The sequence below is a fragment of the Opisthocomus hoazin genome, chromosome 2, assembly GCF_030867145.1.
Source record: "Opisthocomus hoazin isolate bOpiHoa1 chromosome 2, bOpiHoa1.hap1, whole genome shotgun sequence".
Classification (NCBI taxonomy): Eukaryota; Metazoa; Chordata; class Aves; order Opisthocomiformes; family Opisthocomidae; genus Opisthocomus; species Opisthocomus hoazin.
The window spans coordinates 44355843-44644200 of record NC_134415.1 but is presented as its reverse complement, the minus strand read 5'-3'; the positions used below and the strand labels follow the sequence as shown (position 1 = coordinate 44644200).

Genomic DNA, 288358 nt, shown 5'->3' with positions numbered 1-288358 from the left:
CCTGTAAAGCCTATCACTACACCAATCTGCTGTTTCAATTGGCGGCACAAGAAGTCATTGTGTGCTAATTTTTCCCAAGGGCACTTGATGCACTTTATTAAATAGGGTTTTTTTCCTTTCTTGTTAAGGTCTTTCAACAACAATAAAACTATATTTTGGATACCAAGGCCAGCAGGCATTGTGCTGTTTTGTATGAAAAAAAAAAAGATCCCAGCCATGCTATGCTTTTACCAAAGAAAAATATAGAGGCAAAGAAAGATTTAAAGAAGTTACAACCTTTTCTTTCAGGGCACCTGCAGGGAAAGCGTCTTGAAGACAACGCAACAAATGATGGGAAGAATTTGGCCAAACATCCCAGAAACAGACAAAGGATCAGATTTGTTCAGAGGCATCGAAATTTTGCTGCGTCATACACTTCTCACACACCTCAAATTGCTGTTGACTGCTGGAGTTTGGAGTGTGCAAGGGGGAACTAAAATGCCAAACTGGATCAGACCCATGGTTCATCTAGTCCAGTATCCTGTTTCTGGGAGTCACAGAGCAGATGTTTCCGAGGAAAGCATGAGAAACCCCACTGCGGAAGCACGAAGGTTCAGGCCTTCATAAAGATCTTATTCTATTATATCCAGTACTAGATTGTCCTGACCCTTAACAAGCCTAATTTCTGCTCCTCTTCTCCTCCTGTCCATTGTCAGAAAACCTGCTAAAATATTGCTTTCATTGTAAAAGCTGTTTCAAAACACCAATACAGGCATTGAGTATGGAGAAAAATGTGGGATTTTTTTGTAGTTTTAAACTATATTTGAAGAACAGAGGGTCAGAACAAGTGACTCACAAAAACCAGTATGAGATAAATGAGAAGTATATATAGGATAGTCTTTGTAAAACATTTCATATTACTTAATTTAAAAATCTTCACCTGTATTTAAAATACGCAGAATGTATCTTTTTACTTACTTCTCAGTGTTTAGACCTATAACCACGGTAAAACAGTTCACTAATAATGTGGGGGATTTTTGGCCATGTTAGTTTAAGCAGATTCCTAGAGTTTAAGGTCAGAAAGGACAATTGTGATCCTGGAGTTTGACCAGCTGCCTCACACAAAAGAACTGTTTATCATTTTTTCCCGAAAGCCATATTTATTTTCCTTAAATAATATTACCGACCCATACTACACACTCGCTATCGATGACTTTAACATACCTCTGCTCAAAAAGCTGTGCCAGAAGAGGAGGTTGACGCAGGTGTTCAAATACTAAGCACTAGTCCACTGCCCATAAATTTAATCTGACATGCTGATCGGCAAATGCTGGGCAAAACAATTGAACTAAGTCTGCACACTTTGAAGCTGCTGCTACAAAAATCACTGCTGAAAGGGGGGGGGAGGGAGGGAGGGAGGGAGCTTCTTAGGAACAAAAATGCGCCCGAGACTTGCAGCTGAAATGTGTGTCTCGCAGAACACCTCATGGATGCACAGGATGGATTCTGGTGGGAGGGAGGCTTAAAGCTTTGAATTTGTCATTTCTTTCTCAATTGGCTTTTAGTTCTGATCCTGAGTGAGAAGAAAGGGGTCCTTGTTTGATAAGAAGGGATGATAACCTGCACCCAAGCCAATAAAAGGGATTAACCCGAGACTGAAGGCTCAATACCGGGTTCTGGCCAATGCAAGGTTCAATTAGACTAAAAGCTGTCCTACAGCATTAAGGCAAGTTACCTTCATTTTCAGCTTCAGTGAAACAGACCCCAGATGACAGGATAGGCAAACAAGGACTTTTTCACTTTTCACAATTGCTTTCATCCTGCATTGCCAATATTATTAGACTTTAAAGAAACTGGAAAATCAGAGGAGTGTTCAAAGTAGGTGGTCTCTGTGTATTCATTACATCCGGGCACATAAGGCTGGACAACGTATTTTGTAAGCACAGCAATGTGTCTTGCAGTTGATTTCTTCAGTTCATTTTCATTTTCACCTAATAAAATCAATTTTCAACCCAAAGTGATGGCCTACAGATATTACTTTAGAAGTCCAAGGATGCAAACACTTCTGACAGTTATGCACCTCCAGCAACACCCAGCTCCCCAAAGAAGGGAGCCTGTTCCTCCAAGGCAGACTGCTTTTATCCCATGCACCTGCATAAATCATGAAGAGGAGTGTCTGGCTCTTTTCAGCAGCAGGAGTCAAAATAGTTTAAAAAAAAAAAAAGTCAGGATCACGACTAACTTTTCACACACATGGAAATGGAGGCACACATGGCTCAGCTGAGGTCATCCCTGGCTGGATGGCAGAGCTGGGAATAGCCAGGCACAGGTCCAATGCACCACTCTGTGCTCTCTCATCCTGCTACCCAGGTCTGAACACCACAAGTGAGACTAATCAGCTGATTTAGATCTTAGACTTTCATTTTTGTTTTAACCACAGTGTAAACAGAGTGAACAAACATCAGTCTGAAGCACTGGAAGCCTGTTTATGGGCAACACGAACAACTCTTTTGCTATTCCCATGGTAACCAAAGTTTGGAGACGATTACTGGAACTATAATCTCTCCATAGATGCTGCCAAAGAGTGTCTGTTGACATACCCCAAAACTCAAAAACAATTTTAATGTTTTCTCATGCATTTCCCACAGAAGCTAGTTACTAGGTTGGTTTTTTTAATCACTTCTTCCCTCTTCAGTCAATGGTCACATCCTATCTTCAACAGACAGAGGGTCACAGATGCAGGGAAGAAAACACTGTAGTATTCTCAATGACCATTCACAACCCTAGGGGTGTTATTCTTCAAGAACTTTGCTCCAGAATTCATAAATCCAGAATGGGTCAGCAAACCACTAGGCATTAACTGGATGGGCACATAGCAATACTGAGATGCTGGAGCAACTGCGTGAAAGAACTTATGAATCTCTGCTGAACAACAATGAGGATAATGAAAACTGGTGGTACCATTGTGGCATACAGCCTTGTCATTGCTATATAATTACACAGATAAAAGGTGGCAAGGATTAAAATCATTGTAAGCACTAAAAACAGTTCAGAAGGGGCAGTTGTTTGTAAAGGATTAGGTGAAGAAAGAGAAATTTCACTTGATAGGAGGCTACACTGATCATTCCTGGAAAAGCAGTAGTTGCAGAATTTAGAAAACAGAATGACCACAACTGGAGCTCTTTCCATTCACAGTTCTGTAAAAAGATTGCATGGCAAAGACCCAAACTTCTGATATGCAGGAAAAATGTGTTGGAAGCTTCAGCCATCCTGATAGCCCAGGGCAGCTTGTTTGCTTGAATTTTCCTGGTGCAAATGGAACCACCACACAATAGCTCAAGGACTGTCCAAGCAACACTGCCAAAAGAAATTTTTTTTGTTTTTACCCAAGTAATTCCAGAAATTCCTCTTCCTTGGCCTGCAAGTGAAACAAACATCACATTTGCTGGAGCATCCGTACCTCTACAGCCAGGGCTCGGGTCTTCCATATTAATCAACTGTCATCCCTCCCTGGGCAAAGGTTGCTGACTGCAATGTGTGGGAAACAGGAAAAGCAGCTTAAAATAAAGTTGTGTGACTGTTTTTTTCATTTACGCAGGCCTGTCTGTGAGAAAAAGAATTTATGAAATGTTGATTTTTTCCTAACTCTTAAAACAAATTGAAGTGTGAAAATTTGCCGGAGCAACATTGTTTTTATAGCCTATCATGTAAACACCCCTGAGATTGTATCAATACAGATGAACTTTAGGCTGGATAGTGGTCAGAGCAGAAAGGTCACCACCCCCAGAGCTGACCCTGCCCAGCACTCTGATTGAAAACTATTTTGGTAACTTTGACTTTCTCCTTCGAAAGCATTACAACAAACCACTGCTTAACCCCTCAAAGGTGGTTTGATTTCACATATCCATCACCGCCCGCAACAGGACTCATGCCAGAAATTGCTTACCAAGAGCAGCATTTTGACTACAAGAGCACAGTGACGCAGGACTAAGCGAGACCCTCCAATTTTCATCTCCATCCCACTGTGGCAGGCAGCTCTGCTCCTGGCTGCCAGCAGACCTGTTTCCTGGCAGTGCGCAAATTGCAAAGAGGCCCTGGACTGTCAGCTAAAGCTCATTAGGAGGGTGAGAGATGCATGCCTAGCAAGTGAGCTTGATCTAGAAAACATGACCATGCTCTGCCTGGAAAGTTGATCTGCAAAGCCATGAAGATCTGCTGCTGTTCAGCATTGGCAGCACCGTGCCCGACACCAGCAACAAAGCGCAACAGTAGCAGAATACAGAATGTAATTAAAAGACAGTCATTAGTCAGATTTCCAAGAAGCAGATCTTGATCACAGTCTACAAAGCTGCAATTCTATCTTTTTGAACACCACCTTTGAGTCCTGTTTAGAGATAACACAGCACTGTTAGCAGCTTGGGCAGCCCTCATAGTACTGCACCACCTACAACCACCTTTCTGTTACTTCATATATTTAGCAAAAAAAATAGTTCAAGCTGAAGGATCTCGTACTATGTAGCCTTTGATCATGAATTTGGGTCTCGAATCATTACTATTTTTAAAAATGATGTGCTGAATTATATTTTTCTAGCTAAACCTCATTATAACACTAACATTTGCATGGTGCCTGAGATACCACTCTAAACTGGGAATAAACTAACGCTTTTCACATGACATTCTGAAGGATTAATCTTTCGGAGAGGTAAAGTAGGTCGACGAGCCAGAGGAGAGTGCTACTATAACAAGGTACACTACCAAAATACTGCACAGTGCTTCAGAGCTACTTACTATACAGAAACACAGGTCTTCAACACAGATGAATCAACCTGATTGCTGCAACCACCAAATCAAACTGGGAACAAGAGAAGCTGCTATTTAAATAACCATCTAACAGCTACAAGCCCCGTGCAACTGGCAGCGAGCAGGACAAATCTAATCTTCCTTTTTATTTTGACAATGTAACCTGTGGCCACGGCAACGTGTTCCAACAGTATTTTAGTGGCAGGCATGCAAATAGTTGTATGACCTTCTTCACGTTCACAGCTTTCTGGCTGATCATACAACAAGAAACAAAGGTACAAAGAGGTTAAGTGCAACGATGCTACAAACATATGACCTTGCGTCTCAGTGGACACCCACAGAAATATTCCAGTCTTTTGCGCTCTCTCCCCTATGGATTTCTCCCCCTAGGAGTTTGGAGCTTCCCCAGCAGCTTTAAATTCCTGTCATCATCAAAAATGACAACTTTTTCTGCCAACAAGAAACTGCTGAATTAATCTGGGCTCAGATTAATTCAATTAATCAGAAAGTGTCCCCATTTCAAGAATCTGGGCTTGGGTCTTGTTATTACAAAGAGCCTGTTCAGTGCTAGATTTGTATTGCAGTTACATCTAAATAGGAATAAGTGTGCCTGATTTCAAGACTGCAACTCTGTTCTCTCATTTGGATTTTAAATCAACACTAGTTAGTGTTTTAGTATTGTTACTGTCTGGCCTTCTGTCACGCAGCTTAATTCTTCAATCTCCTAAAGGGCTGATGCATGAAATCACCCGTGTTACACTGTACTTAAGTGCAAACACTAGGGTGACCTTTAATACAAGAGTCAGAGCTGACCTCTACATTTCTTCACATTGTCAAACATTTAAAAGATACAAGACTAATAGGCACACTAATGCCCAAGGAATAAAGTGAGAACTTCAAACTCTTCTTAACGGAGTTAAAACACATTCTTTAAAAAAAAAATCTCTGAGAATGTGGCCTTTCACTAACATAAACAGTTTCAAAGAATGGTTGTGGCACAGAAGCAGTGACTGGAAAAATCGGAAAATATGTATAAGAACTGTTGTCATAGTGGATTTCCCATAGGGATTATTTTAATCTAGGGAAGCCATTAAAGACACTGGTTTGACTGAAGGATCTCAACTTTTTTTTTCTTCCCCCTCTCTAGACGCATACTTCAAACTCTGTTGGGCTGCCATGTTATCTCCAGTGCTCACTGAAAAATCTGTGGCAGTATTAAAAAGAAAACATTTGATGGTCTAGTGAACTGCTAAGAGTTATCAGTCTTAAGGCGTTAATAATGCCATAATCTGAGGCTGATAATTATTCCCCCTGTTGGTCATGCAATTTAGCTGCTTAAGCACATGACAGTTATGATGCGTACCAGATTCTCCACAAAGGTCTTGGAGGAAATTGTCCTAAGAAAAAAAAAGCCCTCCAAGATTTCAAAGCCAAAGCATGCATGTCATACAGGGTCCTAAAAATGCAAGGAAAGGAAGGTGTGCCATACTAAAATTTTAAAGGAAGAGATTTGCTGAGAGGGATGCAACATAGGCATTGGTAAAAAAAAAATCAGTCTGAATGTTCACTGTGTTTTGCATCTCTCAGTGGCTGACACTTGTACATTCTTTATTTATGAGCTTTTCTTTTTTTAATCACTTTACTTTTTATCGCAACAAAATTTCAGGTAAGACAGATTTTTCCTCATACCCTAACACAAGAAGTTACTCAATTAATGTGGGAGTCCCTTCCTAAAAACATCTTTCTGATCATTTTTCTAACTGCCCCTCAACTGATCCAAAGGAAGGGTTTGAACAAATCCTACCAAAGCTGGCAGGAAACGTTCTTTCATCCATTCAGCAGACATCAGAGCAATTTAAGAGAAATGCGCATGAACATTCATTTTGGAGTAGGGTAGTCAGAATCAATGAAGCCGACATGTTTAACTTCCTTCTAGCCAGTAAAATGAAGCTGACCCTCACCACCCAACAAATGACAGAGAAAACAAAAGAATCAAATACAGTCAAAGGCTCTCTCAGCTAGTTCAGTCGAGAGCAGCAGTTGCAGGGGGTTCAAGAGGAGAATTACTTCATGCTGGGCCAAGGGTGGGCACTCCAGCATGCATTCAAACCATTCAATTCTTCCGTATATGATAGAGATGAAAATGTAAAAGCTGTCACTAAATCCAGGTCAAAAAAAAAAAAAAAAAAAAAAAAGAAAAAAGGCCAGAATCAGAAAAAATTCCAAAAATTAACTTTCCAGCCACAGTATTAACTGAGCCACATTAGACATCCTGTATATTGTAAAGCATAGACTAAATAATAAACAGTAATACACTACATGTCACAAGGAAAACTGAACTGGAAAATGCCCTCTAGTCTCCCCCTGTGTATGTGCACCACGGCTGAGTTAGTGATACAAACCACATATTTCGGACTCTCCTTGCTCTGAAGTTTGGACTTTACATATTATTCTAGCACTGAATTTTTCAGTTATTTAAAGCATAGGGGGATTTCTTAGAACTGCAAAATCTCAATAACTTCTTTCATTCATTGTAAAGGTACAGTGTTTTAGGAACCAGCACCTAAAGCAGCTCTGATGGAGGCATGAGTAAATGAAACACTTTTAACTCTAGCAGCCTTCACCTGGGCACCATTAACAGACCAAGGCATCCTGCATTCGGTAGCCAAGTTCCTCAGTGGAAATTCAGCTTCTTTAGGAATGTTCACCACTACTGCAAAAGCACTTAGACAAAATGAGAACAGGATAGTGAAAGACAGTAGAAGTTGAAGGCAAGTAAAACTACTTAGTCACAAATTTGTTCCTATAACATGGAAAAGACTTCTCAGATCTTGACAACAGCCATGGCAAGTCCATAGGAGCCACTGAAGCAGCCCTTCTTGGGCTTCAGGTATTAGTGGTATCCAAGGGCTTTAACAGACAAGCTCAAGTAGAGCTCAGCTGAAGCCCTTTAAGATAATATTGAAATTAAAAACAAACTGTGTTTAATCATGTATATATAAAGTCAGATGTAGATTGTAACACTCTCCCACGTAAGGATTTGCTTTAAAGTATTTTTGGTTTACTTTTGGTTTACTTAACTCATCACACTCCACCATACTCTTCTATATGACTTAGCTGCATGGCACATAATGGGACCTCCGTAACTGTAGTGTATTAGTAGGTTCCTGATCCAACTTGGGGATCAAAATAACCCCACGCTTCATGAAATGAGAAACACTCCTTGCCCAACTCTATTAAAACAGCCTTTTACTTTCAAGAGCAGCAGGCATGCAGGTGCCTTGATCCTACAAGATTCTACAACATTTAATCTCCTAAATGTCAACCTTGCTTTTGAAATGGGCCTAAATCATTAGATACTTTTGAGAATGTCATCCTTCATCTTTAAGGTTGCTGTGACCACACACAGTCACCACTACTCTTGCAGTTCCGTGAACCAGGATGTTCTGCAGACACCAGTTACGCTGCTTTCTTTCCTTACTCAGGGCTACAAAACAAATCTGATGTCTCTAGCTTCAGAGACTTTTCAGAATGCAAAAGTTTCATTAAAGCATGAGGAGGAAAAATGTATTTTATTCATGGTCTCATAATTCAAAATCCTTTCTGACATTCTAAAAAATTCACCTTAGGGCTAACACAAAGCATGGAAAAATTCAGAGCAAAAAGAATTTGAGAAAGTTATTAGCAAAATGTTATTAGCCAAGAGTGGGGATTAGAACTCAGCCTTAACAACTGCATTTGCTATTGCAACTACTATAATAATTTTTACACAGGGGCTGCACAGCGAATTAATTTTCCTAAGGCATTACAGTCAAACTTAGCAACACTATGTTTGTGTGCACTGACTTACATATTCCCACCTCATCCCCATCTAACACAGCGCTGTTTTGGCACACGACACAAATAAATGACTCTTATATGGGCTGCTACGCATGGGGTTCAGCTCTTTGTTCTCCTTCCCAGACATCACAACAAAACTACACTGATGTATATCAATGACATGGTAAATTGTGTCAATGCTGCTTAAAATAATACCTTGGTTTAAAGAACACATCAACCACTATTACGTAAACTATGGACATCTCTGGAAAGGACCCCCATCAACTTCAGCTGCTTTGTGTAAGAACTTCAGCTTGCATCTAGGAGTAGCCTATGACCGCTGTTTCAAAGGAAGGTATGATGGGTGGTCCAGAGGTCTGGGTGCTACATGGGGGCTCAGAAAAGCTCTATTCAGTTCTCCAATTTATCACATTCCTATGTGACTTTGGACAAGTCACTGCTACCTGAAAGCTCTGAAGTATATGGGTACCCACAGACGTATGGGGATCTGTGTCTTAGCTCTCCACCTGTAAAGTTAAGAAATTATACTTGCCCTACATCTGAAAGATTTTTGGGAAACAACTATCTTGACAAACATGAGCTCCCATGAATCCTTACATGAATAAAACCCACCACTGTTGACTGTGGAATTACAGTTGCCTACACAGAAAACATTTGCCCAGTCCTCGTTACACAGGTACAGAGTGTGTGCCCTGAAGCATAAGGATTTCTGAATCTTTCAAAATTTCTGCAGGAATACATGAAGTTTGGGGTTAATATGGTCTCAGACCTCCTTAACCTGAACCTATGCAGTATAAAATTAAGGTAAAGGTTCTTAAGTCCCTGTGAACTCAGAGCACCTCATCTATAACATCAGCATCTTGAAAGTTACACCTTTGGCAAAAAAAACCATGTCCCTCTCTATTTGCATTACAGAATTGTAATGTCTAATCATTTTGTATTTGTCTGTTTTCCTGCACTGCTATAAAAGTGTAAATCCTACTCGAAAAATCTCTTTTTAAAAGTTAAAAATCTCCAAAGACTTATAAGCTGATGTGAAAGATTGACTTAATTGAGCAGTATATTTTTGATTTACTAAAGAAGTCTAAATCCTTTGATTAAAGTGATGTATAGATTTTAGAGAGATTAGCCAATCTAAAACGCATTAAATTCCGAGGCAATAAACCCATTCTGACTCTATTAACATACATAAATATAAAACTATGTGAAATGCAGCTAGTGTTGCCAGTTATGGTGAGCTCTGATTACCTTTGGGTTCTCAAATTAATGAGTTTCCATAAAACAGATACGGCATTTATTTTACAGTAGTTGTTATAATCATATGTTACTGTAAAAGTACTTATAGAAATGATCATAAACCTACTGACTTCAGTACCAGAAACCCATTGTGCTAGCCATTTACCAACACAAAAAGAGTTCCCTTTCCTGCAAAATTTCCATCAGAAGTTATAAGTGAGCCAGAGACAGAAGCAACTCATTAAACAAAAATCACAGGATACATTACCAGCACCAAGTTTTGTACGTGCCACACAGAATAGCAATTTTAATTAGAAGTTATGATGACAAGGGTATGGAAGTGGAAGAAAGGCCCATGAAAACTGGAGGGCTGCCAGCTTTCTGAAGGTCAAAAATGTCTCGGGAACCTGTGTTTTCGTTTACAGAGGTTTTCTCAAGACTTGATCTCAAACACAGCCAAGAGGACCAGCAACCCCTTTGAACAGCCCCAGGCTGTGCTGGCTGCCTCGCCAGAGGATGCTTCTGCTTGCTTGACCGCAAGCCAGAGTTGGGCTGTGGGCTCTCGCGCTCTGACAGATTTTGAGCAAACAGGGCAGCGGCTCACTCTGACTGACACCACCAGCAGCACTCTGCCTCCTCGCAGGAGTGCCCTCGGGATAAGCATACTGATGATTACAAGGTTGCTCAGACCCCACTGTAATGGAAGCCATGAAAATACCTCAGATAGATGCTGTCCAAGAGCCAGATAACATTTCCATCTACAATCCCTCCCCAAAACACCACGTAACCAACCCTGGGGTTATTTTTAAAAGATACGTTTTTGCATCTGGAGCTTTCTGCTGACTGATGTAGTTAGCATTCTCTGTTGTGACAATGGCTAGGAAGACAAGGTGACTCAGGATCAAAAACTTATTCCCCAGGGTTGCCAGCTCAATACCAGGTCACTAGCTGATGCAAATTAGTTACCTCATAGCAAGTATGTGATCTTCCCATTATCCCTAAGGTAAAATGCACCACCTCCAGTCACACCACAACAATTATATGTTAGCTTGCAGAGAAAAAAAAAAAATATTAAAACCACCCCACAGAGTCTTCTGTATTCTACTGAGACTTCAATTATCTTTCCCTCACCACAACAGCAAGGGGAGAAGCAAAGCAGCACTGCTTCTTTGGGTATAAACATGAGACATAAAATACAACAAACAGTAGATCCACCATGTTACCTTCGGCAAAAAAATAAACCAGTTCCAAAGAGGCTTTTCAGAAGAAAGCACTGGCAGGTAGAGTCACATTCCTGATGCTCGTGTGGCTGATGTTAGGACACCTCGTGTTGGAAAGCAGTGCTATTTGGAGGGTAAAGCATTGGCCCAACACTCCTACACCTTCTGCATGACCTTGGGACTTGCAAGTCTTCTTCTTCCTCTCCTGTCTCATGGTCACTTGGTTTCTACAAATTAGAAACAGTCTGTCACTACATAGATGTACAGGCTGTAGCACTATGAATTCCTAATAACCAGCGAGGGCCCCTCTATTCCAGTGGAATATAAATAAAACCCAGCACTTCTCCTGGACCTCTGCAAGTTAAATAAAGTAATCGCACAGCCCTACCACCAAAGCATGGGAAAATGCAGTAAGGGATTGATTCCGGTTTGTCTTTGAACTTCCTGTACACTCATCATAACCTTCCAATCCCTTATTTATTTATTTTTTTAATCTTTTCACCAAACCCCGTGTTGGAATACAGAGGAACCAGAAAAGGGGCACTAAAGAAAAGCAAATGAATAGACTAAAAATATTCTTCCTAAACATGCAGAAAAATAAATAGGTGGAAAATAAGCCCAGCTCTCTTGAGGCAAGAGCAAGGCAGCATATATTAACGGGTCATAGGGATAGCTGCAGTAATTACATTTTACATTGCTTTAGGTTTCATTTATGCTGTCAAAACTGTTTTGTCACACTGGATTTTTTTTTAATGCATTTCAGATTTTGCTAATCTCTAGAAAATCTATGTATCAGTCTAATCAGAGGATTGGGGGGCTCCTTGCTGTATCAAAAATATACTGCTCCATTAAGTCAATCTTTCATGCTAGCTAATAATTCTTTGGAGATTTCCAATTTGTCAGAGGAAGGGTTTATTTTTTTCCTGTTCATGTAGTTAAGTTTTTCTAATGATGAGTCTCAAAAATAAAAAAAAAAGGGGAAAAAAAAGGGTAGACTAAAAGTCATGGTCATTAAAAAAGCCTGCATTGACCAAAACTTAGCACAGGAGTGCCTGAAATCCCAAATATTTGCACCAAGAACAGAAAATAAAATGGAAACTGTCATCATGGACAAACTCTTGGTTCCTCCTCTTACACTTCTTCACACTATTTATCTTCATTTCCAGGTTGCTCTTGACCTATTCTGACCTGCATCACCATATATCACAGACTTACAGATGGGTTTCAACTCCCATTGGCCAGTGGGAACAGCCTCATCCCCACTTATGACTGCTCCAAATGACCACCTTCATGCTTTCCTGCAAAGTGCTTCTCAACATAGAAGGTATTCATTATAAAAAAGACAAATCTGTTCTACTCCCCGCTTTCAAATCCCTCCCTTTAAGCTCTCTTCTGCTCCAGTGACTACAGGAACACTTGACTTTGACCAGGTAGCTTATGGCTCCGGCAGAGAGGCAGGGCTCAGGAGTTGGGACAGGCTGTGAGCAGTGACTTCTACTGCAGCACAACTGAATAAAGAAGAGAGCATCTACTTGCAGCTATGGGCAGCCTGTAGGCCAAGCAATAAAGTACGGACTCAAAGAGAAATGAAGATTCAGAGTGAGTGTCACTGTTTAAGACAGCCTCCAGGGTAAGAGGAGGTACACCAGTGTTCAAACAGAGGAACTCCTACTGATTTTCTTGCCACATTTTGTGACTTGCTCTCTTCTGGGGAACAGCCAAAAACAGCTCAGGGTTTTCCTGCATTAGACATTATCGGAAAGAGCTAGCATCATTCCTCTTCTAGGGGAAGTTGCAAGGACTGGAGGGAAATAAGTAAAAGACTGCAGACTGGGAGAGGAGAAGGGAAAAGCGGTAAAGGAAGGATTTTCCACAACAGTTACATTAATATCTGAGACATACGAATGTTTATACCACAGAATTAAAAAAAAAAAAAATTCAAACTTTTCACTATCATTTGCTGTATTCATTTTTAAGCATAATCCTGCACAGCAACCTGAAACTTTACTTTACAGTCCCGTACATTAATATTAGCTCCTCTCTACTCCCAAAATAACATCTGTCATACGTACTTCTTGTTAACACAAATAGATTAGAATATCTTTGAACTCTCCTGGTATGTGCTTGTAAAGCACCAAGAAACAGGAAGCTTGGTATAGGATTTCCAATTGAATCTGAGCACAGAAAATAAAAGAATATTTTGTCATCACACTCCAGTGCAAACTGCCTGCTGGTCTGCCTTGAGTTTAGCTCTGATGCTTAACTTCCCAGAGAGTTAGTGATGTACAAGCGTAAATTCATTAGTGCCGTTCGTTATGTTCTCTGTCCCTGCAAGGTCAATACACCAGCACAGATACAGGATCCCAGCTATACTCTATGATAAATCCCAACTTTATGATTAGAAACATTAGCCCCAGACTTTTCCAAACAGGATTTCAACTACAAAGTGGTTCAGAAATCAGTGTTAGTCAAGAACGACTTAAAGTCCAGTGAAAATCAACAGAAAATTCCCCCAGCTTTGTTGTCAGTCAGCTCCAGTCCTCAAAGAACAAACAACAGAAAACCAAACCACATTGCATAGCTAAAAGGACAGTCAGCATCACTGAGCAGTAATGAAAAACTCACAGTCACAGTGAATGAAATTTTAGCCTCTCAGTCACTTCATGCTAACCAAAATCCATTGAAAGCAGAATGATTAAAGTCCACCTGGTGGATTTACAGGGCTTTGTGCTGATATGAGACTATTTAGTCATGAGAGGCAGCCTTTTGACATGATTCAGTTGACTGCCCATGGCATTTGACACACACCTAAGGAGTGTAAGTGGTTACTGCTATTAGTAAAGACTTGAAAAAAGACACTTGTCACATTAGGTCAGCTATCTCTTAACTTCATCCTGTGAAATGTCACCAGTAGCCCCAGGCTTCTCATTTCTTATCAGTCTTTCAGATAAACGTAGTTATTGTCTTAAAACAGTAAGAAACAAAGAAAGAAAAGTGTGAGTTGTTTATTGTCTCTTCCGTAAATGACACATGATTTCATGGACCTTTTAGAAAAGAACAGACCGTAGTGGATTTGTACACTATATTTTTATAGGGAACTTTGAACTGCAACAGTTTCTCTCCTGCAGCAAAGAGTATTTGCAAAGACTCCCTGCAGTCTCTTTGCAAACAGGCAGCTGAAGACTCCTGCTGCGGTGTGGCTGGCACCAAGACGAAGGCATCAAGGTCCACAGACCTAAACTGATGCCAATGTGCTTAAACAAGCATCATCACTGACATAATTTAGAACAGTCTTAAGGGTACTCTAGTGTAGAGCAACATCCAGACTACCCAACAGCACGTACAGGAACAGGGAGCACCTTTGCCATTCTTCCCGTTGGTGGCATAAGGGGCATTTGTCAGGTGCAAGGAGTGAGCCAGGCATGGTGATGTGCTTCACACCAATATAAACGAGTACACTGGGAAACAGCAACAGAGTTCTCGCCAGTTGTTCTGAGCAAATTCAATTTCTTTGAGCCTATGAAGAGTTTCCCTTCTCTACACAAGTTATACACATTGTATGCCTCATTCTACACAAGCATTAACCTGCTTTTCTAATTCAGACCCAGGCTGTCCAGGCCCTTGCAGAACGAAACTCTATCAGAGAATTACATCCCATATGCTGAACCCTCACCCATTACTGTTACTCACTAGAATAATAACTACATCAGGGAGTTATCCAGCAGTTCATTGTTAAGACATTGATCTCCTGCTCACAGACGTGGCTACACTCAGAGGACATTCTGGGAATCATGTATTATTTCACGTCTTTGCAGAATCTAGCTTTTCTGCCTCATTTAAAGCCTAGAAAATCTAAAGCCTTGAATTTGAATTCCTGCCTTGCCCCATGCTGAACCTCTATATTGCAACGGGAGAAGGATGGAAGCATGCGAAAAAGGAAAGAAATACAGAGAAGGGAGACATAGATGAAAATCTTTTATAATATCTTGGTTGGACAAGTTAGTGTTTGACAGCTTGAATTTATGTGAACATTAACAGAATTGATAAGTCAGGGTCTTGCTGACCTTGGTAATATTCCAGAAGTAATATTTTCACTAAGGTGAACTATTTCTGGACATTTCTCCAATGTACTGAACACAAATATTTTTTTTTTTCTGACATTGGAGTGAGCGCAGCTCCTTGTTTCTGTTCTCTATTGAATGGGAACACTATATTCTTATTGCAGCCAAGGTCATCTAAATTCTTGCCCTTTGGCAGAGATTCACATTTCTCCTGCTAAATGCTTTAATAAATAGATCTTGCTTCTCTCTCTTTAAACAGGTTGCCACAGACCTCAACTGGTGAAGCCAGGCTTCTCAAAGGTGTGGTCCTGCCATTAGGAGACTTGACTTTCCGATAAATCATCACTTTCTCTGTTTTACCTCATTGTATCCATATGTTGTTTTCCCCAACAGCACAGCTTTGCTGTGACTACTTATCAGCACTCCTGACCAACTAAGGCACTCCACATACAAACCATTTTTCTTGGGCTGTGAATGAGTTCCTCAAGCTGGGCAATAAGAGGGATGAAGATGAAACCAAGATTTCCTGAGACACAGACCACCTATTTTGCTTTTGAATGTTTTAATAAGGAAGTGAATATTATTCTTCATCAGCGTGACTGACACCCAGAAAGCACATAGTACTGAGACCCCAATGAAAATAAGTGCCTTTTCCTTTCCATTCTCAAGTGCTGAGGTGCAGAGTCTCTTGGCCTGACCAGAGTTCACTGACTGAGCATAAAAGATCACAACATCCAGAAAACTGCACTGAACGAAGCTTTCCCTGGTGGAAATCAGCACAGATCCCTGGCCTGGAGTGATACTGATTTATAGCAATTGAGAATGTGTGCAGCTAAAGTCATTTAATAAGCAACCACAAAAAACATTGTATGCAATCATCTCAAACAATCTATAACAACAAAACCTGTATGCTCAAGAAAATTGCTTGATGATACTGCAGATATGTACATTTATAGAAGCTAATTAAAAGAGAGCTACTGAAGCTGTAGAGAACATATCTTTAATTACTGGCAATACTCTGAATGGCCCATGGCCCATGGCCCACAAATGTATCTCTATCATAATCATACTCAACCCTTCTCCTCTTCAAAGTGTATCATAACTGTTTACTAATTAATCTTTAAGCTTTTGTACCACACAGCATGTATACAAAATTGACTACACAGTTCTGGAGCAGAAAAGAAGGATGCGATGGTATGTTAAAGAAATTACTACATTTGCTGAAAGACTCACTACTTAGCTTTTATTTTTATGAACATCTGTAGAGTTCTGACAGTCAACTGCTAAAAATTCTGATTTACAGTCAAGTTCTCAATAGTACTTAATATCTGAGGTTGCAGTCGTTACTTACCTTCCTGGATTGCACTCAGGCAAAACACCTCAGGCTCATGCATCACTGAATCCTGCCTCTACTCAAAATAACAACTACCGAAGTTTTTTCTTGAAAAGAGCCTTAAACTCTACTTTCTCTCATTACAAGCAGTAACTGCTGACATCAATAGGAAATGGCATAAGCCTTTAATTTTAAAGGTAATAGCAGGTAAAGGTACCTAGCCCATCCTTGTTTAGAATAGGATATGACTGAAACAGCTGCAACTGTTAAGGCTGATCATTTCAAAGTTTTATATTGATCTCAGGCTGAATATTTCGGAGAGATCATTAAGTCACTTCTGTAAATAAGGATAGAGAATGAAGGAATTTTGCTGCCAGGTCAAATAACTCTATCACAGTCTTGTTCAGAAATAACTTGAAATTGCGCAAAGGAAGTAATGTTCTTTCTGGGGAAAACTGAATATGGCTGAGTTACAAAACAAGACAATCATTAGTTTGAAACTACATTTTAGGGTTTCTGTGTCACCTCCAACATATACCCCATCTTAAGTCAACATTCAATATCAAATAATCAAAGTTAATGAATGCTGGAATTTCAGGTTGTTTGGGCAATTTCTGCTTAGTGGCATTGTCAGTTGTCACTAGGATGAATACACTGAGAAGACCACACACTGCCCACTCCCCTTCCCAATCCCCTACCCCCCCGCTGCTGCACCAGGTATAGGCAAACGGAAGTTTCATGTCTTTCTCCCTCATTCTGAGATCAGACACAAATAAATTCTTTCTTCTACATGAAACCCTAAATAAATGTTAGGAGAAAGAAGTCACAGACCTTGCTGTCCTTCTCTTCGGTGGAGACAGCAGCAAGGCAAAAGAACTGAAATCACATACAGCCTGAATGAGCTCTGTGCATTGCAGCAGTTACCCTACACAAATAAAGTCACACTATTTTGCAGTGACTAATGGAGTGGGGCTTTATGAGACAAAAAGCGACCAGTTCTGATGGGAGGGAGAATTTTACTTCTATGAATAGGACTTTTCAAGGGCATACAGCTGCTTAGGCAGGTGTGTGTCTTCACGCATACACATGTGCAAGAAAAGAGAAGAGAAAGATTTCACTAACCCAGCTTCAGCTTTGGAGTACATTGTGTTCACGTGTTGCTAAAGCTGATGATGTGCCAGTACGAACCAGCTCATCAGATGGGCACAAGCTCTCTCTGTTCTTTCCTATGAAGGTGGCAGATAAAAGACAAGGCGTTCAAGTAGCTGACAGGGTAACCTGTAAGTGCCTGTCCTGAGCAATCTACTTGTCAGCTTTCCTGGCTAAGAGAGGAGACGTGTGCCACAGCTGTCAGCTTTATGTCATCTTTCTTCTCTGCCTTTCATCATCTTTCATCCCATGAATGGAGGTTTTCTTTGACTTTCTTTTTTTGGCGCAGCTCACAGGAGGAGCTCCTTTGTCCCGCTGCCCTAATATATCTGGTGAGTGTGCAAATCTGGCCAGTTCCAGGAACAGCTAAATGAAAAACAGGACAGAAGACACAAGGAAGCCATCACCATTCAACAGGCATGCTGAGGCCTGGAGGTGTAAATTCATACGCTACTCCTTATGTGAGCTAACAGAGTCTGCTCTTTGGGGCACCACAATACACTGACCACCATACACGAAGCAGTATAAAAAAGAAAGGGCTCTCATTTTTTTCCTTCGGGTGATTCCAGCAAGCCTTCTTCATCACAGCAAGTATAAATGTCTGTGAAAACAGGGAATCTCAAAGCTGCTTTTAACAGTGTCATCAGTAACATCACAGATGAAACTAGCTTCCAAGTCTGACATGGAAAATCTCTGCACCTGGTCTGTTTTGATATCTCTATCTGGCAGAAGCCACCTAACCCAGGCACTCCCTGTTGGAGTTTTTTGTGGGTACAATGAGCACTTAAAGAGCCATCTTCTTGTGAACGAGAAAGGGCTAACTCCTCAACAAACTTTTCATCCACCACAATAATCTAACAGAAAATGTAGGAATGGCTTATGAAAGTCTCTAGCTCTCAGCAGAAAAGTCTATCTAAAAAAATAATCAGGCCTTTAGGGAGAGGGCAACTCCTTGATTCCCCAGAATTGCCAATACACATGCAGAAAGGAGACTGTGGAACTCCTGTGCAATTTTAGAAGATCCACAAAAGGTCAAAGTTTAAAGTAGCACTAGAGACTGGCAAGAGACTGGCAAGAGCACATACTTAATTTTAGAAAAATAGTATAGCTATGATTGTAATGCATGAGGAGAGGAATGTACATCAGAAGTATAACTCAGGAAGCATGACATACTGGGAAAAACAATGCATCAGCAGCTGGAACTACAACTCTGAGAAGAGGCCATGGTATCGCAAGCAGATGCATTTTATTGTCAAACAGATTCTAATGAAGTGTCTCAATTTAAGAATGTCAACAATATTCTACTTTGAGCAAGAATATTTCATCATTCCCAGATCAAAGTTTTTTTTCTGAACTTTCTATTCCCTTCCTTTTATAGACATAAAACATCAGATTTAAAGGTATATAAACTTTGACTCTTTACTCTGACTCAGAACAAAAAAGTTCTAACTGTGAAAGCGGCTCTCCTCTGAGCACAGGGATTGACCTGATGACATGCAGAGGCTGCTTCCAGCCTGCATTAGTCTTCAATTCTCTGAAGGTAATTGTCAAGGTAAATACTGAAATGTAGTCCTGAATGGAAATACCACTTTCTGCTCATCTCCTGCTGTTTTCTGAGAGGCAACAGATGAAAGTACATTAAGCTCTCCTCTCCTTGTCGTACGTCCACTAGCTAGCTGACATTTGCTTCAGTGTTTCAGTATTAAGTAAGGAAGTTAGAGCCTGTTCTGCTTTCAGGTGTGGACAAACTACAAGAACAGAAAAGGAGAATTGAATGAGAGAAAGCATTTACAACTGCCTTCGGAAAAGGCAAGTGTTCAGGTGGCAAACACCTCTCAGTTTTCAAGAGTCAGTTGTCAAAGATGTAAGTTCCTGCATGCTGGGCTCTGGGATTTTTGAAACTACCCATTTGAAAGATTAATTTTTAGATAACTAACATGATATTTGCTAGGTTCATAATGGTCATTCTGCTTGGGTGTTCCACCCCTTCTCTTACCCCACGTCGGCCCAGCTGCCTCTGCCTGTACGTGCTCCCATTTTCTCCAGGTAAGATCTGCCGGTGTTTTTCACAGTGACTTCTACAACAAAGCATCACTCTTGGTATCTTCTCAATACCGCTACAGCCATCGTTGCCATCACGAAGTTTGGAAACAACAAGAAAGTGAAGTAAAAAGCGCATTTTACATATTTCAGATATAATTATGATTCCCACCTGAAAAACTTACACTACCTGACCATCTCATATCCAGTCAAGGAAGTTAGGCATCAGATTCAAAAGATATTTATAGTCCCTCAAATGCCCTTTGAAACTGACTTTCACAGATTCATCTAGTATCCTAAAACAAGTCTATTATAGTGCGGGTAAGGAAGCTCCTCAGTATTGAGCTTCTAAACTTCCTAAATTTCTAGTGGAAAAATGTTTGTGGGGAAAATAAAATTCTAGTTTCGAAAAGAACTCTACAGCACTTCTGCAGCAAGGATCCTTTTGGCTCTTGCTGGAGAGAAAAATTTCTGAGCAAAAAGCATATCACAGTTGAGGGCTTTTTACATATAAAATACTGCTTTTATTTAGCAAAGTAAGATGATTCAAAATCAAGAGAAAGTGAAACTGAAATATTATAACTTAACTGATTTTCACAGATACCTGCTCACTGTTTTAAACTATAAAGGCCATAGTTGGACCATAGCTGATAAATGCAAAACATTCTCGAAACATAATATAATCCTACTTAATTTATCATTATTACTTGGCCAGAAAACAAACAAATGCAGTGGCTGTATCACAGCAATTGCATTTGATCAAGCGCACAATAATCTCATTCAAATTAACACCGTAATTAGAAAGTAATTGCTATATAACCAGACATCAAACAGACAAAATCACCCTGGGTGTTTCTAACAAAATCATTTGGTGTCAGTTTAATTCTACCCTCTTTGGAGGCTTTACTCAAAAGGTGACAGTACCGAGACTTCCTGAATCCCCTTCCTAATTCTTGCCTTACAGCAAGAAGGGAGATGCAGAAATCCAGTGCCAGGCAGCTTCTGACCCACAAACTGGCATCAGTGCGCAGCATGATGGACCACAGTGCATCGCCACTTTCTGCTGCAGTACCAGAAATGCACAGGTGCCCAGCACAGCACCGACCCCTATCTTCACATATTAATCTCAGATTTAGAGACTGGCAGAGTGCAGCACCGTACTGGCAAGCAGAAAAGCAGGGCTAATGCAGGAAAAGTATCTAAGCCTCTTCTCAACTGGATGAGGGATATTCCCCTGAGGACATGGTATGGGAGCTCAGGCTTCCTAGCATCTTATCTGACGCTGCATGCTCTCAGTGTAGGACCCAGCGTAAGAAAGCTTTTTTTGACACTTGGTATGCAAAAGCTTTACCAGCACTCCAACTGTTCCTTCCCTCTCTCTTTAAGCAAAGTGCTAGTAGGCAACAAAACGCTTGGGCAGAACTAGCTTTCATCCATGGTCTCTTAATCTTGAGATCAACACAATCTCAGCCTGGAAGCCCTTTCCTCAGTTTCTGTCAGGCTCATCAGAAGAGTGGAAATCACAGTAGGTGCCAATATGAACTCTAGTCAATTGTTACACACAAAAGGACAGTTCTATGTGAATATTCTTTTGTACTGTGCATCAAATGGCCTTGTAATACATGTATCTTTTTCTCTGAAGAGCCTCAAAGCAAACTATTTCAAAGGCAGGAAGAAGCAAATACCTGAAGCTCTCTAATTACAGAGTCTGAGATATGCACGGCAAAGTATTAAAATAAATTATATAGATGAATTATCAGAGAAGAGAGTGGGGTTGATAAACCATATTTAGTATACTAATCCTGAATGTTTGTTTTGCATTTTTTCAGCCTTTTAAGATGACAGGTTCTGACCAACTGCTTCCCTTAGAGGTTGGCAGCTTTCCTGCTCTAGCATTTAATTTCTGTTTGATGTTCTCAACTTTATGTCAATGTACAAACTACTGTTAAGATATATAGCAGCGATTAAAATAATTCATCCATCTGATTATAATTAAAGACCTAGCTAAACGTAATGACAACTTGATCTAGCAAAGCCAGCTCTCATCTTTTAAAAGGTCTGTGTACATTTAAAAAATAATGCTATAAATGGGTGACAGACTATTGCAACGTGGCCATTAAATTCAAGTGAATTAATTAAACTTGTTTCATAAAAAATCTTAATGACATTTACTGGCAAGACAAGTAAGGCAGAAATTGCAAGTATCTGTAATTGCTCCCGACAGTATCTCACTGCCTCCAGAAGGCCTCATCAGACCCCTCCAAGACCCTAGCAGATACCTGGATCAAGGCAAAAGGGTTTTATGAATTCGCTATCCCATAAGGGTGGTAAGTCCTTAAGTAACAACCAAACAGTATGCCCTGCAAGACAGGAGGATGGCTAAAGCTATATGCAAACCAGTCCTTACTCTGCTGACCTCAATGGCAAACTGCAAATTTAAGATGATACTGGCTGGTATCCACCTAAGGAACATAAACACAGGGAGAGCACAAATATATATACACACGGGACTACTCTGGGCATCACAGACACTGGTCTTCTTGAATGAGAAATATTTGCACATACCAGAAAACACATCAGAACCATGGACCTAGACACAGATTAATTAATCTCATGAAATAAAGCAAGGACATTCCCAACAAGCTGGAAGAGCTTGCATTCCACTTTATGGCTTTGCCTACTGGCAACAGGAAAGATGTCCCACTTCTGCAAAATATTGCCTGTTGTGGCAGAAAAAGCACAGAGGACTTCCATCATTCAGATAAAGGATTTCTGTTGTCTTGAATAAGAGCAGGGTCATATTCAGAAGTTAAACTACGTAAATAACCGATTTTGACTTTGCAGCAGCCTTCAAAAATTGGAGAACATTGTTTTGGATCTATCCAATCCAAATATCTTTCAAAACACATTATGCATTTATTTTAATTCTTTTTAGCTAGGGGACTGTGAACAACCTGTCCCACTTTTTCTTCCTTAATAGACTCTGAAGTTTTCTTACTTCCATCCATCTTTTCCAGTTGCATCTCCTAGTAAAGTGCCTAATATTAAGAGATAAAATTGGCAAAGTACAATATTTTTCTCACTCAGATTCACTCTGTAGATCATACACTACAATTACAGTGTTCTGCAGCACACATGCCTCTCTTTCTACGTCTGGTCTAGCTCCAGAAGTAGTGAAACAAAGGCAGCTGTTAACATTTCTAACTGACCAAGTGAAAACCCGAAGAATATGAAACCTCCTGAGAAGACCTAGAGTCATGAGATTTCCAGTTAGATAGCCAGACCAACTTTCAATGACCTTTCTGAGAGAACTGAAAACTTCTGGCCACTTGTCAAAACTGAACATCCAACCCTACTGCTGAAGGAAACCCGTAATAAGAGATAACCAAAGCAATATCAAAGGCACAAAATCCGTGAGATATGGGTAAGATAGTTGTTTTGGGAATAGCCTTTTCTGCACTGCACGCTCCATGCTGCTTCATAATTGTATGCAGACACACTAGTTCCTGTTCTGCCCTAATCATGATATCACAATACTTACTGCCTTGAACATACAACCTCAGCATTCCCATTCGGATGTCTCTTAATGGGCTAAAATTGATTCAAAATGTCAAAATATTACAAGAGAGACCAAAGGCAGAGTTGCCAACATTAAGACAGAGCAGTTCTTCCATCAATCCCACTCTTGCCTCGCTCTACATTATAGCCACAACCTCCACCCCTCAAAATTATTCCATACGATTGAACATGAGAGCAAGGATATCAAAAGCTAGCTCCTAACCCTTCCAGACCAGTGGTTCATAGTCTGTACTAAGTATAACCATTCCCAGAAGCATAAGCCCATTTTCTAAGCTGTCAGCAAACACATCCAGTTCCTGGCAATCACAGGGCATCTGGATTTGAGATGTAGAGTGAATCGATAGTATAGACAGCTCTGGAGAAACATCCAGAGATGGGAGAGAGCTAAGGGTAGCAGGGTCATTATAAGAGCAGCATGACAGCATGAGGGAAAAGCAGCAGGGTTTTTAGGCACACCAGTCTGAACTTCTATAGTTTTGTGACATGGTAGCATTGATGCTTTAAGTGCAGAGGCAAATTATCTGCTGTGGGAATTAGATTCAGGGCCCGCTACTGTCAGCTCTCCAAAAACAGACACCTTCATTACCTGTGTTGCTCTCGGAGTCCAGAGCAGCGACTGGGCTTCGATCTGGTAAATGTTACACTCTGCAAAGATCCAGGGCACCACTCTTCTCACCCAGGGTAAATCTCTCCCAAAAGACTGATGCTGACACGAATCAGGTATCATTAGAAAATGATGTCAGATGAATAGAGTTGCATTTAGTTCTGCAGGTTAGCGTACTTCAAAAGGTGAATTCATGTTTTGCCTGGAGTTTGTAGGAAACCACCTTTCCTGAAATGACACCATCTGACTCAAAACTCCCAGGGTAAGGTTCACATCTCCCTGTGTTGACATGACAGCCATGGTAGTCCAATCCAATCTGCTCTTTGATTCCTTGTGTTTCTTATTATTTATGACAAAGCAAGGAATAGAGACAAATGGACAGATAATCAGAGGTGAGTGATACAACTAAATGATAGCGATGTCTCAGCAGGGAACAGACAACTGCTACAAAACACCGGTTGTTGCTCCAAACACACTACCTTCTGCTATAAAACTGACCTGCATTCAGAGGACTCTCCAAAAACCTACTTTCAGCCATGAATACAAATGCTCTAGGAATCTGACTCGTTTCAGCCATTCCAGGACCAGCTGTTTTTAATTTCTCTCACTATTCAAAAATGAACCACTTGAATTTGTAATTGTTGGTCCAAACAAAAGGCTCTGTATTTTGGGGCTGGGGTGAAGGGAGGAGGGGAAATCCGGCTCACCCTCAGCTACCACAGAATTGACCAGCATAGAAGCCAGGGTTAACATGCAGCAGAAAACAGGGAACCTCAGCTGCAAAGCAAGGCCTGGGTCCCCTGTAGTAGCTGCTCTACACTCTCCTCCTTGGACAAGAAGGTCCACTACAGGCTTTCATTTCAAACCTTTCCTCACAGTTATTTCTCCCATCTCTCCGAGTCCAGCACTATTCTGCTTCAGATGAGGTGCCACCTAAATTATCTTATTTAGATTACTGCCTGGGACGTGAAGAATATTCCTTCTGCTAATTTTAATTACAGCAAATTATAACCAGTCATTAGGATTTGCCAAATCTAAAGGGAACTGACATTTTCTGGAAGCTTCTTTATTGGCAGTCTCAATGTAATTCAAAGCGAATTTTCCTCAGGAAGTAGGACATACAGTGTCAGAACCAGGAAATGTACACCATGCTCCTAGAAGTCTGCCGAAGGTGGGAGACAACATGACCCAACCATGCAGAAAGGCTGACTCTTCAGCACTCCCACACACAGCTCTCGCACCACTGAACTGCCCCAGGACCCACACATTGGCACCCTGGGGAGTCAGGGCTATAGCGTCCAGCAGATTCATCTGCCATCCCTCCTCAGTGTGACACCAGAGAACTGCCATCTGAAGTAATTCACCAACGCCTCCACCTAACCCTGTTGCTGAGGGAAATCCAGCTGGACTTCTACCCTAACACCCCTTCCTTTACACAATTCCTATCTCTTTCTTCACAGGACCTCCTCATCAAAATCTCCTTGGCACAACCCAAGCTGGTCTTCTGTCGCTGCAGGAAGAAAAAGTTCAGCATAGAGGCAATTTGTACTGCAGAGCATACATAATTTCTCTAGTCAACACATGCATCTGGCCAGGGTTTCTTGGACTGCTTTACAGAGCAGTGGATGCTGTCCAGAGCTCTCTGCTCAGTGTCCCCGACAAGATGGCCATCAAAGACCAGGTTAGGGGTCAGTAACCCAAAGCCATTAGCACTCCAAAGTGATTGATTATCAGCATGTGTGGTCTCAATCAAGAGCCGGTAATAAGCTGCATTCATTAATCCCATTTATATGTCTGCATAGTCCAGTCTTGAATTTCAGAGAATAAAATGGCTTCATACTGAGACTGCACATTGCACTACCCAGCAAGATTTAGGAAGTCCTACAATGGATCAAGGATTTGCATGTAATACTGTATTTTGAGAATTTCATCCCAGGTATTTCTAAATACTGAACTGACTGGCTCCACAGCATCATCTGCACACCTGCAAGCAGCACCAAGTTGCAAGCTGTCTTCCACAGCTCTGTACTGCAGTTTCATCTGCACTTGCTTATTTTTACATTTCCCTTGCACTTTTAAAATCACTTTTTATGAACAGAGCTATATCCAGTGTTACATCCACTCCAAGTTTCTGTTCCTTTTTAGATCGTTATGAGTTTTCTGTTTTGTGTTTGATGAGCGCTTATTTTCTTCCTGTAATCTACAACAGAAACCTTATGTTCTCAATATGCTGCCACCACCACTTCCTTGATTGTCCTGTCTTCCTTAAGCCATTTTCCTCTGCATGGAGACCCATCAGCAAGTAACCTGACTCCATGCCCTACCCTCAGACACCATTTTGAATGGGCCAGACTTCCATGATCTGCTGAGCCCTACACATGAATCCGGACTGCTTTTGCTACCATTAAAGTCAAACATTCCTGCCTCCCCTCCCCAAAGATCCCCTTAAGGAATTATAAAAATAAAGGGTGAAATTCTGGCTCTGTTGAAGTCAATGGGAACGTTGCCACTGACTTTAATAAGGCCAGGACTGACCTCAGCACTCGGAGCTCCAGCACAGACTCTGGGTTTCATACAGGAGGACCAGGGGGTTTTCAGCTTCACCACTTTTGAAAATAATCCACTGAATCTCAGAGAGGACACTTTCAACTTATTTTACTCTGTCAGAAGACATTCATATTGATAAACTCACTGACCAGAGTAGAATAAACATGCCAGATCTCAAATCCCTTGCAAAATACAATAAATTTGAACCAGTTAACTCTCAAGCAGAAACCACATTATCTGAGAAGATGACTATGTTGGAAACTTCACCCACCTTCGATAGCTCAAGGAATTAGCTAATTGCATGGCTGGCTGTCCAGAAGCTGTCACAAATTTTCCAAGAAAAAATTTAATACTTGATGTAAAAAATAAAGTCCTTTCAAGATGGACAGTTTGAGAAGTTAGGAGCTTTTTTTTTTTTAACAAGGTATTAGCTGGTTAAAAATAGATCTGAATAATAAATGCCTTTAAGTGTTCCCAGGCCTTCTTTTGTAGAAATGTTTTTAGCATTTCATGTGGGGAAAAAAAAATGCATGTCCTGGGTTTGGCCAGAACAGGGTTAATTTTCACCGGAATCCAGGAAGGGGCACAGCCGGGGGGTGGGGGCTGACCCCACCTGGCCAAACAGAGCCCGGTATTCCATACCATGTGATGTCACGCTGGGTTCCGGTGGGGGGGGAGCGGCGCGGCGGGAAGGCACACTCGCGGCTTGGGCGGGCGCAGCGCCGGTCCGGTTGCGGGAGAGCGGCTGTTGTACGGTTCGTGGTTGTGTTTTCTCCTTATTTGTATCGTTGTTGTTCCTGTTTTCCCTCTGTTTTGCTGTTCTGTTAAACTGCCCTTATCCCGACCTACCGGTTTCTGCCTCTTTCTTTTTCATTCTCCTCCGCACGCCGGCGGGGGGAGGGGCGGCCGCGTGGCGCTTTTGTTTGCCGGCGGCAGCCGAAACCGAAACAATGCACCAGTGAAAGGTAATGATATTTAGCCTCTCTACTGCAAAAGAACAGTAAGTATGTTAAAGGTGACCAGCAAACAATTATTCAAGCAATTAAAAAAAACTTTACCATTATGCACTGAAACCTAAAATAAGCAAGGTACAAGTGATATTGACTGCACAGTAAATTTAAACACACTTTTATTTTGCAAATCCCTTGAAGACCAATCTCATAGGCTCTCCTTCTATGTGATGCCACAACATGTGTTGCACTCATGCTCTACACCACAATGCTCTGCTGGAAGCAATCTCTTGGGGTAGGCAAATGCCACGCTCAACACTTAATATCTTTCTTTCACACCCACAACCCAGAACAAGGAATTCTTTATTTCTTCAAAGACCACCTCTGCTGAACACTCTTTGACTAACAGCAGAAAGTTAGGACATGCCTGGGTAATGCCCAATGGATGCCAGGATGAAAGAACACTCTCCAAACAAGGGCTCCACGAAGCGCTGTGAAGGAACCAAGCGAGAGGAACCAAGCTCCTGGTAATGCAACCTCTAATGATCTCTAGAAAGGCAGGATCAGGCAAAGGCATGACCCCCAGAGTTTCGCATAGGGTAGGAAAGGAATTGAAAAGATGCAGAGTTGTAGAAAAAAAATACTGATCAGAAAAAAAATGAGACAGAAGGGAAGAGTTTGTGATTGCTTCATAGAGAGACAATGACAAAGGAGACAGAACTGGTCTTCTGAGGAGTCTTCTTCCACTGCGATTCACTGATTCAGCAAGTCACCTGGTACAGGAGTTACAGACTGAGCTACCTGCTTCTTTGGACACTCAGGGATTATTGGTCATTCTTCAGAAAAAGCCAGGTGACTAGTTACTCATGCTGACAGCCAGCTGTTGCTTTCAAACCCATCTTCTCAATGAAAAGAGCTAAGAACTAAGAGCTGAACTTAGCTTTGGCATTCAAGAAAGGTCAAACAGGGTAGAGCAAACACAGCAGTTGCAGGTTTACACCAGGCCACAGCCTGGCTGTATGACTTCAGGCAAACTGTTCTGTCTTCCGTCTTGCTTCTCCTAGTTTAAACTCTTTAAACTAGCAGTAGGACTAACTTTCCTCTCTGACCACGGCCCTCTAAACTCAGTTTTAGAGGCACTTACAGGGATAGCAGTGTTGGGGCTATGTTGGTGTTGCTGAAAGAGGGTTTTGCTTGTGTTTTGTGCGACCATCTCAATTCCACAAATGAGTTTAATAGGTACATGTGAGTATACAAATAAACAAGTATTTCTAAACACACAACCTTATTTCATTAACTCAGAGAGACCCAAAGGAACTAAGGAACTGTAGCCTCCACCTCTACCTAAGCCCATATAGCAGTAGCTGATTAAAACATAAACATGTAGCAGATACCATGACTGAGAGCCATACACACTCATCTGGCTGGTCTGTCTACCAGTCATCTCCCACCACTTAGCAACTAAGTTGCAAGGACCCAGGTTACAGCTATCCCGTATCAGATTAGTAGAAAATTTACTCTGACATTTAACATTCAAGAGCTGTGATGAATTAGTCCTGTGTTTATTGGCAAGTGAACAAATAAGAAGATGGACAAAAATTCATACACAATCCTTCAAAAATAGGAAGAAGAGTACTATGAAAAACCATACAGACAAAAAGGTCTTAACTGCAACGTGATAGCAGTTTAATGAATGTATCCATGTAAGAATTCACCACTCAATGGCTCAAGTCTGGAAAAATATCTGTTACATTCCCCTAAGTACAATCCAGTTGACTCTTTAAAAAAAAAAATAAACAAACCCTCAAATGACGAGGCCATACTACAGTCATTTTGGAGAAGAGCACTTGTATTCACTCATGTCACTGAGCTGGGAGCTCATACAGCTGTTTTAACTTAAAGAATCACAAACGGCAGTTACAAAGCATGAGATTTTAATACTTGCACAAAGTTTATTGTGTTTCCCAAACTCAGGTCACAACACCCATGGGGAGACAGCTGCCTGCAGGCTTTACCTTCGGCAGTACCCAAACACCCTGGCATGTGCCACTAACAACACATTTACTCCCTATCGGCAGAAGAAAAACCTCATAAGGAGTGGACTCTAGCTACTGCATTCGTAAAGAACAGTTTTGCTGTTTCACAAACTTGTGAGGAACCAGAGAAGTCGCTCAGAATCACACCTGCACTTCAGTCAAAGACCTAAGATGAAAAATCAAAGGCCCAACAGCAATAGCAAACCTTGGCCATGCAGCAGCTCAGATACTACAGGTAGGTTTTAGCACAGGAATAAATTCAGCACAGGAAGGTTCAGATTTCACTTCTGGTTGTTTCCCATTTCTTTCACCTCTCTTTCTCAGCCCCCTGTAGCTTTCTCCCTCAGCAATCAGTCAACAGCTCTGACAGTGGAAAGACAGACCATCAGCTTCCAAATTCAAGAAACCTCAGCAGAGAATACCAGAGAAAAATCAATTCTCAACCTACATAGTTTCAATTTTACCCTAAAACCACCAGTCTGCAGTTGAAAGGAACCTAGTTAATTATAGAGATGACTGAAAAGAAGTTTCTTTGCCATTTCCAACTAATTTGAGTGTGTCTATGCTAACATTATAATGCTAATCAGCAGGTATCTTCCTGAAACAAATCTTTCAGTCTTCATTTGCTGTGCTTTGGTTCCTATCACAAAGCAGACTCAGGGCACAGAACTGAATTCTTTCTCATGAAACTAAACCAGAAGATGTGCTCCAAGTATTAAAGGACATTAAGTCTATGGGTCCATACCACATCCACAGTGAAACCCTCGAGCCACATACACTGTGGACAACTGTTCTTCAGCATCAGTTTGTCTGCAGACGCTCTCCTGCTCTGGTGCACCCCTTAGTGCAGGCATAGCTGTGAAGGCTAAGACAATATAATTTTTTTTTTATACATTTAAACACTAAATAATAAACAGGGCAAGACCCTCTTCCTGATGTAAATTTACATAGCAATTTTTATAAGCCAAAGTTCTGAGATTCTATTTAATTTGGGGTTTTCTTCTTTAAACAGCATTGTAACTGGTGTCCAACTAAGATAGTCTGCACAAACTTTAATTCCGTAAAGATGAAAAGACTGAAGTTTGTAAACATTATTTTTATATACATTATCTCATCTTCTAAAAAAAAAAAACACCTCAGGAACTTTCTGTTTCTCAAAGCTCAGGGATACACGAAAATAAAACACAGTACAGAAGTTGTGGAACTTAAAAAGTGGTTTATACAACTTATATCGTTGTTCCTCAGAGTTCAAAGAATTCCAGCAGGAGACACGGTGGAAATGAGTCTTGTTTGGTTCCAAGAGAACCTACAAAATCTATAATGTTGCAGTCGAAAATGGAAAAAATAAAATTTTAGTTTACAAATAAAAATACATAAAAGGTTAAGACGGTCTCCCTAGTGAAACGCTGATCTTTCCAGTCCTAATTAGAAGATGGCGGAAATCTACGGTATACAAAAATTGTAGATAAAGGCAGGGGATTTTGAAGCCATTTTAATTCTATAATGGAATTAATTCACATCTACAAGATTTAAAAAAAAATTTTTATAAAAAGCAAATGTTGATATAAAATGTTTTCAATTTTTAAAAATAATATTTTAAAAATATTTTTAAAAATAATTTTTTAAAAAAATATTTTTTAAAATGGGGAAGGCTATTTTATTGTTTCTAATCATGTCTAACATCACTGTTGCTGACTATACCTGTTCTATTTTTCTTTTTCAGCTTTTTCTTTTTTTTTTTTTTATGTTTTCTAGACTTTCTTTTTTCTTCTGAAACTTTTTAATTCCCTTGTTCAATTGCATCCAGTATCAACAAAGGAGAAAAAGAGGTAGAACTAAAATACCAAAATTCCAAAAGATTAACATTTCTATTTTTAATGAAAAAGCAGAAAGTGTTGTTTCTAATCTAGTAAGAAGACTGTCTTTCATCACAAATGTTTTGAACAGGAAATGTGAACAAGATACACTGACAACATTTAATTTTGTCTTATCTAGCTTTAGTTAACATAATGCTTTACATATTAGAAGAAACAATTGTTTGTACAAGAATTATTAGTGTCAGTGCAATTGAACTAGTGCTAGCTATTTCAGGAATTAAAAAAGCAAAACAAAACAAAACAAAAGATTCCTGTTTATATAAGGTGTTTCTATGGACTTATTTACTAGTTAAATATTTCACAGGCCTAAAAAGCATACTACTAAATTAAGCTCTTGCCACTCTTTGATAACACATATCATTGAAGAAACATCTCAACCAAACTACGAAGAATTTGAAGAAAGCTATAGCAGGGCATTGACCTCTTACGAAAACGCAGAAGTAAAACATAAGGATTATGTTTACTCTGTACGAGTTTCCTGTCGACACTGTTTACTATTGAGCAATAAACACACTTGGATTGTAGAGATATATCTTTAGAAGAGGTATTAAGAATCAAACAGTTTCTGTAAATCTTCTGAGTGGTATTAACATTCAGATTTAAACAAGGTTCCACACATAACACGCATTTGATCATTTAACAGGTCCATGTCCAAAATATTTCTGGCTGCAGATGTATAGTTAGTATCTAATTCTTCCACTTAGCTTAGCCAAAATGCTGAGATTTAGTCCTATTTTAACTAAACATATCCTAAGTTATTTTTATGCGTGTCTCTTGGGTCTCATTTTCACTGAAGCCAATTTCTGCTGTGGTGATGGGCTGTAAATGTTTCTTTCGTCCATTTCCCCTTATTTATCCAGCTTCTTGGCATTATCTGATAAAAGTGCTGTGGACACCCTCACTCCCTCATGCAAAATATAAACAAATGGGACATCAAGAAAATGCACCATCACATCACTGTCCCAGCACTTCCATTACAATGGGTTGGAGTCCTGAGGGCGATTTACAGTACTAAGCTGGTGACATTGAGATAGTTAGGACGAGGTAACATTGCTTCCTCTGCACAAAGTAAACCCCCTCCAAAACCTCATCCATTAGCATCAGCATATGCACATCATTTACCAGAGCCTGGCTCAGGGAATGATGTAGGGAATATTTCTCCAGATTACTAATTCTAATTGTTTAGGGTCACTCTAAAACGTCTCATTTCTCTTGTGAAAAGGTAAACTTGGGAGAAAATGCATTTCAGACTGAAAGAAATGTTTCTTTAGATTCACAACTGACAAGTGGCATTTTTTCAATTTGAGGGCACTTCCTTACTTTTAGAATTTTTTTTTTTTATTAAATATAATTGAATCTGATCTTGGAACCCCATTTTAAAACAAAGCCTAAGCATTTCATGTAAAAAATTCTGAAGTGACAGCTTTCACTTCACTCATTTTTTCCAGGGTGGGAAAGTTTGGTCAAAATTGTTTGCAAAGTTTGACAAGGTTGACTGAAATCAGTTCCAGTTGAACTGAGTCTGATTTTTCAGCAAATAAACCAGACAAGTGACTATTTGTTTTGCCTATCTGTAAAAATAATACTGGCAATTTCAGAATAAAATTTTTGTCAATAGCTGATAAAGTATAACATGTGGAGACAGGATGAACACTGCCTTGCTTTGACAAGGGCCTTGGCCATATGGGAGTGCATGTGGACTGGTGCTAACGAGAGGTTTAAATGCTTATTAATCCCTCCATGGTGTTGTACTTGTCCTTGTCCCCTACAGTGTGTGCCACAGCCCGGGGTGCCTGTCAGCCCACCTCTACCCAACTCTGCACTGATTTACATCAGTAGGGTAGGGACTCTGGCTCCAGGTCCTCACTATCTGTCACGACTATCGGTTACAGAGCCCAGATAACGCAGAAGTGGACTCTTCAAACCAGTTACATATGTAAGAATAGTATTTAGCAAGAGTGTGCATACAGCCAACCTTCTCCCGCTCCTCAGAAAGTCAATGTTCAGAGCAAACCCCTCCTCTGACTTGTCAACGCATGCTGCCTCACTGCTTACTCTTCTGAGATTCCAGGCCTGACGGAAGGTGATGGGAATTGAACTTCGGCTCTCAAGAGCACCTGGCTTTGTTATCTCTAAGGGCCCAGGAAGATTTCAGGCACTATCACTCCGTGCCATGTTCCGACACTTGACTCACAAAGTGGCATGGGTGTTGGCTTACCTCCAGGCTGTAGATAGCAACTGTCAGCAGCGAGGTGAAAATGAATGGGAGTAGAACAGAAGCAGAGACCCTACTGCTTCTTTTAGGAAAACACTGCAGCTGAGGCTGCTGAGGAGTCCCCTCTCTTCTGACTCTCTCTGAACATCAAGATCTTCGCTACAGAGAGTCCAGGAGGTTGTGTTCTCTCATGCTTTTTTAGTTCATTATCTCTACCTGTCTTGGTGGCCACACACAAACACAAAAAATATTGGTCAATACCAAATAAAAACTGATGGATTTCATAACAAGACGCCAGGTGGACCCCAGAAACACAGCACAGGTTGGAGCTATGATACATGTTCCAAGTATTGGTGAAAGGAAGGAAGTTCCCCATTTTCCCCATGCAATTTGTCTCTTCTTCCAGAAGACAGGTATACTTATTACGTACAGATATATTCTGTGTTTACTGTCCAGAATAAAGAGACTGAAAGTCCATAACCCTAGACAACGTAACAAATCACAACTGACAATTTGATTTGTTTTGCGTACGCTTGAGTCACAAGCTACAGCCTAATGATAACAGCATGACATCTCTCTGGAAACAGATACCAGACTACTAAACCGATCTTCTCCCCATTGTTGATACTTGCTTGTGTTACATGCATAAGACAGATGTAGGAATGCCCTAGGAGGGAGGGAGATACTGCTTTCAATGAGAAACTAGATAACAGTGAAGAAAGCAGCTGCTTTAGAGAAACCTCATTGCTTCTAAAGCATTCAGAACTGTAGAGGCATTTAGTGTTTGCTCTTTTATCAGTGCAGCTGCAAGTGATAATTCAACCTCCAAGTGGTCTTTGCTTTTGTTCCATTTGAATTGAAAAATGCCCTAACAAAAATCCTTGCTTTGTATTGGGATTATATGCTTGAAAAGAACTGAACAAATTGCATTTAAAATGATCAAAATGGATCATTTTCCCTACCGTGTTGCTAGAAGACAAAGGTTGCTATTTGAAAATCAAATTTTACTACTATCAATACTACTGCCTGATGCGACTGTAGTGATATAGCTTTATCTGTCAAATTCCAAGACAGATTTACCCAAAAGACAGTTATCTTTGTTACCCTCATCTCACAAACAGCAGTTGCCAGTCACACACTGACAACATTTCACTAGACATCCTAAGCATCTTTATCATCTCAATATCCCAAAATAGAATGCCTTCTCTATACTGATGTCTCCACAAGAAACTACTGCACCATGAACGTTACTTCTCTCATAGCCTCACTCCTTGTAATGTCCCAGTGCCCTACAGAGCAGCCAGTGAGGCAGTAATGAGCTCCATTTTGGAGACAGAGACTAAGGCCTGGTTTCTTGTACATGGAGGAATCTCATTCCCACTAAAAAAACAAAGCCTTTATCCTAGCTTGAATTCACCTTTTGTGAAAGTGGTACCACTGCATACATGGACAAGAGCTCTCCTGTTGAAGAAATCTACAGCACAACATGAGGTTGGTACTGTATCTTGTGATGTAGTGATCTGAACTCACTGCGCACCCCAACGAAACAGCACAGCTAGTGTTAGGGAGCTGTATTTAGACAGGCATTTGAGTCCATGGAGAAACTCAGCAGGCAAAATACACTGACAGACACGCCTACTGGATGCTCCCCATTTCCCAAACAACAATTTCCCCCAACAGAAATGCTGATTTAAACTGTTCATGCTAATGTGAGTGCAGGATAAGGTTATGTGATTCTTGGAGCCGCTACATCAGGTCATGAATGATGTAGTAATGAAGAGAAAATTCCTTGCTCATTGCACAGCAAATAAAGACAGGATTGTGAAACTGCTCGCTGCTGTGCTGAGCTCTGCCTCTGTGTATGCACAGTCAGATTTGCAGAAGAGCCCTGCACAGAGGATTAAGGAGACTTTTGAACATCATCTCACAGCCATTTCTCTAAAAACTACTGAGTGCTAAGCACTATGAAAATCTGATCATGAATGTAAGTTCTGATATTTATACCCCTGCTTCCAAACCCAGGCAGCTGACCTGTTCACAGAAACTGATGTCCCCTTAAATTCTGGTGTGCCATGCATCCGTGTCCAGGGTCAGAAACTACCAAACCCTCTCAGGAATTACCCTAGGGCATGATGAAATATCTTCCCCATAGGCTGGTAAATTTTAACTCTCATCTCTAAACAGAGATGAATCTAAAGAGGTTGCAAGATGACCTCACCATATCCTGAGGTTTTCCCTGCTGAGCTACTGTACTAAAGTCTCTCCTGCAGAAGAAACAGTGACCACAGTGGAACAAACAAGACTTTTTGAGCCCAGGTTTCAGGAGTACTGCATATCCACAGTTTCCACTGACTTTGCTTAGAACTAAAGGTGCTCAATGGCTCTAAAAATCATAATAAAGGATCACCTCCTATGTAGACTTAAGATTATTTAGATTCTGTAATTCCACATGTTACAATGTCAAGAGGGTTTTTTTCAGGACATCATTATCTCCAGTTTCCTAGCTTTCAATGCTTTTTCTGGAGATAATCCCCTTCAATGCAGGATTTTCTTGATACACATGCTGAACAAACTCTTGACTAGGTAGTTTTTATACATGGAATACAGATTGCTTTTTACATAAACTTTCAAGAAACTCCAAGTGTCTTTAGTTTCAGCTTGGTCTTTAGAGATGTGCAAAAGCTTTGGTGGAGGGAGCGTGTATTTTTGAAAGGGGAGTATTAAAAAGGATTGATTTTTTTTTTTTTTTTTTACTTAACTGACCCCAGACTGTAACCTCAGCCAAGCTGATAATTAAGAAAATAAACTAATTAGCACACATGTCCAGAGCCTGCCCTGCCACAACTTCACTGACCCAACGTTATCACACTGCACCTTCTTTTCCACACTTTCTCAAAATTCAGTTCAATGAATCAAAGATGCTCCCAGGCTGTATCATCTGCTGCCTTTAGGCATAGCAACCATCAGCCCAGTACATCTCCATGCAGCTGTTCTAGAGCATCTGTTGTCTTTGCTAAACAACCATTTTCATGACAAAAGTCAAGAAACAAATAACAATCTCAAGAAGTTCCTGAAACCTCTATTTAAAGTCCCTTAAGTTGTAAGTTCAAGGAAGGCAATGCCTTTGTGACAGCACAGCTGTAGATTAAAAAGATTCCCAGGGCTTCCTAGCTATTCTGACTCTTGGTCTTTTATATGAATATAGGCTTAAGACCACCCAAATTCTTTTTTTTTTCTTTTTGAGAGGGGGAGAGAAAGAGAGCATACACACAAGCACGTCAAAAAGAGAGAGACCATTACCCTCACGTTGGACAACTGTAGTTTTACAGTAACAAAGATCTGACAAGCAGTATTGACAGCAGCCGTATTTACATTCTAGCCTAAAAAGGAAAACACACTAGAGGGGATGGTATATACACTGCATGATACAGTGGCCTTTAGAGAGATACTTTAACGCACATCTGCAAAATCCAGTTGCAGGAATTTAAGTTCCCTTCCAAAGCACAGCCAGGGGTAACTGACTTGCTTAGTTCAGTATGTGGCTGATTTTGCACCTACATCTCAACTCTCTACCAGGAAGCATTCACACTGTAACAGGACACGTTCTGGAGAGCCAGCATTTGTCTGTGACCAGACAATCCTAGTTACCTCCTATTTTATTAGGATCATCTGCATGACTGATGTGCTGGAAGGAAACAGGACAACAGCACACAAGCTAAGCAGTCTCTAGTCTGCATCACAGGTTTAGAAAGCAGAAAAATAAAGAGTTTAAAGCCCCCAAACTATTCCAAAAAGCTAAACAAACTAGTCTCTTCTCTAGAGGAAGGAGGTAGAACTATTTCAAATACCACAGTTCAGCACCTATTGAAGCTAATCTCCCTAGGCTTCCTGGCCATTCACGGAGAAAGGACGGGAGGTTCTTCTGAAGATACCCAGATCTGGAGTCCCCAGCTCTGCACTGAGGATACAGTGGCATAGGGACCTGAGACAAGCACCTGAGAGGCAAGGGATGTGCCCCCTTTTAGATCCAGGCTGAAAGCAATCAATTTGTACTGGGTCTGTTCCAAACTGAAATTCATTATACAACATTTTGACAACATTTCTTTGTTTCCTAATTGATTTAGGCTTTCTTAGACTGATATCTCAATACAGAGTCTAAACAAAGAGAAGCTTGTGTTTTCAGCAGGAAAAGAAAAAAATCACGAACCTTACTCTGTCTCGCACTGTAGCTTTCCTGTGCTGCTCCCATCTTTATTTATTGTTCTTCCTTCACACCATGGGTTCTTGGATAGCAAAGAAAAACAGTCCCTCTCTTCAAGAACAAAGGTTGGCGGGGAAATCAAATTGAAAATGGCAATCACATTTGCAGCAGTGTAGTCAGCTAAAATAATCAACATTGTTATTTGTACTGTGGCTTCACTTCAGGTATCAAGTAGCTCAGAGCCCTGTTATGCCAGCACCCTGTGAACGGAAAGGAAACAGCTATCAAGCATATGAAAAGCATACCTGGCCAGTATCTTCAGGTGCTGAAGCTTTACATATATACACATTTCCCACTGACTCCTTCATTACCAGCTGCTTTAATCACCTGTCAAAGGCAGGTGCTTATATACTTCCCTGAAAAATGTATGTAATACATGTTTCATGGATCAGGGTGCCAGAGTCAAGATGTGACAGGCAGCTGGGACTGGTTGGTGAAGAAGGGAGAGAGGAAGAAAGGACAAAGTTCAAATTCATAGGAAGATGGTAGTATAAACCTGTCATGAGGGACACTCCAGCAGACAGTTCTCAGTAGCAGCAAATCCAGACCACAACATGTTTGGACCGAAGTTTTCAGAAAGGGAAGTATTCCAGTGTGCAGGACGTGAGCAAAGGCTTTGGTATAGCCAGAGAAGAATGTGCAGCAACTTCAGATCAAGTTTATTCTCTGCTACAGGCTTTCCTATCACTCGGGTCCAGCAACCTCTGCCTGCTTCAGCTCACACATGAGTGAGCTCAGGCTAACAACACTGACCTCTTGCTCACAGGCTTGCATCAGTAAAGGTAGCGTGGACAATCAGAACGTACTCAGGTCACCTGGCACTTGAGGTTGTATGGCTTCCTTGGATGTAACCGGCTACCCTTACAAGTCTCTAGGAAAGAGGGCAATTACTCCAAAACACCATTACAGCCTCTTCGTTGATTTTTGAGCATTTCATTTCTTCTAGCTGAGGCACATCAGGCCAGTCCCACAGTTTAAAGAATGATATCCTGCTTCTTCTCTTCCACGTCATTCACCTTGAAGAACCCATGGAAGTTTTTCCACTCATTCAACAACATACAGCTCCATTGCACTGGTCCTGGTTTAGGTACCGTACCTGTTGTATAACCAAATCTTGCGCTTCTAGTAAAATAAAATAGAAATGCAGGTTAAGAGGGCAGTAATGGCATGTGAGCTCAAGGGCCCAATTTTGGTTTCACATACAGTATTAGCAAAAGCCAGCGAGTCAGTAGATATTGATTCACAACAGTCATTCCTCCCATCTACGCTCCCTCATATACACGGGGCTGGCTGTGTAGAAGGGAGCAAGACAACTTCAGCTGACACAAGGACCCTCTGCACAACAAGAGCAGTCTTCCAGCAAGGCTCTACACATCCTCTTCACCTGGACAAACAGTGTCTGAGGTCCATAACCCCAGAACAGGCTTAGAGTGGCGAGCAGGGAAACTGCTGCAGCCTCAGTCACTGACGTAGGTAAACCCACCACCCCTGCTGCCAGAAAGAACCATTTCAGGGACTCCTTTCCATGATATTGGGAATTCCTGCAAAACTCCCATTTCTGACGTGCTGCTTTTATGTGAAATATCCACAGTGGTTGCAGAGAAGTGATTATGAATGACTAACCAGCCGTGTATATATTTAAAGAAAACTTGGAAACAACCTTGTTATTTTTGGAAACACATGCACTTGTTCAGGGCAAGCTGTCAAGGAAGAATTACTGTGGAAAGTGACCTAAAGAACAGAGCGTCTGTACTGCCACCTACTGCTTTGCTCCGGATTTTAACTTCTGAATTAAAAAAAAAGAAAAAAAACACGCAGAAAAGAAGTGCCACCCTGGAGTAGACCTAGTCTCAGACAGTCACCCAGACCTGACAACCACCCAGACCAGATTCCTCACCAGAAGGTGCAAGAATGCTGCCACAGAGGATGCAAGAGCTAGTCCGGCCTGTGAGCTTTTGGCCCAAAGCATGACAGCCCTTCAAAAAGCACTGCTCATTTTTGTTCTAATCATGCTGAGTATTCACAAATACTAAAGCTGATTTGGACTCATTTTAATACCTCCTCAACTTCACCACAGGTCAGCAGCAGTAAGTTCCAAAGATACTGCAAAAGATATTCCAAAGGTACATTGTATGAAAGTGTGGTTCATTTTTATTTAAATATTTGATTTTTTTATTTTTCATAATTTAACCTTTTAATGTAATTATAAGCCTTCCTGCTACACAAGACAGAGAAAAATTTCCTGGCCTCCAGTCTGCTGGTCAGTCATTACTGTATAAACTTTCACTAGGTTCACAGCTTCTCAGCCATTTGCACAGAATTGAAAAAAAAAAAAAAGAAATAAAATTAAGAAATCCAAAAGTAAAGCCTCTTTGTGTTTATTTTGAACTGCCGAGTCAAATATATGACCGTTCCTTGAATATATTTCAATTTTCCTAAGCACAAATTCACAAAACATAGCTGGGTCCACAAAGAAAACCGATACCCCTTTCAGATTATGAATTACAAACCAGAAAACAAAACATGCAAAAACACAAGGGGAAGGTTTCTTTCTCCCCCAGCTAACAGATTATCAAAGAACTGTAACTAGAATTTGCTACTCAGTACAACATATTATCAAAATCACTAGAGAGAACATATCCATTTATTCATAAATGTGGTCTGGATTATACAGACATTGTAGATGCTTGGTTGTATGTGTGTCTGGTCTGTTTTGTGTTTGGTTTGGAATCCATTCACTTAGTCTTTAATTTGCCATTAAGGAACTGATACAGCAAGTGTGCACACGAAACATTTAAATATGGGCGCCCAGAGGCATATACAGTTAAACAATTGCAAGTGGTTTAAACAAGTGATTTTCCTTCCTCTACAAAGATGAAGTTAAGGGTTGGACTAGACGACCTCCAGAGATCCCTTCCAACCTATATTGTTCTATGATTCAAGCACATGCAAGTGCAGAATAGAAAATTGACAAGTAGGTACAATGTGGAGTATAATGCTCTGGAACATCACTTCCCATTTATACTACAATTGGACAGAGTTCCTACTAAGACTGGTTCATACCTACAGATCTTCGGAGACTTCAGTCCACGTCTTTAAAAGTATTAAGGTGAGAAACTGCCACCGGCATCAGTAGGACTGGAGCAATCAGTACTGTACTGGAGTATCTGGGAGGAGGTAGGACCCAGGGTCTAGTACAAGCTCCCAGACTACAGACCTATTGACAAAGCTCAGAGACACCAGATTCACCACAGTCCCAGTGTCATGAATTTAAAGAGTTCTCGGTAATTTGGAGCATAGAACAACACAAACAAAATAGTCCTGACATGTCTGGAAAGCCTGCAATTGCCCCAATATACTATTGACTGAAAAAGAGTTAAAACCATTGGAAGGGATTTTAAAAGCTGGTTTACAGAAACTCACTAGTTATGTTTCCTTATGTTGTACCTGTACCCTGTAAAAACCAACCTGAATCACTCTTGTGACAATGCAAAAGTCTTTTTACACAGATTAAAGGGACTGGATTCCATGGCCAATAAGAAGTTTTCTCCATTTATCTCAGCTAAAAGAAATTCTACATGGATTTTAATATAAGTTGAATACTGTCACACTACTTAAAGCGACATTTTGGTGGAATACAGCAATAGGAAAATATGTCATATTTCATAGTCTGTCCTTCCAAAAACTCCTACAATTTGGCCTGTGTTTAAAAAAAAAAAAAAAAAAAAGTCTGCTTCAGCAATGCCAAGCTTTTAATGGCACCCCAAAGCAATACAGCTTAGAACAGAAAGTGGAGACTATTGGAGCTGTACAAGAGAAGACTTCAGACAAAAGACCTTAACTGTAATGGAAGGAAGACAGCATAAAAGAATAATCAAGAATATTTCCCCTCTACTCAGCACTGGTGAGGCCACACCTGGAGTATGTACCCAGTTCTTGGCTCCCCAGTACACTAAAAACATCGGTTTACTGCTGCAAGTCCAATGAAGTGCCACAAAGATGATTAAGGTACTGGAGCATCTTTCACATTAAGGGAGACAGAGAGAACTGGGACTGCTCAGCCTGGAAAAGAGAACGTTTAAGGAGATCTTCTCACCAGGTGTAAATACCTGACAGGAGGGAATGAAGATGAGGGAGCCTGATTCTTCTCACTGGTGCCCAGTGACAGGTCAAGAGGCAACAGGCACAAACTGAAACACAGGAAACTAGGAAACTACATCTGACCATAGGAGCACCCCCCCCCCCCTTTTTTTTTTTACTGTGAGAGTGGTCGGCCACTGGAATAGGTTGTCCACAGAGATTGTGGAATCTCCATTCTCAAAACCAGAATTCCCGAAACTCCTCAGTTTTCCTTGGTTCTTTTTAAAAGTACTGATAGAGATCAAATTCCACTCAATTAGGTCACATCAGAATCATTAAACTACAATAAAGATCAAGAAAAATGCAAAACTCCAGCCAGATGTAACACATGCTGAAGTACCATGACTGTCTACTTAAGAAGACTGTTCTCTACCTGATCCCTTAGTATATACAGAAGAAACTTTAAGATGAGGGGGATTCAGACTGAATAATCCACAACTAAAATGTTATTGCATAACCTGGACTTATTCACATACTTCAACGGCAGGTACACATACAAATGTTATCATGGACTAAAAAGAGTTGCTTTTACCTCTGTGTCTGAATCAGAAGGAATGAAACAACTGTTTCTTGGTTCCGAGTAGTACTGAATTTAAGTGTTCGATATGGGTCTGATTAAATACAGATTCAAAGAATCTGCAGTTAAAAGAAACATCAAATACTGACATGAACTCCTCAGTTTATTTCTTTGTATCATTCTTTTGTGCAAAATGCCTGAATTTAACAGCAAAGTTTCTAGAATAGAATATATAAGATACATAGAAGTGTCTTGCTCCTACACAGGAACTAGAACTGATCCTGCATCTTAATTTAAGAAATTGGCAGGATATATTAATTATGTCCCCAAGAACAAGGTTTGGCCAGCTATCTTAAGTGCCTCTGTATAACTTAGCTCTAAATAAGTCTGCAATATGTAGGCAACAGTGTGCAGAAGTCAGCAAGTGGCACTTAAAAAGCACAGCATCAATTCGCAGTACTTAGCAAACAGCCATGGTTTCCGTGGTGGTTATAAGGAATTTGCCTTTGAATCTGCATTAAGTAGCCAAATTTTCTACATCCTGTTTGATGCATTTAGAAAACATCTGTTTTGATTAACTTGAAATCAGTACAGAACGTTAACATCTCAGAGGAAATTAGGTTCGTTTAATATGGATTTGAAGGCTGTGTTCCCCTTGCTTTAGTGATATCATAAAGGGCTTTATATTTAGAAGTTGTGCTTCTGCAATGCCTAGTGATGGTGGAAACTGAGTACTCTGAGCATAGAGTAAGATATGCTGAGCCAGGATATGCCTTGATTTACTTGCCTGTTTGGCAGGTAATAATTCAAGGGAGAAATTGGCCAGATGAGAGTTAAATCCTGTGGGATCCAGATTCTAAATGGGATCTTAAGTGGCACAGTTTCCCCCTTCCTGGTTTCTCTTACAAAGACAGAAAACAGCAGGAACCTTCACAAGCTGATCTTCAGTTTCAGGCACTGAACGACAGCGGTGACACCAGACAATTCTGAGAAGAAAAGGAAACAAACTGAACCAAGCTGCCAACACTTTGTGGGTAAGAATCACTCCCAGAGTGAAATAGCTTTCCAGATCTACCTGTTGGGGTGCAGCAAGCTAATCACAGAATGTTTGGGGTTGGAAGGGACCTCTGTGGCTCATCTAGTCCAACCCCCCTGCCAAAGCAGGGTCACCTACAGCAGGCTGCACAGGACCTTGTCCAGGTGAGTTTTGAATATCTCCAGAGAAGGAGACTCCACAACCTCCCTGGGCAGCCTGTTCCAGTGCTCCGTCACCCTCAGAGGGAAGAAGTTCTTCCTCATGTTCAGACGGAACTTCCTGTGCCTCAGTTTGTGCCTGTTGCCACTTGTCCTGTTGCTGGGCACCACTGAAAAGAGTTTGGCCCCATCCTCCTGACACCCACCCTTAAGATATCTATAAGCATTTATTAGGTCCCCTCATAGCCTTCTCTTCTTCAGGCTAAAAAAGATAGGCTTTCTCCACAATAAAGGTAATTTCAGCAGCAAACCCTTTTGAAAAAGCCACTCCAATATTGCAGGTTTTATAACTCACTTGCCTCACATTCCAACACTCCTCTATAGGCAGCTATCTCTGATTTGATGATAGCTCTCAATATGTACCTCCTCCCAAGGACGAGCACAGCACAGGCATCTTGGGAATCTTCCAGTGTGTTCACTATGGGCATCTGGTCAGGCAAGTCTGCTCAATGGGACCACACGGGCACTGAAACAGGCTTTTAAGGTACTTAAGCAGGTTAGTAAAACCAAAATAATATAGAAGTACCCGTGTTAGCACCTATGGAAAACCTTCAGAAGGCCATGACTAAAATACAATTAACATACAACATTAAGAATACTGCAGGCACAGCTTGGAAGGTAGGGTCTAAAGCAAATGCCTGAGGATGTTCATTTGTACCTAAAGTACATTTTGATTGCTCATTTCCTCCGAACACTCACTCTCATTTTTATCTATTGGATGTTATCAGACCCCTGCAGCTAAGATTTTAAAATCAGCTTAAAATTCTGAATGAGTTTCAAAAAAGTTTGGGTAACAAAGCTCTCTCAAGCGGACCTGCAAATCTCTCCTGTGCCTGTTCAGCCTTCCGAGATAAAGACTCATGTAATGTGCATTTCTTCACATCAAGTCCAGCTCAGCAGAGAGGGCTTTGACTGGGAGGTTGTACCTGTTGCTGTAGTAATGATGGCTAGTCTGAGTTCTCTGATGAAACTTAGCAGTTGGTGAAGTTTCCAGCGTTTAAGCTTCTTAGTATGGCAATCACAGTAAGGCAAATGTGCAGACCTTAGTCTCCTATATCCCCTCTCATTTCAAAAAGCCATCTAGTTTTCAACATGGCTCTAATGATAACTTCACAAAACTCTGTGGTTTTGCTTTGCAGATCATTTAAGTATTTTGTCTCAAGTTGCTCCACAGATCTACCCTGTCAGCTTCAAATGAATTGAAGAAATCTCAGAGCAAAAGTTGTTTGAAATTGGTAATATTCTTCTGGATTCTCAGTGGAACCACCAGTTTTGCCTGATGAGGTTCACTCGAAAGACTTCACTGACTTAAGCAAATCTTTCAACATGCATGGCAGGAGTTTAAAGTTTCTAATGAACCATGAAACCAGGCAAGTTTCATAAGAGCTTTTTGAGAATGCTTTTCTTAATTCCAGCTCCACATCACCTAACAATTTTGCCACCAATCTCATGGTGCACAACACCCATGGGAGATTTGTAAAAGCTGTTGCGGAAAGCTATGACAGCCACATTAGAACATACAGCAGGCCAAGGGAAACCAGAAGTTATTCCCCATCTTGTAAGCCAGAGCTCCAAGGGCGAGTCAGAGAACAAGATAAGTACTGTTCAGAGCAACATTGATCTCCTGTTAACAAATAAGAACTAGATTTTTTTCCTTTTTAAATAGGGATTTGTTTTAAAATGTTGACTCATCATTACTAACAATCATAGAATCATTACAGTTGGACAACACTTCTAAGATCATCAAGTCCAACCATCAACCCAACACCACCATGCCTGCTAAACCATATCCCCAAGTGCCACATCTACACATTTTTTAAACACCTCCAGGGATGGTGACTCAACCACCTCCCTCGGCAGCCAGTTCCAATGTCTGACCACTCTTACAGTAATGAGATTTTTCCTAATATCCTATCCAAACCTCCCCTGATGCAACTTGAGGCCACTGCCTTTTGTCCTATCGCTGTTTACCTGGGAGAAGAGACCAGCACCTGCCTCACTACAACCTCCTTTCAGGTAGTTGTAGAGAGCAATAAGGTCCCCCATCAGCCTCCTCTTCTCCAGACTAAACAGCCCCAGTTCCCTCAGCCGCTCGTCGTAAGACTTTTTCTCTAGACCCCTCAACAGCCTCGTTGCCCTTCTCTGGACATGCTCCAGCACCTCAATGTCCTTGTTGTAGTGAGGGTCCCAAAACTGAACACAATACTCCAGGTGCGGCCTCACCAGTGCCGAGTACAGGGACACGATCGCTTCCCTGCTCCTGCTGGCCACACTGTTCAATCACAAGCCAGGAAGCTGTTGGCCTTCTTGGCCACCTGGGCACACTGCTGGCTCATGTTCAGCCAGCTGTCAACCAACACCCCAAGGTCCTTTTCCAATGAGCAGCTTTCCAGCCTCTCTTCCCCAAGCCTATGGCACTGCATGGGGTTGTTGTGACCCATATGCAGAACCTTGCACTTCGCCTTGTTGAACCTCATACAGTTGGCCTCAGCCCGTCGATCCACTCTGTCCAGATCCCTCTGCAGAGTCTTCTTACCCTCAAGCAGATCAACACTCCCACCCAACTTGGTGTCATCTGCAAACTTACTGAGGGAGCACTCACTCCCCTCATCCACATCATTGATTAAGATGTTAAACAAGACCGGACCCAAAATTAATCCCTGGGGGACACCACTCATGACCGGCCGCCAACTGAATTTAACTCCATTCACCACAACACTCTGGGCTCGGCCGTCCAGCCAGTTCTTTATCCAGCAAAGAGTACACCCATCCATATCATGGCCAGCTAGTTTCTCCAGGAGGATGGTGGGGAGAACAGTGTCAAAGGCCTTACTAAAGTCCGGGTAGATAGCATCCACAGACTTTCCCTCATCCACTAGGTGGATCATCTGGTCATAGAAGGAGATCAGGTTGGTTAAACAGAACCTGCCTTTCATGAACCCATGCTGGATGGGCCTGATCCCCTGGTTGTCCTGCACCTGCCTGGTGAGTGCACTCACAATGAATCACACCATACTCTTCCCCGGCACCGAGGTCAGGCTGACAGGCCTGTAGATCCCGGGATCCTCCTTCCGGCCCTTCTTGTAGAGGGGTGTTACACTGGAAATCCTCCAGTCATCTGGGACCTCCCCTGTTAGCCGGGACTGCTGACAGATGATGGAAAGTGGCTTGGCCAGCTCCTCCACCAGCTCCCTCAGCACTCTTGGGTGGATCCCATCCAGCCCCATAGACTTGTAAGTGTCCAGGTGGCATAGCAGGTCGTTAACTGCTTCCTCCTGGATTATGGGAGGTTTATTCTGCTCTCCATCCCTGTCTTCCAGCACTGGGGGCTGAATATCCTGGGAATAACCAGACTTACCACTAAAGATTGAGGCAAAGAAGGCATTAAGCTTCTCAGCCTTTTCCTCATTCTTTTTGGCAATATTCCCGCCCACATCCACTTTGGGATGGAGCTTCTCCTTGGCCCTCTTTTTGTTGTTGAGGTATTTGTAAAAACATTTTTTGTTGTCCCTTACAACAGTGGCCAGCCTGAGTTCTAGCTGGGCTTTTGCCTTCCTAATTTCCTCTGTGCACAACCTAACAAGAGCCCTGTACTCCTCCTGAATCGCCTGCCCTTTCTTCCATAATTGGTAAGGCCTCCTTTTTGTCCTGAGTCCCAGCAAAAGCTCCCTGTTCAGCCAGGCTGGTCATCTTCGCCGCCAATTCGTCTTACGGCACATGGGGACAGCCTGCTCCTGTGCCTTTAAGACCTCCTCCTTGAAGAATGTCTAGCCTTTCTGGACCCCTTTGCCCTTCAGGACCCTCTCCCAGTGGACTCTCCCAACCGGCATCCTGAACAGGCCAAAGTCTGCCCTCTAAAAGTTCATGGTGGTGGTTTTGCTGATCCTCCTCTTTACTTCGCCACTAACCGAGAACTCTATCATTTCATGGTAACTAAGCCCAAGATGACCTCCAACCACATCTCCCACCAGTCCTTCTCTATTAGTAAACAGCAGGTCAAGTGAGGCATGTCCCCGGGTAGGCTCACTTATCAGCTGCATCAGGAAGTTATCTTCCACACACTCCAGGATCCTCCTAGATTGTTTCCTCTCTGCTGTGTTGTATTTCCAGCAGATATCTGGCAAGTTGAAGTCCTCCATGAGAACAAGGGCTAGCAATTGTGAGACTTCTGCCAGCCGCTTGTAGAAAACTCCACCTAGCTCTTCATCCTGGTTGGGTGGTCTACAACACACTCCCAGCAGGACGTCTGCCTTGTTGGCTTTCCCCCTCATCTTTACCCATAAGTACTTAACCTTGTCATCACAATCATTGAGCTCTATACAGTCAAAACAGCCCCTAACATACAGAGCTACCCCACCGCCTCTCTTCCTTTGTCTATCCCTTCTGAAGAGCCTATAGCCATCCATTGCAGCACTCCAGTCATGAGAGTCATCCCACCATGTTTCTGTGATGGCAACCAAGTCATAGCTGTCCTGCTTAGATCTAGGGTACAATTTCTGTATGGAAAGATGGACTCCAAATTGCCATGTACTCTCAGGCTTGTTGCTGAAGTGGCTTTTAAGCTCACTTTTTTTAGAAATAATAAAAGCTGCAGAAAATAATTCAGCTGCTGAAATCCAGGATCAGTGTTTTCCTCTGCCACAGTGTTTCCACACAAGTTAATTTCTCTGTGCTCTGTGTCCTTATTTTCCAAGTAACTGAGACTCCCTACCTCATGGAAGTCATGTAAACACAGAAGCTTTAAAGGCTTTCCAGTGTTCAGCTGGTACAAGGACCAGGAACATGAATACTTCATATACCTTAGCAAGAATGTACAAAATTCACGAGTCTCACCAATGCCATCAAAAAATACTACTGGCCACTGGTCAATACAGGCATTTTGGATGAAGTTGGAGGCTTGAGCAAGTTGAAGCCAGGTTTTAGTTTATGCCTGTGCTCCATTCTAGAAGGATGCAAAGCATAAGCAGAGTGACAACAGTTTTATGTTCATTTTGAAATCCAGAATATGCATCAGCATATGGCAGTTATCTCCGAGCAATAAAACAACAATCATCTTTATTTCTAATTGAACTGAAGAATTCACATGCAGATTCTTCTCCAACAGAGCTTGGAGAGGTCCATTTAGCAGCAGACCTGCTAAAGATCTGCTACTCTGTCACAACTGCCCTGTGTGCAAATGCAAGGATAAACTGCATTTATCCTTTTGGTTACAGAGCAGCAGCTCCACCAAATACCAGTTCCTCTTCACTAGCAGCTCTGGACTGATCTTACACTCCCTCTTACTTCAGTTTAAACATTGTAATCTGTATTTTCTTTACTTGTTTCTCAAAATTCTTCTGTATCTCTATAAGAAAAGAAATGTGAAAGAGAGAAGCCTTATGTTCTTTCTAACACACTAACTTAAAGTACAAAGATTAGAAACCGCTTGGTGACACAGACTGGAGTCAATTAAGACAAAATATTCCACATGCATACCCTCCTCAAGGCAGTATCTGCAGCTAGTATGTAATGCAAACCATGTTAAGCAGCTACGTCTAGCCTGATTTCTGTCCAGCTATCAAGCATTCTGACTGAATTTCACCAGACAGAAACATGCAATTTTTTTGTCATTAGAGAGCACCCAGGGAAGCAGCACAACAAAATGCTTCCTGCTGCTGCTAAACACAGGAGGCTGTGATTTCAGCTCAGTCATCTGCTCTCACATTAAGTAATCCACAAATATTTGAGCTTTCTGGCAGCATAACTCCCCCCCACAGTAGCAGTCTTTTCCTCTAAATGGTCCGAGACATTTCCATGTTTGCCTTCCCAGGCTATTGATACTAAACTGCTTAACAGGAGAGGGCATCTGTGATGTTTTTCCTGATCATCGATAACATCTAGAAGGCTTAAACATGGCCTTTCCTGCTTCAGTTTTTAAAGAAGGTTAATTGAGATCAGATACTTAAAGCTGAACTTCATAGCAACAAAGTGCACAGTCCAGACTATCGAATAAAACCATGCTAAAAAACATTTGGAATAGTTAAATATATGCAGATCAGCTACATATGATAACTTCAGAGCACTCAGAAAGCTAAATGAAGGAGCCTGAGCCATTCCTGGTTATCTGTAGACTACTCATCAAAGATATGTATGGAGCTCCAGGAGACCAAAAAGCATAATTTTACTGATTTTTAAGAGATACAAGACAGTTTGGGAACATTTAGCCCAGTCTATATGAACAGATGACAATTTCTCTCTTTAAATGAGAACTGGCCTACAGTATGGAAAGAGATCATATCAAGGCAAGCAAAGCTTTGAGTATAGCCCTCAACACAGATCCTCTAAGAAAACAAGGAAAAACATGGTCTTTGTGAAATATAAAGTGGCAAAACAAGTGGTTGAACAGTCACATTCAGCGAGCCTTTGTTCAACATTCACTAGAAGAATACTAGAACTAGAATACTAGAGATAATGTATTCACTAGGGTCTCCATACTACACACATCTGTCATGATGCGATAGTATTCAGAAGTGTTTCAGTGCTTTGAGAGAGACTTTTTTAAAAACATGAATGATATCATGCCAGAAGAGAGTGCAAGTACTTTGGAGGACAGAATCAGCATTTAGTTACCTTGGCCAGCTGGAGAAGCCAGCAGAAAAAAATTCAGAGACCTGTTAGATACCTTTGGAAAACAGTAAATCAACAGGAGTAACAGCAAATTTTAGCAATTCAGAAGATTTAGAGAGTATGGAGAAGGAAAAGGAGGAGTGGGGGACATCTTATAGGACACCAAGTTTGGTGGGAGGCATCAGTTATTTGTTCTTTTCTTTCCCCATGGACAGGACAAGAGTGAAGGGCTAAATTTTAAAAACAAGAAATTCAGTTGAGATGTCAAAATGATTTTAAGAAGTAATAGTTACTTGGACAGATTGTGAAATCATCTGCCACTGATTTCTAGAACACATCAGGGTGGTTTAGGCTCATTATTTAGTTGATTACAGGCATACCTTCCAGCCCCCAGTACCCCCCTTCTGTCCCAGCACCTCCTCTTGCTCCTTGTCCCTGACATCCCATTTCATTTCTCCTTGCCTCACAATCTCTTCTTTGCACCACTTCTTCCCCTCTCCCCCCAGAGATGGGGAGGGTGAAATCAGACTTTAAAGAATTCTGCCTCAAAGGATTAATGAAGTAAATTAGAATTAGTATCACTAATGAGAACACGTTTCAGCATTTATTAGACCAGTGTCTACAGTGACCTAGAGTTATATAGTTGCCTCCATTCCAGCATCCCTATTTTCAAGAGTCACGAACAACTTAAAAAAGCACACATTTTGGCTGAAATTTGCTAGGCATGAGGTAAAATTCATAGGGATATCAATGGCTCCCGCATCGTGCAGCTTCCAAGCTTTTTCCAGTTTGGAAAAAATACTGCATCACTGGAGAAATAAACCTGTGATCCTATACTTTAAGTCTATATAACAATAATGTTTGTGCACAAGGCAGCAGAACTACAACTATATGCCTGACTGTGGCATTTCTTACCTCTGAGTGCTTAACTGTATAACTAATGTTGTATTGCCATCAGCTCTTTCTGTGGGATCTATTTTACAATGAACTTACAAATGGCATGTGTAACAAATGATATCTATTGCATTTTATTATTCATCTTTTTCCACGTATTGACATTTGAGATGTAACCAGGGACTTTGCACAGAATATGTCTGGCAGAAGTGGTGCGTACTGATTAATGTCCTTTCGGTGCTGATATGAAACACATGGGTTATATTAGCAAAGCAATGTATGAAATGATACATTGGAAATTACTTACCTATTCCATGAACATGACTTACCGAAGTCAGGAATGTTCTAGCAATTAACTCTTATGAATGTGTGTGAATTAAACTACTTCTTTCTGGGAAAAGGGCAGCACTATCAACTATCAATAGGCTGCAAAGGGTCAACCCCAAAATCTTCTGAAGTAAATGGCTTTGACAGTACAGTAGCAAAATTATGTATTCAGATGAGTAAATTAAAATAAAGGGCTATTATTATTCCCATTTCCTTTAACAATTTCAGAGGGATGTTGATTTTAATAGGAGTTAAGGATATGCCTTAGGATTTCTATAGGGATTCTCTTTTCGGTCATGGCCTAAACTTGAAGAAGAAATATCTTCAAATTGTCAAAATTAACCATGTGCTTAAATATTTTCCTGAATCTGGCCAGCAGACACTTGCTTGCAAAAATGTTTTTTTCTTTATTCATACAATATTAACTCCAAAACGCTTGTGGACACATTAATATTAGCCAAAATTATTAACTTTTTCTGGATTTCTTGGCCTTTTAACAATATCTGGCCTGGCTAGAAGACTGTCTTATCATTAAACCAACATGTTAAATTTCTCTGACAGTAAGATCTATCTATAGACATACAGTAACAACAAATTAACCTCAATTTGACATGCATGAAAACAGTTTCTAAGTGTTTATAGTTCCTAAAACAGAATCTATATGCAATAAATACAATTATTTTACTAAAATTGTTAGCACATGTTTTTCTTTTGCAACAGACACGTTTGCCATACCATCTTTGTTGTATTGATATATTCTTTAGTAGCCCATTCTGTGCCTTCATCCTTGATTTAAATTTATCGTGACACATTTTTAAACAATGGCAGGAAACCTCACTTATGACTTTAATTATAAAATGGTGTTATAAAATTATATCCACATTTTACTTTTGGCAGTTGGCAATCTTCATTTAACATAAATAACCCTTCTTGGCCTCAGCAGTTCTCTTTGGTTGATTTCAATGCTTACTGTATGTAATTGATATAAAAACACAAGGTTTAGGAAGCAGTTATTGGAACTTGTTAAAAGAAGTAGTCAAGTTCATAAACGCAGTCATTTTGCTATGTTACATGCCAAGAGAATTAATAATGTACGTTGGGAATAAGGGATAAATTCTGGCTTTTTAAAAAAAGACTAATGTAACTACAGTATTCCACTCCTATGTTAATTGTTTGGCTCACAAACCCATGGCTTTGTTTCTCTTCCATCCACAGCTGCTTCCAATAATCTTCTAAAAACTGACACATACATCCACACACATCCACATTATATACAGACATTCATTTTTAACCACACATATGTACTAATACCAAAGTAATTCTGTTTTTCTATATTAAAGAACAAGAGCAAATATGTTAACCTTGAAGCATAAACAAAAGGAAAAGACAATCACATCAGAAGAGGTTGTCCTCAGAAGACTGAAGTTGAGCAATGCTAGAGATGAAGCTATTTCACGTCACTTCCCAAAGTGAATTCCCAAGCCGTTCACACGAAGGGGCTGATTTTCAGCTGAAGACCCTCAAATTTTCACAGTCATCTTTGTCTGTCCTACTTTTGCACACTGACAGCACTGGCACATGAACATGCAAGACAGTTACTTGTCTGCATCAGCAATTAAGTTACTCCAAAATTGACTCCTCTGATGCACAATGGTCACACAAGTGTACAAAAACTCACCTGTACATAATGCATAAAGAGACTGTCATCTGAAAAACTGAAGCTTCACATTAAAATGGAACACCTTCATAACTTGTATTTGACCATCACATTGCATTATTCACATAATTAAAGAGAAGTGTGCACTTAAAAGACCTTGATGCACTGGAGACAAAAAAGAGCCCAATTCTCAACAGCGCTGGGCCCTCCATAACCTTCATTGAGCTGATGGGAGCCACTAATCGTCCTTTAGTTTTGGGAACAAATGACTCACGTTAGGCTATTTTTCATGTGCCATTTTAAAGGACGCAGCTTCAAAAATTCTAACTTACTAAAGCTCATTTATGGGAAAGAATTAAAAAACACTGAGAATGTTACTTTTAAGCTTCCATTTGGTTGGTTTATCTAACAGCTCAAATAAAACTCAGTTTAAGACACAAGAAGAGGACTTTGTGCTTTTTGCACCAGGATCCGCCACCTCAGATCATGAGAGGGATGCATCCTACAACGCAAGTCACACAACAGGACACAGCCATAGCACAGGACTGCATTTGTGGACAGCCATAGTTTGTCACTAACAAATGCCAGATGCGGATGGTTGGAAGCAGAGGCAGCTGGGGAATTCAGAGGAAAGCTGAGATGCTTAAAATGTACATTCTGGCAGTAGTATGATGGGAGAGTAGGACAGAGGGGCCAGATGTACGAGTCTCACACAGAAAGACAGACACTAGACAGACCTGCAAGACAAAGTTAAACAAAATTATTAAGCAAATGAATGTTTCAATTATGGGCCATTACCTTGGGGTAAAGACTCTTCCCTTTACGAAGGGATAAATACTTCTCCTGTCTCCTCTGACGTACCCACCCCAGCTGTTTTTATACATCCAAAATGTATTGTAATTGATATTTGCTTAGTCAAGAGTGTAGGTACCTCTCAGTCATATAGAAACCAGTCTCTTAGGCTCAATCATGTACCAACATGCCTCCTATCCGTTTCCAGTGAACAGGGAGAACACACTAATAGCATCCAAAAGAAATGCCTCTCATCTGTAACTTGCCACTTCCAATCAGTGCTGGAAGCAAGAGCCAGGCTGTGCCTTTGGCCACTCATTAAACCAGTCCGCCAGGAAAACTCAAGAACACTGGGATTTCAAAAATCTTCTTGCATTCTCCCTTCTTAACCATGCAAGGACGGACACAACCCAGTCTCTGTGACATAATAAAGTTCATTAAGTAAACCAATCTTAGGAGTTTTAATTCTTCTCCATCACTGACCTACAACATGCATTTCTAACCCTCAAAACTCATCCCTAATCAGCTGAAACCTACTGACTTTAACTGGGGTTCTGCGCAGGACAGAGGTGTCAGAGCAGTCCTGCTATCTGTAGAACACAAGAGGTCCCAAAGCCAATGGCTCCTACCGTAAGAGCAGCACAACAGCAGCTGCCAACTCTTCAGTGTAAGTAGTCTAGACTTCCTTCTTTCTTCCTTGGGCATCTCCAGGCTTGTGCAAGGGTTCAAAGCAAACCTGGAAAAAAAAAACCAAACCAGCACTAGGGAACACATTGCTTTTTCCTCAACTGCCAAGCCCTAAGGTCCAGCTGGGGAGGCTACACATACTAGCCTCCTTCTCTCTCCCACAGATGTTACAGTGTTTCTGAATAAATAAGAAGCTGACTACCTAGCAGTAGAAGAAATTACTTCAGAGGATGCTGAGACTCGTGGAACTTTCACATTTCCTAATATAAACTTTGATTTTGCTATTTTTATTGAAAAAGGGGGTGTTCAGCAAACAGAGTAGTGCTTCCTCCTCACACTTCCTATTGCTATATGCAATGTTAATACTCTAACCTTATAATTAGTGATGGTCATATTTGTGGAATCTGAGGTTTTGCAGACCTCTTGAACTTTGGGGGGGCGGGGAGGGAGTAGAAAAGGGAAGCTACAAATGAGGCTGTGAAAGGAGAGTCAGGTCTCCTGAGAGTCAGGTTTTTTCTTTTTAGTCATCCTATTTTTCTGCTTAAAGACTAATCTCCAACACTTGGTCTAGATATACTTTTGATGCCAAACCCTAAACTGCTGCAAACTGTCAGCGTCCCTGATAGCAGTGCTACCAGTCCACACTGACAATCAGCCCCAGCGTGCCTGTCTCTGTGCTTGGCAAGGTAAGAGCAAGATCAGTCTGCACTGAGGAATTCACCCATCATTCTGCAGAGATCAATCACTACTTCTTCCAAAAAAAAAGAAAAACAGCACCAAACACATGGCCTTGGCAGCATTCAGGAGACATTTGGCCATGAAATGCCAAAAGAGAACTAATCCATCAGAAAAGCAACATTCACTCAGTTCTACTCCTTATTTAAAAACAGATTCCATGCAAATTAAAAAAAAAAAAAAAAAAAAAGGCGTCAGAGCTTGGAAACTTGGGTTTCCTGACTTAACCAACAAGTGAAATCAAAACCCAAAGCCACATCCTCAGCTAATATAAATAAGGTGCAACTGAAGCTGATAGAGCAAGGCCTGTCAAACACATCCAAGTCCTGCTGTAATCCTTTTTAACAGTGTTGAGGCAGAATAACTTCTCTAACGCACAAGAGAAGGGAACAATATTGCACTGTTTTCATGCTTGGGATACGAGGCCACAGTTTGGGGTTTGCAGCAGCATCAGGGCATTTTCATTCAAGTACCCATTAGAAACAAAGTAATGGATGATGGTAGTCATTAGAAGTGCTGAAGGAAAAGCCGGGAAACGACTGTGTTCATTGGCTCATTATCAAAGATTTGAATCCCCTCTCTTGGCCCAACAGACTCAGAAGTCAAAAAACATTTCAACTGAATTCAGCATAAAACCTTCCCTCCCATCTTAACTTTAAAACTTCATAGTGAATTAAAGGATTGTTCTACTATAGTGAACAATAGAAATACTTTTAAAGCATCAAGTATTTACATTTCACATTACTTTTCTTTAGCAAATCATTTAACAAAATGGATGTGAATTCTCAAAAAAAAAAAAAAAATCTAGTTCTCTATTTTTACCCTGAGAGGGGGGTGGGATTTTTTGTCTAGGCTTCTTTGGTTTTGACAAACAAGACATTTATGCCCTTCACGAGTCCTCTAAATTCTGGGGCCCACCTCCTACAGAAGACATTTGACTGGACATACGCTCTCTGTTCAGGGTACAGCTAATCACACACAAACAAGGACTACTTTCCAGGTTCATCAACACCTCAGAGCACCTACTCTGTCATGCACATGACTCAAGGCTGCTCCATGTTTGCAGGGACTCCCATTTCTCTTTTTGGCCCAATAAGGATTCCTTTATGTAAATAGACTGATTTTTGTTAATTGTTCCCCACCTCCCACCTCCACACCAGATATCAGGGAATGGCTGAACAAATACAATTTTTACCCCCCTGAACTTTCTGCAGCAGCATTAGCCCACTGCTGCCATTGAGAGGTACCCCCTCACACAAGGCACATACAAATTCACTTTTCTCAAAACCATCGATTTTAAATCCATTCTTAATTTCAACTTCGGCCATGATGCCTGCTTATCCTTCATGTGCAGGTTAAAGTTTTGTCAATAATAGATGCATAATGTTTCCCAAGATTTCAATTCCTCCTGCTGATTGCTTATCCAACACACAATCTTTGCAGTATTCGTGCCAATCAACATCACTTCTATAAGCAAAGCTTTACCAACTGAACACTCGCATGATAAAAAGCACTCTGCTTCCAGGACCTCGAAGATAGTTCAGTTGCAATTCATTTTCTAAAGTCTCAGAAGTTTTCACTCTTCCAGAAAAATAGGCTCTTTTGTAAGTTTAACACATTGTCCAAGTACATCAAAACTCTATAAACCATCAGGCTAAAGATCCACAATAAATACCAAAACACAGCTTCTTCAAGAAATTTATTGAACAACAATGTCCTCTGCTGGCAGGAACTAGACTAGAACTAACGCTGAATTGCAGTAGCTTCCCCATGATTCTGGGGACGTCATTACAAATATGTCATTAAACGGTCTGAACAGGAAGCCCAGAATAGAACAAAATCAACACTATGATAAAGTGCTATTTGGATAGGCTTGTCTGGTTTACCTCAGATGAGGATAGAGGTCAGGGTATATTCAATGCACAAACCTCTGATGACAGGAAATAAATTTGAATATGATTCAAAACAAGCCTATGTGACTTATTTGTTCAACTAGAACTCACACAAAAAGGAGCTGAAGTACTTTCAAGAGCACATAAATGACACAGGAGTCTGGGATTTATTTACAAGTGTTACACACATACTAAAGACTAGACTTTCAGAGTATTCAGATTCCAAAAGAAGCATACAGGCCCCTACCTGACCTGGGTGCTCCCAGGAACTCCGGTAACAGCCTAACTCCCATTAATCCTCTTTCAACACACTGGAGTTGACAGCTTCTTTGCTGGGTTCCTCCATGTCCCTAAGTGCTGATTCTGAAGAGCCCATGTCTGGTAACACTTCCCTAAATACCTGCTCAAATTCTTGAAATAAAAACCAGTGTAGCTGAAATGCAAGTTTAGGTTTACCACACCAAAGCGCTTCTGGAAACAGAGGAAAAAAGCAGCCAAAGGGAAATTCTCCATTTTCATTCTTGGCAGGCAGCTGTCCAGTGTTCTCACACTCCTTTGCGTCAAAGGGGTAGGCACACAATCATATAAGAAAAAAGGCTCAAGAATCCCAATTATCATAAAACACAAGCATTGTTACAGTTCTAGTTAGATCTAGGATCTAACCATAATCCTAAAAGCACATAATGACATGCTTTTCCCATCCACAGAGCTTGACAATTATTTTGAAACTTAGGAAGGTAAACATTAATTTATCCAACATATTTAGAAAGATCGAACTAACTTGTCAGCTCAGATTCACTTTGTCAGATCCCTTGAGGTTCTGAGTCCATTTGCTCTTTCCAGCTACACAAGCTGGTCTAAGAAAAGCTATTACCTCTTTATTTCCTTGATATCCTTAGAGCACTGCAGGTACACCACCACTGTGACGAGTTTTTTTAACATTCTTCAGCAGCCAATAGAAGTCGTCAGTGGAAGAAACCTCCAACACCTGCAAAACGACTACATTGTTGCTTAGTAAAGTAGAAGCTGGGCTCAGGATAAGAGGATTGTGAATCAGTGCAATGGCTCAGAATTGGCAGATTTTAAGTGTCACCATGACAGTATTTTGGCGAGGAACAGTGAAAACCACACTGTAAGTTTGTACGAGACAAGGTGATCAAAATAAAGCAAGCAAATTTAATCACAGAAAAAATGCGGAACTATTTCTAGTGATCCTTTAGCTTAGTCACCAATTCTATTTATACATTTTAAGGGACCATAAATATTCTTATCTGCACTCAGGACACAAAGAGAGTTTTCCAGTTTCTATAAAAAGAAGTCATTTTTGACAGATCAAAACAATAAAGGCACAGAACTCCTGGATGACAGATGTCAGGATGTTCGTAACCATAAAAGGTTTTCAAATATGGCCCCATCACCATCCCCCACAGTAGCCCTTTCAAGTGGGAATTACAAATTGCTTACTTGGAGAGGAAATTTCAAACAGGCCACTTATCAAAAAGTGCCAAATAAACCTGTCATTGGGATAGAAATTACAAACCATTCCTAAACTCTGCAGACATTTCCTGAGTCTGTGAACTCTGATCTTGGCTTCTAATAAACATGACATCAGCTCCCCAGTACTGCAGACACAAGACACATGACCCACCACTATGTTATCGCTTCCTCTGCAGTTTCTTCTAGGATCGGTTCTAAATAACAACATCAATGGAAGACTTTCTGCTTATTGTAAAACTGGGTTTGGATCAGGTCCTTAAAGGGAGGTCAGAACAAGCACAGCATGCTATCAGTGTGTGAGCTGGAAATACTATTGCAAGTATCCACTTAAAAGCAATACTGAATTTGAGACCTTTGAGGAATTTTCCAGGTATTGAATCAGTGGGTTAAGACAAGACTCCTGTTGCTGCCAAAGACTTATTAACTGCTAACCTCTCATCCTAGAGATGCAACTGAGCCTTTAAAAACTCCCATGAAACATGTATGTACTGGATAGCTACCAAGTAACATCTCAAAATGTGTTAAGAATAATTACAATACGCTAGAAGATTTAAAACACTGGAATGACAGTCCCCTTAATTTCCAGAGAAATTCTAGAGAAAGATTAGGATAACTAAAGCTCTATGGTTTACTTTTTCTATGTAGACACTTTCTTTGCAGCTAAGTTTTTGGTTTTGAAACTAACATTGAAAAAGTAGATTTAAAAGCAAAGTTCCCATTTATCTCTGGGATGGAACCTTGACCAAGAACCCCACCTGATACACTAGACAAAATGGGCCATCGACTCAATAAGCTAAGATGTCAATAAGCACAGATCTAGCTAGGACTCTTGGAAAAGTAACTTAAAAAACACATTATAAAATAAGATATTTGTAAAGACTACGGAATATTTATCTAGAAATGGAGCCTCTACTTCTGCCTAAAGGACAAACATTTCCTTCATACTTCAATATTCCTAAAACAATTCCAGATCGGACATGGGTCAGAGCTGGCAGGTTATAATGTGCAATGAGTAAGAAATTTTGTTAAAAAGCTTCATGACTAACACACGAATCTTACTGGAAAGGACATCTCCAACAGCCACCACGAATCCTCACAGATGGCAAGTTATAGCAGACGCAGATCTAGAAAGCTGTCCAGAGTCCTGGGAGCATGACTGTTTTCATTTGTGTTTTCCTCTTCCATCCTCATCAGTTCATCATCTGCAGTTTCTAAACCTAAGAAAGTCCCATTGGTCTGTGTAGGTCAGAAAGGAGAGCTAGCTGCTCCATAGCCTAAACTGACTGCTAACATCTCTAGTCAAGCTTAAAGCAGTTGTGCATAAATAGCATTCGAGCACAAAGTTGCTAAAACATCCTCAACTCACAAGTCATGTCAGTGTTGGCATGTGGCTAGCCTGCCAGCTATAGTGCAAATGTTTAACCCTTCTCACAGCAGGATACCACCTGCAGTTCACCGCGACACAAAGAAGAGGTCACTCTATGAAACAGATACACAAGGAGACAAACATATCTACCACTATCACAAGATCAAGCAGGTCCTCCAGAACCTGCAAAACTCAAAGCCCCTCCACGTCCTGCTGCAGAGAAGGGGAAGCTCCTCTTTGCTTCTGGAACAGACAAGAAATGCTCCAGTTTCAGGTTGGTGGAGTTCACCCCAAGGACTTGCCTTAGGAAAGGAAAAGAAACTCACAGAAGGCACAAGATCCCTGGTCTGTATAAGCCAACAATCAAAAGAAATTATCCAGTTTACATCATCTGAATATTTAGCCTTCTAGTTTTACAGCCATGAAAATATATGGATCTCCTCAGTACTAAAAAGGACCAGTTATGCTATACAAACATCATGAAGCCATAGCACTTTAGCAGGAATGCAAAGAGCAAATGATGAAACCGGACTGCCAGGGAGGGGACTGCACAGGGAGGGAGTTTACCGTAGTTAGCGGTTAGTCAGAATAGCCAGGCAAAACTGCGCTCTTACGAAGCAAACCAAGTGATCTTTAATGACCAGGAAAAATTCAGTGCTTCGGATTTAACGACTCACAGAGCAGTGCAGTACCTCCTACCAACGTGCCATGGCATTCATACCCAGCAGGAAGTGTGTCAGCTACTGAGTCACGCAGCTCCAAATGATTGGCTGTTGCCAATCCAAATACAAATTATGCTCAGCCCTGTTCAGTCCTGACATTACCGTAGCCCAAGGTTAAGCTCATCTCCCAAGAGCTTTCTAAAATAAAAACCTTTCTGGTTATAAAAAAAATATGATTTCCAAACCCAGGCTACCAGGACCATGCTTGAAAGCCCAGAGATTCCCCTGCACACATACCTAGCCTTCTAACATCCAAGCACCTGCAATACAACCTGCCAAAGGGACTGGAAGCAAAACTGATTGGCCACTTAGGAGCAAACTTTAATATAAGAGTGGGACTTCTGTTTTTACACTAGTGACCTACATTTGCAAATCCCTGAGGGTAATTTTGTCCAGCCTATAAAAAAGAAGAGCTATAAAGCCAGCTATATTAAGTTGTTATGCAACAGAAAGCACAGCTATGCTGAACGCAAACAGCCTACGACAAGAAGAGCAAGCAAAAGCCATGAAGTTCCATGTAGGAAAAACTAATACATCTCAGCTAACAGAAGAGACTCTTAAATATCTTGTTCTTATTGAGTGCGGAGATCATTAAATTACAGAAACAGCCACATTAGTGTAATCAGTTTACAGGAAATCACATACAGAGACAAAAGATTATTCAGGATCCATCTACTAAAAAAAAAAAAAAAAGAAGTTCCATTTAAACTGCTTTCGCTGATCTTTCTTTGTCAAATGCATTCATGTGCTTTCTTTTAGAGGAAGAACGATCCTAACCCCAATTCAGTTTAATCAAATCCTTGTAAGGCTACCACATCTTCTGATCCAATTCTTCAGATATTTTGTATTTTTAAGATTATTTCTTTCTCTTATTCATGCGATTACTCAGGAATATCATCTTTTACTTCATCAAGGTCTATCTCCCTTTCAGCTGTACAGTAAAGACTGACAATATGACTTGCATGCATCACAAGGGCTCAAAATAACAAATAAAAAGTGACAAATAAAATAATGAAAGTGGGCAGAGCTAGTTTGATAAAGTGAAAATATTGGAATGGGCTTTAGTTTTTGGGAAGGTGCAGCACATGACTTCAGATCTTCAAGGCTTGATAATGAGGGCTTGCTTAATTGCTTCAAAAGCAAGTATGTTTCTTAGGATGTGTGTATCTGTACCAAATCATGAGGGATCTGCACTCCTTGAGCTGCAGTATTCTTTAGCTAAAACAATAGCCCACCTTTCCAGGGTCAGCCACAGTAAAAGTCACTCATGGTCTGATCCATGAAGGTCCAGCAAAGAGTTCATACCAGGCCAAAGCACAAAGGAACAGATGTAACAGGACTATTAAGTTAAGCATCTGTTGAAGTGCTTTGAAGAACTGATCCAGAATACATAATCTTAGCCTTAGGAAAAAGGGCTCGTATTAAGAGGAACTCAGGCTAAGAAAAGAGAATCCACTGACTGTGTGCTCCTTGAGGTCCATCCAAACACGTTACAGGTGCTCAGAGCAGAGCTCCTCCAAGAGCAGCCACAAAACCCCTGCCCACACCTTTCCGGCAGTGATGATAAGATGCGACAGTAAGGAGGTATTTTCTATCTGAAGTAAATTGGCTGGAATAGCATCTGCAAGCTTGTAATACCCCAAGCATATGGGTACAACAGCCTACTCCCTTCACCCTTAATAAATTCCACATGCAAGCGTGAATAACATAGACTCAACATCACCACATCCTCAAGCTCTCCTGCCTTCTGTACAGTACAGCTGCACTGGTTCTAATCTGAAATACCCTCACCGCAAAGTCTTCTCCTAACAATTTAAGGCCTCTTATAGGGATACGTTTTGTATGAGCAGCAAGTTCTACACTTTAGCTTCAGAGGTACTTTTTAATTTAAATAGACAACACTCCAGACAGGCCCCATACTGAAGTGGGTTAAAAGTATGTATTTATATACACATAAAAATCAGAACTACAGAAGCAGCTGTATGGCTTCCACTATTTGCTTTTCTTTAAAAAAATAAAATAAAACACATGTATATAAAATATTAACATAACCTATTGTTTTATTTAATAACATTTCAATGGATGATCTTTTCTCCTAAGTATCATCTTTACACTTAAAAAAAAAGCCAAACACGGATGGCTCACACTCTTTCATGAACATGCAATAGTCGGTATTTACCAAATCCTGAACGTGACCGCCAGGCGCACCTACCATGGCAGAAATCTTCAGTGCTTGCTGGGCCCACATCTCTGGTAACCTGGAAAAAAATATAAATTGCACTCTTTGATGTGGGGACAGAGATACCGTCATGGATCTCAGTTCTATCATAAGGCAAGAGCAAGTAGAAAACTCAGACAGGAAAAGCAAGCTTTCCATGGAGTCCTAAATAGGAAGCATGTCATCTGCTCTAAAAATTAATCATGCAGACGTGTACATAGGGTGGTTTTATCCCATGTCTATCCTGTACACCTATAGCACCAGGTGGTATGGCACATGCTATCATCAGCAAACATGACAGAGAAGGCCACCAGATGTCCCCTTCCTATGCTGCAGTTATATTCAGCTACATCCATGTTGTGGTGGCCCCTGTTAATAAGGCTGCAGTGGCATCTACTGGTCACAAACCAGTGAGGCAGGCAGGATTTTTGTCAGCTTCAATAGTTTCTCACATGACAGAAGAGCTTTTCAGGCTTCTTTTGTAATTTTTTTTCTCCACTGTTATTCCTTATTGTTGTTATTTATTATTGTTGCTTTGGAGAGATAACACCAATGGATATTACAGCTGCCTGTCATCAATGAAGAGGTAAGTAAAAACCTCAGCATACAAATGCATCACTACAACCAACCCACAGTTAGTCTGTATTCTATCAGTAGTACAACAAAAGTCAGTGCCACTTTTTGCCTGAATTAGTGGGGCTTCTCAGAGGGCCTACAAGGCCGATTATTTCCAGCCACTGAGCTGGGACATTCAGACTTCCCTTGGTATTTCTGTTTACTACACAGTGCAATATTAATATTTCTTCAGGTACTCAGAAGGATCTGCATGAGTGAGAGACAGGATGTGATTCAATTACAGGCAGAAAGAAAGAAAGCTGAACTCAGGCTGGCACGAATAATTACATGAGATTTGCATACATATGTGTCAGTGCAAGAGAACAGTTTGCCATTAGCGGGTTTCTCGTATCAGTGCTCAGCTCTAACTGCAAAGCAAAACTAATTGAGGGTCAAGTTTGAAGAATGCAATTAAGCATCACCAGCTCTCAGTTCATGGAAATTCAAGCATCCAACACTCACTTATCTTACAAAGAAATCAGAGTTTTCTTCTATCACAGGAAATAAAATAATAATTGGTCCAACCGCAATTGCAAGCACAGACATGAAGCCCAACTTTGGGTCATGGCCAGAAAACACAAGAGATGCAAGTAACACCACTATTATGACAATTGCTGTTTTAATCATCTTCAAAGATAACTCCTTTTTAAAGAAATATTTAAAGCAGTATTTGAAGGCTTGAAAACTTTACCAATTTTTAAGGAGGTGTGCCCTGATGATTTTTTTTTAATTAGTTTGTAAATAAGCAATACAGTATTTGTTATTCAGTTTAGAACACACTTCAATCATCTTTTCAAATTTTCTTCACTGTTCTCAAAGCCTAGACTTTCTCTCAGAGGTGAAGGTCTGAGAAACATGAATTAACACAAGGCTAACAATAAAATCTTAAAGAGTTGGTAATCCAAGCAGGGAAGAAAAAAGCTACACTTAGGCACGTGAACCTACAACATGATTTTTCAGAACATTAACTACACCACTGCTTTCACTGGTCAGTCACAACCTTCATGGGGAACTCCAGGCGCTGCTCAGCCCTTTGGAAAATGCTGACACTGATTTATGTGCCCGAGTAGAGACAGGAAAGTCTTCTTCAAAAGCTTATATTTTTAAAAGGGTGGGTCTACCATTAAAAAAAAAAAGAAAATTAAAAAAAAAGAGGGATGTTTGTTTTGATGGCAGAAACAAATTTAGCAACACGGCACTCGAATTGCTTTCATCAGAAAGTCTTCATTCAGGAGAGTTGCACAACCCACCTTTGCAGAAGCATCATGTGTTGCTTTATGTACAGATGCAGACTTCTATTCTACACCAAGCTGTATGGACCAGAGGACATTTTGTCACTTGAGGTCTTCTAACGCAGGCCCCCCCTGAGGCACAGCTGTTGCAGTTCTGCTCTCTCCAGGGCTGTGGCCCAAATGCCAGGAAACGGGCAGAAGCAGCTCACAGGGCAGGAGCTCCCTGGAAGCCAGCACAGATCCCACCACCACCACAGGTTCTCTGTGAGCCTTAGGGCTGTATGCCCAAACCCTGCTCTGAAGCAGCAGCACTTGGCTGCTACTAGCCTGCCGAGAGCTGGGGCTCTGCCAAGACCTCCCAGACTAGAGTGGAAGAACACCTGTACAACTCTGCCTCTACCACCTGTGGCTCAGAAACAGATGATTTACAACAGAACCCCTTTGCAACCTCCAGTCATTCTTCTTTTTGTGCAAATGGAATAAGGACACTTACCCTGAGAGGTCCCCCTATTGCAGCTCCCGTGTCCTTGGGGCAAAAGACTGCCCTTAGTCAATCTGCACAGACATATAACACTGCTTCATTTAGCTCTTGTAAGTACAGCTGTAATATTTGAAGTATCTAAAAAGGATGAAAAATGACTTAGGGTAGTATTAAAATGAACATTTTTAAACTGAACAGGTCAAACAAAGGTAGGTATTTATCTTAAAAGCTTCCATCCAAATAGACCCAAGCCAGCTTCAAACAGTATCTCAGAATGTCACTCCCACTGAGAAACGGTATCCTAAGGAAAACAGTTTTAGTAAGAGCATCTAATCAAATAATTATTTTGAACCCAATCTTTTGCATTCCAGTTTTGGAAAGAATAATACCAAATCCTATGTCTGCTTTTGGGACCTTTTCTTCATCTGTTCCTACAGCTAAGAGTACAAGTGCAAGCCATCCCCATCAGACATGATCCAGTACCTTAATAACAGACACAGTCCAGCACAGCACAGGATAATACTGTAGTTTTGCCCACCCTAAGATCTCAGAATATATTTTAAAATGTAAAGGAACACTATTATCAAAATTTGCAGAACAGAAAACAGAGGCTCAGTTATTTCTTTGGTAAGCAGCAGACTCAAGATCAGCATGTGTAAACCAAACCCACACACAGCTTTGTACGATACAGCCACTTTTTATTGTGAATAACTTGCCCTATTACTGAAAAGCTGTTAAAAACAAAAGATGTTCAAGTATGAGCTTTAAGTACAAGAAGTACAATGTGCATGGCCTTCCAGCTAAAGCTCCAGCCTTGACATCAGGATTTTAGCCTTAGTCCCATCCTCGGAAAGGCCTGTAACTTTGCACAGACCTGTAGCCACTCCAGTCCTTGTATTTCCTACTTGCAGAACGAGAACTGCTATTTCTTTCCTCACATGCACAACAAAGCTGTCATGAATATGTTAAAATCTGACTTGGGATCTCCAAGAAACACAACATAGTACGAGTGCTGACTAAATCCACTGGCCAACATTTTATATAATGCTGTATCTTGCAGTCTGTAACTTATACATAGTCAGGCATAACAACTTCTAAATCATAACTTTTACACCCCCACAGCAGGTGTTTGGACTCTAAGGGTGCAACAGGAAAAAGTATTTCTTTTAATTAATCATGCAGATACGTACTTAAGGGCAGAATTTTCAAAATTGGCCAACATTCACTTGGAATCACCTCCTTGTAGTCCTAACTTGACAGCAGCACAGAAAAGGTAACATGAAGAATTTCTGAAATCTTACACCACCTAGGACATTTGACAACCAAGCCACTAATGATATTTTTTGAAAAGTCTGAAAGACAGTCCAAACCACCATTTTTTGCTCTGTGTTGCAATCACTGGGCTGATAGAAGGTAAAAGGCTGAATGGTAGGATGAGTTCATCCTCGGTCATGAAAAAGCAGCTCTGCTTGCAGATAAAGCTTTGTAGCTTCATTGTTTCAGATGAAAGCAGTGTGACAGAGGTCTGAGTCATTAAATCAGCTGTCTAGGGAACATACGCATTGTTACGGTCCATTTCAGGCATTATTGTCCTTGGTCTGTTCTGTGTAGCAAGACCCCTCTCACTCACCCTTCTCTGTTCCTCATATTGAAAGGGTTTCTAATAACACTGTTAAATGACTCAGACTTTGCACTAGATGAGTCAGTGTTTCATCATGAGTTGCATTTCAAGTATGAGACAGCCAGAGACAGAGGGTCAATTGTTCAATATCCTTCAGAAGCACCTGTGCCTGACTGCAGATCAGCAATAAAAGCTTGAACTCTCCTAAACCACAAGTAAGCTAAGGGGATTTATTTATTGTTCCTCTTAATCCAAGTACCACTTACAGGACTTATATGCGGAGCTGCATTTTTCCAAAGTTTCAGATATTTAGACCATGGCTACTGGTTTCATCAACTGGCAGTATAGCCAAAGGGTACCAAAAAGTAAAGTATTGCCACTTCTCTTCTTGGCCATTTATTATATAGTAGTTTTTAAACATGGAGACCTACAGATACACTGTGGTAAAGATCAACTTTTCCCAATAGCTTTGTTGCTGGGCCTATGAAAGGGCTGCCAAGGGAAGATGAAGGCCCATGCCTTGGGGCTCCACACTTGCCTTGCCACCTTACCGTCCCAACAGTCTCTCTCTCTCCACAGCCCAACTCCAAAAATGCAAATATCCAACGATCACTCTCACAGAAGGTGCCAGCAACAAAAGCTGTAGCGGGCCTTCATCTTCCCTTAGCAGCCTATTCACAGGCCCACCAACACTGGGGCTCCCTGCTTGCCTTGCCACCTTACCACGTCAACACTCTGCCTTTCTCACCCCCTTGCCAGAGCCCAGCTTCGAAATTGCAAATGCCCCGCGACTGCTCCCACTTTGAAGGAGCCAGCAATAAAAGCTATAGTGGGCCTTCATCTTCCCTTAGCAGCGCTTTCATAGGCCCAGCAACACTGAGGCTCCGTGCTTGCCTCGCCACCTGACTGTGCTTGCCTTGCCACCTGACTGTCCCAAGACTCTCTGTCTTTCTCTCAGTCTTGCTAGAGCCCAGCTACAAAATTGCAAATGTCCAGTGATTGCTACCACGCGGAAGGGGCCAAAAAGGAGATCTGTAGCGGGCCTTCATCCTCCCTTGGCAGACTATTCACAGGCCCACCAGCACTGGGCTCCATGCTTGCCTTGCCACCTAAAACATCCCAACGCTCTCTTTCACTATTGCCAGAGCCCAGCCTCAAAATTGCAAACGTCCGTCAATAGCTCCCACACAGAAGGTGCCCAGCACTGAAAACTGTTACGGGCCCTCATCTTCCCTCAGCAGCCCTTTCACAGACCCACCAACACTGGGACACTGTATTTGCCCCTGGGTGGACACCACCCAAAAAAACTGATACGGTGTGGGACTCCTAAAAGACGAAACGATGAAGCACTCCTCTGGGTCAGCGCGGTGAAGCACTCCAAAGATCCCAGCTGTTGTCATGTTCAAAAAAATAGCAAAATTATAAAGAGTTACGAATAAATGAAACAGTGAAGCACTCCAAGGAAGCCTCACAGTGCAGAGCTGAAAAAAAGTACTGGGTTGGAACACTTAAGAAGCCCCAGCGTTGACAGCTCCAGACACCCAGGTAATGGAGCACTCCCCAAAAGCCCCAGGATGAAGCGCTCCCAAGACACCCAATGGGTGCACCAAAGCAGCTGCAGAATACATAGCTCAAAAGAAAGAAAAAAAAATAGGAGATAGAGGGCTTGAAAGAATTCCAAAAAAGTCCAAAACACGGTGAAGCACTCCTGCCAGGGCAGCACAGCAAAGCACTCCAAAAATGCCAGACATTGTAGAATTCCAGAAGAAAACAAAACTTAAAGGGCTCCAAAAAAATGAAGTGGTGACATGCTCAAAACAGCCCAGGGGTAGAGAGCTCCCAAAAAGCCACAAAAAACCCAGGGTGGGACCTCCAAAAAATAACCATGGTAAAGCACTCAAAATATCCAGAAGGTGACATGCTCCCAAAAACCCTGGGCGTGGAGCGCTCCCAAAATATCCAAATGGTGAAACACCTCAAAAAATGTCCTGAAGTGGACACCTCCCAAAAAGCCCCAGCTGGACCTTTCCCAAAACCCCAATGTAGAGAGCTCCAAAAAACCTAGGTGACAGCAGGCTCTAAGAAAGCCCTGGGGTGGACAGCTCCCAAAAAGACAAACAGCAAACAGCTCTCAAAATACCAAATGCCGTTTCACTGCTCCAGGTTGGCACAGCGATGCATTCCATTAAGAACTGGGCATCTTGGCACCCCCCCCCCCCAAAAAAAAAAACATGTAATGAAACACTCTGAAAAAGCCAAACGATGAAGTGCTTCAAAACAAGCAGGCAGTGAAGTGCTCCTTACATGCTTCAAAATTAGTATGGGCAATCCTAGGTTGTGGGCGGTCCTAGAAAACAGTAGTGGAATAGGCATTTTTCTTCCCATTTGGAAATTCACAGCCAAAAACTGTACAACTTCCCGCCAATCTCCTAGAGACAGCCATGAAAGGCCTTGAATGCATCCCAGTTCATCATCTCCTAGGGGTTCCTGGGAAATTCCTAATTTCTCCCTCGTTTTCCTGTGCCAAAGAATCACACTGCACATTCCCACAACGGAAACGCTGCCGGTGTGTAGGCAGACTACAACTGATGGGGACACAAACGCCACACCTCTTCCCAGACCCCTGCTATTTATTGCACAGGCATTAGTCAACTCGGCAGCCAACCACTCACAGTGCCTTCTGGAAACGTTGTATCCTTCACAGCTGGCACCTGCCCAGGGGCACAACCCACTTCTCTGCCTCTGAGGAAACTGGCAACTCACAGAAGGCTCTTTCTGGTCCAGACACAAGGCAGCTCCCAGAATGTTCCCCTCGACCCCTTCAAATGACCACCCGGAGAGCTCCCGTTTCACCTGGGAGCCACTTCTCTGCTCCTCTGGTCACTCTTGCCTCACCCTTGCAGTTCGCCCGCTACCCAAGAGATACACAAGCAGCACAAAGTCCACACCACCTGTGGCAATGCAAAAGGCTCAGTCGAGCTCCCCAGGCTGAATCTAGAAGACATTCAGACAGCAGAGACTCAGTGGACAGACAAAAGGGTTTGGATTGCGTCCCTGCTTTCCATCTATAAGTTGAGTAGAACTCCACACAATGTTTACTGCCTATGCTCCAAAGAGTCTGGCTGAGGTTTCTGCATCTGTGAACGGGGCATAAACAAGAAAGAGAGTATACATCTTACAGGGGAACAAAAAATCCTCACCTTGCCTAGCTGAAGCTTTCTTCGTTTCATTTGCGTTATCTGTAGGCAGTGTACATTCTACATACAGAACAAGTCCTGCATTGCCCAAGTGAGCCAATTTCTGTCCAGGTATAAATTACACACAGCTAGGACACCATCTAGATATCTTATAGGCATAGAATATATACAGAAAACATGCAATAAGTATAAACAGAATATACACAGATAGACCTGTAGAGATAGATGTTAATATATGTCTTCCGAGGACATAGATACACAAGCCTCCACGCACAGTCTATGCAGAACATCCACAGACACTCTGTACTCTATCATCAGGAAGAGAAGCCACAGATGACCTGATTTCGCTGAGGCTTTTTTCTCTCTCTATTCAGAAGACACATGATCTACGCATAAAAAGGTATACAGACACAGGAAGCACAACCATGTTTTTGTCTCCGCAGATGCACTCTCTCCACAGAACACACACAGAGAACAGACAGAACAGACACAATTTGTCAGTTGTGCACATACTATTACACAAAACAGAGACAGGTGAGGGGAAGCTATACTTTATGTCTTCATGTTGAACACGAATGTCAACATCTGTCTGTTGAATAGGTGCTGTTTCTACATGGAACCGGGCATTTTCAAGGCCCAGCAAGGAAGGGCATTTCTCTCTGCATGTGGAGCGTATGCTGTCCTGACTCAGAACACACACACATGAATACAAAGGCTTTACATGCAGACATACACAGAGAGAGGGGCAATTTATGGTTTTTCTGTCTGTATAGAGCTCACATATTGCCATTACATAGAATGTATACTATATGCATGTAGAGTGGATACAAAGAGACTAGGCCGGTCTTCTCTGCTTACACAACAAAACCTCTTTCCATAGAAGACTACTGAAGACCCACACAGTCACGCTCTTCTGTCTGTACACACAAGAGATCCTAGCTACCAAATACATACATGGCTGAAGAGAGGATTTGATTTATCTTTATAGAATATATTCCACAGGAGACAAAGGCTTTTCAGTCTTTTCTTTAGATTACAGCCTAGGCATATGTGGCATATGCGCAGACAAGGTGACGAGAGGCTTTTCTGTCTACACAGAGAGTATATGGGCTAAATACAAAACACGTACACAGAACAGCAGTGCCTCACCTACCTCTGCATCTAATATCTACCACCTGCATACACACAACATGCCAACAACAATAGGAAGCTCTTCTGTCACTATACAGACTACTTACTGTCTTCCTCAGGACTGACCGGCAAAGCCAGGCTTGCTGTCTCAGTATGTAGCGTGCATCAGGATACACTCTGCCTATCGGAAAAGAGACAGTGAGGCTTTCCTCTCTGGATATAGACCATACTTCTTCTGTAGATAGACTCTACGCAGGCAAAGCATGTCCTTTCCCTCTAGTCAAAGACTAGATACTGCTAGGGCAGGGAGTTTTGGTCTGCTTATACAGTGTATGCTGGCTGTATAGAGAACAGAAGACAACAGAAGAGTGAGGTGAGGCAATACCTTTCTGTCACCATACAGACTATAAAATGGCTGTATGGAGAATCCATATGGAAAGCACCGCACATCACTTCCCTGTCGGGATGCAGAATGTATTCTGGTTAAAAGCAGAGAAGGGCCAGCTGAGGCAGGGCTTCTCCACCCACCCCGTGTGAAATCTGGGGAGGCTGAGAGGTCAAGGGGGGGTCTCCGTAAATCTGGCACGCCCTGCCTACAGAAGCACACAAACAGGTGAGGTGAGGCTTTTCTCTTTGCAGAGCAAAGGCTTGGTGTGCATGGGTAGTAAGTACAGGGTTCTTCTGCCTGTATGTGGAATATAGGCTGTCTACAGAGCAGAGACATGTCTCTGTACTTAGAGCACACACTGCTCGTCTGTACAACAGACCCACAGAGGCAGGGCAAGGTGCGGTGCTCCTGCCCATACGCGGGCAAGGCCCTCTTTGCAGAGCACAAGCAGAAGGGCGAGACAAGGCGAGGCTGCCAGGAGGCTGCCAGTTACCAAAGCCCCCCTCTCGCAGCTTGGTAGAGGCACCCTGCGGCCAACCTGACCTGAAGTCTCAACTGCATTCATCAGGCAGATGATCAGGCATTGATGATCAGGCCCTCATCCCCACAACATCAAGCACCATCCAGGGGGAAGAGCCTGGGGCCCTGGCAGGATTCTCCTCAGGAAGGCTCAACTAGGACCAAACACGTCCTGCTGCTTAGCACCGTCGGGCTGGTGGCACAGTCAGGGCTTTGGCTCCTAGGACCACAGGACCCTTCCTTGAGGAGCACAAGCAACAAGGACTGCTGGCCCAGGGACAGGGCCTCCTTGACTGAGCGGGCAAGAGAGTCTCTGCTAGCAGGCTGGCTAAACGCATGAGGAAGGCCTGCAACCATATGCACCAGCACAGGCTTCTCAGACTCTGCAGGCAGGCTGCGGGGGGCAGTGAGGAGGCATCCAGGAGACAGCAGCACAGAGTAACAGCGTCTCACACACCACGTGGGGAATCAGAATGACCGGGCACCCCACTCTACCATGTCCTGTATTCTTATCCACACACATGGAAAAACTGAGCAAGGATGCAAAGATCAAGGGCACGCTGGGCTGCAGCCACCATTTGGTTGCAGAATATGAAGGCCTGAGGGAAGTGAGCAAAACAGCAGAATCACAACGCTGGCGTTCAGCAGAGCAGACTGCCGCTTCCTGAAGAGCTTCTAGGCAGGAGCCAATGGGAGATTGGCCTGGAGGGCAAAGGGGCCCAGGGCAACTGGTTGAACTTCAAGGACAACAGCCCCTCCCTCCCCAGACACCACCAGGGTCCATGCCAAAACACAGAGTTGGTCACAACTAGCAAAAGGCCAGCACTGATGGACAGGAAACTCCTGACCCAGCTCAAACACAAAAAAGGAAGAACACACAAGGGCTAGGCAGGGATGGCACACCCAAGAGGAACAAAGAGACATTGCGCAAGCATGCAGCGGTGGATTTTGGAAAGCCACAGCTTAGCTGCAGGCAAACTAGCAAGAGACAAAGGATAACAGGAACGGCTTCTGGAAGGCTACTGGAAGCAGAAGGCAGGCTAAGGGAAATGCAAGCCACTGCTCAACAGGAGGGGAACCTACCAGCAAAGGACAGGGGAAAGGCTAGAGCAGAGGCCATATGGCGCTGCGGGGAGGGGTGGGAAGGGGGTGTCTGTGTGTGCTCTGGGGGGATGTTCCCCACTTCTCACTCCTACTTCTCCCCCTCACTGAGGAAAACAGAGCCAAGTTCTTCCTGAGGGCCACACTCGATGGACAAGGGGCAACAGACAAAGAAATCTGCTCACCACGAGAGTGCCCAAAAACTGAAACAAGTTGCCGAGGGACAACGCTGAATCTCCATCCTAGGAGCTACCCCAAACATGACTGGATACAGCCTGGAGGAACATCACCGGACCAGACCTGCTCAGAGCAGCAAATCAGACCAGAAGGCATTGGGAGGACACAAAGAAAAAGAAATCCTCCGTGGCGTGATGTCAGGACGCAAACAGAAGAAATCCTCCACGGCACAGTGCAACGACGCGATGAGAAGCACTCCTCTGCAGCGTGGTGCAAGGATGCAACAAGAAGCACTCCTCTGCGGCGTGGTGCAACAACACAACGAAAAGCACTCCTCTGCGGCATGGTGCAACAATGCAATTTTTGCCGAAAATCCGGGAATAAAACCTCGTAACACCAATGTAGTGTTAAAAGGCAGGCATTCTTTATTGCGACATCGGATGCACGGGGGATAATTCCGCCGAATGTGCATACCTCATACCTTTTCCGTATAGTTTATATAGATCAAAATACACATATTTATTAGGTTACATAACTTATCCCTTTCATAGTTCATTTTCATACTCCTCCCACCCGCGCTTGCGCAGTGCCTCCTAGTGGTGGTCGTCAGGGGTCCCAAGATGAAGGCTCATCCTCTTCATCACAGTGTCCGCTGGTTGACCCCAGCTTCTGCACATGCGCAGTCCTCTTCTGGCTCTTGTCCCATAGTTAGGTCACTGTAACTAGGTTGCTGTAGCTAGGTCGCCTTGACTGGCTCTAGGCGACCGCTAACATTCCAGGTGGGAAACATGGGACTTTTTGTTTCAGTTAATTTAGACAATAGATAAAAACCACAAACACACCTGCAACCATAGTAATGCTATTCCTATTAAAAATCCCCCTTTACCGTTATTGTTTAACATTGATAACTACCTGGAGGCCAAACTCTCTGTTCCTGGACCTAACGTCCAGATGGGCAGGGGCTATACAAGGGACATAACTAGCAGCATGGTTTATGTTTATGGTTAACAGATTTCATCCCCTTGGTTACACAATGAGGAGAAATCCTCTGCGGCACAGTGCAATGACACAATGAGAAGAAATCCTCTGCGTTGTGAAGCAACGACGCAACAAGATGCACTCCTCTGTGGCACGGTGCAACGACGCGACGAGAACAAATCCTCTGCGGCGTGGTGTGGCGACGCAACTGTCCTGATCCAACGTCAGGGAGGTTTCGATATGATCCTAAGGATGAGATTAAGACGCAAACGGAGTCAGATGCCATGCAACCTTGTAAACTTTATTTCGGTGACCTGGGAATCAGAGGTCGGGTGGGGATGGCAGCAGGGGGAGGACACGAGAAAGAAAGAAAAAAAAAAGGAAAGAGAGGGCGAGACAAAAAAAGAAAGCAGTAAAGTCGAACAACCCCAGCGGGCAAGTAAAGGAGTGGGAGGGGCGGGGGGGATCAGTTACCACCACCACGGATTTGTCGATGTCCAGCGATGTCCAGTCGGCTCAGTCTCTGTGCAGGCGTGGAGGATCCCGTGAAGACAGGGTCGGGCAGCAAAGCAGCAAGGAGGAGAGAAAAAGAGACCTCAGAGGCGCATGTGCTGTCCTTTTCTAGGGGCATTCACCCATGCGCAGGGTATGTCTGCATACGTACAGTCCGTGCCATATGAGCTGGCCGCTTAGTAAATCCTCTCTTGCCGGTCTGCGCAACAGTCGGCCCGAAAAAGCAACGTGGTTCTTTCCTGCAGGTCATTGTGGCGGTTTTTTCGGACGCCAGGAAGAGACAATGGCAATGTCGAGACAAAACCAGTTAGTAGCGGTCGTCTAAACCACTCTGTGGCTCGACATTGCTGCCTTTGAGGTGGTATGGGAGGTGGTGGTCTAGAGGGAGAGAGAGAGAACGAGAGAGAGAGAGAGAGAACGAGAGAGAGAGAGAGAGAGAACGAGAGAGAGAGAGAGAGAGAGAGAGAGACAGAGAGAGGGAGAGAGAGGGAGAGAGAGAGAAATAGGGGTAGAAACAGGGATAGAGGGGTTGCGTGACACACCAGGGGAGGGAGAGACCAAAAAAGGGATATGGCACTGAAAATGCTCAATTGCAGGCAGGTCGAAGCACTACACAATGTAAACACTGTTTCTTTTAACACTGCTAAGTTTAACAATGTCTTATCAAACAAGTTTGAGGAATCAGCTAAGTACACGGTAGTCTTTTCATCATAACAAAAAAGAACATCAGGGTGGGTGTGACATGGCTACTGGTATGCAATTCTTCCCTTTGACAATCTGTTAATTTTAAAGGGTCTAAGTGATAGGTACAGTGGTCGGTTTTGGTTGACGAATGACATGGATCTGTCTGACTCCATCAGGTGACGTGGTGGGTATGAATTGCATATTCGATACCACATGTCAGATTAACTCAACAAAACAGGGGATAATACATGGTAAAAACATTAAAGCAGTAACCTCGCATAACAGGAACAGTAGCAATTGTTTTACCCATCACATCCCTGGCAACCAGGACCACAAATCACCAGTCCAACCATACCATGTTTGGACAGGGACATGGGCTACTTTTCTAATATCTCTGGTCAATTGGAGAACCACTTCGTCCACGTCGTCGATTTCCAAGCAACAGTTGGAAATATTTAGCTTCCCACACACCCCCCACCTTCAGCTAACAGGTAATCCAGGACCATGCGATGCTGAAGGATTGTCGTGTACATCTGTTGAGACTGCTGAATTAAAAGGTCTATGGCATCAGCGGTTTTATTAATGATGATTTCTAGAGCCGCCTGCAATCGAATTATCCGATTTAAATTGTAAAATGGTTCCCTTGCTCCTGATATTGGTTCACTGGGGTTTCAGGTGGCGGGTCCGTAATATTGAATTATTCGCTCAGGAGGCCACTCATTGCTCTCCCATTTTTGCGTTCCACCCAGGTTAACCTCAATAGATCGCTTCTCATGGGCAACCCTTCTATCCCCCAGATTATCATATAGTCTTATCCCCAAACAAGGTCTGCCCGTCTCTGGGAGGAGGAAAAACATGGGCTGGATAATCCCTACATAACAAGTCCCTGACCATTCTGCCGGTAAACGTTTGTAGGCAGTATGTCCGTAGGTCCAGTAGTGACCCCTTTTAGCCCTAGCATCGTAAGTGAATAGTCCAGCTGCCCCCTTTGGAAATTGAAAATAAGTTGTGACCTTGTCACTAAAAGGGCTAAGAAACTCAGCTGGGCTTTCATTTATTCGTCCAGTACAATACCAGGCACTGGAATTGTTCTTCCACTCACAGGTTTGTCTATAGGGTTAATAATTGGACCGTTGGAGGAAAAATGTTTCATTTTTGTTTGACCAGTATCCTTTAAATCCCTCATTGCACCCAACTTTGTCAAGCCACATCCGTACGTGGACACCTCTACCTTTATCAACTAACTTACAGGGTAGTGTCCATTTGCACTTGCTTTCCCCAACATGGATCCCTCCCTCCTGAGCACTATTTAAACAATATTGCCCAACAGCTGGACACTGAATTGGCCACGTTCCGCTATCGCCCCAAGTGTTGTTCGTGGTGTCACTATAATTGCTCACAATCTAGGCTGCGGTAAGCAGTGTGGATGTCCATGGCCAGGTCGATAACCCCAGGGGTCCACCGCAGACCCAAAAGTGACTCAGATTAAAAGTTCGACTTACAGCTTTGGCTAATGACACAAACTCATTGTCCTTAAAGGGATCATAGGGATCAGTGGGAGGTGGAGGAATTGGTCTTCCGTCGCTTCCATAGATACATCCCCAAACTAGCATGATCAAAAATAACATGTGCATTCTGATTAAGTTGCAATCTGTGTCCGTTTTACTTCCTCTGGGAGGGCATATTCGGGTCGGTTGCTCCATCCTGGAAAGTAAGAACAGAAACAAACTCGCTTCTCAGGTCAGAAGGAAGGAATAATAATCAACCTGACAGGCCTCCCACAAACCCTTTCCTTCTCTTAAGTGCAGGGGGTCATTTTCCTGGGGTTGTCTGCCAGATGGACATGACGCTGTTCACAAGAGGACATTCATGTTTTGCATTCCTCCCTGGTAACCGGCCACCCTCAAGCTTGCGCCTCACGAAATACATTATCAATCCCTGAATGCTTCCATTTTATATGCAGCCATTCTAATAAATGTTCCCAGAATGGTAGCCACTCTGTGCAACCTTAAAATACCACACAGGAGTCAGTATAAATGTATACAGGGGAAGTAGCCTGGGCTTCACGATGGAACACACTCCACACTGCGATTAGTTCTCCCACTTGTACGCTGCCCTCCCCTTCAGTAATGATTTGTTCCTTAGTCCGCACTTCAAGTGCCACAGCTTGGTATTTCCAAATCTTTCCTTCTCACTTCGATGAAGCATCTGTAAACCATACGTTCTGTAACTGTTCAGAAAACGGGGGAGCTATTTGTATCACTGGAAAAAGCTGGGGCACCTCCTTCTCTAGCTCTGCCTCATCCTCTATGTTTAGCACTTTAGTAGCTCCTTCAGATATGGAAAAGACCTTGCAATAATGCTCTATTTGTGCACACCATTTCCGTACAGAGGCCCTTTGGGACAACCCATCAGGGTGTGGAGTTCCCACAAAAACTGCTTTGGTCACTTTAAATGGGCCCCAAAGTATTATGGGTTGCTGTCGGATAGCTCACTCGTCCTCTCTCAAAGCTAGACTGACTACAAATAGGCCCTTTTCCCAAGCTGTGTACCTTTTTTCAGCATCTTTGAAACTACGCGAGTAGAACCCGATGGGCCGAATAGGCCTCTCTGACCCCTTTTGCTACAAATGAGTCAAGACCCCGGTCCGGGCAAACCTCCATTAGATTTGGACTGGGTCCATTGGATGGATAGGTCCCGGGGCTTGGTGGGCATTTGCCTCAAACACCAACAGTTGTAACACCTCATTATGGACCTGGGTCCACTCCCATTGGGCTTTCTTCTGCAATAAATCACACAAAGGTCTAGCGACAATTGAAAAATCAGGGATATGTTTTCTCCAGAACACGAGTAGTCCTAATGCATGTTGTAGATCTTTCTTTGATCCTGGCATTTTAATCAGGTCGAGTGAGGACAGAGTATCGAGGGGGATATAAGTCATTCCCCCTCTCCACCAGATTCCCAAAAATTTCACTTCACTAGCAGGGGCTTGTATCTTTTCAGGTGGAATCATCAAAACTATGCTTTCTAAATGGGTAATAATGTCCCACTGCGCCTCCCCAACTTCCTCTGTCTGACTCCCTCCCACAAGCACATCGTCTATATATTGATAAATCTTCATCCCCATTTGTATGGGGATCAGTTCTAATTCCTGTGCCAGGGCGTGGTGGGCTAACTTGGGAGAGTGCTTATAGCCCTGGGGAAGCCGCCTGAAAGTGTCCTGCTGTCTCTCCCAGGCGAAAGCAAAACGGTTGACCAGTATCCTTTAAATCCCCAATTGCGCCCAACTTCATCAAGCCACATCCATATGTGGATACCTCTGTCTTTACCAACTAATTTACAGGTTAGTGTCCACTTGCACTTGTTTTCCCCAACATGGATCCCTCGCTCCTGGGCACGATTTAAACAATATTGCAATTAAAAAAAAAATAAAAATTAAAAAACCCCAATATTTAAACAATACTGAAAGATCTTCGGGTTGAAGGGGAACCATAAAGAACACATCCTTAACATCAACACTTACCAGAACTGGCTGTTCGTGTTCTTGAATAGTGCTAATGATCTCGGCAATGTTGGGCACAGCAGCAGTTAACGGTCCCGCATTAGCATTCAAACGGCAGTAATCGACCGTTAACCCCCGCTTTCCCTTACGTTTTTGCACCGGCCAGATCGGGGATTTGTAAGGTGAGTGGGTGGGAACTGTGACTCCTTGTTCCCGCAGCTCTGCCAGTACCGGGGCTGTGCCTGCCTTGGCTTCGTATGGCAGCGGGGAGGGTTTCACATTCCTTAATTTAGAAGGGGGAAGAGGAGGCGCCGCTCCGTGCTGGGGGTTTTAGCCAATTGTCTGATTTGGGGAACACCGAAGGACCATGAATTTCCCTGGGTATCACACCACTGTTTACCCTTTAAAATATCCATGCCTAAAAGGTTAATTTGGAAAGGTCCCACAGCTACCATGGTGTCCACGGGGTCTTCATGTCCTGATAGCCATAATGTCACTGTAGTCATGGGCACTGTCTGGGTTTTCCCCAAGGCGTCTGAAACCATCAGCTGTCTGTGCGGGACTGAAATTCCACGTTGTTCCGCCTCGACCTGTCTTAGTGCAGTAATTTGTGCTCCAGTATCCATCAAAAAGGTTACTGGTCTCCTCTTTGGCCCTACCACCACTGTAATCAATAAACCCCCTTTGTTACTGCAGGTGAGTTGTCTTACAAACATCCATCCTCCACCTCCCCTCTCACCCTGGGGGAGCAGAGGATTTAGTTTCCCACCATCTTCTTCCCTATTCCGTTACCCCCCCAGGTTCACCAAGGGTGGGCCTAAAAGTGACCTGATCCAAAAGTGATTTCTCACCCTGACCATCTTTGCACAAGCTGTTTTAGCTTCTTGGTCGGGAGTGCATCCATCAGGTCCCAGGGAATGCCCTTCTGAAGACCTAACTGCCTGAGCCCCTGCCGATTCAGGGGCTTTTCTTTCCTGGCTAGATCCGGGCTTTTCCCCGAGAAAAACAGCTGTTTACTCCCTCGTTCTGCAGCTCGCACAGCTCTGGTTTCAACTCTTTGATATGGCCGGTTAACAGGTCCATATTTCCTCCCATAGTTAATCAGCTCTTGGGCTATCTCCCCCCGTGTCCACACTTTCCTCCCCAGCTGCTGACGGTCAGGGGGTCCATCGTTCCCCCTCAGGGCAGCCGTGGTTCTCTCCCCGCTGGGGGTGTTTTGAATTCTCCCCTGCAGCCGGATCCCTGCAGGTTTCAGGCAATCGGGAAGTCCCTGTATTAGGGGAGTCATTCTTTTGGGGTCTGCAGGCAGCAGCACTGGGGAGCTTAGGTTAGGTTTAAGTTCTCGGTCACACATCATCTGAAGGCAAGCCGCTTTCTGCACACTTCCCAATAACTGATCTGTCGTGCCCGTTATGGCCAGGGGATCCCCCCTCTCCAGCAGGTTTAACCCCTCCCCCCAGTACCGGGCCCTCTAAGTCAGTGACCACGGTGATAGCCGGTGGTTAAGAACACTCCCGGGCCCAGTACCCTTCCACTTCCACCCCCGACACAGACACCCTTCAGACATATTCGGTCTCCGACGCTCTCGCAGTCCTTACAAAATCTTTTCATAGCTTTGCCAATTCAGTTGCCATTTGAGCAAAGCCACCGAGGCAAAAGGCTCCGGAGTGGACAACCGCGCCGGTGGACCCTTTCCCAAAGCGGCAGTATCGTGAAGTCAAAAGCGCAGGGAGGGAGAAGGCACCCCCGTCCCCCCCGTCCCCCCCCAGAGCAGGCAGGAGTCAGCTGCTAACGAGCGGGCAGCTCTGACTCAGCGGGGGCAGAGTCAGCGGTGATGGAGGCGTGACCCTCCTGAGTACAAGAGCAAACCCTAGGGAGCGCGAGCAACCAGGAGCGCGGCGAACAGGGTGGGCAAACAGGGTGTTGGCGTGGCAGTTCGCACAGGCAGGGCATGTGGGGAAGGAGGAGGCTCCCGAGGCAAGCTCAGGCAACTCATCTGCAGGAAGGAAGCCCAGCCACGGCACCCCGCCGTCAGAAGGCTGCTTCTTCTCTGCTGGTCAGAAAGGAAGCTGCAACCCAGACTGAGGTCCCTGGAAAGCACACAGCTGTCCAGGTCTCTGGCTGCAGCGAGTGCCACCAGCTAGTGCTGGAAACGGACAACAGCAAAGGGAATATCTGCATAAGGTGCGACCAGGTGGACTATCTACTCTGCCTGGTGGCAGAGCTAAGAGAAGAGGTAGATAGGCTACGGAGCATCAGGGAGGCCGAGCAGGAGATCGACTGGTGGAGCCGTGCCCTGACAACCCAGGAGTGTACCCAGGAACAAGCTGTAAAAAAGGCCCGGGACCAAAGGGCACTAGTAACATCCCCCCATTGGGCTGAAGGAAGGGACGCAAAGGGAAAGAGCGAGTGGAAGCGGGTCCGCAATCGGGGCAGGAGGCGAACCCTTCCCTTGCCCACCACATCTCCACACGTGCCTCTGCATAATAGGTATGAGGCTCTAGATGTGGAGGACAAGACGGAGGATGGTGCAGGGGTTGACCCATCCACATCGAAGGAGGCACAAAGATCAGAAGGACCTCCCTCGTATTACTACCAGCTCCACAAGGAAGAAGAGAAGAGTCATAGTTGTAGAAGACTCCCAGCTGAGGGGAACAGAGGGTCCGATATGCCGGGCAGACCCTCCTCTCAGGGAAGTCTGTTGCCTCCCGGGAGCACAGGTCAAGGACATTGCTAGGAAACTTCCTAGACTGGTCCGACCCTCAGACTATTATCCTCTACTGCTCTTCCACGTGGGTGCGGATGAAGTTGCAGTAAGTAGCCTGAGGGTAATTAAAAAAGAATTCAAAGCCCTAGGACGATTAGTAAAGGAATCAGGAGCACAGGTTATCTTTTCATCGCTCCTTCCAGTGGTGGGCAGAGACACTGAGCGACATAGGCAGACTCAGTCTATCAACACATGGCTCCGTGACTGGTGTCACCACCACAACTTTGGGTTCTTTGACCAGGGGACGACATACACAGCACCAAGCTTGCTGGCATCAAACGGGAACCAGCTTTCTCAAAGGGGGAAAAGGATCTTTGCCCAAGAGCTAACGGGGCTCATTGACAGGGCTTTAAACTAGAGGTGAAGGGGGAAGGGGAACCTATCAGGCTTGCCAGCGACAGGCTAGGGGAGGATACACAATGGTTAGAAGGATGGGGGGCTAGTAGGAGCCCTCAACCCGTTGCCCAGCAGCATGCGAGGGACACTGCAGCAATGTGGAAGTCTTGCCGAAGGGAGCTGGAGGTGCCTGAGGTATCAGGTGCCAACAAGAAAATACCCATGAAGCACCTCAAGGGAAAAAAGGGGTGCTCTGCTATGAAGGTAACGAGGCCAACAGCTCAGATGAAATGCCTCTATACAAATGCACACAGCATGGGAAACAAACAGGAGGAGTTGGAAGCAATCATGCTGCTGGAAAGCTACGACCTGATTGCCATCACGGAAACTTGGTGGGATGAATCCCACGACTGGAATGTGGCTCTTGATGGCTACAGGCTGTTCAGAAGGGACAGATGAGGAAGGACGGGTGGGGGCGTTGCCCTTTACATCAAGAAAACACTACAGAGTGAAGAGCTGTCCCTGAAGAATAACCACGAGCAGGTCGAAAGCATATGGGTAAGAATCAGAGGCAACAAAGGGAACCTAGTGGTTGGTGTCTACTACAGGACACCAGATCAAGAGGAGCTGACAGACAAAGCTTTCTTCCTCCAGCTCCAGGAGGCTTCACGCTCGCAGTCTCTCGTCCTACTGGGGGACTTCAACCACCCCAGCATCTGCTGGAAAAGCAACACGGCAAGCTGTAGGCAATTCAGCAAGTTCCTAGAATGCATTGAAGACAACTTCTTAAGCCAGGTAATAAGCACCCCTACCCGAGGGGATGTGATACTAGACCTGGTGGTCACCAATGCGAGTGAGCTTGTTGCGGATGTCAAGATCGGAGGCAGCCTGGGCTGCAGTGACCACGCACTGGTGGAACTAATGCTACTGAGGGAAATGGAAATAACGAAGAGCATAGTCAGGACCTTAAATTTTAGGAGGGCAAATCTCCAGCTCTTCAAGGAGATAGTCAGAAGGACTCCCTGGGAAACGGTCCTCAGGGACAGGGGAACACAACAGAGCTGGCAGGTCTTTAAGGATGTGTTCCACAGAGAGCAAGAGCTGTCGATCCCCAAGTGTAAGAAGTTGGGCAGGGAAGGGAAGAGACCAGTATAGCTGAGGCAAGAGATGCTGGTCAAAATAAGGAAGAAGAGGGAACTGCATAGGCAGTGGAAGCAGGGACTGGCTTCCTGGGAAGAGTATAGGGAAGCTGCCTGGTTGTATAGGGATGGGGTCAGGAAGTCCAAGGCACAGCTGGAGCTGAACTTGGCAAGGGATGCAAAAAATAACAAGAAGGGCTTCTACAGCTATGTCAGCCGGAAAAAGATGGTCAAAGAAAGCGTACCCCCACTCATGAGCGAGACTGGCAAACTGGCAACAGCAGATGAGGAGAAAGCTGAGGTACTCAACAACTTTTTTGCCTCAGTCTTCACTGGCAACCTCTCTCCTCACCCCTCCCGAGTCGATGAATGGCATGAAGGAGACCAGGAGGGTAAAATCCCTCCAGCTGTAAGTGAAGACCAGGTTGGGGACCTCCTGAGGAACCTAAATGTACAGAAGTCCATGGCACCTGATGAGATGCATCCCAGAGTACTAAGGGAACCGGCTGACGTAGTTGCCAAGCCACTCTCCATGATATTTGAAAAGTCATGGCAGTCAGGGGAAGTCCCCAGTAACTGGAAAAAGGGAAACATTGTGCCCCTTTTCAAAAAGGGTAGAAAGGAAGACCCTGGGAACTACCGACCTGGCAGCCTCAGCTCTGTGCCTGGGAAGATCATGGAACAGATCCTCCTAGAAGATATGCTAAGGCACATGGAGGCCAGGGAGGTGATTCGAGACAGCCAGCATGGCTTCACCAAGGGCAAGTCCTGCCTCACCAACCTAGGGGCTTTCTATGATGGTGTAACAACAAGAGTGGACAAGGGAAAACCTATGGATGTCATCTATCTGGATTTTTGTAAAGCCTTTGACACAGTCCCCCACAACATCCTTCTCTCTAAATTGGAGAGCCATGGATTTGAAGGGTGGACTGTTCGGTGGATAAGGAATTGGTTGGATGGTCACAGCCAAAGGGTAGTGGTCAACAGCTCAATGTCCGGATGGAGACCAGTGATGAGTGGAGTCCCTCAGGGGTCCGTACTGGGACCGCTGCTGTTCAAGATATTTATCAATGACACGGACAGCGACATCGAGTGTACCCTCAGCAAGTTTGCAGATGACACCAAGCTGAGTGGTACGGTTGAGACACAAGAAGGACGGGATGCCATCCAGAGGGACCTGGACAAGCTGGAGAGGTGGGCCTGTGTGAACATCATGAGGTTCAACAAGGCCAAGTGCAAGGTCCTCCGCCTGGGTCGGGGTAATCCCCGCTATCAATACAGGCTGGGGGATGAAAGGATCAAGAGCAGCTCTGCTGAGAGGGACTTGGGGGTACTGATAGACGAAAGGCTGGACATGAGCCGGCAATGTGCGCTGGCAGCCCAGAGGGCCAACCGTGTCCTGGGCTGCATCAAGAGAAGCGTGGCCAGCAGGTCGAGAGAGGTGATTCTGCCCCTCTACTCTGCTCTGGTGAGACCTCACCTGGAGTACTGCGTTCAGCTCTGTAGCCCTCAGCACAAGAAGGACATGGAACTGTTGGAGCGGGTCCTAAGGAGGGCTACAAAAATGATCCGAGGGCTGAAGCACCTCTCCTATGAGGACAGGCTGAGAGAGTTGGGCTTGTTCAGCCTGGAGAAGAGAAGGCTGCAGGGAGACCTGATTGCAGCCTTTCAGTACTTAAAGGGAGCCTATAGGAAAGATGGGGACAATCTTTTTACAAGAGACAACAGTGACAGGATGAGGGGTAATGGTTTTAAACTAAAACAGGGTAGGTTCAGGCTGGATATAAGGAAGAAATTCTTTACAATGAGGGTTGTGAAACACTGGAACGGGTTGCCCAGAGAGGTGGTGGAGGCCCCATCCCTGGAAACATTCAAGACCAGGTTGGACAGGGCCCTGAGCAACCTGATTTAGTTAGCGGTGTCCCTGCTTGCTGCAGGGGGGGGTTGGACTAGATGACCTCTAGGGGTCCCTTCCGACCCAAAACTTTCTATGATTCTATGATTCAGAACTCAGAGGGTTGTCATCAGCGGCGCTGAGTCTAGTTGGAGGCTGGTGACAAGTGGTGTCCCTCAGGGGTCAGTACTGGGCCCAGTCTTGTTTAACTTCTTCATCAACGACCTGGATGAAGAGTTAGAATGTACCCTCAGCAAGTTTGCTGATGACACCAAACTGGGAGGTGTGGTAGATACACCAGAAGGCTGTGCTGCCATTCAGCGTGACCTGGATAGGCTGGAAAGCTGGGCAGACAGGAACCTGATGAGGTTCAACAAGGGCAAGTGCAGGGTCCTGCACCTGGGGAGGAACAACCTCATGCACCAGTACAGGCTTGGGGTGGACCTGCTGGAGAGCAGCTCTGCGGAGAGGGACCTGGGTGTCCTGGTGGACGACAGGTTAACCATGAGCCAGCAGTGTGCCCTGGTTGCCAAGAAGGCCAATGGGATCCTGGGGTGCATCAAGAAGAGTGTGGCCAGCAGGACGAGAGAGGTTCTCCTTCCCCTCTACACTGCCCTGGTGAGGCCTCATCTGGAGTACTGTGTCCAGTTCTGGGCTCCCTAGTTCAAGAAAGATGAAGAGCTACTGGAGAGAGTCCAGCGGAGGGCTACAAGGATGGTGAGGGGACTGGAGCATCTCCCTACGAGGAGAGGCTGAGGGAGCTGGGCTTGTTCAGCCTGAAGAAGAGAAGGCTATGAGGGGCCTTATAAATGCCTACAAATATCTGAAGGGTGGGTGTCAGGAGGATGGGGCCAAGCTCTTTTCAGTGGTGCCCAGTGACAGGACAAGGGGCAATGGGCACAAACTAAGGCACAGGAAGTTCCGTCTGAACATGAGGAAGAACTTCTTCCCTCTGAGGGTGACGGACCACTGGAACAGGCTGCCCAGGGAGGTTGTGGAGTCTCCTTCTCTGGAGATATTCAAGACCCACCTGGACAAGGTCCTGTGCAGCCTACTGTAGGTGACCCTGCTTCGGCAGGGGGGTTGGACTAGATGACCCACAGAGGTCCCTTCCAACCCCTACTATTCTGTGATTCTGTGATTCTGTGATCTATGATTCATTGCTTCCCCACCAGTGCTGGCCATACAAATCCACCTCATCACGAAAACGATGATGGATCTAGGTTTCAGAAAAAAAAAAAAAAGGCAGTCAATCAGAAAGGTTCTAATTTTGCATCACAGTTCCACAATGTATTTTTTTAAAATATATTACCATTCCTTCCATTCCTGCTGTGATTTTTACATTACCAGCTAAAAGAGCTGAACCTGGGTGAAATTTGATCAACATTTAGATGCTATTAAAACAAAGCTTCAAAAAAAAAAAGAAGACAGGATCTATAGGAATATGTCCTGGCTATGTTGTTTGAACGGTAATAAAACCACTTTAAAAGCCTGTCTGCAGTTTCAGCCTAAATGACATACTGTTTAGCATGCACTGCAAACAACACCAGTTTTGTGCTCTCCCTCCAGCTGGAATGTTACTTTACCTTATCAGACAGATGGTTTTTAAATAGAATCATAGAATCATAGAATCATAGAATGGGTTTGGTTGGAAGGGACCTTAAAGATCATCTAGTTCCAACACCCCCTGCCATAGGCAGGGACACCTTCCACTAGACCAGGTTGCTGGTCTGCTGGTAAAAAGATCCCTCTTGAGGTGCATGAAAGGAAAGCACCTACAGTATCTTGTCATAGCCATCTTCTTCCTAGGAGGACTTAACCTCCATGAAACTCAGAGGGTTTTATCCTAAAACTGAAATTTAAGAACTGTGAATCTAATCTCCTTGAATCTCCTGCATGACTGTATTTGAGACAGATTTTTTTTTTTCTTGGGCAAAGGTAATAAAAAATCCAAAAAACATTATTTATCCAAAGAAGAAATCTTTAACAATAAAACACACAGCTGAGTGTCAAGGTACACAAGCTCTGCCAGAGACCAGATGCACTCCATCCAAAAAAAGAAATACTTATCCCATTTGTGAATTTCACATGTCAATTTGATGTCTGTAAACTATCCAAAATCTTCAAATACATTATGAATTATAACAGTCTACTGAGCGCCACAGTAACAGCAAAAAACATCACTAAAAATAGTAGTGCAAAGCTGGTAGTTTCAATTCTTTATTTGTTAATGTTTTTACTTGCAACTCTTCCTAAGCAGGTCTTCGCAAACCAAGTAAGTCCATACACTCCTATCAAAATTAAAAAACATGATTTGAAGGGGATTTTTGAAGTTTTGGAGAATTTTGGTTCAAGTTAAACTGATGAAATGCATGACTACACAAAACCATCTGGCAAAGTGTGAAATACAACGACTCATTCCCTTCTCTGTAACAAATCACTGTACTACCAAAAGATTAACTGGTTTTGCATTAAAATCGAGAGGGAAAAGACAGCTTTCCTACTTCTTTGAGATGCATTTGGATAGTTCCTTCAGCACTCAAATGTGAAATTACAGAACTGCTGGCCAAGGTATGTGACCTACCATTATAAACAGCCACTGTGCCAGTAGACTGGCAGGTTGCCATTATAACTCCCATGTACAAAAAAGGCTCCAAAGAGAGTCCTGCAAACTACAGACCAGTGAGCCTGACTGCTCCCATCCATGGGAAGATGGCAATCTGTCTTTAAAGAAGAAGAAAAAAAAAACTAAACAAAAAAGGAGAAAGAAAAGATTACTTACTACACACACAAACGAACACAGTTTTGTTGCGGAGGCAACTAGGAACGCTGTGGCTTCTCTAAAGGGAAATACTGCTTCTTTAAGTTATTGGAATTGCAGAAGGGTAGCAATAACTGTGGATAAAATCTGACCTAGATTTTCAAATGACCTTTGACAATGCTCCACATGAAATGTTACAAAGAAATTCCATTGCTGCAGGATTGGAGAAATGGTCCTTATAGCAACAGGGATCCAGTTAAAGCAGAGGAAACAAAAGGTAGTGCTTCAACTCATTAGCCTCTACTGATACAAATCTTAACTAAAACAGACTGGTCTTTCCCAGATCTCATTCTGACCATGGGGCTACTCTGTCCCTGGCATCACTTAAGTTGTTTCAAGTTTAAAACAAAAGCTCAAAGGAAAATACTTGCAGAGAGTATACTCGAAAAATGAGACGACTGATAACGCACCACCTCTGCCTCAACCTGTTCCCACCCTCATCCCCAACAAAGTCATTGTGGAACTGGCACACACGTGGATGCAAATTTGTATCAGTGCCACCAGTGCCTAACAAGAACAAATATATTGCTCCTTATCCCACCAGGCATATGGAAAAACCTCATCAGGAAAAAAAAATCTTTATTACTTTAGGTGAAGTGGATTACGCTTACTGTGACATTGGCTCCAGTCCAGCGAGTAACGCGACGCATGTGTTTGCGGAACTCTGGTCCATGATATTCATGAACTTTTCGTTATTAGTAACAAACAGCAGGGCATGGATCATTTCATGCAACAGTGCCTGAAACGATGCAAATCATTAGCTATTTACTGAAAAGCATTGCATATAGTTTCAAAATTACGCTGGAGATATTTTCCTCCTTTCCATTTATCTTGGTACTGACTTTATTCTCATGCATTCACATGTTCACTCTGCGTCACAAAAGCATAATACTTCTGTCTGTCAAGCCGCATTCCCTCTATTCCCATACCACAAGAACAAGCTGGAGAACATTACTGTAACAAGCAACATTCCAAAAAGGAGAAATCATCCTCAAAATCAAGTCAGATCTTTAAAGAGAAGATCCCCTCTACAACCAAAGAAGGAGACGCTTGTGATAGGAGCGACGCCCTGCAGCATTTCTCTTCATTCAGCAAATCTGAACCTTGAGCAAACTCAAACAAGCAGCCCTGACAGAGGGACAAGAAGCCACACAAGCGATGTTTACAGCCATATCCTAGATCCTTGTTTTCTGCTGTTGGCCTTTTGACCTAGAAGATGAAACTACAGCCACTTTCTGATTGCGCTTACAGTCTCTGCTTGTTTTTAATATTAGAGGATAACTTAGGAGTAAAAAAGAGTTGGGTTTTTTCCCTTACAAAGTCAGTAAAACATGTGAGTTTAGACTCCTACTCAGCGCTGCCCATTTAGAAACATAAAACTGAAAGGTTGCTGCGATGTTGCAACACAAGGAACAAAAATGTAACAATAAAGCCACCCCTATTCTCTGATCTGTAAGTCACTGTGTGTACGAATCCCACTATGAAACGTAAAATGTGCGTATGGAGTGGGGACGAGGCACAATACGCTTTATGTGCAAATTCACGAGCAACCTTCAGATACCTCAGCAAGATCCTTTCTTGGTCTTAACTTCAGGAGCGGCTCGCTCAGACGAATGGAACACATTCCACCTGCTCCTTCATATACGCACGCTCCAGCAGAGCTGAAAGACACGGAAACAAAATATTGCAGCTACTTGTTTCGGTAGTCTGTGAAGAAAATTGAGAGTCGCAGTTAAAGTGCTGGCCCCTTCCAACACACTTCAGGTAACTCAGAACATGACAAAGAGCTTTTAGTAGTTACTTCAAAAATGCAACGTCAACAAGCAAAAAAAAAATTAAGCCAGTAGGTTCCTGAGAATAAACTGTGACTGAACTAGCAGAAGAAACACTATAAATTATCAGATCACTCGCAATCACTTAATTCAAAGCTAGCAATCCTGAAGAAAAGGAAAAAAAAGAATGGACAGCGGCCGGTTCCGAGCTAACCCGTTCAGGAGGCAGAGGGCTGTTTCCACCAGAGCTCCCGACAGAGCGAAATACAGAAATCAGAGGCTGCGACCCACAGCCGCCAATGCCGACTGCACTGCCGGCCTCTGCCATCTCCCCCTTCGCCCTCCCCAGCCTCTGACGCCTGCCGAGCCTTTTCACGTCCTCACTCCTGCACAGTAAGCCACCAGGAACGCCTCAAAGTCCCTTCTTCCCTTTGTGTCCTCCACCAGCTCAGCACCCCAGTGCTGCCGAGGGCCTGGCGAGCGCTGCCGCCAGCAGAGGCCCAGCGGGGCCAGGCCCCAGCAGCCAGCACGGCCCCAGCTCCCCTGCGGCACGGCTGCGGCCTGCGCCTCTCAGCTCCGGCTCACGGCAGCCCCCGGCCCGTCCCCAGGCAGCGCTGCCCCGCCAGCCAGCCCGGCACCCCCACGGCGGCGTACAGGGCCATGTGCCGGCTCTACGACACCTCGACGGCGGCCAGGTGCCTCCAGAGGAGCTCCTCACTGAGCCGCACCAAGAGGCTGCGCACGTCGGGGCTGGGGTCCGGCAGCTCCCAGGCCTCGTCCACCACCAGCAGCGGGCGGAGGGCCAAGGGGGCCAGCAGAGCCATGGGGCCCACTGCTGCTGCTGCCATCGCCTCATCCTCCGCGTCCTGCCGCTCCCGGAGCTGCGCCGCCGGCACCGAGTCCTCCGCCATCCCGCCAACGGCCTGCCGAGCCTCGGCACGTCGAGCCACATCGCTGCGCTGATTTCAATAGAAAACTCTCAAAAAGAGGAGGCAGAGCGAAAACATTTGGTTGGTTTCACACAGCAGGCACGTTTGACAGGCGAGGGGGCTGCCAGGAGCAACAACAGCGTCACGCTGTCCGTCGGCAAGTCCCGTTAAACACATTGTCGACGCAGAGAGCCCAGCGCTATCGGAAGGCCGGGAAGCGTAACAAGCACACGAGGCAGGGCACGTGAGAGCAGAACGCACTCACACACGCGTACACGCACTGAACCGGCTCCCCAAGCGCTGGCTTTAAAAGGACGTCGAGACTCCCTGGTAGGTGGGCAAAAGTTTGGGTGTTCACAGCCCAGTCCCCGCCGCAGGCTTCCCCCAGACTTGAAGCAAGCCAAATTCGAGTGTCTTCCTGAGCGATGCCCAGAAAATGGGACTGGTGCCTTTCCATCATCCATCCTCAGACCTTGGAGACATCATGATTTCTCAGCTGAACAGGTTTAAAAATTTGTACAGCTTGCCAGGCCTACGTGAGTATTTACTGTTCCACCGCACAGATCCACTCCCTTGGGAGTATTGACTACCCCAGCCATCATTCCCCTACATGACAACGGCAACACAGAGCAGGTTTTGAATTCGGCCTTGGCTGAAGCAAGCTTGTGCTCAGGCTGCCCTCCCACAGGTTTCCCTCCAAGACTCCTTCCTCTGGCTTAGCAGCAGCATCCACCACTCCTTCTGTGTGACAGTCTCTTACCAGCCTTGTGAGGACAGAATCCGAAACACTACATGTGTATTGCTGCCGTGAGCACAGATTTGCTCAGAGGACAGCCAACCACTGGAGGTTCTTTATTCAAAGGGGACTTGCAAAGCCGTTTGAATTTCAGCACCTGCCTCATTAGCGTGAGTGTTTTTACAGCCTTCCAACAGCTGAGCCAGGCACACGGTGCTTATTCTCTTTTGCAAGTTTGCCAACAGATCGTGGCAATATATCCCTTTGCCCACAGTAGCTCACAAAACTTTGTGTTTTGTGTAAAATGTCACTGCAAATGCCACATGGGATGGCAGGTTACAGACTGAACTGCACATACTCTAGGGCTTTTGCTTATTCACCACTGCTTGTACCACAGAACAATACATTTTTAACAACAAAACGGTAAAATAGACAAGTAGCAGCAACTTTAGGAAATGCTGCTGGCAAGTACTGGTCACGTGCCCAGCAAGGACTTGAGTTCAAATGCTGCTCAGCTTCTCTGTTACGCAGAGCAGCCGGCTTCACTGTTCGCAAGGCAAAAATACCTGGAAGTTTGACAATCTAACTAAACCACAAGGCTACAGGCCACAAAGCTGTTCTTAAAGAAGGTGAACCAACTCAGAAAAGCTAAGCGCCCCAAAGGGAAAAACAAACAGCAAAAAACCTCCTCTGCTTCCTGTCTTACCATGAAGCAAGGTGGCAGCTTTCCTGCACTTGATACCCTCATTCCTTAGCTCTTCGACATTTGAGGATGCCAAGACAACCTTTTAATTGGAACACTCATCAATATATCACCATCAAGTATCTCTGCCAATATGCCCTAGCTGTCTATTTCAACATATCTCATGCTTTGAGCTTTAGGTCTGGCGTTTGCTACACCGAGTGTTCAGATTTAAGCAAGTACATACACAGAACGACAACACATAAGGCAGAAAAGCCAGAGGGCACAAACTTACCCTAATTCTCCCTGGCCAGTGCATCAGCCTGTTCCCACAGAGCACATGCAGAGAGGATACCAGCAGTGATGTTGACACAGGAAGAGGTGATACTTGGGATATTATAGGGGATGGTGTTCCCACCACAGCTGTTAGCAATACGTCCCGGCTGAGATCTCACACAACCGGCAGGAGAGGGCTTTGGGGAAGACATGCCCGTGGGTCTGCAGGAGAAAGAAACACCGTCACGAACGTTTAACGTCAAAGTCTTGCCGCCAGACGATCTTATGGCAGGAGCTCTCTGCTATCATCCAGGCCTGCAGTGTGGAGTGGAGTGTGGAAAACTGAGATGTGTTCAGCTGCATAACAAGTAATTGCCCTTTGAGTGCCAGGCCAAGGTTTTTGAAGTGATTTGCAACTCTAAGAACTTCTCTTGACAATAGAAATTGCGGCACCAGACATCAGAAAGGGCCACCAATCCACCTTCCAAAATCTACACCTACTTGTGGAAACTTTCACCAGATCAGCATAGCGCTTTTTCCTCATGACTTACAGTTCAGGCATGATGAAGCTCCCCGCCTACAGAAGCTGGAGCTTTCTGACAGTGGGTCAAAGCAGCCAGTTCAGCCTACACAAACTCATTTAGAGCTCTAGGGAACCTAAACGCGGGCAGCTGCCTGCCTTCCAGGCACAGGCAGGCTTCATCACATCACTTGACCTCCTCCACCTCAACCAACCTAATTTTAGTCACTGGTATGAGAGGGCTTCCACCACGCTCACAGGAGACCATTTACTTCCCAATAAACTATCCTCTGCAAGGTGGCAGAAAAATCACTGGAATTACAGCATCGCTATTACAGACCAAACAACCTCTCTCCAACGCAGAGTTTAGCAGGGGCAGACGGGGAGCCGGGTAGCTGTGTGCCAAATGCAATTACCACGGCACACAGAAAAACTCTTCCTTACTCATTGTCATTAAAACACAGGCCCAGTCTGCTGGGCGTCGGTTCAAACTGTTGTGTGACAGCTTCCCTTCTACTTTTGCTGCCATACACACAGCAACACTGCTGCAGATAGACAGAAAGGACAAAATGCTCAGTAACTCACCAGTTAGAAGAGTTTCTTTTTCTTAATTGGTGACTGAGCTAAAGAGACAAATATTGAAGTATCACCTCAAAGTTATGCTACCACAGGGTGAAGGCATAATCCTAGTGGGCAGCGGCCAGGGAGATGGGGATGGTATCCCATTAAGTCTCAAGGGATCGCTAACAGAACAAAGATGGCACCAACAGGGGCTCTGAAACAGCACAGTGACAATACCTTTCTTGCTCCTCTGACCTGCTTCTCTAGTGGAAAACTACTTTGCTGGGGACATGGTAACTCTGGACCTCGTAACAAAAGAAAAAAACCCTTTCCAAGGAGAAAAGACAGGAAAGAGAGCAGAAACATACTCACGCCCCCTAACAGTATGATTTCAGGTGGCAAGAAAGAGCAAGTGGTGAGGCACTCTCAAACGCAGCTTGCACTCAAATACTCCAGCTACTGTTTTCACTCACACCCTTAGAGACTCATTACAACGTATGTATTTTTAAATCTTACCTTGAAACGCATGGAGAAGGTGCTTGTGTTGCTCTGGAAGAACTCTGCAGCGAGGAACAGAACCCTTGCTAGGTTTGGGCTATTCAGCTGACAGCAGTAACTGCTGCAGCCATCCAGCTGGCAGCTTAGCAATACTCATACCGTACCCTGAAGTGGTCATTCAGGATCTTGGAATATTTCATTGCAGTGTCTTTCTTGTAACGAAACATTGCCATGTGCAGAATGGACTGGGAGCGCATGCTGTGAACAGAAACACACCCAGGCATCGGTGTTGACACTCGCTGCTGCCTGCCAAGCAGCCATCAGCCTTGTGGGACAGAGGCAGGCACACCCCAACTGTACTGCAAAGTCAGGAAAGCTCAGAACTTCTCCTTTCACTCATCTTAAAAAAAGACTCTGTGAAAACATCACAAGGGAAAAAAAAAAACAAATAAGGAAGGGCCATGTCTGGTCTTTTATATAAACAGGTTCCCAACCTCTTCATAGGTGCCACGGGCTGAGGAAGCTCCGGCCCAGAAGCGCCTCAGCTATGTTCAGCAATGTGAGCAATGCCCTCCTCCTTCAGATTTCAAAGCAGGACAAATTATTATTCAGGAACAAAAAATTATGATCCATCTCCTAAACCGGTCACTCAAAGAGACACAAACAATAAACTTAAAAAACTGAAGATCATTTCTCCAAATTCCCAAGAAAACTGTTTCCAGGGTTTCTGTTCTTGTTTAAAATTATTTGAGAGAAACACAAATATAGTTCCCACAGACAAACCACAGAATCACAGAATCACAGAATGGTAGGGCTTGGAAGGGGCCTCTGTGGGTCATCTAGTCCAGCCCTCCTGCCCAAGCAGGGTCACCTACAGTAGGCTGTAGAGGACCTTGTCCAGGTGGGTCTTGAGTATCTCCAGAGAAGGAGACTCCACAACCTCCCTGGGCAGCCTGTTCCAGTGGTCCGTCACCCTCAGAGGGAAGAAGTTCTTCCTCATGTTCAGACGGAACTTCCTCTGCTTCAGTTTGTGTCTTTCGCCCCTTGTCCTGTCGCTGGGCACTACTGAAAAGAGCTTGGCCCCATCCTCCTGACACCCAGCCTTCAGATATTTGTAAGTATATATTAGGTCGCCTCGCAGCCTTCTCTTCTTCAGGCTGAACAAGCCCAGCTCCCTCAGCCTCTCCTCGTAGGAGAGATGTTCCAGTCCCCTCACCATCCTTGTAGCCCTCCACTGGACTCTCTCCAGTAGCTCCTCATCTTTCTTGAAGTGGGGAGCCCATAACTGGAAACAGTACTCCAGATGAGGCCTCACCAGGGCAGTGTAGAGGGGAAGGAGAACCTCCCTTGACCTGCTGGCCTCGACCTGCTGGCCAGACTCCTCCTAATGCATCCCAGGATCCCACTGGCCTTCTTGGCAGCCAGGGCACACTGCTGGCTCATGGTTAACCTGTCATCCACCAGGACACCCAGGTCCCTCTCCGCAGAGCTGCTCTCCAGCAGGTCCACCCCAAGCCTGTACTGATGCATGGGGTTGTTCCTCCCCAGGTGCCTTTGTTGAACCTCATCAGGTTCCTCTCTGCCCAGCTTTCCAGCCTGTCCAGGTCACGCTGAACGGCAGCACAGCCTTCTGGTGTGTCTACCACACCTCCCAGTTTGGTGTCATCAGCAAACTTGTTGAGGGTACATTCTAACTCTTCATCCAGGTCGTTGATGAAGAAGTTAAACAAGGCTGGGCCCACTACTGACCCCTGGGGGACACCACTAGTTACCAGCCTCCAACTAGACTGAGCGCCGCTGATGACGACCCTCTGAGTTCTGCCATTCAGCCAGCTCTCAATCCACCTCACCGACCACTCATCTAGCCCATAATTCCTGAGTTCCCTAGGAGAATATTATGGGAGACTATGTCGAAAGCCTTGCTGAAGTCTAGGTAGACAACATCCACGGCTCTCCCTTCATCTGCCCAGCCAGTCATGTCATCGTAGAAAGCTATCAGATTGGTCAGGCATGATTTCCCCTTGGTGAATCCATGCTGACTACTCCCGATAACCTTCTTCTCCTCCACTTGCTTGTTGATGACCTCCAGGATAAGCTGCTCCATCACCTTTCCCGGGATGGAGGTGAGGCTGACCAGCCTGTAGTTCCCTGGGTCCTCCTTCTTGCCCTTTTTGAAGACTGGAGTGACATTGGCCTTTCTCCAGTCCTTGGGCACCTCTCCTGTCCTCCAGGACCTCTCAAAGATGATGGAGAGTGGCTCAGCAATGACATCCGCCAGCTCCCTCAGCACTCATGGGTGCATTCCATCGGGGCCCTTGGATTTGTGGACGTCCAGATCGCTTAAGCGATCCCTCACACAGTCCTCCTCGACCAAGGGAAAGTCATCCTCTCTGTAGGCTTTCTTTCTTACCTCCGGTGCCTGGGATTCCTGAGGGCCTGCCTTGGCACTGAAGACTGAAGCAAAGAAGGCATTCTGTAGCTCTGCCTTCTCTGTATCCTTCGTCACCAGGACACCCGCCTCATTCAGCAGCAGCCCCACATTGTCCCTAGCCTTCCTTTTGCTGCTGATGTAGTTGAAGAAGCCCTTCTTGTTGTTTTTGACATCCCCTGCCAGCTTCAGTTCCAGGTAGGCTTGGGCCTTCCTTGTCACATCCCTGCACGCTCTGACCACATTCCTGTACTCTTCCCAAGTGGCCTGCCCCTCTTTCCACATTCCATGGACCCTTCTCTTCCACCTGATCTCCGCTAGAAGCTCCTTGTTTAACCATGCAGGTCTTCTGCCTCCTTTGCTTGCTTTCTTTCTCAGGGGGATGCACCGCTCCTGACCGTAGAGGAAGTGACGTTTAAACAGCAACCAGCACTCTTGGACCCCCCTGCCTTCGAGAGCCCTGGCCCACGGGATTCCTCCCAGCAGCTCCTTGAAGAGGCCAAAGTTAGCCCTCCTGAGGTCCAAGGTTTTGATCCTGCTTATCGCCCTGCTTCCTCCACGCAGGATCTTGAACTTGACAATTTCATTGTCACTGCAGCCGAGTCTACCTCCAACCTTCACATCCTCCACCAGTCCCTCCTTGTTTGTTAATACAAGGTCTAGCAGAGCGCCTTTCCTTGTTGGTTCCTCCACCACTTGCATCAGAAAGTTATCATCGATGCTCTGTAGGAACCTCCTGGATTGCGCCTGCCTAGCTGTATGGTCTTCCCACCTGATGTCAGGGTGGTTGAAGTCCCCTATGAGAACCAGGGCCTGTGATTGTGAGGCTGCTTGCAGCTGCCTGTAGAAGGCCTCATCAATTTCCTGCTCCTGGTCAGGTGGCCTGTAGTACACACTCACAGTAATGTCACCCTTATGAGCCTGTCCCTTAATTCTAACCCATAAGCTCTCAACTCGTTCCTCATCTGCCCCCAGGCCAAGCTCAATGCATTCCAGTTGCTCCCTCACATATAGAGCAAGTCCACCACCTCTCCTTGTTGGCCTGTCTTTCCTAGAGAGTCTGTAGCCATCCATGACAGCATGCCAGTCATGTGAGTTGTCCCACCACGTTTCTGTGATGGCGACCAAGTCGTAGCCGTCCTGCTGTATAATGGCTTCCAGCTCCTCCTGTTTATTGCCCATGCTACGTGCCTTGGTATAGACACACTTGAGCTGGGCTGTCAGTCTCACCCCTGACCCTGGCACGCCAAGCCTGGGCTCATCCCTAGTGAGCTGGGCGATGTCCCCTTCCCCCTTTGAACCTAGTTTAAAGACCTCTCAATGAGCCCCGCCAGCTCGTGGCCAAGAATCCTTTTTCCCCTTTGAGATAGCTGCGATCCGCCTGTTGCCAGCAGGCCCAGTGCTGTGTACACCTCCCCGTGATCAAAGAAGCCAAAATTTGACCGACGGCACCAGTCCCTGAGCCAAGGGGACTGGTGGAGCGGAGGGGCAAATCCTGGGAGTCCAAACCTTGGGGAACAAGGAGTGACCAGGCCCGTGAGCAGTCAATGTTCTGAACTCACCTTGGTGTGTTGAGGGCCACGGCAGTTACAGAGCTTAGGTCATACCATGAAATCGAAGAAATTCAGGGTGGAAGGTACCGCTGGAGATCACCTAACTCAACATCCTACACAAAGTAGGGTCAACTTTGAAGTTAAATTAAACTTTGAAGTCAGATGAAGTTACTTAGGACTGTGCAACCTTCATTCTGGCCTGTCTTGAATTTGTTAGTGATTATTTATCCTGTCTGCATGATTTTTCAAAGATATTTTTGTGCAGATTTTTATAGATAATAATATAGCCTTTGTCCTACAAGATCCCAAAGTGCTTCTCAAGTTATACACATAACTGGCCAAAGCCTACTCCTGCTGAGACCAATAGACATTTTGCCATTGATTTCATTTAGGCCAGGATTTGGCTGTGTAGAAACAGAATACAAGCAATTCTGTATGTCCGTACGGCCTTTAATAAATTCTGGTTTCCCATATGAGCAATAAATCTGCCAGCAGAAGAGTACTACAAAATTTGGTGTCACTAATGTTTCAATACAAACTTTGTGAAGTATCAGTAGGCCGTAACGACAGTTGCTCTAAAAGTATTAATAGCATAATTTAGAACCAGAGATGGATGATGTACTGTACCGTGTGTGTGGATGTGGATGCACGTGTAGAATCTCCATACACGCAGCAAATTATACACGTATTTTTACACCACTTAATAAAAGATCGGCTCTCGTTAGTCGCATAATCTAAAATTCTGGAACATTTTGTCCTACGTCCTACGTCTGCAAAAGTTTTTCATTTAGGAACACACACATTTCTTGTCAATGCTATTTCTACAATCACTTACTTAGAGCAGGGCATACTGTTCTCTGAATTTCTTGTTAAAATGTTTCACTTAATTAAACTTTTACAACCAGTTCTGCTCTATGTCTGATACTTGCTGTAAATTATAAAGAAAAGCCCCTCTGGCATTTATGAGAATTTGGCCGATGAAGACTATAGCAAAAAAGAAAAAGAAACAGTGTCACTAAGCCCGAGATAGTTGCTGATTCCCAGTTATCATCTCCCACACAATTAAATTTAATATAACATTTCTTAGTGTATAAAATAGACTGAAAAAGAGGCCAAAATAGAACTAATAATATTTTAAATGATTATATTGCAAATGTTTCATAAGTGGAGTGAATTGCAGCATCATTTGAGTAATTGTGGCTTTGTCGACATTTCTGTAACTTATTACATGGAAAACAAGGCTCAAATTTGCTGGAATCAGACAGAAAAACAAACCAATAAACAACCAACAGGAAAAGCCATGGGAATTGAAGTTACACCTGGTTGTATGTGCTGATGGGACGTACCTACGCACACATGCAAACACACACACCTTTCCTGTGTCAAAACATTGCCTGAGTTTCAAACGGGTGCTTGAGATGGCCTCTCTGGCGTGGAGATTTAACAACAGATAAGTGCCAGCAAGATCTCATTTCTGAGAGCAATGTTCTGCTTCCAGGCCCTCCCAAAACGTACTGTGGGATGACTGCAAGATGGCTGTCACACTGCTGACAGGATTGAGAGCTTTAATCCAATTGGCGGCGACACTGCTATGAGACTTGGAAATTTCCTCTAACCTCTAACCACAGTTTAGCGTGCAAACTATTGTGTTTGCTCTTGGGAAGCTCCACTCTTGCCAAAGAGAGCCTGTATTTATGCTATTTGGTGTATTTATTATTCAGTTAACCCATTCCTTATAAGTAAATCCTTTTTTAGAATTTATAACCCTCCCAAGAACTATGGATGATGGACAGAAATAAATAGCCATGAGGGAGAAAACAAAAGAAAACAAAACTTTAAATCTCTCTTCTCCCATAACTTTTGTAATTTCTATTGTCCTGCGTTTCACAGGGCTATTAGTCATGACGAAGGGAATCAAGAATCAGACAGTGTCTGAGAAATCTGGTTGTGCTTAAACATTTGTAAAATTCAGGGAAACGAGTTGTGCAATATGACATCAAATCAGGATCAGATGACCCACAGGCTTCAGCTTCCTGGTGAATGAAGGTGAAAGGGCTCTGCAGCCAACATCTTTATTTACCGGGATGCTCAGTAGGACATGTAAACAGGGTTTTTTATACCTCTTGGTCCCCCGGGCAGGGTGACATACGGAGATTAGTTCTATTCAGAATGAAAACTCCTTATTTTACAGTTCACAGGGGACTGCTCCATCTCATTATCTGAGAATTATTGCTGTATTTGCGACGGCTGAAAGCTCTAAAGAGAAAATGGATTTACTTTACTTTCTAAGAGATACCCACTCTGCTGACAGCTAGACAGGTGTGTGTATACTACTGCACTTGGCAGATTCTGATTTTGGGGCTAATGTAGCTCATCCGAGAAAAATCATTACTGGCAGACCTACTTGGGTAATAGTATTATCTGGCACCAGGGATATCAAAGTTGTGTAGCCCAACTTGCTCTGAGATCTTGCTAGATTGGTGTGGACCAGCTGTGGAGGTGGAAGTGTTATTGCTGCACAAACTCAACACCGGCACTGGGCTCTCCTGTTTCCAGGACCTGAGCTAGCATCTTTGCATCGTGCTGCTCTGTGCTGTAAAAATGTACCTGCTGCCACAAAACTTCTTCGGGTATTTGTAAACTGGTGCTCCATTGCTTCCTGTATGTGCCCAATCATACCATGGGATGAAACCAGACTCTCTGTTTTCACATTAATGAACAAACAACAACCATATTACAGAGTGAACCGCCTGTACCAAAACAGACATGTACACAAAATACCTAGTGTTGTTTGTTAAAGAGTTTATTCTCAAAGAAGCAACATTACTTCAGCTTGAGCATGCCTTTCTCAAGGACTACCTACATAGTATTCCAACAGTTGAAAATAAACCGTAACAGGTGTGTGGACCTCAACAGGTTTTTGATTTTCCACTCAAAAGAAGTCCTGTTTCGTGAGTGAATTCTTCAACATTATTTAAATTCATCTTTAACATGACAATTCATTTAAATGAGGTCTAGGCTTCAGCCTAGGAGACTGAAGGGAAAACTTTTTGATTCCCATCATATTCAGTGATGTCAGTGAAACTTTGACAGTTAACTAAATTTGCAATAACTGAAAGTTAGACAATTTGATGTACAAACAGAAATATCATGGGGAAACAGGGAAGAAAACCCTGTATTTCTGACTCGTAAACTAGCCAGTAGAAAGAAAACCCATCTAAAGTACTTAGCACAGTTTTCTCAAAACTGATACATGCATAAATTTAATTTTCTTAACAGAACATTGGTATTATTACCTGCAGTATTCCAGGAGCCAGATTTCAATATATGTTTATATTTCTATGTTTTTTTTCACTTTTTGATGTTATTTTTCATAATTTATTACTTTTTTCCTTCATATTTTTCTACATGCTCCTTTCCTCTTCTTTTTCTCCCAAAGATATCTATGAAGGTCTTTCTATGTTGGGAAATAGATGTGTTTCCAAGCTATTCTTCAACTGGCTTATGAATGTGACCTGTATCTTAAAACCTGTTTATTCTATGCATTCCATAGCTTTTTTGACTATTTATAATATGTATTGCACATTATTGGCTTGATCCAACACACAGCGAAATCAAAGCAAAGACTTCCCACTGACCTTGACAACTTGCAATAAGCCCTATAGTCCAAGTAAAAGTAGCAGCTGACACAAAAATGCAATAAAGAACTCATTTATTGGCTTATTAAGTTTATTCAAATAACCTAATACAGATTATTTAGTTTTCACTTACAAATTCAGATTCAAACAGTATCTACCTGAAGCTCCAGTACACTGATTGCTGTTATTTTTAAATACATTGTGGTACAAACTTAGTATTTCTCCTCTTCTGCATGTCCATTCAGGTCTTCATGCGCTGCTGTATATTTTCCATAATCTGCTGAAGGCTCAGTTGCTCAGTGGCAAGTTGTTCGTCAATGAATCTTTGCATTTCTTCCCACTTCCTCGAGCCTTGCTCAATGCCTTGAGCATGCGTGTTGGTTCCACTTTTTTTCCGAGGGCTTCTCTGCTTTTTTGGGGCATTTGGTAAAAGGACTGCCAGTCAAACAGCTTGGGCACATCTGTTCTCAGCTCTCCTTGACGAACAGTTATATATGGCTTTATGGTCTCAGCTGTTTGCTCAAACCAACGAAGAAGCTCTGAGATATACTGCAGGAATGCAGTGCAATTTTCTATAGTTAGATCAATTAACCTTTTGGCCTCACTGATTAGCTTTTCTTGGGAATGACTAAGCTGCCCATAGATCTCCTGGAGTTTTTCTTTGACTTGCTTGTTATATTCATTGATTTTCCTCTTAGCAGCTGCAGACCAATATCGGATTTTTTCCTGAGCAGCAGATGAGAGCTCCATGACCTTCTGTTTTCCTTTTCCTTCAACATCAGTTATAAGGTCATCGTATTCCTGGCTGTAGTTTTCCACCAGCTCTCTTGCGTGGTCTGTTAGGCGTGTAACTGAGTCAGCAAGATCTCCAATATACTTGTTGTGCCAATCCACTAGTGCATCTATTAGATTCTTCAGCCATCCTAGTATCTTGTCTTCCACCTCGTAGTATTTCACCGAACATCCAAGTGTAGTTAGATCAAAATATTCCTCCCACAATGCCTTTACATAGAGGAGCAGCTGGCGCAGCTTTTCTGAGAGGTCCTGGAACGTCTTCTGACTAAAATCTTTAAACTGAGAAATGTATTTTTTAACATCTTCTGCCAAGGATCTCAGTTTCTGTGCATAGTCTGAAGCCATCGCATCTTTGTACAGCTGTTGTGTTTGGACTTTGATGTCTTCATCAACCTCATTATTTACAGTTCCAGTAATCCGCCCATTGAGCTGAGCATTATGAGAGCCTGTTAATTCTACTTTCATTCCTCCAAGCTGTGCTGTGCCTTTTATATTGAGAACACTACGTCCCACACGCTGAGACTCAATTTCAGACTGAATCTGAAGTGTTGTGTAACTTGGGAAAGCACATTCACATCTCATAGCTTGGCTGACTTTCAGGTACTTATCATTTCTTCTGCTGTTGGCAGAAAATGTAATAATGAGACCATCAAACCTGAAAATGACGAGAGAATCATGAGTGCCTTCATCGGAGAAACTAGGAGAAGCCCATTTCCAGTTTCCTTTACCAGTGCATGTAAGTGATATGAGTCCTGCATTTACTTCTGTTGTCACATTATTGACTAGATCAGCCTGGCTGAAGAAATCAGCTTGTGGAATATTCAGTCTGTGGGAATATGCCGTTCCACTCCATATCGAAATTTTTCTTTGCAGCTTGACCATTAAATTATTCTGTAGTTCTATTGAATTTTTCGTTGTATATAAGTTTGCTCTAGTTTCAGCTTCACCTTCTACCGAAGTCCCTAAAAATATCACTTCATTGGTGTGATCAACTTGAAGGAACCTGTGGTTGACCTTCATGGAATTTTTAAGGTTCAGCTGCTTCATCTCAGGGGCCAAGAGACATGAATCTGCAATAACACTAAAAACTAGGAAGTCTAATTTGGATGTTGTTTGAGCTGAAAGGGACGTCACAAATTCTGGACTGTTTACAGATGTTGTAGTATTATGAACCTCAGCTTGTGTAGACAGCGTAAAGAATGGAGAGATGACTTTGAAAGCACGAGACAATTTGCCAAACATAGGGACAGTCACAGTATGTGGGATACGTGGAAGCTGGAACTCTGGTATCTTCATGTTAGGAATCTGGAGCTCATTTAGATTTAGCTTTGGAACCAAGAATTCTGGTATTTGAAACTGAGGCATTTGTATTTCTGGGAAAGAAATGTTAGAAAAAGGCACATCTCTCATCTTCAGATCTTTACAATATAAATCAATTGCTGGCAACTGAAATTCACCAGACGTGAGTTTGTCTATTGTTCTCATAATCTGAAGTTTAATCTCATTCAAGTCAATTGTGCAGGAAGGAACTTTAAAGGTATTTAGAACGGTAAATTCTGGGGTAGTAAATTTCACTGGGATTTTCATGTCCTTTAGTCTCTTAATATTTATCTCATAGGAGGGGATATGCAGATCAGTCAGTGGAACAATGAAGTCTGGTGTTCTAAATGTTGCTTCCCGAAGACTTCGGAGACTAACCTCCAAGGCAGGTATAGTGACTATAACAGTTCTGATTTCAGGGACTTTAAATCCTGTTTCAACAAACTGGTTTAAATTTTCAGCCCAATTTTTCAGATCATACTCTTCAGCCAAAGCAACAATTTTCTTAAAAGCTATGTTCCACTGTTCAGAAATGTGTATTACAACAGAATTGTAGAATTGGCTTATCTTCTGAAGATACCACTGGAATTCTTGGGAAATATCCATTTCAGAAATCCTCTCTCGCAGGTCTTCCAGATGTTCATTTACCTTGGCTTTCAAATTAGCAAATGTTGTTGAGTTTATGAGCTCCTTGAACCAGTTAACTATTGCAGCAAGCTTGGTGTCCCTTAGTTGTTCCATGTACTTTGAAATAACGGCTCTAAAATCTCTCAGATACTGTTTCAGTGCTTCTGATTTCTGTGGAAGTTCTAGATTTCTGAGTTCCTCATTTATTTTCTGGGTCATTTCTCGGATTTTGTTATTTGTGTCATCAACAAACTGGCTATAGTCAAAAGACTTGAGCTTTTTAATAACCATGTCAAGGAACTTGTTGACTTCCTTTATCATAATTTCATAATCAAAGGTTTGCACTTTCTTGACAGCATCATCAATAAAAGCAACAGCTTTATCAAAGCATGACTTCACATCAATATTTTTCAGGTAGATGGTCAGTTTCTGTACAGTTTCTTTTATTCTGTACTGGTTAAGCAGGTCTATCACTCTGTCCATTAAAAAATATAACTGCTTATCAATTTCATAATTTACCATCAATTTGTGCATATGACCTCGGAAAGTAATGGAAAACAAATCATCACTGTATCTGCCAGATACCTGATTGGTAGCCTGTAGGTAAGAAGAATCCAACTTCAGATTTGATTTTCCTTCTAAAACTCGTCTCTTTTCATTGTACGAGCTTGACAGAGTGTCAATGCTTCTTGCAAAGACAGAAGCCACTTCCAGCTGTCCTTCCATCTTGACGTTATTGATAGTTACATTATTTGTCTTTTCAGAAACAATATCACCGGAAAATGAAAGCTGAGGACCCAGAGTACTGGATGCCATCAGTGACACGGTGTAGTTTGCAACTGGACTAGAATCATAACTCTTTGTCCTGGCCAACTTAAAATTTGATGTTAAGAGTCTGTGCTTCAGGTGATTTTCATATGCACAGGTGAATCCATTTCTACTGTATGATGCTTCTCCAGAACCTGAAATAGAAAAAAGAAGACAAAGGATAACAGTGTAATTTATACCTTTTTGTCTTTAAGACTTTGTCTGATGCCACTAAGCTTTTATCTTACTGCTTCAATTGCTATTACTGTTATACCATTTTGCTTTAGAGGCCAAAATATTTTGGTAAATCCTGAATATTTCTATAAAAATTGTTATTATTTTGATACTTGGGGTTAAAATTTTGAACTATGAATAAATTACATCTCTACACTACTCTACTGACCATACTTATGTGAAACAGCACGAAGTTACATTGTTATTTAAACTTCAATTGAGAAGATGGACTCTCAAAAATAACACATATCTAACATGCCTGTTTTTTAATGTTTTCTTTATCGTGCTTCATTTATGGTGGGGAGTTTAGGAAAGACTGAAGCTAGCTTCTCCTTTTGCAATTTGAGAACTCAAACTGCAATTTGAGAGGAACTAACTTAAAAATATCAGTTTTAAGACCTATCCAGTCTGAATCTGGGGTAACTGCTATGTAGTTATGGCAGTATATGGACATATATAAATGATAAAAAAAATTATATATATATATATAAAAAGGCAAGAAATAACCTGTGGTCATACCTACACATACACCTGCACACTTGATTTTGAAAACACTTGACTTGTCAGATATAAATTGTTTACAGAATCACTCCTTCAGTTTTGAAGGACTTTTTCTTCAGTAGGGAATATCTAGGAAAATACGGACCTTAAAAGTCTTTATTGAATTAATTTGACTTCACTTTTTTTGCCTGAATAAACAGATTCACATAATATCTTTTAAAAAAAAGAAAGTGATTAGAATTATACAACACTTTAAATAAGGAACAGGAAAATGAATGTGCTGTACCTGATACATGGAAAATAAAGTCATTAAAATAATTTTGCCAACGTTGCAGTATTAGCACACATTCTTACCTTTCACACTGTAGGAAAGTAGCTCAAAAATCGAATCAGCTTTCGTGGTATAAGTAGTTCTTATGCTGGATGCCTTCTCTGTGGTGCTATTAGCCAAAGTGTACGCTGCGGTCCAGTTGTAGTAGTTGCTGTACACATTAGCAGCGACCTCTAAAGTGTCAAGTAAAGGCACATGTAGAGGATAGGATTCTGGAACAGTAAATGTTGGGATTCTGTGTTCCTGAGATGGCACACTTATTCCCATTGACTCCATTACCAGAGGAGGTGTTTTAACAGTCTGTGGCACCCTTCTGTCATGGGATGATCTTCCACCGAATGGCAATGGGATATTAATTAGAAAACTGTTTTTATTTAAGCTGTATCTGGTCCGGTCTTCACTAGAAAACAAAAGTGACTCTGTTAGAAACTCTAAGTCCAAGAAGCATATACAGAAATTTCCATGATTCCTACTATTCCCACGATACTGAGCTTACTTACATGCTTATATCAATGCCCTGATGTTAGGTTTAGAGAGAAATGTAATGACCATCTATTATTATCAGCATTTTTAAAGCACTCATCTACCAGAATTTACTGAAAGCACTTTGATATCAGTGAATTCTGTCAAAGTTTTTTCCCCTTATTTCATAATCAAAGAGATTCATAGGTCAAGTAGTCCAGAAACACATTCATTCTGTAAGACCTTGCCTTGGAATTCAAAGGTTCCTGATTCTTTGTTCAGAGCTTAACTTCAGCTCACAGGTGGAGAGTGCCATTCCAGGGGCTAATATACAATGGTTATGAATCTTGTATTTGATTTTCTACTCTGAAAATCCAAATCTGCTTTCTGAACATTAATGAAAAGATGTATTGACACGAAAATGATCCTCAAAATGAAGGAATCTGAATGAAAATAACTGACACATAGGAAAAAAAAATACTCCAAAAATACTGCTGCACTTGTGCAATGTGGCATGTCAAGTATCAGAAAAAGGGGATTATATTGTTCTTTAAAAAAGTGATGTAGTCTTATAGAAATGCAGAAGAAGTCTTATTAGCATTAGAAGTTATAAGAACCTGAATTATAAAGAATTTATCTTTATGATGATAAGTGTTTCAAAAGTTTCATCCAAATACTCAGGATTTGTTTTATTCTGAATAAAAATAAATACAATCTAACCATTTTAGCAGGAGCTAGGACTGGAAAAAACAGATCATCGGCTGAAAAGCTTGTGGGGGAAAAGTGTAATTATGAAAAGGCAAAACAGGAGGAAACGTGGCCTTAATTTGTGCATGAACAATAAGCTGGCAAAGATGCTTTTCTTGTTTGCCTAACCGGTCTTTTACATCACAAAATCTTCTTTTTTACACTTAGAGCTACATCCTAAGATGAAAATCATGGAAACACTTTTGAAATTTGTTCCTTTACATCAAATGGTTAAAAAAATCAACATCACAGAGCAGCAGAAATTCCTATTATTATTATTAAATGTGCAGTGCTGATAAGAACACAGAGGAAAAAGCAGTTTTTTCCTTGTTTATACTTAGCTTAGGAATACACTGGAAGCAATACAGTTGTGTGTCGTTAACATCCAGTTTCGTATTACCACAGTGAAAGACAATACATGGAAAAATAGCACTAAGAAAGATAAAATGCCAGACTGTTCTCCATCTGTTTTTGCAATCCAACCTTACACTAGCTTCTGCTGTCCTTTACATCTGTTTCAGCCATCGATGTGTCCCCAGCTCATGACTAAACTATACAGACATGTTTCTACTTATCACAGTGGTAGCTGTGGATATATTCTGAAGATACTACCAAACAACACTGTTCCTTGAATTCTTATGCATAGGCAGAGCAGCAATGTGCTATGAACACTAAATGGCAAGAACAATATGTGCTAGGAACTGTAATGAGAGCAAATCTTGGCAGGTGCACGAGTATTTTAGTCTAGATCTACTCTGGCTGACTTATCGTCTAATTTCCTAGAAATAGAAGAAATACACTATTTATCTGCCTTCCAGTATCCCTTTTTGCTTGTCAAATACTACTTTTTAGACATTTTTAACACATTGGATGATTTCTATCAAATTTGACAGAAGGCTAAAAGCCCCAGGGGTAACTACTTTCATGCAAGTTCTGTGAAACTCTCTATTAGCTGGAGGGGATGGGCCCAAACTAGTGCAAGCATCCAGTCCATATGTGTACAACCACGGCACGTGCTGCCTCTGAGCAGGTGACAGATGGAGTCAGACATGGGAAGAGGTCAGTGTACTATACTGGTGGAGGTCATCCAGTATGCGTAGGGGAACAGGAAGAAATGTCCAATAGGACTACACAGGAAAAAGTAGAGTTATTAGGATTATGGCCAAAGACAAAGTGTCTGTGGGGGTGCAGGACACAAATCTACGGGAAACCTGGCTTCATTAGTGGCTTAAAGTAAAGATTGTTGAACGCTGTATTTTTGTTCCGTTCTCATTACTACATAACACAATACTTCAGGATATATTCGTATACTGCAGGAGTGATTGCTGTAAAGTCCAATCTGTATTAAAGACACGCATTATTTCCTCCATATAATTTCATGTCTCTGGTCTTAAAATTCTTGGTTATGATTCCAATTTTAAGCTAATATTTATAGCAATTCCACTCTGTTTTATAAAACAAAGTAAATTAAAATAACACAAAAATACGAATAAATACCTATTTTCAGTTTCCTGTGTGACTATCCTAATTTATCTCCCTACCTTTTCAGGAAGAGTTCTTCAGGAATGGTGATAACAGGCAGGTTAATTTTCTGAATGTTCAGTTCCTGCAGTCCACTTAGTTTGTCTTGCAGAATCTGGGCATAGGGGACATCTCTTGATGCCTTTTGCAGCCAGGTGTTGGTTGCCTGCAATGAGGAGACAAGACTTTCAAAGTAAATAACAAGTTTTAGGACTTCCCAGGAAGTTATCTGAAAGCCATTGTAGCTATCCATATACTGAGCACTACGCATCTGATAAAGTGACTGGTTCAATCGAAGTTGGAAATATACATCTTATTCAATCTGATGAATGCTCTTACAAGTAGTTGCCATTTTGACACCCATGGGGGAGGTGAGAATTCACGAGAGCTATGTGGTCAAGCTGTAATATCTACTGTAGGCTGAAACATACCACAATAAATTGTGACACAATATGTCGCAGTGTCATATTAGTATGAGCCACCTTCTGATCCAGCAGTTCATTGGCATGCTTCTCTAAAGGTTTTGAGTAGTCTGAAAAGTCAACTGCAAAGCCAGAAGACATTTTTTTCACAGCAGCACTGGCACCTGAACGCCACTCTAGCTCAACTTTCTCAGAATCTGAAAAACATGAATTTAAAAGAAATGGGTAAAATTAGTAATATGCTTATTCTATTTAGGGATATACTACAAACTAATGCAATAAGATGTTTAAATTCATAGGATGTATGTGTGGATCACGTTTTTGCCCCTACCATATCTGACAAGAAGTCTTTCTGAAATTGAGTTTCCATGAGTTGTTGCAGCTGAGCTCAGCTGAAGATATCCTTCAGTTGGTGAATAATTAACCTTTGCTTCAGTTCTAAGTTCAGTTTGCAGGGGAGGAATAGAAATGGTGCCCCTTAACATTGCCTCTTCTATTCCAGCGTATCTGTGACAGCAGAAAGTAAATGTGAATACAAAACATCTCACTCTACTTTTTCACTTATGTTTCAGGAGAAATTTCAGCATTTAAATCTACAGTAAAGGCATAATAGATACTATAAAAAAATAGATTGAATCAAGCTTGTAAATTTGTTCCAATTCAATGAATGTTTTCAGCTTCTGCTAGTTACTTTGGGAAATCTATGGTAAATTATTATAACGTGCACAGATGCACACAATAATAATTCTGTATTAATTTCATAATACTGAAATGGATGAAAATATATACCTGTCTTGGTAAAGTTGTACCTGAACCAAATTCTGAACTACTGGCTCAAGCTGAATTGCCTACTAAGGATACGGCCTCTGACCACGAATCACACAGAAACAAAACACTTGATGAAACATATTATGCCATGGGGCTTCATTTTCCTTTATTCACATTTATTTTATATCTCTGCAACTTTGTTGACTTGAGCAAACTTCTAATATTATGTTAGTGCAAATCAAAGGGAATTCAGGACCCTGATATCTGTCCAAAGCTCCCACTGATATCAGAGGCAATTCTGCATGAACAGCAAAGACAAAGACTCCCCGGGGCACCATCAAGATCACACAATTCCATGGAAGACTGAGGTTTATTAAAGAATGGGATCAGCTCATTTCACTATAGGCTTGTGAGGCAGTTTTAGAAACCCTGGCAGGCTGAACATTTTTGTTAGCTCCCCTGTAGATGTTCCCGGAAATATTCTCATCATGAAGCGTGGGAATTTTTACAGGAAGCTCTCAGTTATTTTTGGTTTTGTTGCTTATTGAGTGCCATTAGATTTCTTCATGGGGAGATGTAATAACTTTTTGTAGAGCTGAATATATCCACTAAAACATAACACTTCTCCGAACAAGCCTTGCCTTGTTTATATCCTTGGATTATCACACCTGCAATAGTACTACTACAACGTCATTTTTGTAGTCGTGTGTGTGCAAACAGGGAAGAACTAACTCAAGGAACCTGTAATACAAACTATATATATTCATATAGTAGGAAAGATCAGTTGATGTATTAGATGTATTTATTTGATGTATATGTGATGGATTACAAGTAAAGTATTTCAAGGGTTCTTAAAGAGGGTTTGAATGACAAGTTTGTATGTCTCTCTATATAAGCATTTTCTCCAAAATGGGATAGAATTTCCCAAAATTTTCAACCTTAAATAAAACCTTCAGCTACCTTATTCAAAGAGATCTGTAAAAGTCTAAGCGTCTTTCTGAGTTACCTGATCTGGCCAGTAAAAGTAACTTCAGAAATCTTCTTCTTGTTAAAGACTAAGACAAAGGTATATGCTTTCTTCCCAGAAATGGATTCACCAGTAATTCTGAAGTTTGTACCAAATTCAACATCAACATCTGGAATGTGGACATCACTGGTCAAAGTCTTTCTGTCTCTGTTGTACCTGAAGGTCAATGTGGCATCATGCTGCTTTACACCTGGAAAATATAATGTACTTTGGTTATTTACAACTATGGAATTTGTTCGGTACTACCTAAAACTGAAAAACAGAACATGCACAGGTCTTGAATGTTTCCAGGGATGGGGCCTCCACTACCTCTCTGGGCACTTTGCTAAGATTAATATGAATACAGAAAATCCATTAACCTTTAATTATATATTCCATAGTTATTATATATATTATTTTGCATATATTCGGTTTATATTATATTATATACATTACATTATATATTACAGACCATGGACTTTTAGTCTGTTTGATGAGATAACAAAAATACTGCATAATGGATGAATGCCTGTATTTTGCTTTTTGTATATTTAAAGAAGGACAACTTTGAGAATACTACAATTCTCTGCTACTAAATATTTTCTGATTATTGAGAGTTCATTCTTTGAAGGAAAAGAACACTGACTGGAAGCCTATTCAAGTCAGGAAGAATAATTTGCTCCAATCTGTCTTGGGTATGTCCCATATGAGTCTACTTAAAATAAAAGTCAAATCAAATCAAATCAAATCTAGTAAATTTGCTGCTTTCATCTGATGCTATGTCATTCTTTGGGATATTACACATGAATGCCATCACTTTTCACAACATTCTCTGCACACTTTCCAAGTTTTCACTCTGGGAATTCTAAGGTTGACCACTATATAGAAACAGAGTGTAACATCAGTTATAGTAACAGCAATAGCAACAGTAGTATAACTATTACAATAGTAACAGTAGTAACATCAATGACCAGTAGAAACAAAAGCATCCTTTAAAATTGTATGTCAACAACAGAATATTAGTTCAACAAAGGTGTATTTATGATGAATTCGATCTGCATATAAAACCAGACCTGCATAATTGGCCCTAGACTCACTTTCCTCCCTAAGGCTCCTGAAGTCTTAACTAACACTACAGTGTCATATTCTAAAAAGCCACTTCTTGGGAAGCAAGGATAGCTCACAGTCCACAGCACCACATTGATCTAGGCTGACTTTTCTGATCTTAGGAAAAAAAACTCTACTGGCCTACGTCTTTTACTACTACTACTGATGACTGTGTCCCTTTAACACAAAGTTCTATTTTAAATGTCAGTATTGCCTGCCTAATGCATTTTGCTTTACTGCTCTCCATCTTCACGCTCGCTGCAAAATAGGTTAGCAACAGCTGAGACAAGTCTGTGTGGTATCTCCAAGCTACATTAAATCTGATCAAAAGACCCCAGGCGACATTTGTGACTTTTTCTACGATTGTACAGCCTACAAAGTGAAGAGATTACATCTTTGCCACACTTACCCTCTCTAATTCTATAAGCCATTGTCCTGTTGATTTTTGTATTATTTTTGTTTTCACAGTGTTTTGGTTTCGGCTGCCGCTGGCAACAAAAGCGCCATGCGGCCGCCCCTCCCCCCGCCGGGGTGCGGAGGAGAATGGAAAGAAAACAGGCAGAAACTGGTGGGTCGGGATAAGGGCAGTTTAACAGAACAGCAAACAGAGGGAACAGTAACAACAACGATACAGATAAGGAGAAAAAAACACGACAAAATCAGACCCGCTCTCTCGGACCGCACCAGCGCCGCACGCTCCCGAGCCGAGAGAGCGTTCCCACCGCGCCGCCCCCCCCAACCGGAACCCAGCGTGATGGCACATGGTATGGAATACCGGGCTCTGTTTGGCCAGGTGGGGTCAGCCCCCACTCCCCGGCTGTGCCCCTTCCTGGAGTCCGGTGAAAATTAACCCTGTCCTGGCCAAACCCAGGACACACAGGTTCATAAATAAAGCAGCAAAAAGCACTAGCATAAAAGGCAGTACTTACGTGTGAGAACGCCACTGCTGGGCAGCAGCAAGAGCAGCAAGAGCAGCAAGAGCTGCGCAGGGCCCATGGTGAGCCCTGAACCCTCTTGCTACTCTTTCTCTTCCTGTTTTTCCTTCTCTCCCCTTTTCACCTCTTCCCTACCGCCTCAGAGGGAGAATGAGCCTTCTGATTTAGGCCTCCATTTATATAGTCTGTAGCAAGCAGCTGAGGCAAACGGTTTAGAACCTCAGAGCAAACTGCCAAAGGTGAGAGTTCCAGATCCTCACAGTGCTCCAGACAATGTTCTGCTTTGGTTGCTAGGACTCACAGAATCACAGAATCACGGAATGTTCGGGGTTGGAAGGGACCTCTGTGGGTCATCTAGTCCAACCCGCCTGCCCAAGCAGGGTCACCTACGGCAGGCTGCAGAGGACCTTGTCCAGGCAGGTCTTGAATATCTCCAGAGAAGGAGACTCCACAACCTCCCTGGGCAGCCTGTTCCAGGGCTCCATCACCCTCAGAGGGAAGAAGTTCTTCCTCATGTTCAGACGGAACTTCCTCTGCTTCAGTTTGTGTCCATTGCCCTTGTCCTGTGGCTGGGCACCACTGAAAAGAGTTTGGCCCCATCCTCCTGACACCCACCCTTCAGATATTTATAAGCATTTATATTTATAAGCTGCCTCAATATGTCTTGTAATATGTAAGAATGATTTTACTTTGTAGTATGATTCTACAAGAGACTGTACAAAAAGATCATATTTTTGCCCATAGCATTTGATCCCTTTCTGCATTCAAACATCAAGAGGTTTTGACTGTTGCTTAAAATCTATTTATTTGCTCACTTCAGCACTGCAGATAAATAGAGCTCTGGAGTCCCCAGCACTCAGAGATTTCTTAGCTATCTCCCTGTTTTGCCTGTGTCTCTTCGCTGCCTTCAGATGGTTACATGGGCTCAAGCTGAGGCTGACCAACTGCATTAATGTGACATTGCACGGGCATAAACAAATTACAGAAGTTATGACTCAACCCGTAAGCATGCAGATAACATGAGTGCACCACTCTGCTGTGACAGGTTTATATTGCTGTATTATCTAGTCAAGGGACAGCATTTTTTTCACAGCAGGTGCCACAAAATGCCACACACTACTTTTATACGTTCAGTCATCAAGAAACCCCCATGCTTTCAGCTCACTGGAAGAAGTCAGCACCCACACGGAGTTAGACAACATAAAGGTTTTCTCTTGGAAGTGAAATAAAGACTTTGGAGATGGAACCATTCTGAAGCCTGGTGACTCTCTTGCAGGGCTTACATCTTTGCATCTTTTGCAGTCTATACCACGAAGACAAGCAGCGAGTATTGGTGCACATTTGAGAAGAGAAAGGACGACTGAAACATCAAACTTTACTCCCTGATGTTCTACACTGGAAGTAGCTCCAATCTTTGGTATATGCTGCATATCTGTAATCTGCACAGATTTGGTCCTGTTCTAAAAACCAAACACCTAAATGGCAGTTCTCCAGCTGTCTTTGGATCAAGCCATCTGAGGTCAGTGCTGTGTTACATGTTTCTTTTCCCTTAAGATTTTTTTTTTTCCTTTAGTCCACATTACTCAGAATTAGGACAGTTTGGGCCTTGGTGCTCACCATGGTAAGGCAGCACTGTTGAAGCACTAGGTACTACCAGAGACCACTAAGTTTGTTCACCATTCCCTTCAAAAAACCTAAATATCACTATTAAAAACTATTAAAAAACAACGATGAAATTATATTTAAAAAGGAACTATTTCTGGGCATTTCAAATCTTTTTTCTTAGGAGAACCTAGCAAGGGGAAAATTCCCTAAAATAGATAAAAATGTCATCAGCGTCTGGTAACTAGCCATTCCTGTAATGAAGTTTCATGGGTTGTTGAGGAAAATGCAGGGCTTTTACTAATGCTGATGAAACAAGCTAGCTGGAACTGTCATATAGTTAATGAATTTTGCCAGTTATGCCTTCTTTCGTTACTAAAAATCTTGCCATTGCTTTAGGATGTTCTGCATGTTCATACATTGGTACTACCTAAAACTGAAAAACAGAACATGCACAGATCATTTGCAGAACACAAAGAAAGTGCAGCTCATATGTGTAAAGAATGGTAGGGGTTGGAAGGGACCTCTGTGGGTCACCTAGTCCAGCCCTCCTGCTGAAGCAGGGTCACCTACAGCAGGCTGCAGAGGACCTTGTCCAGGTGGGTCTTGAATATCTCCAGAGAAGGAGACTCCACAACCAAAGAACAACTGATAAACGGAAGGTGTACTGCCTCCTCACATGTCCAGGAAGAAGTTACGTATTTGGGTGCATTACTGTACTCTAAATCACTGGAACAGCTGCATTTCCACTGGAACTGCAGCACTTGCTTGAGAAGTAGATGACCAAGTTTCCTGATCCGTCATCACGAGAGAAGGTTTGATCCTATGTATCAGTGTCCTACGTATAATGCTACACGTGATTCTAGTTGGGAGCAGCCTTTCTGATGAACCTGCACTACTATGTAGCCACAAATTGAAGTCTGTAGAGCCAGAAAATAGAACAAGCAAATCATGAAACAACTCCTGTGCATGTTGGGACAGGTATCTGGGAGTACGAAGTCCTAGCTTCAGCTATGTATGTACTGCACATGTGGATTAAATGCAAACACAATACATATAGCAGGGACCAGGACTCCAGACTGAGTACAGGTATTGCTTACTTTCAGCTACTTAAACTCTCACTCATAAGCCATGGCACATCATACACATGAGTATATTGCTTATGATGAAAATAGATTTGATGGTCACAGTCACCCCTAGAACCCAGAAAAGCTAAGGAAACTGAGCACAGTAAATTAATGCCAGCATATAGCTGGGAGTCAGCAGAGGAAAGCATTTTTCATAGCTCCTATTCCGTAATGTGTGCTATGGTGTCCTGTATTTATGGTACATATGGCATGTCTTGGTGGTCTCCACAGTACTGTAGATCCCTTTCTTTTCAGTATGTGCGCACCTTTCTAACGTTTCTTCTGCTGCATTTAGGGACTGTCATATGAATACCACTAAACAGAAAACTCATCTAACAAACTTTAACTGAGCCTCTTAAACTAACAGGATTTGGGCTTTAAATTAGTTTCTTACCCATACTATGCATTAACATTTTATTTTTTGTAAAGTCTTTGTTGTAGGAGTTCTCCTGACATTCGAAGTCTAGATTTGATTCTAGAAAGAACAATTTATTTTATCAAATTTTGTCTTCAGACTTTGCTACACTTTTTTCCACAGCAGCACAGACAAAGCTGCATCAAGTCACTCATCTGAAACTGAACCCCCTCCTTCCTATGCTAGTCTTTTCCAGTGAGCAACTGGTTTTGCCGTGCCTGTTTTGGCAATGCCAACAAAGACTTTATAGAATCATAGAAAGTTTTGGGTCGGAAGGGACCCCTAGAGGTCATCTAGTCCAACCCCCCCGCAGCAAGCAGGGACACGGCTAACTAGATCAGGTTGCTCAGAGCCCTGTTCAGCCTGGTCTTGAATGTTTCCAGGGATGGGGCCTCCACTACCTCTCTGGGCACTTTGCTAAGATTAATATGAATACAGAAAATCCATTAACCTTTAATTATATAAGCCATAGTTATTATATATATTATTTTGCATATATTCGGTTTATATTATATTATATACATTACATTATATATTACAGACCATGGACTTTTAGTCTGTTTGATGAGATAACAAAAATACTGCATAATGGATGAATGCCTGTATTTTGCTTTTTGTATATTTAAAGAAGGACAACTTTGAGAATACTACAATTCTCTGCTACTAAATATTTTCTGATTATTGAGAGTTCATTCTTTGAAGGAAAAGAACACTGACTGGAAGCCTATTCAAGTCAGGAAGAATAATTTGCTCCAATCTGTCTTGGGTATGTCCCATATGAGTCTACTTAAAATAAAAGTCAAATCAAATCAAATCAAATCTAGTAAATTTGCTGCTTTCATCTGATGCTATGTCATTCTTTGGGATATTACACATGAATGCCATCACTTTTCACAACATTCTCTGCACACTTTCCAAGTTTTCACTCTGGGAATTCTAAGGTTGACCACTATATAGAAACAGAGTGTAACATCAGTTATAGTAACAGCAATAGCAACAGTAGTATAACTATTACAATAGTAACAGTAGTAACATCAATGACCAGTAGAAACAAAAGCATCCTTTAAAATTGTATGTCAACAACAGAATATTAGTTCAACAAAGGTGTATTTATGATGAATTCGATCTGCATATAAAACCAGACCTGCATAATTGGCCCTAGACTCACTTTCCTCCCTAAGGCTCCTGAAGTCTTAACTAACACTACAGTGTCATATTCTAAAAAGCCACTTCTTGGGAAGCAAGGATAGCTCACAGTCCACAGCACCACATTGATCTAGGCTGACTTTTCTGATCTTAGGAAAAAAAACTCTACTGGCCTACGTCTTTTACTACTACTACTGATGACTGTGTCCCTTTAACACAAAGTTCTATTTTAAATGTCAGTATTGCCTGCCTAATGCATTTTGCTTTACTGCTCTCCATCTTCACGCTCGCTGCAAAATAGGTTAGCAACAGCTGAGACAAGTCTGTGTGGTATCTCCAAGCTACATTAAATCTGATCAAAAGACCCCAGGCGACATTTGTGACTTTTTCTACGATTGTACAGCCTACAAAGTGAAGAGATTACATCTTTGCCACACTTGCCCTCTCTAATTCTATAAGCCATTGTCCTGTTGATTTTTGTATTATTTTTGTTTTCACAGTGTTTTGGTTTCGGCTGCCGCTGGCAACAAAAGCGCCACGCGGCCGCCCCTCCCCCCGCCGGGGTGCGGAGGAGAATGGAAAGAAAACAGGCAGAAACTGGTGGGTCGGGATAAGGGCAGTTTAACAGAACAGCAAACAGAGGGAACAGTAACAACGATACAGATAAGGAGAAAAAAACACGACAAAATCAGACCCGCTCTCTCGGACCGCACCAGCGCCGCACGCTCCCGAGCCGAGAGAGCGTTCCCACCGCGCCGCCCCCCCCAACCGGAACCCAGCGTGATGGCACATGGTATGGAATACCGGGCTCTGTTTGGCCAGGTGGGGTCAGCCCCCACTCCCCGGCTGTGCCCCTTCCTGGAGTCCGGTGAAAATTAACCCTGTCCTGGCCAAACCCAGGACACACAGGTTCATAAATAAAGCAGCAAAAAGCACTAGCATAAAAGGCAGTACTTACGTGTGAGAACGCCACTGCTGGGCAGCAGCAAGAGCAGCAAGAGCAGCAAGAGCTGCGCAGGGCCCATGGTGAGCCCTGAACCCTCTTGCTACTCTTTCTCTTCCTGTTTTTCCTTCTCTCCCCTTTTCACCTCTTCCCTACCGCCTCAGAGGGAGAATGAGCCTTCTGATTTAGGCCTCCATTTATATAGTCTGTAGCAAGCAGCTGAGGCAAACGGTTTAGAACCTCAGAGCAAACTGCCAAAGGTGAGAGTTCCAGATCCTCACAGTGCTCCAGACAATGTTCTGCTTTGGTTGCTAGGACTCACAGAATCACAGAATCACGGAATGTTCGGGGTTGGAAGGGACCTCTGTGGGTCATCTAGTCCAACCCGCCTGCCCAAGCAGGGTCACCTACGGCAGGCTGCAGAGGACCTTGTCCAGGCAGGTCTTGAATATCTCCAGAGAAGGAGACTCCACAACCTCCCTGGGCAGCCTGTTCCAGGGCTCCATCACCCTCAGAGGGAAGAAGTTCTTCCTCATGTTCAGACGGAACTTCCTCTGCTTCAGTTTGTGTCCATTGCCCTTGTCCTGTGGCTGGGCACCACTGAAAAGAGTTTGGCCCCATCCTCCTGACACCCACCCTTCAGATATTTATAAGCATTTATATTTATAAGCTGCCTCAATATGTCTTGTAATATGTAAGAATGATTTTACTTTGTAGTATGATTCTACAAGAGACTGTACAAAAAGATCATATTTTTGCCCATAGCATTTGATCCCTTTCTGCATTCAAACATCAAGAGGTTTTGACTGTTGCTTAAAATCTATTTATTTGCTCACTTCAGCACTGCAGATAAATAGAGCTCTGGAGTCCCCAGCACTCAGAGATTTCTTAGCTATCTCCCTGTTTTGCCTGTGTCTCTTCGCTGCCTTCAGATGGTTACATGGGCTCAAGCTGAGGCTGACCAACTGCATTAATGTGACATTGCACGGGCATAAACAAATTACAGAAGTTATGACTCAACCCGTAAGCATGCAGATAACATGAGTGCACCACTCTGCTGTGACAGGTTTATATTGCTGTATTATCTAGTCAAGGGACAGCATTTTTTTCACAGCAGGTGCCACAAAATGCCACACACTACTTTTATACGTTCAGTCATCAAGAAACCCCCATGCTTTCAGCTCACTGGAAGAAGTCAGCACCCACACGGAGTTAGACAACATAAAGGTTTTCTCTTGGAAGTGAAATAAAGACTTTGGAGATGGAACCATTCTGAAGCCTGGTGACTCTCTTGCAGGGCTTACATCTTTGCATCTTTTGCAGTCTATACCACAAAGACAAGCAGCGAGTATTGGTGCACATTTGAGAAGAGAAAGGACGACTGAAACATCAAACTTTACTCCCTGATGTTCTACACTGGAAGTAGCTCCAATCTTTGGTATATGCTGCATATCTGTAATCTGCACAGATTTGGTCCTGTTCTAAAAACCAAACACCTAAATGGCAGTTCTCCAGCTGTCTTTGGATCAAGCCATCTGAGGTCAGTGCTGTGTTACATGTTTCTTTTCCCTTAAGATTTTTTTTTTTCCTTTAGTCCACATTACTCAGAATTAGGACAGTTTGGGCCTTGGTGCTCACCATGGTAAGGCAGCACTGTTGAAGCACTAGGTACTACCAGAGACCACTAAGTTTGTTCACCATTCCCTTCAAAAAACCTAAATATCACTATTAAAAACTATTAAAAAACAACGATGAAATTATATTTAAAAAGGAACTATTTCTGGGCATTTCAAATCTTTTTTCTTAGGAGAACCTAGCAAGGGGAAAATTCCCTAAAATAGATAAAAATGTCATCAGCGTCTGGTAACTAGCCATTCCTGTAATGAAGTTTCATGGGTTGTTGAGGAAAATGCAGGGCTTTTACTAATGCTGATGAAACAAGCTAGCTGGAACTGTCATATAGTTAATGAATTTTGCCAGTTATGCCTTCTTTCGTTACTAAAAATCTTGCCATTGCTTTAGGATGTTCTGCATGTTCATACATTGGTACTACCTAAAACTGAAAAACAGAACATGCACAGATCATTTGCAGAACACAAAGAAAGTGCAGCTCATATGTGTAAAGAATGGTAGGGGTTGGAAGGGACCTCTGTGGGTCACCTAGTCCAGCCCTCCTGCTGAAGCAGGGTCACCTACAGCAGGCTGCAGAGGACCTTGTCCAGGTGGGTCTTGAATATCTCCAGAGAAGGAGACTCCACAACCAAAGAACAACTGATAAACGGAAGGTGTACTGCCTCCTCACATGTCCAGGAAGAAGTTACGTATTTGGGTGCATTACTGTACTCTAAATCACTGGAACAGCTGCATTTCCACTGGAACTGCAGCACTTGCTTGAGAAGTAGATGACCAAGTTTCCTGATCCGTCATCACGAGAGAAGGTTTGATCCTATGTATCAGTGTCCTACGTATAATGCTACACGTGATTCTAGTTGGGAGCAGCCTTTCTGATGAACCTGCACTACTATGTAGCCACAAATTGAAGTCTGTAGAGCCAGAAAATAGAACAAGCAAATCATGAAACAACTCCTGTGCATGTTGGGACAGGTATCTGGGAGTACGAAGTCCTAGCTTCAGCTATGTATGTACTGCACATGTGGATTAAATGCAAACACAATACATATAGCAGGGACCAGGACTCCAGACTGAGTACAGGTATTGCTTACTTTCAGCTACTTAAACTCTCACTCATAAGCCATGGCACATCATACACATGAGTATATTGCTTATGATGAAAATAGATTTGATGGTCACAGTCACCCCTAGAACCCAGAAAAGCTAAGGAAACTGAGCACAGTAAATTAATGCCAGCATATAGCTGGGAGTCAGCAGAGGAAAGCATTTTTCATAGCTCCTATTCCGTAATGTGTGCTATGGTGTCCTGTATTTATGGTACATATGGCATGTCTTGGTGGTCTCCACAGTACTGTAGATCCCTTTCTTTTCAGTATGTGCGCACCTTTCTAACGTTTCTTCTGCTGCATTTAGGGACTGTCATATGAATACCACTAAACAGAAAACTCATCTAACAAACTTTAACTGAGCCTCTTAAACTAACAGGATTTGGGCTTTAAATTAGTTTCTTACCCATACTATGCATTAACATTTTATTTTTTGTAAAGTCTTTGTTGTAGGAGTTCTCCTGACATTCGAAGTCTAGATTTGATTCTAGAAAGAACAATTTATTTTATCAAATTTTGTCTTCAGACTTTGCTACACTTTTTTCCACAGCAGCACAGACAAAGCTGCATCAAGTCACTCATCTGAAACTGAACCCCCTCCTTCCTATGCTAGTCTTTTCCAGTGAGCAACTGGTTTTGCCGTGCCTGTTTTGGCAATGCCAACAAAGACTTTATAGAATCATAGAAAGTTTTGGGTCGGAAGGGACCCCTAGAGGTCATCTAGTCCAACCCCCCCGCAGCAAGCAGGGACACGGCTAACTAGATCAGGTTGCTCAGAGCCCTGTTCAGCCTGGTCTTGAATGTTTCCAGGGATGGGGCCTCCACTACCTCTCTGGGCACTTTGCTAAGATTAATATGAATACAGAAAATCCATTAACCTTTAATTATATAAGCCATAGTTATTATATATATTATTTTGCATATATTCGGTTTATATTATATTATATACATTACATTATATATTACAGACCATGGACTTTTAGTCTGTTTGATGAGATAACAAAAATACTGCATAATGGATGAATGCCTGTATTTTGCTTTTTGTATATTTAAAGAAGGACAACTTTGAGAATACTACAATTCTCTGCTACTAAATATTTTCTGATTATTGAGAGTTCATTCTTTGAAGGAAAAGAACACTGACTGGAAGCCTATTCAAGTCAGGAAGAATAATTTGCTCCAATCTGTCTTGGGTATGTCCCATATGAGTCTACTTAAAATAAAAGTCAAATCAAATCAAATCAAATCTAGTAAATTTGCTGCTTTCATCTGATGCTATGTCATTCTTTGGGATATTACACATGAATGCCATCACTTTTCACAACATTCTCTGCACACTTTCCAAGTTTTCACTCTGGGAATTCTAAGGTTGACCACTATATAGAAACAGAGTGTAACATCAGTTATAGTAACAGCAATAGCAACAGTAGTATAACTATTACAATAGTAACAGTAGTAACATCAATGACCAGTAGAAACAAAAGCATCCTTTAAAATTGTATGTCAACAACAGAATATTAGTTCAACAAAGGTGTATTTATGATGAATTCGATCTGCATATAAAACCAGACCTGCATAATTGGCCCTAGACTCACTTTCCTCCCTAAGGCTCCTGAAGTCTTAACTAACACTACAGTGTCATATTCTAAAAAGCCACTTCTTGGGAAGCAAGGATAGCTCACAGTCCACAGCACCACATTGATCTAGGCTGACTTTTCTGATCTTAGGAAAAAAAACTCTACTGGCCTACGTCTTTTACTACTACTACTGATGACTGTGTCCCTTTAACACAAAGTTCTATTTTAAATGTCAGTATTGCCTGCCTAATGCATTTTGCTTTACTGCTCTCCATCTTCACGCTCGCTGCAAAATAGGTTAGCAACAGCTGAGACAAGTCTGTGTGGTATCTCCAAGCTACATTAAATCTGATCAAAAGACCCCAGGCGACATTTGTGACTTTTTCTACGATTGTACAGCCTACAAAGTGAAGAGATTACATCTTTGCCACACTTACCCTCTCTAATTCTATAAGCCATTGTCCTGTTGATTTTTGTATTATTTTTGTTTTCACAGTGTTTTGGTTTCGGCTGCCGCTGGCAACAAAAGCGCCACGCGGCCGCCCCTCCCCCCGCCGGGGTGCGGAGGAGAATGGAAAGAAAACAGGCAGAAACTGGTGGGTCGGGATAAGGGCAGTTTAACAGAACAGCAAACAGAGGGAACAGTAACAACAACGATACAGATAAGGAGAAAAAAACACGACAAAATCAGACCCGCTCTCTCGGACCGCACCAGCGCCGCACGCTCCCGAGCCGAGAGAGCGTTCCCACCGCGCCGCCCCCCCCAACCGGAACCCAGCGTGATGGCACATGGTATGGAATACCGGGCTCTGTTTGGCCAGGTGGGGTCAGCCCCCACTCCCCGGCTGTGCCCCTTCCTGGAGTCCGGTGAAAATTAACCCTGTCCTGGCCAAACCCAGGACACACAGGTTCATAAATAAAGCAGCAAAAAGCACTAGCATAAAAGGCAGTACTTACGTGTGAGAACGCCACTGCTGGGCAGCAGCAAGAGCAGCAAGAGCAGCAAGAGCTGCGCAGGGCCCATGGTGAGCCCTGAACCCTCTTGCTACTCTTTCTCTTCCTGTTTTTCCTTCTCTCCCCTTTTCACCTCTTCCCTACCGCCTCAGAGGGAGAATGAGCCTTCTGATTTAGGCCTCCATTTATATAGTCTGTAGCAAGCAGCTGAGGCAAACGGTTTAGAACCTCAGAGCAAACTGCCAAAGGTGAGAGTTCCAGATCCTCGCAGTGCTCCAGACAATGTTCTGCTTTGGTTGCTAGGACTCACAGAATCACAGAATCACGGAATGTTCGGGGTTGGAAGGGACCTCTGTGGGTCATCTAGTCCAACCCGCCTGCCCAAGCAGGGTCACCTACGGCAGGCTGCAGAGGACCTTGTCCAGGCAGGTCTTGAATATCTCCAGAGAAGGAGACTCCACAACCTCCCTGGGCAGCCTGTTCCAGGGCTCCATCACCCTCAGAGGGAAGAAGTTCTTCCTCATGTTCAGACGGAACTTCCTCTGCTTCAGTTTGTGTCCATTGCCCTTGTCCTGTGGCTGGGCACCACTGAAAAGAGTTTGGCCCCATCCTCCTGACACCCACCCTTCAGATATTTATAAGCATTTATATTTATAAGCTGCCTCAATATGTCTTGTAATATGTAAGAATGATTTTACTTTGTAGTATGATTCTACAAGAGACTGTACAAAAAGATCATATTTTTGCCCATAGCATTTGATCCCTTTCTGCATTCAAACATCAAGAGGTTTTGACTGTTGCTTAAAATCTATTTATTTGCTCACTTCAGCACTGCAGATAAATAGAGCTCTGGAGTCCCCAGCACTCAGAGATTTCTTAGCTATCTCCCTGTTTTGCCTGTGTCTCTTCGCTGCCTTCAGATGGTTACATGGGCTCAAGCTGAGGCTGACCAACTGCATTAATGTGACATTGCACGGGCATAAACAAATTACAGAAGTTATGACTCAACCCGTAAGCATGCAGATAACATGAGTGCACCACTCTGCTGTGACAGGTTTATATTGCTGTATTATCTAGTCAAGGGACAGCATTTTTTTCACAGCAGGTGCCACAAAATGCCACACACTACTTTTATACGTTCAGTCATCAAGAAACCCCCATGCTTTCAGCTCACTGGAAGAAGTCAGCACCCACACGGAGTTAGACAACATAAAGGTTTTCTCTTGGAAGTGAAATAAAGACTTTGGAGATGGAACCATTCTGAAGCCTGGTGACTCTCTTGCAGGGCTTACATCTTTGCATCTTTTGCAGTCTATACCACAAAGACAAGCAGCGAGTATTGGTGCACATTTGAGAAGAGAAAGGACGACTGAAACATCAAACTTTACTCCCTGATGTTCTACACTGGAAGTAGCTCCAATCTTTGGTATATGCTGCATATCTGTAATCTGCACAGATTTGGTCCTGTTCTAAAAACCAAACACCTAAATGGCAGTTCTCCAGCTGTCTTTGGATCAAGCCATCTGAGGTCAGTGCTGTGTTACATGTTTCTTTTCCCTTAAGATTTTTTTTTTTCCTTTAGTCCACACTACTCAGAATTAGGACAGTTTGGGCCTTGGTGCTCACCATGGTAAGGCAGCACTGTTGAAGCACTAGGTACTACCAGAGACCACTAAGTTTGTTCACCATTCCCTTCAAAAAACCTAAATATCACTATTAAAAACTATTAAAAAACAACGATGAAATTATATTTAAAAAGGAACTATTTCTGGGCATTTCAAATCTTTTTTCTTAGGAGAACCTAGCAAGGGGAAAATTCCCTAAAATAGATAAAAATGTCATCAGCGTCTGGTAACTAGCCATTCCTGTAATGAAGTTTCATGGGTTGTTGAGGAAAATGCAGGGCTTTTACTAATGCTGATGAAACAAGCTAGCTGGAACTGTCATATAGTTAATGAATTTTGCCAGTTATGCCTTCTTTCGTTACTAAAAATCTTGCCATTGCTTTAGGATGTTCTGCATGTTCATACATTGGTACTACCTAAAACTGAAAAACAGAACATGCACAGATCATTTGCAGAACACAAAGAAAGTGCAGCTCATATGTGTAAAGAATGGTAGGGGTTGGAAGGGACCTCTGTGGGTCACCTAGTCCAGCCCTCCTGCTGAAGCAGGGTCACCTACAGCAGGCTGCAGAGGACCTTGTCCAGGTGGGTCTTGAATATCTCCAGAGAAGGAGACTCCACAACCAAAGAACAACTGATAAACGGAAGGTGTACTGCCTCCTCACATGTCCAGGAAGAAGTTACGTATTTGGGTGCATTACTGTACTCTAAATCACTGGAACAGCTGCATTTCCACTGGAACTGCAGCACTTGCTTGAGAAGTAGATGACCAAGTTTCCTGATCCGTCATCACGAGAGAAGGTTTGATCCTATGTATCAGTGTCCTACGTATAATGCTACACGTGATTCTAGTTGGGAGCAGCCTTTCTGATGAACCTGCACTACTATGTAGCCACAAATTGAAGTCTGTAGAGCCAGAAAATAGAACAAGCAAATCATGAAACAACTCCTGTGCATGTTGGGACAGGTATCTGGGAGTACGAAGTCCTAGCTTCAGCTATGTATGTACTGCACATGTGGATTAAATGCAAACACAATACATATAGCAGGGACCAGGACTCCAGACTGAGTACAGGTATTGCTTACTTTCAGCTACTTAAACTCTCACTCATAAGCCATGGCACATCATACACATGAGTATATTGCTTATGATGAAAATAGATTTGATGGTCACAGTCACCCCTAGAACCCAGAAAAGCTAAGGAAACTGAGCACAGTAAATTAATGCCAGCATATAGCTGGGAGTCAGCAGAGGAAAGCATTTTTCATAGCTCCTATTCCGTAATGTGTGCTATGGTGTCCTGTATTTATGGTACATATGGCATGTCTTGGTGGTCTCCACAGTACTGTAGATCCCTTTCTTTTCAGTATGTGCGCACCTTTCTAACGTTTCTTCTGCTGCATTTAGGGACTGTCATATGAATACCACTAAACAGAAAACTCATCTAACAAACTTTAACTGAGCCTCTTAAACTAACAGGATTTGGGCTTTAAATTAGTTTCTTACCCATACTATGCATTAACATTTTATTTTTTGTAAAGTCTTTGTTGTAGGAGTTCTCCTGACATTCGAAGTCTAGATTTGATTCTAGAAAGAACAATTTATTTTATCAAATTTTGTCTTCAGACTTTGCTACACTTTTTTCCACAGCAGCACAGACAAAGCTGCATCAAGTCACTCATCTGAAACTGAACCCCCTCCTTCCTATGCTAGTCTTTTCCAGTGAGCAACTGGTTTTGCCGTGCCTGTTTTGGCAATGCCAACAAAGACTTTATAGAATCATAGAAAGTTTTGGGTCGGAAGGGACCCCTAGAGGTCATCTAGTCCAACCCCCCCGCAGCAAGCAGGGACACGGCTAACTAGATCAGGTTGCTCAGAGCCCTGTTCAGCCTGGTCTTGAATGTTTCCAGGGATGGGGCCTCCACTACCTCTCTGGGCACTTTGCTAAGATTAATATGAATACAGAAAATCCATTAACCTTTAATTATATAAGCCATAGTTATTATATATATTATTTTGCATATATTCGGTTTATATTATATTATATACATTACATTATATATTACAGACCATGGACTTTTAGTCTGTTTGATGAGATAACAAAAATACTGCATAATGGATGAATGCCTGTATTTTGCTTTTTGTATATTTAAAGAAGGACAACTTTGAGAATACTACAATTCTCTGCTACTAAATATTTTCTGATTATTGAGAGTTCATTCTTTGAAGGAAAAGAACACTGACTGGAAGCCTATTCAAGTCAGGAAGAATAATTTGCTCCAATCTGTCTTGGGTATGTCCCATATGAGTCTACTTAAAATAAAAGTCAAATCAAATCAAATCAAATCTAGTAAATTTGCTGCTTTCATCTGATGCTATGTCATTCTTTGGGATATTACACATGAATGCCATCACTTTTCACAACATTCTCTGCACACTTTCCAAGTTTTCACTCTGGGAATTCTAAGGTTGACCACTATATAGAAACAGAGTGTAACATCAGTTATAGTAACAGCAATAGCAACAGTAGTATAACTATTACAATAGTAACAGTAGTAACATCAATGACCAGTAGAAACAAAAGCATCCTTTAAAATTGTATGTCAACAACAGAATATTAGTTCAACAAAGGTGTATTTATGATGAATTCGATCTGCATATAAAACCAGACCTGCATAATTGGCCCTAGACTCACTTTCCTCCCTAAGGCTCCTGAAGTCTTAACTAACACTACAGTGTCATATTCTAAAAAGCCACTTCTTGGGAAGCAAGGATAGCTCACAGTCCACAGCACCACATTGATCTAGGCTGACTTTTCTGATCTTAGGAAAAAAAACTCTACTGGCCTACGTCTTTTACTACTACTACTGATGACTGTGTCCCTTTAACACAAAGTTCTATTTTAAATGTCAGTATTGCCTGCCTAATGCATTTTGCTTTACTGCTCTCCATCTTCACGCTCGCTGCAAAATAGGTTAGCAACAGCTGAGACAAGTCTGTGTGGTATCTCCAAGCTACATTAAATCTGATCAAAAGACCCCAGGCGACATTTGTGACTTTTTCTACGATTGTACAGCCTACAAAGTGAAGAGATTACATCTTTGCCACACTTACCCTCTCTAATTCTATAAGCCATTGTCCTGTTGATTTTTGTATTATTTTTGTTTTCACAGTGTTTTGGTTTCGGCTGCCGCTGGCAACAAAAGCGCCACGCGGCCGCCCCTCCCCCCGCCGGGGTGCGGAGGAGAATGGAAAGAAAACAGGCAGAAACTGGTGGGTCGGGATAAGGGCAGTTTAACAGAACAGCAAACAGAGGGAACAGTAACAACAACGATACAGATAAGGAGAAAAAAACACGACAAAATCAGACCCGCTCTCTCGGACCGCACCAGCGCCGCACGCTCCCGAGCCGAGAGAGCGTTCCCACCGCGCCGCCCCCCCCAACCGGAACCCAGCGTGATGGCACATGGTATGGAATACCGGGCTCTGTTTGGCCAGGTGGGGTCAGCCCCCACTCCCCGGCTGTGCCCCTTCCTGGAGTCCGGTGAAAATTAACCCTGTCCTGGCCAAACCCAGGACACACAGGTTCATAAATAAAGCAGCAAAAAGCACTAGCATAAAAGGCAGTACTTACGTGTGAGAACGCCACTGCTGGGCAGCAGCAAGAGCAGCAAGAGCAGCAAGAGCTGCGCAGGGCCCATGGTGAGCCCTGAACCCTCTTGCTACTCTTTCTCTTCCTGTTTTTCCTTCTCTCCCCTTTTCACCTCTTCCCTACCGCCTCAGAGGGAGAATGAGCCTTCTGATTTAGGCCTCCATTTATATAGTCTGTAGCAAGCAGCTGAGGCAAACGGTTTAGAACCTCAGAGCAAACTGCCAAAGGTGAGAGTTCCAGATCCTCACAGTGCTCCAGACAATGTTCTGCTTTGGTTGCTAGGACTCACAGAATCACAGAATCACGGAATGTTCGGGGTTGGAAGGGACCTCTGTGGGTCATCTAGTCCAACCCGCCTGCCCAAGCAGGGTCACCTACGGCAGGCTGCAGAGGACCTTGTCCAGGCAGGTCTTGAATATCTCCAGAGAAGGAGACTCCACAACCTCCCTGGGCAGCCTGTTCCAGGGCTCCATCACCCTCAGAGGGAAGAAGTTCTTCCTCATGTTCAGACGGAACTTCCTCTGCTTCAGTTTGTGTCCATTGCCCTTGTCCTGTGGCTGGGCACCACTGAAAAGAGTTTGGCCCCATCCTCCTGACACCCACCCTTCAGATATTTATAAGCATTTATATTTATAAGCTGCCTCAATATGTCTTGTAATATGTAAGAATGATTTTACTTTGTAGTATGATTCTACAAGAGACTGTACAAAAAGATCATATTTTTGCCCATAGCATTTGATCCCTTTCTGCATTCAAACATCAAGAGGTTTTGACTGTTGCTTAAAATCTATTTATTTGCTCACTTCAGCACTGCAGATAAATAGAGCTCTGGAGTCCCCAGCACTCAGAGATTTCTTAGCTATCTCCCTGTTTTGCCTGTGTCTCTTCGCTGCCTTCAGATGGTTACATGGGCTCAAGCTGAGGCTGACCAACTGCATTAATGTGACATTGCACGGGCATAAACAAATTACAGAAGTTATGACTCAACCCGTAAGCATGCAGATAACATGAGTGCACCACTCTGCTGTGACAGGTTTATATTGCTGTATTATCTAGTCAAGGGACAGCATTTTTTTCACAGCAGGTGCCACAAAATGCCACACACTACTTTTATACGTTCAGTCATCAAGAAACCCCCATGCTTTCAGCTCACTGGAAGAAGTCAGCACCCACACGGAGTTAGACAACATAAAGGTTTTCTCTTGGAAGTGAAATAAAGACTTTGGAGATGGAACCATTCTGAAGCCTGGTGACTCTCTTGCAGGGCTTACATCTTTGCATCTTTTGCAGTCTATACCACAAAGACAAGCAGCGAGTATTGGTGCACATTTGAGAAGAGAAAGGACGACTGAAACATCAAACTTTACTCCCTGATGTTCTACACTGGAAGTAGCTCCAATCTTTGGTATATGCTGCATATCTGTAATCTGCACAGATTTGGTCCTGTTCTAAAAACCAAACACCTAAATGGCAGTTCTCCAGCTGTCTTTGGATCAAGCCATCTGAGGTCAGTGCTGTGTTACATGTTTCTTTTCCCTTAAGATTTTTTTTTTTCCTTTAGTCCACATTACTCAGAATTAGGACAGTTTGGGCCTTGGTGCTCACCATGGTAAGGCAGCACTGTTGAAGCACTAGGTACTACCAGAGACCACTAAGTTTGTTCACCATTCCCTTCAAAAAACCTAAATATCACTATTAAAAACTATTAAAAAACAACGATGAAATTATATTTAAAAAGGAACTATTTCTGGGCATTTCAAATCTTTTTTCTTAGGAGAACCTAGCAAGGGGAAAATTCCCTAAAATAGATAAAAATGTCATCAGCGTCTGGTAACTAGCCATTCCTGTAATGAAGTTTCATGGGTTGTTGAGGAAAATGCAGGGCTTTTACTAATGCTGATGAAACAAGCTAGCTGGAACTGTCATATAGTTAATGAATTTTGCCAGTTATGCCTTCTTTCGTTACTAAAAATCTTGCCATTGCTTTAGGATGTTCTGCATGTTCATACATTGGTACTACCTAAAACTGAAAAACAGAACATGCACAGATCATTTGCAGAACACAAAGAAAGTGCAGCTCATATGTGTAAAGAATGGTAGGGGTTGGAAGGGACCTCTGTGGGTCACCTAGTCCAGCCCTCCTGCTGAAGCAGGGTCACCTACAGCAGGCTGCAGAGGACCTTGTCCAGGTGGGTCTTGAATATCTCCAGAGAAGGAGACTCCACAACCAAAGAACAACTGACAAACTGAAGGTGTACTGCCTCCTCACATGTCCAGGAAGAAGTTACGTATTTGGGTGCATTACTGTACTCTAAATCACTGGAACAGCTGCATTTCCACTGGAACTGCAGCACTTGCTTGAGAAGTAGATGACCAAGTTTCCTGATCCGTCATCACGAGAGAAGGTTTGATCCTATGTATCAGTGTCCTACGTATAATGCTACACGTGATTCTAGTTGGGAGCAGCCTTTCTGATGAACCTGCACTACTATGTAGCCACAAATTGAAGTCTGTAGAGCCAGAAAATAGAACAAGCAAATCATGAAACAGCTCCTGTGCATGTTGGGACATGTATCTGGGAGTACGAAGTCCTAGCTTCAGCTATGTATGTACTGCACATGTGGATTAAATGCAAACACAATACATATAGCAGGGACCAGGACTCCAGACTGAGTACAGGTATTGCTTACCTTCAGCTACTTAAACTCTCACTCATAAGCCATGGCACATCATACACATGAGTATATTGCTTATGATGAAAATAGATTTGATGGTCACAGTCACCCCTAGAACCCAGAAAAGCTAAGGAAACTGAGCACAGTAAATTAATGCCAGCATATAGCTGGGAGTCAGCAGAGGAAAGCATTTTTCATAGCTCCTATTCCGTAATGTGTGCTATGGTGTCCTGTATTTATGGTACATATGGCATGTCTTGGTGGTCTCCACAGTACTGTAGATCCCTTTCTTTTCAGTATGTGCGCACCTTTCTAACGTTTCTTCTGCTGCATTTAGGGACTGTCATATGAATACCACTAAACAGAAAACTCATCTAACAAACTTTAACTGAGCCTCTTAAACTAACAGGATTTGGGCTTTAAATTAGTTTCTTACCCATACTATGCATTAACATTTTATTTTTCGTAAAGTCTTTGTTGTAGGAGTTCTCCTGACATTCGAAGTCTAGATTTGATTCTAGAAAGAACAATTTATTTTATCAAATTTTGTCTTCAGACTTTGCTACACTTTTTTCCACAGCAGCACAGACAAAGCTGCATCAAGTCACTCATCTGAAACTGAACCCCCTCCTTCCTATGCTAGTCTTTTCCAGTGAGCAACTGGTTTTGCCGTGCCTGTTTTGGCAATGCCAACAAAGACTTTATAGAATCATAGAAAGTTTTGGGTCGGAAGGGACCCCTAGAGGTCATCTAGTCCAACCCCCCCGCAGCAAGCAGGGACACGGCTAACTAGATCAGGTTGCTCAGAGCCCTGTTCAGCCTGGTCTTGAATGTTTCCAGGGATGGGGCCTCCACTACCTCTCTGGGCACTTTGCTAAGATTAATATGAATACAGAAAATCCATTAACCTTTAATTATATAAGCCATAGTTATTATATATATTATTTTGCATATATTCGGTTTATATTATATTATATACATTACATTATATATTACAGACCATGGACTTTTAGTCTGTTTGATGAGATAACAAAAATACTGCATAATGGATGAATGCCTGTATTTTGCTTTTTGTATATTTAAAGAAGGACAACTTTGAGAATACTACAATTCTCTGCTACTAAATATTTTCTGATTATTGAGAGTTCATTCTTTGAAGGAAAAGAACACTGACTGGAAGCCTATTCAAGTCAGGAAGAATAATTTGCTCCAATCTGTCTTGGGTATGTCCCATATGAGTCTACTTAAAATAAAAGTCAAATCAAATCAAATCAAATCTAGTAAATTTGCTGCTTTCATCTGATGCTATGTCATTCTTTGGGATATTACACATGAATGCCATCACTTTTCACAACATTCTCTGCACACTTTCCAAGTTTTCACTCTGGGAATTCTAAGGTTGACCACTATATAGAAACAGAGTGTAACATCAGTTATAGTAACAGCAATAGCAACAGTAGTATAACTATTACAATAGTAACAGTAGTAACATCAATGACCAGTAGAAACAAAAGCATCCTTTAAAATTGTATGTCAACAACAGAATATTAGTTCAACAAAGGTGTATTTATGATGAATTCGATCTGCATATAAAACCAGACCTGCATAATTGGCCCTAGACTCACTTTCCTCCCTAAGGCTCCTGAAGTCTTAACTAACACTACAGTGTCATATTCTAAAAAGCCACTTCTTGGGAAGCAAGGATAGCTCACAGTCCACAGCACCACATTGATCTAGGCTGACTTTTCTGATCTTAGGAAAAAAAACTCTACTGGCCTACGTCTTTTACTACTACTACTGATGACTGTGTCCCTTTAACACAAAGTTCTATTTTAAATGTCAGTATTGCCTGCCTAATGCATTTTGCTTTACTGCTCTCCATCTTCACGCTCGCTGCAAAATAGGTTAGCAACAGCTGAGACAAGTCTGTGTGGTATCTCCAAGCTACATTAAATCTGATCAAAAGACCCCAGGCGACATTTGTGACTTTTTCTACGATTGTACAGCCTACAAAGTGAAGAGATTACATCTTTGCCACACTTACCCTCTCTAATTCTATAAGCCATTGTCCTGTTGATTTTTGTATTATTTTTGTTTTCACAGTGTTTTGGTTTCGGCTGCCGCTGGCAACAAAAGCGCCACGCGGCCGCCCCTCCCCCCGCCGGGGTGCGGAGGAGAATGGAAAGAAAACAGGCAGAAACTGGTGGGTCGGGATAAGGGCAGTTTAACAGAACAGCAAACAGAGGGAACAGTAACAACAACGATACAGATAAGGAGAAAAAAACACGACAAAATCAGACCCGCTCTCTCGGACCGCACCAGCGCCGCACGCTCCCGAGCCGAGAGAGCGTTCCCACCGCGCCGCCCCCCCCAACCGGAACCCAGCGTGATGGCACATGGTATGGAATACCGGGCTCTGTTTGGCCAGGTGGGGTCAGCCCCCACTCCCCGGCTGTGCCCCTTCCTGGAGTCCGGTGAAAATTAACCCTGTCCTGGCCAAACCCAGGACACACAGGTTCATAAATAAAGCAGCAAAAAGCACTAGCATAAAAGGCAGTACTTACGTGTGAGAACGCCACTGCTGGGCAGCAGCAAGAGCAGCAAGAGCAGCAAGAGCTGCGCAGGGCCCATGGTGAGCCCTGAACCCTCTTGCTACTCTTTCTCTTCCTGTTTTTCCTTCTCTCCCCTTTTCACCTCTTCCCTACCGCCTCAGAGGGAGAATGAGCCTTCTGATTTAGGCCTCCATTTATATAGTCTGTAGCAAGCAGCTGAGGCAAACGGTTTAGAACCTCAGAGCAAACTGCCAAAGGTGAGAGTTCCAGATCCTCACAGTGCTCCAGACAATGTTCTGCTTTGGTTGCTAGGACTCACAGAATCACAGAATCACGGAATGTTCGGGGTTGGAAGGGACCTCTGTGGGTCATCTAGTCCAACCCGCCTGCCCAAGCAGGGTCACCTACGGCAGGCTGCAGAGGACCTTGTCCAGGCAGGTCTTGAATATCTCCAGAGAAGGAGACTCCACAACCTCCCTGGGCAGCCTGTTCCAGGGCTCCATCACCCTCAGAGGGAAGAAGTTCTTCCTCATGTTCAGACGGAACTTCCTCTGCTTCAGTTTGTGTCCATTGCCCTTGTCCTGTGGCTGGGCACCACTGAAAAGAGTTTGGCCCCATCCTCCTGACACCCACCCTTCAGATATTTATAAGCATTTATATTTATAAGCTGCCTCAATATGTCTTGTAATATGTAAGAATGATTTTACTTTGTAGTATGATTCTACAAGAGACTGTACAAAAAGATCATATTTTTGCCCATAGCATTTGATCCCTTTCTGCATTCAAACATCAAGAGGTTTTGACTGTTGCTTAAAATCTATTTATTTGCTCACTTCAGCACTGCAGATAAATAGAGCTCTGGAGTCCCCAGCACTCAGAGATTTCTTAGCTATCTCCCTGTTTTGCCTGTGTCTCTTCGCTGCCTTCAGATGGTTACATGGGCTCAAGCTGAGGCTGACCAACTGCATTAATGTGACATTGCACGGGCATAAACAAATTACAGAAGTTATGACTCAACCCGTAAGCATGCAGATAACATGAGTGCACCACTCTGCTGTGACAGGTTTATATTGCTGTATTATCTAGTCAAGGGACAGCATTTTTTTCACAGCAGGTGCCACAAAATGCCACACACTACTTTTATACGTTCAGTCATCAAGAAACCCCCATGCTTTCAGCTCACTGGAAGAAGTCAGCACCCACACGGAGTTAGACAACATAAAGGTTTTCTCTTGGAAGTGAAATAAAGACTTTGGAGATGGAACCATTCTGAAGCCTGGTGACTCTCTTGCAGGGCTTACATCTTTGCATCTTTTGCAGTCTATACCACAAAGACAAGCAGCGAGTATTGGTGCACATTTGAGAAGAGAAAGGACGACTGAAACATCAAACTTTACTCCCTGATGTTCTACACTGGAAGTAGCTCCAATCTTTGGTATATGCTGCATATCTGTAATCTGCACAGATTTGGTCCTGTTCTAAAAACCAAACACCTAAATGGCAGTTCTCCAGCTGTCTTTGGATCAAGCCATCTGAGGTCAGTGCTGTGTTACATGTTTCTTTTCCCTTAAGATTTTTTTTTTTCCTTTAGTCCACATTACTCAGAATTAGGACAGTTTGGGCCTTGGTGCTCACCATGGTAAGGCAGCACTGTTGAAGCACTAGGTACTACCAGAGACCACTAAGTTTGTTCACCATTCCCTTCAAAAAACCTAAATATCACTATTAAAAACTATTAAAAAACAACGATGAAATTATATTTAAAAAGGAACTATTTCTGGGCATTTCAAATCTTTTTTCTTAGGAGAACCTAGCAAGGGGAAAATTCCCTAAAATAGATAAAAATGTCATCAGCGTCTGGTAACTAGCCATTCCTGTAATGAAGTTTCATGGGTTGTTGAGGAAAATGCAGGGCTTTTACTAATGCTGATGAAACAAGCTAGCTGGAACTGTCATATAGTTAATGAATTTTGCCAGTTATGCCTTCTTTCGTTACTAAAAATCTTGCCATTGCTTTAGGATGTTCTGCATGTTCATACATTGGTACTACCTAAAACTGAAAAACAGAACATGCACAGATCATTTGCAGAACACAAAGAAAGTGCAGCTCATATGTGTAAAGAATGGTAGGGGTTGGAAGGGACCTCTGTGGGTCACCTAGTCCAGCCCTCCTGCTGAAGCAGGGTCACCTACAGCAGGCTGCAGAGGACCTTGTCCAGGTGGGTCTTGAATATCTCCAGAGAAGGAGACTCCACAACCAAAGAACAACTGACAAACTGAAGGTGTACTGCCTCCTCACATGTCCAGGAAGAAGTTACGTATTTGGGTGCATTACTGTACTCTAAATCACTGGAACAGCTGCATTTCCACTGGAACTGCAGCACTTGCTTGAGAAGTAGATGACCAAGTTTCCTGATCCGTCATCACGAGAGAAGGTTTGATCCTATGTATCAGTGTCCTACGTATAATGCTACACGTGATTCTAGTTGGGAGCAGCCTTTCTGATGAACCTGCACTACTATGTAGCCACAAACTGAAGTCTGTAGAGCCAGAAAATAGAACAAGCAAATCATGAAACAACTCCTGTGCATGTTGGGACATGTATCTGGGAGTACGAAGTCCTAGCTTCAGCTATGTATGTACTGCACATGTGGATTAAATGCAAACACAATACATATAGCAGGGACCAGGACTCAAGACTGAGTACAGGTATTGCTTACTTTCAGCTACTTAAACTCTCACTCATAAGCCATGGCACATCATACACATGAGTATATTGCTTATGATGAAAATAGATTTGATGGTCACAGTCACCCCTAGAACCCAGAAAAGCTAAGGAAACTGAGCACAGTAAATTAATGCCAGCATATAGCTGGGAGTCAGCAGAGGAAAGCATTTTTCATAGCTCCTATTCCGTAATGTGTGCTATGGTGTCCTGTATTTATGGTACATATGGCATGTCTTGGTGGTCTCCACAGTACTGTAGATCCCTTTCTTTTCAGTATGTGCGCACCTTTCTAACGTTTCTTCTGCTGCATTTAGGGACTGTCATATGAATACCACTAAACAGAAAACTCATCTAACAAACTTTAACTGAGCCTCTTAAACTAACAGGATTTGGGCTTTAAATTAGTTTCTTACCCATACTATGCATTAACATTTTATTTTTCGTAAAGTCTTTGTTGTAGGAGTTCTCCTGACATTCGAAGTCTAGATTTGATTCTAGAAAGAACAATTTATTTTATCAAATTTTGTCTTCAGACTTTGCTACACTTTTTTCCACAGCAGCACAGACAAAGCTGCATCAAGTCACTCATCTGAAACTGAACCCCCTCCTTCCTATGCTAGTCTTTTCCAGTGAGCAACTGGTTTTGCCGTGCCTGTTTTGGCAATGCCAACAAAGACTTTATAGAATCATAGAAAGTTTTGGGTCGGAAGGGACCCCTAGAGGTCATCTAGTCCAACCCCCCCGCAGCAAGCAGGGACACGGCTAACTAGATCAGGTTGCTCAGAGCCCTGTTCAGCCTGGTCTTGAATGTTTCCAGGGATGGGGCCTCCACTACCTCTCTGGGCACTTTGCTAAGATTAATATGAATACAGAAAATCCATTAACCTTTAATTATATAAGCCATAGTTATTATATATATTATTTTGCATATATTCGGTTTATATTATATTATATACATTACATTATATATTACAGACCATGGACTTTTAGTCTGTTTGATGAGATAACAAAAATACTGCATAATGGATGAATGCCTGTATTTTGCTTTTTGTATATTTAAAGAAGGACAACTTTGAGAATACTACAATTCTCTGCTACTAAATATTTTCTGATTATTGAGAGTTCATTCTTTGAAGGAAAAGAACACTGACTGGAAGCCTATTCAAGTCAGGAAGAATAATTTGCTCCAATCTGTCTTGGGTATGTCCCATATGAGTCTACTTAAAATAAAAGTCAAATCAAATCAAATCAAATCTAGTAAATTTGCTGCTTTCATCTGATGCTATGTCATTCTTTGGGATATTACACATGAATGCCATCACTTTTCACAACATTCTCTGCACACTTTCCAAGTTTTCACTCTGGGAATTCTAAGGTTGACCACTATATAGAAACAGAGTGTAACATCAGTTATAGTAACAGCAATAGCAACAGTAGTATAACTATTACAATAGTAACAGTAGTAACATCAATGACCAGTAGAAACAAAAGCATCCTTTAAAATTGTATGTCAACAACAGAATATTAGTTCAACAAAGGTGTATTTATGATGAATTCGATCTGCATATAAAACCAGACCTGCATAATTGGCCCTAGACTCACTTTCCTCCCTAAGGCTCCTGAAGTCTTAACTAACACTACAGTGTCATATTCTAAAAAGCCACTTCTTGGGAAGCAAGGATAGCTCACAGTCCACAGCACCACATTGATCTAGGCTGACTTTTCTGATCTTAGGAAAAAAAACTCTACTGGCCTACGTCTTTTACTACTACTACTGATGACTGTGTCCCTTTAACACAAAGTTCTATTTTAAATGTCAGTATTGCCTGCCTAATGCATTTTGCTTTACTGCTCTCCATCTTCACGCTCGCTGCAAAATAGGTTAGCAACAGCTGAGACAAGTCTGTGTGGTATCTCCAAGCTACATTAAATCTGATCAAAAGACCCCAGGCGACATTTGTGACTTTTTCTACGATTGTACAGCCTACAAAGTGAAGAGATTACATCTTTGCCACACTTACCCTCTCTAATTCTATAAGCCATTGTCCTGTTGATTTTTGTATTATTTTTGTTTTCACAGTGTTTTGGTTTCGGCTGCCGCTGGCAACAAAAGCGCCACGCGGCCGCCCCTCCCCCCGCCGGGGTGCGGAGGAGAATGGAAAGAAAACAGGCAGAAACTGGTGGGTCGGGATAAGGGCAGTTTAACAGAACAGCAAACAGAGGGAACAGTAACAACAACGATACAGATAAGGAGAAAAAAACACGACAAAATCAGACCCGCTCTCTCGGACCGCACCAGCGCCGCACGCTCCCGAGCCGAGAGAGCGTTCCCACCGCGCCGCCCCCCCCAACCGGAACCCAGCGTGATGGCACATGGTATGGAATACCGGGCTCTGTTTGGCCAGGTGGGGTCAGCCCCCACTCCCCGGCTGTGCCCCTTCCTGGAGTCCGGTGAAAATTAACCCTGTCCTGGCCAAACCCAGGACACACAGGTTCATAAATAAAGCAGCAAAAAGCACTAGCATAAAAGGCAGTACTTACGTGTGAGAACGCCACTGCTGGGCAGCAGCAAGAGCAGCAAGAGCAGCAAGAGCTGCGCAGGGCCCATGGTGAGCCCTGAACCCTCTTGCTACTCTTTCTCTTCCTGTTTTTCCTTCTCTCCCCTTTTCACCTCTTCCCTACCGCCTCAGAGGGAGAATGAGCCTTCTGATTTAGGCCTCCATTTATATAGTCTGTAGCAAGCAGCTGAGGCAAACGGTTTAGAACCTCAGAGCAAACTGCCAAAGGTGAGAGTTCCAGATCCTCGCAGTGCTCCAGACAATGTTCTGCTTTGGTTGCTAGGACTCACAGAATCACAGAATCACGGAATGTTCGGGGTTGGAAGGGACCTCTGTGGGTCATCTAGTCCAACCCGCCTGCCCAAGCAGGGTCACCTACGGCAGGCTGCAGAGGACCTTGTCCAGGCAGGTCTTGAATATCTCCAGAGAAGGAGACTCCACAACCTCCCTGGGCAGCCTGTTCCAGGGCTCCATCACCCTCAGAGGGAAGAAGTTCTTCCTCATGTTCAGACGGAACTTCCTCTGCTTCAGTTTGTGTCCATTGCCCTTGTCCTGTGGCTGGGCACCACTGAAAAGAGTTTGGCCCCATCCTCCTGACACCCACCCTTCAGATATTTATAAGCATTTATATTTATAAGCTGCCTCAATATGTCTTGTAATATGTAAGAATGATTTTACTTTGTAGTATGATTCTACAAGAGACTGTACAAAAAGATCATATTTTTGCCCATAGCATTTGATCCCTTTCTGCATTCAAACATCAAGAGGTTTTGACTGTTGCTTAAAATCTATTTATTTGCTCACTTCAGCACTGCAGATAAATAGAGCTCTGGAGTCCCCAGCACTCAGAGATTTCTTAGCTATCTCCCTGTTTTGCCTGTGTCTCTTCGCTGCCTTCAGATGGTTACATGGGCTCAAGCTGAGGCTGACCAACTGCATTAATGTGACATTGCACGGGCATAAACAAATTACAGAAGTTATGACTCAACCCGTAAGCATGCAGATAACATGAGTGCACCACTCTGCTGTGACAGGTTTATATTGCTGTATTATCTAGTCAAGGGACAGCATTTTTTTCACAGCAGGTGCCACAAAATGCCACACACTACTTTTATACGTTCAGTCATCAAGAAACCCCCATGCTTTCAGCTCACTGGAAGAAGTCAGCACCCACACGGAGTTAGACAACATAAAGGTTTTCTCTTGGAAGTGAAATAAAGACTTTGGAGATGGAACCATTCTGAAGCCTGGTGACTCTCTTGCAGGGCTTACATCTTTGCATCTTTTGCAGTCTATACCACAAAGACAAGCAGCGAGTATTGGTGCACATTTGAGAAGAGAAAGGACGACTGAAACATCAAACTTTACTCCCTGATGTTCTACACTGGAAGTAGCTCCAATCTTTGGTATATGCTGCATATCTGTAATCTGCACAGATTTGGTCCTGTTCTAAAAACCAAACACCTAAATGGCAGTTCTCCAGCTGTCTTTGGATCAAGCCATCTGAGGTCAGTGCTGTGTTACATGTTTCTTTTCCCTTAAGATTTTTTTTTTTCCTTTAGTCCACACTACTCAGAATTAGGACAGTTTGGGCCTTGGTGCTCACCATGGTAAGGCAGCACTGTTGAAGCACTAGGTACTACCAGAGACCACTAAGTTTGTTCACCATTCCCTTCAAAAAACCTAAATATCACTATTAAAAACTATTAAAAAACAACGATGAAATTATATTTAAAAAGGAACTATTTCTGGGCATTTCAAATCTTTTTTCTTAGGAGAACCTAGCAAGGGGAAAATTCCCTAAAATAGATAAAAATGTCATCAGCGTCTGGTAACTAGCCATTCCTGTAATGAAGTTTCATGGGTTGTTGAGGAAAATGCAGGGCTTTTACTAATGCTGATGAAACAAGCTAGCTGGAACTGTCATATAGTTAATGAATTTTGCCAGTTATGCCTTCTTTCGTTACTAAAAATCTTGCCATTGCTTTAGGATGTTCTGCATGTTCATACATTGGTACTACCTAAAACTGAAAAACAGAACATGCACAGATCATTTGCAGAACACAAAGAAAGTGCAGCTCATATGTGTAAAGAATGGTAGGGGTTGGAAGGGACCTCTGTGGGTCACCTAGTCCAGCCCTCCTGCTGAAGCAGGGTCACCTACAGCAGGCTGCAGAGGACCTTGTCCAGGTGGGTCTTGAATATCTCCAGAGAAGGAGACTCCACAACCAAAGAACAACTGATAAACTGAAGGTGTACTGCCTCCTCACATGTCCAGGAAGAAGTTACGTATTTGGGTGCATTACTGTACTCTAAATCACTGGAACAGCTGCATTTCCACTGGAACTGCAGCACTTGCTTGAGAAGTAGATGACCAAGTTTCCTGATCCGTCATCACGAGAGAAGGTTTGATCCTATGTATCAGTGTCCTACGTATAATGCTACACGTGATTCTAGTTGGGAGCAGCCTTTCTGATGAACCTGCACTACTATGTAGCCACAAATTGAAGTCTGTAGAGCCAGAAAATAGAACAAGCAAATCATGAAACAACTCCTGTGCATGTTGGGACATGTATCTGGGAGTACGAAGTCCTAGCTTCAGCTATGTATGTACTGCACATGTGGATTAAATGCAAACACAATACATATAGCAGGGACCAGGACTCAAGACTGAGTACAGGTATTGCTTACTTTCAGCTACTTAAACTCTCACTCATAAGCCATGGCACATCATACACATGAGTATATTGCTTATGATGAAAATAGATTTGATGGTCACAGTCACCCCTAGAACCCAGAAAAGCTAAGGAAACTGAGCACAGTAAATTAATGCCAGCATATAGCTGGGAGTCAGCAGAGGAAAGCATTTTTCATAGCTCCTATTCCGTAATGTGTGCTATGGTGTCCTGTATTTATGGTACATATGGCATGTCTTGGTGGTCTCCACAGTACTGTAGATCCCTTTCTTTTCAGTATGTGCGCACCTTTCTAACGTTTCTTCTGCTGCATTTAGGGACTGTCATATGAATACCACTAAACAGAAAACTCATCTAACAAACTTTAACTGAGCCTCTTAAACTAACAGGATTTGGGCTTTAAATTAGTTTCTTACCCATACTATGCATTAACATTTTATTTTTTGTAAAGTCTTTGTTGTAGGAGTTCTCCTGACATTCGAAGTCTAGATTTGATTCTAGAAAGAACAATTTATTTTATCAAATTTTGTCTTCAGACTTTCCTACACTTTTTTCCACAGCAGCACAGACAAAGCTGCATCAAGTCACTCATCTGAAACTGAACCCCCTCCTTCCTATGCTAGTCTTTTCCAGTGAGCAACTGGTTTTGCCGTGCCTGTTTTGGCAATGCCAACAAAGACTTTATAGAATCATAGAAAGTTTTGGGTCGGAAGGGACCCCTAGAGGTCATCTAGTCCAACCCCCCCGCAGCAAGCAGGGACACGGCTAACTAGATCAGGTTGCTCAGAGCCCTGTTCAGCCTGGTCTTGAATGTTTCCAGGGATGGGGCCTCCACTACCTCTCTGGGCACTTTGCTAAGATTAATATGAATACAGAAAATCCATTAACCTTTAATTATATAAGCCATAGTTATTATATATATTATTTTGCATATATTCGGTTTATATTATATTATATACATTACATTATATATTACAGACCATGGACTTTTAGTCTGTTTGATGAGATAACAAAAATACTGCATAATGGATGAATGCCTGTATTTTGCTTTTTGTATATTTAAAGAAGGACAACTTTGAGAATACTACAATTCTCTGCTACTAAATATTTTCTGATTATTGAGAGTTCATTCTTTGAAGGAAAAGAACACTGACTGGAAGCCTATTCAAGTCAGGAAGAATAATTTGCTCCAATCTGTCTTGGGTATGTCCCATATGAGTCTACTTAAAATAAAAGTCAAATCAAATCAAATCAAATCTAGTAAATTTGCTGCTTTCATCTGATGCTATGTCATTCTTTGGGATATTACACATGAATGCCATCACTTTTCACAACATTCTCTGCACACTTTCCAAGTTTTCACTCTGGGAATTCTAAGGTTGACCACTATATAGAAACAGAGTGTAACATCAGTTATAGTAACAGCAATAGCAACAGTAGTATAACTATTACAATAGTAACAGTAGTAACATCAATGACCAGTAGAAACAAAAGCATCCTTTAAAATTGTATGTCAACAACAGAATATTAGTTCAACAAAGGTGTATTTATGATGAATTCGATCTGCATATAAAACCAGACCTGCATAATTGGCCCTAGACTCACTTTCCTCCCTAAGGCTCCTGAAGTCTTAACTAACACTACAGTGTCATATTCTAAAAAGCCACTTCTTGGGAAGCAAGGATAGCTCACAGTCCACAGCACCACATTGATCTAGGCTGACTTTTCTGATCTTAGGAAAAAAAACTCTACTGGCCTACGTCTTTTACTACTACTACTGATGACTGTGTCCCTTTAACACAAAGTTCTATTTTAAATGTCAGTATTGCCTGCCTAATGCATTTTGCTTTACTGCTCTCCATCTTCACGCTCGCTGCAAAATAGGTTAGCAACAGCTGAGACAAGTCTGTGTGGTATCTCCAAGCTACATTAAATCTGATCAAAAGACCCCAGGCGACATTTGTGACTTTTTCTACGATTGTACAGCCTACAAAGTGAAGAGATTACATCTTTGCCACACTTACCCTCTCTAATTCTATAAGCCATTGTCCTGTTGATTTTTGTATTATTTTTGTTTTCACAGTGTTTTGGTTTCGGCTGCCGCTGGCAACAAAAGCGCCACGCGGCCGCCCCTCCCCCCGCCGGGGTGCGGAGGAGAATGGAAAGAAAACAGGCAGAAACTGGTGGGTCGGGATAAGGGCAGTTTAACAGAACAGCAAACAGAGGGAACAGTAACAACAACGATACAGATAAGGAGAAAAAAACACGACAAAATCAGACCCGCTCTCTCGGACCGCACCAGCGCCGCACGCTCCCGAGCCGAGAGAGCGTTCCCACCGCGCCGCCCCCCCCAACCGGAACCCAGCGTGATGGCACATGGTATGGAATACCGGGCTCTGTTTGGCCAGGTGGGGTCAGCCCCCACTCCCCGGCTGTGCCCCTTCCTGGAGTCCGGTGAAAATTAACCCTGTCCTGGCCAAACCCAGGACACACAGGTTCATAAATAAAGCAGCAAAAAGCACTAGCATAAAAGGCAGTACTTACGTGTGAGAACGCCACTGCTGGGCAGCAGCAAGAGCAGCAAGAGCAGCAAGAGCTGCGCAGGGCCCATGGTGAGCCCTGAACCCTCTTGCTACTCTTTCTCTTCCTGTTTTTCCTTCTCTCCCCTTTTCACCTCTTCCCTACCGCCTCAGAGGGAGAATGAGCCTTCTGATTTAGGCCTCCATTTATATAGTCTGTAGCAAGCAGCTGAGGCAAACGGTTTAGAACCTCAGAGCAAACTGCCAAAGGTGAGAGTTCCAGATCCTCACAGTGCTCCAGACAATGTTCTGCTTTGGTTGCTAGGACTCACAGAATCACAGAATCACGGAATGTTCGGGGTTGGAAGGGACCTCTGTGGGTCATCTAGTCCAACCCGCCTGCCCAAGCAGGGTCACCTACGGCAGGCTGCAGAGGACCTTGTCCAGGCAGGTCTTGAATATCTCCAGAGAAGGAGACTCCACAACCTCCCTGGGCAGCCTGTTCCAGGGCTCCATCACCCTCAGAGGGAAGAAGTTCTTCCTCATGTTCAGACGGAACTTCCTCTGCTTCAGTTTGTGTCCATTGCCCTTGTCCTGTGGCTGGGCACCACTGAAAAGAGTTTGGCCCCATCCTCCTGACACCCACCCTTCAGATATTTATAAGCATTTATATTTATAAGCTGCCTCAATATGTCTTGTAATATGTAAGAATGATTTTACTTTGTAGTATGATTCTACAAGAGACTGTACAAAAAGATCATATTTTTGCCCATAGCATTTGATCCCTTTCTGCATTCAAACATCAAGAGGTTTTGACTGTTGCTTAAAATCTATTTATTTGCTCACTTCAGCACTGCAGATAAATAGAGCTCTGGAGTCCCCAGCACTCAGAGATTTCTTAGCTATCTCCCTGTTTTGCCTGTGTCTCTTCGCTGCCTTCAGATGGTTACATGGGCTCAAGCTGAGGCTGACCAACTGCATTAATGTGACATTGCACGGGCATAAACAAATTACAGAAGTTATGACTCAACCCGTAAGCATGCAGATAACATGAGTGCACCACTCTGCTGTGACAGGTTTATATTGCTGTATTATCTAGTCAAGGGACAGCATTTTTTTCACAGCAGGTGCCACAAAATGCCACACACTACTTTTATACGTTCAGTCATCAAGAAACCCCCATGCTTTCAGCTCACTGGAAGAAGTCAGCACCCACACGGAGTTAGACAACATAAAGGTTTTCTCTTGGAAGTGAAATAAAGACTTTGGAGATGGAACCATTCTGAAGCCTGGTGACTCTCTTGCAGGGCTTACATCTTTGCATCTTTTGCAGTCTATACCACAAAGACAAGCAGCGAGTATTGGTGCACATTTGAGAAGAGAAAGGACGACTGAAACATCAAACTTTACTCCCTGATGTTCTACACTGGAAGTAGCTCCAATCTTTGGTATATGCTGCATATCTGTAATCTGCACAGATTTGGTCCTGTTCTAAAAACCAAACACCTAAATGGCAGTTCTCCAGCTGTCTTTGGATCAAGCCATCTGAGGTCAGTGCTGTGTTACATGTTTCTTTTCCCTTAAGATTTTTTTTTTTCCTTTAGTCCACACTACTCAGAATTAGGACAGTTTGGGCCTTGGTGCTCACCATGGTAAGGCAGCACTGTTGAAGCACTAGGTACTACCAGAGACCACTAAGTTTGTTCACCATTCCCTTCAAAAAACCTAAATATCACTATTAAAAACTATTAAAAAACAACGATGAAATTATATTTAAAAAGGAACTATTTCTGGGCATTTCAAATCTTTTTTCTTAGGAGAACCTAGCAAGGGGAAAATTCCCTAAAATAGATAAAAATGTCATCAGCGTCTGGTAACTAGCCATTCCTGTAATGAAGTTTCATGGGTTGTTGAGGAAAATGCAGGGCTTTTACTAATGCTGATGAAACAAGCTAGCTGGAACTGTCATATAGTTAATGAATTTTGCCAGTTATGCCTTCTTTCGTTACTAAAAATCTTGCCATTGCTTTAGGATGTTCTGCATGTTCATACATTGGTACTACCTAAAACTGAAAAACAGAACATGCACAGATCATTTGCAGAACACAAAGAAAGTGCAGCTCATATGTGTAAAGAATGGTAGGGGTTGGAAGGGACCTCTGTGGGTCACCTAGTCCAGCCCTCCTGCTGAAGCAGGGTCACCTACAGCAGGCTGCAGAGGACCTTGTCCAGGTGGGTCTTGAATATCTCCAGAGAAGGAGACTCCACAACCAAAGAACAACTGATAAACTGAAGGTGTACTGCCTCCTCACATGTCCAGGAAGAAGTTACGTATTTGGGTGCATTACTGTACTCTAAATCACTGGAACAGCTGCATTTCCACTGGAACTGCAGCACTTGCTTGAGAAGTAGATGACCAAGTTTCCTGATCCGTCATCACGAGAGAAGGTTTGATCCTATGTATCAGTGTCCTACGTATAATGCTACACGTGATTCTAGTTGGGAGCAGCCTTTCTGATGAACCTGCACTACTATGTAGCCACAAATTGAAGTCTGTAGAGCCAGAAAATAGAACAAGCAAATCATGAAACAACTCCTGTGCATGTTGGGACATGTATCTGGGAGTACGAAGTCCTAGCTTCAGCTATGTATGTACTGCACATGTGGATTAAATGCAAACACAATACATATAGCAGGGACCAGGACTCAAGACTGAGTACAGGTATTGCTTACTTTCAGCTACTTAAACTCTCACTCATAAGCCATGGCACATCATACACATGAGTATATTGCTTATGATGAAAATAGATTTGATGGTCACAGTCACCCCTAGAACCCAGAAAAGCTAAGGAAACTGAGCACAGTAAATTAATGCCAGCATATAGCTGGGAGTCAGCAGAGGAAAGCATTTTTCATAGCTCCTATTCCGTAATGTGTGCTATGGTGTCCTGTATTTATGGTACATATGGCATGTCTTGGTGGTCTCCACAGTACTGTAGATCCCTTTCTTTTCAGTATGTGCGCACCTTTCTAACGTTTCTTCTGCTGCATTTAGGGACTGTCATATGAATACCACTAAACAGAAAACTCATCTAACAAACTTTAACTGAGCCTCTTAAACTAACAGGATTTGGGCTTTAAATTAGTTTCTTACCCATACTATGCATTAACATTTTATTTTTTGTAAAGTCTTTGTTGTAGGAGTTCTCCTGACATTCGAAGTCTAGATTTGATTCTAGAAAGAACAATTTATTTTATCAAATTTTGTCTTCAGACTTTCCTACACTTTTTTCCACAGCAGCACAGACAAAGCTGCATCAAGTCACTCATCTGAAACTGAACCCCCTCCTTCCTATGCTAGTCTTTTCCAGTGAGCAACTGGTTTTGCCGTGCCTGTTTTGGCAATGCCAACAAAGACTTTATAGAATCATAGAAAGTTTTGGGTCGGAAGGGACCCCTAGAGGTCATCTAGTCCAACCCCCCCGCAGCAAGCAGGGACACGGCTAACTAGATCAGGTTGCTCAGAGCCCTGTTCAGCCTGGTCTTGAATGTTTCCAGGGATGGGGCCTCCACTACCTCTCTGGGCACTTTGCTAAGATTAATATGAATACAGAAAATCCATTAACCTTTAATTATATAAGCCATAGTTATTATATATATTATTTTGCATATATTCGGTTTATATTATATTATATACATTACATTATATATTACAGACCATGGACTTTTAGTCTGTTTGATGAGATAACAAAAATACTGCATAATGGATGAATGCCTGTATTTTGCTTTTTGTATATTTAAAGAAGGACAACTTTGAGAATACTACAATTCTCTGCTACTAAATATTTTCTGATTATTGAGAGTTCATTCTTTGAAGGAAAAGAACACTGACTGGAAGCCTATTCAAGTCAGGAAGAATAATTTGCTCCAATCTGTCTTGGGTATGTCCCATATGAGTCTACTTAAAATAAAAGTCAAATCAAATCAAATCAAATCTAGTAAATTTGCTGCTTTCATCTGATGCTATGTCATTCTTTGGGATATTACACATGAATGCCATCACTTTTCACAACATTCTCTGCACACTTTCCAAGTTTTCACTCTGGGAATTCTAAGGTTGACCACTATATAGAAACAGAGTGTAACATCAGTTATAGTAACAGCAATAGCAACAGTAGTATAACTATTACAATAGTAACAGTAGTAACATCAATGACCAGTAGAAACAAAAGCATCCTTTAAAATTGTATGTCAACAACAGAATATTAGTTCAACAAAGGTGTATTTATGATGAATTCGATCTGCATATAAAACCAGACCTGCATAATTGGCCCTAGACTCACTTTCCTCCCTAAGGCTCCTGAAGTCTTAACTAACACTACAGTGTCATATTCTAAAAAGCCACTTCTTGGGAAGCAAGGATAGCTCACAGTCCACAGCACCACATTGATCTAGGCTGACTTTTCTGATCTTAGGAAAAAAAACTCTACTGGCCTACGTCTTTTACTACTACTACTGATGACTGTGTCCCTTTAACACAAAGTTCTATTTTAAATGTCAGTATTGCCTGCCTAATGCATTTTGCTTTACTGCTCTCCATCTTCACGCTCGCTGCAAAATAGGTTAGCAACAGCTGAGACAAGTCTGTGTGGCATCTCCAAGCTACATTAAATCTGATCAAAAGACCCCAGGCGACATTTGTGACTTTTTCTACGATTGTACAGCCTACAAAGTGAAGAGATTACATCTTTGCCACACTTACCCTCTCTAATTCTATAAGCCATTGTCCTGTTGATTTTTGTATTATTTTTGTTTTCACAGTGTTTTGGTTTCGGCTGCCGCTGGCAACAAAAGCGCCACGCGGCCGCCCCTCCCCCCGCCGGGGTGCGGAGGAGAATGGAAAGAAAACAGGCAGAAACTGGTGGGTCGGGATAAGGGCAGTTTAACAGAACAGCAAACAGAGGGAACAGTAACAACAACGATACAGATAAGGAGAAAAAAACACGACAAAATCAGACCCGCTCTCTCGGACCGCACCAGCGCCGCACGCTCCCGAGCCGAGAGAGCGTTCCCACCGCGCCGCCCCCCCCAACCGGAACCCAGCGTGATGGCACATGGTATGGAATACCGGGCTCTGTTTGGCCAGGTGGGGTCAGCCCCCACTCCCCGGCTGTGCCCCTTCCTGGAGTCCGGTGAAAATTAACCCTGTCCTGGCCAAACCCAGGACACACAGGTTCATAAATAAAGCAGCAAAAAGCACTAGCATAAAAGGCAGTACTTACGTGTGAGAACGCCACTGCTGGGCAGCAGCAAGAGCAGCAAGAGCAGCAAGAGCTGCGCAGGGCCCATGGTGAGCCCTGAACCCTCTTGCTACTCTTTCTCTTCCTGTTTTTCCTTCTCTCCCCTTTTCACCTCTTCCCTACCGCCTCAGAGGGAGAATGAGCCTTCTGATTTAGGCCTCCATTTATATAGTCTGTAGCAAGCAGCTGAGGCAAACGGTTTAGAACCTCAGAGCAAACTGCCAAAGGTGAGAGTTCCAGATCCTCACAGTGCTCCAGACAATGTTCTGCTTTGGTTGCTAGGACTCACAGAATCACAGAATCACGGAATGTTCGGGGTTGGAAGGGACCTCTGTGGGTCATCTAGTCCAACCCGCCTGCCCAAGCAGGGTCACCTACGGCAGGCTGCAGAGGACCTTGTCCAGGCAGCTCTTGAATATCTCCAGAGAAGGAGACTCCACAACCTCCCTGGGCAGCCTGTTCCAGGGCTCCATCACCCTCAGAGGGAAGAAGTTCTTCCTCATGTTCAGACGGAACTTCCTCTGCTTCAGTTTGTGTCCATTGCCCTTGTCCTGTGGCTGGGCACCACTGAAAAGAGTTTGGCCCCATCCTCCTGACACCCACCCTTCAGATATTTATAAGCATTTATATTTATAAGCTGCCTCAATATGTCTTGTAATATGTAAGAATGATTTTACTTTGTAGTATGATTCTACAAGAGACTGTACAAAAAGATCATATTTTTGCCCATAGCATTTGATCCCTTTCTGCATTCAAACATCAAGAGGTTTTGACTGTTGCTTAAAATCTATTTATTTGCTCACTTCAGCACTGCAGATAAATAGAGCTCTGGAGTCCCCAGCACTCAGAGATTTCTTAGCTATCTCCCTGTTTTGCCTGTGTCTCTTCGCTGCCTTCAGATGGTTACATGGGCTCAAGCTGAGGCTGACCAACTGCATTAATGTGACATTGCACGGGCATAAACAAATTACAGAAGTTATGACTCAACCCGTAAGCATGCAGATAACATGAGTGCACCACTCTGCTGTGACAGGTTTATATTGCTGTATTATCTAGTCAAGGGACAGCATTTTTTTCACAGCAGGTGCCACAAAATGCCACACACTACTTTTATACGTTCAGTCATCAAGAAACCCCCATGCTTTCAGCTCACTGGAAGAAGTCAGCACCCACACGGAGTTAGACAACATAAAGGTTTTCTCTTGGAAGTGAAATAAAGACTTTGGAGATGGAACCATTCTGAAGCCTGGTGACTCTCTTGCAGGGCTTACATCTTTGCATCTTTTGCAGTCTATACCACAAAGACAAGCAGCGAGTATTGGTGCACATTTGAGAAGAGAAAGGACGACTGAAACATCAAACTTTACTCCCTGATGTTCTACACTGGAAGTAGCTCCAATCTTTGGTATATGCTGCATATCTGTAATCTGCACAGATTTGGTCCTGTTCTAAAAACCAAACACCTAAATGGCAGTTCTCCAGCTGTCTTTGGATCAAGCCATCTGAGGTCAGTGCTGTGTTACATGTTTCTTTTCCCTTAAGATTTTTTTTTTTCCTTTAGTCCACACTACTCAGAATTAGGACAGTTTGGGCCTTGGTGCTCACCATGGTAAGGCAGCACTGTTGAAGCACTAGGTACTACCAGAGACCACTAAGTTTGTTCACCATTCCCTTCAAAAAACCTAAATATCACTATTAAAAACTATTAAAAAACAACGATGAAATTATATTTAAAAAGGAACTATTTCTGGGCATTTCAAATCTTTTTTCTTAGGAGAACCTAGCAAGGGGAAAATTCCCTAAAATAGATAAAAATGTCATCAGCGTCTGGTAACTAGCCATTCCTGTAATGAAGTTTCATGGGTTGTTGAGGAAAATGCAGGGCTTTTACTAATGCTGATGAAACAAGCTAGCTGGAACTGTCATATAGTTAATGAATTTTGCCAGTTATGCCTTCTTTCGTTACTAAAAATCTTGCCATTGCTTTAGGATGTTCTGCATGTTCATACATTGGTACTACCTAAAACTGAAAAACAGAACATGCACAGATCATTTGCAGAACACAAAGAAAGTGCAGCTCATATGTGTAAAGAATGGTAGGGGTTGGAAGGGACCTCTGTGGGTCACCTAGTCCAGCCCTCCTGCTGAAGCAGGGTCACCTACAGCAGGCTGCAGAGGACCTTGTCCAGGTGGGTCTTGAATATCTCCAGAGAAGGAGACTCCACAACCAAAGAACAACTGATAAACGGAAGGTGTACTGCCTCCTCACATGTCCAGGAAGAAGTTACGTATTTGGGTGCATTACTGTACTCTAAATCACTGGAACAGCTGCATTTCCACTGGAACTGCAGCACTTGCTTGAGAAGTAGATGACCAAGTTTCCTGATCCGTCATCACGAGAGAAGGTTTGATCCTATGTATCAGTGTCCTACGTATAATGCTACACGTGATTCTAGTTGGGAGCAGCCTTTCTGATGAACCTGCACTACTATGTAGCCACAAATTGAAGTCTGTAGAGCCAGAAAATAGAACAAGCAAATCATGAAACAACTCCTGTGCATGTTGGGACATGTATCTGGGAGTACGAAGTCCTAGCTTCAGCTATGTATGTACTGCACATGTGGATTAAATGCAAACACAATACATATAGCAGGGACCAGGACTCAAGACTGAGTACAGGTATTGCTTACTTTCAGCTACTTAAACTCTCACTCATAAGCCATGGCACATCATACACATGAGTATATTGCTTATGATGAAAATAGATTTGATGGTCACAGTCACCCCTAGAACCCAGAAAAGCTAAGGAAACTGAGCACAGTAAATTAATGCCAGCATATAGCTGGGAGTCAGCAGAGGAAAGCATTTTTCATAGCTCCTATTCCGTAATGTGTGCTATGGTGTCCTGTATTTATGGTACATATGGCATGTCTTGGTGGTCTCCACAGTACTGTAGATCCCTTTCTTTTCAGTATGTGCGCACCTTTCTAACGTTTCTTCTGCTGCATTTAGGGACTGTCATATGAATACCACTAAACAGAAAACTCATCTAACAAACTTTAACTGAGCCTCTTAAACTAACAGGATTTGGGCTTTAAATTAGTTTCTTACCCATACTATGCATTAACATTTTATTTTTTGTAAAGTCTTTGTTGTAGGAGTTCTCCTGACATTCGAAGTCTAGATTTGATTCTAGAAAGAACAATTTATTTTATCAAATTTTGTCTTCAGACTTTCCTACACTTTTTTCCACAGCAGCACAGACAAAGCTGCATCAAGTCACTCATCTGAAACTGAACCCCCTCCTTCCTATGCTAGTCTTTTCCAGTGAGCAACTGGTTTTGCCGTGCCTGTTTTGGCAATGCCAACAAAGACTTTATAGAATCATAGAAAGTTTTGGGTCGGAAGGGACCCCTAGAGGTCATCTAGTCCAACCCCCCCGCAGCAAGCAGGGACACGGCTAACTAGATCAGGTTGCTCAGAGCCCTGTTCAGCCTGGTCTTGAATGTTTCCAGGGATGGGGCCTCCACTACCTCTCTGGGCACTTTGCTAAGATTAATATGAATACAGAAAATCCATTAACCTTTAATTATATAAGCCATAGTTATTATATATATTATTTTGCATATATTCGGTTTATATTATATTATATACATTACATTATATATTACAGACCATGGACTTTTAGTCTGTTTGATGAGATAACAAAAATACTGCATAATGGATGAATGCCTGTATTTTGCTTTTTGTATATTTAAAGAAGGACAACTTTGAGAATACTACAATTCTCTGCTACTAAATATTTTCTGATTATTGAGAGTTCATTCTTTGAAGGAAAAGAACACTGACTGGAAGCCTATTCAAGTCAGGAAGAATAATTTGCTCCAATCTGTCTTGGGTATGTCCCATATGAGTCTACTTAAAATAAAAGTCAAATCAAATCAAATCAAATCTAGTAAATTTGCTGCTTTCATCTGATGCTATGTCATTCTTTGGGATATTACACATGAATGCCATCACTTTTCACAACATTCTCTGCACACTTTCCAAGTTTTCACTCTGGGAATTCTAAGGTTGACCACTATATAGAAACAGAGTGTAACATCAGTTATAGTAACAGCAATAGCAACAGTAGTATAACTATTACAATAGTAACAGTAGTAACATCAATGACCAGTAGAAACAAAAGCATCCTTTAAAATTGTATGTCAACAACAGAATATTAGTTCAACAAAGGTGTATTTATGATGAATTCGATCTGCATATAAAACCAGACCTGCATAATTGGCCCTAGACTCACTTTCCTCCCTAAGGCTCCTGAAGTCTTAACTAACACTACAGTGTCATATTCTAAAAAGCCACTTCTTGGGAAGCAAGGATAGCTCACAGTCCACAGCACCACATTGATCTAGGCTGACTTTTCTGATCTTAGGAAAAAAAACTCTACTGGCCTACGTCTTTTACTACTACTACTGATGACTGTGTCCCTTTAACACAAAGTTCTATTTTAAATGTCAGTATTGCCTGCCTAATGCATTTTGCTTTACTGCTCTCCATCTTCACGCTCGCTGCAAAATAGGTTAGCAACAGCTGAGACAAGTCTGTGTGGTATCTCCAAGCTACATTAAATCTGATCAAAAGACCCCAGGCGACATTTGTGACTTTTTCTACGATTGTACAGCCTACAAAGTGAAGAGATTACATCTTTGCCACACTTACCCTCTCTAATTCTATAAGCCATTGTCCTGTTGATTTTTGTATTATTTTTGTTTTCACAGTGTTTTGGTTTCGGCTGCCGCTGGCAACAAAAGCGCCACGCGGCCGCCCCTCCCCCCGCCGGGGTGCGGAGGAGAATGGAAAGAAAACAGGCAGAAACTGGTGGGTCGGGATAAGGGCAGTTTAACAGAACAGCAAACAGAGGGAACAGTAACAACAACGATACAGATAAGGAGAAAAAAACACGACAAAATCAGACCCGCTCTCTCGGACCGCACCAGCGCCGCACGCTCCCGAGCCGAGAGAGCGTTCCCACCGCGCCGCCCCCCCCAACCGGAACCCAGCGTGATGGCACATGGTATGGAATACCGGGCTCTGTTTGGCCAGGTGGGGTCAGCCCCCACTCCCCGGCTGTGCCCCTTCCTGGAGTCCGGTGAAAATTAACCCTGTCCTGGCCAAACCCAGGACACACAGGTTCATAAATAAAGCAGCAAAAAGCACTAGCATAAAAGGCAGTACTTACGTGTGAGAACGCCACTGCTGGGCAGCAGCAAGAGCAGCAAGAGCAGCAAGAGCTGCGCAGGGCCCATGGTGAGCCCTGAACCCTCTTGCTACTCTTTCTCTTCCTGTTTTTCCTTCTCTCCCCTTTTCACCTCTTCCCTACCGCCTCAGAGGGAGAATGAGCCTTCTGATTTAGGCCTCCATTTATATAGTCTGTAGCAAGCAGCTGAGGCAAACGGTTTAGAACCTCAGAGCAAACTGCCAAAGGTGAGAGTTCCAGATCCTCACAGTGCTCCAGACAATGTTCTGCTTTGGTTGCTAGGACTCACAGAATCACAGAATCACGGAATGTTCGGGGTTGGAAGGGACCTCTGTGGGTCATCTAGTCCAACCCGCCTGCCCAAGCAGGGTCACCTACGGCAGGCTGCAGAGGACCTTGTCCAGGCAGCTCTTGAATATCTCCAGAGAAGGAGACTCCACAACCTCCCTGGGCAGCCTGTTCCAGGGCTCCATCACCCTCAGAGGGAAGAAGTTCTTCCTCATGTTCAGACGGAACTTCCTCTGCTTCAGTTTGTGTCCATTGCCCTTGTCCTGTGGCTGGGCACCACTGAAAAGAGTTTGGCCCCATCCTCCTGACACCCACCCTTCAGATATTTATAAGCATTTATATTTATAAGCTGCCTCAATATGTCTTGTAATATGTAAGAATGATTTTACTTTGTAGTATGATTCTACAAGAGACTGTACAAAAAGATCATATTTTTGCCCATAGCATTTGATCCCTTTCTGCATTCAAACATCAAGAGGTTTTGACTGTTGCTTAAAATCTATTTATTTGCTCACTTCAGCACTGCAGATAAATAGAGCTCTGGAGTCCCCAGCACTCAGAGATTTCTTAGCTATCTCCCTGTTTTGCCTGTGTCTCTTCGCTGCCTTCAGATGGTTACATGGGCTCAAGCTGAGGCTGACCAACTGCATTAATGTGACATTGCACGGGCATAAACAAATTACAGAAGTTATGACTCAACCCGTAAGCATGCAGATAACATGAGTGCACCACTCTGCTGTGACAGGTTTATATTGCTGTATTATCTAGTCAAGGGACAGCATTTTTTTCACAGCAGGTGCCACAAAATGCCACACACTACTTTTATACGTTCAGTCATCAAGAAACCCCCATGCTTTCAGCTCACTGGAAGAAGTCAGCACCCACACGGAGTTAGACAACATAAAGGTTTTCTCTTGGAAGTGAAATAAAGACTTTGGAGATGGAACCATTCTGAAGCCTGGTGACTCTCTTGCAGGGCTTACATCTTTGCATCTTTTGCAGTCTATACCACAAAGACAAGCAGCGAGTATTGGTGCACATTTGAGAAGAGAAAGGACGACTGAAACATCAAACTTTACTCCCTGATGTTCTACACTGGAAGTAGCTCCAATCTTTGGTATATGCTGCATATCTGTAATCTGCACAGATTTGGTCCTGTTCTAAAAACCAAACACCTAAATGGCAGTTCTCCAGCTGTCTTTGGATCAAGCCATCTGAGGTCAGTGCTGTGTTACATGTTTCTTTTCCCTTAAGATTTTTTTTTTTCCTTTAGTCCACACTACTCAGAATTAGGACAGTTTGGGCCTTGGTGCTCACCATGGTAAGGCAGCACTGTTGAAGCACTAGGTACTACCAGAGACCACTAAGTTTGTTCACCATTCCCTTCAAAAAACCTAAATATCACTATTAAAAACTATTAAAAAACAACGATGAAATTATATTTAAAAAGGAACTATTTCTGGGCATTTCAAATCTTTTTTCTTAGGAGAACCTAGCAAGGGGAAAATTCCCTAAAATAGATAAAAATGTCATCAGCGTCTGGTAACTAGCCATTCCTGTAATGAAGTTTCATGGGTTGTTGAGGAAAATGCAGGGCTTTTACTAATGCTGATGAAACAAGCTAGCTGGAACTGTCATATAGTTAATGAATTTTGCCAGTTATGCCTTCTTTCGTTACTAAAAATCTTGCCATTGCTTTAGGATGTTCTGCATGTTCATACATTGGTACTACCTAAAACTGAAAAACAGAACATGCACAGATCATTTGCAGAACACAAAGAAAGTGCAGCTCATATGTGTAAAGAATGGTAGGGGTTGGAAGGGACCTCTGTGGGTCACCTAGTCCAGCCCTCCTGCTGAAGCAGGGTCACCTACAGCAGGCTGCAGAGGACCTTGTCCAGGTGGGTCTTGAATATCTCCAGAGAAGGAGACTCCACAACCAAAGAACAACTGATAAACTGAAGGTGTACTGCCTCCTCACATGTCCAGGAAGAAGTTACGTATTTGGGTGCATTACTGTACTCTAAATCACTGGAACAGCTGCATTTCCACTGGAACTGCAGCACTTGCTTGAGAAGTAGATGACCAAGTTTCCTGATCCGTCATCACGAGAGAAGGTTTGATCCTATGTATCAGTGTCCTACGTATAATGCTACACGTGATTCTAGTTGGGAGCAGCCTTTCTGATGAACCTGCACTACTATGTAGCCACAAATTGAAGTCTGTAGAGCCAGAAAATAGAACAAGCAAATCATGAAACAACTCCTGTGCATGTTGGGACATGTATCTGGGAGTACGAAGTCCTAGCTTCAGCTATGTATGTACTGCACATGTGGATTAAATGCAAACACAATACATATAGCAGGGACCAGGACTCAAGACTGAGTACAGGTATTGCTTACTTTCAGCTACTTAAACTCTCACTCATAAGCCATGGCACATCATACACATGAGTATATTGCTTATGATGAAAATAGATTTGATGGTCACAGTCACCCCTAGAACCCAGAAAAGCTAAGGAAACTGAGCACAGTAAATTAATGCCAGCATATAGCTGGGAGTCAGCAGAGGAAAGCATTTTTCATAGCTCCTATTCCGTAATGTGTGCTATGGTGTCCTGTATTTATGGTACATATGGCATGTCTTGGTGGTCTCCACAGTACTGTAGATCCCTTTCTTTTCAGTATGTGCGCACCTTTCTAACGTTTCTTCTGCTGCATTTAGGGACTGTCATATGAATACCACTAAACAGAAAACTCATCTAACAAACTTTAACTGAGCCTCTTAAACTAACAGGATTTGGGCTTTAAATTAGTTTCTTACCCATACTATGCATTAACATTTTATTTTTTGTAAAGTCTTTGTTGTAGGAGTTCTCCTGACATTCGAAGTCTAGATTTGATTCTAGAAAGAACAATTTATTTTATCAAATTTTGTCTTCAGACTTTCCTACACTTTTTTCCACAGCAGCACAGACAAAGCTGCATCAAGTCACTCATCTGAAACTGAACCCCCTCCTTCCTATGCTAGTCTTTTCCAGTGAGCAACTGGTTTTGCCGTGCCTGTTTTGGCAATGCCAACAAAGACTTTATAGAATCATAGAAAGTTTTGGGTCGGAAGGGACCCCTAGAGGTCATCTAGTCCAACCCCCCCGCAGCAAGCAGGGACACGGCTAACTAGATCAGGTTGCTCAGAGCCCTGTTCAGCCTGGTCTTGAATGTTTCCAGGGATGGGGCCTCCACTACCTCTCTGGGCACTTTGCTAAGATTAATATGAATACAGAAAATCCATTAACCTTTAATTATATAAGCCATAGTTATTATATATATTATTTTGCATATATTCGGTTTATATTATATTATATACATTACATTATATATTACAGACCATGGACTTTTAGTCTGTTTGATGAGATAACAAAAATACTGCATAATGGATGAATGCCTGTATTTTGCTTTTTGTATATTTAAAGAAGGACAACTTTGAGAATACTACAATTCTCTGCTACTAAATATTTTCTGATTATTGAGAGTTCATTCTTTGAAGGAAAAGAACACTGACTGGAAGCCTATTCAAGTCAGGAAGAATAATTTGCTCCAATCTGTCTTGGGTATGTCCCATATGAGTCTACTTAAAATAAAAGTCAAATCAAATCAAATCAAATCTAGTAAATTTGCTGCTTTCATCTGATGCTATGTCATTCTTTGGGATATTACACATGAATGCCATCACTTTTCACAACATTCTCTGCACACTTTCCAAGTTTTCACTCTGGGAATTCTAAGGTTGACCACTATATAGAAACAGAGTGTAACATCAGTTATAGTAACAGCAATAGCAACAGTAGTATAACTATTACAATAGTAACAGTAGTAACATCAATGACCAGTAGAAACAAAAGCATCCTTTAAAATTGTATGTCAACAACAGAATATTAGTTCAACAAAGGTGTATTTATGATGAATTCGATCTGCATATAAAACCAGACCTGCATAATTGGCCCTAGACTCACTTTCCTCCCTAAGGCTCCTGAAGTCTTAACTAACACTACAGTGTCATATTCTAAAAAGCCACTTCTTGGGAAGCAAGGATAGCTCACAGTCCACAGCACCACATTGATCTAGGCTGACTTTTCTGATCTTAGGAAAAAAAACTCTACTGGCCTACGTCTTTTACTACTACTACTGATGACTGTGTCCCTTTAACACAAAGTTCTATTTTAAATGTCAGTATTGCCTGCCTAATGCATTTTGCTTTACTGCTCTCCATCTTCACGCTCGCTGCAAAATAGGTTAGCAACAGCTGAGACAAGTCTGTGTGGCATCTCCAAGCTACATTAAATCTGATCAAAAGACCCCAGGCGACATTTGTGACTTTTTCTACGATTGTACAGCCTACAAAGTGAAGAGATTACATCTTTGCCACACTTACCCTCTCTAATTCTATAAGCCATTGTCCTGTTGATTTTTGTATTATTTTTGTTTTCACAGTGTTTTGGTTTCGGCTGCCGCTGGCAACAAAAGCGCCACGCGGCCGCCCCTCCCCCCGCCGGGGTGCGGAGGAGAATGGAAAGAAAACAGGCAGAAACTGGTGGGTCGGGATAAGGGCAGTTTAACAGAACAGCAAACAGAGGGAACAGTAACAACAACGATACAGATAAGGAGAAAAAAACACGACAAAATCAGACCCGCTCTCTCGGACCGCACCAGCGCCGCACGCTCCCGAGCCGAGAGAGCGTTCCCACCGCGCCGCCCCCCCCAACCGGAACCCAGCGTGATGGCACATGGTATGGAATACCGGGCTCTGTTTGGCCAGGTGGGGTCAGCCCCCACTCCCCGGCTGTGCCCCTTCCTGGAGTCCGGTGAAAATTAACCCTGTCCTGGCCAAACCCAGGACACACAGGTTCATAAATAAAGCAGCAAAAAGCACTAGCATAAAAGGCAGTACTTACGTGTGAGAACGCCACTGCTGGGCAGCAGCAAGAGCAGCAAGAGCAGCAAGAGCTGCGCAGGGCCCATGGTGAGCCCTGAACCCTCTTGCTACTCTTTCTCTTCCTGTTTTTCCTTCTCTCCCCTTTTCACCTCTTCCCTACCGCCTCAGAGGGAGAATGAGCCTTCTGATTTAGGCCTCCATTTATATAGTCTGTAGCAAGCAGCTGAGGCAAACGGTTTAGAACCTCAGAGCAAACTGCCAAAGGTGAGAGTTCCAGATCCTCACAGTGCTCCAGACAATGTTCTGCTTTGGTTGCTAGGACTCACAGAATCACAGAATCACGGAATGTTCGGGGTTGGAAGGGACCTCTGTGGGTCATCTAGTCCAACCCGCCTGCCCAAGCAGGGTCACCTACGGCAGGCTGCAGAGGACCTTGTCCAGGCAGGTCTTGAATATCTCCAGAGAAGGAGACTCCACAACCTCCCTGGGCAGCCTGTTCCAGGGCTCCATCACCCTCAGAGGGAAGAAGTTCTTCCTCATGTTCAGACGGAACTTCCTCTGCTTCAGTTTGTGTCCATTGCCCTTGTCCTGTGGCTGGGCACCACTGAAAAGAGTTTGGCCCCATCCTCCTGACACCCACCCTTCAGATATTTATAAGCATTTATATTTATAAGCTGCCTCAATATGTCTTGTAATATGTAAGAATGATTTTACTTTGTAGTATGATTCTACAAGAGACTGTACAAAAAGATCATATTTTTGCCCATAGCATTTGATCCCTTTCTGCATTCAAACATCAAGAGGTTTTGACTGTTGCTTAAAATCTATTTATTTGCTCACTTCAGCACTGCAGATAAATAGAGCTCTGGAGTCCCCAGCACTCAGAGATTTCTTAGCTATCTCCCTGTTTTGCCTGTGTCTCTTCGCTGCCTTCAGATGGTTACATGGGCTCAAGCTGAGGCTGACCAACTGCATTAATGTGACATTGCACGGGCATAAACAAATTACAGAAGTTATGACTCAACCCGTAAGCATGCAGATAACATGAGTGCACCACTCTGCTGTGACAGGTTTATATTGCTGTATTATCTAGTCAAGGGACAGCATTTTTTTCACAGCAGGTGCCACAAAATGCCACACACTACTTTTATACGTTCAGTCATCAAGAAACCCCCATGCTTTCAGCTCACTGGAAGAAGTCAGCACCCACACGGAGTTAGACAACATAAAGGTTTTCTCTTGGAAGTGAAATAAAGACTTTGGAGATGGAACCATTCTGAAGCCTGGTGACTCTCTTGCAGGGCTTACATCTTTGCATCTTTTGCAGTCTATACCACAAAGACAAGCAGCGAGTATTGGTGCACATTTGAGAAGAGAAAGGACGACTGAAACATCAAACTTTACTCCCTGATGTTCTACACTGGAAGTAGCTCCAATCTTTGGTATATGCTGCATATCTGTAATCTGCACAGATTTGGTCCTGTTCTAAAAACCAAACACCTAAATGGCAGTTCTCCAGCTGTCTTTGGATCAAGCCATCTGAGGTCAGTGCTGTGTTACATGTTTCTTTTCCCTTAAGATTTTTTTTTTTCCTTTAGTCCACACTACTCAGAATTAGGACAGTTTGGGCCTTGGTGCTCACCATGGTAAGGCAGCACTGTTGAAGCACTAGGTACTACCAGAGACCACTAAGTTTGTTCACCATTCCCTTCAAAAAACCTAAATATCACTATTAAAAACTATTAAAAAACAACGATGAAATTATATTTAAAAAGGAACTATTTCTGGGCATTTCAAATCTTTTTTCTTAGGAGAACCTAGCAAGGGGAAAATTCCCTAAAATAGATAAAAATGTCATCAGCGTCTGGTAACTAGCCATTCCTGTAATGAAGTTTCATGGGTTGTTGAGGAAAATGCAGGGCTTTTACTAATGCTGATGAAACAAGCTAGCTGGAACTGTCATATAGTTAATGAATTTTGCCAGTTATGCCTTCTTTCGTTACTAAAAATCTTGCCATTGCTTTAGGATGTTCTGCATGTTCATACATTGGTACTACCTAAAACTGAAAAACAGAACATGCACAGATCATTTGCAGAACACAAAGAAAGTGCAGCTCATATGTGTAAAGAATGGTAGGGGTTGGAAGGGACCTCTGTGGGTCACCTAGTCCAGCCCTCCTGCTGAAGCAGGGTCACCTACAGCAGGCTGCAGAGGACCTTGTCCAGGTGGGTCTTGAATATCTCCAGAGAAGGAGACTCCACAACCAAAGAACAACTGATAAACTGAAGGTGTACTGCCTCCTCACATGTCCAGGAAGAAGTTACGTATTTGGGTGCATTACTGTACTCTAAATCACTGGAACAGCTGCATTTCCACTGGAACTGCAGCACTTGCTTGAGAAGTAGATGACCAAGTTTCCTGATCCGTCATCACGAGAGAAGGTTTGATCCTATGTATCAGTGTCCTACGTATAATGCTACACGTGATTCTAGTTGGGAGCAGCCTTTCTGATGAACCTGCACTACTATGTAGCCACAAATTGAAGTCTGTAGAGCCAGAAAATAGAACAAGCAAATCATGAAACAACTCCTGTGCATGTTGGGACATGTATCTGGGAGTACGAAGTCCTAGCTTCAGCTATGTATGTACTGCACATGTGGATTAAATGCAAACACAATACATATAGCAGGGACCAGGACTCCAGACTGAGTACAGGTATTGCTTACTTTCAGCTACTTAAACTCTCACTCATAAGCCATGGCACATCATACACATGAGTATATTGCTTATGATGAAAATAGATTTGATGGTCACAGTCACCCCTAGAACCCAGAAAAGCTAAGGAAACTGAGCACAGTAAATTAATGCCAGCATATAGCTGGGAGTCAGCAGAGGAAAGCATTTTTCATAGCTCCTATTCCGTAATGTGTGCTATGGTGTCCTGTATTTATGGTACATATGGCATGTCTTGGTGGTCTCCACAGTACTGTAGATCCCTTTCTTTTCAGTATGTGCGCACCTTTCTAACGTTTCTTCTGCTGCATTTAGGGACTGTCATATGAATACCACTAAACAGAAAACTCATCTAACAAACTTTAACTGAGCCTCTTAAACTAACAGGATTTGGGCTTTAAATTAGTTTCTTACCCATACTATGCATTAACATTTTATTTTTTGTAAAGTCTTTGTTGTAGGAGTTCTCCTGACATTCGAAGTCTAGATTTGATTCTAGAAAGAACAATTTATTTTATCAAATTTTGTCTTCAGACTTTCCTACACTTTTTTCCACAGCAGCACAGACAAAGCTGCATCAAGTCACTCATCTGAAACTGAACCCCCTCCTTCCTATGCTAGTCTTTTCCAGTGAGCAACTGGTTTTGCCGTGCCTGTTTTGGCAATGCCAACAAAGACTTTATAGAATCATAGAAAGTTTTGGGTCGGAAGGGACCCCTAGAGGTCATCTAGTCCAACCCCCCCGCAGCAAGCAGGGACACGGCTAACTAGATCAGGTTGCTCAGAGCCCTGTTCAGCCTGGTCTTGAATGTTTCCAGGGATGGGGCCTCCACTACCTCTCTGGGCACTTTGCTAAGATTAATATGAATACAGAAAATCCATTAACCTTTAATTATATAAGCCATAGTTATTATATATATTATTTTGCATATATTCGGTTTATATTATATTATATACATTACATTATATATTACAGACCATGGACTTTTAGTCTGTTTGATGAGATAACAAAAATACTGCATAATGGATGAATGCCTGTATTTTGCTTTTTGTATATTTAAAGAAGGACAACTTTGAGAATACTACAATTCTCTGCTACTAAATATTTTCTGATTATTGAGAGTTCATTCTTTGAAGGAAAAGAACACTGACTGGAAGCCTATTCAAGTCAGGAAGAATAATTTGCTCCAATCTGTCTTGGGTATGTCCCATATGAGTCTACTTAAAATAAAAGTCAAATCAAATCAAATCAAATCTAGTAAATTTGCTGCTTTCATCTGATGCTATGTCATTCTTTGGGATATTACACATGAATGCCATCACTTTTCACAACATTCTCTGCACACTTTCCAAGTTTTCACTCTGGGAATTCTAAGGTTGACCACTATATAGAAACAGAGTGTAACATCAGTTATAGTAACAGCAATAGCAACAGTAGTATAACTATTACAATAGTAACAGTAGTAACATCAATGACCAGTAGAAACAAAAGCATCCTTTAAAATTGTATGTCAACAACAGAATATTAGTTCAACAAAGGTGTATTTATGATGAATTCGATCTGCATATAAAACCAGACCTGCATAATTGGCCCTAGACTCACTTTCCTCCCTAAGGCTCCTGAAGTCTTAACTAACACTACAGTGTCATATTCTAAAAAGCCACTTCTTGGGAAGCAAGGATAGCTCACAGTCCACAGCACCACATTGATCTAGGCTGACTTTTCTGATCTTAGGAAAAAAAACTCTACTGGCCTACGTCTTTTACTACTACTACTGATGACTGTGTCCCTTTAACACAAAGTTCTATTTTAAATGTCAGTATTGCCTGCCTAATGCATTTTGCTTTACTGCTCTCCATCTTCACGCTCGCTGCAAAATAGGTTAGCAACAGCTGAGACAAGTCTGTGTGGTATCTCCAAGCTACATTAAATCTGATCAAAAGACCCCAGGCGACATTTGTGACTTTTTCTACGATTGTACAGCCTACAAAGTGAAGAGATTACATCTTTGCCACACTTACCCTCTCTAATTCTATAAGCCATTGTCCTGTTGATTTTTGTATTATTTTTGTTTTCACAGTGTTTTGGTTTCGGCTGCCGCTGGCAACAAAAGCGCCACGCGGCCGCCCCTCCCCCCGCCGGGGTGCGGAGGAGAATGGAAAGAAAACAGGCAGAAACTGGTGGGTCGGGATAAGGGCAGTTTAACAGAACAGCAAACAGAGGGAACAGTAACAACAACGATACAGATAAGGAGAAAAAAACACGACAAAATCAGACCCGCTCTCTCGGACCGCACCAGCGCCGCACGCTCCCGAGCCGAGAGAGCGTTCCCACCGCGCCACCCCCCCCAACCGGAACCCAGCGTGATGGCACATGGTATGGAATACCGGGCTCTGTTTGGCCAGGTGGGGTCAGCCCCCACTCCCCGGCTGTGCCCCTTCCTGGAGTCCGGTGAAAATTAACCCTGTCCTGGCCAAACCCAGGACACACAGGTTCATAAATAAAGCAGCAAAAAGCACTAGCATAAAAGGCAGTACTTACGTGTGAGAACGCCACTGCTGGGCAGCAGCAAGAGCAGCAAGAGCAGCAAGAGCTGCGCAGGGCCCATGGTGAGCCCTGAACCCTCTTGCTACTCTTTCTCTTCCTGTTTTTCCTTCTCTCCCCTTTTCACCTCTTCCCTACCGCCTCAGAGGGAGAATGAGCCTTCTGATTTAGGCCTCCATTTATATAGTCTGTAGCAAGCAGCTGAGGCAAACGGTTTAGAACCTCAGAGCAAACTGCCAAAGGTGAGAGTTCCAGATCCTCACAGTGCTCCAGACAATGTTCTGCTTTGGTTGCTAGGACTCACAGAATCACAGAATCACGGAATGTTCGGGGTTGGAAGGGACCTCTGTGGGTCATCTAGTCCAACCCGCCTGCCCAAGCAGGGTCACCTACGGCAGGCTGCAGAGGACCTTGTCCAGGCAGCTCTTGAATATCTCCAGAGAAGGAGACTCCACAACCTCCCTGGGCAGCCTGTTCCAGGGCTCCATCACCCTCAGAGGGAAGAAGTTCTTCCTCATGTTCAGACGGAACTTCCTCTGCTTCAGTTTGTGTCCATTGCCCTTGTCCTGTGGCTGGGCACCACTGAAAAGAGTTTGGCCCCATCCTCCTGACACCCACCCTTCAGATATTTATAAGCATTTATATTTATAAGCTGCCTCAATATGTCTTGTAATATGTAAGAATGATTTTACTTTGTAGTATGATTCTACAAGAGACTGTACAAAAAGATCATATTTTTGCCCATAGCATTTGATCCCTTTCTGCATTCAAACATCAAGAGGTTTTGACTGTTGCTTAAAATCTATTTATTTGCTCACTTCAGCACTGCAGATAAATAGAGCTCTGGAGTCCCCAGCACTCAGAGATTTCTTAGCTATCTCCCTGTTTTGCCTGTGTCTCTTCGCTGCCTTCAGATGGTTACATGGGCTCAAGCTGAGGCTGACCAACTGCATTAATGTGACATTGCACGGGCATAAACAAATTACAGAAGTTATGACTCAACCCGTAAGCATGCAGATAACATGAGTGCACCACTCTGCTGTGACAGGTTTATATTGCTGTATTATCTAGTCAAGGGACAGCATTTTTTTCACAGCAGGTGCCACAAAATGCCACACACTACTTTTATACGTTCAGTCATCAAGAAACCCCCATGCTTTCAGCTCACTGGAAGAAGTCAGCACCCACACGGAGTTAGACAACATAAAGGTTTTCTCTTGGAAGTGAAATAAAGACTTTGGAGATGGAACCATTCTGAAGCCTGGTGACTCTCTTGCAGGGCTTACATCTTTGCATCTTTTGCAGTCTATACCACAAAGACAAGCAGCGAGTATTGGTGCACATTTGAGAAGAGAAAGGACGACTGAAACATCAAACTTTACTCCCTGATGTTCTACACTGGAAGTAGCTCCAATCTTTGGTATATGCTGCATATCTGTAATCTGCACAGATTTGGTCCTGTTCTAAAAACCAAACACCTAAATGGCAGTTCTCCAGCTGTCTTTGGATCAAGCCATCTGAGGTCAGTGCTGTGTTACATGTTTCTTTTCCCTTAAGATTTTTTTTTTTCCTTTAGTCCACACTACTCAGAATTAGGACAGTTTGGGCCTTGGTGCTCACCATGGTAAGGCAGCACTGTTGAAGCACTAGGTACTACCAGAGACCACTAAGTTTGTTCACCATTCCCTTCAAAAAACCTAAATATCACTATTAAAAACTATTAAAAAACAACGATGAAATTATATTTAAAAAGGAACTATTTCTGGGCATTTCAAATCTTTTTTCTTAGGAGAACCTAGCAAGGGGAAAATTCCCTAAAATAGATAAAAATGTCATCAGCGTCTGGTAACTAGCCATTCCTGTAATGAAGTTTCATGGGTTGTTGAGGAAAATGCAGGGCTTTTACTAATGCTGATGAAACAAGCTAGCTGGAACTGTCATATAGTTAATGAATTTTGCCAGTTATGCCTTCTTTCGTTACTAAAAATCTTGCCATTGCTTTAGGATGTTCTGCATGTTCATACATTGGTACTACCTAAAACTGAAAAACAGAACATGCACAGATCATTTGCAGAACACAAAGAAAGTGCAGCTCATATGTGTAAAGAATGGTAGGGGTTGGAAGGGACCTCTGTGGGTCACCTAGTCCAGCCCTCCTGCTGAAGCAGGGTCACCTACAGCAGGCTGCAGAGGACCTTGTCCAGGTGGGTCTTGAATATCTCCAGAGAAGGAGACTCCACAACCAAAGAACAACTGATAAACTGAAGGTGTACTGCCTCCTCACATGTCCAGGAAGAAGTTACGTATTTGGGTGCATTACTGTACTCTAAATCACTGGAACAGCTGCATTTCCACTGGAACTGCAGCACTTGCTTGAGAAGTAGATGACCAAGTTTCCTGATCCGTCATCACGAGAGAAGGTTTGATCCTATGTATCAGTGTCCTACGTATAATGCTACACGTGATTCTAGTTGGGAGCAGCCTTTCTGATGAACCTGCACTACTATGTAGCCACAAATTGAAGTCTGTAGAGCCAGAAAATAGAACAAGCAAATCATGAAACAACTCCTGTGCATGTTGGGACATGTATCTGGGAGTACGAAGTCCTAGCTTCAGCTATGTATGTACTGCACATGTGGATTAAATGCAAACACAATACATATAGCAGGGACCAGGACTCCAGACTGAGTACAGGTATTGCTTACTTTCAGCTACTTAAACTCTCACTCATAAGCCATGGCACATCATACACATGAGTATATTGCTTATGATGAAAATAGATTTGATGGTCACAGTCACCCCTAGAACCCAGAAAAGCTAAGGAAACTGAGCACAGTAAATTAATGCCAGCATATAGCTGGGAGTCAGCAGAGGAAAGCATTTTTCATAGCTCCTATTCCGTAATGTGTGCTATGGTGTCCTGTATTTATGGTACATATGGCATGTCTTGGTGGTCTCCACAGTACTGTAGATCCCTTTCTTTTCAGTATGTGCGCACCTTTCTAACGTTTCTTCTGCTGCATTTAGGGACTGTCATATGAATACCACTAAACAGAAAACTCATCTAACAAACTTTAACTGAGCCTCTTAAACTAACAGGATTTGGGCTTTAAATTAGTTTCTTACCCATACTATGCATTAACATTTTATTTTTTGTAAAGTCTTTGTTGTAGGAGTTCTCCTGACATTCGAAGTCTAGATTTGATTCTAGAAAGAACAATTTATTTTATCAAATTTTGTCTTCAGACTTTCCTACACTTTTTTCCACAGCAGCACAGACAAAGCTGCATCAAGTCACTCATCTGAAACTGAACCCCCTCCTTCCTATGCTAGTCTTTTCCAGTGAGCAACTGGTTTTGCCGTGCCTGTTTTGGCAATGCCAACAAAGACTTTATAGAATCATAGAAAGTTTTGGGTCGGAAGGGACCCCTAGAGGTCATCTAGTCCAACCCCCCCGCAGCAAGCAGGGACACGGCTAACTAGATCAGGTTGCTCAGAGCCCTGTTCAGCCTGGTCTTGAATGTTTCCAGGGATGGGGCCTCCACTACCTCTCTGGGCACTTTGCTAAGATTAATATGAATACAGAAAATCCATTAACCTTTAATTATATAAGCCATAGTTATTATATATATTATTTTGCATATATTCGGTTTATATTATATTATATACATTACATTATATATTACAGACCATGGACTTTTAGTCTGTTTGATGAGATAACAAAAATACTGCATAATGGATGAATGCCTGTATTTTGCTTTTTGTATATTTAAAGAAGGACAACTTTGAGAATACTACAATTCTCTGCTACTAAATATTTTCTGATTATTGAGAGTTCATTCTTTGAAGGAAAAGAACACTGACTGGAAGCCTATTCAAGTCAGGAAGAATAATTTGCTCCAATCTGTCTTGGGTATGTCCCATATGAGTCTACTTAAAATAAAAGTCAAATCAAATCAAATCAAATCTAGTAAATTTGCTGCTTTCATCTGATGCTATGTCATTCTTTGGGATATTACACATGAATGCCATCACTTTTCACAACATTCTCTGCACACTTTCCAAGTTTTCACTCTGGGAATTCTAAGGTTGACCACTATATAGAAACAGAGTGTAACATCAGTTATAGTAACAGCAATAGCAACAGTAGTATAACTATTACAATAGTAACAGTAGTAACATCAATGACCAGTAGAAACAAAAGCATCCTTTAAAATTGTATGTCAACAACAGAATATTAGTTCAACAAAGGTGTATTTATGATGAATTCGATCTGCATATAAAACCAGACCTGCATAATTGGCCCTAGACTCACTTTCCTCCCTAAGGCTCCTGAAGTCTTAACTAACACTACAGTGTCATATTCTAAAAAGCCACTTCTTGGGAAGCAAGGATAGCTCACAGTCCACAGCACCACATTGATCTAGGCTGACTTTTCTGATCTTAGGAAAAAAAACTCTACTGGCCTACGTCTTTTACTACTACTACTGATGACTGTGTCCCTTTAACACAAAGTTCTATTTTAAATGTCAGTATTGCCTGCCTAATGCATTTTGCTTTACTGCTCTCCATCTTCACGCTCGCTGCAAAATAGGTTAGCAACAGCTGAGACAAGTCTGTGTGGTATCTCCAAGCTACATTAAATCTGATCAAAAGACCCCAGGCGACATTTGTGACTTTTTCTACGATTGTACAGCCTACAAAGTGAAGAGATTACATCTTTGCCACACTTACCCTCTCTAATTCTATAAGCCATTGTCCTGTTGATTTTTGTATTATTTTTGTTTTCACAGTGTTTTGGTTTCGGCTGCCGCTGGCAACAAAAGCGCCACGCGGCCGCCCCTCCCCCCGCCGGGGTGCGGAGGAGAATGGAAAGAAAACAGGCAGAAACTGGTGGGTCGGGATAAGGGCAGTTTAACAGAACAGCAAACAGAGGGAACAGTAACAACAACGATACAGATAAGGAGAAAAAAACACGACAAAATCAGACCCGCTCTCTCGGACCGCACCAGCGCCGCACGCTCCCGAGCCGAGAGAGCGTTCCCACCGCGCCGCCCCCCCCAGCCGGAACCCAGCGTGATGGCACATGGTATGGAATACCGGGCTCTGTTTGGCCAGGTGGGGTCAGCCCCCACTCCCCGGCTGTGCCCCTTCCTGGAGTCCGGTGAAAATTAACCCTGTCCTGGCCAAACCCAGGACACACAGGTTCATAAATAAAGCAGCAAAAAGCACTAGCATAAAAGGCAGTACTTACGTGTGAGAACGCCACTGCAGGGCAGCAGCAAGAGCAGCAAGAGCAGCAAGAGCTGCGCAGGGCCCATGGTGAGCCCTGAACCCTCTTGCTACTCTTTCTCTTCCTGTTTTTCCTTCTCTCCCCTTTTCACCTCTTCCCTACCGCCTCAGAGGGAGAATGAGCCTTCTGATTTAGGCCTCCATTTATATAGTCTGTAGCAAGCAGCTGAGGCAAACGGTTTAGAACCTCAGAGCAAACTGCCAAAGGTGAGAGTTCCAGATCCTCACAGTGCTCCAGACAATGTTCTGCTTTGGTTGCTAGGACTCACAGAATCACAGAATCACGGAATGTTCGGGGTTGGAAGGGACCTCTGTGGGTCATCTAGTCCAACCCGCCTGCCCAAGCAGGGTCACCTACGGCAGGCTGCAGAGGACCTTGTCCAGGCAGCTCTTGAATATCTCCAGAGAAGGAGACTCCACAACCTCCCTGGGCAGCCTGTTCCAGGGCTCCATCACCCTCAGAGGGAAGAAGTTCTTCCTCATGTTCAGACGGAACTTCCTCTGCTTCAGTTTGTGTCCATTGCCCTTGTCCTGTGGCTGGGCACCACTGAAAAGAGTTTGGCCCCATCCTCCTGACACCCACCCTTCAGATATTTATAAGCATTTATATTTATAAGCTGCCTCAATATGTCTTGTAATATGTAAGAATGATTTTACTTTGTAGTATGATTCTACAAGAGACTGTACAAAAAGATCATATTTTTGCCCATAGCATTTGATCCCTTTCTGCATTCAAACATCAAGAGGTTTTGACTGTTGCTTAAAATCTATTTATTTGCTCACTTCAGCACTGCAGATAAATAGAGCTCTGGAGTCCCCAGCACTCAGAGATTTCTTAGCTATCTCCCTGTTTTGCCTGTGTCTCTTCGCTGCCTTCAGATGGTTACATGGGCTCAAGCTGAGGCTGACCAACTGCATTAATGTGACATTGCACGGGCATAAACAAATTACAGAAGTTATGACTCAACCCGTAAGCATGCAGATAACATGAGTGCACCACTCTGCTGTGACAGGTTTATATTGCTGTATTATCTAGTCAAGGGACAGCATTTTTTTCACAGCAGGTGCCACAAAATGCCACACACTACTTTTATACGTTCAGTCATCAAGAAACCCCCATGCTTTCAGCTCACTGGAAGAAGTCAGCACCCACACGGAGTTAGACAACATAAAGGTTTTCTCTTGGAAGTGAAATAAAGACTTTGGAGATGGAACCATTCTGAAGCCTGGTGACTCTCTTGCAGGGCTTACATCTTTGCATCTTTTGCAGTCTATACCACAAAGACAAGCAGCGAGTATTGGTGCACATTTGAGAAGAGAAAGGACGACTGAAACATCAAACTTTACTCCCTGATGTTCTACACTGGAAGTAGCTCCAATCTTTGGTATATGCTGCATATCTGTAATCTGCACAGATTTGGTCCTGTTCTAAAAACCAAACACCTAAATGGCAGTTCTCCAGCTGTCTTTGGATCAAGCCATCTGAGGTCAGTGCTGTGTTACATGTTTCTTTTCCCTTAAGATTTTTTTTTTTCCTTTAGTCCACATTACTCAGAATTAGGACAGTTTGGGCCTTGGTGCTCACCATGGTAAGGCAGCACTGTTGAAGCACTAGGTACTACCAGAGACCACTAAGTTTGTTCACCATTCCCTTCAAAAAACCTAAATATCACTATTAAAAACTATTAAAAAACAACGATGAAATTATATTTAAAAAGGAACTATTTCTGGGCATTTCAAATCTTTTTTCTTAGGAGAACCTAGCAAGGGGAAAATTCCCTAAAATAGATAAAAATGTCATCAGCGTCTGGTAACTAGCCATTCCTGTAATGAAGTTTCATGGGTTGTTGAGGAAAATGCAGGGCTTTTACTAATGCTGATGAAACAAGCTAGCTGGAACTGTCATATAGTTAATGAATTTTGCCAGTTATGCCTTCTTTCGTTACTAAAAATCTTGCCATTGCTTTAGGATGTTCTGCATGTTCATACATTGGTACTACCTAAAACTGAAAAACAGAACATGCACAGATCATTTGCAGAACACAAAGAAAGTGCAGCTCATATGTGTAAAGAATGGTAGGGGTTGGAAGGGACCTCTGTGGGTCACCTAGTCCAGCCCTCCTGCTGAAGCAGGGTCACCTACAGCAGGCTGCAGAGGACCTTGTCCAGGTGGGTCTTGAATATCTCCAGAGAAGGAGACTCCACAACCAAAGAACAACTGACAAACTGAAGGTGTACTGCCTCCTCACATGTCCAGGAAGAAGTTACGTATTTGGGTGCATTACTGTACTCTAAATCACTGGAACAGCTGCATTTCCACTGGAACTGCAGCACTTGCTTGAGAAGTAGATGACCAAGTTTCCTGATCCGTCATCACGAGAGAAGGTTTGATCCTATGTATCAGTGTCCTACGTATAATGCTACACGTGATTCTAGTTGGGAGCAGCCTTTCTGATGAACCTGCACTACTATGTAGCCACAAACTGAAGTCTGTAGAGCCAGAAAATAGAACAAGCAAATCATGAAACAGCTCCTGTGCATGTTGGGACATGTATCTGGGAGTACGAAGTCCTAGCTTCAGCTATGTATGTACTGCACATGTGGATTAAATGCAAACACAATACATATAGCAGGGACCAGGACTCAAGACTGAGTACAGGTATTGCTTACTTTCAGCTACTTAAACTCTCACTCATAAGCCATGGCACATCATACACATGAGTATATTGCTTATGATGAAAATAGATTTGATGGTCACAGTCACCCCTAGAACCCAGAAAAGCTAAGGAAACTGAGCACAGTAAATTAATGCCAGCATATAGCTGGGAGTCAGCAGAGGAAAGCATTTTTCATAGCTCCTATTCCGTAATGTGTGCTATGGTGTCCTGTATTTATGGTACATATGGCATGTCTTGGTGGTCTCCACAGTACTGTAGATCCCTTTCTTTTCAGTATGTGCGCACCTTTCTAACGTTTCTTCTGCTGCATTTAGGGACTGTCATATGAATACCACTAAACAGAAAACTCATCTAACAAACTTTAACTGAGCCTCTTAAACTAACAGGATTTGGGCTTTAAATTAGTTTCTTACCCATACTATGCATTAACATTTTATTTTTTGTAAAGTCTTTGTTGTAGGAGTTCTCCTGACATTCGAAGTCTAGATTTGATTCTAGAAAGAACAATTTATTTTATCAAATTTTGTCTTCAGACTTTCCTACACTTTTTTCCACAGCAGCACAGACAAAGCTGCATCAAGTCACTCATCTGAAACTGAACCCCCTCCTTCCTATGCTAGTCTTTTCCAGTGAGCAACTGGTTTTGCCGTGCCTGTTTTGGCAATGCCAACAAAGACTTTATAGAATCATAGAAAGTTTTGGGTCGGAAGGGACCCCTAGAGGTCATCTAGTCCAACCCCCCCGCAGCAAGCAGGGACACGGCTAACTAGATCAGGTTGCTCAGAGCCCTGTTCAGCCTGGTCTTGAATGTTTCCAGGGATGGGGCCTCCACTACCTCTCTGGGCACTTTGCTAAGATTAATATGAATACAGAAAATCCATTAACCTTTAATTATATAAGCCATAGTTATTATATATATTATTTTGCATATATTCGGTTTATATTATATTATATACATTACATTATATATTACAGACCATGGACTTTTAGTCTGTTTGATGAGATAACAAAAATACTGCATAATGGATGAATGCCTGTATTTTGCTTTTTGTATATTTAAAGAAGGACAACTTTGAGAATACTACAATTCTCTGCTACTAAATATTTTCTGATTATTGAGAGTTCATTCTTTGAAGGAAAAGAACACTGACTGGAAGCCTATTCAAGTCAGGAAGAATAATTTGCTCCAATCTGTCTTGGGTATGTCCCATATGAGTCTACTTAAAATAAAAGTCAAATCAAATCAAATCAAATCTAGTAAATTTGCTGCTTTCATCTGATGCTATGTCATTCTTTGGGATATTACACATGAATGCCATCACTTTTCACAACATTCTCTGCACACTTTCCAAGTTTTCACTCTGGGAATTCTAAGGTTGACCACTATATAGAAACAGAGTGTAACATCAGTTATAGTAACAGCAATAGCAACAGTAGTATAACTATTACAATAGTAACAGTAGTAACATCAATGACCAGTAGAAACAAAAGCATCCTTTAAAATTGTATGTCAACAACAGAATATTAGTTCAACAAAGGTGTATTTATGATGAATTCGATCTGCATATAAAACCAGACCTGCATAATTGGCCCTAGACTCACTTTCCTCCCTAAGGCTCCTGAAGTCTTAACTAACACTACAGTGTCATATTCTAAAAAGCCACTTCTTGGGAAGCAAGGATAGCTCACAGTCCACAGCACCACATTGATCTAGGCTGACTTTTCTGATCTTAGGAAAAAAAACTCTACTGGCCTACGTCTTTTACTACTACTACTGATGACTGTGTCCCTTTAACACAAAGTTCTATTTTAAATGTCAGTATTGCCTGCCTAATGCATTTTGCTTTACTGCTCTCCATCTTCACGCTCGCTGCAAAATAGGTTAGCAACAGCTGAGACAAGTCTGTGTGGTATCTCCAAGCTACATTAAATCTGATCAAAAGACCCCAGGCGACATTTGTGACTTTTTCTACGATTGTACAGCCTACAAAGTGAAGAGATTACATCTTTGCCACACTTACCCTCTCTAATTCTATAAGCCATTGTCCTGTTGATTTTTGTATTATTTTTGTTTTCACAGTGTTTTGGTTTCGGCTGCCGCTGGCAACAAAAGCGCCACGCGGCCGCCCCTCCCCCCGCCGGGGTGCGGAGGAGAATGGAAAGAAAACAGGCAGAAACTGGTGGGTCGGGATAAGGGCAGTTTAACAGAACAGCAAACAGAGGGAACAGTAACAACAACGATACAGATAAGGAGAAAAAAACACGACAAAATCAGACCCGCTCTCTCGGACCGCACCAGCGCCGCACGCTCCCGAGCCGAGAGAGCGTTCCCACCGCGCCGCCCCCCCCAACCGGAACCCAGCGTGATGGCACATGGTATGGAATACCGGGCTCTGTTTGGCCAGGTGGGGTCAGCCCCCACTCCCCGGCTGTGCCCCTTCCTGGAGTCCGGTGAAAATTAACCCTGTCCTGGCCAAACCCAGGACACACAGGTTCATAAATAAAGCAGCAAAAAGCACTAGCATAAAAGGCAGTACTTACGTGTGAGAACGCCACTGCTGGGCAGCAGCAAGAGCAGCAAGAGCAGCAAGAGCTGCGCAGGGCCCATGGTGAGCCCTGAACCCTCTTGCTACTCTTTCTCTTCCTGTTTTTCCTTCTCTCCCCTTTTCACCTCTTCCCTACCGCCTCAGAGGGAGAATGAGCCTTCTGATTTAGGCCTCCATTTATATAGTCTGTAGCAAGCAGCTGAGGCAAACGGTTTAGAACCTCAGAGCAAACTGCCAAAGGTGAGAGTTCCAGATCCTCACAGTGCTCCAGACAATGTTCTGCTTTGGTTGCTAGGACTCACAGAATCACAGAATCACGGAATGTTCGGGGTTGGAAGGGACCTCTGTGGGTCATCTAGTCCAACCCGCCTGCCCAAGCAGGGTCACCTACGGCAGGCTGCAGAGGACCTTGTCCAGGCAGCTCTTGAATATCTCCAGAGAAGGAGACTCCACAACCTCCCTGGGCAGCCTGTTCCAGGGCTCCATCACCCTCAGAGGGAAGAAGTTCTTCCTCATGTTCAGACGGAACTTCCTCTGCTTCAGTTTGTGTCCATTGCCCTTGTCCTGTGGCTGGGCACCACTGAAAAGAGTTTGGCCCCATCCTCCTGACACCCACCCTTCAGATATTTATAAGCATTTATATTTATAAGCTGCCTCAATATGTCTTGTAATATGTAAGAATGATTTTACTTTGTAGTATGATTCTACAAGAGACTGTACAAAAAGATCATATTTTTGCCCATAGCATTTGATCCCTTTCTGCATTCAAACATCAAGAGGTTTTGACTGTTGCTTAAAATCTATTTATTTGCTCACTTCAGCACTGCAGATAAATAGAGCTCTGGAGTCCCCAGCACTCAGAGATTTCTTAGCTATCTCCCTGTTTTGCCTGTGTCTCTTCGCTGCCTTCAGATGGTTACATGGGCTCAAGCTGAGGCTGACCAACTGCATTAATGTGACATTGCACGGGCATAAACAAATTACAGAAGTTATGACTCAACCCGTAAGCATGCAGATAACATGAGTGCACCACTCTGCTGTGACAGGTTTATATTGCTGTATTATCTAGTCAAGGGACAGCATTTTTTTCACAGCAGGTGCCACAAAATGCCACACACTACTTTTATACGTTCAGTCATCAAGAAACCCCCATGCTTTCAGCTCACTGGAAGAAGTCAGCACCCACACGGAGTTAGACAACATAAAGGTTTTCTCTTGGAAGTGAAATAAAGACTTTGGAGATGGAACCATTCTGAAGCCTGGTGACTCTCTTGCAGGGCTTACATCTTTGCATCTTTTGCAGTCTATACCACAAAGACAAGCAGCGAGTATTGGTGCACATTTGAGAAGAGAAAGGACGACTGAAACATCAAACTTTACTCCCTGATGTTCTACACTGGAAGTAGCTCCAATCTTTGGTATATGCTGCATATCTGTAATCTGCACAGATTTGGTCCTGTTCTAAAAACCAAACACCTAAATGGCAGTTCTCCAGCTGTCTTTGGATCAAGCCATCTGAGGTCAGTGCTGTGTTACATGTTTCTTTTCCCTTAAGATTTTTTTTTTTCCTTTAGTCCACATTACTCAGAATTAGGACAGTTTGGGCCTTGGTGCTCACCATGGTAAGGCAGCACTGTTGAAGCACTAGGTACTACCAGAGACCACTAAGTTTGTTCACCATTCCCTTCAAAAAACCTAAATATCACTATTAAAAACTATTAAAAAACAACGATGAAATTATATTTAAAAAGGAACTATTTCTGGGCATTTCAAATCTTTTTTCTTAGGAGAACCTAGCAAGGGGAAAATTCCCTAAAATAGATAAAAATGTCATCAGCGTCTGGTAACTAGCCATTCCTGTAATGAAGTTTCATGGGTTGTTGAGGAAAATGCAGGGCTTTTACTAATGCTGATGAAACAAGCTAGCTGGAACTGTCATATAGTTAATGAATTTTGCCAGTTATGCCTTCTTTCGTTACTAAAAATCTTGCCATTGCTTTAGGATGTTCTGCATGTTCATACATTGGTACTACCTAAAACTGAAAAACAGAACATGCACAGATCATTTGCAGAACACAAAGAAAGTGCAGCTCATATGTGTAAAGAATGGTAGGGGTTGGAAGGGACCTCTGTGGGTCACCTAGTCCAGCCCTCCTGCTGAAGCAGGGTCACCTACAGCAGGCTGCAGAGGACCTTGTCCAGGTGGGTCTTGAATATCTCCAGAGAAGGAGACTCCACAACCAAAGAACAACTGATAAACTGAAGGTGTACTGCCTCCTCACATGTCCAGGAAGAAGTTACGTATTTGGGTGCATTACTGTACTCTAAATCACTGGAACAGCTGCATTTCCACTGGAACTGCAGCACTTGCTTGAGAAGTAGATGACCAAGTTTCCTGATCCGTCATCACGAGAGAAGGTTTGATCCTATGTATCAGTGTCCTACGTATAATGCTACACGTGATTCTAGTTGGGAGCAGCCTTTCTGATGAACCTGCACTACTATGTAGCCACAAATTGAAGTCTGTAGAGCCAGAAAATAGAACAAGCAAATCATGAAACAACTCCTGTGCATGTTGGGACATGTATCTGGGAGTACGAAGTCCTAGCTTCAGCTATGTATGTACTGCACATGTGGATTAAATGCAAACACAATACATATAGCAGGGACCAGGACTCAAGACTGAGTACAGGTATTGCTTACTTTCAGCTACTTAAACTCTCACTCATAAGCCATGGCACATCATACACATGAGTATATTGCTTATGATGAAAATAGATTTGATGGTCACAGTCACCCCTAGAACCCAGAAAAGCTAAGGAAACTGAGCACAGTAAATTAATGCCAGCATATAGCTGGGAGTCAGCAGAGGAAAGCATTTTTCATAGCTCCTATTCCGTAATGTGTGCTATGGTGTCCTGTATTTATGGTACATATGGCATGTCTTGGTGGTCTCCACAGTACTGTAGATCCCTTTCTTTTCAGTATGTGCGCACCTTTCTAACGTTTCTTCTGCTGCATTTAGGGACTGTCATATGAATACCACTAAACAGAAAACTCATCTAACAAACTTTAACTGAGCCTCTTAAACTAACAGGATTTGGGCTTTAAATTAGTTTCTTACCCATACTATGCATTAACATTTTATTTTTTGTAAAGTCTTTGTTGTAGGAGTTCTCCTGACATTCGAAGTCTAGATTTGATTCTAGAAAGAACAATTTATTTTATCAAATTTTGTCTTCAGACTTTGCTACACTTTTTTCCACAGCAGCACAGACAAAGCTGCATCAAGTCACTCATCTGAAACTGAACCCCCTCCTTCCTATGCTAGTCTTTTCCAGTGAGCAACTGGTTTTGCCGTGCCTGTTTTGGCAATGCCAACAAAGACTTTATAGAATCATAGAAAGTTTTGGGTCGGAAGGGACCCCTAGAGGTCATCTAGTCCAACCCCCCCGCAGCAAGCAGGGACACGGCTAACTAGATCAGGTTGCTCAGAGCCCTGTTCAGCCTGGTCTTGAATGTTTCCAGGGATGGGGCCTCCACTACCTCTCTGGGCACTTTGCTAAGATTAATATGAATACAGAAAATCCATTAACCTTTAATTATATAAGCCATAGTTATTATATATATTATTTTGCATATATTCGGTTTATATTATATTATATACATTACATTATATATTACAGACCATGGACTTTTAGTCTGTTTGATGAGATAACAAAAATACTGCATAATGGATGAATGCCTGTATTTTGCTTTTTGTATATTTAAAGAAGGACAACTTTGAGAATACTACAATTCTCTGCTACTAAATATTTTCTGATTATTGAGAGTTCATTCTTTGAAGGAAAAGAACACTGACTGGAAGCCTATTCAAGTCAGGAAGAATAATTTGCTCCAATCTGTCTTGGGTATGTCCCATATGAGTCTACTTAAAATAAAAGTCAAATCAAATCAAATCAAATCTAGTAAATTTGCTGCTTTCATCTGATGCTATGTCATTCTTTGGGATATTACACATGAATGCCATCACTTTTCACAACATTCTCTGCACACTTTCCAAGTTTTCACTCTGGGAATTCTAAGGTTGACCACTATATAGAAACAGAGTGTAACATCAGTTATAGTAACAGCAATAGCAACAGTAGTATAACTATTACAATAGTAACAGTAGTAACATCAATGACCAGTAGAAACAAAAGCATCCTTTAAAATTGTATGTCAACAACAGAATATTAGTTCAACAAAGGTGTATTTATGATGAATTCGATCTGCATATAAAACCAGACCTGCATAATTGGCCCTAGACTCACTTTCCTCCCTAAGGCTCCTGAAGTCTTAACTAACACTACAGTGTCATATTCTAAAAAGCCACTTCTTGGGAAGCAAGGATAGCTCACAGTCCACAGCACCACATTGATCTAGGCTGACTTTTCTGATCTTAGGAAAAAAAACTCTACTGGCCTACGTCTTTTACTACTACTACTGATGACTGTGTCCCTTTAACACAAAGTTCTATTTTAAATGTCAGTATTGCCTGCCTAATGCATTTTGCTTTACTGCTCTCCATCTTCACGCTCGCTGCAAAATAGGTTAGCAACAGCTGAGACAAGTCTGTGTGGTATCTCCAAGCTACATTAAATCTGATCAAAAGACCCCAGGCGACATTTGTGACTTTTTCTACGATTGTACAGCCTACAAAGTGAAGAGATTACATCTTTGCCACACTTACCCTCTCTAATTCTATAAGCCATTGTCCTGTTGATTTTTGTATTATTTTTGTTTTCACAGTGTTTTGGTTTCGGCTGCCGCTGGCAACAAAAGCGCCACGCGGCCGCCCCTCCCCCCGCCGGGGTGCGGAGGAGAATGGAAAGAAAACAGGCAGAAACTGGTGGGTCGGGATAAGGGCAGTTTAACAGAACAGCAAACAGAGGGAACAGTAACAACGATACAGATAAGGAGAAAAAAACACGACAAAATCAGACCCGCTCTCTCGGACCGCACCAGCGCCGCACGCTCCCGAGCCGAGAGAGCGTTCCCACCGCGCCGCCCCCCCCAACCGGAACCCAGCGTGATGGCACATGGTATGGAATACCGGGCTCTGTTTGGCCAGGTGGGGTCAGCCCCCACTCCCCGGCTGTGCCCCTTCCTGGAGTCCGGTGAAAATTAACCCTGTCCTGGCCAAACCCAGGACACACAGGTTCATAAATAAAGCAGCAAAAAGCACTAGCATAAAAGGCAGTACTTACGTGTGAGAACGCCACTGCTGGGCAGCAGCAAGAGCAGCAAGAGCAGCAAGAGCTGCGCAGGGCCCATGGTGAGCCCTGAACCCTCTTGCTACTCTTTCTCTTCCTGTTTTTCCTTCTCTCCCCTTTTCACCTCTTCCCTACCGCCTCAGAGGGAGAATGAGCCTTCTGATTTAGGCCTCCATTTATATAGTCTGTAGCAAGCAGCTGAGGCAAACGGTTTAGAACCTCAGAGCAAACTGCCAAAGGTGAGAGTTCCAGATCCTCACAGTGCTCCAGACAATGTTCTGCTTTGGTTGCTAGGACTCACAGAATCACAGAATCACGGAATGTTCGGGGTTGGAAGGGACCTCTGTGGGTCATCTAGTCCAACCCGCCTGCCCAAGCAGGGTCACCTACGGCAGGCTGCAGAGGACCTTGTCCAGGCAGGTCTTGAATATCTCCAGAGAAGGAGACTCCACAACCTCCCTGGGCAGCCTGTTCCAGGGCTCCATCACCCTCAGAGGGAAGAAGTTCTTCCTCATGTTCAGACGGAACTTCCTCTGCTTCAGTTTGTGTCCATTGCCCTTGTCCTGTGGCTGGGCACCACTGAAAAGAGTTTGGCCCCATCCTCCTGACACCCACCCTTCAGATATTTATAAGCATTTATATTTATAAGCTGCCTCAATATGTCTTGTAATATGTAAGAATGATTTTACTTTGTAGTATGATTCTACAAGAGACTGTACAAAAAGATCATATTTTTGCCCATAGCATTTGATCCCTTTCTGCATTCAAACATCAAGAGGTTTTGACTGTTGCTTAAAATCTATTTATTTGCTCACTTCAGCACTGCAGATAAATAGAGCTCTGGAGTCCCCAGCACTCAGAGATTTCTTAGCTATCTCCCTGTTTTGCCTGTGTCTCTTCGCTGCCTTCAGATGGTTACATGGGCTCAAGCTGAGGCTGACCAACTGCATTAATGTGACATTGCACGGGCATAAACAAATTACAGAAGTTATGACTCAACCCGTAAGCATGCAGATAACATGAGTGCACCACTCTGCTGTGACAGGTTTATATTGCTGTATTATCTAGTCAAGGGACAGCATTTTTTTCACAGCAGGTGCCACAAAATGCCACACACTACTTTTATACGTTCAGTCATCAAGAAACCCCCATGCTTTCAGCTCACTGGAAGAAGTCAGCACCCACACGGAGTTAGACAACATAAAGGTTTTCTCTTGGAAGTGAAATAAAGACTTTGGAGATGGAACCATTCTGAAGCCTGGTGACTCTCTTGCAGGGCTTACATCTTTGCATCTTTTGCAGTCTATACCACAAAGACAAGCAGCGAGTATTGGTGCACATTTGAGAAGAGAAAGGACGACTGAAACATCAGACTTTACTCCCTGATGTTCTACACTGGAAGTAGCTCCAATCTTTGGTATATGCTGCATATCTGTAATCTGCACAGATTTGGTCCTGTTCTAAAAACCAAACACCTAAATGGCAGTTCTCCAGCTGTCTTTGGATCAAGCCATCTGAGGTCAGTGCTGTGTTACATGTTTCTTTTCCCTTAAGATTTTTTTTTTTCCTTTAGTCCACATTACTCAGAATTAGGACAGTTTGGGCCTTGGTGCTCACCATGGTAAGGCAGCACTGTTGAAGCACTAGGTACTACCAGAGACCACTAAGTTTGTTCACCATTCCCTTCAAAAAACCTAAATATCACTATTAAAAACTATTAAAAAACAACGATGAAATTATATTTAAAAAGGAACTATTTCTGGGCATTTCAAATCTTTTTTCTTAGGAGAACCTAGCAAGGGGAAAATTCCCTAAAATAGATAAAAATGTCATCAGCGTCTGGTAACTAGCCATTCCTGTAATGAAGTTTCATGGGTTGTTGAGGAAAATGCAGGGCTTTTACTAATGCTGATGAAACAAGCTAGCTGGAACTGTCATATAGTTAATGAATTTTGCCAGTTATGCCTTCTTTCGTTACTAAAAATCTTGCCATTGCTTTAGGATGTTCTGCATGTTCATACATTGGTACTACCTAAAACTGAAAAACAGAACATGCACAGATCATTTGCAGAACACAAAGAAAGTGCAGCTCATATGTGTAAAGAATGGTAGGGGTTGGAAGGGACCTCTGTGGGTCACCTAGTCCAGCCCTCCTGCTGAAGCAGGGTCACCTACAGCAGGCTGCAGAGGACCTTGTCCAGGTGGGTCTTGAATATCTCCAGAGAAGGAGACTCCACAACCAAAGAACAACTGACAAACTGAAGGTGTACTGCCTCCTCACATGTCCAGGAAGAAGTTACGTATTTGGGTGCATTACTGTACTCTAAATCACTGGAACAGCTGCATTTCCACTGGAACTGCAGCACTTGCTTGAGAAGTAGATGACCAAGTTTCCTGATCCGTCATCACGAGAGAAGGTTTGATCCTATGTATCAGTGTCCTACGTATAATGCTACACGTGATTCTAGTTGGGAGCAGCCTTTCTGATGAACCTGCACTACTATGTAGCCACAAATTGAAGTCTGTAGAGCCAGAAAATAGAACAAGCAAATCATGAAACAGCTCCTGTGCATGTTGGGACATGTATCTGGGAGTACGAAGTCCTAGCTTCAGCTATGTATGTACTGCACATGTGGATTAAATGCAAACACAATACATATAGCAGGGACCAGGACTCAAGACTGAGTACAGGTATTGCTTACTTTCAGCTACTTAAACTCTCACTCATAAGCCATGGCACATCATACACATGAGTATATTGCTTATGATGAAAATAGATTTGATGGTCACAGTCACCCCTAGAACCCAGAAAAGCTAAGGAAACTGAGCACAGTAAATTAATGCCAGCATATAGCTGGGAGTCAGCAGAGGAAAGCATTTTTCATAGCTCCTATTCCGTAATGTGTGCTATGGTGTCCTGTATTTATGGTACATATGGCATGTCTTGGTGGTCTCCACAGTACTGTAGATCCCTTTCTTTTCAGTATGTGCGCACCTTTCTAACGTTTCTTCTGCTGCATTTAGGGACTGTCATATGAATACCACTAAACAGAAAACTCATCTAACAAACTTTAACTGAGCCTCTTAAACTAACAGGATTTGGGCTTTAAATTAGTTTCTTACCCATACTATGCATTAACATTTTATTTTTTGTAAAGTCTTTGTTGTAGGAGTTCTCCTGACATTCGAAGTCTAGATTTGATTCTAGAAAGAACAATTTATTTTATCAAATTTTGTCTTCAGACTTTCCTACACTTTTTTCCACAGCAGCACAGACAAAGCTGCATCAAGTCACTCATCTGAAACTGAACCCCCTCCTTCCTATGCTAGTCTTTTCCAGTGAGCAACTGGTTTTGCCGTGCCTGTTTTGGCAATGCCAACAAAGACTTTATAGAATCATAGAAAGTTTTGGGTCGGAAGGGACCCCTAGAGGTCATCTAGTCCAACCCCCCCGCAGCAAGCAGGGACACGGCTAACTAGATCAGGTTGCTCAGAGCCCTGTTCAGCCTGGTCTTGAATGTTTCCAGGGATGGGGCCTCCACTACCTCTCTGGGCACTTTGCTAAGATTAATATGAATACAGAAAATCCATTAACCTTTAATTATATAAGCCATAGTTATTATATATATTATTTTGCATATATTCGGTTTATATTATATTATATACATTACATTATATATTACAGACCATGGACTTTTAGTCTGTTTGATGAGATAACAAAAATACTGCATAATGGATGAATGCCTGTATTTTGCTTTTTGTATATTTAAAGAAGGACAACTTTGAGAATACTACAATTCTCTGCTACTAAATATTTTCTGATTATTGAGAGTTCATTCTTTGAAGGAAAAGAACACTGACTGGAAGCCTATTCAAGTCAGGAAGAATAATTTGCTCCAATCTGTCTTGGGTATGTCCCATATGAGTCTACTTAAAATAAAAGTCAAATCAAATCAAATCAAATCTAGTAAATTTGCTGCTTTCATCTGATGCTATGTCATTCTTTGGGATATTACACATGAATGCCATCACTTTTCACAACATTCTCTGCACACTTTCCAAGTTTTCACTCTGGGAATTCTAAGGTTGACCACTATATAGAAACAGAGTGTAACATCAGTTATAGTAACAGCAATAGCAACAGTAGTATAACTATTACAATAGTAACAGTAGTAACATCAATGACCAGTAGAAACAAAAGCATCCTTTAAAATTGTATGTCAACAACAGAATATTAGTTCAACAAAGGTGTATTTATGATGAATTCGATCTGCATATAAAACCAGACCTGCATAATTGGCCCTAGACTCACTTTCCTCCCTAAGGCTCCTGAAGTCTTAACTAACACTACAGTGTCATATTCTAAAAAGCCACTTCTTGGGAAGCAAGGATAGCTCACAGTCCACAGCACCACATTGATCTAGGCTGACTTTTCTGATCTTAGGAAAAAAAACTCTACTGGCCTACGTCTTTTACTACTACTACTGATGACTGTGTCCCTTTAACACAAAGTTCTATTTTAAATGTCAGTATTGCCTGCCTAATGCATTTTGCTTTACTGCTCTCCATCTTCACGCTCGCTGCAAAATAGGTTAGCAACAGCTGAGACAAGTCTGTGTGGCATCTCCAAGCTACATTAAATCTGATCAAAAGACCCCAGGCGACATTTGTGACTTTTTCTACGATTGTACAGCCTACAAAGTGAAGAGATTACATCTTTGCCACACTTACCCTCTCTAATTCTATAAGCCATTGTCCTGTTGATTTTTGTATTATTTTTGTTTTCACAGTGTTTTGGTTTCGGCTGCCGCTGGCAACAAAAGCGCCACGCGGCCGCCCCTCCCCCCGCCGGGGTGCGGAGGAGAATGGAAAGAAAACAGGCAGAAACTGGTGGGTCGGGATAAGGGCAGTTTAACAGAACAGCAAACAGAGGGAACAGTAACAACAACGATACAGATAAGGAGAAAAAAACACGACAAAATCAGACCCGCTCTCTCGGACCGCACCAGCGCCGCACGCTCCCGAGCCGAGAGAGCGTTCCCACCGCGCCGCCCCCCCCAACCGGAACCCAGCGTGATGGCACATGGTATGGAATACCGGGCTCTGTTTGGCCAGGTGGGGTCAGCCCCCACTCCCCGGCTGTGCCCCTTCCTGGAGTCCGGTGAAAATTAACCCTGTCCTGGCCAAACCCAGGACACACAGGTTCATAAATAAAGCAGCAAAAAGCACTAGCATAAAAGGCAGTACTTACGTGTGAGAACGCCACTGCTGGGCAGCAGCAAGAGCAGCAAGAGCAGCAAGAGCTGCGCAGGGCCCATGGTGAGCCCTGAACCCTCTTGCTACTCTTTCTCTTCCTGTTTTTCCTTCTCTCCCCTTTTCACCTCTTCCCTACCGCCTCAGAGGGAGAATGAGCCTTCTGATTTAGGCCTCCATTTATATAGTCTGTAGCAAGCAGCTGAGGCAAACGGTTTAGAACCTCAGAGCAAACTGCCAAAGGTGAGAGTTCCAGATCCTCACAGTGCTCCAGACAATGTTCTGCTTTGGTTGCTAGGACTCACAGAATCACAGAATCACGGAATGTTCGGGGTTGGAAGGGACCTCTGTGGGTCATCTAGTCCAACCCGCCTGCCCAAGCAGGGTCACCTACGGCAGGCTGCAGAGGACCTTGTCCAGGCAGGTCTTGAATATCTCCAGAGAAGGAGACTCCACAACCTCCCTGGGCAGCCTGTTCCAGGGCTCCATCACCCTCAGAGGGAAGAAGTTCTTCCTCATGTTCAGACGGAACTTCCTCTGCTTCAGTTTGTGTCCATTGCCCTTGTCCTGTGGCTGGGCACCACTGAAAAGAGTTTGGCCCCATCCTCCTGACACCCACCCTTCAGATATTTATAAGCATTTATATTTATAAGCTGCCTCAATATGTCTTGTAATATGTAAGAATGATTTTACTTTGTAGTATGATTCTACAAGAGACTGTACAAAAAGATCATATTTTTGCCCATAGCATTTGATCCCTTTCTGCATTCAAACATCAAGAGGTTTTGACTGTTGCTTAAAATCTATTTATTTGCTCACTTCAGCACTGCAGATAAATAGAGCTCTGGAGTCCCCAGCACTCAGAGATTTCTTAGCTATCTCCCTGTTTTGCCTGTGTCTCTTCGCTGCCTTCAGATGGTTACATGGGCTCAAGCTGAGGCTGACCAACTGCATTAATGTGACATTGCACGGGCATAAACAAATTACAGAAGTTATGACTCAACCCGTAAGCATGCAGATAACATGAGTGCACCACTCTGCTGTGACAGGTTTATATTGCTGTATTATCTAGTCAAGGGACAGCATTTTTTTCACAGCAGGTGCCACAAAATGCCACACACTACTTTTATACGTTCAGTCATCAAGAAACCCCCATGCTTTCAGCTCACTGGAAGAAGTCAGCACCCACACGGAGTTAGACAACATAAAGGTTTTCTCTTGGAAGTGAAATAAAGACTTTGGAGATGGAACCATTCTGAAGCCTGGTGACTCTCTTGCAGGGCTTACATCTTTGCATCTTTTGCAGTCTATACCACAAAGACAAGCAGCGAGTATTGGTGCACATTTGAGAAGAGAAAGGACGACTGAAACATCAAACTTTACTCCCTGATGTTCTACACTGGAAGTAGCTCCAATCTTTGGTATATGCTGCATATCTGTAATCTGCACAGATTTGGTCCTGTTCTAAAAACCAAACACCTAAATGGCAGTTCTCCAGCTGTCTTTGGATCAAGCCATCTGAGGTCAGTGCTGTGTTACATGTTTCTTTTCCCTTAAGATTTTTTTTTTTCCTTTAGTCCACACTACTCAGAATTAGGACAGTTTGGGCCTTGGTGCTCACCATGGTAAGGCAGCACTGTTGAAGCACTAGGTACTACCAGAGACCACTAAGTTTGTTCACCATTCCCTTCAAAAAACCTAAATATCACTATTAAAAACTATTAAAAAACAACGATGAAATTATATTTAAAAAGGAACTATTTCTGGGCATTTCAAATCTTTTTTCTTAGGAGAACCTAGCAAGGGGAAAATTCCCTAAAATAGATAAAAATGTCATCAGCGTCTGGTAACTAGCCATTCCTGTAATGAAGTTTCATGGGTTGTTGAGGAAAATGCAGGGCTTTTACTAATGCTGATGAAACAAGCTAGCTGGAACTGTCATATAGTTAATGAATTTTGCCAGTTATGCCTTCTTTCGTTACTAAAAATCTTGCCATTGCTTTAGGATGTTCTGCATGTTCATACATTGGTACTACCTAAAACTGAAAAACAGAACATGCACAGATCATTTGCAGAACACAAAGAAAGTGCAGCTCATATGTGTAAAGAATGGTAGGGGTTGGAAGGGACCTCTGTGGGTCACCTAGTCCAGCCCTCCTGCTGAAGCAGGGTCACCTACAGCAGGCTGCAGAGGACCTTGTCCAGGTGGGTCTTGAATATCTCCAGAGAAGGAGACTCCACAACCAAAGAACAACTGATAAACTGAAGGTGTACTGCCTCCTCACATGTCCAGGAAGAAGTTACGTATTTGGGTGCATTACTGTACTCTAAATCACTGGAACAGCTGCATTTCCACTGGAACTGCAGCACTTGCTTGAGAAGTAGATGACCAAGTTTCCTGATCCGTCATCACGAGAGAAGGTTTGATCCTATGTATCAGTGTCCTACGTATAATGCTACACGTGATTCTAGTTGGGAGCAGCCTTTCTGATGAACCTGCACTACTATGTAGCCACAAATTGAAGTCTGTAGAGCCAGAAAATAGAACAAGCAAATCATGAAACAACTCCTGTGCATGTTGGGACAGGTATCTGGGAGTACGAAGTCCTAGCTTCAGCTATGTATGTACTGCACATGTGGATTAAATGCAAACACAATACATATAGCAGGGACCAGGACTCAAGACTGAGTACAGGTATTGCTTACCTTCAGCTACTTAAACTCTCACTCATAAGCCATGGCACATCATACACATGAGTATATTGCTTATGATGAAAATAGATTTGATGGTCACAGTCACCCCTAGAACCCAGAAAAGCTAAGGAAACTGAGCACAGTAAATTAATGCCAGCATATAGCTGGGAGTCAGCAGAGGAAAGCATTTTTCATAGCTCCTATTCCGTAATGTGTGCTATGGTGTCCTGTATTTATGGTACATATGGCATGTCTTGGTGGTCTCCACAGTACTGTAGATCCCTTTCTTTTCAGTATGTGCGCACCTTTCTAACGTTTCTTCTGCTGCATTTAGGGACTGTCATATGAATACCACTAAACAGAAAACTCATCTAACAAACTTTAACTGAGCCTCTTAAACTAACAGGATTTGGGCTTTAAATTAGTTTCTTACCCATACTATGCATTAACATTTTATTTTTTGTAAAGTCTTTGTTGTAGGAGTTCTCCTGACATTCGAAGTCTAGATTTGATTCTAGAAAGAACAATTTATTTTATCAAATTTTGTCTTCAGACTTTCCTACACTTTTTTCCACAGCAGCACAGACAAAGCTGCATCAAGTCACTCATCTGAAACTGAACCCCCTCCTTCCTATGCTAGTCTTTTCCAGTGAGCAACTGGTTTTGCCGTGCCTGTTTTGGCAATGCCAACAAAGACTTTATAGAATCATAGAAAGTTTTGGGTCGGAAGGGACCCCTAGAGGTCATCTAGTCCAACCCCCCCGCAGCAAGCAGGGACACGGCTAACTAGATCAGGTTGCTCAGAGCCCTGTTCAGCCTGGTCTTGAATGTTTCCAGGGATGGGGCCTCCACTACCTCTCTGGGCACTTTCCTAAGATTAATATGAATACAGAAAATCCATTAACCTTTAATTATATAATCCATAGTTATTATATATATTATTTTGCATATATTCGGTTTATATTATATTATATACATTACATTATATATTACAGACCATGGACTTTTAGTCTGTTTGATGAGATAACAAAAATACTGCATAATGGATGAATGCCTGTATTTTGCTTTTTGTATATTTAAAGAAGGACAACTTTGAGAATACTACAATTCTCTGCTACTAAGTATTTTCTGATTATTGAGAGTTCATTCTTTGAAGGAAAAGAACACTGACTGGAAGCCTATTCAAGTCAGGAAGAATAATTTGCTCCAATCTGTCTTGGGTATGTCCCATATGAGTCTACTTAAAATAAAAGTCAAATCAAATCAAATCAAATCTAGTAAATTTGCTGCTTTCATCTGATGCTATGTCATTCTTTGGGATATTACACATGAATGCCATCACTTTTCACAACATTCTCTGCACACTTTCCAAGTTTTCACTCTGGGAATTCTAAGGTTGACCACTATATAGAAACAGAGTGTAACATCAGTTATAGTAACAGCAATAGCAACAGTAGTATAACTATTACAATAGTAACAGTAGTAACATCAATGACCAGTAGAAACAAAAGCATCCTTTAAAATTGTATGTCAACAACAGAATATTAGTTCAACAAAGGTGTATTTATGATGAATTCGATCTGCATATAAAACCAGACCTGCATAATTGGCCCTAGACTCACTTTCCTCCCTAAGGCTCCTGAAGTCTTAACTAACACTACAGTGTCATATTCTAAAAAGCCACTTCTTGGGAAGCAAGGATAGCTCACAGTCCACAGCACCACATTGATCTAGGCTGACTTTTCTGATCTTAGGAAAAAAAACTCTACTGGCCTACGTCTTTTACTACTACTACTGATGACTGTGTCCCTTTAACACAAAGTTCTATTTTAAATGTCAGTATTGCCTGCCTAATGCATTTTGCTTTACTGCTCTCCATCTTCACGCTCGCTGCAAAATAGGTTAGCAACAGCTGAGACAAGTCTGTGTGGTATCTCCAAGCTACATTAAATCTGATCAAAAGACCCCAGGCGACATTTGTGACTTTTTCTACGATTGTACAGCCTACAAAGTGAAGAGATTACATCTTTGCCACACTTACCCTCTCTAATTCTATAAGCCATTGTCCTGTTGATTTTTGTATTATTTTTGTTTTCACAGTGTTTTGGTTTCGGCTGCCGCTGGCAACAAAAGCGCCACGCGGCCGCCCCTCCCCCCGCCGGGGTGCGGAGGAGAATGGAAAGAAAACAGGCAGAAACTGGTGGGTCGGGATAAGGGCAGTTTAACAGAACAGCAAACAGAGGGAACAGTAACAACAACGATACAGATAAGGAGAAAAAAACACGACAAAATCAGACCCGCTCTCTCGGACCGCACCAGCGCCGCACGCTCCCGAGCCGAGAGAGCGTTCCCACCGCGCCGCCCCCCCCAACCGGAACCCAGCGTGATGGCACATGGTATGGAATACCGGGCTCTGTTTGGCCAGGTGGGGTCAGCCCCCACTCCCCGGCTGTGCCCCTTCCTGGAGTCCGGTGAAAATTAACCCTGTCCTGGCCAAACCCAGGACACACAGGTTCATAAATAAAGCAGCAAAAAGCACTAGCATAAAAGGCAGTACTTACGTGTGAGAACGCCACTGCTGGGCAGCAGCAAGAGCAGCAAGAGCAGCAAGAGCTGCGCAGGGCCCATGGTGAGCCCTGAACCCTCTTGCTACTCTTTCTCTTCCTGTTTTTCCTTCTCTCCCCTTTTCACCTCTTCCCTACCGCCTCAGAGGGAGAATGAGCCTTCTGATTTAGGCCTCCATTTATATAGTCTGTAGCAAGCAGCTGAGGCAAACGGTTTAGAACCTCAGAGCAAACTGCCAAAGGTGAGAGTTCCAGATCCTCACAGTGCTCCAGACAATGTTCTGCTTTGGTTGCTAGGACTCACAGAATCACAGAATCACGGAATGTTCGGGGTTGGAAGGGACCTCTGTGGGTCATCTAGTCCAACCCGCCTGCCCAAGCAGGGTCACCTACGGCAGGCTGCAGAGGACCTTGTCCAGGCAGGTCTTGAATATCTCCAGAGAAGGAGACTCCACAACCTCCCTGGGCAGCCTGTTCCAGGGCTCCATCACCCTCAGAGGGAAGAAGTTCTTCCTCATGTTCAGACGGAACTTCCTCTGCTTCAGTTTGTGTCCATTGCCCTTGTCCTGTGGCTGGGCACCACTGAAAAGAGTTTGGCCCCATCCTCCTGACACCCACCCTTCAGATATTTATAAGCATTTATATTTATAAGCTGCCTCAATATGTCTTGTAATATGTAAGAATGATTTTACTTTGTAGTATGATTCTACAAGAGACTGTACAAAAAGATCATATTTTTGCCCATAGCATTTGATCCCTTTCTGCATTCAAACATCAAGAGGTTTTGACTGTTGCTTAAAATCTATTTATTTGCTCACTTCAGCACTGCAGATAAATAGAGCTCTGGAGTCCCCAGCACTCAGAGATTTCTTAGCTATCTCCCTGTTTTGCCTGTGTCTCTTCGCTGCCTTCAGATGGTTACATGGGCTCAAGCTGAGGCTGACCAACTGCATTAATGTGACATTGCACGGGCATAAACAAATTACAGAAGTTATGACTCAACCCGTAAGCATGCAGATAACATGAGTGCACCACTCTGCTGTGACAGGTTTATATTGCTGTATTATCTAGTCAAGGGACAGCATTTTTTTCACAGCAGGTGCCACAAAATGCCACACACTACTTTTATACGTTCAGTCATCAAGAAACCCCCATGCTTTCAGCTCACTGGAAGAAGTCAGCACCCACACGGAGTTAGACAACATAAAGGTTTTCTCTTGGAAGTGAAATAAAGACTTTGGAGATGGAACCATTCTGAAGCCTGGTGACTCTCTTGCAGGGCTTACATCTTTGCATCTTTTGCAGTCTATACCACAAAGACAAGCAGCGAGTATTGGTGCACATTTGAGAAGAGAAAGGACGACTGAAACATCAGACTTTACTCCCTGATGTTCTACACTGGAAGTAGCTCCAATCTTTGGTATATGCTGCATATCTGTAATCTGCACAGATTTGGTCCTGTTCTAAAAACCAAACACCTAAATGGCAGTTCTCCAGCTGTCTTTGGATCAAGCCATCTGAGGTCAGTGCTGTGTTACATGTTTCTTTTCCCTTAAGATTTTTTTTTTTCCTTTAGTCCACATTACTCAGAATTAGGACAGTTTGGGCCTTGGTGCTCACCATGGTAAGGCAGCACTGTTGAAGCACTAGGTACTACCAGAGACCACTAAGTTTGTTCACCATTCCCTTCAAAAAACCTAAATATCACTATTAAAAACTATTAAAAAACAACGATGAAATTATATTTAAAAAGGAACTATTTCTGGGCATTTCAAATCTTTTTTCTTAGGAGAACCTAGCAAGGGGAAAATTCCCTAAAATAGATAAAAATGTCATCAGCGTCTGGTAACTAGCCATTCCTGTAATGAAGTTTCATGGGTTGTTGAGGAAAATGCAGGGCTTTTACTAATGCTGATGAAACAAGCTAGCTGGAACTGTCATATAGTTAATGAATTTTGCCAGTTATGCCTTCTTTCGTTACTAAAAATCTTGCCATTGCTTTAGGATGTTCTGCATGTTCATACATTGGTACTACCTAAAACTGAAAAACAGAACATGCACAGATCATTTGCAGAACACAAAGAAAGTGCAGCTCATATGTGTAAAGAATGGTAGGGGTTGGAAGGGACCTCTGTGGGTCACCTAGTCCAGCCCTCCTGCTGAAGCAGGGTCACCTACAGCAGGCTGCAGAGGACCTTGTCCAGGTGGGTCTTGAATATCTCCAGAGAAGGAGACTCCACAACCAAAGAACCACTGATAAACTGAAGGTGTACTGCCTCCTCACATGTCCAGGAAGAAGTTACGTATTTGGGTGCATTACTGTACTCTAAATCACTGGAACAGCTGCATTTCCACTGGAACTGCAGCACTTGCTTGAGAAGTAGATGACCAAGTTTCCTGATCCGTCATCACGAGAGAAGGTTTGATCCTATGTATCAGTGTCCTACGTATAATGCTACACGTGATTCTAGTTGGGAGCAGCCTTTCTGATGAACCTGCACTACTATGTAGCCACAAATTGAAGTCTGTAGAGCCAGAAAATAGAACAAGCAAATCATGAAACAACTCCTGTGCATGTTGGGACAGGTATCTGGGAGTACGAAGTCCTAGCTTCAGCTATGTATGTACTGCACATGTGGATTAAATGCAAACACAATACATATAGCAGGGACCAGGACTCAAGACTGAGTACAGGTATTGCTTACTTTCAGCTACTTAAACTCTCACTCATAAGCCATGGCACATCATACACATGAGTATATTGCTTATGATGAAAATAGATTTGATGGTCACAGTCACCCCTAGAACCCAGAAAAGCTAAGGAAACTGAGCACAGTAAATTAATGCCAGCATATAGCTGGGAGTCAGCAGAGGAAAGCATTTTTCATAGCTCCTATTCCGTAATGTGTGCTATGGTGTCCTGTATTTATGGTACATATGGCATGTCTTGGTGGTCTCCACAGTACTGTAGATCCCTTTCTTTTCAGTATGTGCGCACCTTTCTAACGTTTCTTCTGCTGCATTTAGGACTGTCATATGAATACCACTAAACAGAAAACTCATCTAACAAACTTTAACTGAGCCTCTTAAACTAACAGGATTTGGGCTTTAAATTAGTTTCTTACCCATACTATGCATTAACATTTTATTTTTTGTAAAGTCTTTGTTGTAGGAGTTCTCCTGACATTCGAAGTCTAGATTTGATTCTAGAAAGAACAATTTATTTTATCAAATTTTGTCTTCAGACTTTGCTACACTTTTTTCCACAGCAGCACAGACAAAGCTGCATCAAGTCACTCATCTGAAACTGAACCCCCTCCTTCCTATGCTAGTCTTTTCCAGTGAGCAACTGGTTTTGCCGTGCCTGTTTTGGCAATGCCAACAAAGACTTTATAGAATCATAGAAAGTTTTGGGTCGGAAGGGACCCCTAGAGGTCATCTAGTCCAACCCCCCCGCAGCAAGCAGGGACACGGCTAACTAGATCAGGTTGCTCAGAGCCCTGTTCAGCCTGGTCTTGAATGTTTCCAGGGATGGGGCCTCCACTACCTCTCTGGGCACTTTGCTAAGATTAATATGAATACAGAAAATCCATTAACCTTTAATTATATAAGCCATAGTTATTATATATTATTTTGCATATATTAGGTTTCTATTATAAAAAAAGAGAAAGATTGTTATCTCTTCTCCTTCCTTGTATGATTCAGAGCAACACAGGAGTTCTTGCATAACAACTACAGCAAAGTCGTGCCTTGATGAGAGAGGTCAGAGCCTCTGGAACACAGAAGAAAAAAACAGTAACTAGATCTATATCTGAAACAACAGCTGAAAAAAGTATTCAAAGGAAAGGTAAGTTCATAAATATTTTGTAAACTTTCTGTAAGCTTGATTAAGAACATGAAAGTGCCTTACTTTATTTAATATCCTGCCAACTTCAATCTCTCTTTCACCCTTCCAAAGATACCAAGATGAATGCACGAAGAGATGGAGCGGGTTTGCAAGTGTATTACTGTTCTTTAAATTATACTCACATCTGTGCTGAAACACTCTGCAGTTCCACTCTCTGAAAGTATTCCAGCACAGAGAAATGCCCCCCACTTTTTTTCTCTTCCTTTCGTACACAGCTGCGTCTCTACAAGCAAAATGGTTTTTAGAGAGTGTATATGGCAATTATTTTATCCTTTATGGAAATATATCTAGCCGTAGCTCATCTTATAAGGTAGTAGAGAATGCCACTAAAGAGCAACACTAAAATGCAATGTAATTTTGTAGAGAGTAGTAGATAAAAATACTATTAAGGAAATGTGTTCCTTTTTTGTATTTCTGTGTAACTCCGAAATGTCGCCATCACTGGCAAAATAAATAGAGCATTTTTATATTTCTCAAAGTGATGGGAGTAAAACTCTAGCTGTAGAAATACGGAGATGAAGATCACAAACACAAATTTCGCAATTCTTGATATTTTGCAGATGGACTGTTTTTTTTTTAATTTTTTCATTGAATTTGCATCAAAAGTTTCTGTTGCCAAAGATGCCTCCATTCATTTATAACACATACGAATAAAGGACTGGGTTTGAATTTAAAATGTGTTGCTAAGAATACCATCTGTAGATAAAGCAATGTATTCACATATATCAGTAAGTGTATTTCCATCTTGTCTCTGCCGTATGTAACCTAACACATCTTTTTTCTACATAACCAAAGCTTTCATAGTTGCCATAAGGAACGTGTGACAAAACGCTCTGGGAATTGGAGAGAGAACCCATCCACCAGACAGTCTTTGTCTGTCTACACCACAGAAGTGTTTGCCATACAGTAGGCAGAAATGGGTAAACACAGCTGAGATAGCTGGAAGAGATGTCACACTGTGCTTCTGTATCTGTCGAATAAATCCACCATTATGTGTTTGGCATACCCTGTGCTATCTTACATCTGCAGCTCTAAGACTAGAAAACACACCATTATGGAAAGGTGGCTCTTCTGCTAGGGAGAGAGCAAGAGATTGCCCAGAAATTATCGTGAAGGTTGAAGGATGGAAAGAGAAAATTCTTTTACACATCACACCGCTCCCCCCACTCCCCCCCAGTAAAAAAGAGTAAAATTTGTGTTTTGTTTTAATATAAAAATTTGCTGGAGTACATAATTTGGCAAATATACATACTGCTTTATTGGTATGAATGGCTGTTGTCTACTTTAATATACCAGTCCGTATACCAATAAGGATACCAACAAGTCTGGTGTACCTAGTCTCTTCTCCGATGTAAACCCCAGGAATACACTACCTTGCTCCTGCATACTGCCATTAAATGGCTTTCTAAAGCTATTTATGTGTGTCTGTATGGAAACAAAGTAACAAAAAAAAGAATTAAAGAAGTCTTTCCACCCCTGCCTTTCTTTCAGTTATTTGCAAGGGAAGCTAAGGATGGAATACTGTGTTTTCCCCAGAAATATTCTCCTGAATGTAAAAGAAAGCCTGTTTCTTTAAACAGCCCATAGATATTTTTTAACAGAATCGTAAATTATGATCCTATTTTCATTTGAGACATCCTGCGTGTATGAGTATACTTATTTAGGTATGTGCAAAATATACAAAGAAAAAGCTATCCATAAATAAAATGTGTATGTAGGGGCCGCACACAATGAATTTATCTTTTACTCACTCTGAGTTTATTTATTACTGTAGTCTAATAAATGGTGGTACATTAACATTTATGTAGATTTTCACGCGATTCCTCATTTGCAATTTTCACAATTTAACCCTGCTGTTCCCTCAAAACACACAGAGATGTCAAACACCTATGAAGTTTATTACTCCTGCACTACAATGGCACATGGTTTTGTTTAGGTGTCTTGCCACTTGTAGAAGGATAAGGAAGTCAACCTACTATGAGCAAGCGTTTAGATTTGTGAATACACCTGGCTGAATGCTGTTGTTTCTAGACTTCGGTATGGCTGGACCACTCACTGCGGAGATGCAAGCTGTTTGGAGCATGCCTAAACCCACGGGATTTTATGGGGTGGAAGCTTGGGAATCTAGGGCATATGGGGGCTTCAGGCAGGCAGGGAGATTAAACATCTCCACTCTGCACTTTCTAGCATTAAACATACATACTAGACACCACCCTACGCTTGGCCAACCAGAACCACAACCTGTGTGCGGCTTTGGATGAAGGGGTCCAGTTTTACGCCCCAGAGGAGACTTCCATCCCCAGCTGCATTTGTGGAGTGACCCTGAGGTCTGAGCCTTGCAGCACCTAACTGCCTGTGAGTCCAACCACAAAGCAATGTCTTCCCACCCCACTGTGGCACTCTGTGAATCACAGAATCCTTGAATCACAGAAGGCTGGAAAAGACCTCTAAGATCATCAAGCGCAACCACCAACCCAACACCAACATGCCTGCCAAACCACATCCCAAAGTGCCGTATCTACACGTTTTTTGAACCCCTCCAGGGATGGTGACTCCACCACTGCCGTGGGCAGCCTGTTCCGATGCTTGATCACTCTTTCAGTAAAGAAATTTTTCCTAATATCCAAGGGCCTGGCTGCATATTCTCACGTCCTCCCTGCAAGCAGGGTGGCTTCTGTGAGTCCCTCCCAAGCCTTTCCCGCCCCAGGCTGGCCAAGCCGTGCTCCTGTGGTCTCTCCTCCCAGGGCAGGTGCTCCAGCCCCGACTGCCCTGGGGACCTCCCTGACCTCACCCCAGTTTGTCGATGTCCAAGACTGAAGAGAGTATCTGGATATTTCCTAACGAGCACTGAAGAGAGAGGGATAATTACCACTCCTCTATCGCAGTCCAGAAAAGGTTCTGAATAAACATTTCATTGCATTTATTCGTCATCGCATTCCATACAAGTTAAGGTTTTCTTAAAAATCATAGCACTTTCCAGATTACAGCAATACTTTATAAATAATATCTCATAAGAACTTTCTAACTAACTTTCATATTCCCTTTCCATGGTACATCGACCCTGAAGTACCTAATTAGCTTCTGAAAGGGGGAGTTGGGCCTCTTTGGAAAATACTATCCCAGCTTATATCAGGTTTAATCACACTCTCATTGCAAATATCTCAGTGCTTGAACAGGTTCATCCTGAATATTTAAGTTACGGAAGCAGACCGCTCTGTTGTTCCACTTTAGACACAGCTGAGATCTTACAAAAGTCCCTACTGGTCCCTACCAGTATATTTTTTCCACCATTTAAACACGGCAGAACGCCACAACTTTCCTTCCACGTGGAAACACAGCTAGGTGTTCAGTAAAACTGCTGCCCGCCTTTGAATGACAGCCCTTTGGTTCACTGCCAAAGCCTGTGTGTGTGCACAACGCTGACCTGGAAACGAAAATCGTCCTCATGGGTATGCGAGCAAAACGGTAAGTTGCATTTCTTCTCATTCCCCTTCCTCTCCTTTAACCCATCAGCAGCTCAGAGATTCCGAGCGGTGACCTGTGGATGTGCTTTCCCATCCCCCAGCTCCCAGCCCCAGCCCTGGCGCAGATGGCAGCACTCCCACATTCCCCAGGGAGAGCAATACCCCCGGTCCTGCGCAGCTTCAGCAACGTCCCGCAGGCAGTCAAGCAACCCTCGCATGTTGGAAGGGTGCAATCTTTTGTGAGCTTCCAAACATCGATACAATAGGTAGTTTTCCCATCATCTTTGTAAACATATGTCATATTAGGTCCCTTTAAAAATCCGTATATAATGGCTTCTTTCACCTGAATGCATTTCCCGTTTTCCCCTCTTTCCACCACAGGGATAGGAAGTACTTGTTTTGTTACAAAACATGTCGTTTCTCATAAGAAGTCAGTGGTTTATAGATAAAAACGTAAAATCTCATCAAATCTAGTAAAATCTGACAAGTTGTTAAAAACATAATAGGTTTGTTAACTACGGCCTTCCTGTGCTGAGGGAGGCTCCACCATTACGGGGTACGAACAAGGCATGCATTTCAGCTGCTCCGGTAACCAGCTGCTCAGCGGTAGGCCATGACAATCTTGCCCAATTAGAACAGCGGCAAGTATATAATCATTGGATTTTCAAGGGAAAAAACCCATGCCTTAGTAAACTCAAGCTAATTCAACCTTCACGCAAATTCACGCTTATAACTTAAGGTTTTCTTAGCAGTCATAGTAGTTTCTAGCTTACAGCAACTCTCTCCCGCACACCCCCTGTCCACTCCCTTGCGATTCACTGCACAGCAGAAAAACCGGACAATATCTGCAGTGGATAAACATAAACACACCGAAAAAAGAACAACAAGAATCCACTTGTAATACACACTTACAATATCTTAAGGCATTATTTGGCAAACGCATTCATATTATTCTTTATTTTGTTTGGTTTTGTTTTCCAGGGGGTTGATATTACAACACATGCATTTGTATAGTTGAACTTCTGATACATGGCATGGAGAAAGAAGTTCACAGACATATATTAATATGCATGTGTAGTGGATTAATTTATGCCAGTGCAAGGTCCTTTTTTATGCTATGAAACATCAACTGAATATATTTATTGAGAAAATGCTATTGAGAAACTGAAATGTATTCTTGAGTGACTAAACATTTCAAGAAATAAAATTTTCAGTTGTGAAAATGCTCGTACAACATGGACATCAAATCATGTTGGGACACATTCTTTGTCAGCTTTTAATGCATAAGTAATGTTCTGGTTTTGTTTCTTTGCTATCATTTGTTGTTAATTCTACCGTTATCCAGCAGCAGCAGATAGCACTATGTGTAGTAAACCCTTTTTTCTCTGCCTGTAACTTTCTAATTAACTGCTGATCCTTGCTGCTTTGTCATCAAAACTGATATTTCTGTTGAGACTGATGAAACAAGGGATTATCTTCCTGCCATTGGCTTTTTTTCTTTCTTTTTTTTAAGTAAACAGATCTAGGTAACACAAGCTGAAAACAAATCCTTCCTTTATTTGCCAAGTAGCTTCTTTTTGTTTCAACAGGAAGCCAGCAAATATTTTATAAACAGAAAATGTGCTTTGTGTGTGGAGAATTCATCAGAACCTAGAAAAAACTACCCTTCTGCACTGCACGTCAACTTACACAGCAACAGATTTTGACCACAAAAAAAAAAATATTAAACAAAACCCCAGACCACTAGCTAAATGCCCAAAGTCTCAACAACAAAGCCAGACTGCAAAGTCCTCAGACCCCCACCCACTCCCCGACTCGAGGAGTCTCCAGCTCCAAGCATGCAGCCTGCAGGCCCCTCCAGCAGCAGCAGGTTCACAGCTTCAGCCCTGCTCTCCTCTGCCTCGCTGACCAAGGAGACAGAGTACGTTCCTGCGGGCAGTCTGGGGCAGTATTTACCATCCCAGTCTTTGGCAGAGGGATTGAGTGCTCGTGATTCATTTCATCAGCGAAAAGAAACACATTTTCATTGGGCACCCTCAGAAGCTGCCTCAGAAGCTGCTTAAAAATTATCCAGTAAATACATAAATATTTCTATGAATAAATGAGGCCCTCGGCTCCCGGCAACTAACAAAAATCCACTTCTCTTCGCTATGCCCCAAAACCAGTTTTTTTCATAAACCTTGACCTTTTGCTTCAGAACTTCTGAAACTGAGACAGAGCAACAAGTGCTTTCAGGAAAGCAGGAGAAGAACAAGGTAATGTCCTCGCAACTTCCACCGTCTCAGCGACCCCAACCCTGCAAAAACACCGTGCCAAAGTGAGCGCAGCAGACTGCGAGACACTGGCATTCAGTGTAGGACCCATTACGTTCCTATAGTCGAAATGGCCATTGCACCAGAAGGCTGACCCAGACGAGGGTAAAATAACAGCAAAAAAAGAAACAAACACATTTATTTTACTTTGCAATCTAACAGCTCTCCCAGCAGCTGAAGCTTGTCTCATTCACAACACTCGCTTTCTACAGTAATAACATTCTCATTAAAACAGCAGTTCGCCAGACCTTAACTAAGTGCTTTTACTGAAAGTATAAGGATTAATCCTTTTTGCTATTACTTTCAATATTTCTTGTCAAAGAGCCACCCACATATGACATTTATAAATGTGTGTACACTACATGTTAATTCAAATTAAGCCCTGCAGTGAATAATGCTAAGGCCCTTGAATTAAGCTATTTAATTCCTTTCCTCATCTAATTGCTGAGACTATTATTTAATGTCCCTTGTTTTTCTCTCCACTAAACTGTTTGCTTTTCTAAATTGTATTCAGTTTTTCAGTTCAGAAACTGCAGAAACGAAGGGGAAAGTGAAGGTTTTAAGCAAAGGAGCGACGCATCTGTTTGGCAGCTGCAGCGAAAGGCGGCTGAGCAGACACCCAAGTCACAGGGCACCTGCGGCAACGGGTCACCCAGAAAGCAGGGACGAGCTGGAAAGGCTGAGGGAGGCGAGTGGTCTGTTGGTAAGGTGGAGGCAGAGACCCGGGGCCCGGAGCTGCCCCCACAGACGCCGAGGGTGCTGGACCTGGCCGCCTGGGCTGAGGGTGCTGGGTCCAGCCCAGCCGGCGGACTGGAGCTGAGAGATGGCTGCAGCCCAGCGACGAAATACGGAGCTTAACATCTGCAGCACAGCACTGTCGCCAGGCCTTCCGCGTGCTGTTGTAACTAACGGCTATGAACCAGCACCGCGACAGAGAAAGCTCAAAAAGCCTTCTCCCCCTCGGTGCTGTCCACCCGGGCCATTCAGTTTGTGAATTATTGCAAGCATTCGGCATGCAGCGGGGTTTTTTCCTTCTTTCCCTTTCTCCTGAAGGAAAGGAGTGGAACAGGGCAGCACAGTTCTGTGGAACAAAGCCCCAGCGGGAGGCTCTGTGTCTCTCCGGCCACCGGCTGCCGGCGGGGCAGCCATTGCGTCCCATTGCGGGGCCAGGCGCTGCGCCATGTGCAGGCCAAGGGCCGGCTCCTGGCACCGCAGGGCGACGCGCCCGGGCGGAATTCCAGCAGGGACGGTTTGTTTCTGCGGCCCACACACCTCACCGGTCTGAAAGGTCGTCCTGTGACAGGGACAGCTGCTACAAGTACGACATCACAAGTTTTTGAAAAAGCCATTTAGCCAAGAAAACAGTAATTACATAAATTCACTGTAATACCAAAGGCTTTCATGTAGTCTGCAAGGGCTGACTTCAGTCGTCCTTTAGGTCTGTACACAAGGGACATGCTTGTGTTCCAAGCTGACGTTGTTCACAGTATGACTAAAATATTCTGTGCAATAGTAGGTAAAATTATTGTATCATTTCTGCAAATTAGTTTTATATTCTGGAACGAGCTATGCTGCTGCAGAGAGACTTGTATTATTTTTGGTATCCAGTTTCCCTTCGCTCTGACAATTGGATACACAGCTATCTCCACAGTATTTTCCCCACCAGCTCAGAAAGCAACTTACGTTTTTCCCATTACATCAGTCAGCACGGACATCTAGCGTGAAGGATGACAGAAAGAACATTGATCCCTGCCTTGAATTGCAATAGGTATGCGTGCTTTAGCGGTATCTGACTTCCTCAGGATCAACCAGCACCGCTCACAGCCTGAGCCAAAATAACGCACACTGCTGTTCTTTAATGTCATGCCAGTCACTGTGACAAAAGGGGGTAAAAAACTTCATCAAAAATATAGTTTTGATTTCAGATCCTTTCCACAAATTCTAACCTTGACAATAAGTTTTCGACTGATTTGCATCAATCTGCTATTTTAAAATTGAGAGACAGACTCTTCCGGCAAGCAAACAGTAGCACGCGAACAGCACAAAAGCTCTTTGCAACAACTGCTTTCTCTGTTGTCCATCACCTAAAACTGACTTGGGTACATTTTCTTAACACTGAGCTGATTATTCTACCTGTACAATGTCACCTTAGAGAGGATAGAGAGGAAGGAAAATAAAAAAGTATTTTTTCTTTCTACCCATTGCTGGATAGGATTTTCTTTTTTCTTAAATTAGTGCTGTGATCCAGGGTTACATACACGTCCTGTGCTGCATTTCCATGAGACGCTAGCCACAGCATCATCAACAAAATCACACACGCACATTTCAATAGCTAGAGAAAAGAGGCAGCTTTTTCGATCTTTGTCTACTTTTCTTAACCACCGTGGTGGTGGGAAGATCGGACATGCTGATTCAGCTTGCCCCAGAGAGAACTCTAACAACTTGGCAATTTGCCTTTTTGTGGGGTTTTTTGGACTTGTTTGGAGTCTTTTTTTCCTTTTCTCAATAAGCTCAGACTGTAACGTAACGTCTTCTTTCTGCCTGCAAGCTCCAGCACACACACGTGTCCGTCAGCAGCCGTACCCAGGCTGGGTAGCCTAGCAAAACCGTACCAACACACCTTCCCCTCAGGGGCTGCTTTCTAACACAAACAGATGGCTTTTTTCCTGGCAGCAGGAATGCTTGTCTCTGGGCATCAACAGTGTGGCCATTTTGGTCCTCCCCGTCTGCCTCTGCCATGACGTCACACGTGCTCCCACACAGGCCTGACACTAAGGCCCATTCGCCTCACAAGGACTGTCTTTTCTGTGTCGTGTACACACCCAAGGGTGGTCCCTGCCAGAGGGTTCCTGTCTTGTTTATGGTGACATCTGATCAGGCCACACAAGATATACCGGTTAAATTTGAAAGCCCTCGGCAATCCATCAGTAACTGCACAGCCACCCAAAAAGCCGGCCTCCACTTGGGATTCAACACCTTGTCACGCACGGTAACTTTGAGTATTTTTCTTTTCAGCCGCACGCATAAGCCATTGAATAGAAGAGGAGGGGTCAAATACCAATTCTTCCTCTGGCAGCAGCCACAGCCACGAGAGGGGATGCTGCCATCTAATCTCTGTCTGATCTCAACGTCTCCCTCAAAATTCTCAGATCTTGTTCTCAATAACAAAGTTCTTCGCAGGTCAAAAATCTTTTCATGATTAGTTGTGTGCCGCACCACGAATTGCTTTTTCTCCCTGAGCACCATGTGTCCACCTTAAAATATTCAGGTGTCAGATAGAGTTCTGCTTTGCAGTGCTGTTAAAAATAGAGAAAATAATCGTCTCTGAAGGATGAGCTATGCAGGGGGGAATGGGGACATAGAGCAATCTGTTACTTCTTGCTCTCTCTCCAAGTAGTCTTTTACTTCCAAAGCCTTCTGTTTGCATAGCTCTCAGCAGACCTTGGCTTTGCGTTAAAGAGACAAGCTGGTCGCCTCTTGTTTGAGCTATGATCTTCTCTGTATTCTTCCGAGATCGCAGTTACAGACTAACCTTGTAGCCAGAATCAATCTTTCACAAGCAGAAGACTACACTTACATGCAAAAGCTTTGGTTGTAGGATCTCACAGCTTTGCTCTCAGAGGTCTTATGAGTAATTCTGACTTCTAAACTTTCTCCACACATTTGCTATTCACTTCATGAATTTTCCTCTGGAGCATCCTCTGTTGTCCCTGAAAAGATACAAGACAGTGACTCTGATGGCCACTAATCTGAAAGAGTCACTGTTTCTTAGATTTTTGTTTTGTTCTTTTTTTTTTTTTTTGTCTCCTATACATGCCAGGTGAATCTTTAGCTGGAATCAGTGTCATCATAGAAAAGACAAATTTGGTCCACTGTATACTAAAAAGTGCTGTTCTTGCAAATCAAAAACCTCACAAAATAAAGTTAGAAACCAGTTGAATGTCTGTGAGCTGAAGCTCAGCTCAGCTAATTTAAACTCAGCTAATTCATTTCAGCAAAACCCTACCACTGACGGAGTTTCCTGGAGTGGCAGAGAAGGGTTTTATTACTGTTGACTTCAGTTAAGAGAATGCACAATGAGATTCTTTAAATTAGTTAAATGTGTTTGGGCAGCTAATATCTCAAAAAGTCTATTATCTGCATTGGCTACAACAACACAGAATGTTATAAAATTAATTATATTCTTCATAGCTTAACAATGATTGCCTCATTTAGAAATATAATTACCTACCCTTGAGGTTTTCAGCCAGAAGGGGTTCTTTAGCAGTGTACAACAGCTTTGTTTGCCAGGCTTCATTTAAATCCCTTGCTTCCACCTTCTTGCAAAAGCTTGGTCTTTTAGGTGACACTTTTTTTTTTTCATACCTAAGTATTATTCCAGGTATTTAATTTCATTACACACAAAGGACAGACTGACACTAAAATAGCAGCCTGGCTAATAAAACCAGAAGCCACCAAACGACAGCATGTTACGGGACGCTCTGTAATATAATAGGCTAGGGTGAGCAATGCCCTCCTCCTTCAGATTTCAAAGCAGGACAAATTATTATTCAGGAACAAAAAATTATGATCCATCTCCTAAACGGGTCACTCAAAGAGACACAAACAATAAACTTAAAAAACTGAAGATCATTTCACCAAATCCCCAAGAAAACTGTTTCCAGGGTTTCTGTTCTTGTTTAAAATTATTTGAGAGAAACACAAATATAGTTCCCACAGACAAACCACAGAATCACAGAATCACAGAATGGTAGGGCTTGGAAGGGACCTCTGTGGGTCATCTAGTCCAACCCCCCTGCCGAAGCAGGGTCACCTACAGTAGGCTGCAAAGGACCTTTTCCGGGCAGGTCTTGAATATCTCCAGAGAAGGAGACTCCACAGCCTCCCTGGGCAACCTGTTCCAGGGCTCCGTCACCCTCAGAGGGAAGAAATTCTTCCTCATGTTCAGACGGAACTTCCTCTGCTTCAGTTTGTGCCCATTGCCCCTTGTCCTGTCTCTGGGCACTACTGAAAAGAGCTTGGCCCCATCCTCCTGACACCCAGCCTTCAGATATTTGTAAGCATTTATAAGGTCCCCTCGCAGCCTTCTCTTCTTCAGGCTGAACAAGGCCAGCTCCCTCAGCCTCTCCTCGTAGGAGAGATGCTCCAGTCCCCTCATCATCCTTGTAGCCCTCCACTGGACTCTCTCCAGTAGCTCTTCATCTTTCTTGAAGTGGGGAGCCCAGAACTGGACACAGTACTCCAGATGAGGCCTCACTAGGGCAGTGTAGAGGGGAAGGAGAACCTCCCTTGACCTGCTGGCCAAACTCCTCCTAATGCATCCCAGGATCCCACTGGCCTTCTTGGTAGCCAGGGCACACTGCTGGCTCATGGTCAACCTGTCATCCACCAGGACACCCAGGTCCCTCTCCGCAGAGCTGCTCTCCAGCAGGTCCACCCCAAGCCTGTACTGATACATGGGACTGTTCCTCCCCAGGTGCAGGACCCTGCATTTGGCTTTGTTGAACCTCATCAGGTTCCTCTCTGCCCAACTTTCCAGCCTGCCCAGGTCACGCTGAATGGCAGCACAGCCTTCTGGTGTATCTACCACTCCTCCCGGTTTGGTGTCATCAGCAAACTTGCTGAGGGTACACTCTAACTCTTCGTCCAGGTCGTTGATGAAGAAGTTAAACAAGGCTGGGCCCAGTACTGACCCCTGAGGGACACCACTAGTTACCAGCCTCCAAACAGACTCAGCGCCGCTGATGACAACCCTCTGAGTTCTGCCATTCATCCAGCTCTCAATCCACCTCACCGACCACTCATCCAGCCCATACTTCCTGAGCTTCCCTAGGAGGATATTATGGGAGACTGTGTCGAAGGCCTTGCTGAAGTCTAGGTAGACAACATCCACGGCTCTCCCTTCATCTACCCAGCCAGTCATGTCATCATAGAAATCTATCAGATTGGTCAGGCATGATTTCCCCTTGGTGAATCCATGCTGACTACTCCTGATAACCTTCCACTTGCTTGATGATGACCTCCAGGATAAGCTGCTCCATCACCTTTCCTGGGATGGAGGTGAGGCTGACCGGCCTGTAGTTCCCTGTGTCCTCCTTCTTGCCCTTTTTGAAGACTGGAGTGACACTGGCCTTTCTCCAGTCCTCGGGCACCTCTCTTGTCCTCCAGGACCTCTCAAAGATGATGGAGAGCAGCTCAGCAATGACATCCACCAGCTCCCTCAGCACTCGTGGGTGCATTCCATCGGGGCCCTTGGATTTGTGGACGTCCAGATCGCTTAAGCGATCCCTCACACAGTCCTCCTTGACCAAGGGAAAGTCATCCTCTCTGTGGGCTTCTTCTCTTACCTCCGGGGCCTGGGACTCCTGAGGGCCTTTCTTGGCACTGAAGACTGAAGCAAAGAAAGCATTCAGTAGCTCTGCCTTCTCTGTATCCTTCGTCACCAGGACGCCCGCCTCATTCAGCAGCAGCCCCACATTGTCCCTAGCCTTCCTTTTGCTGCTGATGTAGTTGAAGAAGCCCTTCTTGTTGTTTTTGACATCCCCTGCCAGCTTCAGTTCCAGGTAGGCTTGGGCCTTCCTTGTCGCATCCCTGCACACTCTGACCACATTCCTGAACTCTATCCATGTGGCCTGCCCCTCTTTCCACATTCCATGGACCCTTCTCTTCCACCTGATCTCCACTAGAAGCTCCTTGTTTAACCATGCAGGTCTTCTGCCTCCTTTGCTCGATTTCTTTCTCAGGGGGATGCACCGCTCCTGAGCACAGAGGAAGTGACGTTTAAACAGCGACCAGCACTCTTGGACCCCCCTGCCTTCGAGAGCCCTGGCCCACGGGATTCCTCCCAGCAGCTCCTTGAAGAGGCCAAAGTTAGCCCTCCTTAGGTCCAAGGTTTTGATCCTGCTTATCGCCCTGCTTCCTCCACGCAGGATCCTGAACTCCACCATTTCATGGTCACTGCAGCCGAGTCTACCTCCAACCTTCACATCCTCCACCAGTCCCTCCTTGTTTGTTAACACAAGGTCTAGCAGAGCGCCTTTCCTTGTTGGTTCCTCCACCACTTGCATCAGAAAGTTATCATCGATGCTCTGTAGGAACCTCCTGGATTGCGCCTGCCTAGCTGTATGGTCTTCCCACCTGATGTCAGGGTGGTTGAAGTCCCCTATGAGAACCAGGGCCTGTGATTGTGAGGCTGCTTGCAGCTGCCTGTAGAAGGCCTCATCAACCTCCTGCTCCTGGTCAGGTGGCCTGTAGTACACACTCACCGTAATGTCATCCTTGTGAGCCTGTCCCTTAATTCTAACCCATAAGCTCTCAACTCGTTCCTCATTTGCCCCCAGGCCAAGCTCAATGCATTCCAGTTGCTCCCTCACATATAGAGCAACTCCACCACCTCTCCTTGTTGGCCTGTCTTTCCTAAAGAATCTGTAGCCATCCATGACAGCATGCCAGTCATGCGAGTTGTCCCACCACGTTTCTGTGATGGCGACCAAGTCATAGCCGTCCTGCTGTATAATGGCTTCCAGCTCCTCCTGTTTATCGCCCATGCTACGTGCCTTGGTATAGACACACTTGAGCTGGGCCTGTCGATCTCACCCCTGACCCTGGCACGCCAAGCCTGGGCTCATCCCTAGTGAGCTGGGTGATGTCCCCTTCCCCCTTTGAACCTAGTTTAAAGACCTCTCAATGAGCCCCGCCAGCTCATGGCCAAGAATCCTTTTTCTCCTTTGAGATAGCTGCGATCCACCTGTTGCCAGCAGGCCCGGTGCTGTGTACACCTCCCCGTGATCAAAGAAGCCAAAATTTGACCGATGGCACCAGTCCCTGAGCCAGCTGTTAAGCAGGTGAGTTTTCCTGCCCCTCAACCAAAGCCACCAGGTTTATCCTGAGCTAAACCATAATTCCTATGCGCAGTTACAATGCATCGGTAAAGAATGTAATTGCTAAACATTGTCAAGCATAATTGGATGGTGTCCATCTTCTGTGGACTCGTCAGTTGCCCAAACCGTGGCAACCCTGCCGTCTTGTTCACAGGTTTGTACCTCCTCAACCAGTGAAGCACAAAGGAGTTGAGAAATACGGAAGAAAGGTAGAGAATACATATTGTTGCTATTATTCTTCCTGTAGACATTATTCTTTCTCCTTGATAGTATCAGAGATCATGATTCTCCAGAGCTATTAATCTGGCATGTGTGTTGACACTGTGATTGTAAAAGCTGCTATTTATTTCCTACTGCGTTACAGCTCAAACAGAAAAGAAATACTGAGATGCCCCAAAACTTAGGAACAAATTGAGAGGAAATGATGAAGTGTGATAATTTCAGTGCAAAGAGATCCGACCCTAATACTCAAGATATTGTTTTTGCTTAAAAACTTTTTTTTTTTCAGGTTTAGCTTAAAATTATGATTTGGAATTTTATTTCAATTTCAGGAATATTTCAGCTTACTCAAGTATCAGCATTATTCAGAAAGCAAGTGCTCTTTAACTATGTAATGATATACAAACAGTAAAAAATAATAGTACGTAACTTAGAAATACATGAAAACCTGATGAATCTTGACAACTGTGCAGGTGCAAAACAAATTTTGCTTTACCTTTTTTCACATTCTTGACTTACTATAAGCTGTCCTTTGGAACATTTTTTTATCGTGCATTCAGAGTCATCAGGACCTCAGCACACAAAAACTGAAGCCTGTTATAGTCTGCCATAATATAAAGCAGAAGCTGCTGTATCTAGGCGTAGAAACAAAGAGTTACTAAGCACTGTGGGGCAAAGAACCCCAAACCCTCAGTTTTGAGACTAAGGGATAGTTTCCAAACTATGGTGTTGTGATTGACTCAACACAGGTAAGAAGAACCATTTTGAAAACCTCAGACCCTCTCCAAGGGCTTCTGAACGAAACCCCCAGGTACAGAGTGTGCCCATTTTATGGTGACGGTCGCATAGTTTTACCATTCTCTAATGGCGTTACAAACCTAGTCAATATGATTTTTAAATGAAGCTGTGTACAACGCGAGGAACAAAAGGCAATACAAACCATGGGTATGAAGAAGCCAGTAGAAGACATTCTTCAATTAGGAAAAGTCACACCGAGCATCCCTGCTCTTCCCTCGTGGACTTTGGCCTTTGTAGACCTTCCCTTCCATCCGACACATAGACTAAGGCACCTGGTTCAGACAACGACCCCAAGAACAGGTCTTTTCGGGGACTTTTTGCAGCAAAATGCCTATTGCATCAGGTCTTGGTAGCAACATACAGAACACTTTGTTGAAGAATTTTTCTGAAATGCAGATTTTCCATACAGCCTGGTGTTACACAATTTGAATAAAAGCTAATTAAACACAAAGAGAAGGCAAAGACCAGAGGAATGCAAGCAGGTGCAGGAAACTCAGTAACGTAACCACTGAACACAGCACACTGAGTGTGACGCTCCCAAACCCACCAGAGAAGATGAGCACTTCATCCCTAGCGTGAAACCAGGGAGGTGATGCAGCAGAAGGGCATCTCTGCGCATCAGGCAGGGCACAGGACTTGCGATGGGGTGCAGCAAGAAGAGAAGTTTGGTATGGAACCAAGGGAGCTTTGGCACTGCGTAAAGCTTCTTACGGGATATTTTAAGGGGACTGCAGAGATGTGCAAGACTTCATACTGGATGTTCAGGGAAGGACAAAGGCAGGAAAAAAGGAGGAATCAAGGTGAAAAACCAGAAGGAAAAAGGTATAAAAGGGGCCAGTCAAATGCAAACATGAGATCAGTCAGCATGCTCATCTGACTGAACCCAAGCTTGGTCACCACAGCCTGTCCCACGGCCCTATTAAATCTACTTCTAACTATTTTTTCTGTGTGGACGGTCCCTATCCTAGGGAGCGGGTGGGTGGGTGAGTGGGGGTGTGTGTTACTGTACTTCAGGCTGGGCTAACTTGCCAGTAGTGCGAAACCTCCGTCAGGAAAGAGCTGGCAGCTGAGTAACGGACTGATGTCCTGCTACGGATGCTGGGAGGACTCAAAGTCCCCCTCCTGTCTGAGGGATCAGTGACTTTGGTGTGCATCCAGAGAATGCGTACGCTCCACTGATGAGCTTCAGCGCTGATCAGGGCAGGGAGGGTCAGGTGTGGGCTGCCTGTGCTGCTCGTACTCTGGTGAGTGCAATGCGTGGGTGCCAGTATGGGCACTGCTCTCCCTGCAGTGACTCGTGAGAGCTGGCATGGATACCATGCGCAAACCGGTGTCGGGTGGGGGGACGTGCTCAGCCTCTCCCCAGAGCTCTCTCCCCGGGCTGGGAGCCCTCTGGGATTTGGCTGCAGCAGCCCGGGAAGGAGACCCGCTGGGTACCAAGGTCTGCTGGATTTGTCTGCTCCTAACGCTGGAGGGTAACTGGTTCTGCATCTGTCAAGTGAGAGCAAACGAGACGTGTTGGTAACTCTGCCTTTGGAAATGTCAGCACTGTCAGGTCTAAAGATCACCTAAACAAGAATTTAGGGGAATCTCTCTGATACCCATCTGGAAATACAGCTTTAGGAGAGTTTGACTCTTCTTGCCCTTTTTTGTAACCTTCTGTAAAGTTACTAGCAGCACTGCTCTGCCAGGCTTTCCCAAATGGATGCCTCGCTGCAGTAAATCGAGGATTGTCTCTACGTCGAGCAGAACAAAGTCTGTGCTGTTGAGAGGTGTATTTTGGAAGGGTTGTGACACGCATCTCTGAAGAAAACACAGGAAAGAATTCATTCTATGTACTAAGGGATTACAAACGCCTAAACATGTTCACGTAACTAATCCTCATCGTTTTGGCTTGTCAAAGAGCAGGGAATCTCGGGCCATTGCATTTCTACTTCACAAGCAGTGGAAGACATCCAGAATCACCATCCAGGGCATGGTACAAGACCTCCTCATCTCAAGCAAGAGCACTGCTCAATCTACCGGACCACTTAAAAACAGAAGTATATTGGTCAATATTTTATGGTCCTGGAAAATAAAACTCTTCATTTCACACTTTGAATATTTTCAGGTCCCATGCTTCTGGGACAACGGACAAAGCTTATGGTCTCCATCCGACGGATGTAAAATTTCAGTAACACTGCTGAAATCACGGGAAATACATTTCTGTAGCAGAAATAAGTATCGTATCAACATCTTAGTTACTCAGACTGCTGCATCTTTGGGGAAACTTTTTCAACTCCATTACAGAGCAATCTACAATTCAACATTTAAAACATTCATATGCATTATGGTTTATGTCAGTTGATACAGTCCTTCATTTGGGTGGCGTCAGACTAAGCAACGAAGGAAGTCTGACGGAAAAAGGGAAAAGACATTCCCTTTTCTTGAACTGAACTCCTATTTCATGGGAACATTCGCATGAATTCCTTCACCTCTGAAAAACATGACATAGCACTGAAGGTCCCTGCAACTGGTCCTCAGCCTCCCCCCTAATCTGAGACGTCCCACAAAACAAAGATTTTGAACAGCGTGGAGGATGATGGGAAGAAATAATTAAATATGTATATAAATTAAATATATTTAAAATATTTGGTAAAAAATACACAAATACCCACACTGCGTACAGCTAAAAGTCCTGTCAGGGGACATGTCACATGTTCTGGCTGGTGGCACATATGAGGTTATTGTAGCATGCAACTAGCACTGCACCTTCTAGGACTATCTTTTTTCCTACCTTGCAAGTTTTGCACTCTTCTGGCATGCCGAGCACACTGTCTGTCTGCTCCCTTCACCCTCTGAACGGAGTAAAAATTAATAAAAAACAAAAAAGCATGCTTTCAAACTGCTGAATTGGGACAATGTTTCTTCTCATCTAGTTTTATCAAAAATATATCAGAAAGTTCCCGAATCTTGACAGCATTTGTTCTCAAGCTTCTTGGGTTTGTTTGCAACTAGTCTTATTAATATTGTTTAGCAAGAATTATAGCTATTTATTTTTTCCTTTTATTGTAGAAACACCAAAAGTTTCAATCCTGGCCTGAAAGTTAGTCTTTTAGTAAATACACAAGTAAGGACAATTTAAACAGCTGTAAGAAGGTAAAATATGGAAATGGTAATTCAAGGGTCTTTCTTTTTTTCTACAAACACAAATCTTTCGCCACCTTACGCATCTGCATTCGTGTCAGGCAAGTCTGTGTCAGACAGACGGGGACTCCTCCCCAGGCCATGGTCACCACCGAGCTGTGTGCTTCAGCCTGTACCATGGTCTTTCAGCTCAAGCCTGTCCTCTGTGACACAGCGTGGCTACTCTGCTTCTGGACAGCAGAGCGCTTTAAGGTGTACAAACTTACCCTAGTTCATTCTGTGTCATTTTGGAATAGCATAGGAATTATATTTTCTTTAAGTATTTAGTGGAAGCTAAGTGCTCTTGCCTTACGATCATACCACACAGTCATATAGCCCAGGGCACAGAGTTTTTGTATGGCGATAGAGAAGTAGATTACTGATGCTCAAATATTTTCCTCTGAACTAATATATATATATATATATATCTGCGCACACGCACAATCACACACTCATTTAATGTTACAAGGAAATTACTCAAATGCCTGTTGCAGTTCTAAAACCAGAGGCTTCTCATTATGAACCACTGAACAAGAAAGCAAATGCTAGAAGTAATGACCGTATCTGAAGCTTATCACCCTGAGTCCTGGAAGCACTGTAAAAGCATAAAGTTGACAAAATAAAAGGGGAAATGAGCAGAGATAAAAGATCTCTAGATGTGCAGAAGCAACACTGTTATGTGTATTCTGTAAACTGAATTCAAACTTCATACTCTCCCAAAGTAACAAAAAAGAAAACATCTTTTAAGAACTCCATACAATGCAAGAAAAAAAGTAATTTAATCTTGGATCAATATTTGAAAGTGGTAAGTGGAAACTGCAGCTCAGCAAGAATTTCGCTCGCACAATTCCATTTCATTTTGCTTTTGTGTGGTGTAAGTCTGGGATGACATTCCAAATGTTGGATTGTATTTGCACTACTTACTCTTTGCTCTATGTTAAAATATAGTATTTACATACCAGATGCTATACATTCTATCTGATACATCATCTATACCTATAAAATACACAGTAATTGTTTGATATATTGAGATACCACACCATGGATTCACCTGTGAAATACAGCAGATCGCAAGCTTAGCCGATGCCAAACTTGTTTTGCCAGCTGGCAAACATGAATTTTGCCCTCACCTATATATGTATGTATATAGATATACGCTGCCATCAGTCAGCATCCCCCGGCATAACAGCGGCCCGGGCTCAGCGCTGCTGCCTGTGTGGCACTGCCAGAGGCAGAGGCAGGTTTCTGAGGCCGGGGAGGGGTCAGTCTCCATCATTCAGGTTAAAAGAGCTGCAGTTCTGCTCTCTCCCACGGGACATGGCAACAGCCCAGCTGTGGGCAGCGTGGGCAGCACTACGCCCAGCGGCTCTGCTTGCTCTGGCTCGATTCAGCCCCTCGCGCGTCACTGCCCACTGTCCGACCTCAGAGCAGGGCAAAGCAGGGGCTTCAGCAAGTGCTGCATATCCAAAGCCCCCCTGCATGCAGGCCTTTCCCTTCGGGAACTGGACCACAGCCCTCCAAGGCTGGTGGAACAAGCCCAGCGTCGGGGCTGTGTCGGGGTCTGGACAGCCTTGAAGGGTATCCGTAAGAGTTTTAAAATACGCTGCGAACAAACCCAAGAGGAGGCAGCGTCTCCTACCTGGCAATGCCGCGGAAGGAGAAGAGGACACTCCCATCTGCTGCTGCATGTCCCTGGCTTCACCTCCCCCTCTGGCCTCCTCTCCCATCCTTTGTCTGCCCTGTGCACGCAGACTGTAAGATTATCAATTTAACAGTGGTTTCTCAAAATAAACTGCTTTTCCTCTCCTAAGAATAGATTCTGGTGGAGATTGAACTCCGATTCTGAACTGAGAATCTGATACTGGTTATCGGTGACAGTGCTTTGCAAACAATCATAATGATAACAACAATAATCATTCTAACAATAGCAACTATTAAGTAAGCAGAAATATAAAAGATGTTTGATTTGGGGTTTTTTGTGTTTTATCGTTGGTTGGGTTTAGGTTTTTTTATGCTTCTGGCAGTTATGAAAGGGAAGTAACTAAACCCCAGACTGCTGTTTGGTTTGACTCGACTCACTCTACCCTGGCTTTCTTTGTCCCTCAGTTCAGAAAGAGGAAGACGGTTAGCAGTATACACGACAGTGTCAGCGGGCAACAGGTAAAAATCCAAATGTGAAAGTATAGGAAACGTACCTTGCAGCTACAGCACACGGAGGTGTCAGAGCTGTGCCAACAGTGACAGAATCTGCTTAATGAAAATTTTCCTCAGGCATCCAGTAATGTCGCTTGTGATTTCCACTGAAGATTACCCATCAGTTAGCACAAATTTGCTTTTTAATTGGCCTGTATTGCACCTGCCAGATTCTGACTCCCCAGTCTCTGAAGCACTGGCAAAAGAAGGAAGGTGGATATCTGGGGGGATTTAATGTTAAGACGTTACAGGAAGGCCATGCACAGCAACAACTAATGTTTAAAAGACAAGAATAATGTGCACTTGCATGAAGTGATGAGAAAGAGGGAATGGGACCTGGGGAGTAACTAATGAACAAGGTTAATTAGCTACAGCAGAAAGATCTAAAGCTCCAGCGAATTCAGTGGGAAGCTCTAATTCTGTTGACTTTTGTGGGTCCTGGGAATAGCCCAAGGAGGCCAGAAGTAGAAAATCCAGCAGCTAGGCTACATTTATCCAGGCTTATTTTTAAAAGAATGCCAAAGTTGGTGTGTGCTGAAGGTAACCTGTACACAGCTGGGCAACCTCAGTGACGAGCAGCGTGGGGCAGGAGCCTGACAAGCACATGGCACAGCAGCACCCACTGCAGCAGGCGTGCGGGAGACAGAACAACTCCACGCACTGTTTGACCACAACCCAACTGCTTGGTTTTGCTGCTTATGGTGGCGTTGCTGTTGTTGGCTTGCTTTAGGGAGCAGGAAAGAAAGAAAATAATTAAACTGAGAAACAGAGGATGTTTTCATCTAGACTTGCAATGGTGTAGAGGCTCTGCCTCACGTCACGTTCAACGTGCTGCGGAGCGTACAAGCATCTGGTAAGAGGTATCTTCCAACTTGGGAGGCTTAAATCTGAACGAAGGAAAGCAAGGGTGAGAAGGAAACAGGGCCACACCGAGCTGGTGGAGCTCAGAAGCAGGCTTCCAGGAATTGAGGTGCTGGTGACCATTCCAGGTACCGGACACTCCAGCTCGGTGTTGCCCATTGCGGGAGGAGCACCACGCAGCTGACTCGCGTTCAGGGGTGCTACCTGACACGCTGGCCTCCCACGAGCTCAGCCCATAGCAAAGGCAACCAGATCTGTACTTGGAAATCTCATGGCCCCAGGGATGGATGAGGGCAAAGAGGATGACCGTGGTGACCCAGGACCAGGGGGAGAGGGGACAAGTGTCCAGGAGGACAAGCAGTTAGTAGTTCTGAGTAAGCACTGTCCTGTGCTGAGGGCTCCAGAGCTGGACACAGGACTCCCAGGGCAGGTCTCAGCAGAGCAGGGCAGAGAGGCAGAATCCCCCCCCTCGCCCTGTGCCTACGCTGCTGGGGATGCAGCCCAGGGCACGCTTGGCCTTCTGGGCTGCCAGCGCACATTGACGGGTCAAATTGAGCTTCTCATAAACCAACAGCCCCAAGTCCTTCTCCTGAGGGCTGCTCTCAACCCACTCATCACCCAGTCTTTACCCATGTTTGAGACTGGCCCTGCCCAGGTGCAGACCTTGCACTTGGCCCTGGTGAACTTCATGAGGTTTGCACAGGCCGATGTCTCTAGCCTGTTAAGGTCCCACTGGAAGGCATCCCTTCCTTCTAGAGTATCAACTGCACCACTCAGCTTGGTGTCATCTGCAAGCTTGTTGAGGCTGCACTCAATCACACTGTCCATGTTCCCAACAACATTATTTAACAAGATGTTAAATAATACTGGTCCCAGTACGGACCTCTGAGTGACCCCGCTGGTCTCTGGCCTCCACCCAGACATCGAGCCGTCAACTGCAACCCTTTGAATGTAGCCATCCAGCCAATGCCTTATCCACCAAGCGGTCCACCTGTCAAATCCACGTCTCTCCACTTTGAAGACAACGATGTTGTACAGGACAGTACCAAATGCTCCGTACAAGTCCAGGTAGATGACATCAGTTGCTCTTCCCTTCTCCACCAATGCTGTAAGCTCACTGTAGCAGGCCACCAAATCTGCCATGCATGATCTGCCCTCAGTGAAGCCACTGGCTGTCACCAGTCACCTCTCTGTTTCCCATGTGCCTCAGCATTCATCTAGAAAAGGAACACAGGCAGGAAATGGAAGGATGAGATTGCAGATGGGACAAACAACTGGTTTCAGTATTGTCTCTCCACCTTTCCATCACCTTCCTGAAAAATTTCAGTCCTGATACAGCGCTCTGTCCAACAGCTACCACAATCCAAACAGAACGTCAGTTTTGTGAGTTTCATCATCAAAAAGCTACCACCATCATTTTCTGAGACTGATGATGGCTGGCCCTCCTTTAAAATCTGCAGGACTGTTTCATTGATGTGGCAACCACATGCACACATACTGGTGCCTCTGTGTGTGTGTGTGTGTGCACGCATACTGTCTGCAAGTGGTATTTTTTAAACTAAAATATCTTAAACTGACTGACATGGGTTATTTTGCTTTGTAAAAGGAGCAATTTGGCACGGACAAAAGCTACATTTCCCCATGCTGTTATCAACAATAAACAGCTCCATCGCTACCAAGGCTTCCACACTGTCAGCTGTTCTAACCCCAGTGTACAGATCCAGTGCAAGTACTCTGTCAGACTTTTTATTTTATATATCCGTGCTCGGGTATATCTCAGCTGTATCTCTCAGTACTCCCTTATTTCTGATACAGATTTATCTCTGTCCCCTCAGAACTGTCGCTTGCTCCCTTTTATCACTGTAAAATATTTGCAGGGCGATAGCTGAATCATACAGCACAGGCCAGGGAACAGTACCCTGCGTTCACAACATGCAAATCCAGTTCCTCCCCTTTCCCATCCTTTTCGGCTTTGTGGATTTACAGCAATGTCTTGTTTTCCTTTCTCTGGATCCTTGTGCTATGTGGTGTTTCTCACATTTAAAGCCTGGCAGGCTGAGAAATGTGATCTTGGTTCTAGCAACAGACTGCCGGGTCTTGGCATGACTGCCTACGCAGATGCAAACATACTGAAAGTGCTCATTATCGGAGAAACCCTTAGCTCTTCAAAGGCAAACAAACCTCTTTTTTTCTCCCCTTCTTCCCGTTGCACTACACTTCCATTTAAAAGTAAGGCAAGAATACCACTTTAGAAATACCATGCCTCACAAAAACACAGCAAGCTCGCAGCCTTTCATTCCCCTCCTAAACACACCATAAATCATACACAACCCCCACACGCTCTTCCCCCGCACCCCCCAATGATCCCGCGTCCCCAGGCAGTGATGCCCCTCACTCTGCCAGTGGGGACTCACCCCGCGGGTACCACCCAGCCTGTCGGGCAGACGGTCTCCCAGTATAGCTGGATCAGGGACCTGGTTACTGGGGTTCATCCCATCGCTCCCTCCCTGCCTTGTGCCTCCGTGCTCCTCAGTGTGCGTGGAGATCAGCCTGCTGTCACATCACCTAACAGTGACTGAAAACAACACCCAGGTCTGGAGGTATCTTTTGGCCTGAAAACGTTACTGAAGGTATTGCGCATAATCAACACTTCCTTTCAGGCAACTGCTGAAGCCCATTCGGAAGAGAAGAGCTGAAAAAAATCCCATTCACCAACCAGCATATGAATAACATCAGGACTGTCTAGGGGTAAAAGGACTGACAACATAAGAGATGGCTGATGATGTTGTCATCATAGCTCTGTGCTCTACCAAATAGACAAAAGCAGCATCCAGTCACAAACCAACAGACAGACAGACAGCAGGACCACAGAGCGCAGGAGGGGAAAGCAAAACTCCTGTAGGTCTTCTCTTTACAGTATAATGCAGAGAGAAAACAGACTAAAATGCTCCTAATGTCTCCAGGGCACGATTAAAGTCTTTGAATCCACTGCGATTTTTCAAGCGCAAGTTGAACTGAGCTGAAAGGACGTAACCCACGTGAGGCAGAAGACAGCTCAGGACCACACTCACAATTTGGTCTCTGACCACCTTTGCCATCACTGCTGACATGACCTAAGTGACATCAGTCTCCTAGGGACGCCAGAGGAAACAGGACATATTGTGCACGTTCTTCTTGCCGCCTTTTCTTATTTTGTTCTCCACCCAAGATGATCAAAGAAGAAAAGGGAATAGCAGTTAGGAACTGAAAATAGCATTAGCAACATTAGACTTCTCGACAGAAGACAGAACTTTGGGAGTACGACTTCAGGTATTTAGCCAGGTATTTCACTTCAAAGTATCTCACACATACTCAACAAAGAGAAGTTCTTTGAGCAAAATGAGGATCAGTGTGAGAGCACTGTTGTGCATCGTGGTTCCCAAACGGTTTGAGTCTGGGGATGATTTTCCTAGCCTTTGGCATGTACTGAAAGAAGTGTCTCTTTTACGGATAAAAGTTGACAGCTGTTTATGATGAAGCAGAAGGCTCTTTCCTTCAAGCCTACCAGGACACCTCGCCCAGTTAAACAATTTTTCCGCTGGCTCAAGGGCAGATTTATAGGCACCAGATGCAGAAAAACGCTAAGAGACCATTTTTTCCCTGCAAGAGGTCCCTCAAAGTTAAACAGTCAAGACCAAACAGGGCCTCAGCACACACAGATGCAGTGCTGGTGAAGCACAACATAATATTTAAAATTAAATACATCCAGGCATATGCAGAGACTCATTCACATAGATGACACTGCACATGCTGCCATCTGCACGAGTGTAGCTTAACAAGTAAGCAGACGCAGGCCTGGGGAGCACGGGTCAGTTTCTTTTCCAGGTTTTCTTACCCACATCCAAACTCCTGAAGGAACTTCAAGGCCAGTAACAGAACGGAGATCTGCACAGGAGGAACTCCTGCCAAGGTGACACATTAAAGCTGCTGCAGAGGTGTCCAACAACACTTAATTTTCCAACTGTACTTTTTTTTTGCTATTTGCAAAACCAAACAGTATGTTCTAGTGGTGACTAGACGGTAAGCAGGGGGTAAGCAGAAAGAAGCCGATGAGCTGAGGAGACCATAACCAGAATTGTAATGATCCACGGGAGCAGAGTAGGAAAGACCAAACTGGGAGGAATTTGCTGGACAAAATTCATGAATGCTCTGCAGAAAGATGACCCACAAAAGCCTGCCATGCACCAGATAAGGCAACCAAGCGCAAACAAAACAAAAAAAAACAAAAAAACCAAAACAAAACCCAGCCCAGCCCACCAGTCTGACAGAGGCTGAGGGCAAACTGCTCCCTCTCTTCTCAAGCCTCTTTGGCGATTCCAACGTGAGAGCTACTGACATACCACAAGCTTTGGGTTTTTTTCTTTGATTCTGTTATACACTCTCTGCCACAAAATTTTCAAACTCAGAAGATTTCTTTTTTTAAATCATTTCCTTAACAAAAAGAAAAGGAAAGGAATACAATCCAATTAAAAAAATAATACTTGCTGTTGAACGCTGTCAAAACTCAACTGAACTCTGTGTATCAACAGAGAATAAGCATCATTTAAGGGACTGGCCAACTTTATCTTGAACTCCCATTGCCCATCTGAACATTTGCTCTCCAGAAGATCCATGCAGTGCATTTAAAGTGTCTGTGCAATACAAGTCACTAGTCTTCCCTGTCAAAACTATGAGGACTGTAAATTTGTCAGCTAGGCTTAGAGAGATTTTTTTTTTCAGAGATTAAATCCCTTTCAGAAATACATTTGGCCACATGCATTTTGATAAGCCTAACTGATCAAAGGGTAGCTCTTCCAGAAATACCTACAGTGAATTTTGGTAGGACTTGAGTTCTTGTGTCAGTCTTGAACTGAGGACAGTAGGTGCAAAATTATTTGGGTACTTCTGAGCTTTAACTAACACCTTTTTTTATACCTCATCCAAAAGCTAACACTCCCAAACACACAGTCCGCCTGGACACAGCTCACAGCGTGCCATGCAACTGTGCTTGTAGGGGAACTTTATTTGCTGGCATTGGTTTGTGTGGGAGGGCCGCTCTTTCCGGTCCCTGTCGTGGTCTGCTGGATCCCAGACCTGTCATTCTTAAAAACAGGGTGTCTGTTTTGGGGTCTGGATGGGATATCTAATTACTGCAGGTTTGGGGATGTGTAATTACTGTAGTGTTGGGATCTCCAATTACTGCCATGCCGGGATCTTTAACTACTGTCCTTCTTCACACTGTCTTTAAAATACTTGTTATTTCAGCTGCAGAAGGTGCAGTTGAATTCTGTATAACTCTGTGTTTCTGATAAATCCTTCACTGTTAGCATCAAGCTAATAGAATAGCATATTTCTCTTTTGAGAGGTTTGAGACGGAGTGTAATCTGTGGTTTAGAAATCAAGTTATATGTTTCATACATGAGTTCCTACATTGTTACACTATTTATCCACTCTAGCTGAACATAAGTAAACTTGTTAGTAAAACAATTTTGGTTTTGTGGTTTTATTGCTTTTGTCCCTTTTGTTCTAACAAAACCCCTGGAGATGTTTCACTTCAAACTGTATTTGAAGTGGTGTATCCAAGGGATCGCTTTTCAGACAAGACCATGACGACTCATCTACGTAGCAAGGCAACGGTGCGGGGGAAACGACCAAGGTAAAGCTCAGAGCTAGCTGCTGTACGGAGGAAAAAAACAACCTTTATCTAAATGCAGAACTGCACCTCTGGAATTTTAAGGAAACCTAACCAACAAAGAAAAAACAAACCAAAGCAGGGGCATCAGCTTTTCTTGGCTTTACACCAGTTTTACACTAGCGGTTAGTTCAGGGACTCTGGGAAGTCAAAGCCAATCCTAACAATTTCACTCCAGGTATGTCCTTTGATGGACTTCGCTACTGAATCCAGCAGTCATTCATGGCAATGGGTATCTTGGGAAGAAAATTTATGCTTAATTTACAGCATTTTTGCTTTCCTTCCTGAGGAAGAGAACCAGGAGATCACAAGGACGGAATTAAGATTTCTTTTCCCCCTGTTTACTGCAATTAACTGCTAGCTTTGCACTGAATTTGGTGAATCGGATGGGTGTCCACATCACCCAGCCATAGCTAAAGCCTAAAGGGACATTTTGTTTCATTGCTGAAAGCTGTCAGTACCTTCGGGCTAACGTGGCTTTCCCCTAAGCACAGCTACGCTGCTGCACTGTGCTGGCATTTCTGCCCAAGCGTGTACCTCTTCCCGCTGTGCCTGCTCAGTCGCTCCAGAAAAACTGCCGCTTCCATGGCGGAAGCAGAGCTGCCCAGGCAAAGCATCCCCTCATGGGCCTGGTTTGAGAATGAACAGGCCAAGGCTGATTTGCACCATATAATGATTACAGATTGCAAACAAGTCAACTTTTGTCTGTGTACAACATTTCTTTTTCTTTTAGTCTATACATTTGTTCCCATAGCTGAGCAGCAAATGGAAATGCCTCCAGAGATTCACCCCTTTCTCTAAACAGGGGGAATATCTTTCTGTTTTCTAGTTCTGAAAAACAAAATTGTTTAAAAGCAGTGCACGTGGACATGCTTTTGCTGATCTTGCCCACTATGGTATTTCTGTTACTCCGAAGCCAGGAATTTCAGGCCCCGAACATGGTCATGAAATACAGCAATGACCTCCTTCATCCCTGTAAATCCCACAAGCATCACTGTTGTCTGTTCTGCATGACTGGGGCTTTTAAAGCAGGAATTTATATTTAATGCAGAATATTGCATTTCATTGATATGTTTCCTGATTTTTCTACCTGAAACTAATTTTGTACTGACATACCATCCAAGTTTTAACTTCACATCTATTTCACCATTTCACTGCTGTGGCGGAAAAAAAAAATTCCTTGCATTTGGTTTGTTACCCAGTAAAGAAGATTGTGCCATGTGCGGTGAAAGCACAGGATTTTACATTCAGGTTGTCACATTCATAACAGCCAGCTGTCAGGATGCTAAATACTTATAAGCAAAAATTGCAAATACGCTGAATCAAAAAAACAAACCAAACCAAAGCAAACCCGACATTTTGTTTGAGTTGGCCTTCTCTGTCCGCTGAGACAAAACAACAAGTGCCGTGAGCAAGGAGTTGCTCTGGTGTGGTGGGCTCTTAACGACACGGGGCTTTGTGCAAGCGGTCAGCAATCATTTAACGACCACGCCGAACCGTGGGCTTTGGGGTCCACAGCACCCCATGCAAAAGGCTCTAAGGTGCGGGGGGGGCAGGACCCACCATCGGGTGCCCACGGTGTGCGAGCAATCGCTGTGTTGTGTCCAGCTTGCGTCCTCATGGGAGGAGAAACGGTGGGGATGGAGGCCACAACTGCAGCAAATGTAACACATGTTCTCTTGACAAGAGTACCTGGCATTTGGGGTTTTCTCTTCTCCCCACAGAGATCTAGATATGGGAGACAGAATTTAGCTTGAATAATCTATCAGCAAAATAAAGTGGGGGAAAGAGAAGATGGGTTTTTGTCTTGCTGTCTCAATAGAGACTTTCATGTTGTGTAGTGCGACCTGTACCCCTGTACACCAGAGGGTGCAAAAACAGCAATTCTTTACCTGCTGTCTCTGCTTCATAAAGAAGTGTCCTGTATTATCTTTCCTGACTTGTACAGATAGAATTCTAATTTGAGACAACAACATTAACTGCTTCCCAGATTTTCATGTTTCTTCACAACAGAAGGCAGGAACATCACCTTAATTCGTGCAATCTTACAAAACCAGAGGAAATGCAAATATGAAACAGAATGAGAGTTAGACCAGTGGAAGCTCTTACATGTGCTCTCCCACTGAAGGAGTGCTTTCAAAACAGAATCCAACAGCATAAAATACTTTATAGCAACCGTCACTCTGCTTTACGCCCTCTGGAAAAGCATGTGTACACATCTCTTTCGCAGCATCTTCTCCTTCACTGTTCTGAGTATTTACTTCTTAATTCAGAAATACAAAATGACAAATACTTGTGAGCATTATACTATGTAGCAAATCCTATTTTATACACGCCCTTATGAAGTATCCTGAGTTTTCTTTCTTTCCTTCACATTTGAACTAAACATGAGAAGAGTACATTTCTCCACAGTGAAAAAAAACAAAATGATCAAAACTGTTCATTCAGACAAAATGAAAATTCTGATTTTAAATGCTAATGATATCAAAATGTTTCCAAGCAAAAATTGTTTTCCCATGAAAAAAACACAACACAAGCCATATGACATACCATTTGACACTGTCAAATCTTCTTTTTTGTTTTTGGTACTTTATTACTTCTTAAATTAAGGTTTGCTAATTGAAATCCCACCAAAAACACAGAGAAAGTGAACTCAGCCTCACAGCCAATACTTACAAAGCCACCGATCTCTAACAACCGGTGCAGGTAAACTGAACAGAGCTACTTGCCGAGGGCTGTACGTGAAAACTGTGCTAGATTTGCTAATCCCACATGACAAGAGATCCATAGCAGAACAGGCTTTTGAGCCATTAAGCTTTTTTTCCCTACATTTGGCCTTTGCTTTTCACCTCTGCATTTTGTTCGACAAATACTTTATTTATCTTTATTGCACCATTATGCACAAGAAGAGATTGGCAACTTTGGTCCCTATCCTGTCAAAGAAAGGATATGTCATGTTGCCGTGTATGTTCAGAAACAGTGGCAAGAGTTAGAATTTTCAGTTCATTTTTCCTTACTCTGTGTAACACTGAGGATCCCTTAGGACACTTTAAGTCCCTCTGCATGATGTTTTACTACCATTTTTTAAATTATTTTTTAATGCAGCCAATTTCTCCTGTATCTGGAACTACATCTTGCTTATTATATGCCATTTCCATATGCCAACATGGCTCCAGCCATTCGATTTCACATTGCACCCAGAGCCATGCCTATGAGATAAATTAATTGCCTGCCCTTTACAAATTCAACAAGACTTCTCTCCCCCAGTCTCTGGTTTTGTTCTCACATAGAGCTATTAACCCTCTCACAGAAAATATAACCTCCGTCACTAAGGTGGAATACAAATGAACAATTAACCAAAGCCATATACTTTTAGCACTGGTTTTCTACCACCTGATTCTCTAATGGGTCTTTGACTTGGCGATATATACGTCTTTACCCTCTATGGAGTAGAATTTTAAAACGAGTTGTAACAACTGGGAACAATATGAGAGCTTTCTCAGAAAGTAAATGGCAGAAAAAACTAACGTGCCGCTACCCGAAAGGCCACTGACGTCTGTCAGTAGAAGAAAGGTTATTTAACGCCAGAGGAACTGATACTGTACTTCGGCCAGCCCAAATGCTCAGCCCACTGGTGAGATAACCTTCTAGCCGGTGAATTAATTTATGAATTATCTTTGAAGCCAGAAAACTTCTCCAATTACTGTTTGTAGCCAGGCACCAGCAAACACTCCCTCATTTGAGAGGCTGCCTAGGACGAGAGAAGTTGGATAATTCCGGGTTACTGTTGGCTTTCATTTCTGGTTTTCTTATATTCCATACAAAAGTACATTTTAAGGTATTTTGGCTTTCTGGTGCTTCCTGAGGTATCACAGACACTGCTAAGGAAACATCTCAGCGCAGCTCCTGCAGACATTGCGTGCCACATGCTCAGCTGCCTACTGTGAACATGTCGATCCCATCATTATCAAAGTGCTGAGAAGTCAACACTTCAAAACTTTCACCCTAATTCTCACTGCTAGGTGTGCCCACGTACAGTGCCAAGCACGACGCAAAATTAAAAACTAAGATTACCCTTGAAGACAAGGCTGTGCTAAGCAAGCAATATCTCATTGGCAATATCAGACTATTTCAGAGCTGCAAAGTGCTCCTGTGGTGGCCTCAGTAATAACAATAAAACTGGATTAGTATCTGTACAGAGTATCAATACTGTAAAAGTGAAATATGCTGCCTGAGGCTGCTGTAACTGCATTTGCACTGAAGCCATCCAGCAACCCAGCCATGTCAGGGAGTCGCAGTTCTTCACACCTCTGACTGACTGAACCTATGCCAAAGAAATTCTGCACCGTAGCTGCATGCTCAGTAAAGACAACTATTGCATTTCTTGGCAAGCTACCGTGACTAAAATACACACTGAGTAGCCAGCGTATAGAAGATAAAGGGGAAAAGACGCTTCTGCCATTGCGATGGAGGCGCTCGACCCCTTGACCAGACTGGTGGTGGTTTGGTGCAGACACCCGTGTAGGTAAAAGGCCTGAGCCATAGCCAGGCCAGGAACTCCTCTGGTTCAACCTGTTCTCTGAAAACCCACGACAGAGCAGAGTGACTCAGCGAGCCTTGATGCAGATGAGCTTGGGACAGCGACCATGCCACCAACTCATGAATAGCAGGTGGCTTTTCCAAGACTCATTATGAAGGAACAAAGGAAGCTGTGGGTACCAGGAGCCTCCTGCATACCTGTCCATGGCGTGTAACTTGACTACAAGCCAACCACTTTATTCCATAAATATGACAGCCTAAGTGAGCCTTCTTTGGGCTCTCCCTGCTCGGCAGCGTGGCTGCATGGCGGTGATCTCCCCTCGAGCTGTGACATCCCTCAGGATACGCTGCTTGAGGCAGAGAGATCTTCCACCAACAGCAGAGCTTTTGGAAGCAACCTGTACCGTGCCTCTCTGTAGTATGGTAACTTTGATTTTGCCCTGATAACTTTGATTGCATGCTGGATTGATGCTAATGAAACATTCATATGTAATCCTGTAGACATAAACTGCGGACCAAGTCTGGGACTAGGTCTGGATCCAGCTGCACGCAGGCTCCTCTCTGAGAAGGAGTTTAGGAAACGAGGGGTCCATTCTGAACCTCGTGACTCAGTGGGAGGGCCTTCCATACCCTTTTGCCTCTGGCCTCTCTGCGAGTCATTCTAACTCAAGTGTAACTCAATTTTCCTTTGTATCTTCCCTCCATGTAGTAACCAACAGAGTGAACCTTGCCATCGAACTTCCTTGTTGCATTTTTACATCATCATATGACAACCACTTTTACTAATACTACGGTTCTTTAAGTGATCCTAAATCCCTCATTTGCGACAAATTGACATAGTCAGCAGGATCCTAAATCAGGATCCGCAACAGCTATCAACAGAAATGTGTCTGGTATTTAAACCTTTTTCAAAGACTACTGAAGGCAAACAGAGTTTTCCCCAAACTTAACCTACGTGTATCAATACAAATTATACTTAGCTGAAATCAGACAGGTCAACAAGGAGAGGTGGTGGAGTTGCTCTATATGTGAGGGAGCAACTGGAATGCATTGATCTTGGCCTGGGGGCAGATGAGGAACGAGTTGAGAGCTTATGGGTTAGAGTTAAGGGACAGGCTCACAAGGGTGACATTACTGTGGGTGTCTACTACAGGCCACCTGACCAGGAGGAGGAAGTTGATGAGGCCTTCTACAGGCAGCTGCAAGCAGCCTCACAATCACAGGCCCTGGTTCTCATAGGGGAATTCAACCACCCTGACAGCAGCTGGGAAGACCATACAGCTAGGCAGGCACAATCCAGGAGGTTCCTACAGAGCATCGATGATAACTTTCTGATGCAAGTGGTGGAGGAACCAACAAGGAAAGGCGCTCTGCTGGACCTTGTATTAACAAACAAGGAGGGACCGGTGGGGGATGTGAAGGTTGGAGGTAGACTTGGCTGCAGTGACCATGAAATGGTGGAGTTCAGGATCCTGCGTGGAGGAAGCAGGGCGATAAGCAGGATCAAAACCTTGGACCTCAGGAGGGCTAACTTTGGCCTCTTCAAGGAGCTGCTGGGAGGAATCCCATGGGCCAGGGCTCTCGAAGGCAGGGGGGTCCAAGAGTGCTGGTCGCTGTTTAAACGTCACTTCCTGCACGCTCAGGAGCGGTGCATCCCCCTGAGAAAGAAAGCAAGGAAATGAGGCAGGAGACCTGCACGGTTAAACAAGGAGCTTCTAGCGGAGCTCAGGTGGAAGAGAAAGGTCCATGGAAAGTGGAAAGAGGGGCAGGCCACTTGGGAAGAGTACAGGAATGTGGTCAGAGCATGCAGGGATGCGACGAGGAAGGCCCAAGCCCACCTGGAATTGAAGCTGGCAAGGGATGTCAAAAACAACAAGAGGGGCTTCTTCAACTACATCAGCAGCAAAAGGAAGGCTAGGGACAATGTGGGGCCGCTGCTGAATGAGGCGGGTGTCCTGGTGACGAAAGATGCAGAGAAGGCAGAGCTACTGAATGACTTCTTTGCTTCAGTCTTCAGTGCCAAGGCAGGCCCTCAGGAATCCCAGGCACCAAAGCTAAGAGAAGAAGCCCACAGAGAGGATGACTTTCCCTTGGTCGAGGAGGACTGTGTGAGGAATCGCTTAAGCTATCTGGACATCCACAAATCCAAGGGTCCCGATGGAATGCACCCACGAGTGCTAAGAGAGCTGGCGGATGTCATTGCTGAGCCACTCTCCATCATCTCTGAGAGGTCCTGGAGGACAGGAGAGGTGCCCGAGGACTGGAGAAAGGCCAATGTCACTCCAATCTTCAAAAAGGGCAAGAAAGAGGACGCAGGGAACTACAAGCCGGTCAGCCTCACCTCCATCCCGGGAAAGGTGATGGAGCAGCTTATCCTGGAGGCCATCATCAAGCAAGTGGAAGAAAAGAAGGTTATCAGGAGTAGTCAGCATGGATTCACCAAGGGGAAATCATGCCTGACCAATCTAATAGATTTCTATGATGACATGACTGGCTGGGCAGATGAAGGGAGAGCCATGGTTGTTGTCTACCTAGACTTCAGCAAGGCTTTCGACACAGTCTCCCATAACATCCTCCTAGGGAAGCTCAGGAAGTGCGGGCTGCATGAGTGGTTAGTGAGATGGATTGAGAACTTGGCTGAATGGCAGAGCTCAGAGGGTTGTCATCAGCGGCGCTGAGTCTAGTTGGAGGCCGGTAACTAGTGGTGTTCCCCCGGGGTCAGTACTGGGCCCAGTCTTGTTCAACTTCTCCATCAACGACCTGGATGAAGAGTTAGAGTGTACCCTCAGCAAGTTTGCTGATGACACCAAACTGGGAGGTGTGGTAGATACACCAGAAGGCTGTGCTGCCATTCAGCGTGACCTGGGCAGGCTGGAAAGTTGGGCAGAGAGGAACCTGATGAGGTTCAACAAAGCCAAATGCAGGGTCCTGCACCTGGGGAGGAACAACCCCATGCATCAGTACAGGCTTGGGGTGGACCTGCTGGAGAGCAGCTCTGCGGAGAGGGACCTGGGTGTCCTGGTGGACGACAGGTTAACCATGAGCCAGCAGTGTGCCCTGGCTGCCAAGAAAGCCAGTGGGATCCTGGGGTGCATTAGGAGGAGTGTGACCAGCAGGACGAGGGAGGTTCTCCTTCCCATCTACACTGCCCTGGTGAGGCCTCATCTGCAGTACTGTGTCCAGTTCTGGGCTCCCCAGTTCAAGAAAGATGAGGAGCTACTGGAGAGAGTCCAGTGGAGGGCTACAAGGATGATGAGGGGACTGGAGCATCTCTCCTACGAGGAGAGGCTGAGGGAGCTGGCCTTGTTCAGCCTGAAGAAGAGAAGGCTGCGAGGGGACCTTATAAATGCTTACAAATATCTGAAGGGTGGGTGTAACGAGGATGGGGCCAAGCTCTTTTCAGTGGTGCCCAGTGACAGGACAAGGGGCAATGGGCACAAACTGAGGCACAGGAAGTTCCGTCTGAACATGAGGAAGAACTTCTTCCCTCTGAGGGTGACGGAGCACTGGAACAGGCTGCCCAGGGAGGTTGTGGAGTCTCCTTCTCTGGAGCCCTCAAAAAAGCAGCGCTCTCATCACACGGCAGACCAGACCCTCCATCGTATCAGTTGCTATTTCCACATCTGTACCATTCATTCTGCTTTACTGGGATGCAGAGAAAGCAATGCTAACTCAAAGTAACCACAAGCTGTCATTCATGCCATTAACAAAGTGCGAGACAGGGGAGTCACCGAGGGCCATGGAGAGTCCCTCACAGGCGGAGAGCCTGAGGCGGGGGCTCAGCGCACTCCGTCCGTCCGGCTGACAGCGAGAGTATTGCCTGTCACCACCCCCAGCTGCTGCGTGGACAAAGTTCAGTAACTACTGACAGACCACGACGCCCTCCTGACAGCTCCTTGTTCCCAGAGCAGTCCCGAATCCGACGGCCCTTTCAGGGAGAGGTGGACTCTCCACCGCAGCCCTCCCTGCTCACAGGGCTCTTCGCCACCGCTGACTTTGTGTGAGCTGTGGCGCAGCTCAGCCGGCGCGCTCCGACAGCATTGGTTCTGGATGTTCTCAAGCAGGGATCTGAGCACAGCATCAACCCTTGTCAGTCACACATGACTTGACAGAGACGTGAGTGGGCATTCATCACAGGGAATTGTCCCAGTTAGGGGATAGTTTCATTTGCATGCACACACACACAGACACCCACAGGACTGTATTATGTCATGGTTTTGTGTGTCCAGCACACCCAACACTCAGTCCGGCCATTTCAATGGCAGGGCTCTTCCCACTGAGAAAATGCAGAACATAGTGTCGTTGTCTGCCATTACACTTTTGAACATTTTTCACAAAGGCATAAGATCTTTACCGACTATTTCCATTCCAGTCAAAAAAACAGATACATTTTTCTTTATCTTCCTTTGTCCGACGGTGACCCTGAAATGGATCTTAGAGAGTCCCATGAGTCAGAATAGCCAAACGATTAGCTTTCGTGCCCAGGGAAAAACTGACTAAGTGGTGCTCAGCTGGGAACCTGTTCAAAGCATTCTGGATCCGTCTATTGCTTATACTTGTTTGATTCTGTTAGACAGACACCACATCTCACCCACAGACACTGCCCCTCACTATCTTAAGCTTCTTGCTTAAAACTGTGTTTTCACTTTATTCTCATTAACGACCACATTTTCCACGGCACATACATTTTTCCATGTATTTGAAGTGTCATCTTGCTTTCAGCAACAACATGATGCATCATTTCTTCAGTTCTCACTAAAGGCCCCTGTAAATCAGGAAGGTCAATTTAACATTTTGTCACGTCCCTTTAGGCCATTCTCATTTCATTCTCTAAACGGTTCAAGTCTCTTGCATCATCAGCCTGTTCTTCAATTGAAGAGGGTAAAACACTTCCCAATTCACCACTCCATACTGGAAGATCTCTTCCCATCAGATTCACAAGCATAACAGCCTTGTTGAAAGGTCTCATTCAGCATTTCTGATTGGCAGGCTTGGAGCTTTCCCACATACAGTTAATCTGCAGCAGTGCTGTCTCAGGAGTAGACTGTAGAGAAAAATGTGGCTGCGTTTCTCTCACTTCCATACTCTACATCCTCTCCCAGGATGCTGCCGTGCCCACACCTGATGAATGGGAGTGATGAAGGGATACATCATCCATCCCGTGCTCTGCTTGTATGCCTGGAAGGCAAAGTCAGGGTCCTGTCCTGGTTCATTCTTCATCTGCACTGAAATCTGAAGAGTGTAGCATCTCCAGGTCGACCTCTGGACGAGCGACAGTGGGTGCTTCACTCACTCTTTTCCATCAAAGCCCAGAAAGCTAGTGACACCCTACATTAAAAAGGCTACAGATAGGACAATTGCCTCATAGAAGCCACAATTCACATTCCTAGGTGTCCTCCAAAACCAGAGTACAGTATCTGGGTCACAGCACTGTCTCAAGCACTTGTTCACAACAGCGGGTTCTTCACGGTTGCCACTCCCTGGTGTAACTGTGGCCTGTGGCAGACAGCACCATCCCAGGCACCAGCCAGGCTTTGTTCCAACGGCGAGGGCAGGGCAGCAGTTTGGAGACAGTCACCACGATCTGCAGGGGAGGGGGGTTCGGGTCAGCAGGGCTCAGCGGCACTGCTCTGCCTAGTGATGTTTTACCGGGTTTATTTATTTGCGTGCGGGGCCAGACTACCTCCCAGAAGGCACAAGCTCCTGCCTTGAACAAGACAGGACACCTAATCTTGCAGAACTAAAATTAGCATTCTCAGTGACTACAACTATCGACTGAGAAAGAAACGCCACCACCACAATCCCATGCAGTAACCTCGCACCGCACGGCAAAGTGGAGAAAGAGGCTTAAAGTGCTTGTGAAAGGCGGTCACCGAGGAAAAACGACGCTGGAAACGCTGGGATGTGCATGCACATTGTGATGATGAGACTTTCACACATATTTATCAGATCCTCTAAGAAAGGAGACAGAAACAACATCCAGAATAATTAACAAAGCAGCCATAACACTCCATATGCCAAGCAAGGGGGTGTAACCACTGCGATATTCTCCTCCTTTCAAGGAGAAGCAAAGATGCTCTAAAATGTTTCCATTTCCAGTGCACATAGGGAAAGAACACGTTGGATTTCAACCCAGTCTACGGTAAAAGTCCCATGCAAAAGAAAGTTCCCTTCCATTAAGCAATATTCAGAGAATCCAGCCTTAAGGTAGGTAACACTCTCTGATAGATGCAGCAATTAACTGAGATACAAAGGGGTGGTGGAGATAACACTGTGCTCTGAAAAAGCTTGGCTGATACAACAGAAATTCAAAATATGAGAGAATGGCTGGCCAAGAACATACACTGTAAAGAAACAGAGCTCTGCAAAGCAAAAGGTAAATTTGCACCTGAATGCGTACTTATATACATACCTAGAACACAACTGAGATATGAGAATGAATGGAAAAAAAGGCTTTGAAGAAAAAAAAGGTGCAAGACAGACAATTGCAAATATCTCATTTACTAGGTATCAATGAAACCTTTAGCCACAGGTGACAGAAGAAACAAGAGATCTACAAAACAACCAACTAAGTTAAACCCAAATTTGAAAGTGGAGTGAACGCATGAGTGTTTCTAAAGATGAATGGAAAACGCACACCACAAAGAATCCACAGGAATTATACCAAAGAGATTATATACACCCATAGGAACCCCTTACAGCCTCCCCTTCTGCAACACCACCATGGCCAGGAGCCCTGGGGCACTACTCTCCATATTTTCAATCAGTTTCCAAAATGAAATAATGCATTCCGAGTTCTGTCAACAGATACGGATATAAGCAGCACAGCCACGAACCATTTACCATATGTAGCCTTATAACAGTCAAAGAAATAAAGAAAAAAACAATTAGCTAACTAATACCTCTGCTTCAGGATGTCTGCTGCAAGAAGCTGCTCACAGGAGTATCACTGGATTATTTATTTGTTTATTCCCTCTCTTACTAATAAGCTACTGCTACCCATTTTACGTTTCCAGGAGCTCTAGTGTTATGTGACACTGAGGATCTTTAGTGGATAGTCCCTAGAAACGAGCTGAGTATCATCATAACCAAGGCTCCATTGCAGAAATTACAAAAAAGGTACACTGTTTTCTCTACTTTCTCTCCTCTGGGAGAGGGAGCATTTCTGCTTTCCATTGTGACCAACATCTCAGATGATAACATCAAAAAGAGTGTTCATAATTAGTGTTTTGCCCCCAAACAACTTCATATAAAATGTTCTAAGAGCCTCCTCAAACTATACTAAACTTAATTTTTGCAATGGTAAAAATAGATTTCATTTTTTAAGTCTCAAAATTTTTGTTTTGTTGCAATTGGAAGAAAGCCCGTGACCATTTCAGAAAGTCAGATGCCACTGCCCTGTCTTCTCCTCATTGCTAAATCAGTGCCAAGAAATTTAAGAAGATACTGATTTGGGATAGAGATGTGAAAATCTATTTTCCTGGAAACTTCTTTTTATACTGGCATGCAGTACTTTCAATCATCACTAGCATATTACAGTATCTCAGCTGAGTTCTGATAGCAATACCTTTTTCATGGCCAGATGTTAATTTACAGAAAAGTAAATGCAGGAAACGTTGAGCTGACCTCCTAAAGGATTGACTGTCACAACTGGGAAATGTGTCATGCGGCTGCAAACCTTTAATGGACAGTCACTTTAATTATTCAGACAGAAGTGTCAGCTGAGCAGGCCACACGGTGCCTGCTCCCAGTTTGAAGATAGAAATGTTCCCAGAATTATCTCACAGAATCAGATGAGACAAGAGCAAACAAGGAAGAAATGTAGGAGGGGAAGGATCAATAAACGTGGAGACAGAACCCCAAATTTCAACCCCGGACTCCACACGTTTTGCTCCATGTTCCATTGTATCACACTGAGGATGGGTAACCAGATTTCACCAAAAGGTGGATTAAATCCTTTAGGAAAGTCTCTCTAAATATCAGACAATGGGAATACACTGAAGGAGACTATGGTGCCTAGCGTATTTGTTAATATCATTCACATTCTCCCTCTATCACTTTCTAAAAGCACTTGCTGTGGAACAAATAGGTTCAATCTCCAAGGTCCGGTAAGGACCCACACCAAAACAAACAAGGAAGAAAACAATGTATCCATATCTGGAAACATTGTAGCTGTTCTCAATTAGTTGTGTTAGGAACCTGCAGGTTCTCCCTTTCCCCGGATCCAAGCAGAAACCCTAATGCCCAGGCACAACTCGGCTATCAACCGAGTAAACCTGAATTTTATCTGGCATCGTTTCACTGCGCAGGTACACAGTGGCCATGGCACTGGCGGGTCTGACAAGCAAAATGTTGTTGGAGGGCTGTTCTAGCTGTTCATCTCCTGTCTTTTTTTCCAAGGGTGACCATTTAAAGTTCATTTTCACGCTTTCCCGGCTAGAAAGCCTCTGCCGTGCTGCAGACCCAGCCGGCGGCACAGAACCCCGTTGCTGCCCTCCCGCTCCTCCCGCCCTGCTGGGATGGGGAGGAGAGCTGGAAGAACATGGCAGAACGCTGGGGCTGGGACAAGGACAGCTTAACAGAGCAGCAGAGGATGAGAAAAGCACCAGCAGCAACACTGACAAAGGGAACACCCAAGCGTGGGGGACGCACGGCGCACCTCCCTCTCTGCCGGATGCCCGCCTGCCCAGTGCCAGGTTCCCCTGCCAGCCGCGAGCACCACGGCCGGGCACCCCGCACCCTGCACCGGACGAACCCGGGACGCCTTCCTGCACTGCCGGAGAAGAGCGGTACCCCCTGCCGCAGCGCCTGCCAACGCTGGTCTGCTTCCTGGGGTTGGCAGGGAGAACCCGTTATTCAGTTTGATCCACTCGGTGCTACAGCTCCCAAACTGAAAACACGAAGAGGATCAGGCGGGGAGTTACATTTTCTCTCCTCTCCTCTTCCTTTCTCTGTATTTCTTGCTCTTTACCCAGATGTGACGCAAACATATGAAGATGTGCAGGAGTTTATCCTCACCACGTGGCAGCTCAAAGCACAGAATTCCAAACCACGCAACACACCTCACCACCACCAGCAGGATTAGAACTTGCTACCTGAATTACAGATACTTGAATGGATATAATCTTTCAATACTTCGGATAAAATTCAATGAAAAATTCAGTTTGCTTAACATGGAGTTTAGTTTGAAATCTGAATTTTGTTACAGCAGATCTGATTGCCAGATGTCAGATACACAAAACTTTTTTAACTAGCTCCCCCCCTTTTCTTTTTTTAATTGCGTGTATCACAAATGCAGTTTAGGAAGGATGGATGAAATGTGTAAAGTTGTCATTCTCAGATAGTGGGATCCACACAGGGAACACGCACAAGATTTCAGCTTTTCTTGGTTCCTCTAGGCTGAACTGCAATCAAGGATTTTTCACATTTTAGTTTGTTTTGAGGGAGGTTCTTAGGAATAATTAATTCTGTAAAAGGCATGGGGTTTGCTGCTGTTAGAAATATAATAAAGTTTTGAGAAATTAAATCACATAAACAAAAAGGAAAACATATTTCCACTGCTTCTCCCACTCCCTGAGTTTCCAGTAAATTGTCTATTAAGACAGTTTTTAATGACCTTTTTATGCTGCTTTGTTAGCATTTTCTACACTTAACTTCATCATACCCCCTAATTTTACTGCAGCAACATCAAAATATAATGATCTTATTGCCATAAAGCAAAGTATTATCACAAAGACATCTCCTCACAATCCAAACATGTTTAAGTAGGGCAAGCCAAAAGGAGAAGCTTCCTTACCACTCAAAGGCAAGGCACAAACACGAAACGCACCAGCATAGCTAACAGCTTATACGTGACTGACCAAAACAGGGTGAAAAATTCAAAGGACTTACTTCTTTTCCCCCCTTTCCTTTATCTCCTTCTTCCCCCTTTTCCTAGACATCCAGGACATCTCTGTTTTCATAAAAATGAGTTGTAAGTCACAAATTAACATTAGAATTCACATTTCTGTTTCCCACAGTGGCCACGTACCTCACAGCAAATACAAAATAAAATGCTATGATAAAAACCTTTAAGTCTTGCATATTTGAAGTGGGAAGCAGAGTTAAAAATAAAACAGCCTTCTCACCACCATCATCACGAAAATAATGCGGAAAAGAAACGTGAATCTTTTAAATTCTACTTGCAACTGCGAGAAACTGCTGCTAATGTTGTGAAACCAAGAACCTTCCTTCCTGCTGTGATACCATACAAAGCATAAGACACATGAGAAACTGTGGTAAATTCAGTTTTGTTTCTTTTCCTTTTCTTTTTAAGGAAAAAATAGTTGTACAAGGATAAGCAATATCACCAGAAATTGCATTCTCTATATGACTTGCCAGTCAATCTAGACAAACCAAAAAGAGGAAAAAAGAATTAAAAAAAAGCTATGATTATCTGACAGTACTTCAGCCTGTGGCTTACTGTGTACTTCTTTCCAGAAACAATCACCAGCTGGTACCACATTAAGAACAACCTTCTCCTAAGGCGGTCCGGCAGGCTCCTCCCAGCTCTCTAACAGAACAATCCCAACACCAAATGAGTCTCTACCCTGGATCTCACCCCAGCCAGAAGAGACTCTGGATACAAGCCAGCCAGTGCCCAGTGGTGACCTCGTGCTCTCCCAGTCTTCGCTTTTCGTGAAGCACTACCAAGCACCAGCAGGAACAGCGGTACAGAAAGGCAGCCGCAGCAGCTTGGCAGCTCAGTCCCCAGCGCCCTGCTGGTGCACGTCTCTACAAACAGCTGTCTAGCTCTTTTGTTACTTGCTTTTGCTTAGCTTTGTATAGTTGTGTTATATATAGACTTCTCGAACTAACAGAAAATAATAACAGAGAATAAAATGCATCACACGAGGCTACAAGCACGCAATGACAGCAGATAACTTGAAAGTACAGCCACAGGATGATGCTGGGGGCCCCAGCACTATAAAAACTCATCACTGGTCACCACAGAAACACAGACTCCGGAGCTACATAAAACCAGCTTTAGGCGTAACAAAGTGACCAAAGAACAAGTCTCCAAAATCTGTAAATCACACTATGTAGTAAACTCCGACATACCACGGAACGGCAAACCAAGAGCAAGTAGCAGGTCTGCATTAGCAGCTGCGTAACAATTAACACCAGTGGACCCAAAAAGGCAGCGTAGGAAACACTCACCACCAGCAGGACACACCTCTGGCAAAGGACATCGGACGCTGGCAACTCACTGTAGCTCTCCAGTCCCCGGCTAAAACCATCAACCGCCGGAGTCACAGGGGCACTGAAAAGAGGAGCATAACATCAGAGAAAGGGGTAAAGAAGTCATCTATCAGCTTTAATCATACATAAAGTGAACTTTCAGCGTTAGCTTCATCGCAACAATAACTCTTTGATTAGACTGTTAAGACTTCAATTAAGCTAACAGTAAATTGTTGGCTTTGTATATAAGGGGTATTCCTTCGGGCCACATTAACTTCCCAGGCAGTAATGCAAGAAATTGATGGAGAATTTGGGAAATCTAGTCTGTGAACTGGAGCAACGAGCTGGTAACAGGTTGGTAGACAATGCACCATTAACACAGTGTTATAGTTTGGCTGCGGCCAGCAACTAAAGCGCCACGCGGCCGCCCCTCCCTCCGCCGGGGTGCGGAGGAGAATAGAAAGAAACAGGCAGAAACTGGTTGGTCGGGATAAGGGCAGTTTAACAGAACAGCAAACAAAGGGAACAGGAACAACAATGATACTGATAAGGAGAATACACAACACAAACAGCAGGAACAGACAGAGCCACTCTCACCACCCGCCGCCACTGCGTGCTCCTGAGCCGCAACTGAGTTCCCGCCGTCTGCTCCCCCCCACCGGAACCCAGCATGACGGCACATGGTATGGAATACCCTGCTCTGTTTGGCCAGGTGGGGTCAGCCCGCCCGGCTGTGTCCCTTCCTGGATGCTGGTGAAAATTAACCCTGTCCTGGCCGAACCCAGGACACAAAGACTGTTAAAATCAAAAACAACAAATTGGTAGAAGCAGATTTTCCTCCTTCCACACTGTCCCCTCATAGGTAAGACCCCATCCATGTCCTGAGCAGCAGTACAGAAGGTCCAGAAGGATGGTGAATTTACTGCTCATCCGGACTGAAATCCCAATGCAAGTAACTTCTTCAGTGAACCAGGGTCACCTCGGCCTCTACAAGGTTCAGTAACGAGATGGTTTCAGTTCTAGTCTAATATTAAGCACAAGCCTTCCTGAGCTGTTTTGGAATGGCCTTTGAAACTGTGCAAGATGGAGTTAAACTGGGGCATATTCTTCATTCTTCCTTTTCAGTTATGCTTTCACTTGACATCTAGCTACTTCTCCAGCTGCTTTCTAACTATGTACTGGATCTCCCAACAGCTTCTTTGGCTCTATTCATGCATATTTTTCTTCATTCTGTTATTAGAATAACCGAATTAAACTGTTTGCATTGTGTATGCTTCATGGTTTTGTGGGGTTTTTTGAGATAAGAGTGACAAACAGAGATGTTTAATGTTCTCAACTGAGAAGGACAACAAGAGTGGAAAATCACTTGTTCATACGTTGACCTTTACTCATTGTGATTTGTCACACTGAACAGGACTTTGGATGCTTTGCATTCTCTTCCTTCATTCAGACAATGCCTTTTACCGCAAGTTACAACACAACACAACTCCTTAGGGGTGAGGGGACTTCTTCCTTCCTTGTAGGGAATGATCAATTGCTTATACTCTGAAAGCAAAGACACGCCTCTTCCAAGACTCTGTATCACGTTACAGTACTTTTAAAATCAAGCAGCTTATTAACTTAATGACTGAAGTTATTTTTGTTGCTTTTTACCTATATTTCTAATCTTTCATTCTGAATCTCCCTGGGCACCCAAAATACTGATGATCAACAAGTTCTTCTTTTGCTTTCCATGTCATCTTCTGTGGTTGCTTCTGTAGGGCAAGGCGTTTCCTTCCCTCTCCCCACAACAGCCACCCTTCCAGGTCACCAGGCCATCCGCACTTTTCCTTTGGTCAGAAAGGGTAACATCCGCGCTTGCGTCTCGCTGTCTTCACTACCACCCGTATTTGTGCCATGCTCTTCTTCACTTGTCACTTGTGCCGCTCCTTATAAAGCAAGGAGTCTTCATCAAAAAATAAAGCAACGATCTTGCTTCACACGGCAGTTTCATACGCTCCTAATCAGTCGGAAAGATCTCACTGACAAGCGGGGAAGTTACAGGTCAGCAAAGCTAATGGTCTACTTTAAACTGCCGCCTGTGTTGTCAGTCGGCTGATTCGCGAGCATCTGAGCTGTCCGCGCACAGTCGGCACTACAGACAGACAGAGGTGATAACTTTGTCAGTCAGACAATATTATTCCATCTCTGTGTGTCAAGCAGAGCCCTGATTCATATCTCTAAATGTCTTTTACATCTCTTGACCAGTTTTGAGATGGAGAGGCCTGAACTGAATATAGCCATCCTAGGGCAGGCATACTTTTTATAACATTATTATAATACTATCATCTATACCACTTTTAATCCCATTTATTAAGGAGCTCAGCTTTGTGTCTGATTTTTAATCACAGCTGAAAAATTAGTAGATACCTTCAGAGATATCTCCACAAATGACTCTCTTGATTGCTTCCTGAATCTGGTCTCTGCACGCATGCTTGATGTCCGGAGTTTCATATCAGAGACAATTCGTCTCAGAACAAAGAGCAAATTTAGAAGCTACAAGTTCCATTTTTCCTTTCCCAAGCACACCAAGGTGGCGTTGGGTGAAGACTTCAGACATTTGATAAGGATCTCCGTTACCTCAGGAAGTCTGTAACCGACCACGAGAGACAAACAGCTTCCTACTGCCTGGCAGCGCGCTCGTTCCCCAGAACAGAGCTTCACCCTTCTCAGGCTGAAGCATCACTAATTGGGACGCTTCTGAAAGGCCACACAAAACCCTGAGGATAATTACTGCTGCGCTGATGGCATCTTCAGCAGCAACCTCTGGCAAGGCAGCAGTGCTACCCAGCTGGCTTTTTGAAATTGTAGATCCCTACTATAAGCCCTGTGTGATAAAGGGTGTAGCCTGAGTAGACTCACAGAACTGCTCTATTCTGAGGTTTAAAAATGGGCATTTAAAAAAAAAAAAAAATCACTAAATCCAGGAAGTGTCAGTTTCTTCTTCTTGGGCAAAGTCCAACTGGGTTAATTTCCAGTACTCAAAAAGATTACCTTAAAATGACTGAAATTGTATCTACCTATTTTAAAATATCATTATATTTTATTTTATTAATAATAATAGAAATAAAGATCTCATTTTATGCTGATAGATGTGCAAGCAGTTTCTTGCCTAAATACTTTTTTATAGAAAGTTTTGAGAATAAGGACTGCTACCTAGAAAGTGACAAGTCACACAAGATTACTGTAGCTGACAAAAAAAAAAAACCCTGGAATATCCCCCCCCTAAATTGAGTTAAAATTAATTTCACCTGAGAGCTGTGTATCTGAAAGCACAGAAAGTTGTTGTCAAAATATGCAAGACCCCCTCGCTCTGCCCCATTAGGCACAAAAACAGTTGTGGGTTTTTTTTTTCCTCCAGCTACTATAGAGTAGAATAATAGTCCTCACTGGGAAACTATTTATTTAAAAACACTTTTAAAGCACATTTGGAGTGGAGAAGGTATTTTCTCAGGGTTGATTTTTTTCATGATGAATGCATCAATATTCAGTCATTAGTAGTGTCAATACACATAAGTAGATCTTTAAGTTCTTGATAGTCATAGGGCTATTAAACGCTAAATAAGCATTAACTGTTACTTATTTCTTCAAGAGATCAAAAAAAATGCTTTAACTATGTGAGATTAACACTAGCACTCCCCTCTCCCCCCTTTCCCCCAAAAAAACTTACTGTTTTCTTATCACCCTTTCTTCAGAGAAAAAACTGATTAAAATGATGCCAGTAGGATGGTGTAAGAACTTAGTGTAGTATTCAAGGAAGTACTTTTCAAACTTGCAGAACTGTTTCCTTACAACGGAGATCTGAATTCTGAATTTTGGTTTGCTATATTCAATTATTTAGAATAGATCGAATATTCAAGAAAAAAAAACCCAAAACAGTAAACACCTGTATCCAGTAAATTCCCTAAGATTATCTCACATAAATATTCACTTCACTAATAAACCCCATCATTAACTGTTTCACCCCAGCCGTATTCCCCTCTGAGACCACTGTGATGGGTATACAACTTACTGTAAAACTTTGTTCTGAAGGTCGGGATTGTTCCATTGGTAGCATCAGTGGAAGTTTGTCTTCTGCAAAATGCTTTCCTGCAAGAGAAGAGAAGCAAGTACAATATTTTATTTTTCAAGAAGCTTAAAATACAAAGTTGAAACAAAAGTAAAGCAGAAAACATTTATTATATGCAAAAAACTGCAAGAAAAGTCAAGACGTCAAAAGTCAAGACGTTCTGCTTTCCATGACCTAGCGTGCCTAGGAAGTGACAGCAGCCTTCAGAGAATTCAGCTCCCTGAAACGAATGGCTGTTGCAATGTAATTACTCCTCAAGCTCTTACAACAGAGACAAACAGCACACGCAACTCAAGAACCAGCGGTCTACTACTGTTCCCTTCTATGCCAGGAGTACACCAAGAACTGAAAATGAATACAGTGAAGATCTTGACATCAAATGTTCCATTACAGTTTAAATCGCTATCTCCGAGCCGTTTATGAAACTTTTTTCCCCCAGAAGTATTGTGCTAATATTCTTCTTCAGTTTCTGTCTCGAGCTAGATGCTGAAACGGGGTGGGTTACGTGTGGATAACGGCTCTGCAAAGAGAATGAGGGCAGGAACAGTCACTTTCTCAGGCTGACTTTTGGTCTACTTTTTCCCAGTTTATTCTGCCACTAGCGCTACCAGTGTTTCACCTGCATTCCATCAGATGGAGCCACAGTATTTTTTAGTCACGAAACAGCACAGCGCTGGCAGGCTCCAAGCTGTTTACTTGCTAAGGACAGGCATCAGCCAGCAGCTCTGGGGAGGAATGCACATGCTGCAAGGACCGAGCTGGATTTCCCTCCTGGTGACAACCGCTGGGTATTGCATCTCTCTCTCCTTTCTAACTCCCCAAACTTCAGCCCACACCCATGTCAGCTGCGGGAGACCTGGAAATACTGCAGGGCTTTACGCTACTTTCTGGACAAAAATACACTTTCCACCTCTTCTGGCAAGACCACCACAGAGCCCAGCACCTTCATCACCAGCCAACGCTGACTGGCACTTCACAGGCTCAGGTCATCAGACACTTCCTAGACATTAGAGCATGAAGTACACTAGTGAAATAATTAAAATAGAACATTTTGCTTCTCGTAATGCAAAAGCAAGCTTGGCTTTAGAAGGAGGAGTATTTTAATTATTTTTTATCGGTTACATCAGTAGCACTGTAAAATTTCAGTTTTCCCAGCAACAGAATCAATGGAGTATTACGTCTAAAATCTTTTCACAGAATCACAGAATGACACGGGCTGGAAGGGACCTCTGTGGGTCATCTAGTCCAACCCTCCTGCCGAAGCAGGGTCGCCTACAGCAGGCTGAACAGGACCTTGTCCAGGCGGGTCTTGAATATCTCCAGAGAAGGAGACTCCACAGCCTTCCTGGGCAGCCTGTTCCAGTGCTCCGTCACCCTCAGAGGGAAGAAGTTCTTCCTCATGTTCAGACGGAACTTCCTCTGCTTCAGTTTGTGCCCATTGCCCCTCGTCCTGTCGCTGGGCACTACTGAAAAGAGCTTGGCCCCATCCTCCTGACACCCACCCTTCAGATATTTGTAAGTATATATAAGGTCCCCTCGCAGCCTTCTCTTCTTCAGGCTGAACAAGCCCAGCTCCCTCAGCCTCTCCTCATAGGGCAGATGTTCCAGTCCCCTCACCATCCTTGTAGCCCTCCGCTGGACTCTCTCCAGTAGCTCTTCATCTTTCTTGAAGTGGGGAGCCCAGAACTGGACACAGTACTCCAGATGAGGCCTCACCAGGGCAGTGCAGAGGGGAAGGAGAACCTCCCTCGACCTGCTGGCCACACTCCTCCTAATGCACCCCAGAATACCATTGGCCTTCTTGGCAGCCAGGGCACACTGCTGGCTCATGGTTAACCTGTCGTCCACCAGGACACCCAGGTCCCTCTCCGCAGAGCTGCTCTCCAGCAGGTCCACCCCAAGCCTGTACTGATGCATGGGGTTGTTCCTCCCCAGGTGCAGGACCCTGCATTTGGCTTTATTGAACCTCATCAGGTTCCTCTCTGCCCAACTTTCGAGCCTGTCCAGGTCACGCTGAATGGCAGCACAGCCTTCTGGTGTATCTACCACTCCTCCCAGTTTGGTGTCGTCAGCAAACTTGCTGAGGGTACACTCTAACTCTTCATCCAGGTCACTGGTGAAGAAGTTGAACAAGACTGGGCCCAGTACTGACCCCTGGGGAATACCACTAGTTACCGGCCTCCAACTAGACTCAGCGCTGACTACATGCTGACTACTCCTGATAACCTTCTTTTCTTCCACTCGCTTGATGATGACCTCCAGGATAAGCTGCTCCATCACCTTTCCCGGGATGGAGGTGAGGCTGACCGGCCTGTAGTTCCCTGCGTCCTCTTTCTTGCCCTTTTTGAAGATTGGAGTGACACTGGCCTTTCTCCAGTCCTCGGGCACCTCTCCTGTCCTCCAGGACCTCTCAAAGATGATGGAGAGTGGCTCAACAATGACATCCACCAGCTCTCTCAGCACTCGTGGGTGCATTCCATCGGGGCCCATGGATTTGTGGACGTCCAGATCGCTTAAGCGATCCCTCACACAGTCCTCCTCAACCAAGGGAAAGTCATCCTCTCTGTGGGCTTCTTCTCTTACCTCCACGGCCTGGGATTCCTGAGGGCCTGCCTTGGCACTGAAGACTGAAGCAAAGAAGGCATTCAGTAGCTTTGCCTTCTCTGTATCCTCCGTCACCAGGACACTCGCCTCATTCAGCAGCAGCCCCACATTGTCCCTAGCCTTCCTTTTGCTGCTGATGTAGTTGAAGAAGCCCTTCTTGTTGTTTTTGACATCCCTTGCCAGCTTCAATTCCAGGTGGGCTTGGGCCTTCCTCGTCGCATCCCTGCATGCTCTGACCACATTCCTGTACTCTTCCCAAGTGGTCTGCCCCTCTTTCCACTTTCCATGGACCTTTCCCTTCCACCTGAGCTCTGCTAGAAGGTCCTTGTTTAACCATGCAGGTCTCCTGCCTCCTTTGCTCGATTTCTTTCTCAGGGGCATGCACCGCTCCTGAGCATGGAGGAAGTGACGTTTAAAGAGCGACCAGCACTCTTGGACCCTCCTGCCTTTGACAGCCCTGGCCACGGGATTCCTCCCAGTAGCTCCTTGAAGAGGCCAAAGTTAGCCCTCCTTAGGTCCAAGGTTTTGATCTTGCTTATCGCCCTGCTTCCTTAGGGGTGACTCTGTTCAGAAGGCGCAGCCACTAATCCTATCACTCTAATCCGTAATCCAATTAACCCTCAGGCTTTCTCGCTGTTTTGTAATTCTGCTTTTTGGTTTGGGAGTTTCAGTTTTTAAAATATATTATGAAGGCCCTGAACATTATTGCTTCTGCTGCTGTTACTGTTCTTATTCTGAGCTGGTTTTCCGCGGTGACTGTGGTGTGCAAATACAGACCAAAAATACTCCTGCTTTTCTGAATGCATCCTTTAAAGGATGTGCTTTATTCTTCTCTCTGCTCTTATTTTCTTTAAGTCTTGCCTTTACCCCCGCTAAACAGTAATTTTTAAAATTACACAGCTCCATGCCATCTCAGACACAAGGATTTTGACCCATTAATTTGGTTCTCACGGCTGCAAGAACTGTCCCTTTGATCTCATTAGTATACAAAGTACACCAGTGATCACAGTGACTGCAGGTAATTCTCTGTTTGTGTTTGAGAAATTTGCTACACCATTAATCATCGTCCATCAGTTTGTTTGCCCACTTTTGTTCTTTGGAACAATTCTGCTTTGCATAACCAGAGTTCTGGCAAAAGGGAAGCGTTCAGTGTAACAACAGCAGAGACTGCACTCAGGCAGATTCCAGCATGTTACTGCAAGTCTGAAAAGACACTTCAGTATCCAGATCAGTTGAAGCCTCCTGGGTGGCGTGTAACTTCCCAGTTTATGTCTGTCGAGGCACTGGACAGCGTACTTAAGAGTAGAACATGGCTCACTCTTGACCAAGTTGGGCTTAGCCAAAGAGAAATGGTGAAAAAAATTAGCAGAGACTTTGCACTGCCACAGAATTTTCAGGCTTCAAACCATTCTTGTGGGGAATGTCAGCCATCAGTCCATGCTTCTTTGTCAACTGATAGCATATTTTGATGATGCTAATGACAAAGCACGGTGACATCCATTTGAAGTTCAGGTTTATCTGATGTACAATACACCACAGCAGTATTTGTTCACAAAGCAAAACAGGCGTTGTTAGAACACCCAAACAGCATCGACAAAGCAAACAAACACACAAAATGACAAGAATGCTTCCACCCCCAGAGCAGAAGTACCATTTTTCTACACCCATGACCAACATCAGTGAAATACCACCCCATCTTGCTACATTTTTCATGACTTGCTTCTGGCTAGTGATTTCTTCTGACACACCATCCAGAAACAGGGAGGGAAAACAAATCAATATTCTAGCTAATCTGAGTTGCTGAAGGCAGTTTGCTTTTTCCACATCATTTTAATTCTCTCTTGATAATCCATACAGCAGATTAAAATATAAAATAAAAATCTAAAATCCCTAACAGCAAGAAAGGGAACATTTTGCCATCAAAAATTTTTCCTGGACTGAAAGAAGTGTTACCTATGCTACTGCAGGATTAGAAAAGTTTCCAGTTTGTTTACCACGAATATTAAAGTCTTCTAGAAAAGTGTGACAGCAGGAGCGACACCGCATACAATGATAACCCATTAAGCATGTAATTTCTTCCCTCTATTTTTAATTCTATCCAGCCATGAGCTGTCCACTGTTCAGTGCAAGATTAATGAATCACACTCTAATTGCTTTTCACATGTCAAGCTCTACTCCAAGTCTTAGGGTTTCAAGAACCTAATGTCAAAACACTTTTTCCTTTGGCTATATCACAGGAAGCTAACTCCATCAAATGTAGTGATGCATTAGGAATAATATTAATTACATAGTTTCTGAAGATTTCAGTCTGTTCTACAGTTTGAGTAGATTGCAACACTTCGCCAGTAGTTTGAACAACACAAACTGATTCAGCCTTGTGAAGCAGGAATGGTAGCACAACAGTAACGCTTCCTCGGATGAGACCAGTACGATCACCGTCTAATTGCCAAATCAGCTAACTTCTTGCATTAATCACTTCTGTTCAGCAGACAGGCTTCTGGTGCATGATCGCTCAGACCCAGTGTGTTGGGTCCCTGCACGCACAGTACCTGGGAGAGCTTGTTTTATGGGGTTGGATTGAATTCCAGGACTTTGCTACTCTTAATCTGAGAAAGTTTCCCCTGTTCCTCCCTCGTACTGACAATGAGCCAAGTCAGGAAGGAGGACGGGAGCTCGGTATCTTTATCATACTGATACCAACACGGGGTTTTGATGCTTTGCAGATGACAGCCAATCCTCTAAACCAAACCAGCTTTTTACATCTTTTACCATCCTTGCTTGCTGCACTGTCTAAATGCAAAGCCGAGCTGTCTGCCGCATCAGCACAGCCCTTCTGCTCCCGCCTTTCATACTTCTTCTCTGCATGTGCTATACAGCTAGAGACTTTAGAGAGGAATATGAAGCCAAAAAGGTGGAGGCTTTTTAGAATCCTTTTCCCATTTTGTAGGGGTGACCATACAGTACAGCCACATTCTAGTGACTGCATTTTGTCTTACAGGCAAATGCTATGGCAGTGACATAAACATGAAAAAGTGATGGCTAGTTTGTGGTGTATCAATTATATTAATTTGACCAGAAGACTATGGAGAGGGACTTGCACTGCCCACTCATCAATAATTTACTCTTTTTTCACTACAGCCTAGAATTAGACAAGTCCCTTAAAGAGCTTGTAATAAATGCACCTCAGGCTTCCAGAGACTCATTCCTGCCCAGGAGTTTGAAAATAACTATCTTCAACTCAATTAAAAATTTGTCTCAATACATCATGCCGTTCCAAAATATTGAGCTAATTCAGATATGCTTCTACAGTTACACGGCCCTGAATAACTCTTTTTGTCTAAAGGGTCTTCTAAGTTTATAGCAGGCTAATAATTTCAGCGTCAGAGCCATTAAAATATTAGCAGTATTTGTTCTGTAGAAAAGGAAATGCAGAGGTACGTCCTACTGAACTAACATCTCGCCGACATTTTTGCTGTGGCAAAGGAATGTGTATCGGGCTAACGAGCAGACGCTGCACGCCGTGTTGCGACAGGTAACGCTCTGTCAGTGCAAACCAGACACAGCAGAGACGCGGCAGCAGCCTGACCGCTGCCTGCACAAATGGCAGTCCCTTGTTCCCGCTACCTGACTCTCTGCTGTCTCCTTTCAAAGAGCTTCAAGCAATCAAATTATATCAAAAATGAATGAAAATTGGGCAGTTATTCCACCACTTGTCTGGAAACCAAGGGCTTGTGCCTTGCACAATGCAGCAGAAGAGCATGTAAGCACTATGTGTGGTGCTCAAAGTACTGCAGTTCACACAAGAAAACATTTTGGCTGAGCTCAGGGTCCCAGAGTTTCTTTTCTTTCCACTTTCTAGGGCAATCTTGCAAGTGACAGGGTCAGCCGCTAGGATCTGCGAAGTACAATCTCATTCCATCAGCACACAATTTCCCTTCACTTTTCTCCTTGTCACACTGATTCACTAAATCCACATATGGATTCTAGCTGTTAACTTTGAATAAAACCATCTGTGATACATCTTGAGGTGTTGCACGATTTTCACGAGCACATGCAGCAATCACAGCAATCACTGGGTTCATTACACCACATCATTGATTCTTGTACCACACCACAGTAATTTATCACAGAAGCAAAAAGAAACAAACCTAGATCAATTTGTCTGACACAGTTTTAAACAAAAATGATGTCTTCTTACAGTAACTGCTCTTAGGATCATAACGTAGAAGGAATGACAAAAACATCTGGAGGAAACAAGGGCTGTACAGTTCAACAACCACTCAAAACACGGAACATACTATAAACAGAGTTCATTAGTTCACATTGCGACAGATTTTTCCCCGTCTCAAAAAAAATAATCTCTTAAAGTCTGTTACAGATGTATTGTTTACGGTTTTTATTGCTTTGATAACAGGGAGGATTCAACCGCTGCTGTGACTCACGCCTGTGGTATGCAACAGCATCTGAAATACCAACACTCCATCCCCAGCACCTACTGCCTGACCTGCTTCAAGGGTCTCCCTCTCCCCGCCACGTCACATCTCATCAGGCAGTCCCTGAGAAAATGGGAATTTGGTAACTGCAGTATGTATTTAATACCTGAGGCAGGTTTGAAAAGCAGATTAGTCAGGTAAAGTGATAAGAAGCAGAAAGAAAAGGTAGGCAGGGGTAAGACTATTTCAACATTAATGAAGGTAAAACCCAAGACACAACCTTATTAGCGAAAATCACTGCCCTACACCAAAATTCAGTTATTAAATAGACGTGACCTCATCATCAGTTATTCCAGTATCAGCCCCGTTATCTCCTTTGAATGACACACCTCCAGTGAACTAAAAGGAACATCACCTTCATGCTTACTCCTCCATGAACATGCTGCTCAGATTACCAGTCTCAATGAAAGCAGCCCTCAGACCACTCCGTGGCTCTGCAGGTTTATTACAGTCGCCAGTGGTCTCTTCATCGTAGCCATACCCTCACATGAATTTGTTGCACATGTCATTCTCTGGCTGTTATAGGCCTGTTAAATGTAAGTAATTTCTTAATATTGGCTTTCAAGTTTTTGGCTACTTCTTCAAGCTCCTTCTTAATCCTGATAATTCCAGTTAGCATTCATATTCCCTAGTTTATGCTTCTCTTACTGTCTTCATTAATTTTATGACTTTGGTTTTGAAGCAACTACAAAATACTAATCAATTAAATATTTCATCACTTGTTTTCCCAAGAAATTATCCTCTCTTACTTTTTAAGACGAGAATGCTGTCTATGGAAAAATGATTTCTGATGTATAAAAGACAACTAACCTTTAACTTGGTACAAAACCTGGACTCTTTCTTTAGAGGAGTCCAGCATAATTGCCTGAACAGTGACTTAAGAGCTCAGACAATGAAATGGAGAGTACCGTGTAGGCGTGCAAAAAGCTCTCTGAAGAGTTGTAAAAATATATTGCCATTTGAGTGTCACTTGATCACAAAAACATTAAAGCAATTAGATGCCACTGAGTTGCACAAAAATGGATACAGGTAAAATATAACACACAGTTTAATTCCTCAATAAATTCTACTATTGTTTATTAAAGGCACTTTCAGACACAAAAAGTGACAATGTTTCTGGAATCTACGAAGACAGCGTTTGGTGACTGTCCACAAAGACATACCTAGGACAGCCTACTTGACTCAAAACAGCCCCTCCTTCAGCCTGTGGCTACTGAAGAGAGAGGAAGTGTCCAGGTTCTCGCTGACCTGTGGGACATAAGTCCGTCCAACGGCTTTAATACGCATAGCACGACAGCCAGAAGGAAGCACAAGCTTTTGCTAAGTCACCCCAGTTTTCTCGCAGTCCTGAGCTTCCTAGGGACCAAAGGGTGGAAAGGAAATTCTTTAAGACCTTGTTAAGGACAAAACGTGCAAGTTTCTATCACCCAATTTTTCTGTGTTTACCCTTCTTCTAGTTATTTCTATCAAATCAATAATCCTAAGATAAACAAACATTATTTCATAAGCTTCTTAGGAAGGTTCAACATTACGCGGCCTGAAATACAAGCTTACAATTAATCTGTAGTGTCAGCTACCTTGTTTTTATCAGTAAGCATCCAGAAAAGTGATCGTATTTTTACTTCAGCTTTTTACAAAACACATGGTATTTTCTCTTCACTATTTTTCACTCATTGATTAAGCTGACACTTCCAAAACTAGTGTTAATTTAACTGTAATTTGAGAACTCATCTGTTCAGCTCGCCTATTTTAAATTAAGGTGACTAGACACCAAAGTAGCTTTCTACTTCTAGCAGAAAATGGAGTTTTCCCCTATGTACCACATGCAAAACATCACCCTTATGCAGAAATGTTCAGATTTGTTCACGGAAAGAAGTCTTTGCCCTCAAAACAACATTTGTGAGTCAAACACCAAGAAATCTTTATATCAGCTTCTGGCTTCGAGGGTTTTTTACTGTTGTTGGGTGCTGGTTTTTTAATAAAACCCAAGTATTTTCTACAAGGACACAAAAAAATGTCCAGGTAAAATAATTAGAAAGCGTTTAGGCTCAGATTATACCATGGTGTAAAAACAATCTACAAATGCAGGATACGGAACACGTATGTGGTGATTTTACCTTTGCTTTAGAGAAGTGTTACAGACTTGGACTCAATCTAACCAAGTCCCAGCTTGTTCTCCGCAAAGTTTTGAAACGCAGTTTTCATTAGGATCAGTTTGTATTTGCACCATCACATTTCATAGTTTTAGGACTCAATCTCCAGCTGGGATTGTCTCATGGTAGATATGTTTTACAGAAAACGGAAAGGCTACACAAGTCTCGGTTTGGTTATTTTCCTCCCACGAACACGTTTGAAGAAGAGTGAGGAGAGGAACGGGTTTGGGGTTTTGTTTTGGTTTTTTGCTTTGTTATTTTTGTGTGTTTGATCACCTGAGAAGCAACTCCAAAAGAAACTTGAATTGTTTTCCAGGCCAACAGACCTGTGAGCTGCACAGAAATCTAGCACATGGCAATGAAATCGATATATGCAATGGTGCTCATTTTTAGCTATAACGCACAAAGCTTCTTGGGAAATGAATCATGCTGAAGTACAGGTCTAATTTTAGCAGACTTGAGGAAATAAAGTAGTCCATTTGCTTTAGAACCATGCTGGGTGAAAGCAAGAAGTCATTGAAGTCGAAATTGTTATCTAAGTACTTTTATGGTGAAAAAACAAATCAAACAAAGAAGCGTGACAAAAACTGTCACCACAAAAAACGACCAGATTTTTTTTTTTTCAGTCAGCCTAGTTTCACACATATCTGTTTGGACACAAATGTATGCGTGTTGTACATGGAAGAGAAAAAAAGACAGGAGCGCAAGACGGACAGGTAGTTCTTCCTAATTAAGTTTCTAACCGGCAGCGCAACAGGCGCAAGCAGAGAGCTGCCATCAGCACGCCCCGGCAGTGCCCGCAGTCCTGCGGCAGTGGCTGACGTCAGGCATGCCAAGCTCCAAGCCTGACAACACACTCCCACACCCCAGTGCTAACGCAGGGACATGGCCCCTGCCAAAGCTCTCTACTCCATCAGATTAAGCAAACAAACAAGCAAAACAGTCTGATGAGCAGGTCCAGACTTGGGATTTTTCCTTAAATACTTCATCAAACCAAAGGGGATGCTTGCAAATTCTCTAGCATTTCAATACTGGGATGCCAATCAGAATTGAGGTTTATGCAGTGAAAAAGTATCTAAATCCCTTCATTACAAAGTCAATCTTAATATGGAAAAGTGCGAGTGCTCCATGTTAGACAGGGTTATAACAGTTCAGTTCCTATCATCATTAATGAGAATGTCATGGCTAAATGCCACCACACCGTTTTGGATCTCCTACAGCCTAACTCAATTCCCACTGAAAACAGCAGCGATCAGATCATTCCATTAACTTCTGTGGCCTTTGGACTGGACTTCAGACTCTACTCGCAACGAGATGAAGTTCTCCATCAAGAGACCAAGCACTCCCACCTCCTGTTGCTTTTGGCACCTGCTTCCTAAAGCTAAGTATCCAAAAAGAGAGTAGGAGGGCCTGCCTCTTCTACACTTCAAAGCAAATTGTGGACTTTCAAAGGACTCTAGGAGATTTTGCCACCTAACTGCAATCATTTCCTTTGAAATTCTTGAGTAAATGCTTTAAGTGAAAAAAAAATTAGCTTCTTTCTTAAAATGCAAGAAATTAATGGTTATTATAGACAGAATATAATACAACACACATGGTTTTCTATTCAGATTTTGCCTTTTTTCATGTAGCACCCTGGGAAAAATTAACAGGTTTTTTCTGTGGTTGTAATATTACGCAGGACAACAATATTACAAGTTAACTGTTACAATCCAAGTAATAGTTCCCAGCAAAAGTATGCTTTTTCCATACATTTCATGCTTGTTTATAGTTATGTAGTTAGTCCTAAAAAGGACATAATTCTGCTGTCATCTTCAGAGTTGTGGGAAACCAAGTAATTTGAGACAGAACAGCACCGTCTCGTGACCTGAAGGATCAGGGCATCCTGTGTCTCCCTTCTCTCTTCTCATGAGAGAAGCCGTTTTCACACATCCAGCTGTAAAAGACCCTGGAAAACAGCAACCGTGAACTGGCATTCGCAAAGCCACGAATCCAAAACTGATTGGCTCTAGTAACTGTTTTATTAGTATATAAGGTATTCACTTGAGCAACAAAATGATTCTGATCGAGCACAAGATTGGGGTCCATGAAATCATTCACCACAAATGGAGCCCGAACGTGGGTATTCGGACATGAAGATATTCGGACATGAAGGTATTCAGAGTTGGAGATTATTACCGGTGGTGAACCGCAGCTGGGACCAAGAGGAGAGACATATGCACACGTGTGCACACACAAGAGGAGACATCACCCTTCACTGGAACGACCGAGGTGAGCAGCTGCGGATTTATAAGATGGGAGAGTCAGCTACAAAGGAGCAAAAGCTCCATCAAGAGATTTTACAGAGAATTTTGAAAGAACACGGGTTTGCAGTATCAGTTACAACGTCGGTTAAATTGTTAGTTTGGATAAGAGACTATTGCTCATGGTACCCTTCCTCAGGTTCGTATGATAGCTCGTTGTGGGCAAAGTTGGGGGAGGAACTGCAGACAAAAAAGGACTTGCAGCTCGAAGTCCCTGACGAAATCATTACAACTTGGAAAACAGTGTATACAGCTTTAAATGCTCTAAAACCCACAGAAACTATCTTACAAGCATCGGCTGCCCCTCCTCCGTTCTCGCAAAAGCAGGAACAGACCGAGCTGCAGTCTTCTGAAATATGTAGTCCTACGTACGACGAAACCCCTAACTCAACACAGGGAATGCGGGGGACAGATCCACCAGAATCTGACGACCCTTTTCATCCCAGAGAAATAGACACCTCACAGTCACAGGCCCTGGTTCTCATGGGGGACTTCAACCACCCTGACATCAGGTGGGAAGACCATACAGCTAGGCAGGCGCAATCCAGGAGGTTCCTACAGAGCATCGATGATAACTTTCTGATGCAAGTGGTGGAAGAACCAACAAGGAAAGGCGCGCTGCTGGACCTTGTGTTAACAAACAAGGAGGGACTGGTGGAGGATGTGAAGGCTGGAGGTAGACTCGGCTGCAGTGATCATGAAATGGTCGAGTTCAGGATCCTGCGTGGAGGAAGCAGGGCGATAAGCAGGATCAAAACCTTGGACCTCAGGAGGGCTGACTTTGGCCTCTTCAAGGAGCTACTGGGAGGAATCCAGTGGGCCAGGGCTCTCGAAGGCAGGGGGTCCATGAGTGCTGGTCGCTCTTTAAATGACACTTCTTCCATGCACAGGAGCAATGCATCCCCCTGAGAAAGAAATCGAGCAAAGGAGGCAGGAGACCTGCATGGTTAAACAAGGAGCTTCTAGCAGAGATCAGGCAGAAGAGAAAGGTCCATGGAATGTGGAAAGAGGGGCAGGCCACTTGGGAAGAGTACAGAAACGTGGTGAGAGCATGCAGGGATGTGACGAGGAAGGCCAAGGCCCACCTGGAATTGAAGCTGGCAAGGGATGTCAAAAACAACAAGAAGGGCTTCTTCAACTACATCAGCAGCAAAAGGAAGGCTAGGGACAATGTGGGGCCGCTGCTGAATGAGGCGGGTGTCCTGGTGACGGAGGATGCGGAGAAGGCAGAGCTACTGAATGCCTTCTTTGCTTCAGTCTTCAGTGCCAAGAAAGGCCCTCAGGAATCCCAGGCACCGGAGGTAAGAGAAGAAGCCCACAGAGAGGATGACTTTCCCTTGGTCGAGGAGGACTGTGTGAGGGATCGCTTAAGCTATCTGGACGTCCACAAATCCATGGGCCCCACTGGAATGCACCCACGAGTGCTGAGAGAGCTGGCGGATGTCATTGCTGAGCCACTCTCCATCATCTTTGAGAGGTCCTGGAGGACAGGAGAGGTGCCCGAGGACTGGAGAAAGGCCAATGTCACTCCAATCTTCAAAAAGGGCAAGAAGGAGGACCCAGGGAACTACAGGCTGGTCATCCTCACCTCCATCCTGGGAAAGGTGATGGAGCAGCTTATCCTGGAGGCCATCATCAAGCAAGTGGAAGAAAAGAAGGTTATCAGGAGTAGTCAGCATGGATTCACCAAGGGGAAATCATGCCTGACCAATCTAATAGATTTCTATGATGACATGACTGGCTGGGTAGATGAAGGGAGAGCCGTGGATGTTGTCTACCTAGACTTCAGCAAGGCTTTCGACACTGTCTCCCATAATATCCTCCTAGGGAAGCTCAGGAAGTGTGGGCTGCATGAGTGGTCGGTGAAGTGGATTGAGAACTGGCTGAATGGCAGAACTCAGAGGGTTGTCATCAGCGGCGCTGAGTCTAGTTGGAGGCTGGTAACTACTGGTGTCCCTCAGGGGTCAGTACTGGGCCCAGTCTTGTTTAACTTCTTCATCAACGACCTGGATGAAGAGTTAGAATGTACCCTCAGCAAGTTTGCTGATGACACCAAACTGGGAGGTGTGGTAGATACACCAGAAGGCTGTGCTGCCATGCAGTGTGACCTGGATAGGCTGAGAAGCTGGACAGAGAGGAACCTGATGAGGTTCAACAAAGCCAAATGCAGGGTCCTGCACCTGGGGAGGAACAACCCCATGCATCAGTACAGTCTTGGGGTGGACCTGCTGGAGAGCAGCTCTGCGGAGAGGGACCTGGGTGTCCTGGTGGATGACAGGTTGACCGTGAGCCAGCAGTGTGCCCTGGCTGCCAAGAAGGCCAGTGGGATCCTGGGATGCATTAGGAGGAGTTTGGCCAGCAGGTCGAGGGAGGTTCTCCTTCCCCTCTACACTGCCCTAGTGAGGCCTCATCTGGAGTACTGTGTCCAGTTCTGGGCTCCCCACTTCAAGAAAGATGAAGAGCTACTGGAGAGAGTCCAGTGGAGGGCTACAAGGATGGTGAGGGGACTGGAACATCTGCCCTATGAGGAGAGGCTGAGGGAGCTGGGCTTGTTCAGCCTGAAGAAGAGAAGGCTGCGAGGGGACCTAATAAATGCTTATAAATATCTGAAGGGTGGGCGTCAGGAGGATGGGGCCAAGCTCTTTTCAGTGGTGCCCAGTGACAGGACAAGGGGCAATGGGCACAAACTGAGGCACAGGAAGTTCCATCTGAACATGAGGAAGAACTTCTTCCCTCTGAGGGTGACGGAGCACTGGAACAGGCTGCCCAGGGAGGCTGTGGAGTCTCCTTCTCTGGAGATATTCAAGACCCGCCTGGACAACGTCCTCTGCAGCCTGCTGTAGGTGACCCTGCTTCGGCAGGAGGGTTGGACTAGATGACCCACAGAGGTCCCCTCCAACCCCTACTATTCTGTGATTCTGTGATTCTGTGAGGATGGACCTGATTTATACCCACCGCTAACTCCGGTGAAGGTTATGGCAACCCCCACCCCCACAGCAGATGAAATTTTACAGCCACAATGACAAAAATCAGTATCGCGTATGTCACTTCTTAAACCCCCCCTTTTGCTCCTAATCCGCTCCCTTCTGCTCCTACACCCCTCCTCTGGCTCCTACACAGCCTCTAACTCGTACGGGACCACTGAATGCTGTCGGACAGCTGAACATATTGTTAGATAAATGGAGGATTAATGCACTCAACAAAGGAGATGTTTCTATCCTTCAAGCTATGCCTGTAGTATATAAGCCTAACCAAGCCCCAGAGTATGCTTATTTACCATACAAGGTTATTAAGGAAGTTCGGAAATCCATACGAGAATATGGTCTCCAGTCTTCGTTTACTGTGAACCTTATACAGGCGACAGGAGAATTATCTGTCATGACCCCTTCTGACTGGCGATCAGTACTTAGCATGGTTCTATCATCTGCACAATATACCATCTGGGCATCAGAATATAAGGAACTTGTAATTGTACAAGTTCTGGAGAAAATTTCTGCTGAACTAGGTATTGGAGAAAACAAGTTGCTGGGTCAAGAAAATTACGCCACGGGGGGAGTGCAAGCGGTGCTACCAAGAGCAGTATTTATGCAAACCGTGGATTTAACTCTCCAGGCCTTGCAAAAGGTGCCAGATCTTGGCCGGCGAGAAACGTCTTTCGTATCAATTCGACAGGGATCTCAGGAACCCTCTGTTCATTTTTTAGATCGGCTACAAACTGCTATTATGAGGCAAATTGAACAAGAAGAAGTCGCTGAGATCTTGCAATTTCAGCTTGCAACCGCAAAAGTACAACAGGGTCCCTCTACAACAGTTGACATATCCAACCTGAGATCAAAGCAAGGTGAATTCCAGCCTAAAACCGCGCAGTCCCTCCGACACAGCACAGCCTGCAGCACCAGCAGTCACCGCACCAGACGGGTCAGCAAACCTCACACCTGCTGGGGCACATGGCCCCCCACGCGTCGCCCCTTCCCACTGAGCTGGTGAGCTCCCCTTGATCAGCAACCAGCGGCACGGCCCAGCCCAGCCCCCCCTTCACTGCCCCCGGCGTGCCCGCCAGGCCCGGCCCGACCCAGAAACGGCACGGCCAGAACCGTTTTCCTTGCATCCAAGCCCTTGGTTGGAAAAAGTGTGTACAGTATCGTTGCTGCAGCAGAATTCCTTGTGGACAAAGAGCTGGCATTAGGTCACCTGGTACCATCTACTGGCCCACGGAACACCTCTGGATTTGTCATTCCAAAAAAGTCTGGTAAATGGAGATTATTACAAGATCTACGGGCTATAAATGCAGTAATGAGCACAATGCAGCCACTACAGCCTGGTGTCCCTAACCCGGCTATGATTCCAGAAGATTGGCCTCTTTTTGTTGTTGATTTAAAGGACTGGTTTTTTACAATTTTTTTACACCCTGATGATTGTGCTCATTTTGCATTTTCTGTGCCTTCAATTAACAACAGCAAACCTACACAGTGACACCATTGGGTCGTTCTGCCCCAAGGCACGATGAACAGCCCCACGATTTTCCAGATAGTCGTGGATGCAGCGCTAAAAGAAGTACGGCAATCTTTCAATCAGATCTACTTATACCATTATATGGATGACATCCTCCTTGCTGCTGAAACACAAAATGTGCTGCTCACTGCTTTTGCCAAATTAGAATCGTCATTAAAGATCTACAGGTTACAGACAGCCCCAGAAAAGGTGCAGAGCAGCCCTGGAAGTATCTAGGACAGAAACTTTTTACTTCACAAGTGTTCCCACAACCATTGCGTTTTGTTCATCAGGTCACCACTCTTCATGATTTACTGAAATTATTAGAAATAGCTAATTGGGTACGACCCCTTTTAGGCATCACAAATGAAGAGATGTCCACTCTATTTACCTTGTTGAAAGGGGACTCAGATTTGTTAGCTTCCAGGAGATTGACACCAGAAGCAAAAACTGTCTTGCAGAAAGTTTCGGATAAAATCGCAACTTCATTTGGCTCCAGAATCAATGTCACCTTACCAATACATTTGTATATAATTTATGCTTTTTTCCAGCCTTATGCTCTTTTAGGTCAGTGGTATGTTAACACGCAGGAGTTGAAGACTCTGGAATGGATCTTTTTGTCTCATACGCCCATGAAAACATTAACCACAAAGGCAGACACGATAGTGTCCTTAATTGCACAAGGTCGGAATCGTTGTCAGCTATTGACAGGACATGACCCTGCTACTATTTATCTGTCGCTGGCTAAAGATGACTTTGTGGTATTAAACAGGGAATCCTTATCGCTGCAAGCCGCTCTAGCTAATTATTTAAATAAGATACGTTACACCCTTCCACAACATAAGCTGTTACATTCCCTCTCTCAAATTCTATTGCAGCCAAAAAAACGATGTGTTCCTGTTCCTATTAAAGGAGCACAAACAGTGTTTCTGGACCGATCAGGGAAAACACATAAGGCTGTAGTTGTGTGGAAACAAACTGATTTGTCAGATTGGCAAACATCTATTTTAATCGTTGAAGGATCAACACAAATAGTTGTACTATCAGCGGCCTTGCATGCCTTTGAATTGTTTTAGACTGAACCACTCAATGTTGTCACAGATTCTGCATATATTGTGGGTATTGTTCAATGCACTGAAGATGCAATGATAAAAGAGGTCAGTAACAAACAACTTTTTTCCTCGCTATTGAAATTAGCTACACTACTTAAAAATCATGTACATGTATATTTCATAATGCATATACGGTCACACACTACTCTACCAGGACCAGTAACTGAAGGAAATGCTGTAGCAGACAAACTGACAATGGCAGCAGTACTGCCGCACAGTTTTGAGCAAGCCCGATTATCTCACGACTTCCTTCATCAAAATGCCTCTTCCTTGCGCAAACTATTTGCTTCGTCCCAAGGGCAAGCCACAGAAATTGTTCGTGCATGCCCTGATTGCCAACGTATTACACTCGTATCATCATATACAGGAGTGAACCCTCGTGGTTTACAAGCCAATGAGTTGTGGCAGAGTGATGTTACACATATATCAACATTTGGTCGATCGCGTTATGTACATGTTAGTGTGGATACTTTCTCAGGATTTCTGATAGCGACGGCACATACGGGAGAAAAGGCATGCAACGTGAAACGCCACTGGCTAAGATGTTTTGCCACTATGGGCATTCCAAAAACAATTAAAACTGATAGTAGTCCTGCTTATGTTTCACGGGCAATTTCTATCTTCCTACAAGACTGGGGTATACAACATGTTACAGGTATACCACATTCTCCCACTGCACAAGCCATTGTTGAACATGTCCATGGGACCCTCAAAGCTACGGTAAACAAAAAAAGGGGAATCCTATGGGCAGTGCTACCCCACAGGAACAGTTAGACAAAGCATTATATGTACTTAATTTTTTTAATTGTGCTGATCAACAGTTATTTACAACAGCAATTGACCACGAATTCGGGATGGTCCCTCCATTTGTGGCTCAGCCAAAAGTACTGTATAAAGAATTTGGGGAATCGCAATGGACAGGTCCTGTACAACTAATAACATGGGGAAGAGGGTACGCCTGCGTTCTTTCAACAGGCCCTCGATGGTTACCAGCAAAATATGTGAAACCATATCATGAGCTGTAAGAACGTAGCACAGAATCTGATGCCAGAGATGACCACACTCAATTTCAAGAAGCAACCTCTGACGTGGAAGCAGAAGAGATCCACTCCGGATGATCCTATTACACGGGGAAAACTGAAAAAATTACAGCAAATGCAAGTACTCTGAAGGCTGCAGTGGGTGCACCACCCACTCCGATTAATACATTTCTTCTATGTTTGGCAATTATCTCCCACAACAGCTCTTTGTATAACGAAGCAATCTTGGAGGACACGGTATATGTGATTTTAGAACTGAGTTTGCGCAGAAGAAAAGGTCAACTAGCAGACACCATGAGGAAAAGTATGAACCTTCATCTGAGGGCTCCCAACAACTGCCCAGAGGTGCCAATCGACATGTACAAAGGATATTAATATATGAAAAAAAAAGAAGAAAAAAAAAGGGGGGGGGAAATGATAAGCACTTCTCGGAAATGTAACGATTATGTATGTTAACATGGCATAAATATCTCGTAGTTGTGTCTTTTTGGTACGCACATTTGGGTGGAACTATCCCCTGTGCGTCCAGCACTGCAGTAAAGAATGCCTGCTCTCTAGAACTCCAAAATTCAGTTTTAGAGAGTCAATTATTTTGCCGCTTTCCGGTAACAGATTTTGGCACCACAGATTGGACCCTGCTCCTGAACCTCCGTGATCCGAGGGATCGCAGGACCTCCAGCTGGCACCAAGGGATTCTTGGGGAGAACCTCCGATCCCTGGACTGAGAAGTTCTGAGCAAGGACCATCAATAAGGTAAAGGCATTCTTCTAGTATTATTTCTCGCTGCCTGCCTGCTAGTCGTAGTGAAAGCTTCACAGCATTGGGCTATATCCCTGGGGAGAAGCAAACGTACCCTTCCCAAAACAGAACTGAAACGAAAGTACTCTTCCTGAAACCGAGGCTCGGCAATTTGTCTGTTAAATGTTGAATATTATTGTAAGTCTCTGTCTATTTGTAATACCTGGATTTATGCTGAAACTTGGTGTGCTTGTGCGTGTCCAGTCCTGACTATGATTGTGTGTTTTCATGTGTTTGTTGTCATAGTGTTTGTATTTATGTGATCTGATGGATTTATTTAGTTTCTGCGATCTAACGGACTTGTCTGGACTGAGTAACTGCCTTTGCATCTTCTGGTTTGGTCAGTTCTGCAGGTATTGATTATTTCTGGTTCTTGACTTTAGATTGTTGTATCTGGATTCTGATTTCTCAGGCTTGCGGAAGCATTTGGTGCAGCAGGGAACAGATGGGGTGAACTCTGCAGATTTATGCTTTTATGTACACTGATTTTAGCTTATATAGTTAATGAGTTATGCCCTTAGATACATTGATCTTAGCCTAGGTGATTAATATGAATACCCAATACTAATTGTTATGGATGTTTGTATGTGTGATGAGTATACCTATAACCCAAACGCAAATTTACTGAGCTTATATCATTGATCCACCATTATTTCAACTCCTGACATGGTGGGATGCATACCCTCCAATCGGCAATAATGATATGTTGTGGTCAGGCAGTGCTTGGATCCCACCATCCACACAGAAAGAAAACTGGATGCAAGTAAACCAATCTACGCCCATATGTTAGATAACAGATTTGCCATCAATATCACAGAATCACAGAATGGTAGGGGTTGGAAGGGACCTCTGTGAGTCATCTAGTCCAACCCTCCTGCCCAAACAGGGTCACCTACAGCAGCCTGCACAGGACCTTGTCCAGGCGGGTCTTGAATATCTCCAGAGAAGGAGACTCCACAACCTCCCTGGGCAGCCTGTCCCAGTGCTCCATCACGCTCAGAGTGAGGAAGTTCTTCCTCATGTTCAGACGGAACTTCCTATGCTTCAGTTTGTGCCCGTTGGCCCTTGTCCTGTTGCTGGGCACCACTGAAAAGAGCTTGGCCCCATCCTCCTGACACCCACCCTTAAGATATATACGTACCAGCCTCAGGCTAATTTGATCCTTCTTTACACCCAGCAGGTTATGGTGTGCACTTCACATCTCTATGTCTTTTTATTAGCATTTGTGTTCTTACGTCTGTTTTTAGTATTGGAGTTTGTGTGGGCCTCAATGAGAAGACTGTAGAAAGCTGAAGGCCGAACTATGTCAGCTCTTACTGTCAGCAGTGTCTGGCTAAACAAAAAAGGGGCAAATGTGGGAAACCATAGAACTTGAGACAGAACAGCACGGCCCCATCACCCTGAAGGATCAGCGCATCCTGTGTCTCCCTTCTCTCTTCTCATGAGAGAAGCTGTTTTCACACATCCAGCTGCAAAAGATCCTAGAAAACAGCAACCGTGAACTGGCATTCGCAAAGCCACGAGTCCAAAGCTGACTGGCCCTAGTAACTACTGCATTAGTTTATAAGGTATTCACTTGAGCAACAAAATGATTCTGGTCGAGCATAAGATTGGGGTCCACAAAGTCATTCACCACAATTGTGGCAGGTGTTACTTAAGGAAAGACACTAAAAATAATAAAAGGAAATGCTGTAAGGTACAACTATTTCGTGAAACTATTTTGTTAAGGTGTTGCTAGCAGCACTGTAACACCCTGGTCACTCAGACACCTTGATATAGATAAACTGAAAATACGCTTCACTAGGGATGTGGACTACTGGTCTGTGAGCAGCTCAAAGAATAAATGAAATACTGATGCATTTTTAGTTCAAAGTAACCCAAAATTTAATGGAACAAGAGAGCAGCTGTTCCTTCAAATCAAAACGAACTATGGACCCTCAGAGTCATTCCCTCTTTGAGCTTGACCACAAAATCTTTCCCATTTCCCAAGAACTATTTCCATAGTCAACAAAAGGACATTAAAGAAACCAGTCCCAAACAATCATGGACCAGAAAAAAAAAGTTCACAGATGGTAATATCAGTATTAAAAACACAAGAATTAATATTAATGAAAGTCCTGACTTTCTTTTTCCATTTAGCCCACATTTTAGAGCAGTTTACAATAGGCCATGACCTCCCTCCCAACTAGAATGGACAAGAAGCAAGAAGGAGAAAAGAAATCAACCAGCCAACAAGCTACTCACCAGATCCTCTGACAGGACACATCTCCAGAACAGACCCGAGGGCCCAGCACCGGTCAGACTCACAGCAGGACTGCCTTCTGGTGAACCTATCGAGAAGCTCCTGTGCACAGCTGCCATTCACTATGTTGGAGAAACACGTCCTTGCCCTCTGATCTGAAAGTCAATTGAAAAAGAAAACAAAAAACAGTAACACTGTAATAAACCAAAGCATATAAGATTTGTTCTCAAACCGGTTGGAAGGTGAAGGAGGCCCCCCCCTTCCCTCTTACCTTGGTATTTGCTGTATTGTTAATGTACAACCCTTGCATAACCACTTCCTTAATCATTGTCGAAAGAATAAAGCGGGGATTTCTATGTATTGGGTCAACATGACCAAATAAGGAAAGGAACTGATCCACAACGCGGAGGAAGACTACGGCCTTCATCCTCACGACCACCAGAGGGACCAGAGCGACCCCCTAGCAACAGCATGCGCAGCCACAGAAAGAGACCAGGATGTGCTACGTGGAACCGGAACTACTGAACTATAAAAAGGGACTCTGGGGGAGGTGCGGTGCGGACCGTTGGCGGAGCAAGAGACTCCCCGGCCGCCCAGCGCTGTTTTGCCTGCTTCATGGCTTGCTTAAATACATTCTATTGCTAATAAATTCACACTTGATTAATTAACAATTGGCTCCTCAATTTGGATTCATCACGGGAGGCGAGCATCTATAACAACACGAACTCTCAAAATTGCTTTCCCCTGTTCAACTCCTGTAACAACTAAAATGTTTAAGAAGTTGTAGTAAAAAAAAACCCTAAACAAACCCCAAAATATCCCAAAACACATCCAATAATTCTCTGAGGTGACCAGCACACACGCATTCCGCATTTGGTTTACTGCAGGATCACATATTTGCAGTGACACCAGCCTTGCATCAATCCAGCAGGCAATCTTCAAGTCTGCTCAAGCTAACAGGAAAGAAATACGGATGATACAAAAGATACAAAGCAATGTCAATAGAAACTAAATACAAATCTATCAATAGCCTACTACCGCAAAACCTGAGACATTTCATGTAATAGCTGCAACATCACTAAATTCATTTAATTCATTCTGCCTTGGTGTAGATGTATCTGACTGAAGAAACGCTATCCAGCCTGCTCTGCTCGGTAGACTGAATGTACAACAGTACTGTTAGTAGTGCCATGTGAAAACTACTCTACATAAATACGTCAGTGTTCATTACATTCTAGTTCCTTCAAGGACGCATCCTAGATCTTTTGTTGTTACACTCCTGAATGCTGACAAGGAGAAAAGCTCAATGAATTTGGAAAGACATGGGACTATGCACATCCTCATACTTGGATTAAAAGCAAATATTTATCTTAAACTGTGAAGAATAACGTAACTTGTATTCATACAAGGATTACATTCTTCACTCTTCTTCCTAGTAAAGGAGACATGATAATTCCAGAGTACACAAATTATACTCCAGTGCTATGAACATCTCAGAGCACAAAAACTTTCAGGCACATCTTCATTTCAGGGAAGGACACTCTGTGGCATAAGAGCCTGCCTCGGCAAACTAGGGCACGTGATTTGTGTGCAATTGGTTTGGGGACCTGACTTTACAAACCAGACTCTAAAACACGCCCAAAATCCATAGAAATACTGATCCTGTTGGAGATGATAGGTTCTCAGTACTCCTGAGGATAGCCACAACATATTTCAGGTTTGGCACTCCTCAGATGAACCTGGGTAACAAAAGCTGGCTACTTTCTGCAAAAAATTATCCATGTGAAATCACTTGTAGGTCTTGTGGTGCTACTGGCTTACATCATTTATCTGTAATTCCAAAATCCCTTTAGAATTCCCATCCCCTTCCCAACATGACAACACAGTGCTTCGAGATGTCTGAAATAAGAACCACGACAAGAAATCTACAAAACATACTATTCTTAGCAATTGTTAACGATTTTACACATGGTATGCAGGTATTTTTTAGTTAATTCCTCAGAATGGATTATGCCATCTATTTGGCATGTGCCGCTGCACAAAAGAAATTACCACATGTGAAAATGAGCATACACCTTTTTTAATACTATAGAAACAGGTTTGAAATAAGTTGTCCTGTAAAAGTTGCAATCTACTGAAATCTAATATTTGGTTTGTTTTATTATCTGCTCCAGTCAAACTAGCGGCACCTCAGCATACATTACTCAGTGCCTTCGCAGTTTGTATATGTGCCTTACATTGGTCTCCACAGGGTGAATTAACCTATGTGAGATGGAACTTGAAATACCAAGTAAGGATGTTTGCTCCTTTAGAACCAAAGACAGCTTAGCTTTTGGTTTCATCAGATGTGGATTAGAGAAACAAATATACTTAACACTTCCTATATTTGCCTAGACAACAAGGAGATATTCATTGCTTATTTCCTAACAAGATCCAGATCTCAGGCAGGAGTTCTCAGACTACAATAAACTCGACACAGAGGAATCCCCTCTCTCCACGAAGATGGCTGCACTGCCAATCATCATCGGAGGAGGATGTTATGAAGTTTAAGTAGCTGGATCAGAGACACGAGTGACTTAGCACATAGTGAGGTCCTGCGACGGGGCAGGGAGTGCTAGATGGCTGGGACAGGAGGTCTGCTGCCGCTGTGTGTAAATTGCCCTAGTAGCCTGGAGAGCTCTAAAAGCCTGCAGGGTGGAATACCTGCCAATACAGCGGGAGCCATCCACGGAGGTGACATAACCCTGCACGCAGACGCAGAAATAACTTCCCACGCTGTTGGAGCATTCGCTGCCTTCACAGGCTCCTGGATGCTGGTGCATTCATCAACACCTACCCAAAAAGGAAAGCACGTCAGATAATGAGCGCAGCACTTGAACACATTGTATTAAAAAGAGGAACAGACAGCTTCTCTGAAATAAAGCTATTACTCAACTCAGATTAAATAACATTTTGCTGGTATTTGCATACTGCAGATAATTTTGTTTCACATCTAATGGAGGCTTTCCTTATCCACTCAAGGGGTGCACCACTTCAAGTCACAGAGTACGTCAGAGCAGTTTCGGAATTGCTCTAAATGACACATACTGAGTGCCATCTCTAGGAAGCACACAACAGCAACAAGGCAATCTATAACAATCTGACTACTAAAACCAGCACGCACTTGAAAACTGGAAGTTTCCCATTGTTAAAAATTTTATCCTCACACGAGTGGGTTACACTAGGTTTTGCTTTATTCACAACTCAGAGTTGGGCCATCACCTCAGTGAGTGGCAAAACTTAACTCGCTAGACCAGTTTATATACATTTATTAAACCGATTACATCAAGGCTAGAATCTTCATAAGTTTCCTAAGCAACCGTTCCGTTCCTTTGAGTACATCATTTATTAAGTTCTTTCTGTTCTTCTGTCTTCATAGAATTCTCCCTCGCTGGTTTCAGGGTCATCTTGGCTTCTTTAATTAATTCTATTAGATACAATCCATACAATTAATTTCTATCCCAATTGTAAGATACCAATTGTATGGTTTCTTAACACAGCTGTGTCTACACAGCTGAGTGTACGTTCTAGTTCTACGATTTTATTCTATTCTATAATCAATCTTTATAATCAATCTCTAACACCCTTCACTCCATTTGCCACAGGTACCTGCTACTTCAAAGGCAGTAATCTTAATTACAAGAACACAACACCTGGTCTTCTACCAAAGGAAATCAAATTCCAAACTAGCTGGTCAGACAGTAAAAAGCCCACTGAGGTCATGAGTAGCTGGAGTTTGTAGCTCTGGCAAGTGAAAGACAGAGGAAGGAAGTAGTCAGACGCTTCTGCAAAGCTGCAGGACATAGACCATCCTTCTCACCTGGCTACACGCACAGGAGTTTAACACTGTCTAAGGCTCTTGTCCAAGAATGACAGGGAGATGGGAAGGGAGGAAGGACCTTCCCAAAATCCGGGCAGTGACCAGAGTGGAAGGAAGACTCCTCAGTCTTCTCCACGCGGATAGAAAACCATGGTTTTAACCAACTAATATGGAGAACCCTTGTGGAAGAATAATTTTCTTACTTACTGGAGCAGTATCAAGTCAGAGGCTTTTTTCTTCCGCTAGTCTTTCAGCTAAATCTCTGTCTCGCCTTCCCTCTCCCTGGTTCTTGCATGCGCAATTCTTTCAGCAAGATCTCTGTTCCCTCTCAATGGGAGTTCTGAGACTTTCCCTCAGGAGGAGCTATTTTTAGGACAGCTGACTGAAAAAGGTACTCAATTTCCTCCCTTCTCCCTCCCAAAATACATAAATTCAATGCTCCCGGGGAAAATGCTCCAGAGACAGGACGAGCAGATGCTGTCTTAAGGGTGAAGAAGACCGGGGGCATGAACGGCTGTAGTTCCAACCTTGCACACAAGATGAGAAAGCCAGTCTCAATGGCAGAACCAACTTAAATGTGTGGCATAAACTCTACAGGTGTGAGTATTAATAGGTGAGCTTCTGACAAAATACCCAGCCTGGCTACCACTCATCCAGAATTCATCACTTCTACTGCTACACTAACCAGCATTTTATGAATAACTGAATTCAAAGTACCAGAATAGGGCCACTCAGCTGCCGAGTTCTGAAAAAGGGTTCCCTGAAAATACCTTTAATCTCTAGTAATACCCGCTAGTATCAAAGCTGAGTAACACACAGAGTAGTGAAATTAGACATTAAAGCAGGAAAGCCAGAAATGGAACTGTCCTCTTTGAAAGGCTTCTTTGCATTTTGGTGCCACGATTTCAAAAACAAGGAGCCAGCCTGTACCATGGAGTCCTAGCCCTGGCAAGTCAATAATACACCAACATCTCTTTCTGGAAGAGCATCAGAGACATCCGACCTCCTAGAGTACCTTATACTGTAAAGGGTGTCATAACTCACTGCATTTAGTCAAGAAACATGATGCATTGTCAGTTTGAGAAGACTAATTGGAACACATCTATTAGATCCTTGAAGCACTACTAAGTAGTAGTCCACCTCTTATGTAAACCAGCAAGCACAACCGAAAGCTTACTTCACCTCTCAGTTTATCTATATACATTTCGTCTCTGAACAACCCATAGATCAAAGTTCCATTAATTCTGCAAGATAACATCCTAAAAATGTACAGAATTTCATTCTGAAAAAGACAATGAAAACTCAGTATGTTGTAGGTCAAAACTTTCAGGCCAAAAAAGAGAAGGGTTTGGGGTTTTCTTTCGTTTAGTTAAGATGTCACACCAGTGATAGCTGGAATTTGCTACAACCCTTGTAATGGCCTTTTCCACATTTTTTCAGCTCTGTGCCCATCCCTTGAGTCCTTCCAAGACCTGCCCAGCAGCAGAAGGAGTTGTCCTGACTACTGCGGAAAGTCTAGAGAGCAGCAATAAAGTAAAGCCAGTAAGTAAAATCAGTAATGTTGAACCCTGAGCTGGATTAATTTTAAATGTCATACTTTCCCAAAGAGCCTAAGCTGCCTAGTTACATTTCTATACATGAGGGCATGCACACAGCTGCACATAGCAGCTGCTCTCCTGTGCTTTGGAAATCCTTTAAACCCTCTTTACTGGTATACAATTGCCATTACCTTCTGCAAGGTCCGTGTCGGTAAGTTGTAATATGAGGCTCCAAATACATCCAATTAGCTGTGCCTTTTTACTCTTTCTTTCTCTCTTTCTTTCTCTCTTTCTTTCTCTCTTTCCTTCTCTCTTTCTTTCTCTCTTTCCTTCTCTCTCCCTTTCTTTCTCTCTCTCTCTCTTTCTTTCTTTCTCTATTTCTTTCTTTCTCTCTCTTTCTCTTTCATTCTTTCTTTCTCTCTCTTTCTCTCTCTTTCTTTCTCTCTTTTTTCTTTCTCTCTTTCTCTCTCTTTTTCTTTCTTTCTCTCTCATTCTTTCTTTCTCTCTCTCTCTTTCTTTCTCTTTCTCTCTTTCCTTCTTTCTCTCTTTCTCTCTCTCTTTCTTTCTCTTTTTCTTTCTTTCTCCTTCTTTCCTTCTTTCTTCTTCCTTTCTTTCTTTCTTTCTTTCTTTCTGTCTTCTTCCTTTCTATCTTTCTTTCTTCTTCCTTTCTTCCTTCCTTCCTTCCTTCCTTCCTCAGAAAGAAACATGGGAATATCATGCAAGCACATAGCCTAGCAAAGCAGGGTTCATTGCTTAGCAAAATCCCTTATGGCACAAAAAGCACAACATGAATATTCCTACTTAGTGTAACAATAGTTTTTGTTTCCAGGAGGAACAACAGGAGAAAAAATCCTAACCCACAAAACACACTTGAATGTTAAGGGTAAAAGACATCGCAGGAGATCTCAAATCCCTCCTTCGTAAGCAGAAGACTTGCTGTTAAATAACGAAGCTCTGAACAGTTAGTGTAAATTTCCAGCCTCTGCCTCTGAACACTGGAGCCTTGCCTGGTTACCGACTCCAACTTGCATTTTGTCCTTTGTAGCCAGCAAGTCATATTTCATCTGGTTTTCCATACTTCAAGAAGAGAAAGGAGTCAGCAGGATACTCCATACTACATCACTTCTATAGAATATCTGAAATAAAAAACTTCATTAAAACCATGCAGTTTCTACTAAACCATTTCTCTGCGCACAGGTTCTAACTCACAGGAGACCAATTCCTTCTATCGTTCCCAGTCGCCCAATCCACATATAGAAACAGAATCACAGAATGTTAGGGGTTGGAAAGGACCTGTGTGGGTCGTCTAGTCCAACCCTCCTGTAACTCCACTCAAATGACCAGTCACACTAACTGGAAGTGTAACTGCTTGAAGGACTGGCTAGAGTTTTAGCCTATAAATCTTACACTGAGACATTATGAACTCTCAAAGCCTTTATTTTAAAAAAAATAAAAATAAAGCTGAATGAAACTATGGCTTGGCTTTCACTCTCTGCTCCATTCTTGGAATAATGTAAGCATGGTATTACGCTGGTATAATTTTGGCATTACCACCTTGGCTGTGAAGCATGGGGAAATGGACAAGTAATAGTTTCATTACTCTTTTTTTTTTTTCCAGAAAAAGCGGTACAAAGAGGGCACTGTGGGTTGTTACCTGCATAATCCCCTGGGAGGATCTATGTGACTAGGGAAGCTCCTGGGGAAGCTGAGAGCAGGGACTAATTAGTGCCTGATTTCTCCCACAGCCAGAAGCCGCAGAGGCTTAGAAGAAACAAAGCCAGAGCATATAACCTGTTCTGCAGTAGGCTGCCAACAAAGCAGGAAAGGAAAACCCCTTGACTACTGAACTATGAAGTATGCTGTGCACAGTGGCATACAAAGGTCTTCAAGATGTTCACTAAGTTTAATCTGTTTCTGAAAATGTGACAGTTGAAATTATTTTTACAGGCTATGTTTTAAGGCATAATTACCAATATGAGTAAACATTGCTAGTTTTACTTTGCAGTTTCAGAGGGCTTTTCATGTAAACAGCAATAGTAACGCATTCCTGAAAGTAACTGGTTTGGTGCAAAAGCCAAATCCTTAGATGGGTTAGCTGTTTGCCAGACATCTGGGGGCTCTGTCTGAGTTGGATCTTGAGATTTTGCCTTTTAGCAGGCCAGCAAAACTGTGCTATGAACTAAATGAACTTCACAACAAAACTTCCAGAATTAACTGAAATGGGGTTTCTGCTTTGCCCAAGGCAAAGCCAAAAAAAAAAAAAAAAAAAAAAAAAAAAAAAAAAAAAAAAATCATTCTCAAGCATCTTAAGACCCCAATATTCCCAGCAGGGGATCAGGCTAAGTGTCAGGCCCAACTAAAGGGAAAGACAAAGACATGCAGGAGGAGAAGAACATGGCCATGAGGGCAATACTTGGCTCATCCAGGACTGTTGTGGAACGACAGCCTCAGCACATTACCTCTTCCCTTTTCACTGGGGCTTCCCCAAAACAAACTACAAAGGCTGTTCTCTTAGTCCTTGCTTGCTCCACTCAGCAAGTCACAGATCCTAGGAAATATCTCATCATTCTACAATAAATACAGGGCTCCAAGAGATATTAACAGGTCCTGTGAGGTGTTAACTGCTCTTGGCTACTTGGCTGTTGATCCAGACTAGCCCACTGATAGCGGCTGCCCTAGGGCTTCCAGGGGGATAAAACCAGCAGTTTACTGAGGTAACCACACCCTGCACTCTACTGAAATCAACTACATAAAAGGCAAGACAGGAACTCTCATTTGTCACTAGACAAATTTTATATCCAAATGTAACCAGGGTGATAAAAATCAGTTGACCATAAACATGAACAGTGCTGCTATGTTCCTGGTACAGCCCTACCCACCTGGACATTAGGTCTGGGAACAGAGGGTCTAGTCTCTAGGTAACCATTAATGTTAAACAACAGTAGTGAAGGGGAATTTTAATAGAAATAGCATTACCTAATAGTTGCAGGTGCATTTATAGCACCTATCTATTGTGTAAATCAACTGAAGCAGAGAGTCTTGCATCTCCATACAAAGGGGTTAGTTTTTGATAGGGGCTAGAAGTCGCCTAGAACCGGTCAAGACGACCCCACTGTGTGGATGGGAGCCAGAAGAGAACTGAGTTTGCGCAGAAACTGTGATGAAGAGGATGAGCCTTCATCTTGGACCCCCGACGACCACCACTAGGAGGCACTGCGCAAGCGCAGCTGGCAGGAGTCTATGGAAATGACTTCTTGGATTTTAATATGAAAGGGATAGGTTATGCATATGTATAGGTGGACTGGGAAACCTAATGAATATGTGCATTTTTGATCTATATAAACTGCATGGAAAAGGTATGAGGTATGCACGTTCGGTGGAATTATCCCCCGTGCATCCAGCGCCGCAATAAAGAATGCCTGCCTTTTAACACTACATTGGTGTTACGAGGTTTATTCCCGGATTTTCGGTGACAGTTTCTGGCGACCCAGATGGGACCCTGCTTGTGAATACTGATGGATCCGCGGGGCCTAAGGGGGGAGTCTTCAATGGGGAGGGGGTTGAAGTCTCCAAGATTCCAGCAGGGAGCTGGGATCCAAGAGGGAGCTCCCACAAGAGCTGGGGTCCCTCTGACTAGTGCCTGTGATATAGTGCACTATCACAACCACTGGTCGTTCGGGAAATGTGCACATTTCCGAGTAAAAAACCCATCCCAAGGGGTACACCTTTGGGATGTATTCTGAAACATTGGAAGGATCTGGGGGGTGATCCTTTGACTCGGAAGCAATTGATTGAATACTGCAATCATTGGTGGCCGATGTATACTCTGGATGGTGGGGAAAGATGGCCAGAGAATGGGACACTGCGTTATAACACCAGCTTGCAATTCATGTTGTTTTGTAAAAGGGAAGGTAAATGACATAATATACGCAGATCTGTTTTTCACACTGAGAAATCATCCACAGTGGCAGAAGCAGTGTGGGATACATCCACACGATTCTATGGTGATCGTTTTAAAGAAAGAGAAATCTGAAGAGGATTTTTAAAAGTGTTGTTCTGCTTGTAGTATTGGTAAAAGGTATTTAAAATACAAACTTGAGGAAGATGATGTTAAATTAATAGCTGTGCCTCACCGGAGATGGGGAGATAATCAGGAGGATCAAAATTTGGAAGCTGATAGTCCTTCTGCTTCTCCTATGGAAGGAGGGACAGGGGGATTCAGCCCGGTTTCAGGAAGGACACGGGGAAAGATGGGGGGGGGTGGCTGAACCAACTCCCCTCCAAGCCCCTCTCCGAGAAGCTCAGAAATGAGGAAAGAGAATTTTTAATAAATACAGGGACCACTTATTCGGTATTGAACACATGTAAAGGGAAATTTAGTCATAAATCAGTAGATGTTGTTGGTGCGACAGGGCAAAAAGAAAATTAACCTTTCTTAAAAGCTGTTGAAATTTAGATTGGGAAAACAGTGGGTAACTCACCAGTTTCTATATATGCCTGAATGTCCGTTGCCTTTGTAAGGACGAGATTTATTAAGCAAATTAGAGGCACAAATAACTATTAAAAATGGGGAAACTGAATTATTGATACCAGAATCAAAAGCTGTAGAGGCGAGAGTGTTTATGTTACAGGATTCTTTTAAGGAAGAGCAAATTCCAGAAGAGGTGGAAAACTCAGTAATCCCCTTGGTTTGGCCAAATGAAGTTCCGGGATGGTCCAAATTAGCAGAACCGGTAAAAGTGACCTTGAAACCTGGATCCAAACCGGTAAGACAAAAACAATACCCTATTAAGGGGGAGGCTCAAAAAGGATTGGAGGGGTTAATCACGAAATTTTTGGAATATGGACTTTTGGTAGAATGCGAGTCAGAATATAACACTCCTAAATTACCGGTAAGGAAATCTGGAGGAAAAGAATATCGACTAGTCCAAAATTTAAGAGCTATAAATCAGATAGTTCAAGATATACACCCAGTAGCAGCCAATCCCTATATTTTACTGACGTCTCTGAAAGAGAAACATAAATGGTTTACTGTAGTAGATTTAAAGAATGCCTTCTTTTGCATACCTCTGGATATACAAAGTCAAAGTATATTTGCTTTTGAATGGAAGAGCCCTGCTACAGGACAAAAGATGCAATTAACACAGATTGTACTTCCACAAGATTCAAAAATAGCCCAATATTTGGGAATCGGTTGGCAAAAGAATTAGAAATATGGAAGAAACAGAGCCAGGAAAGGGAACAGTGTTGAACTTAAAAAGGCATTGATGATGGTCCCTGCCTTGGGTTTACCTGATCTAACCAAACCTTTGAAGCTGTTTGTCCATGAGAGGCAACATCTGGCCCTTGGAGTGCTGGCACAACGTCTGGGATCCTGGAAGCGACCAGTAGGATACTTCTCTAAACAACTTGACAAAGTGAGTAAAGGATGGTCGGGATGTTTACGGGCTGTGGCAACAACGGTATTGCTGATTCAGGAAGCTCAAAAATTGACTATGGGCCAAAAGATGGTGGTATATGTACCACACATGGTAGTAACTGTTTTAGAACAAAAGGGGGGTCATTTGCTATCCCCCAGAAGAATGCTGAAATATCAGTTTGTCTTGCTGGAACAAGACGACGTGGAATTAAAACCACAGCTATTGTAAATCCAGCAATGTTTCTGTCGACGGAAAAACCAACAGAAAGTCTAGAACATGACTGCCTGCTAACTGTTGAACAAGTCTATTCCAGCAGATCAGACCTGAAAGATGAATCTCTGGAAAATCCTGATTTGGAGTTATTTACGGATGGGAGCAGCTTTGTGAGAAAAGGAAGACGAATGGCCGGATACGCTGTTGTCACCACCACCAAGGTACTGAAGTCAGGAACGCTGCCTGCAAATACCTCGGCACAGAAAGCAGAACTGGTGGCGTTAAAGTAAGCCTTGCCAATGGCAGAAGGAAAGAGGGTAAATATATGGACTGATTCCAAATATGCATTTGGTGTGATTCATGCTCATAGGGCTATCTGAAAAGAAAGAAGACTGCTCTCAGCCCAAGGATCATCGATAAAACATAAAGAAGAAATCCTCCAGCTCCTAGAAGAGGTGCAAAAGCCAAAGAAAGTGGCGGTGATGCATTGCAAAGCTCATCAATTTGGTCAGACAGCTGTAAACATAGGTAATAAATTGGCGGACAAAACGGCAAAGGAGGCTGCAGAACGAGGTATCCTTGCACTAGTACCAGTAAAACAGATAAAAATCCCGAATCTGAAACCAAAATATAATAAATTGGATGAACAATTGGTGGAACAATTAAAAGCATCACAAAATACAGAAGGGTGGTGGGTAACGCCAGACAAGCAGGTAATAGTAACCCCGCAAGTTATGCCAGAACTTGCGAAAGAAAAGCATGCACAGACACATTGGGGTGTAGATGCTATGGTCTTGAGTTTAAAATATTCTGTAGTGTGTGTAGGAATGACAGGAATAATTAAATCGATAGTAGCCAAGTGTCCAATTTGTCTCAAAAACAATCCCATCAGAAAAAGGCACCCTTAGGAGTTACGAAACAGGGTAACTCCCCAGGAGACTATTGACAGGTTGATTTTTCTGAATTACCTAGGCAAAATGGATTTAAGTATTTATTAGTATTAATCGATACATTTTCTGGATGGCCGGAAGCCTTTCCTTGTTGCACCAACAAAGCAAGAGAAGTGGTTAAAATATTGCTAAAAGAGATAATACCAAGGTTTGGGGTACCAATAGACATGTCTTCTGATAAAGGACCACATTTTGTAGCAGAAATAGTTCAACAAGTAAGTAAAGTTTTAAGAATACATTGAGACTTACATACCCCCTGAAGGCCGCAATCAAGTGGGAAAATTAAAAGGATGAACCAAACATTAAAAAGACAAATAAGTAAGATTTGTCAAGAAGTATCTTTAAAATGACCACAAGCTTTACCATTAGCACTCCTGGAATCAGAATTCAACCAAGATGTAAAGATGCTAGAAGTCCATACGAAATCTTGTATGGCAGACCTTACCAAACTCCTCTAATCCCAGGGGATATGGAAATAGCAGAGGAAACAGATTTAAAAAAGTATTTGATTTCTTTAGGAAGAACCCTCGAAGCACTCCGAATATACGTTGTGCTGACCAGATCACTTGCTTTGGATACGTCTGTGCATCAGTATCAACCAGGTGATTTTGTGTATATAAAGACTTGAAACTCTCAACCACTGCAGGAGAAGTGGAAGGGACCTTTCCAGGTACTGTTAACAACTTACACTGATCGCAGTAGTAGGGGTGGAACCATGGATACACTACACTCGAGTGAAGAAGGCCCCTTCATGGAGAATCATCAATAGAGATCCAGAGACTGCAAAACTGATCTTAAAATACGTCTAAAACGGGGGTTATCATTGCAAAATATGGAAAAAATGAATTCTAACCTGGAGACTGATGATGACGGGAGCATTGTTTAAAGTATTAAAAGTGAAAACAAGAAGTAAAAATCGGCCGTCAATAAAAGTAAAACAGTTAATATACTTCCCAAAAACTCTGGAAGAAAATTGGCTTGACAAAATTTTTAATGGATTGGAGTAGAATCTGAGTTCCTGGGTAAAATCCTTAATTAGTACTGAACTACATTTGTTAATTGTATTTTTAGTGATATTATTCATTTATTATTGTTTAAAAAAGGAACTCACCAATAAAACAGCCTTCAATCGAATGATTATTCAGACAGTAGCCAAAAGATAAAATTTAAGTCATTCGGTCACGACGCTCCCACCATCATATAGTGGATAGCGGATAATTAAATTGTTATAAAATCATTATTGACAGTAGAGTATTGAATTAGTGTATAACTAAAATATAATTTAATTTAGAATGGAAGTATTGAAAATATGATTATTTCAAAACTTCCAAAGCGGGGAAATGTAACCAGGGTGATAAAATCAGTTGACCATAAACATGAACAGTGCTGCTATGTTCCTGGTACAGCCCTACCTACCTGGACATTAGGTCTGGGAACAGAGGGTCTAGTCTCTAGGTAACCATTAATGTTAAACAACAGTAGTGAAGGGGAATTTTAACAGAAATAGCATTACCTAATAGTTGCAGGTGCATTTATAGCACCTATCTATTGTGTAAATCAACTGAAGCAGAGAGTCTTGCATCTCCATACAAAGGGGTTAGTTTTTGATAGGGGCTAGAAGTCGCCTAGAACCGGTCAAGACGACCCCACTGTGTGGATGGGAGCCAGAAGAGAACTGAGTTTGCGCAGAAACTGTGATGAAGAGGATGAGCCTTCATCTTGGACCCCTGACGACCACCACTAGGAGGCACTGTAATAAACCAAAAGCATGTAAGATTTGTTCTCAAACCGGTTGGAAGGTGAAGGAGGCCTCCCCCCCCCTTCCCTCTTACCTTGGTATTTGCTGTATTGTTAATGTACAACCCTTGCATAACCACTTCCTTAATCATTGTCGAAAGAATAAAGCGGGGATTTCTATGTATTGGGTCAACATGACCAAATAAGGAAAGGAACTGATCCACAACGCGGAGGAAGACTACGGCCTTCATCCTCACGACCACCAGAGGGACCAGAGCGACCCCCTAGCAACAGCATGCGCAGCCACAGAAAGAGACCAGGATGTGCTACGTGGAACCGGAACTACTGAACTATAAAAAGGGACTCTGGGGGAGGTGCGGTGCGGACCGTTGGCGGAGCAAGAGACTCCCCGGCCGCCCAGCGCTGTTTTGCCTGCTTCATGGCTTGCTTAAATACATTCTATTGCTAATAAATTCACACTTGATTAATTAACAATTGGCTCCTCAATTTGGATTCATCACGGGAGGCGAGCATCTATAACAGCACTGCGCAAGCGCAGCAGGCAGGAGTCTGTGGAAATGACTTCTTGGAACTGATTTTAATATGAAAGGGATAGGTTATGCATATGTATAGGTGGCTTGGGAAACCTAATGAATATGTATATTTTTGATCTATATAAACTGCACGGAAAAGGTACGAGGTATGCACGTTCGTGGAATTATCCCCCGTGCATCCAGCACTGCAATAAAGAACACCTGCCTTTTAACTCCACATTGGTGTTATGAGTTTTTATTCCCGGATTTTCGGTGACACAAAGACACTATTTCAATTCATAAATTCATTATATGCATCTAAAAATCTAGCTGTAGAATCTTGCCTAGTGTAATACAAAGCTCCCTCACAATTTCAGGTAAAGGCAAGAACCTCAGGGATGCAACGAACCACAGCCTTCTCATTTCCTCCCAGCCTCACCAATTCTTTTTATCCTCCCCAAGAAAACTACACAGCTTTTATTACATAAATTCTAGTCTGCAACAAACACTCCCTAAGAAGACATTTTCAAATAGGAATAGTTCCTTGACTGACATGTTCACTTCAACCATGCTTCCCCTGTTTTAGAGAGTCATATCTACAACAACTTCATCAACACCTCCTATGTTTACGGTAACTATCACTTTGTGATCAAGAAGCTCAAGGAGACTTGCATTCACAACAGTTGTAATCCAATAAATCACACAATAAAAGTGAAACTAAACTGATACTTGCGAATGCAGATGAGAAGTTATTAAGTTATTACAGAGATAAGCAAGGTGCAAGATGACTACAAGACTGGAACAAAACAACCTTGAAGGACACTGTACATGTGATCTTACAACTGAGTTTGTGCAGAAGTAAAGTTCAGCCAGCGGACACCGTGCCGAAGAGTACGAGCCTGCATCTGAAGACCCCTAACGACCACCCGGAGGTGCTAACACACATCCGCAAAGGACATCAACGTATGTTAAGAAGTCCCAGGGAAAACCATGAATATGATAATTACTTCTCATAAATATCATGAATATGTATGTTAACATAGCATAAATGCCACGTGGCTACGTATTTTCGGCACGCACATCTGGGCGGAGCTATTATCCTCTGTGCACCCAGCGCTTTAATAAAGAACGGCTGCTTTCTAAAACTTCAACTTCAGTGCTAGAGTCAATTATTTCGCCATTTTCCACTAACAAAGGGAAACAAGGCTTCTAGGCAGCATGAGAAATCTGCACACAGGGATCCTCCTTATTACCTTTATGGGTAGTTACACAGCAGCAGGTTCCGTCCACCTTCTCAGCAAGAGCTGTGTTGTATGTCTCTGCCTCTAACGCCCTCCCAGTTACAGTTTCAGTTGCCAAACATGAAATGCCTGAAAAAAAGACAGCTATTTTAAACCCTCACCATGGCTCTGTTACTGTCTTATCCTCGTACAGATTCTTGCCTGATAACTGTAAATGTAACAAATGTAACATGTAGGGGATGTTATCACTTCAGGTGGTCAGAAACAAGTCTTGGTTCTTTGTGAATATTAGGACGGTTGCAAGACAAGGGACTCCTGAATAATCCCTTTAGGCGCCTGGGCCTTGGGAGAACAGGTACGCAAACTACAGAGATAAGGAGGCTGCAGGATAATCTGAAGACCCCTGCCGAGAGACGCCAAACAAACATGTGTGACGGACATTACCATATATTAATGAATTCTTGGAAAAGCCATTACTATGATAAACATTTCTTGGAAATGTAATTAATATGTATGTTAACATAGCATAAATACCTAGTAACTGTGTCTCTTCGGTGCACACGTTTGGAGGAGAGATCCCCCGTGTGCCAGGCGCCGTAATAAAGAATACCTGCTTAATAGTCTGCCGACTATTGAGTCTTCAATTCTGGCTTTTCACGGCATCATGCTCCTCACAGCTGCCCTCTGTAACTCCACCAGGACACATTCTAGAGCTGATTTCTAATCCGATCAAAACACACCCTTGTTTCTACAAGACATGACAGTCTTGGAAACGCTCGCAGACTAAAGCACAAATGCAATCGATTTCCAAATGCCCTCCCTCTTTTCCATTCTTGATTAGTATTAGAGAGATGACTTTGCCTTCCGCTTTACATACCGCATGGAAACTGCAAGGGTTCCAGTCCCATGCTGCAACAGGTTGAGGTGCGCCTTCCTGTATTACAATGGCAGTAGAAATTCATCACGACTAGCTGCTCTGAGCTCACAGTTTGGAGCTGGAAGTCAACAGCACCGTGTCAGTGCAATACACAGACTAGCAGAACTCAAGGTGGCCAAGAGCATCCTGGTGTTAAACACCCAGTAGCAGCTCTGTCAGCTAGACATTTCTCTGCTGCAAAGAGCCATGAAATCAGTGATCTGGGGGTCTGAAACAAACAGCCAGCAACCACCGTCCACGTTTCTAGGAGGATTTCTATAGCTAGGGCTTCTGTAACAGCTTCACTACAAACATGCAGTCAATTGTGTTTGGATTCAAAGACTATCCCGTACGATCATCACCCCTCCCTCCTCTCTCCCTAGCCAGTTTGGACTTGTGAGCTGGTCACTGTCTCTTTCTGCTAGAAAATACAAAGCCAGTCGTTGTGTTGCAAAAGTTTCAAAAAAAAGAGTTCATAACTCGTAAGATGAGAACCTCCTACACGCTTTCCTGACATTACATGGCATTTTTATATTTAGCAATCACCTCTGCACAGCACAACCATAACATGCAGCATGTGTGAAGGTTTTATGAAGATCACACAGAAAAGGAAATTTTCAGGGCAGTGAGAATACACACCCACTGGTTTTCCCACCCCACCCCCCACCTCCCCAGCACTCAGAACGCCTTCTATTACCCCGGCCCACACTCCGCGGAAGGAAAGGCAGAAGGAAAGAGAACAGAACTGAAGAATGAGGAAAGCAAAGCAAAGCAAAGTAGGGCAGCGCAGCGAAAAAGCAAAAGCAAAAGCAAAAGCAAAAGGGAATGGAAGCGAAGCAAAGCAAAGCAAAGCAAAAGCAAAAGCAAAAGCAAAAGGGAAGCGAAGCAAAGCAAAGCAGAGCAGAGCAAAGGAAAGAAAAAGAAATTAAAAGGAGAAAAAGGATTATTAAGGCAAGAAGACAGCCAAGTTCCACCTGCAATTCCAAAACGTACCCATCTCCACTGGCTAACAGAGGGGACCTGGCTTTTTGGAGGGGGCAGTCAGAGCCATTCTCAAGGAAGTTGAGACTTCCAGTCTGGACTGGGGCTAGATACTCAACTCGATGGCAATGCCATTAGTGGAGCCAGAGGGAGAGCGCTGGAGGGACTGAAAGACACTGGAGATGTGGTGCTTAGGGACACGGTGGAGTGGTGGCCTTGCACTTGCACCCACAGCCCCCGAGAGCTGCCTGTAGGGGCCGGGGGCACTCCAGCCCCCCTTAACCCTCTCCCTCCCCAACACGACCTGGGGAGCCTGCTGGAGTGGGACGGAACACGGGGAGCCCCCACATTCCTCCCTGGACATGCCACAGAGTCCTTAGCACCCAACAGCCACCACAGAACATGGCGCAGCCACCACTGCGGCTCCCACCCTGCGGCCCCCGCGCCCCTCCTGTGCCCTGGATCCTGCACACTTTTTTGCTCCCCGAAACCTTCTGCCCCCAGGTAGGCACACACCCCGACCCCTGCAGTCCGCGCACGCTCTCGGGGGCAAGAGCGGAGGTGACCGCCAGCCATCACTCCCAACTCTCATGCAGCCTCAGCCAACCTCTTACCAACTGCCCGCGCAGCAGCAGCAGCCCTTCCCTGCAGCCTGTGCACCCGCGCTCTGGGGAGCTCCCCCGGCCCCCAGCCACCACCACCAGGTATGGCAGCCCTGTCTGCTCTGGCACCCCAATACCTTCGCCACCCCCACCATCTCCAGACCCCGGGCACCTTCAGCACACCCAGACCCTGGGCACTCCCACCCCCCCCACCACCCCCGTCCCCACCGCACTTTTTGCACGGGGCTTCAGCAAGACCGGGTGAGTGGCCCTGCCCTCGCCTGCCTGATGCGCACCCAGGAAATCCCATTTCCAGACAATTTCACAAGCACTTGGGGCCATCTCTCCCATTTCACCTCCCAGAAGTGACTCTCCTCCCTGATTCCCAACCCCGTCCCACCAGCACAGCAGCTTGCCCCGCGGGGACCGACCTGGCCACCACCTCTCCACGTGCCTGGCGCAGAGCCGGGGGACGTCGGTGATGGAGGACAGCTCGGCAGGTGCCCATGGAGGGTCCCCCAGGCCCACCGCCACTTGCTCTCACCCACATAGGGCTGCAGATGGCTCCGTGTGGCTGCTGCTTCTACCCCCGCCTCTTCCACATGGAGTGGGCCAGCACCCACCTGCCTCCACCGCCCACCCCCACGCTTGCCCACGGCATCGCTTCCCTACCGCCTGTTGCCCTGTGGGGCCCCAGGGGCTACGGGATCCCCTCGGCCTGGGCAGCCCCTGGGACCCCGCAGGGCCAACCACCACACCTCACGCCCTCCACAAATCAGAGGACACCGCTGGCCCCAGCTCCCCTGGCGCTGCTGACATCCAGCCCCAGCTACCAGCAGCACCAGGGGCAGCCTATGCAGATGCACATCTCTGGCGTGGCCACCCTTGGGAGGGTAACCCCAGAAAGCCATATCTGCCCAGGCAGCAACATCCCCCACAGCCCCTCTCCTGCCCCCTACTCCGTTGGCGACACGGCCAGTGATCTCGCAGTGTCTCTGGAAAAGGCCCTCAGGATCTCCGAATGCTCCCTCGACACCCAGGGGCTCAGCCAGGACGGTCCCAAAAGCGGCCCCATGCCCGCGGACCCCGCTGACACCGGCGCTGCCGTACCCCCTTCCCCTTCACCTCGCTCACGCTGCCCCAGGAGCTGCTCACCCCCGACTACAGCATCCCCGAGATCACTAACGCCATCCTGGGCCTCGACCAATTCATGGGGCTGCAGCCCCACCAGCCCTGGGGGGATGCGGCCATGGATCTGCCCCCATCCCAGCCTGCCATTGTCACCGAAAATCCGGGAATAAAACCTCGTAACACCAATGTAGTGTTAAAAGGCAGGCATTCTTTATTGCGACGTCAGATGCACGGGGGATAATTCCGCCGAACGTGCATACCCCATACCCCTTCTGTGCAGCCTATATAGATCAAAATATACATATTCATCTGATTACATAAGCCCTTCCTTTCATAGTCAAATCAGTCCATTTTCATACACTCCTCCCACCCGCGCTTGCGCAGTGCCTCCTAGTGGTGGTCGTCGGGGGTCCTAAGATGAAGGCTTATCCTCTTCATCACAGTTTCTGCGCAAACTCAGTCCTCTTCTGGCTCTTGTCCCTGCGGCACGGGTCGTCTTGACCAGTTCTAGGCACCTGATGGTTTTAATTAAAACTAACTTCTTTGGAGGGAGATGTATGACTTTTTGCTTCAATTAATTCACACAATAGATAGGTACCACAAATACACCTGCAACCATTTGGTAACGCTATTTCTATTAAAAATCCCCCTTCACCATTATTGTTTAACATTAATGATTACCTAGGGACTAAATCCTCTGTTCCCAGACCTAATGTCCAGATGGGCAGGGCTGTACAAGGGACATAGCAGCATTGTTCGTGCTTTATGATTAACTAATTCCATCACCTTGGTTACACCCCGGTGCTAAGTTTACCTGATACCAAGAAACCTTTTTATCTATTCGTAAATACAGAAGAGGGAACGGCATATGGGGTTCTAACCCAAAAATGGGCAGACAGGAAAAAACTTCATTGTCCATTCAGCCTGGCCCATTGATAGGGCTTGCCCTAGAGCTTCCAGGGGGAGAAATCTAGCAGCTGACTGAGATAACCACACCCTGCGGAGTACTGAAATCAACTCCATCAAAAAGGCAACCTAGGAATTCTCATTTGTCACGAGAGAAATTTGATGTCCAAACACACTCTTTAAATTCATAAATTCATTATATGCATCTAAAAATCCAGTTGTAGAATCTTGCCTAGTGTACTACAAAGTTTCCTTACAATTTCATGCAAAGGCAAGAACCCCAGTGACGCAACCAGCCACAGCCTTCTCATTTCCTCCCAGCCTCACCAATTCTTTTTATCCTCCCCAAGGAAATCAGACAGCCATAAATTCTAGTGTGCAACAAAGTCTTATCAAGAAGACACTTTAAAACGGGAACACTACCTTCATTGACATGTTCACTTCAACCATACTTCATCTATTTTAGAGAGTAAAATCTGCAACAACTTCATCAACACCTCCTATGTTTACAGTAACTATGACTTTGTGGTCAAGAAGTTTAACCAGAGTTGCATTCACAACAGCTGTAATCCAATAAATCATACAACAACAGCGGAACTAAGGGAAACAAGGCTTCTAGGCAGCATCAGAAACCTGCATGGGGATCCTCCTTATTACCTTTATGGCAGCAGCAGGTCCCATCCCCCTTTTCAGCAGGAGTTACACTGTATGTCTCTGTCTCTAACGCCTTCCCAGTTACAGTTCCAGTTGCCAAAACGGGAAAGAGCTGAAAAGAAGACACGTATTTTAAACCCTCACCATGGCTCTGTTACTGCCACATCCTCCTACGGATTCTTGCCCCTCACAGCTGCCCTCTGTCACTCCACTATGACACATTCTAGGGCCTATTTCTAATCCTGTCAAAACACACCTTTGTTTCCACAAGAGGTGACACTCTGGGAAACGCTCGCAGACAAAAGTACCAAAGCGACCTATTTCCAAACTCTCTCCCTCTTTTCCATTCTTCATTAGCATTTAGAGATGACGTTGCCTTCCACTTGACACACGGCACAGAAACTGCAAGGGTTCCAATCCCGTGCTGCAAAATTTTGAGGTGTGCCTTCCTGTATCACCAGGCCAGGAGAAATTCATCATCACGACTAGCTGCTCCGAGCTTGCCCTTTCGAGCTGGAAGTCAACAGCACCGTGTCAGTGCAATACACGCACCAGTGGAGTGCAAGGTGGCAAAAGCATCCTGGTGTTAAACACCCAGTACCAGCGCTGTCAGCTAAACACTTGTCTGCTTAAAAAGAGCCATGAAATCAGTGATCCGGAGGTCTGAAACAAAGAGCCAGCAACAACTCGTCCACATTTCTAGGAGCACTTCTATAGCTAGGACTTCTGGAACAGTTTCTTCACTGCAAACATGCAATCAATTGTGTGTGAATGCAAATCTTTTCCTGTATAACCATCACCCCTCCCCTCCCTCCCTCCTCCCTCCCTACACACTTTTGACTCCTGGGCTGGTCACTCCCTCTTTCTGCTAAAAAACACAAAGCCAGTCCTTGTCTTGCAAAAGTCTCAAAAAAAGAGTTCGCAATTCATAAAGTGAGAACCTTCTCCATGCTTTCCTTACACTACATGGCTTTTTATACATTAGCAATCAGATCTGTATGGCATAGCCACAACGTACAGCACGCGCAAAGATTTTATGGTCACATGGAAAAGAAAATTTTCAGGGTAGTGAGAAAACACACCCGTCGGTCCTCCCACCCCCTTCTGCCCCGGCAGTCACAGCCCCCTCTATTATCCCGCCCTGCCCTCTGAAAAACAAAACACCAGCACATACCAGCTCCAGACCCAATTCCCTGACGGCGTTCTCTGCACGGGGGACCAACACCTCAGGGAGCGTCGCCGCTGAACTCCAGCAGCAACTCAGCCCCACGCGGCCGCTCGCCCGCTCCCCCGACGGCCAGAGGAACAGGCTCGGAAGGGCAAAAGGGAGAAAGAAAACCCCTGGGGCCGACGCGCTCCGTGCTGCTGCCGGGCCCCGCCCCGCCCGGCCCGGACGGGCGGCGCCGACACCCCAGGCCCGGCGAACCCCCGGCCCCAGCCCCCGGCCCCGGGACTGCGGCCCCGCCCGGACCCCCCCGGCCCGGCCACCTGCCGCTCCCGCCGCGCCGACGTCTCCTCCTTCCCCTCGGTCACGAACGGCCCCGGGGCCTCCCGTTGCCTCACGGCCCTGCCGCCCGCTCCCCCGCCCCGCCGGCACTGCGCCTGCGCCGCCCCGCGCGCGCCCTGCGCGGCGGGAAACGGAGCCCGGCGCCGCCCGCCCGCCCGCAGTGCGCGACGGCCGCGAGCGCCGGGGGGCAGCGGCGGGGACGCGGCCGACTCTCTCCGGCAGCGCGCGGCGAGGCGGCGGCTCCGCCGCTCCCCGGCCCGGCCCGGCCCTGGCTCCGTCAGGACAGCCGCCCGGGCTCCCCGCCTCGGGGTCCGACCGCGGAAAAGGGGCTGCGCTGAGCCCGGCTGCAGGCCCGGTGCCCGCCCGAGCCGCTCCAGCGCTGCCCTCCTCGGCTGGGCGGGGGAGAGAACGGGCAGCGACAGGGCCCTGGGCCGAGATGGGGGGGGGGGGGAGAGAGCACGCACCCCTCAGCCTCACGGGCAGCACGGACCGGGCCTGGGGAAACCGGTTTGTGGCCGGTGAAATCCGACTGTGGAGATGAGAAAGGAAACCTCAGTGTCAAAGCAATGTCAGCTTGAATGCTCAGGCTCACTCCCGGTTTCCCTCTGCCTCCTCCCTGGACACGGAGCAGCGCCTGCGCTCAGCTCGCCCCAGGCTGTCTCTGCCGCTCCTTCCTCCTCACGCTCCTCCCCTGCCCCGGCGTGGGGGTCACCAGCCCTGACAGCAAAGCTGCTCCGGCGTGGGGTCCCCCCCAGGCTGCGGGTGGGGATCTGCTCCGCCGCGGGCCTCCCTGGGCTGCAGGGGCACAGCCTGCCTCGCCATGGGCTGCTCACGGGCCGCAGGGGAACCTCTGCTCCGCACCTGTCTGCAGGGCAGTTTCTCCTCTGACAGAACAAGTTCTTCCCCTGGAAAGCAGAAAGGGGTGTGGTTGGTGTTTAGCACCGTCCCTTTGGCCAAGTAGCGCGTGGCCAGAATGATGTGAAGGTGTAACCCAAGCGTAGAGACAGCAGATCTTGGCTGTCTCCACTCTCCGATGAATCAAAGACAAATTCTCCTCCATGAAGGAACACAGGAAACGCAACAAAGAGGCCGGCCTTGCGTGCGCTCGATCTGTGGAAAGTCCACCGAGCACCCAGGCCCGAATAAAACCAGATCTCTGCTGAGTGCGTGAGGGTTGGCTCATTGCACAGCACGTAAAAGAAGCCGCTTTTCGGAGAACACTCTCACACATTCTCACTCCCCTCTCCCCGCTGCTGTTGCCCAGCAGTTTTTTATGCATTAAATACATGTATTTAATACATTTTTAAATACATTATCACAGAGGCGCTACCACCTCGCTGACGGGCTCAGCCTTGGCCAGCAGCTGGTCCGTCTCGGAGCCAGCTGGCGCTGGTTCTGTTGGACGTGGCGGAAGGTTCTAGCAGGTTCTCACAGAAGCCATCCCCTTAGCCCCACCGCTACCACCCCACCTTGCTACACCAACCCAAGGCAGAATTAAGTCTCGCTGAGCTCGCCTTCTTCTGTGCCGCGTTTGGGCACAGCTACACAGAACCCCTTTTCGGGTACCTCTGGGCAGAGTTCACACTTTCTTCCTCTGCCTGCTCCCTCCCACTGACAGTTCATTATTCACGGCCCTCATCTGCTTTCCTGAACTTTCCTTCCCCTGCGTGCCCCAGCCGGCTGCTGATCCTTCGGTTACAAACAGACCGACAGGCTCCTCGAGAGAGCCCCAGCGGCAGTTAACAGCTAACGGCGTACTGACAGGAAGCAGCCAGTTTCTCCAGCCACAGAGAGAGGTACCACAGGAAAGAACCACACTGGGCACAAGGGTTCTGGTTAAAAAGGTAGTCAGATGGGGTATCAAAGATTTGTTTCAAAGACCACAGTTCCTACGGCAAGAAGTTGGGGCTTATTTGTTCCATTTTATGTTAAAGAAACACCGGCATGAGAATCTCTTCCAAATGGTCTGATTTTCCGTACTTGACTTTGAAGCAATGGAGAGACAGGAAGATGTTCAAGTTGGACAGGTCACGTAGCACCAAGATGGCGGTGCCACCAGCTGCAGGAGCGGTTGAGAACTTTGGAACCATAACATTCTATACTGGCTAGCAACTGCCAATTGTTGATGCAACAAAGCTAGAGAAGGTAGGAGCTCCTCTGTTTAAGGGTGTTTGGCTGCCAGTTGGGGTTTTGTTTCACAAAAGTAGCAGAGCTAGGATTCTGAAGGTCCAGTTTTTGCAAGAAAATGACCGCTTTGAGGATGAGATTACAATTTGCCTGAATGTTGATGGCTTTAATATTTTCCCATCTGTTCTGCAGGTATTGAGAGAGTGATGGGGAATCCAAAAGGGTGAAAATGGCTGCAGTTGGGAAGGAGCGCTATTTCCATCTGCGTTCTCCCTATGCACA

General features: G+C 43.6%; 2 protein-coding genes across 2 annotated transcripts; both read right to left on the bottom strand.

Annotated features, from left to right (window-relative positions):
• Positions 1-100905: 100905 nt before the first annotated feature.
• Positions 100906-218091, bottom strand: LOC142364639 (apolipoprotein B-100-like). Its single transcript, XM_075444556.1, is given in 8 exon segments — positions 100906-102092; positions 102095-105424; positions 106359-106735; positions 109086-109231; positions 109497-109684; positions 109819-109994; positions 111262-111472; positions 217650-218091. Coding segments are annotated over 8 exon segments (5001 nt in total). The 3' UTR covers positions 100906-101961.
• A 19001-nt stretch (positions 218092-237092) lies between these two features.
• LOC142364629 (uncharacterized) lies at positions 237093-287390 on the bottom strand. Its single transcript, XM_075444545.1, has 9 exons — positions 287382-287390; positions 285617-285895; positions 284446-284554; positions 279265-279381; positions 266465-266593; positions 263764-263916; positions 242469-242545; positions 238397-238499; positions 237093-237149 (listed from the first exon to the last, which is right to left on the bottom strand). Exons 1-8 carry the CDS (start codon positions 287388-287390, stop codon positions 238476-238478), a joined length of 897 nt encoding a protein of 298 aa, XP_075300660.1. The 3' UTR covers positions 237093-237149; positions 238397-238475.
• Positions 287391-288358: the final 968 nt, after the last annotated feature.

Bases quoted from the DNA above. Each gene is read 5' to 3' on its own strand.
- LOC142364629 (XM_075444545.1), bottom strand. The intron at 279,382-284,445 runs GTAATAAGGAGG...TCTTTTTTTCAG, and splicing joins GACCTGCTGCTGCCATAAAG to GCATTTCATGTTTGGCAACT. The intron at 266,594-279,264 runs GTAATAAGGAGG...CTTTTTGGGTAG, and splicing joins CTGTGTAACTACCCATAAAG to GTGTTGATGAATGCACCAGC.